General features: G+C 46.9%; 11 protein-coding genes, 2 non-coding genes and 1 pseudogene across 37 annotated transcripts in view; 9 read left to right on the top strand and 5 right to left on the bottom strand.

Moving 5' to 3' along the window:
* The window catches only part of HCFC1 (host cell factor C1), a 30110-nt gene extending 19554 nt beyond the window's left edge, over positions 1-10556 (top strand). The window contains exons 17-26 of one of the 5 annotated variants that reach the window (XM_074207158.1): positions 386-2147; positions 2520-2683; positions 3559-4114; positions 4758-5102; positions 5640-5755; positions 5842-5976; positions 6419-6604; positions 7210-7507; positions 7936-7999; positions 8122-10556. In XM_074207158.1, coding sequence (XP_074063259.1) covers positions 386-2147; positions 2520-2683; positions 3559-4114; positions 4758-5102; positions 5640-5755; positions 5842-5976; positions 6419-6604; positions 7210-7507; positions 7936-7999; positions 8122-8161 — 3666 coding nt within the window. In that variant the 3' untranslated portion in view covers positions 8162-10556. Of the gene's footprint in view, positions 1-385; positions 2148-2519; positions 2684-3558; positions 4115-4754; positions 5103-5639; positions 5756-5841; positions 5977-6418; positions 6605-7209; positions 7508-7935; positions 8000-8121 lie in introns of all 5 variants that reach the window. The other 4 variants (XM_074207157.1, XM_074207161.1, XM_074207160.1 and 1 more) reach the window with 4 other exon arrangements.
* Positions 10557-23614: 13058 nt separating this feature from the next.
* Positions 23615-30109, top strand: RENBP (renin binding protein). 3 transcript variants are annotated; one of them, XM_074202372.1, is made up of 11 exons: positions 23615-23716; positions 24287-24390; positions 24729-24804; positions 25024-25099; positions 25311-25483; positions 25784-26008; positions 26208-26289; positions 26694-26869; positions 27455-27586; positions 29753-29840; positions 29920-30109. In XM_074202372.1, the coding sequence occupies exons 2-11, from the start codon at positions 24290-24292 to the stop codon at positions 29988-29990; spliced, it is 1200 nt and encodes a 399-aa protein (XP_074058473.1). In that variant the 5' UTR covers positions 23615-23716; positions 24287-24289; the 3' UTR covers positions 29991-30109. The 3 variants fall into 3 exon arrangements, with proteins under 3 accessions (XP_074058473.1, XP_074058474.1, XP_074058475.1); XM_074202373.1 differs by lacking the exon at positions 23615-23716 and adding an exon at positions 23723-23834; XM_074202374.1 differs by lacking the exon at positions 23615-23716 and adding an exon at positions 23723-23859.
* A 193-nt stretch (positions 30110-30302) lies between these two features.
* Positions 30303-41055, top strand: NAA10 (N-alpha-acetyltransferase 10, NatA catalytic subunit). Of its 3 annotated transcripts, XM_074206887.1 has the most exons (8): positions 30391-30550; positions 31241-31339; positions 31875-31933; positions 33944-33989; positions 34131-34246; positions 34542-34586; positions 36180-36264; positions 37370-41055. In XM_074206887.1, the coding sequence occupies exons 1-8, from the start codon at positions 30530-30532 to the stop codon at positions 37604-37606; spliced, it is 708 nt and encodes a 235-aa protein (XP_074062988.1). In that variant the 5' UTR covers positions 30391-30529; the 3' UTR covers positions 37607-41055. The 3 variants fall into 3 exon arrangements, with proteins under 3 accessions (XP_074062989.1, XP_074062988.1, XP_074062990.1); XM_074206888.1 differs by lacking the exon at positions 34542-34586 and having other exon boundaries at positions 30303-30550; XM_074206889.1 differs by lacking the exon at positions 31241-31339.
* Positions 41056-41126: 71 nt separating this feature from the next.
* Positions 41127-61473, top strand: NUDT16 (nudix hydrolase 16). Of its 5 annotated transcripts, none has more exons than XM_074206890.1 (3): positions 41127-41311; positions 41428-41671; positions 53998-54920. In XM_074206890.1, the coding sequence occupies exons 1-3, from the start codon at positions 41174-41176 to the stop codon at positions 54213-54215; spliced, it is 600 nt and encodes a 199-aa protein (XP_074062991.1). In that variant the 5' UTR covers positions 41127-41173; the 3' UTR covers positions 54216-54920. The 5 variants fall into 5 exon arrangements, with proteins under 5 accessions (XP_074062991.1, XP_074062994.1, XP_074062993.1 ...); XM_074206893.1 differs by lacking the exon at positions 53998-54920 and adding an exon at positions 43273-47230 and having other exon boundaries at positions 41136-41311; positions 41428-41703; XM_074206892.1 differs by lacking the exon at positions 53998-54920 and adding an exon at positions 42396-47230 and having other exon boundaries at positions 41136-41311; positions 41428-41703.
* ARHGAP4 (Rho GTPase activating protein 4) lies at positions 55166-102671 on the top strand. Its single transcript, XM_074206885.1, has 23 exons — positions 55166-55451; positions 61386-61593; positions 61706-61868; positions 63399-63461; positions 63836-64027; positions 93183-93311; positions 93538-93759; positions 94800-94901; positions 95110-95301; positions 95387-95471; positions 96178-96205; positions 96706-96808; positions 97121-97181; positions 97345-97422; positions 97685-97819; positions 98143-98248; positions 98438-98668; positions 98953-99026; positions 99252-99498; positions 99786-99875; positions 100315-100461; positions 100595-100688; positions 102316-102671. The coding sequence occupies exons 1-23, from the start codon at positions 55385-55387 to the stop codon at positions 102508-102510; spliced, it is 3012 nt and encodes a 1003-aa protein (XP_074062986.1). The 5' UTR covers positions 55166-55384; the 3' UTR covers positions 102511-102671.
* A 2406-nt stretch (positions 102672-105077) lies between these two features.
* AVPR2 (arginine vasopressin receptor 2) lies at positions 105078-109935 on the bottom strand. Of its 6 annotated transcripts, none has more exons than XM_074203687.1 (4): positions 109851-109935; positions 108794-108875; positions 106839-107684; positions 105080-106517 (listed from the first exon to the last, which is right to left on the bottom strand). In XM_074203687.1, the coding sequence occupies exons 2-4, from the start codon at positions 108816-108818 to the stop codon at positions 106312-106314; spliced, it is 1077 nt and encodes a 358-aa protein (XP_074059788.1). In that variant the 5' UTR covers positions 108819-108875; positions 109851-109935; the 3' UTR covers positions 105080-106311. The 6 variants fall into 6 exon arrangements, with proteins under 6 accessions (XP_074059793.1, XP_074059789.1, XP_074059788.1 ...); XM_074203686.1 differs by lacking the exon at positions 109851-109935 and adding an exon at positions 109551-109594; XM_074203691.1 differs by lacking the exon at positions 109851-109935 and adding an exon at positions 108038-108211 and having other exon boundaries at positions 108794-108928.
* A 14926-nt stretch (positions 109936-124861) lies between these two features.
* On the top strand, positions 124862-188384 carry L1CAM (L1 cell adhesion molecule). 2 transcript variants are annotated; one of them, XM_074200587.1, is made up of 28 exons: positions 124862-124942; positions 135085-135135; positions 139295-139549; positions 143794-143899; positions 144190-144386; positions 145165-145287; positions 145450-145620; positions 147188-147299; positions 147619-147803; positions 148129-148260; positions 148360-148503; positions 149230-149341; positions 149779-149945; positions 150112-150268; positions 150552-150676; positions 150869-150970; positions 152760-152957; positions 153312-153382; positions 165655-165874; positions 166808-166920; positions 167263-167467; positions 167562-167684; positions 168110-168286; positions 168529-168660; positions 171472-171630; positions 172316-172450; positions 173145-173217; positions 188175-188384. In XM_074200587.1, exons 3-28 carry the CDS (start codon positions 139477-139479, stop codon positions 188203-188205), a joined length of 3543 nt encoding a protein of 1180 aa, XP_074056688.1. In that variant the 5' UTR covers positions 124862-124942; positions 135085-135135; positions 139295-139476; the 3' UTR covers positions 188206-188384. The 2 variants fall into 2 exon arrangements, with proteins under 2 accessions (XP_074056688.1, XP_074056687.1); XM_074200586.1 differs by lacking the exon at positions 188175-188384 and adding an exon at positions 174454-175960.
* Positions 188385-198307: 9923 nt separating this feature from the next.
* On the top strand, positions 198308-199205 carry LOC141498723 (GTP-binding nuclear protein Ran-like; annotated as a pseudogene).
* A 10099-nt stretch (positions 199206-209304) lies between these two features.
* Positions 209305-240558, top strand: PDZD4 (PDZ domain containing 4). The gene is made up of 8 exons (XM_074200689.1): positions 209305-209585; positions 232633-232847; positions 234181-234271; positions 234755-234853; positions 236145-236207; positions 237598-237699; positions 237940-238050; positions 238279-240558. Exons 1-8 carry the CDS (start codon positions 209526-209528, stop codon positions 239854-239856), a joined length of 2319 nt encoding a protein of 772 aa, XP_074056790.1. The 5' UTR covers positions 209305-209525; the 3' UTR covers positions 239857-240558.
* A 1766-nt stretch (positions 240559-242324) lies between these two features.
* Positions 242325-251853, bottom strand: SSR4 (signal sequence receptor subunit 4). Of its 2 annotated transcripts, none has more exons than XM_074207513.1 (6): positions 251522-251853; positions 250296-250411; positions 248500-248574; positions 248032-248121; positions 247619-247684; positions 242325-247445 (listed from the first exon to the last, which is right to left on the bottom strand). In XM_074207513.1, the coding sequence occupies exons 1-6, from the start codon at positions 251610-251612 to the stop codon at positions 247341-247343; spliced, it is 543 nt and encodes a 180-aa protein (XP_074063614.1). In that variant the 5' UTR covers positions 251613-251853; the 3' UTR covers positions 242325-247340. The 2 variants fall into 2 exon arrangements, with proteins under 2 accessions (XP_074063614.1, XP_074063613.1); XM_074207512.1 differs by having other exon boundaries at positions 242328-247445; positions 250296-250414.
* LOC141503821 (small nucleolar RNA SNORA42/SNORA80 family) lies at positions 248671-248809 on the bottom strand. Its single transcript, XR_012473123.1, has one exon. It is a non-coding gene; the product is annotated as a small nucleolar RNA SNORA42/SNORA80 family (small nucleolar RNA).
* Positions 250612-250751, bottom strand: LOC141503819 (small nucleolar RNA SNORA42/SNORA80 family). Its single transcript, XR_012473122.1, has one exon. It is a non-coding gene; the product is annotated as a small nucleolar RNA SNORA42/SNORA80 family (small nucleolar RNA).
* IDH3G (isocitrate dehydrogenase (NAD(+)) 3 non-catalytic subunit gamma) lies at positions 251833-268845 on the top strand. 4 transcript variants are annotated; one of them, XM_074207508.1, is made up of 13 exons: positions 251833-252140; positions 261057-261098; positions 261557-261565; positions 262179-262276; positions 263244-263356; positions 264455-264515; positions 264613-264745; positions 266201-266334; positions 266721-266823; positions 267630-267776; positions 267868-267962; positions 268114-268174; positions 268549-268845. In XM_074207508.1, the coding sequence occupies exons 1-13, from the start codon at positions 251946-251948 to the stop codon at positions 268648-268650; spliced, it is 1293 nt and encodes a 430-aa protein (XP_074063609.1). In that variant the 5' UTR covers positions 251833-251945; the 3' UTR covers positions 268651-268845. The 4 variants fall into 4 exon arrangements, with proteins under 4 accessions (XP_074063609.1, XP_074063610.1, XP_074063611.1 ...); XM_074207509.1 differs by lacking the exon at positions 261557-261565 and having other exon boundaries at positions 251834-252140; XM_074207510.1 differs by lacking the exons at positions 261057-261098; positions 261557-261565 and having other exon boundaries at positions 251834-252140.
* A 259-nt stretch (positions 268846-269104) lies between these two features.
* Positions 269105-278722, bottom strand: SRPK3 (SRSF protein kinase 3). 3 transcript variants are annotated; one of them, XM_074207504.1, is made up of 15 exons: positions 277979-278722; positions 276655-276788; positions 276103-276211; positions 275894-275981; positions 275608-275695; positions 275244-275350; positions 274078-274243; positions 273858-273883; positions 272382-272574; positions 271995-272270; positions 271798-271898; positions 270468-270575; positions 270318-270387; positions 270132-270224; positions 269105-269714 (listed from the first exon to the last, which is right to left on the bottom strand). In XM_074207504.1, the coding sequence occupies exons 1-15, from the start codon at positions 278671-278673 to the stop codon at positions 269530-269532; spliced, it is 2439 nt and encodes an 812-aa protein (XP_074063605.1). In that variant the 5' UTR covers positions 278674-278722; the 3' UTR covers positions 269105-269529. The 3 variants fall into 3 exon arrangements, with proteins under 3 accessions (XP_074063605.1, XP_074063607.1, XP_074063606.1); XM_074207506.1 differs by lacking the exon at positions 277979-278722 and adding an exon at positions 277114-277437; XM_074207505.1 differs by lacking the exon at positions 277979-278722 and adding an exon at positions 277009-277105.
* Between the last annotated feature and the right edge of the window lie 513 nt (positions 278723-279235).

Below are 279235 nucleotides of genomic sequence, written 5' to 3'. Positions count from 1 at the left end.
ATGAACATTTTCCTAGCAAGTGGAATAGTCTCCTGGATTGGGGGCAGGTGGAATACCTGACTAATGAGTATGTGTAAGTGACTTCCTTCATTTCTCCACTCTCCTCTCCCTTCCAGTGCACTCCCCAGTCCCTTCCAGGACTTCAGAAATAGAATTTCCAAATTAGCCTGGAGGGCTGGAATTGGCCCTGATCACTTTGCCATATCCACTGTACATGTCGGCACCGTGCATGCCCAAGACTAGCACTACAAAAATTTAGGAAACTGCCCCAACCTCAGAACTGAGCCAAGATGGAGAGAATTGGGGAAGATGGGAAGAGAAGGGTATGGCATGGTAGAAGAGACTTGATGGACTAGGGGGGATTTCTACTTGTGTTTTTTCCTAGCCTGTCTCTCAGCCCACTCAAGTGACGTTGATTACCACACCCAGTGGAGTAGAGGCCCAGCCAGTGCATGACCTCCCTGTCTCCATCTTGGCCTCACCTACAACAGAGCAGCCCACAGCCACAGTCACAATCGCTGAATCAGGCCAGGGTGATGTGCAGCCTGGCACTGTGACCCTAGTGTGCTCCAACCCCCCCTGCGAGACCCATGAGACGGGCACTACCAATACAGCCACTACAACTGTAGTAGCAAACCTGGGGGGCCTCCAGCAGCCAACCCAGGTCCAGTTTGTCTGTGACAGGCAGGAGGCAGGTGCCTCGTTGGTGGCTTCAGCAATGGGACAGCAGAACAGCAGCGTGGTGCGGGTCTGTTCAAACCCTCCATGTGAGATCCATGAGACAGGCACCACCAACACTCCCACTGTGGTCAGTGCCAACCTAACTGTCCCTACACTGTTAGGGGCAAGTCAGTTTGTATGCTCCAACCCACCTTGTGAGACCCATGAGACAGGCACCACCAATACGGCCACTTCTAGTATGGCTGGGCGGCACATGTACTCCAACCCCCCGTGTCAGCCCCAGAACACAGGTACCACTAATATAGCCACACGGAACATGACTGGGCAGCAAGTATGCTCAAATCCCCCCTGTGAGACCCACGAGACGGGTACCACCAACACAGCCACCACCGCCACATCCAGTATGACTGGGCAGCGTGTGTGTACAAATCCCCCGTGTGAGACCCATGAGACAGGAACCACCAGCACTGCCACTACTGCCATGTCCAACATGGGCTCAAGGCAGCCAGCAACTGCCAGCCAGCAGCGTGAGACACATCACACTCACACAACCAACACCCCCACCACAGCCCGATCTTATATGGGGGGTACTGGAGAGCCTGAGGGAGCACAGGCTCCTGCCAAGGTCCCATGCCAAACCCATCAGACCAGCGCAACCAGCACCACTATGACTGTGAAAGCTTCAGAGACACCATGCCCAGCTGCTCCCCAGCTTTGCCCCAATCCATCCTGTGAGCCTGGTACCACCACCACAGGTTCTATGGGGCCAGCAACCCAGAGCAGCTCAGCTAGTGGGGGTGGTACCAGCACAGGCTTAGGGCACTTAGCCTTCATCAGCCGGCAGTCTGAGGTACAGCATACCCATACAACAAATACCCCAACTACAGCCCGGTCCACCATGGGCGCTGGGGAGGCCAATGGGGTACAGGGGCCCACAAAGCCCTCATGCCAAACACATCAGACCAGTTCCACCAGCACCACTATGACTGTGAAAGCCACAGAGGTGCTTTGCCTGGCCGCTGCTGCCTCTTCCACCTGTTCCAATCCACCTTGTGAAACGCATGAGACTGGTACCACCAACACAGCCACTACCTCGAATGCAGGCACTCTCCAGCAGGTGTGCTCCAACCCACCCTGTGAGACCCACGAGACTGGCACCACACATACGGCCACCACTGCCACCTCCAATGTAGGCTCCAGTCAGCCTGGGCAGCAGATACCTGCTAGCCCTCATTGTGAGACTCACCAGACCACCTCCACTGGCACCACCATGACAGTCAACTTTGGGGCCCCATCCTCTGGGGCCAACCCCTCCCAGAAGAGCCTGGAGGCAGCCTTAGATTCTGCAGCAGCACCAGCCCCCTCCCCAGGGCAGAGGGTGTGTACCAACCCCCCCTGTGAAACCCATGAGACAGGCACCACACATACGGCCACCACTGTCACCTCAAACATGAGCTCAAACCAAGGTGAGTTAGAGGCAAGTGAGCCCTTCCTTTAGGCCCCCAATCCTGATTTCAGAACAGGAGTTTTTGGCACGGGAGCTCCCCAGGGGGAAACTTGGAGTTTCTAGAAGCTTGACTCCCATTCACATCTTATGATACCTCTGTGATAAGTCGAGCAAGAGGTATCAGTTTCTTTACAGATGAGGAAGTCAGCCAAAAGTCTTAAAGGTCAAGGACCTCAAGAGTCCTAACAAAAACTTCTTCCATTGGGCCCCACATCTCTTTTCCCACCCCTTCTCCAAAATCTCAAGGGAGAGGTGGAAAGTATCATTAGACCCTTCCTTCACTGAGTGTACCCCAAAACCTAGCCCAGCCTACTTCTTTCCCTTCCCATAGATCCCCCACCAACTTCAGGCAATCAAGGGGAGCCGGAGAACACCCAAGGGGAAAACATGGCTGCCACCAGCTCTGGCACCATCACCACAACAGTGTCTTCCACCCAGACCCGAGCTGTGACCACTGTGACCCAGTCCACGCCAGTTCCTGGTCCCTCAGTGCCGGTAAGAAGCCATTAGCCTTTATAACTCATTCCTTCCCTTTCCAAACCAGAGAGGTCGGGGCATACTCCTTGACAATCTATCTCCTAATGTCCTCTCCACAAAAGAGTGATATGTGGGGCTACTCTGGGTGCTTCACCTGGCAGGTGATTAGAAGAGGGGAGCTGGCATCCCCCAAATTCTGCCCCTTTAGCCATGTGCTCTTGGTTCTCTTTTATAACTACGTGTTAAATAATTTTAGGGTTTTTCACAGCTCCTTTGTCTTGGTTGTCTTTGGGATTGCCGGTTTGGCAAATTCCGAGTCAGACTTTTTCCCAGCCCCAGGTGGTCCTTGAGTCAGACCCTCTTGTCAACTACCACTTGTCCAGTCCTTCTTTCCAGTGTGACTTCTCCTTTCTCTAATTCTGTTTCCCCTGGGAGCAGAGGGCAGGGTACCACACCCCAATGCCATCTGCTTGTGTGGGAGGAGGGCTACACAGCCATGCCCACCAGCTCAAGAGGCCCAGTCATTGAGAGGCTGGCTCTATTTCATAAGCCCTCTCTCATCTCAGCAGTAGCTTTACACAACCCAATTAGCTACAAGGAGGCAGGATTTGGAACTTCCATTTTGTGGTGGTGGTGCAGCAGAAACCAAGGGGTTACTATGGTTACAGAAAATCAGTTAACAGAACCTTGGAACTAGAACTTGTGTTCCCAGCTCTTTATCCACATCAAGGCTCTCCCAGTAGGTCACTTTTGCAGCTACATTTCCCCATTTCACCCTGCAACAAAGCACATAACTTTAACATTTCCAGGGAAAACTGAAGGAAAACCTTAGGAAATAAATGATTTGCAATTGTTGCTTCTCATCTGACTGCTACCTCCCTCTAACCTTGTAGAACATTTCATCGATGACGGAGATGCCTCCTGATGCCATGGCTACGGAAGCATCTGTCTCAGCCACAATAGCAGTGGCTGTGACTGGCACAGACACGCAAGAGGTGGCCCTCTCGGCTACAGACATTCTCCAACCCTTAGAGGAGATCCCAACTGAGACAGAAGCTCCACAGCAGCTCTTACAGCCCTCCTCTGCTCCTGGAGGGGAGCAGACTGAGGGCCCATCGGCTACTCACAGCCCTGACCTACAGGCAGCGGTGGACATGAGTGGGGCTGGAGCACCTTCCCCAGGCCAGGAGGCTGCCAGCTCAGCAGCAGTAGTGACTGCTGTCATGGTACAGCCACAGCCACAGCCTGAGGTGGACCAACTGTCCCTGCCCCAAGAGCTGATGGCTGAGGCTCAGGCTGGCACCACGACCCTTATGGTTACAGGCCTTACCCCAGAGGAATTGGCAGTGACAGCAGCAGCTGAGGCTGCAGCCCAGGCAGCAGCTACTGAGGAGGCCCAGGCCCTGGCAATCCAGGCTGTGCTCCAGGCAGCTCAGCAGGCCGTCATGGGTAAGTTTCTGGCAGTGGGAATCTGGGTAGAAAGGAACTTGAGAAACCACCCTTACCTGTTTGAAAACCCTGCCATCTCTTCTGCCTCCATTGGAGACTGTGAGGTGGTAGAGACCTATATATTAAGGAGTGATGTGACACCGTAGAAGACTATAGAGGACTGAGAGGGCCTGCTGCAGATAGGGCAGAGCTCAGAGCTCCCACACAGAGAGATCTGAGCTCTTTGAGGTCCCTTTTTCTCTAAGGTTTCAGGGTGGGTGGTAGGTGATGGAGGTCAAATATGGGGAAAGGTTGGAGGAGTAGTCTGAGTATATCGAATAAACAGAAGAGGCTGCTAAGAGCATACTAAGAAGCTAGGTCACTCAGCTTAAATTCCTCTTTTGATCCAGCAGCAAGAAGTGAGGGTAGTAAAGTGAAGAGCACTGTCTGCCATCCACACCCATTTGAATTGTCCTCGTTAAGTGGTGGGAGGAACTGGACTAAGGGGGTCTCTACTTAAAGTCTGGCAGCTTAACCTTACCCCCAAACCTGGGGGAGGTAAGGGACCAAGAGTGCTAACTACCACCCCGGGGAGCTGGGTCTGATGCCATTCCTGAATTGGCCAGAGCTCTGATAGATGTTGTTCCCTTTGGCCCTGGAGCAGGTGCCGGTGAGCCAATGGACACGTCAGATGCAGCCGCAGTGGCCCAGGCAGAGCTGGGGCACTTGACAGCCGAGGGCCAGGAGGGGCAGCCTACTTCCATCCCCATTGTGCTGACCCAGCAGGAACTGGCTGCTTTGGTGCAGCAGCAGCAACAATTGCAAGAAGCTCAGGCCCAAGTACAGGCTCAGGTGCACCATCACCATCATCACCACCACCACCTGCCCACTGAGGCTCTGGCCCCTGCTGACAGCCTCAATGACCCAGCCACGGAAAGCAATGGCCTCAGTGATCTAGCCAGTGCTGTCACCAGCACTGTGGCCCTTCTGCCTTCCACAGCAACAGAAAGTAAGTGGGCGCCTTGGCTACTCGAATGGAGTGTTGGCCAGGAATAATATGGGAATCACTGGGATCCTTCCAGTGTTGGGGCCTGAATCGATCCTTAGGGAACATACAGTTCATGTTGCCTGCTGCCAAGCTCCCCCCTACCCCCTGAGGTGACTTTTCAGCCCTTTCCTCAGGGAACAGACAAAGCTAAGAAGCCCCTGGAGGCGGCCGACCTTAAGTGTTTGCCTGTGTGGGGTGGAGTGATTTAGAGGGAAGAGACCTGGATTCAAGACTCACTCCCCAGGCTTCTCTCAAAGTCTTCTTCGCAGTGAAGTCTGCTTCACAGTTCTCGTGAGAAGAAAACTCATTTAAGGAAGAAGGCAACAGCCTGAAAGCATATGCCCTTCTGTGTCAATGGCAAAGGCCCTGCCCCAGGGGCCTGTTCCTCTGCCAGTCACCACAGAGCCAAGATAGCGGCTGTGGAAGAAGGTGCAGGGCACAGGATGTGAGAGCCAGGGCTCTTTAGGACCTCTTTCATTGGACACTTTATTTTCCCAGGTTTGGCTCCATCCAACACATTTGTGGCTCCTCAGCCAGTGGTGGCTAGTCCCGCGAAGCTCCAGGCAGCTGCTGCCCTGGCTGAGGTAGCTAATGGCGTCGAGTCACCAATGGGGGTGAGTTGGGTGTGTTGGTCCTTAAGGGAACATGACCTCTCCAGGCATCCTTGAGATTGACTTGATCCATTGGTTCTCTTCCCTAGAAACCTGATCCCCTGCCCCCACCCATGAAAGCCACAGCGAAGAAAGAAAACCAGTGGTTTGATGTTGGGGTCATCAAGGGCACCAACATGATGGTGATGCACTATTTCCTACCCCCAGACGATGCCCCTAGTGATGTGAGTACCTCCAGGAGTATTTGTTCCCTTAACCTCAAGCATGAAGCCACCCCAGGTTCACTAGTAATTGAGTTCTTTGCCATTCCTCTGTCATGTCCCAACCCCTGCCCCCTCTTACTAATGAATAACTCCACCAGGCTGGAGTCAGATGTCTTAGTCTGTTCATGGTCCCCCTCTGGTGGGACCAGAGGAAAGATTAAGCCACTGTCCTTAGGCACTAAGACAATTAGGGTGGGGGTAGGGGTGTCATTCCTTTAATTTAAACAACAGCTTGTTGAGGCCTTTTGTATTGACTTAAATTGTCAACTTTTGTCCTTTCCTCAAACTTGTTCTCAACCCCAAGCTCACTGAAATTGGTGGACATAGAGATCTCAGAAGCCAGGTTAGGCAGGTAGCTTCAGCTGTCTTAACATTTAACAATATTTTTCCCTCTCCTATCCAGGATGACTCAGGCACTATCCCTGACTACAACCAGCTAAAGAAGCAAGAGCTCCAGCCAGGCACAGCCTACAAGTTCCGTGTTGCAGGTATCAATGCCTGTGGCCGGGGACCCTTCAGTGAGATCTCAGCCTTTAAGACTTGTCTGCCTGGCTTTCCTGGGGCTCCCTGTGCCATTAAAATCAGTAAAGTGAGTATTGACCTGAATGTGGGGATACTGTACTGGGCCCTTACCTATTCAGTTTGTCCCCAGCCTCTCTCTGTATGGAGTCCTCTTTCCAAAGCATCAGAGACAGCTGGGAAGGCTTATGGTGAACAGAAGTGGGTAGTGTTCATTTGGAAAGGTTCTCAGCCCAGAAGGTGGATATTTAGTGGTTTCTGGGTTGGGGGGGGGTGATGCTGGGGGCTGCCAGGTAGAATGGGTGCAGGAGACATATTTGTCTGACTGAAATATTATCACAGAAAGTTTGAGAAACGGTGTAATGTGTCAACCTAGATTTCATGCATATTACCAGTCCTGCCAGTCAGTTATATGACCTTTTTAAGCATCAGTTTCCCTACTTTAAAATGAAGATTGCACTAGATCACTGACATCCCTTCTATGAGTGCTTTGCTATGGTCTAGTGGGAGATGGGGTGGAGCAACATGTAGCTGCATTTCAGGGTCCCAGTCTGTTTTAAATTTTGCTCACCTCTTCCATAGGAGAGCATTTGCATAGGGGCTGGCAGTGATCATCTTGGGCCGTTGGGTATGAGTTTTTGACTTCTGTCTCTCCTTCCCCTTTACTCCCCCAAGAGTCCAGATGGTGCACATCTCACCTGGGAGCCACCTTCAGTGACCTCAGGCAAGATCATTGAGTACTCAGTATACCTAGCCATCCAGAGCTCGCAGGCAGGTGAACCGAAAAGCTCAGCGCCAGCTCAGCTGGCCTTCATGCGGGTCTACTGTGGACCCAACCCATCCTGCCTGGTGCAGTCTTCCAGCCTCTCCAATGCCCACATTGACTATACTACCAAGCCCGCCATCATCTTCCGCATTGCTGCCCGTAATGAAAAGGGTTATGGCCCTGCCACACAAGTCAGGTGGTTGCAAGGTAAGCACTGTCCATGGACAGGAAATTGTGGACATCTGGGCAGGGTTTTAGCAATAGGTTGGGTTTGTGCTCTCTGCCATAATATTATTGGGGGGGGGTGTTGTTATCTCAGAACCCTAACCTAAGGTTGGGAAAGACAAAGAAAAACTCAGAAGTGTGTCTCTCTGGGGTCTGTGAGTGTACATAACATGTGTTGATCCAAGGTGATTTACAACTCAAGTCCTGAGTGAAGAGCCCTGAAGCATGGGCCCTGGGCTGCCAGCACTTGGCATTTTTGTGAGAAAAGGAAAATTATGACATTGAATAAGTTTGCAAAGGTCCTAGTACCAAACTGCTGTCTGACTTGATACCTGAGCTCCCCTTGTGTCCAGGATTCCTTGCCTCCCCATTACCATTCACCCTTCTTTTTATACTGTCTTCTGTTGTAGAATCTAGCAAAGACAGCTCCAGCTCAAAGCCTGCCAGCAAGCGGCCCCTGTCCTCGCCAGAAATGTAAGTGGGGGTCTCCTGGTCACGCTGGGGTGGGGGGGGGGGGGCAGGCAGTAAGGAGGGGGTGCTGAACTTCTTGCCATTGGAGAACCCTGGACTGACTTCATTCTTTCCCCTCTCCCAAGGAAATCTGCTCCAAAGAAATCCAAGGCAGATGGCCAGTGAGCGGCCCTTTCTCCCAGATGCCCACCCCTCTCCCCGGCCCCCTGCTCTGCTTCCGAGATGCCGCCTGCTGCGCCTTGTGCCACTTTTCTCTCCTCAGCCCCTCTACCCCGGCACCTTTGGAGCCGCCCTCTGCCCAGTTTTCTTGCTCTCTGGGTATTTTGTTTTGTTTTGTTTTGTTTTTTTGGGTTTTTTTGGATTGTTAAAGGGTGGGGGGGACAAGCTATTCTGAAGGAGGACATGCTATTCTGAAGAAAGCACATTTTAATGTTGGGTTGGGAAGGGAGAAAGATTAGCTTGAGAAAGAGGAGGAAAGGCCTTCACACCCTGGACCCCTGTGCTGGAGTTTGCATGCAGTACCAAGCCTCAGACAGTAGGTGATCCCTTGTGCTTCCCCGGGGCCGGTGGTGGGAGGAGAGGAAAAGGCCAAGGGGCCCAGTGGCATCCTCCCTCTGCTCATGGATGCTCTCCACAGCAGCAGTCCCGTGTAGGTTTTATGCTTGTTCCATATTCATAACCTTTGAAAGAGAGACTTAAAATTCCTTTTTAAAACAATTTTTCATTCTTGGTTTTCCTGGGGTTGCAGAGGAGATGGGTATAGGGATGGAATAGGAGAAGGAGGAGGATGAATTGAACCACAAGGAAAGCAAAGGAGACTTGCAAAGGACACTAAGGTCTTCCTCTTCTTCCTTCTTCTCCTCCTCCTCCCCTCCCCTTCACCCCCCTTCTCCATTCCTTCCTCCAAAGTCTGGACCCAGAGACTAGTCAGCTAGGCCAAATTCATGGGCACATCCTTTTATGTTCTTAGTCTGCAGCCACCCAAGTTCCTTTAAGCCACCTCACCCCTATTCCTTCCAAGCCTGTGACTCCCCAGGACATCACCACACAAAAACACACATTGGTCTAGAAGATGATTTGTAATGCCACCCTAGGATGAGGGAGTGGCTGGGGAAGGAAGGAACTGTCATTTTTTTTAAGAAAAATGAAGCTTAATTTTATTACAATCTTATAGTATGTGGGGCTTTTTCTCCTTATTTTGAGGTGTCTTAGCAATGTACAAAATGGATCCTTTTTTTTTTCTGTCAGTCTTGGCAGGGATGTCATGGGGAGGTTAAATTGGCCTGAATGAGGAGAAAATGCACCCCTGGGGAGTGCCAGCAAAGAGAGACTTGAGATAACTTTGGGTTTCTCTTAATTGTAAACACATTATACCTTGCTGGTCCCTTCCTTTTCCCTTACCTTCTGTTGGTCCAATTTCCCTGAAGGAGGAAGGTATGTCAGGTTAATTAGGAGGAAAGAGTAGCAACAAGGTGCACAACAGGCCCAGATTTCCCCTCAGACTCCCATATAAAATTGATCAAATTCACCAGACAAGTTAGGAAGTAAATGAACCATAAATTAGGCTGGTTTTCAGGAAAAGTAATGTTGGAATATGCTGCCTCCCCTGTCTCTCTCCCCACCAACCCCTTTATGTTTGAGTTCCCTCTAGACCCTGCCTCGACCAGCTAGGGCCAGTCCTAACAGGAAGTATTTCTAGTGCAGCTGGGTCAGAGTAGACCATTGCCAGTTTCCAAAAGAGGCCCTTCCCCTTCCCCCTCCCCCAAACTTTTGTATTTGGGTAAAGAGGGGAATTCAGAGGGAGGAGTGAGAACTTGGATTGGAAGACCTTGAAGTTTGGTGATTGGAGGGAAATAGGGTGCTCTTTCACAAAGCCCGCAGCTCCAGCCTACAGATTCCATGAATTTGTAGACCTTGCTCTCCAAGTTCACCCACCTGCTCTCCTGAGGAGTAGAGCCAGTGAGTCAGGAGCTGAACTCAATGTAATAAGGGAGGATGATTGTGAGGAGCCAAACTCCCCAATGCCCAAAATCTGCATTGGCAAAATGAGCACTTTTTAAAAATGCTGTACAAAAAGAATTTCCAAACAAGAAGCCAGCCTTGAGGATCTGGCTAGGGTCTCTCCTCAGTTCTTGGGCCAGCCTGGAGAGAGGTAGCGACCGATATCCTTTTCCCCATTCACCCATGGTACCCTTTTCACCCCTCTGCTATTGGACCCTACAAAACTGCAGGGCCTCCGTTCTTTTGTATTATAGTATATTTCACTGTGGACGACTTTACTGTTTAGTCTCTTAGATCCCAATCGCCTGGTCCCACCATCTGTTTTTCTTCATCTTCTACCACCCACCCCCTTTAATTTCTTGCTTTTTTTTTTAAAGAACAGCTGTTCTATCTTCCATTGTAGAGCCCCCCTCCCCCTGTGACTCAATATTACCCTAGTGCTATGTTGTTTGTGCTATTTTGAACAATAAAATACGTTTTTTTGAAATAACCATGTGTTTGTCTTCTTTCCCACCCACAATTCTGGAACTCTCCAAAGATCATCCCCAAAGGCACAGAGGTGGAAAACACATGTTCCCTTACTCTACCTCTGCTCTCCAAGTAGAACATACAGTGTTGTGTTTGGGTTACTTGAGTCTTGGGATCCAGCTTAAGAGGGAGTTTCTAACCTTTCTTTAGAGTGAAGATTGCACTGGGTAAGTTTGTTACCTGGGAAAACTAGCTTCTGGTCCCAGTTCTCCTAACCAGCTGACTTTGAGCAAGGCAATTTCTGAACCTCAGTCATCCCATCTGTGAAAGGGGAGATGGCAACTTTTAATGTCATCTAAGGGACCACCTGCTAAAATCCACTGAGCACCAGGGGCAAAGGGATGGAGGGATAGGATCCAGGGTGTGGGATGGAGTGTCCCAGGGTGACTGATGGTGATGCTGCTTTGCTATTGAGACTTCCCCCTGCTCAGTTCCCTCTGTATTTTTTGCTCTGGGTAAGAGAGAGCTAGGACAGGGACCTACCAAAGTACCACATTTCAGGATGACTTAGACTCTAAAGTTCCCTCTTCTTCCTTATTTCACCTGCTGTTCCTCAGTTTCCCAATCTAATCTGAGAATGCTAGAGACAGAAGAAACAGATTGAGTCCAATCTTTCTCCAGCCACAGAAAGTAAATTTTATTAGATAAAAAGTGAAGGTCTGTCTCAGACCAAGTTGATTTAAGACTTAGGTCTAGATTAAATAAAGATCCTTTTTTGTAGCAATGCTGAAGGGCTAGTAAGATCCAGAAGAACCTAAGTCCTGAGGGTTCATAATGCTTAATTTCCCTTTAAAAGATCTGAACCCCCAGAGGAGGATCCCTCTCTTGCCTCTCCAGTGCTCCCCCCCCATTCTGAGGCCCAGCCGACCCTAAGGCCCTGGTCTTCTCTAATGGGCTTTTAGCCATCAACCTCTAAAGCACTTGGGAATTCGAGTTGCCACCTAGTTCTGTGTTCTAGTTCTTATCTCCCTGTCTTCCTGATCCCACCACTAGGCACTGGGTTAGATGGATCAGAGATGCTCAGTAATGTCACCCAAGAAGTTCCTTCCTCTCTGGGCTTCAGTTCTTCATTAAGACAATGAGAAGATCAGGCTACATCCCAGGTTTCTGAGATCTCTTACAGCAGCCTATGCCCAGTATTGTTGGGGAAATGGTAGAGGAAACCCTGGCCTCCCCAGAGGGCCATCAGTCTGACTAGGGAAATGGGAGCCACTAGGGAAATAGGCACCACTTCAAAAACGGGCTCAGAGGAGGGAGAGAACAGGTTGTTGGGAAAGCTTCAGAGCCAAAATCACTTTAAGCTGAACCTTGAAGGATGGCTAAAGTAGGGACTGTTGGAGAGTTGGGGGTGGGGAGCAATTGAGAACAAAGGCAGGAATAAATGAGCTGAGAGTAGCTGCCAGAGAAAAGTATGTGAAGGGCAACAGGAGAAATGGCAAGGTGAATTGGGACCAAATCATCAGGGAGAACCTTTTAATGACATGCTCCAGTGGTTTGGACTTTATCCTGTGGGCTGCAGAAGGAGTCATGGAAACCTTTGGAGCCCAAAGGGACAAATCTGTGCTTCTCAAAGCTGGAGTACACCTTGGACTAAAGAAAGGGTGAATAAAGAGGAAAAAGATGGCCAGGCCACATGGTCCTCTCCACCCCTACCTCCTTGGCTCCCCCACTGTGCCTTTGTTCCCCCCTCATGGCTAGATAGCATCACAACCTAGAAGATGAGTGCTCTGTAACCTGATTTCCCTGGACATGGACAGTGGTGCAGTTGATTCCTTGACTGCCCAGGAAGAGATCAAGCAGCTCATTATAGGCCAAAGTGGAGGAAGGCTCCTTTTACAAAAGCATTGAAGAAAGGGCTTCTTCTCCCTCTACCTCAGCCAAGAATCTCAGTTGCCTAAGTAAAGATCTATCCCACATATTGAGAATAAAGGATACCCTTCCTGGCCTTTGCCAACTGTGCTGATGACTCTCCCATTGGGAGTAATATCGGCTGCCTCCCTGAGGGGAACTTCTTGCTCATGAATGAATGAATATGTGTTAAGCATTTACTATATGAGAAGCATTATGGATATAAATAGAAAATGAACAGTTTGGGGATTGAAGCAGGGACAATTGACAGATTACATCTCTGAAAGGCCCAATATCAGCTACTAGAGCAAACAGAGGGCCAGTGGGAGAGGGGTGGGAATGTCCATAGGCTGCTGTTTCCAGGGATGCTGAATTTACCTGCCTCATGGTGTCCACCAAGTGTCTGCTCAGTCAGCTAGCTAGCAGATAGCATTCTAGGCCTGGAGTCAGACTCAATTTTGTGAATTCAAATCTGCTCTCAGATGCTTTATAGCTGTGTGACCCTGGGCCAGTCACTTCACCTAGTTTACTTCAGTTCCTAATATGTAAAATGAATTGGCAAAGGAAATGGCAAATCACTCCAGTATCTGCCAAGAAAAACCAAGTGGGGTCCCACTGAACAACAATGAGAAGCCTTTACTCATCTCCATTAAATCTGCAAGATTTATTGTATCTCCAAGGGAGGTGAGTGTAGACTGGAATTTGAGTTATTGTGGAGGGACATTAAGCATGAACCAGCACTCCAACCTGCCAGCTAAGCAAGTTAGTCTTGTTCCTAAGCCATAATAGGAATGAACAGTGCTCTTGGGAGAGAAGGGAGGAGGGAAGGGGTCGACAGTCTGCAGCAAGCAGAAAAGTAGAAGCTCTACAAGCCCAGCCTAGAACCATTGGGTCCCAGATCTCTACAGGGCAGAGGAGATCCTTTCTGTTTTCAATCTATCACCCCACAAGTCCAGGCTACCTTGACCCACCCACTCATGGTAGGGGATTTAGGTGAGGTCAGTCAACTTGGGCATGACTGGAGTAGCCTGGGCTACTATTAATCTGTGCCAGTCACTGGGAATACAAAACTAAAATGAAAGCATGCCTGCTCTTGATGGGCTTACATTCTTATCTTCTATTCCTTTACAAGAGGCATACCACATATAATGTATTTATTCATACCACATATGTATTTATTCAATTGTGTAAGCCTTGGCGAACTTTGACAATCAATAGGAATCAATAGGCCCAGGCTCAACATATTTCCTCATTGAATTTTTAACAATAAAACACCTTTTTACAGTGTCCACACTGTTCCAGGCAGTGGACTAGGTCAAAGTGCAAAGTTGCCTGAAAGTGAAACCCTCCAGGTCTTCAAGAAACTTCAAATGTATTGACTTTGACCCATTTAAGTAAAACATAAGGTCATTTGAAGAAAGAGTGCATGAATAATTAGGGCCTCAGGAAAAGTTTCATTTAGGCAGTACCTGATAAGAAGGGAGAAGGGAATTCAAAGTGCTTCGAAGAGGTTTCAGAGTACATTGCCAGCTTGGGGGTTCACAGCCTGTGCAAAGGTGCACAAGTGGGAGATGGAATGGTGAGTTCAGAGAAGAGCAAAATAAACCAATTTATCTGCAACATATACTTATCCCTTCCATATTTCTGGTAGCGGAGACTTTGCACCTCCGAGATTTGGAAAATCCACATAAATTTTTTTGAACCTTCCTAAGGGAGAAGTTTGAATTTTGTTCTTTTTCTTTCAAGGGGCATTTATTTTATCGTAAAATTTAGGGTATTTGGTCATAGGCTCTGTGTCGTCAGTTGACCTTGTGTTGTCTGTAGCTTGCACAAAACTTCCATAAAATCCCCATTTAACTTCTTTTGCTGATTCTTGATATAGTGAAACTGCTGGGAAATGTGGAAGAAATAAGTGTAAAAAGAAATGAAACAGAAATGTGTCCTAGGCCTAAAAAGACAGTTTGGGGTTAGATTTGAAGGCCTCAAAATGCCTCATTTTCTTCATTTACAGAATAAGCTTTAATCCAGAATGCTGAATATAAGATACAGCTTTGTCCTTGGCTGGCAAGTATGCTCTGAGGGAAGCCTGGAGCTTATTACACAATAGGGTCATCAGATTAGAGGACAGCTATTTATTTTTTCCATTGCAAAAATTGCAAATACAAAAACACAAACACAAAAAGCTCAAAAGGTGCTCATCAAAAAATACAGAAAACAGTAGCCAACAATCATTGGTTGGAGAAAGCTTGCTCTCATGGTCACATGAGGGAACCTGTCTCCTACTTTCATGCACTTCTGGTAAAGGCAGGAAGAGGGAGAGAAATCTCTCCTTCCTCCACTGGCTTAGAAGTCTACAAGAGAAAATGGATATGATGAGGGAGAAGGCTGGAGAGCAGCAAAACCTTCCCATAGCTCATTATTATAGGCCAAAGAAGGGAAGGATTCTCACACAAGGGTCCATCCCCCTACTGTTTCTCCCCCACCCCCCACTTCAAGAACCAGCAGCCTTCAGTTCCCAAGACCTTGTAGCCTCCTAGTCAGAGCTGTGTTCTTCAGCAGGGGGGTTCATTCTTTCTAATTTCTGAATTTGGTTATTCTCTTGCTTCTTGTGATTAAAACCCTGATAAACCATCTCTTGTGGGGGAGGACCTGAGGTAAGAAGAAGGATTAGATTTCATTCCTCTAATGCCTTGGGCAGAATGCCCCACAAGTAGGCAATTGGCCTTTGCCAGTAGGCTGATCTCCCCATTAATTCGAAGTTCGGACAACTCAAGTAGAAAGATTTTCCTTGCACAAAACCTTACATTTGCACTTAGTAACTCCTACCTATTCCTCCTGGTTCTGCCCTCTCCCTGGCTGAACAGAACAAAGCTAATTCATCCCTCTGTCAGGTCACAAAGCTTTAGATACTAAAACTGACTGAGTGGGGGGCCCATTTCTTGCCTTCTCTCTGTTAGCCCCAACCCTACTTATCTTTCAAGGCCCAGCTCATTATCCCTATTAACAAGAAGTTTCTCCAGTCCCTCTTCCCTAGGCCTAGGTGATCCCTCCCTTCACTACCAAGATTCTACAGACCCCATTCATTATCTATGCTGTTCCACACACCAGGTTTCCCCAGTCAGCGTCCAAGGGTCAAGGTCTAGCCCTCCTCTAGCTATAGTTTTATCCCACAATATGGTCAAGGCCAACAGAGTTCAATGAATGCTCACCAACTGAGGACCTAGAAGAGTGAATTAGACCTCAATCTCATGACCTTCTCCCCTGAACTTAAAGTCATAATTGTTCTCTCAGTCATGCAAACTGATGAGAAATTGGAGGGAGGGTTAAAAGACTGGCTTCATTTGTTACCAGCAGTTCTGTGTTTTAGGCCTTTCCCACATCCAACCCAAATTCCAGACTTCAGAAGTAACAAAAAAGTTTCAGGGTTTTCCCCCCACACTTCACTTTCATATTACTTTACATATAAATAATTTTTAATTAATTAAATAATTTAAATAATAAATAAATAAACAATCTGCCTCCCCTCGTCAGAGTACCATCCTTTTATTGAAAATTATGCTGAATTAGTCATATTTATTCCCTAGAATTTTTTATTTAAGGCAATGGGGTTAAGTGACTTGCCCAAGGTCACACAGCTAGGAAATCATTAAGTGTCTGAAGTCAAATTTGAACTCAGGTCCTCCTGACTCCACTGTGCCAGCTAGCTACTCCTATTCCCTAGAATTTTTATTTATTTTTAGCACCTGTTGGATATGGTTGTGTCCTCTACCTATTGTACTGTGAATTGTTGGCCATTATTTGATTTTATACAACAGCAATAAAAAAGCTTTAATCTATTACAGAAAAAAAAACATACTGTTTATTCTGTAGTTGGTAAAGAAGATATTATGGTGATTAAAATAATGGTCAGATGATGAACATAAATGTATAAAGCCCTCTTAGTATTCTGTCTGTTACATTCATTTTCTATTTGTTGGCAAAAGTATTTAAGGGGTTTTTTTTTGTTTGTGTAAGCATAAATTCTATCAAGCTGCCTTGATTTTTAATCAGTTTCCATTCTCTTAATATTAGCTAACTTTTATTTTTTGTGCCAGAATCATTAAGCATCAATCAAATAAATTCAAGCAGCCCTGTGAGGAAAAAATGTTTCCAAAAAAAAGGAAAGAAAATTATGCTGATTCAGTGACCCATTGTTCCCTTTTCCTTTTAACACCTAGTAACAAAGAACTAGAAAGAGAAAAAAGCATCAATTTGGATAGCTAGGTGATTTCAAGGTGCTGGGCCTAGAGTCAGGAAGACTCTTCTTCCTGAGTTATAGTCTGGCCTCAAACAGTAGCCGTGTGACCTTGGGCAAGTCACTTTACCCTGTTTGCCTCGATTTCTTTATCTGTCAAATGAAGTGAAGAAGGATATGGCAGACCCTTCCAGTATCTTTGCCAACAAAACCCTAAAATGGTACCCTCAATAAAAGTTGAACATGATCAAACAACAACAACAAGTATAAGTTCAGTCAAACTGAAAAGACCAACAGGTCAACCTAAACCTTAACCATCCAGCTCTGAAAAAAAAAAGGATTATTTTATCTCTTTGGTATCCCCACTCCATCTGACTACTTTGTCAGCTGCCTTGTTGCTACTAAGTCTGGACCAGTCCCCTTCACACCAGACATCTCATTCCCCTTTTCCTTGAGATTAATCCCCTATGCTCTAGAACCATGGCCTTGAGAATGAGCCATCTTGATTATTGACTGTAGACAAAGCTGACTATGCTTCATTGAGCCTGCCTGGCAGTGTGCCCAAATTATCTTGCCATTCACTGCTCTGTCACTGTACATGATTACCTCCTTCCCACCATTCCTGTCCATCTCTAGCTAGGTAATCCTTGTTTCTGGAAATTGATTATCATGATTGATGACTGCTTTATGGATCAGTTTACCATCCCAGAGAGTGGCTTGTCTAAATCGTCCTTCCCTGGCCACTTTTTATCAGCATTTGTGTTCTTTCCCCATTAGAATCTATACTTTTTGAGAGCCAGGCATGTTCCCTTTGTACTGGAATCTAGCATGCTATAAGCACCTTTCAAATATTTTCTCATTCTCTTTAGGGACAAACTTGGTGTTTTGGGACGTTGTGAAGGCCTTTCTTGAGTTGCACCTAGGAACATTTTGAGGATAAGAAGCTTGGATTTGAAAATTTTAATTTTAATTTTTTTAGTTTTTTTTCAAGGCAATGGGGTTAAGTGGCTTGCCCAAGACCACACAGCTAGGTAATTATTAAGTGTCTGAGGTCAGATTTGAACTCAGGTACTCCTGACTCCAGGGCTGGTGCTCTATGCATTGCGCCACCTAGCCACCCCTGAAAAATTGCTTTTTAATTTTGTTGGAATTTCAGGTTTGTCATAAATTGTGGGATACTGTACAAATCTTTTAGCTTCTCTGGGCCTCAGTTTCCTCACCTGCAAAATGAGGCATTTGGACTGGATGATCTTTAGACCCTTTCAGGTCTAAAATTGAGATTCTCTGACTGGTCTCATGTTTTCACCCTTGACTTGCCAACTCCATGAGTAGGAGTGGAGTTGATTCTATACTCTAGGGGTTCAAACCCTAGGTCTCCCCTATTTCTCTTTGGAAAGGAAGGTGAGATTCACAGGGCCACAACTTTCTAAGCTAGAAGCTCTGGCCATTCTTCTGGAACAATATTGGTCTCAGCACCATGTGGCTGGATCTTAAAGCTTTTCATCCTTTTTCCTCTCCTGGGCTCCCTGCCACTTTCCTTCTTCCTTCTTTCTTCTAAGTTTCTGGACCTATGTTGATCTAAGCTCTAGCTCTCTATCTCTCTCTGTCTGTCTCTTTCTCTCCTGTCTTCCAAGACCTCAACAAGAAGTTTTATAAAACTGTAATACTGTTTGGCTTCAGTGTCATCTGGAGTGACAGAAAAAATGACCTGTTAATGGGACTGTAATGTATAGTACCATTTTCATCTGGATCTGTTCTTCTGAAGTATAGGCAAGTTGACAGAACTCTTATCTAGTGTACTCAGGATTGACACAACCTGGGTTGGGTCTGGCTCCCACCCTTTCCATCACTATGGTTGAACCTAGGGTAACCAGGGATGAGACAGGCCAAACTCACAGAGGCTGTCAGTAGGTATCCTCAAGTGGAGACAGGGTAGACCTGACAAACACAAAGTAGAAGCTGAGGAGAAAAGGGTCCAGGTGTCACCTGGAAAGAGAAGTAGCTGGCATTGTATTTATCAATACAATCAACAGTATGTCATTAGAACCTATCAGATTCCCATTAAAGAAAGGGCCAGCTAGGTGGTGCAGTGGATAGAGCACCAGCCCTGGAGTCAGAAGTTCCTGAGTTCAAATCCGATCTCTCAGCCACTTAATAATTACCTAGCTGTGTGGCCTTGGGCAAGCCACTTAACCCCATTTGCCTTGCAAAAAACCTAGAAATAAAAAAAAAAATCAGCAAGTACAGGCTTACATAAAATGGTCCTTTCAGATTCCCATTAAAGAGCTAACTCCAGAATACAGGAGACAAAGAAAGAACCAAAGACAAAACCTATGTTGAGTCAGCAAAAAGCAGAGCTAAAACAGATATTCCCAGAAGCCTGAGTCTGGTGTTAGGCACAATATCCAGGACCAAGTATGATTTGTCAATCAATCAAATGAGATAAATAAGGAATAACCAAAGCACAAAGCTCCAATAGAGAAATCAAGGCGGAGCACGAATCAAGGTAAACAGATGAAAATGCTGGAACATAATGAAGAACTACTATTGCTTAAGAGAAAACCAAATGGTAACCCCAGAAGAAAAAGAATGCTACAAGAAATCTAACTAGAGCCTCAGAGAAAAGAATATACTGGTCATAAGGAATATAAATTGATGTTGGGGAAATGTTAAGAAAAATCTATTTTTTAAACTGTTCCCTCTACATTGACCATATACCTTCCATTAACAGTGATCCCACTACCAATCTCAATTATCCAGGTTAAAAGATGAAGACAATGAACTTTTAGTAAAGTACCTTGCCCCAAACTGGCAAGGAAGGACTCCTGTAAATCCTAGTCCTCAGGCACAAAACAAGTCTGTAGCAACCAAACAATGGATGCCCTCTTAGCCTGAAAGGATTAAGTCTCTGCACAAATAACCTAGTTACCTCATCTCTGCTTTCTGAGCTACCTGCCTCCAAGTCCCCCTTAAAAACTTGCTCACTCAGTTGCGTCTCTTGATTTCCTTTGGAAGATCAGCCTGTTCTGAAGGAGCATAATTCCCCAAATAACCTCTCACTTCCCTATGCACTTCTTTGTTACGTAAATCTTGCTCCTCTCCTTTGGAGGGCAACCTGCTCTTGGGGAGCATCGTCCCCAAACTGAACCACTACCATCACCATGCAGTTGGATCCATGTTAATCTAAACCCAATCACTGTCTCTGACTGGTCCCCCCCCTTTTTTTTAAGGTTTTTGCAAGGCAAATGGGGTTAAGTGGCTTGTCCAAGGCCACACAGCTAGGTAATTATTAAGTGTCTGAGACTGGATTTGAACCCAGGTACTCCTGACTCCAAGGCCAGCGATTTATCCACTGCACCACCTAGCTGCCCCTGGTCCTTTTCTTAATTGTGTTATTTTCCCCAGACAAAAGTGCTTCTGTGCTCAAATTTATTGTCTTAAGACTTTTTTACTTTGCTAAAGAACCTAACCAGTGAGTTTTTGTAGCTTGTGAACTTTTGAAACAACTTGTGAATTAAAATGCACGCCTTAAAAAAAAAGAATAAAGAAAAGGAAGGTGACAAAATACATGTACAACTTTTCACTAACTGTTCACTGTCAAGGGGAGGGGGGTGGGAAGGGAGGGTGGTAGAAAATTAACTTATAAATATGCAAGTGGATAAGTATTGAAAAGCTTGCATAACATGTAAATGGAAAAATAAAATATCAATTAAAAGAAAAGGGATATGAAGGGCACCTAAGTAGTGCTTTAGTAGAAAGAGCTGAGTTCAAATTCTGGAGAAGAAAGGGAGGAAGGAAGGAAGGAAGAAAGAAAGAAAGAGAGAGAAAGAAAGGAAGGAAGGAAGAAAAGAAAGAAAAGAAAGAGGAAGGAATGAAAGGAAGAAAGGAAAAAAGAAAGAGAAGGAAGAAAGGAAGCAAGAAAGAGGAAAGGAAGGAAGGAAGGAGGGAAGAAAGAAGGAAGAGAGAAAGGAAAGAAAGAATGGAGGAAGGAAGAAAGAAGAAAGGCAGAAAGAAAGAAAAAAGGAAGGAAGAGAAAGGAGGAAAGAAAGAAGAGAGAGAAAGGAAGAAAGAGACATGAGAAAGAAAGTGAAAAGAAGAAAGAGGGAAGGAAGGAAGGAAAGAAAGAAGAAAGTTAGGAAGGAGAAAGAAAGGAAGAAAGAGAGAAAGCAAGAAAGAGAAATGAGGAAGAAAGAAAGAGTGAAAGGAAGAAAGAGGAAAGGAAGGAAAGAAGGAAGGAAGGAATGAAAAAAAGAAAGGAGGAAGGAAGAAAAAGAAAGAAAAAAGAAAAGAAAGAATAAAGAGGAAAAAAGGCAGGAGGAAAGAAGGAAAGAATGAGGAAGGAAGAAGAAAAAAGAGGACAGAAAGAAGAATGGAAGAAAGAAAGGAGAGGGAGGAGGTAAGAAGGAGGAAAGAAAGGAAGGAAGAAAAAGAAAGAGGAAGAGAAGACAGAAAGAAGAAAGAAAAGAGAAAAAGAGAAAAAAGAAGAAAGGAAGAGAAAGAAAAATGAAGGAAGGAAGAGGAAAGAAAGGAAGTAAAGGAGAAAGGAAGGAAGAGAAAGAAAGAAGGAAGAGGAAAGAAAGGAAGGAGGAACGAAAGAAGGAATGGAGGAAGAAAGGAAAGAAGAGAGGAAGGAAGGAGGGAGGAGGAAAGAAAAAAGGAAACAAAGAAAAGTGATAGAAAAAAGAAAGGCAGAAAAGGAGGAAGGAAGGAAGGAGAATAGAGGAAAAAAGAGATAAAGAAGGAAGAAAGAGAGGCGGCTAGGTGGCACAGTGGATAGAGCACCTGCCCTGGAGTCAGGAGGATCTAGAGTTCAAATCCAACTTTAGACACTTAATAATCACCTAGCCCTGTGGCCTTGGGCAAGGCACTTAACCCGTTTTGCCTTGCAAAAACCTTAAAAAAAAAAAAAAAGCAGGAAGAAAGGAGAAAGAAAGAGTGAGAGGAAGAAAGAGGAAGGAAGGACAGAAGAAAGAATGGAAGAAAGTTGGAAGAAAGAGGAAAGAATGAAAGAGGAAAGGAAAAAAGGAGGAAGGAAGAAAGAAAAAAGAAAGAGTAAGAAAAAAGGAAGGAGAGAAGAAAGAAAAGAAGGAAGAAAAAGAAAGGAGGAAGAAAGAATGAAAGAGGAGAGAAACGAGAAAGAAGAAAGGAAGGAAAGAAAGAAGAAAAAGAGGAAGAGAGCAAGAATGAGAAAGAAAAAGAAAGAAGAATGTGAGAGAAACTGAGGGACAGCAAGGTGGTGCAGTGAATTAAGCACCTACCGTGCAGTTAGGATGAACTGATTTCAAATTTGACTTCCAGTACTTAATAATTACCTAATTGTGTGATTCTGGGCAAATGACTTAATTGTCTTGTAACCTCTCCCCGCAAAAAACCAAACTGAAAAACAGGAGAGATTGAGTCCTATAAAGCAAGTCAGGTTTGTAAAGACTAGAGAGGAATGTTCCAAGAGAGAAAAGGGAAAATGCTAGGGTTAGTGATTGCTATAAGTGGAAGAAACTTAAGAATTTTTTTATTGAAAAAAATTTAAAAATTTTTTTAAAGATTTTATTGTGAGTTTTACAGTTTTTGCCCTGATCTTATTTTCCTCTCTCCACCCTGTACGGAAGGTAATTTGTTAGTGTTTACATTGTTTCTATCTAAATTGAGTGTGATGAGAGAGAATTCATATCCTTAAAGAAGAAACAAAGTACAAGAGAGAGCAAGATCGATGATAGCAGTTTTTTTTTCTTCTAAATTTGAGGTAATAGTCTTTGGTGTTTGTTTAAATTGTACAGTATTTTTTTGGTTCTGTTCCTCTCACTCAGCTTCAGTTTATGGAAATCTCTCCAGGCTTCCCTGAATTCCCGTCACTCCTTTCTAATAGAATAATAGTGTTTCCTGATATATATACCATAGAAACTTAAGAATTTTTTTAGTGCAATGTCCAAATACTTACAAGTACTTTGTGTACCATCCATCTCTCACACGGAGTTGTAGATAAGGAAACTATTTAGCTGAGCAAGTCTCAGTTGGTCATTTGGGTAGTGAACAGGTGCTCTTGAAAGCGGGGGAGATAATTGCCTTCCTTCCTTTGCCCGAGGGCAAAGTTGTGGCTTTCTAGAGTGTTAGGTTGGAGAGTTTAATATGAGTTGGGTTTTTTTTTAGGTTTTTGCAAGACAAGTGGGATTAAGTGACTTGCCGAAGGCCACGGAGGTAGGTAATTATTAAGTGCCTGAGGTCCAACTTGAATTCCGGTACTTCTGAGTGCAAGGGTCGTGTTGTATTCAGTATTCTCCTAGCAGCCCCTGAGGGTTTTTTTTAAGAGTCGAAGCAAGAGTCCAGCTTGTCACCATTTTCCATGGTCCTGCTTTCCTTGTTGGCAACTAAGCAGTCAATTCCTTTTTTTTCTCATTTTTGAGAGGAAGCAATTGGGGTGAAGTGACTTGTTCAGGGTCATTTAAGCTGTTCCATGTCTAAGGCTGAATTTGAACTCAGACCCTCCCGTCTGTCGGGTTAATGCCTTCTCCCCTGTACCACCTAGCTGCCCCTTAACGGACATTTACTGCAGGCTCAATCCTCCCCAGAAGGTCAGAGTGAATGTTGGGGTGGAGTGGGGTGTGGGTGGACAGGGACAGGAGTTTAGAGGGCTAGGAAGCCCCCTAATTCACAGCCCAAAGCTAGTAGGGATCTTTAAGCATAAATCGGCCAAGCCCCTTCACTTTTACACCGGAGGAAACTGAGGCTTAGGGAAACGATGTGCCTCAAAGACGCATAGTCAGTGTGTTGTGATAGGAATTGAGATCCTTTTTCTTTATTTCCTTTTCTCCCCATGCACACCCTAGAGAGTGGAGAGTCATTGTATCTTTTTTCTAAGCCCTGCTAGACCAGGCGTGGGTTAAAGCGCTGCTAGCCGGGGAGTTGGAGAGGGAGAGGAGGAGGGGAGAGAGTAGGCTAGGGAGAGAAAAGGAGGGAGTTTCAACTTTAGCCCCTCCCCAAGCCTTCAAGGTTATAGTTCAGGCCCCCAGCCTAGGTCCTGGGTTTTTCCCCTTCCGGCTTCAGGAACTGCCTGTAGTCAGCTGAGCAGTCACAGGATCAGCCTCCAGCCCCGGTCTCTCTGCCTCCAGTTCCAGGTTTAGCCTCTAGCCTCCAGGGCTAACTTCTGAGGGCTGTAGGGTTGGGGAGGGAGGGTGCTGAGGAAGCTAGGCTCTCCTCAGCCTCCTCCACTTGTTCTGGACTAGGGCTCCCTCTGTGGGTTTGAGAGGGGCAGGGATGTGTGAGTGTGAATGGGGGGGGGGGGACGACCGTGTGGAAGCCCAGAGGGGTGTGTGTGGGAATGGGAGGGGGCGGAGAGGGGTGTGTGAGAGGAGGGGGCAGGGAGTGAGGTAGATTGTAGTGTGTTGGGAGGGTGTGGAGGAGGCAGACAGGGAGATGTGAGTAAGTGTGAGAGAGGAAGGGTGTGTTTCAGAGTGAGGGGTGTATGTGATGTGTAAGTGGAGGGGGGAGGAGTGCCTCTGTTCGTGCGCGCGCGCGCGCGCGCGCGTGTGTGTGTGTGTGTGTGTGTGTGTGTGTGTGTGTGTGTGTGTAGGGGCAGGCCAGGGAGGAGTTTGGAAGGGGAGGAGTGGGGGGTTGTAGGGGGGGTGCCATGGAGGGTCCTGTACTTAAACTTAGAGCACAGAGTCTCTGTTCCTTTCCTTGCCTAGGACATGGAGAGGGCCACCTTGGCCACCTGGAAGGAGCGAGTGGAGCAAGAGCTGGACCGAGTGATAACCTTCTGGACCAAATACTCCCATGATTCAGATCACGGGTAAGGATCACTTCTTGGACACCTGTCCTTTATTCCTCATTCCAAACCCTAACCCTTTTTGCCAACTTATTGCCCCCACCCACCAATAACAGAGCTACAGTGTGGCTTCCCTGCCTTCCCTTCTCCCCCCCCCCCCAGGCCCCAGGCTCCTAGCCCCTTCCTAAGACTCTTGTCTCCTCTCCTTGAACTTGAAATGTCCAGATATCTTTTAACATACCCACAATTAACCATAGAAACTGCTGCCCTGCCCCCACTCTTAATGCTACCAGAATATGGCAGATTAATCTGTAGAAGTAGAAGCAGCCTCCTCTCCTCTCATCTCCCTTCCTTCCTTACAGGGGCTTCTTCACCTGCCTCACTAGGGAGGGTCAAGTATATGATGACCTCAAGTATGTATGGCTGCAGGGGAGGCAGGTAAGGTTGTCCTCATCTCAGTGGAGGCCCACCTATTCTGACCCCAAGGTGGTAATAAGCTCCAAGGTCCAGCTGTCCAAGCACACACACATCTAGAAGTCCCTCTTAGACCACAGATTGTGGAGGTTGATGCAGCTGCTCCCACCTCCACATTAAGGAAGATTGCAGTCCTTGTGGTTATAGACTCCCCCTCCCCCATAACTCACTTTATCACTCCAGGTCTGGATGTACTGCCGGCTCTACCGAAAACTGCAGCGTTTCCACTCTCCTGAGATCCTGGATGCAGCCAAAGCAGGTACTTGAATACCATTTCCCCTACCCCTGTCCCCAAATTCCTCTTCTCCTCTCCCTTGCACATGGTACAGCCCAGCCTAGGATGAGAGGCCTCCTCCTCTGGAATAGCCCTGCCAGGGAAGGCTTTTCAATCTCCACCCATCCTGGAAAAGTGGTTTGAGATTTCAGAATTGAATGTAAGGAGTCCATTTCCCCAACTGCAACTCTTCCAGGAGGAGAGTTCCTCATCCGCCATGCCAGAGTAGCCCCACCAGCAAAAAAATGTGCCTTTGTGCTGACTCGTGATGGTCGCCCTGTCAAGATTCAACGCACTATCTTCAGCGAATGCTTTTACACTATGGCCATGGATGAACTGTGGAAGGCCACTGGTGACCCCCGCTACCAGGTATGTGGGGCGCAGATCCTCTAGATCATCTAATTTTCCACATGAGTGAATACACAGCCCAGGGAGGGAAATAACTTGACCATGTTCACACAGCTGAAAAGTGGCAGACCTAGAAATGTGCATAGCTGGGAGGTTGTGTTGAGATGGTGTCCAGAGCAAGGGAAGGCCATAATCCTGTCTAGATTCAGGGACAGAGGCCTAAACCAGGTGAATCGCAGAAGAAAAAGGTTGAGGAATTGGCAAGACCTTCTGGTTGATCTAAGAGACTCAACCTAACTTTATTTCCTCCTCTTTCCCAAGAGGGAAGCAGTGGAGATGATGGATCAGATTATTTACTGGGTTCGAGTAGACCCCACTGGCCTGGGCCAACCCCATCTCTCAGGGGCCCCAAATGTTGACTCTATGGCTGTGCCTATGATGATGCTCAATTTGGTGGATCAGCTTGGGGAGGATGATGACATGATGACTCGAAAGTATGCAGAGTTGGGTGAATGGTGTACACAGGACATCTTGAAACATCTCCAGGTTGGGTGCTCTAGGGGCTGAGGGTGGAGGGATGGGTGGAAGAGGGAGTTGTATTCAGCAACTTCAGATTGGTTTTAGAGGTGTGGGGTTTGGCTACAGTTTATCTTAGTGGTGGGCCCAAGGAAGGAAACCCCTTAAAAGCTAAGTGGAGGACTGACTACTAAGTTTCCCCCTCCCCCTGTGCCCCCCAACCTGACAGAGGAATGGCCAGCTTGTATTGGAGAACGTGTCTAAGGATGGCAAGGAGATTCCTGGTTGCCTGGGGAGACAACAAAATCCAGGTGAATGGACCCTGGGTCTAGGAACGGGAAGAGTATGTTCTAGAGCAAGACAAAAAAGAAGGGATCTGATTTATGTACAAAGAAGAGATTGAGGCTATCTACATTCTCAGACCCAGGGGAGAGGGGAAAGAGGTCCAGATCCTGTACTTTGGTATGCTTTCTGGAGTTGGCAAGGCCTGAGGTGCCTGAGGAATGACTGAGGAGCTCCCAAATTGGGCAACAGTCTGGGCCAAAGCAGAGCTTTAACTGAGATTTCTATGATAGAAGACAGTGAAGTGATTTGCACTGCTGAGGCAGAAGAGGGAAAGGAAATCGAATCAAAATGTGTGGGCCCTTCTACTGTCCAGCTAAGAGTTGGGGATGGGGAAATATAGGGATCTGACCAATTGGAATCCCCACCTCAGGTCACACCCTGGAGGCTGGCTGGTTCCTGCTCCGCCATGCCATTCGGAATCGAAATCCTGAACTCAAGGCTCACATCATTGAGAAATTCATGGTGCAGCCTTTTCATTCAGGCTGGGACAATGAAAATGGGGGAATCTTTTACTTTCAGGATGCAGATAGATTCTGTCCCACACAGGTAAGAAACCCCAGCATCTTGGTCTTTGCTTAGTTAGGTCCCTGAATCCTTGAAAAAAGAATTGTACAGTTGACCTGCCCATAGCCAGGGAATGCTGGGGGGGGGAGGGTCGCTAGTTCTTACACTGGACAAAAGGTGATGAAGGGACTCTAAAACTGATGGGGGATGACAAGACAGTGAAACAATTGTGCCCTAAAGTGGGGGAAGCTGGACGGAACTTTGGACACAAGTGTTGGACTAAAATAGAGATGAAGGGGAAGCTAGGTGGCGTAGTGGATACAGCATCAGCCCTGGAGTCAGGAGTACCTGGGTTCAAATCCACTCTCAGACACTTAATAGCTCTGTGGCCTTGGGCAAGCCACTTAACCTTGTTTGCCTTGCAAAAACCTAAGAAAAAAAAGAATTTGGAGATGAAGAGAATACTATAACTGGGAAAGGGACAAGAGCCAGTGGGGCTCAGGCAAACCATCCTAAAGAAGTGAATATAAAGTAGGTTTGTACAGAAAAAGGAGACAGAGTTGAAGGGGTAGAGGGAAGGGTCAGAGATGAGTGCTTGAAGATTGTCCTTTCTTCCCCATACCGAAGCTGGAGTGGGACATGAAACTCTGGTGGCCCCACAGTGAAGCCATGATTGCCTTCCTTATGGGTTACAGTGAGACCAGGGACCCCAGCTTGCTCCGCCTTTTCTGCCAAGTTGCTGAATATACCTTTGAGCGGGTAAGAAAACTTTCAAAGATCTCCAGGCTGAGCAAGCCAAGGTCTGCATGTTTTGCTTAAGGGTTGGTTAGGCTGGAAAGAGGCAAGGAGGGAGGAAGGAAGGGAGAGACTGAGAATAGGATAAAACTAAGAACCTTGTCTGCTGACAGGTAGAAAAAGATAATCAATGATCCAAGTGAAAAAGGCCAAATACTTCTAATACTCTAACAGTAAAAGCAGGAGGTGTGAAAGGTTGACCTGGTTGGATTACCAACAGCTAGGTGGGTAAAGCAGGGACCCTGGAGTCAGGAGGACCTGAGTTTAAATTTGGCCACAGATATTTACTAGCTATTTGACTTTGGGCAAGTCACTTAACCCCAATTAGCTAAAAAAAATTATAGGCAGATGTCAGTCCATATTTAGAAAATATTGGTTCATATTGGGGAGACTACTGCCAAGTTTGGATATTTAGAAGAGGGTGATCACGATGGGGAGGATAGATTGAAGGAACTGGTGGGTTTAGTTTGCAAGCTGGGAAGGTAGAGGTCTGGGAGATAGTGATATTATAGATTTCAAGGGGAGATTGGTCTCGATGCTTCAGAGGTTTGTTCTGTAATAGCGAAGCAGTGCTATGTAAGACAGATACAAGACTATTGAACTGTCCTTCAGGATCCCTACTAGGCACATTCTAATTTAGAAAGCCACATACATTTTGCAATATTTTTTTTTTTGCAAGGCAATGGGGTTGTCACTTGCCAAGGCCACACAGCTAGGTAATTATTAAGTATCTGAGTTTGAATTTGAACTCAGGTCCTGCTGACTCCGGAGCTGGTGCTCTATCCACTGTGCCACCTAGCTGTATCAATTATGTTTTGATCTAGTTCTGGGGCCACTTGTAGAGCTTTGTGACTGGGGTGAACAGGGAAGGAAGGAAAGCATCCTTGTTGAGGAAGAGGCAAGGAGGGAGGGATTGAGATGGGGTAAGACTACCCACAGGTGAATGTAGAAAAAGATAATCAGTGATCCAAAAGAAAAAAAGTAACAGTAAAAGCAGGAAAGGTGTCAAAGGTTGATCTGGTATGGATACCAACAGCTGTTGGAAATGTAGGCAGGGGCCCACTAGGTGGCACAGTGGGCAAAGCAGGGGCCTTGTTTGAGGATAGAATTAGTGGAGGGGTAGGAAGGCCTTGAAGGTGTATGGGCTGCAGGAGGTGAGTTTAGCTGGGGTTTGAACAAAGACATTCTCCAGGTCCTATTTTATTTTGTACTAGCTAGTTTTCACTCCTACACATTCCTTTTCCAGGAAATGATCCCTTATTACTCCAGCTCCCCCTGTTCTCTTCTTCTTGAATTCCATTTGTGCTCTTTGACCTCAGAACTCCGTCTGTGAAATGAGAGTCCTAACATTTACTTGTGATAGTTATGAGGATCTATGAAGTGATCATATATATCAGATTAAAGAGCTTTGGCAGCCTTGGAAAAAGTACTTTACATTTGAGAGGAGTTTTTCAAAATGGCTCTCTGGCCATTTTCTCAGACTGCTTCTAGCTGTAACATGATAAGATTCTACCCCCTGATCAGTTGTGGGTGAGCCCTAGTTTCTTATGGTTCTAAGCACAAGGCTGGCTTTCCCAGAGGAATCAGTTCGTTGAGCTTTAAGGAATTTTTAAAGGAATGACCTAACCCTTTTAAAGCTGAGCCTTTGAAACCCTTTTAAAGCTGAGCCTTTGAAATCTGAAAGTAGTTCAGTGAAGAGAGCAGGAGGGTGAGGGGATCCTCTGATTCCTGCCACCCCTTATATCTAGGTGATTTCCCCACAAGACATTTCTGTTCTGTGGACCTGAGCTTTGCTCTCATTGACTAGATGGATCTGTAAGGACCTTCTCAACTTTAAAACTATGATTCTGATGATCCTTCAAAGTTTTCTGGAGTAGATGAAAGCCTGGAGAACAGGTTAGGGCTTGTTGGAGAGAAAACAGGCAAAGCTGGGATGTGTTCTTTGTCTCTCCTTCCAGTGCTCTTTCTTATCACATCAAGGTGGAGGAAGTAGCCTGGCCTGGCCTGCCTGGGCATCACTTTACCCTCACACTCTCGTGCCATTGTTAGGGCCCAGAGTGGCAGGGGGTTGGGTTTTTCCCTACCCTTGGCTGCCTCCCCCCAACTCCTACCCCTGTTTCCCACCTGCAGTTCTCAGATCTGGAGCATGGGGAATGGTATGGCTATCTGAACCGGGAAGGCAAAGTGGCCCTCAGCTTCAAGGGGGGACCCTTTAAAGGTGAGTGCCGAGGGGGAGCCCGGGCGGGTCCGGGGGTGGGGGCGCTGCCACATCGCCTCATCCTGGGCTCTCCACACAGGTTGCTTCCACGTGCCCAGATGCCTGTACTTGTGTGAGGAGCTCCTCAAGGCCCTCCTGTTGGCCTCCTAAAGCCCAGCGCCCAAGGACTCAGAGGGCAATAACCAGGGGGCGAGGGAGCTGAGAGGCCTCGGACCTTCGCCCCCTCCGTCCCTGAAATAAAGTCTGAAATAAAGCTTCCATAAAGTTGAGCGAGAGTCGGCCTGCTGCGGGGAGGGGGTAGAATGCAGAGGGCAGGGGGCGGGGCCCGCGAGCTGGCCGGGAGTAGGCGGTGTCGGCGGCCGGGCCAGCCCAGCCCACCGGCCTGTGAAGCGCCTGGCCTCGATACTCCTTCCTTGAGCAGTCCAATGGCTCCAGGGGGCAGGGGAATAGAGGAGCAGGCACCGGCCCGCTTATTGGGTAGCACCTCGGTCGTGGGGCGGGAATCCCCCGCGCAGCAGGGAATTGGACGCTGCTCCGGGAAGTGGTTCGGCTGAGGCCCGCCCCTTCCGCTACCGTCTAGCAGCGGCCTGCATCCAGCGGCACGTTGGCGGCGGCAGCGGCGGTTCGTAGGGCAGTGCTTGCCTCCTCTCAGTACTGAGGCCGACTAGGTCCATTTGGGTGTCGGCACCATGAACATCCGCAACGCACGGGTAAGGGAGGGACGGAAGTCAGGACCCCGAGGAAAGCAAGGAGGAAAAGGGTCCAGGCCGCATGGCTCTGAAGGGGCTGGCAGTTTGTGAGCCTGCGCATGCGTCACTAAATTGTCTTAAGGCGGGACTTCTTCTTTGGGGTGGAGCCTCAGAAGGAAGCCACCGGGTCTCAGCCCCGCACCCCTGGCTACCCCTGGGTTTTGGAGGGAAGAGATCTTGTAGCATCTTCTCTTGATTCCATTCCCATAATTCTTCTCTGTTCCTGCACCCATACCACCCCGCTCCCAAGTCTGTCACACAATCTCCCCATGCCGGAATGGCTGGGCCCTTGGGCGCCCCCTAACTGTGTTTTTGGTGCTGCTAGATGACTCAGTGGACAGAGTGCCGGATCTGGAGTCAGGAAGACTCCTCTTCCTGAGCTCCAGTCGGGCCTCAGACACTTACAAGCTGTATGACCATGGGGCAAGTCGCTTTACCTTGTCTGCCTCAGTTTCCTCATCTGTAAAATGAACTGACGAAGGAAATGGCAAAGCCCTCCGTGATTTTTACCAAGAAACCCCCAAATGGGATCAGGAAGAGTCAGACACAATTCAAAAATTAGTGGACAACAGCAAAGTGTTTTGGGTGAGATCCCCATGGACCAAAGTTCAAGAGTTGACCCTTGGTCTGTCATTTCCCACCCTACCCCAGCCAGAGGACCTGATGAATATGCAGCACTGTAACCTGCTGTGTCTTCCAGAAAACTATCAGATGAAATACTATTTCTACCATGGTCTATCATGGCCTCAGGTGTGTATTCAGAGGGAATGAGGGAGGAGATGGGACTTTAGTGTTGAGTGGACTGGGATCCAGTGGGAAGGAGAGACAACAGTCACTGGTTTCAGGGGTGGTAGAAGGAACCCTTGGGGCAACTAGGTGGCACAGTGGATAGAGCACTGGCCCTGGAGTCAGGAGTACCTGGGTTCAAATCCCTTCTCAAACGCTCAATAATTACCTAGCTGTCTGGCCTTGGGCAAGCCACTTAACCCGATTGCCTTGCAAAAAAAAAAAAAACAAACAAAACAAAAAACCCTGAAGAAGAGACAGGAGTTACAGCTAGTCACTTTCCTTCTGTGAGATTCCATTTTCCTATCTGTAAAGCAGGAATTCATTGGACTTCCTGATCTCTGGGGTGACCTTCCCAACTGTAATCTAGCCTATGATCCTTTGAGCTCTGACATTCTATGATTTTCTGTGCGTTCAAAGGTTTAGGGTCAGATTTATTCTTTTGCCACTCTCATCATTTATTCTTTTTCCCTTCTCAACCTCCCCAACCCCTTTATAGCTCTCCTACATTGCTGAAGATGAGAATGGGAAGATCGTGGGCTACGTCCTAGCCAAGATGTGAGTTGTTTTCGCCCCTATCCCCCCTTTCCCTGTATGGTCAAAGTCACAGGCCAAGCTCCCCACCACCACCAGACCCTAGTTTTGCTTCTTAGACTCACACCCCTCATATCCCTTTGGTTCTCCAAACCAGGAACTGAAGCTTCCTGACTATTCTACAGATCTTTCAACCCTAAATCTTCATGTAGGACTTGCTCTTCTAACAATTGTGGCCTCTCCCTGAACAGGGTTACAGTTTCCAGCTTCTATGGGAGGCTGCATGTATAAGAGGGGTAATCCCTTTTGGTGTCCTGAGTCTCTTCTGTTATTTAAGCATTGGGGAGCACCTACTGTATATAGGGAAGGACCTTATGGTAATGCCACAAGGGAAAGAGAAAAGATCCAAGACTCAGCATATCTGGGAAAAGTGTTCAGCATAATGCCCAGCACTTGGTAGTCAAGAAATGCTTGTCTTCTTCCATGCCCCTTGGGGAGCTACCAGTTTTCTTTAGAGAATAGGTATCAAACTTGTAAAAAAAAAATCAGTAAACCAATGAGTTGCTACATCTCAGATCAAAACTGCAGATGTTGTTAAGAATTCCAAAGACAAAATATTAAAACAGGAATGAATATACAAAGGACCATGCTGGAAGTGTATATGGAGGGGGGGATATGTCTATGTCTGGTTATGTGACTGAGTGTGTATGTGTGTCTGTGTCTGTCTGGCTTTGTCTCTTGAGTGTGTGGCTGTGTGTCTGTATGAGTGTTTGTGTCTCTTTGACTATATGAGTGTCTGCATGTAAATGTCTTTGGCTATGTGACTAGGAATTTGCATTGTCTGAGTGTGAGTCTATCTCTATGTCTGTGTATGGGTGTGTTTGGCTATGTCTGTGCGTGCATCTCAGTATGTCTGTATGTATGTTTCTGTATGAGTGTCTCTGAATGTGTGTGACTGAGTGTCTGTGTGTGTAACTGTTTGTCTGTTTGTGTGACTAAAATGCCTGGCTGTGTCTTTGTGTGTAGATGTCTAAGTTTCAGTCTGTGTCTCCATGAGTGTATTACTGTCTGTCTCTGCATGGGTATATATGTCTGTCTGACTGTCTCTGTGAGTGTGGGTGTCTGTGTTTCTGACTGTGTGTGTGTGTGTGTGTGTGTGTCTGAGTTTATGTCTATCTTGTGGGTCTGTGTGAGTGTATGTCTGCGTGTCTCTAGGTGTGAGTACATGCATGTGTGTGTGTGTGTGTGTGTGTGTGTGTCCCCGGGGGGGAGGGACTAGCTAGTTCACTGAGTGTGGTGCCTATCTGATATAGAGAGTAAGGTTTTGGGGCAGCTAGGTGGCGCAGTGCATAGAGCACCAGCCCTGGAGTCAGGAGGACCTGACTTCAAGTCTGCTCAGATAGTTAATAATTACATGACTGTGTGACCTTGAACAAGTCACTTAACCCCATTGCCTTTCAAAAACAAAAAAAAAAACAAAAAAAAGTAAGGTTTTAATCCCTGAAGGCTTCCTGTAGGTGGTGCATGATACCCCTTGGGCACACTGGTGAAGACCAGGGATTCCTTCCCAGAATCATGTTTTTCAGGGCATAAATTAAAGTAAATATAGGGTTTACAAAGAAACCAAGTATATCGAAATTCAGTTAGGAAGGTATTAAAGAAGATCCTGGAACTCTGGGAGGGTAAAGGGAGAAGATGATAGATAGAACTTGGGACAGAACCTTGTAGAACCTCCCCAGTCAGCACTGTGTATGAAACAAGGAGACTGAGAAGGATTTCAAAACAAAATAGAAAGCAGGAGAGAACAGCATCATGAAAATCTAGAAAGCAGAAAATAACCAAGAGAAGGAAAAGGCCACCAGTGTTAAAGAATTAGGACTTCCAAAAGACGGTCAGATTGCATAGAGAAGAGATGATTGGTGACTTTGGCTTAACATCGAATATCTGTGTCCTTTACTGTGTCACGTATTGCTATACTCACAGGCAAGTTTCTAGCTATGCCTCCTCTATTTTCATCTTCGTTTCTGGTCCTAGGGAGGAAGATCCAGATGATGTCCCCCACGGACACATCACATCCTTGGTACGTAGACCTCTTTCTCTATATCAGACCTGGGACTGGAATTTCTGCTTCATGGGTAAAGGGAGTATGGACTCAGTTGGTAGGTCCTGATCTGTTCCCTTCACAACCCCCAATTGTGATTATTCTCTTTTAAACTATTAGGCTGTAAAGCGTTCCCACCGCCGGCTAGGTCTAGCACAAAAGCTCATGGACCAGGCCTCAAGGGCTATGATTGAAAACTTCAATGCAAAATATGTCTCCCTGCATGTCAGAAAAAGGTGAGAGCCAGGAGCAAAGGATGGAGTGAAAGGGAAAATGAAAAGGTTTCCCTTTAAATCAGAGAAAGAAGATTTAGGGAGGGCCCCATGAACAGGGTCCATCGTAAACTAGGAGGCAGGAATGAGGACTGTGTCAGATTGGTCTGCACAGAGGATGGGGAGTGAGGTCTTGGTTTGAGGTGAGCAGTGGAGAGATGGATGTGTTGGGGACTGGGGGTGATGGAGGTGAGGGGGTGCAGTGATGACCTTCCCTTCTAAAGTCCACCATGTTCACTGACCGTTTGTTGTCTTACAGTAACCGGGCAGCCCTGCATCTGTATTCCAACACACTTAACTTTCAGTAAGTCATACCAGGCCCTCCTGAGGGAGGTGGGAAGGCCTGGGCCTACACTAGGCAAGGTGGGTCGTAAGTGAGGGAGAGGCCAGGAAAAGACTCTTAATTCTCTGACCTCCCATATGGATGTAGTTTAAAAAATTGCCTGCAGCCTGTTTGACTTTAGTACAAGTGTTGCAGGCCAGGGCAGATGTGCCCCCATTCCTACAAAGAGACTGGAGATGTGATCAAGTAGAAAGCATGGAATTGAGAGCTGGGAGACTTGACTTCTCCACCCGGCTGGGCTGCTTTCTAGGTCAGTGACCTTTGGACGAGTCCCTCCCTGTCTCCTCATTTGTACCGAGGATTGGTTGGACTTGGTGACTTCTGAGGTCTACTTCTCATGCTGCTATTCAGCATGATAAAATACAGACCATTGGTTTTTGGAGTCAGGGGAACTGAGTTAAAAGGCTGCCTCAGACACTTACTTGCTTTGTACCCTTGGACAAGTGTCTGAGCTTCAGTTTCCTCATCTGTATAGTGGGGCTGCCTGCCTCACCATTGTGAAGAGAGTTTGGAGCCCTTGGAGTTCTTTAAAGATATGAGTGATGTGGATGGTGAATGATGATCCAGCTTTGGTAGGTAGAAATGAGTTATGGGATGCTTTCTCAGGGCAGGATGACAACTGCTTTGTGCTCCTTGTATTTCTTTGTGACTCCCTGCAAGAGTTGGCTAGTGATGCTTATTGGACAGAGGGCTGATCTTGAACGTGCTCCAAATAAGCTGTGGGTAGTGGCAGTCGTGAACTAGAAGGGCAGAACCAGATGGAGGAAACTCAGCATGAGGGTCTACTGGTCTCCAGCCACTGCCAAAACCCTGCCATTCCCTCTTTCCCACCAGAGAGTTCTTATACTCTTCCCTGGTGCTATTAGATCCGCCCTTGGAGAAGGAGCTGCTGTTTCTTACCCCCATCCCCTCCCCCAGGCTTCTAAATTTAGGGCCCAGCTGCCAAGGCCTCAGCCAGCAGCCCCTGCATCATCCTCATGGCTATGTAGCTCTTAAAGTTCAAGACCAAACATACTCCAGATGTGACCAGATCTGGGGGGGGGGGGAAGAAAATAAGCAATACCAGGCTTAGCACACATTTGATCCTCACACTAGCCCTGGGAATAGGTACTGTTATTATCCCCCTTTTACAGATGAGGAAACTAAGGCAGAGGTTAAATGACTTGCCCTGGCTCATGAAGATAGTAAGTGTCCAGGGTGGAAATTAAACTCCAGGCTTCCTGACTCCAGACTCGGTGCTCAGTGTATAGTGGCAGGTACCTGGGCGGAGCAGGTGGGTGGGGGAGGGGTTTTCTGTTAATAGTTCAAGACATGTGAGCTGATTAGTTCCCCAAGGTATTCCTTCAAGCACCCACAACTTTAATTTCTCTTCATTTGAAATTGAGAACTAATGGCCTTGTGTCAGCTTGTAGGCTTCTTTGGGCACTGGCTCCTAGATCCAAATGATGGTTGCTGGACTCTTGTTTTTACATGGCAACAGAGGAGAGGGAGAACAGGGAGGACAATTCCTTCCACTAGGCTTCTATTTTCCCTCTTTCCTATTCTCTTTTCAAGGATTAGTGAAGTGGAGCCCAAATACTATGCCGACGGAGAGGATGCCTATGCTATGAAGCGGGATCTAACCCAGATGGCAGAAGAGGTAGGTCACCCTGTGGGTTGGTAGCCCTGGGGAGAGGGAGGGGAGACCCTGGAGAAGCTTGGTAGAGCCCCCAGATTCAGACTTTCTAGAGTCCATACAGTTGGATAAGAATGGAAACATTGCCAAATTTCAGATTTGGGAAACTTGGGTCCTAGACTCAGCTGTTTGTTATTTGGGCAAGGATTCTTGCCCCTGTGGGCCCCAATAGCTCCCCTGAGGGAAATGTTTGGTTTTGGGCTTCATAAATGAGGGTCCCTACCAGCTCTGACTTTCTGTGACAACTTGGCTCTCTGATAAAATGTGAGGGAATGGAGGAAGATGGAGGTGTGGATGTGGAAGTATGTGGTGAATGCCCATGGTGAGAACAACCACCTCAAGCAGAAGTTTTAACCGGGCTCCATGTATGGCTTTCAGGGGGTGGGTAGACTTGGGGGGGGGTAATGATGTCTGTTTCTACTTAGTTCTAACAGAAATGTAGCATTTCTTTCAATTATTTAAAACTACAATTGAGAGAAGTGTTTCATTTGGCTTCTTCAGACTAGAAGCCCTGGCATAGAGGATGCTTTGGTTAGCAGGAGTCTGAGGGTTAGTGCACATGCGCCCAACTTGAATAGTCTGGCAGATGGGACCATCACTGGAGGGGTTGGGGCTGGGGCTGGGGCTGGGTCCAGGTCCAGGTGTAAGCCTGAAAGAGGTGGGAAAACCCTTTACTTCGATTTATATGACATCGAAATGTGTCTAAATTTATAAATAACTTTTAGCTCCTTTATCTTTATTTTATCCTTGGGACCTGTGTGTGAGGGAGGCAAGCAGGGCAGGCATCATTGTCCCATTTTACAGATGAGGAAACTGAGGTCCAGAGAGGTGAAAGGACGTGCCTAAGGTCACAGCGGCAGAGCCAGGACTAGAACCCAAGTCTCCTCACTCCCTCCTGGTCCGGTGCTCTTTCCACTATACCACATTGCCTCTTCCTAGAGACACAGGATGGTCTCTCTGTTTCCTCCTGATTCTCTCTGTTTCCCCCTTTCCCCCCCTGTCCTTTTACTATCCATCTGTTCCTCCACCTGTCCGTCTATTTGCTCGTCCTTTTTCACCTTCATGGTAGCTGAGGAAGCAACTGGAGGTGAAGGAGAAAGGTAAACATCGGGTGCTGGACTCCCTGGAGAACAAGATGGACCCCAAAATCAACCATGTGGGGAACTGCTGCCTTGAGGAGAAGGGCCTAGGCCCCACAGCTGAGGACAGCAGCGGCAGTAACAGCAAAGACCTTAGTGAAGTCAGCGAGACTACAGAGAGTACTGACATCAAGGACAGCTCAGAGGCCTCTGACTCTGCATCCTAGGGTCTTCCCCTCCCCCCTTGCCTTGTCTTCCCTAACCCTGGATTTCCACTCTTCATTAGCTACCTTCGTCTCTGTGTCTCTCCCCTTGTCCCCTAATCAATTCTTCCAATTAAACCATTTAGGGCACTGGGGGCTGTGGATTTCTGTGGAAAAGCGCTTCTTTGCCTTTGTTAGGGAATTTTGGGTGAGTGTGTATGTATGTGTGTTGGGGGTGGTGGTGCATTTAGAAGTCCTGTACTCATATTTACAAGATGGAGAAAGGCTTTGGACTTCACCAGCTCAGTGGGTCAGCTGTGATCTGGCAGCCTCAAAATTCCGTGCTCTTCTAGTCCTCATTTGTGAAGCCTGGTGTGTGAAATGAGGGGTGCAATGGACTGTTTCAAGCACTTCTGTTTTAGATGAGGGTACAGTGTGGTTAGAGAGCTCACTAGGAATCCCCAAGTTGAAGTCTTGACTGTTGATGTTTTGTGTAAGCCTGGGGAAATCAGTAAACGAACTTCTCAGTGCCCTTGGTAACTCACTATGACTTAATGAAAAAGATGCCAACCTGTATTGGCAGAGAATCTCCTCCCCTAGGACTTTCTGAAATCCCTAAATTATAGGGTTATAAAAAGAGGCAAGAGGTAGTCCCTGCACTCAGGGTTTTGGGGTTGTTTGGCCTTCATTTTTTTTTTTTTAGGTTTTTTTCCCAAGGCAAATGGGGTTAAGTGGCTTGCCCAAGGCCACACAGCTAGGTAATTATTAAGTGTCTGAGACCAGATTTGATCCCAGGCACTCCTGACTCTAGGGCTGGTGCTTTATCCACTGCACCACCTAGCCACCCCATGGCCTTCATTTTTGAAAACGTCTCAGACTTCAGGGAGGTGATGCCATGACAAGCATATCTAAATTGGATTTGACTGAAGGGGTGCTGTGTAAAGTCAGCCTTCTTTTGTCCTCCAGAGTCATCTGGGTCCAATGGCCAGATAGGGTTCTAGATGACTGGAGATGGCCTTGGATGCAGTGGGAGACCTTGGGGAGACCTTGGCCTTTTAGGCTTGGTCTTTACCAGGTCACAGTTTGACTGAGGTTAAGACCCATTCAAAGATGGGGAAGACATTGGGCAAATATACAGATTCTATACAGGATGAATAGGAAGGGTTGGAAAAGGCTTCCTGGAGAAGATGTTAGTTGGGAGCAAGGGAACTAGGGAGGTCAGGAGTCTGGAGGAGGGAGAGCCAATCCAGGCTTGGGCGACGGCTAGAGAATACTGGTGCTGAGGTGGACCTGGACCCAAGTGTATGTGTTGGGAGTAAGGGGTAAGAAGACAAGAAAGGTAAGAGGAGGCTGGGTGATGGACTTTGAGTGCCTAACAGCATTTTGTATTTGCTCCTGGAAGCAATAGAGAGGGGTGCTGTGAAAGGCAGGGAGACACATAGACAGATTATTGTAATAATCAAGGAGGTGAGGGTTTGAACCATAATAGTGTCAAGAGTAGAGAAGGGGTCATAGTAGAATGATGTTGCAAAGGTGAAATCAGAAACCATGGTAACAGATGAATGGGGGGGGTCCACGAAAGTTGTCAAAGTACCTGAATTACTGTTGGTTTGTGGACTTTGAATTGAGAATCATGGGCTGTTGAGAGGCAGATCTCAGCTCAATATAATTTCCCTAACAATTTGGGTTCTGAGGTCCCTAAATCTATGCTTATAGGAGCTGCCCCAAAATGGAATGTTACCTATAGAGGACATGAATAGGAGATCAGATGACCACTTATTTGTGGTCTTGTCCAGATTCTTGTTCATACACGGACCATATGGCATTACATACCCTCCAATCTGAGAGTGATTTGGGTGGGCAGTTAAATTGAAGTTACAAACTTCTTTTCAAGCTGGGATCCTTGTCAAGTGACTGATGAGAATGGATGTCCTGTTGCCAAGAGTGTCCTGCTCTGCCCTGAACATGCAAGGAAGCTATAGTCCTCTAGAGAGACTGGGGCTAGATGAATAGATAGGAGAATCAGCTTAATAGAGATGATCATTGAATCCCTGAAAGCTAATGAGACCACCAAGCTTGCACCACTATCCTGACTGGTCCCCTAGATTCACAAGTCATCTTTTATTTTTCAACCTCTTTGCACATAGCCATTAAGTTGTCTTTCATAGATCTTTGATTTTGTTTATTTTCAATTGTGCTGACAATTTGTGACCCAGTTTGGGTTTTTTTTTTTTTGGCAAAGATAACTGGAGTGGTTTGCCATTTCATTCTCCAATTCATTTTACAGATGAGGAAATTGAGACAAACGGGGAAGTGACTTAGGGATACCCAGTGTCTGAAGCTAGATTTGAATTTCTTGATTCCAGAGCTGGCACTGGCTGATAATTGCCTCACTTGCCTACCCCATACATTTTCACTATAGTTGCACAAATAAACTTAGCCTAAAGGTCTGATTGTGTTAGTTCCCTGCTCAAGAAGATTGGCTTGGCTCTCTTACTTCCAAGAAAAAATACAAGTTCTTCAAGTTTGAAAATCTGCCTGCCGTCTCTTTTCAGGCTTATTGCAGTTTCCTACCAGAGCTGTCCCAAAGTGGAAGAGCTCTTCCTTGACGAAATTTTTTTGGTTTTTTTTTTTTTTTTGGTTTTGTTGGGGTTTTTATTTTGGGGGGGAGTGGGCTTAATTTTTTTTTTTTTGCCTATGGGTTGGCGTAACTTGATTCCTGAGGTCTGTTCCTGCCCAGATTTTCTGCCACTGAGCAATCCCTCTTCAAGGTGCATTTTGGGTGTTTTCCTTTCTCTTAATTACTATATATATATATATATATAAAATATATATAAAATCTCTGTGTGTGTGTGTGTGTGTTTTCATTATTTTTTTCTGTAGAATGTAAGGTCCAGGAGGGCAGGGGCGGTTCATTTCTATTTCTGTTCAGAGTGCATTGCGAGGCTTAAAATGGGGGAGATTAATAAATGTTGAAATCAATTACTTGGCTGGGATGTCTGTTCTAGTCCTCTACTTAAGGCCTAGGGGACACTGTCCCATCTACAGCAAGTCCAGGTTGGGTTTTTTGGTAATGTATTCCTTCTTGGGAAGGGAGGGGCGGTGGTCCAGAGAGAAAGATCATTTCCAGAGGCAACTGACCCAGGGGCTTCTGGTCCAGACTCGGAATGCCCTAGGGCAGGCTCCATCCTCTCTGAGTCTCAGTTCTCTCCTCTGGCAATCGGGGATTGGACACTGCTGGCTAAGGGCCAGGCTTTCAGTGAGACTAGTGGGCGGATTTGCTTGCCTCCCAATTTTGTTGGGGTCGTTTCCACTGCGGACAGAAGGAAACCCCAGGTGGGAATTGTTCTCCAACGGACTTGAATTCGGAGCCGGCGTGGGGCCGGGGTGATGGACGGACTGCTGAGTTGACCTTAGGGATCTTCGGGATGATTGACCAGCCCGCCCCTTCCAAGACTATTGCCATCTACAATTGGTGCAGCGGATCCAGTAGAGACCTTGGGGATTGGCTGAGCGCCCTAAAGCTGAGCCCCGCCCCCTTCTCGGCCCTGCCCCCGAGGAGGATCCCTGGAGCCTTCGGGCAGCCGAGGCATGGCCGGGGTGAGGCGGATCAGCTTGTCTGAGGCTTTGGATTTGGGGCCCAGTTGGCGCCACGCGTGTCACGCGCTGCTTTACGCGCCAGACCCAGGGCGCCTGTTTGGCCGTATTCCGCTGAGATACGCGGTGCTGGTGAGGGGTCGACCGGGGTCCCCGCGGAGGATCCTGTGGGCGCTGGGAGGCGGGATGGCCGGCGGGGATGTTGGGGGTTGGGGGGAACCCATTCACTCCTCACTTCTCCTTGGCAGATGCAGATGCGCTTTGATGGGCGGCTCGGCTTTCCGGGAGGTTTCGTGGACCCCCAGGACGGCAGCCTGGAAGCGGGCCTAAACCGGGAGCTGCTGGAGGAGCTGGGCGAGGGGGCAGCCGCCTTCAGTTTGGATCGGGGAGACTACCGGAGCTCCCACGCCACGGCCAGCCCCCCTCCCCGCATCGTAGCTCACTTTTACGTCAAGCAACTGACGATGGACCAAGTGTTGGCGCTGGAAGCAGGTGCCCCGCGTGCCAAGGACCATGGGCTGGAGGTGGGCAAAGGGGGGGCGGTCCCTTCCCTCGAGAGGCACTCCCTCCCCCCATTTTCCAACTTTCCTCTCCAACCGCACTTATTACAGCTGCTTAATGCATCTGAAAGACCCTAGTGTCGGGTCCTCCTGGGCTCAAGGACAGACTACCCTCTGGCCACTCATTTTCTTTTTCCCCAGTCACCTCCCCTCCCCCCTTCCTTCCCGGAAGCTTTGTTGGATGGAGCTAGTAGGCAGATCCCCAATCCCAGCCCCTCCCCTCAGTCATGTTCCCTCTGGTTCGCCTCTCTATTGGCTCTTAGGACGGCCTTTCCCTTCCCCCCTGCTTTCTCCCTAGTCCAGGTTTTTATTCCCTCTTCCTGGCCTGGGGCAAGTAGCTTTCATAGTCTGGTCCTCTTCTCTCTTCCTCCCCTCCAGGCCAGCCCTGCTTTTGACGCTACTAAAAATCTTTAGTTGGCCCCACTCCCCTCCTCAAGGGGTCTTCCATTGTCTTCCAAAGGAAGTTCCTAGGACCTGGAATTCTTGTCCCTCTCTGATCTCATCCTCAACCTGCTTTTTCAACTCCATTCCTTTCCCTCAGCCCACCCTGCTTGTCTCCTGTTCAAGCTACACTGACTTCTTTAGGTCTCCTACTCAGTCCACATATTCCCCCCACCCATCACCCCTGACTGTCCCACCTCCCCTGGCTGTTTTAGATTTTACAGATTGATTGTCTGGTTCAACTTTGAGAAAAGCTGGAGAACAGTGACTTGGAAAACATCTCAAAGATATTAAGAGCAGAACTGGGATTTGAACTCAGACCCTCTGATTCCTTGTTCCTTTACAATACTGGATTGTACATCTTCTTCAGATAGTTCTCCACCTAGGAGTTACAGATCTGCTTCCCTGCCAGGCCAAAAGCCCTCTCAACTCAGGGAATGGATCTTTTCCTTTCCCCTGCTCCCCCATACAGCTTACTACAGCTATCAGAAATGCTTTACTCCAAGAACAGGTTGAACCTGTCAGAAACAAGTGGATACTGAATGATCTCATTTCAGTTCATTAAGTATTTAAGTACCATTGATGTGATAGACACTGTGCTAAGTTCTGGGAGCAAAAAGGTTTAAAGGGGAAAAAAAAGACCTTGGTTTTCTGTGCATCTAACCCTAGGCTCATTCTCTTTCTCTAGTCCTGTATCACTAAATACTTGGTGGCTAGCTCTAACTCAGTGTCCCACAGACCTTTCAAACTCATCACGTCCAAAACAGAACTCACTCTCTTCCCCATCCAATTAGTTTCCAATTGCTGCAGATAATGCTTCTATGGTGTCTCATCTACCTCCTTTTGTTCATTCACTTAACTCAGACTCTCATTACCTTTTGCTTGGGTTGTTGCTATAGCCTCCTAATTTGTTCAGCCTCTCCCTCCACAATTCACCCTCCACCCGGCTACAGCAGGATGCTCCCAAAACACAGGTCAGACCATGTGACCATAGTAGCTAGCATTAAGATAGCAAAACACCTTACAAATGTGATCTCATTTGATTCTCACAATAACCCTAGGAGATAAGTGGTGTTAATTCCTATTTTACAGATGAAGAAACTGAGGCAGATAACCTGACCAGGGTCTGAGGCCAGATTTGAATCAGGTCTTCTGGACTGCCTCCCTGCCAGTGACTACCATATAATTTCTCTACCCTCAAAGCTGCAGTGCTTAATCTGGGGTTCCCAAACTTGTTTAGGAATATTTGGATAACTATTTGAATATTATTTCCTTCTTTTGTAATCTATCTTATTTTATGCATTTAAAAGTCTGATCCTGGGAAGCTTCCCCAGACTGCTAGAAACTGTAGGCTAGGGACTCCATCAAATGTCAACTCCTCAGACTTGCTTTTAAAACCTCACCATTCCCGTATTCTATGTTTCAGCCAGATTGGCCATTTTGTTTCTTGAACATATCTCCTGCCTCCATGCCTTTGAGCTGGTGGTCTCCTATACTTGGAATTCATTCATTCTCATTTCAACTGCTTATAATCCCTAGTTCCATTCATTGCCAGCTCAAATGCCAAATCCTAAAGAAGCTATTGTGAGCTCTCAATTCTAGTGTCCTCCTTTCCCCTGGGAATCTTTTTTTACAATTTTTATATTCGATTTTCTGTCTGTTTTCCCTCAAGAGAATGTTAGCATCTAGAGATCCAGGAGTTTTTGTTTCTGTCTTTGTTTCCTCAACACCTAACACAATGCTTGACACTTAGTAGGTACTTAAGTCAATGCTTGTTGAATAACATGATCCCTGTTCTCCAGAAGCTTACCTTCTGATCAGATTACTTGGTTAGTATACACAGTTAAGTATAAATTTCCAAGTTGGGGGGAGGGCACTAAAAATGAAGAAGCCACAAGAGGCTTCTTTAAAAATCCACTATTTTTTAATTTTATTTTCCAATTACATATAAAAATAGTTTTTATCATTCATTTTTGTAAGATTTTTAGTTCTATGTTTTTCTACTTCCCTTCCCCCTTCCCCATGACAGTGAGCAATCTGATAAAGGTTATAGATGTACAGTCATGTTAAACATATTTTCAAATTAGCCATTTTATGAAAGAAGAACCAGAAAAAAGGAGGAAAAAAAACATGAAAAGAAAAACTCATATAAAAAAATTTTAAAAATATTTTTTAAATTTGGTGGATAAGGGGCAGCTAGATGGTGCAATGGATAGAGTGCTGGCCCTGGACTCAGGAGGACCTGAGTTCAAATGTGACTTTAGATACTGAATAATTACCTAGCTAAGTGACCTTAGGCAAGTCACCTAACCCCTCTGCCTTGCAAAAAAAATGTTCTGCATTCAGAGGTTATAGTTTTTTCCTCTGGAAGTGGATGGCATTTTCCCTCACAAATCTTTTAGAATTATCTTCGATCATTGAACTGCTGAGAAGAGCTGCATCCATCATAGTTGAACATAATAGAATGTTAAGTTATAGTATGCAGTGTTCTTCTGACACTGTTCACTTCACTCAGCATCAGTTCATGTTAAGTCTTTACAGGTTTTTCTGAAGTCTACCTGCTAGTGATTTCTTATAGAACAATAATACTCTGTAACATTGTTATACTACAACTTGTGGCATGCCCCCAATTGATGAGCATCCTCTCAATATGCAGTTCTTTACCACTACCAAAAGAGCTGCTGTAAATATTTTTGAACATGTGGGTCTTTTCCCCCATTTTTATGATCTCTCTGCATTACAGATCTAGTAGTAGTATTGCTGGTTTGCAGTTTTGTTGCCTTTTGGGCATAGTTCCAAATTGCTCTCCAGAATAGTTGGATCATCTCACAACTCCACTAAGGGTGCATTAGTGTCATCATTTTCTCACATCCCTCCCAACATTGATCATTTTCATTTTTTGTCATTTCAATCAATTTAATGGATGTGAGGTGCTACCTCAGAGTTGTCTTAATTTGCATTTCTTTAATCAATACACTAAAAGGCTTTTCAAAGGGGGAGGCATCTGAGCTGAACCCTGAGGGGGAGCTAGTAATTGGAAGAGGTAGCAGTGAGGTGGAAAGGCATTAGGGGTGAGGGTAGAGGGAGCCCACTTGTTTAATCTGCATAAAGGTATATGGTAGGGAAAATTAGAATGTCTTGTCACAGAAATATCCAGCTGGCCAATTTGACTGGAATAAAGAGTTTATGAAGGAGAGTGATTGGCCTGGGATGGAAGGTCAGAGTTAGATTGTGAAGGGCTTTAAAAATTCCTTAATAGGGGCGGCTAGGTGGCTTAATGGATAAAGCACCGGCCTTGGAGTCAGGAGTACCTGGGTTCAAATCCGATCTCAGACACTTAATAATTACCTAGCTGTGTGGCCTTGGGCAAGCCACTTAACCCCATTTGCCTTGCAGAAAACTAAAAAAAAAAAATCCTTAATAAGAGGAGTTTGAATTGGATCCTACAGTTAAGAAGGAACCATTGGCAGGGCCACAATTGCACTTTCCAATATCACTTGAATTGCTGTGAAGATGAGGCATTGGAGAGGGGAGACTGAAGGCAGGGAGATCAGAAGGCTTCTCTAAGGTCTCATAGGGGGAGAAGAGGTGAATGTCAGAGGCTAGAGGGGAAGAACTTCAAAGACCTGAAGCTGAGTGATTGCGGGAAGGGGGGAAAGCCATTGAATATACCCATTCCTGTGCTGAAAGTCTGTGATTGGAGGACAAAGGGTTTTTGGTGCTATACTGACGGGTGACAAGATAACCAACTTTCCCCTCTGTCTTTGTACACCTCTCCCCTGATATTCTGTGAAATTCTAGGCCTAGCCTTGGTATGGAATCTTGTCCTGAGATAGCAAGACAATGGAGTTTAAGAGCGGAAAGGATTAAAAATCATTTGATCTCATGTCTATATTTTACAGGTGAGGGGATTGTAACCTAGAGAGGTTGTGACTTGACCAGGGTCACATATTCAGTGGCAGAGCTGAGTCTTTCAGCTAGAGACAGCATGCAGTCCATCTCCCTGTAAAAGTTCAGACTGAGCTCAAGTGGGGTCTGGTATTAAGTTACAGGGTGGAGAGATCAGAATGAATTACAGGCCTACCCAAGGCTAGAGTCTGTTGCCTTGTTCTTAATCACTCAACTGTTTTCTAAATAATTTTGAAACCCTGCCATAGATCTATTTGACTTTGAGCTGGACTTAGACCAATTAAGTATGTAATATAATCTACTCACAGTTAACTTGTTACTGTCAGTATAGCACAGTATAAAGAAGGCTGGACCTGGAGTCAGGAAGACCTAGGTTCAAATCTGACCTATGACTCTTACTGGCTGTATGACCTTAGACAAATTATTTCATGGCCATTGTAAAATGAGACCATTGGAATGTTATTGTCTTTCAGTTGTTTCTGACTTTTTGTAACCCCATTTGGAATTTTCTTGGCAAAGATACTAGAAGGAGCTTGCCATTTCCTCCCTGTCTCATTTTACAGATGAGGAAACTGAGAGAAACAGTAAAATGAGTTGCCCAGGGTCACATAGCCCCTATGGATCTGATGCTGGATTTGAAGTCATAAATATGAGCCTTTCAGCCTCTGGGTCTGGTGCTCTATCCATAGCTCTTAAGTAGATGCCCATGGCTATAATTAATGATGCCCCATTAGAGTCCCCTTGTGGGGTATGAAGGAACTCAGGTGAAATGTATATAAAGTGCTTCATGAATCTCAAAGCACTATAGAAATGCCATTACTTCTAGTGATCTTACCCAATTCCTATACTTTGGTCTTTGGAATATGTGAGGCTAGATTTGAGGTAGTGCATAGAACTTGCAATGTGGAGGTGAAGAATACCTGAGTTCTAATTCTGCCTCGGACTCTTACCAGCTGGGTGACCCTGGGCAAGTCACTTCATTTCTGTCTGCCAAAGTTTTCTCATCTGTAAAATGAGATTGGGGTTGACTTGGGTGGCTTCTGAGGTTCCTTCTACCTCTAAATTGAGGAGCTTGTAATTCTGATTCCCTCTTGCAGCTGTTAAAATCAGTCGGCTTTCCCTGACCACATGATGTCCTTCATCAGCGTCGGGGGGGGGGGGGGGGGGGGGGGGAAGGGGGGGATGGACCAGATCAGTTAGTTATTCATCCCTTGTTCATAAAGGATGGGGCATTCGAGTTATGACAACCCATAGGTAAAAAAAAAAAAAATTAAGCCCACTCCCCCCAAAATAAAAACCCCAACCAAACCAAAAAAATTTCATCAAGGAAGAGCTCTTCCACTTTGGGACAGCTCTGGTAGGAAACTGCAATAAGCCTGAAAAGAGACGGCAGGCAGATTTTCAAACTTGAAGAACTTGTATTTTTTCTTGGAAGTAAGAGAGCCAAGCCAAGCTTCTTGAGCAGGAAACTAACACCTGTAGGCTAAGTTTATTTGTGCAACTATAGTGAAAATGTATGGGGCAGGCAAGTGAGGCAATTATCAGCCAGTGCCAGCTCTGGAATCAAGAAATTCAAATCTAGCCTCAGACAGTGGGTATCCCTGACTAAGTCACTTCCCCCTGTTTGTCTCAATTTCCTCATCTGTAAAATGAATTGGAGAAGGAAATGGCAAACCACTCCAGTTATCTTTGCCAAAAAAATGCACCAACAAAACCAAACCTAAACAGAATAGTGAAATTGATCTAAGGGTTAATTGTGAAATTGATCTGCAGGTTGTGACTGGAATATTTGAAGGACTTGCCTTTGGAAGAGTGTAGGCTAGGTTCGGGGCATGGAACCAGGGCCAGTGAGTTGGGTAAAAGGGGCAGGGAGGTAGATTTAATGTCAGTTTATGGTTTTTGGAAGGCAATGGGGTTAAGTGGCTTGCCTGAGGCCACATAGCTAGGTAATTATGAAGTGTCTTGAGGTCAGATTTGAACTCAGGTACTCCTGACTCCAGGGCCAGTGCTCTATCCACTACGCCACCTAGCTGCCCTTTAATGTCAGTTTAAAGGGAAATTTCACAACAATTTGACCTATCCCAAGGTGGCATGGGCTTCCTTGGCATTCTCCCGTACTAGAAGGGTCTTCAGACCCAGAGGTCAGGGAGGAAGTGGGGGGGGCCTTCCCAACTCCCTGCTGTCCTTGTGGGATCCAATCAGAAAGACAGTGAGGCTTGTTCTGCCTGACTTCAGAGGGCAGAACTTGAAACAGCTCTGTTTGGTTCATTTCAGGTGTTTTCTGGAAATATTCTGCCTACAGGGCTGGGCTCTAGGGAAACAAACATAAAATCCCAGATAGTACCTGCCTTACATTTCTCTAGGGTAGAAATGCATCCATACAGATAAAAACAAAATTGGTGCAGTGGATAGAACATCAGCCCACAGTCAGAATTCAAATCCAATCTCAGACACCTGACATTTACTAGCTTTGTGACCCTGAGCAAATCACTTAATACCAATTGCCTCCCCAAAGCAAAACAAAATAATTGGGGTCGATTTAGGGGTCTGGGAGAGAATAGACTGTGAGGGGGACCAGGGATTGTTTCCTTGGAAGCCGGAGTTTCTCTCATGGTTGAGGAGAGAGTGCTTCCAGGTACTGGGGATAGCCTGTAGAAAAATACAGAGGTGGAATGGGACAGCAAGCTGGTCATTTTAGCTGGGAGGAAAATGGCTCAGATCAGGTCTACTTAGCTCAAGTCATGCATTTATTAAATGACTATTGTTTGCCAGGCACTATGTTAAAGCCAGGTAAAAGACAGTCCCCTGTCCTCAAGGAGCTCAGTGTAGCAAATGATGAAATGGAGGTAATCAACTGAGGGAGGGCCCTAGCATTTAGGAGGAATGACTGAGAAAAGCTTCCTGCAGGAGGTAAAATGTTAGCTGGGATTTGAAGGAAGCCAGAAGGTGGAGGTGAGAATAAAAAAGCATGGGAAAAGGATAGTCAGAAAATGACTCTCTAGTGTTGAGTGAAAGCACCAGCAGGGTGGCCAGTTACTTGGCCATAGGATATGTGGAAAGGAATAAGATGAGAGATCTGAGGCACAGAGTTCTGTCAGTAGGAGTGAGATCATAAGGGGGGATACCAGGTTGGGACCAGGGTCAATGGAGAGAAGAGACACTAGGAAGGGAGATTCAACAAGATTTGGCAACAGATTCCATATGGGGAGTGATGGGTTGAAAGCTTGGGTGATTAGAAGGATGGTGGTGTCTTCAACAATAAGAGGGAAGTTGGGGAGAGTTTTGGGGAGAATGATGAAGTCAATTTTTCTGACTCCACTGCCATCACTTAGCAGCTGTGTCACCTGTCTTACCATTTTAGACATGTTTAAGATGTCTATGGACTATTCAATTCTTGATTTTCGATAAGCAATTGGAGATGGGAGGAAACAAAGGGTATAATATGCAAAATCAGTTGATTGATGCATAAGCGGGAGTTTTGAAGAATTTTGAATTGCGGACTAAAGGAATTGACATTTGCTCCTGGAGGTACCAGAGCTTTGTTAGCAGAAGAGTAATGTGGGCAGAGCCATGTCTCACCCCTGCCTTCAGTGTCTTAGCTGGGTGGAGGCTGGCTTATTTTTTAGTTTTTACAAGGCAATGGGGTTAAGTGGCTTGCCCAAGACTATACAGCTAGGTAATTATTAAGTGTCTGAGGCCGGATTTGAACTCAGGTACTCCTGACTCCAGGGCTGTTGCTCTATCTACTGCACCACGTAGCCACCTGCCCCTGTGGAACATTTTAATCAGTGACTTGGGGGTGGGGGGAATGAGAGCTCCCAAATCCCTTGTTGGGATCAGTAGTTAACACTTGGGAGAGTGAGTCCCTAAGTAAGAACATTTCCATAGGCAAGATGGGCTGAATGTAAGAATAAGATGGAGTTGAATGTCCATTGGTCAAGAATGTGTAATGTCTGGAAGGTACCTCTCTCAGTGTAGCTCCATGATGGCCATTGAGTTTCTGAGACTGCAGAATCACACAACCAACAAGGGGACCAAAGGCTGGATGTAGCTGTGGCTGCTCTATAGCTACATAGCTCTACCTAATATTAAGCCCACCAATGTAGAGTCCTGTAGTTGAGTTTTAAAAGTCAACTTCCTAAGTAAGCATAAGATAAGCATAGAGTGGAGCTTCTGTGGGGAGTTGGTGTTAATGAAAAGCAGGCTCAGAATAGAGCTACCTAAAGGGATGTTCTGTACCCTGACCTAGGGAGGCCCCTAGTCAGTCCATACCTGGAGAACTGTGTTCAGCTCTGGCTTGAACCTTTCAGGAAGGCCTGGAATCCTGAGGTGGACTTCCAGGATGGCAAGAAGATTGGAGGAGGACCTGAGTATGTGAGGGCTGAAAGAAGGGGGGAGGGCAGTATGAGCTGTCTATGAAGGTGACTAGTCCTTGACCTCAGAGGAGAGAACCAGGAACGCCCAGTGGAAGTCATAAAGAGTCAAATTGCAACTTGTCAGCAGACATTTCCCAATAGGTGGCACCCAGAGGGCATCCCTTTCTGGGGGGATGCCCCACTGCGGAGTTTGGCTCAGTTAGAGCCTGAGCTGGTGACTTTAGCTTGGAGATTTTGTATTCATGTAAGCTAAAGGAGTTGGAGCTTTACTTGGGAGAGTAATGATTTTTTAGCAGAAGAGCATTATGACGAGATCTAAGAATAAGATTGTTCTGGAAGTGGTAACAAGAGAGGAGTTGGGGAAACCCTGAGGGAGGCTAGCTGAGTAACAGAGGGGTGCAAAAGATGGGGAGGTATGCAAGGGAAACTTCAGATATGTCAATGATAGCATCTGGTAACTGGAGGTGAGAGGAGGTGAAAGAGACAAAAGATCACATCAGGATTTAGTTTTTCAACTCTTGATGTTTATAATCCTAGGGTTATTTTTGTTATACCTTTTGGAAAATCACTGTGATTGTGAGATGTGTGTGTATATATGGAGGTGATCTCTGTCAAAGCAAACACTTTTCCAAGAAGAGTCAAAAAGCCATCAAACCTGTGAATGGACAAGAAATTCCCTTTTCTCTACATCACTCAGTGGATTGTGTGGTCAAAAAGATACCATTGGCTTTACAATATTGTTCCACAAATCCTGCCAGTTCCTTTCTCATATCTTTCTCAAGGATCTGTTTTGTTGTTTTGTGGCTTATGCTTTTCAAGATTTGTAGAGATGGGAAAGTTAGCCTTGTGGGTTACTGGGTATTTTGGCTGATTTAGAGGAGATTCTCAGATGTGGGCTAGTCTAAGTGGCCTGTGGAATTTTGTGAATTTGATGAATAGAAGAGGCAGGGTGTCAGAGAGTGAAGCCAGCATAATGAGAAGAAAGTGATATGCTTTTCACTATTTGAAAATCTCTAGGGAATCTGAAATGTGACTGTGGAGTTCAAGGTGAGATTTATAGATTAGCAAGTCATCTGGTTTTTTTTGTTTGTTTGTTTTTTAGGGTTTTTTTGGTAAGGCAAATGGAGTTAAGTGGCTTGCCCAGGGCCACACAGCTAGGTAATTATTATATATCTGAGACCAGATTTGAACCCAGTTACTCCTGACTCCAGGGCCGGTGCTTTATGCACTAGTCGCCCTGATTTGCAAGTCATCTGAAAGGAGGTAGAGATTGAAACTGTCAGAGAATGAGATAGGCAAGGAAGAGAAAATAGACTAGATCCTTAGGGAACTGAATCAGGGGGTCAAGAAAAGAACAAGGAACCTGTGAAGGTGGCAGAAGTCAATCAACAAATTTCACTGGGGCAGCTAGGTGGCCTAGTGGGTAAAGCACCGGCCCTGGAGTCAGGAGTACCTGGGTTCAAATCTGTTCTCAGATACTTAATAATTACCTAGCTGTGTGGCCCTGGGCAAGCCACTTAACTCCATTTGCCTTGCAAAAAACCCCCCCAACAAATTTCACTTAATGCTTATTAATGTGCCAAACACTGTGCACAGTCACTGGGGGAGATATAGATAGAAAGATTGAAACAATCTCTAAAGAACTTATGTTCTAAAGGAGGAGACAAATCCTTATCAAAAGGTATGAAGTCCATATGATGTGCACAGCCACATTAATAGCCACATTAATACAGTGAAATATGAGATACTGGGGCGGGGGAGAAAGAGTGTGCAATCAGGGTTAAGTGATTTGTCTAGGGTCGGACAGTAAGTATCTGAGTGGATTTGAACTTTGGTCCTTTCTACTCCAGGGTGGTGCTTTATCTACTCTGCTACCCTAGTTGGTCCTCTGATCCACATTTTATTATAAAAGTTATTATTTACATTATTAGATGGGAAAAAAAGAATTCAGTGCAGTTCATTATCACTTACAGTAAGCCCTACCTTGAGTTCTGGTGGGAACCTTGGAAAATATGGACCATATGTTTAAAGTACTCATATATGTATAATCTGTATTAGATTGCTCTATTGGGGAGGTTGGGAGAAAACTGTGAAACTCAAAACTTTATGAAAATGATTGTTGAAAATTATCAGTGCATGTAATTGGAATCTAATAAATTAATTTTAAAAAGAAAAATATGAGCCACTGCTGCAGTCTTATCTTGGTATACTTCTAGTAGAACCAGAGCTTCCCATGGCAATTCCAAATGTCTCCCCACTCCAGCTTTTTTGTGCCTTTATGTTGTCATATAATAAAGGCATTGGCGTTTTCATTCTCTTCTCGTGAAACCAGGGTCTGACCCACATTTTAAAGGAATAGTGGGACTCAGGTGACAGGAAGGAGGGAAGTGCTTTCAAAAGCAAAGAGGGAGATGGAGCATTGTGAGGGAGGAAAGGCCACTTTGCTTTGAACGTTAGCTTCTGGAAGAGAAGTAATGTCCAGTGAGGCTACCAAATAGGTTGGACTAGGCTGTAAAGGGATTTAGAAGCTAATCGGTGGGCCCAGTTAATTGAGTAGAGGAGCTATATATACCTCATGGTTAGTTCCATACTGGAGTGGGGAGAGACTTGAGACAGGAAGATGGGTTAGGAAGCAGGTGGAATAATCCAGGCTAGAGGTGGATGGGGCCTGAGCTAAGGTGGTAGCTGTGTCAGGTGGGAGAGCTGTTGTGTAGCTAGAAATGGCGCGATGTGGTCCTTGTCTGGATCTTGGGGGGAGCTGAGAAAGGGGGACAGGGAGACAGGCGGTGGCAGAAAAGAACATGTGATCTGAGTGTCATTACGTGCTGCTCGCGTGAGCCTCACGGGCCCACCCTAAAGGAAGAATGTGGAGTGGGGCCTCTGGGGTCCCTGCCCATTGGACACACCTATTTGGAGCCGGGAGGGGTGGGGACACCGGGTAGGTTGGGCTTGGGGGGGGGCCACCTCGGAAAAGGAGGATGGGAGTTTACACAGTTGGAGGAGGGGGCAAAATGGGGAAGTGGTGGGCGCTGAGGGAGAGGAGTGGTTGTGCTGGAGATGAGCTCCATTATTGGCTGTCGAGGAGCGGTGGGAGCCGCCCCTTATTCCCACCCTCCAATTGGCTGATTCTTTATCCATTGAGCTCAAGCCATAGGCTCCAGGCTCCCGCATCACCTTTAGGGACTGATGAGCTTTAAATCACCCCATTCCAACTGCTGTTGTAGGAATGGGGGGGCGGAGCACGTTTTTCTGGGAAAAGGAAAGCTTGGAGTCTGAGGAGAGGGTGCAGACCAGGCTTGGTCTGCGTAGGCCTTGAAGGCAGATCTAAGAGCTACGGGTAGGGGGAAGTGGAGGTGACTGTCCAAAATGGGCATTGGGGGGCGCCAGGCGCTGCTGGCCTTGTCCGTGCCCCTGGCTGGCCCTCCCACTTTCAGCTGGGGGGATAGTTGGGCTAGGCAGGACAGGGTAGGACTGAGCCTGGGGTAGGTCAGTCACTGTTCCCCCCCTCCGCCCCCCGCCCCTGTCTCCGCAGGTGATGGGGCTCGTGCGGGTGCCACTGTACACGCTTCGGGATGGGGTCGGAGGGCTCCCCGCCTTCCTGGAGAACTCCTTCATAGGTGCTGCTCGCGACCAGCTGATGGAAGCCTTGCAAGGCCTGGGGCTCCTGGAGACTGGGCAGCTGCCCCCTGCTCGCCACTAGGGGGCCGCTGGCCCAGGGCCCCTGAAGGGGTCGTCCCGGAGCGGCGCTGACCTGGGGGCAGGGGGAGGGGAGGGGGAGGAGGTTCCCCTTTGTGGTTGATGGTGTTGATTACAGATTTCCAGGAACACGAAGCGTGTGACCTTCATTGTACGCTCCGCCATGGCCTGCCCATCCCCCCTTCCCACGTCCCACACCCACGCCCGAGCCCCTTCGTAGTCAGGAGCTGCAGGGGCCAGGTCCTTGGGGTCCTGCCTGCCTTCCTCCCCCCAGTCTTGGGCTGGCTCTAGGACTGGCCCACGAGGGTAGGGGGAGATGGAACTGGAGTCCTTGGGGTGGGAGTATTTGGCGGAATGAGCTCGCCACCCAAGCAGTCCGTGGGCTGCCCCACGGAGACCACTGGCCAGTAGGCTTCTCTTCCCCCCTTAGGAGGGCCAGGGCCCCAAGGGTTGGCGGAGGAGCCCGAAGAGCTCCTTCCGCTGGCAGGAAGTGGTTAGCACCTTGGACTGTGTATGAGGGGGGAATGAAGAGAAATAAGGAACTTTTCCCTCCCCCACAAAAGGTGGTGAGGGGCACCTCAACTTGCACCCCATCTCTCCTCTCATGCGAAATTGCGACCCAGATTGGTAAAGGACGTACTGTGCCCCTGACTTCTTTCACTAACCCTGAGCTGCCCTTCCCCTTTCTGGTCCCCCCCCACGCTGATAATGGTTCCCCACCTCTGTCACCGAGTGTATGGGTGTTTGTGTGGGGTGGGTTGTGTAGCAAACGGGGTGTGGGCCTGGGGGAGGGGGAAGAAACGGTGAGAGGTGGTGCCCCAGCCTGGGACCCGGACTGTACTTGGGGCCTTGGGTGGGGAGGAACCCCAGCCTAAGCATCTGCCCCTCCCCCCTGGGGCCTGGATCCTCCCCCTCCCCTCCCCTCCCCATTCTCATTTCCTTTTTCTCTTTGACTTCGGCGGGTCCCACTGGGCGCTGAGCCGAGGGGGGCCGATCCAGAGCCACGAGGGGGGAGCAGGCTGTTCATGGCAGAGACTGGCTGGCAGCTGGGGCCAGGGACCCTCTCTTTTCGCGGGTGGGAGCACGTGTGGAGCCGGAAACCTTAGTTCCAACAGCCTGGAGTGACACAGAGTGACCGGGGGGGCACCCTCGTCCAACGAGGTGCTAACTGCCCCCAGGAGCCTCCTACCTTCAAGGTCTCCTCTCCCCCTCCCCCCAATGCCATGGCGTCACACGGAAAACTGAGGAAGGATCGAGGGTCGCTGACTGACTATGAGTCTCAGGTCAAAGGTGAGAAGGGCAGGAGACAGCCAAGTTGTCCCGGCTACAGTTCAGGTTCAAGAACCCCACCAGCCTCCCCTGGCGCTTTGCTCCTCTTTTGTTTTTATGCTTGCACCCCAGCCTCCCCCCCCCTTGGTCTCTTCCCTCCCTCCAATCCCCCCCTTGACCCCCTTCCAGGCCTGGCTGCTCTTTGGGGCCCATGAACATGCAGGAAGAAGGGAATAAGCCTTTCATCACCTGTTATAGATCCAGGACTTCTTAGAAATATTTTGTCATTTGTTTCTCACCATCCTGGGCAACAAGGGGCTTTTAAAATCCCTGTTTTATACTTGAGGAAACTGACGCAGGGTTTAAGGGCTTTGCCCACAGTCCCTCCACTACCTAGCAAGTATCTGATGTCACATTTGAACCTAGATCTTCCTGACTCCAGGCCAGGGTTTTGGGCATTAATGATAACCCAGCTACAGACTGCTTCCTCACAACCTTGGGAGATGCTCAAGTGAGGCCAGGCATCCTCCCTCAAAGGCTGGCTAGGGAGGCTCCCAAGCTAGGACCTGCCAGGCTCCTCATTCCCATTAGAACTCTGTCTCTCCATCCTTTGCCCTACAAATGGACAAAGAGGCTCCTCATAGATACAGATGGTGCAATGGAACTCAGCCTAGCCCTGGCCCCCTTGACTAGGAAGCTGAACCACCCCAGAACCCAGCTGGCTCTCCAACTGCTATGCTGATGCTTTGGTGATTGTTCTCCCCACCTTCCACAGCCCCCCCCCCCCCAAGAGAATATAACTCTCAAGGGCAGAGGGAGAGGAACTCTCTTCTCTGTACAGCTAGACTTCATGTAAATCATATGTAAATCATGAACATCTCCTTTAAAAGTTCTTAGTTGAGTTCAGAAGAGAGACTGGCAGGAGAATGGTATGTACTACCTGGGTATATAATAAGCATATGATCAAATTTTGAGGTCAGGAGTGACCACCTAGCCTGGCTCATACCTAATCAACTGTCAGTACCAACCACACACGGGCCACTCAAGGCCCCACAAAGTGCTAGACTTGGAGACAGAACCTTGGTTCCAGTAGTGACTGAGTTGCCCCTGAACCAGATGACTTCACTTTCCCCATCTGTAAATTGAGAGTATTGTTTATGATTTCCCAAGGTCCCCCACAGACAGCCCATTTTGATTGTGGACTGCTCTGAGCCAAAATCTACCTTCCTCTAAGACCAAAACAAGTCTTTGCCACTTCCCTTCAAATGCTTGAGGGTAGCTAACTCTTCTTCTGCCCCCTCCCTCCTTTCTTCTCTAGTCTAAAACAGTCTTACACATTCTTCAGCCAGCTGTAGTGTGGCATGGTTCCAGGTTATTCTCCTGTTCTCCACTCTGATTTCTCAGGATCTTTGCTGGAATGGGATGTTGTCATTAGTCCCACTGACTACCCCTCCCAACTACCTGCAACATCCTCCCCCCAAAAAAGGCCCTTACTTTCTCATTGGGTTCATTCTGAGTCATAGCCCTCTGGATACTCTGCTCCCCATTCACATGCTGGAATACTTTTCAATGGAAGTAGGGGCATGATGAGTATGAGGGAGACCAGTGGTTAGTTACCACCAAAACCCTTGGGAAATTTGAAGAGGACAGGATAGTTCTTGGCTTCCTTTTACTTCCCTTTCTGGACCATAAACTCTCCAGTTGCCCCAAAACTCTTCAGTTTCATATGTCACACACCCTTACTAACAGTGCACAGCCATAACCAAGAAGAATTAGTTTGGATGTCATCATTTTGTTTGATTTCACAAATGTCCCACTACCCTCCAGGCCCAGGTTGCCTAAAGCAAAGCATCAAATCCTATTTACTTTGGAAACTGAAGACTGAACCATTTGCTAAGAGTTCGTGAATGTTTTCCTTACTAAGGGAACTAAGCAGTTTTAGCTTGTAAATGTACACCAAAAGTATGTTTATAGTGTATTTATAGAAAGGACTACTATCAAATTTAATGTATGTGATATAATGTGCAGGGTGGGGGCAGGGATAGTGACTGCTAGTCCACCATTTTTGCCATCTTGTGATACACCACACTGTCTCAAAGAGGAGGTTCTCAAAAAAAACCAGTTAATTTGAAGTCACTTTTTTAACTTTTAAAAAAGTGCCCATCTCTTTAGGGTAGAGGCAGAAAATGTATGGAAAATCATTTGGTCTGGTGTCGCCAAGACAACTGAAGGTGGCCAAACTGGAAATCTAGGAGCCTTTGTTAACTGTGAATTAATTAAATGTTTGATCAAATATAGAAGTCTAATTTTTAATTTTTGGCCCTTGGCAGGAAAAAAAAAAACTTTCCCCACCCTTGCTTCACAGCCTAGGCTAGGGGAAGGAGGGTGTGGGCAATTAAGCAAGTAAAATTTAGAGATTTGGATGGACCAGAGAGGGTGGTAAAATCTACTGTGACCCTCTAATATTATAGAGAGTGGGTTTTCAGGTGGTTGAGAGTACACACCAAGGAAGACTAAGTAGCAGATTCTAAACTCAGGGTCCTATGTGGTAGTCCACTTCCAGAATCTCTGAGGCAAGTGGGACTTTAAAGAACTCCTGGCCTAGCTCACACAAGGTAGCATCCCCACCATTCAAAAGCCTCCTGCTTTAGATGATGTTTCTTCCTATCAATCAGTGAAACAAAGAGAGGGTATCTAATTCACAACTTTAGAACTGGAAGAGACTTCAGAAATCCCCTTCCTTCCCCCCCCCCATTTCTGTAAGGGGGTAAACTGAGACTCAGGAAGAGGGGTGACTTGCCTAAGCTCTTGCAGGTGATAACCATCTGAGGGCTAGTCAATGTACTCCTCTCCCCCCCTTACTGGAAGTGGAGCTCATTATTATTAGAGACTAGGGAAGAGGGGTGGGGGTACACAGAAGTTGGGACTTTTAGTTGAGTTAACAAATGACACTCTGACCTTAACAGAACTATAAACCTGGAATTGGAAACCTTATTTTTGTTACCATTGTTCTGTACTTGGCCATTCACCAACTTATCTTGGTGTTCTGTTAGTGAAGGTTCTGTTAGTGAAGGTGGACGAAAGGGGGCCCAAAGGTGTCTTGCTAATGGGGGGAGGGAGATGAAGTAGTGAACCCTTGAGACCAGCTTCAGGACATTGGAGTGTGGGGCGAGAACCCTAGCTGACACCCAAGGGGAAGGAAATAGTAAGCTCTAGGGAGGCAGCCCAGGGGCTTTCCAGAGCTTATGGACAGGAAATGAAGGAGGAAGGGAGCTTGGCCTGAGCTGGAGGCCCAAGAAGGTCTCTTCTGGACAGGCTTCTTGCCCAGTGTGTCCACTCTTGCCTTCATGTAGGGCTGGTCAAGAGGCCTCACTAGGCTCTGGTCGAATGTGTGGTGACCCAAGGGTGAGGGGAGGCTGGTCTTCACCTCATCCATATAGAAGTATTCAATAAAATGTACCCTCTGAATTTGGGTTTGAATATACACTAGAAGCTTATGATTTGATAGGAAACATTTGAGCATAATGACAAAAATTAGAGTGACTTAGTGAGAGCCCTGGATTTGAATCCTGCTTTACTACAAGCTAGCAATTACTGTGAGCAAATCACAGAACCTCAGAGTTTTGGTTTCCTGGTTTGTTGGATGGAGATATTTGCTACAGGTTGTCATGAGGGTCAAATGATATAATGTTTGGCAAAGTGTGATAATCATTTGGAGGGAAAGAGAAAGAACAGAGGTCCTGGTTTTTCAGAGCCTTTTATAACCTGCCCTCCTCCCTTGCCCATGTACTCTGTGGTTCAGTGACCTATTTTACCCACAAGCCCTTCCATTTCTCAGCTCTCAGCATTCTCTCTAGCTGTCCCTTCCCCCAGCCTGTAATGTCCCACCACCTCCACTGACTTCCAACCTCCTGAGCTTCCTTTCAGTTCTCTCCTATAGGAAGGCCTTCCCTACCCCTTGGGCATTCCAGGGCCTTCCCTTGAAATTTCCTATTTATCCTGCCCATAGCTCCTTTGTAGAGTACACACTTGTTTACCTGCTGCCTCCCCCACTCCATTATAAGCTCCTTGAGAGCAGGGCCCAGTACTTAGCACAGGGCCAGACCCACAGCAGACTTTTAATATATCCGTAATGACTGACTGTAGGCTCCTGGAATAGTTCTTGTAATATGGCCTGGAGTTAGGAGTAAGGATGCTAGGGATAAGAAAAGCTCGAATGGATAGAACTTGACCCTGCTCATGGAGGGGATGGGGGTGGCAGTAATAACCAGTCTTCCCTGACAGAGGGGCAGCTTAGTGAAGCAGTCAGATTTAGACCTGGATTGGCAGATCCACTGGGCCTCCTCGAAGCTGCAATAGGCTGACAGTTGAGATTGTGAACCTTTACACCTTAGAAATCAGCAACCCCTACAAATCAGGGCTCCATTTATAGTTTTCTTGATGGTCTAGACTAAAGAAATTGTTATTAATGCAGAATAAACTTCCAAGTCTTTCCTGCCTAGAGACAGTCACTAAACTTACCATCAGGCTCCAGGTGAGGGAGAAAGGACTTTGTAACCCTTTGAGGCTGTAGAAATGAGAATTTTTTCCTGTTAAATGGGACAAGGGTTGCTGACATTGGACCACCCAGGGAGACTACAGAAGACCTGGGACATAATGGGGACATACACACTTTGAAGCAAAGAGCCAGCAAAGGCAAGGGAGGAGAATGATCTCATGGAGCTGGAGCAAAACCTGTGCAATAGAGACATATTTTGTTATTCAGTTCTTTTCAAATATGTCCATCTGACCCCATTTGGGTTTTCTTGGTAAAGATCCAAGTGGGGGGGCCTGGAGTGGTTTTGCTATTTCCTCCAACTCATTTTACCTATGGGGAAACTGAGACAGAGTGAAGCAAATTGCCAAGGGTCACACAGCTAAGTGTCTGAGGTCTGATTTGAACTTAGGTCTTCCTGATTCCAGGCAGTGCCCCCTGGCTGCTGAAAGACAATTATAGATTTGAGTTAAACCCTGTTCTTTGCCCTTGGGGAGCTCATCCCCCTCTAGAGAACCAGTTGAGAGGGTGGGAGTAGACTGAGACAAGTCTGAGAAGCCTTCTTGGAGAGCCTGAGCTATACTTTAAGGGTTGGGTAGGATTTAGCAGGTTCAAATGGAAGGGTAAGGGGAGGGCATCCCGTACCTAGGGAAGATTAGTAACAAATACCTGGAAGTTGTTTAGTGCTGTGACTGAGAAGATAGGCTTCCTCCTCCTCTTGTCCTGGGACTGGGAGTTGGGTCATTTCTCTGGGCCTCCTTTTCTTTGTCGGTAAAATGAGATCATGATACTCTATCACTTATGCAGGTCAGTTGTAAAAAAAGTATTTGGTAAACTTTGCAATACCTATAAACATGAAACCTATTATTCAATCTCATGAATTTTTTATTAGTAATAAGAGCTATAAAACATGGGGTTTATTAAATCAAGGCTGCTCCTTTTAAAAAATAATTATAATTGAACTAATATAATTTTTTACTGCTAGCTTTTTGTTTTTCCGTGGCCCCATACTCCTCCAATGTGTGATCCTGGCCAAATAACTTAATAAGATGTAGTGGAGACCTGAGCTGGAAGTAAGCATGCTAGGAATAAGAAGAGATAGAATGGATAGGACTCGACCCTGCTAGTGGAGGGAGTGGTGTTGGCAGTGATGGACCAGTCAGTGAGGCTTCCCTGAAAGAGAGGGGAAGTGGTCTGATCAAAGTAATTAGATTTGGCCATGGGGGGCCTCTGAGGTCCTTCTAGCACTAGGCCCATGAGCTTATGAGGACTCACACAAGTAATGTTGATGGAAGCCAAGTGGACCCCTGTCCTCATTTGTTCTGGGGTTGTCTTGTATACTCTCATGTTTCTCCCTCCCCTTCGGTCCAGCTCTCCAGAGGGCTGAACCCCCTCTCCACTTCCCCCACCCCACTCCACAGAAATTCGATGGCAGCTGACAGAGCAGCTCCGGTGCCTAGAGGGTCAGGGGGAGCTTCGAAGGGAGCTGCTTCAGGACCTGGCTGAGTTCATGCGGCGAAGGGCCGAGGTGGAGCTGGAGTATTCCAGGGGCCTGGAGAAGCTCAGTGAGAGATTCCTGGGCCGAGGAGGCCGGATCAGTGGCAAGGACAAGGACCAACAGAGCTTCCGGTATTAGGGCAAGGGCCTCATCTGAGGGTTGGCCAGGGGATGGGGTGATGGAGTGTAGTGGGGGGCCTTGGGTCCTCCATGCCCCTGGCCCATCCCCTATGTCACCCCCCAGGAAGGAGCCGTCCCTTCTGTCTCCCCTGCACTGCTGGTATGTGCTGCTGCAGCAGACTCGGCAGGAGAGCCGGGATCACGGGGCCCTCAGTGAGGTGCTGGCTGGGCCCCTGGCCCAGCAGCTCGGCCACATTGGAGAGGACGTGGGGCGGCTGGTGAAGAAGGTGACCGCCTGGGTCCAGGGGTAGAGAGGGCTCAGTGTCAACTGGAGGATGGGTAGCAGAAGGGAGTGGTACAGAAAAGGGGGCCAGTCCTTCTGGGCCAGCAGTTTGTGTGTGTGTGTGTGTGTGTGTGTGTGTGTGTGGCAAGTCTGTGAACAGCACTGATGTGGATTACCTGCTTGGAGAATGTCTTCAGCATGTCAGCTTCTAGGGAGGAGACGGTATCACATCTGGGCCTTAAAAACCAGTGGGCCTGAGTCAGAGGAGCTCAGGTGGCAGTTCAGGCAAGGGGTACAGTTTCAGCTGAGGTATTAGAGCAGTGATGCACTTTCGTATGTTGGTATATGTGTTTGTATATATATTTGAATACATGAATTTGAGTGTATGTGTGTTTATTTTGGAGTGTATGTGTTTTTGTATGTGTATGTATACATCTGTTTGTATACTTATGTGTATATATTTATTTTTGTATTTTGTGTGTATGTGTGTTTATTTTTGTCTGTATAGTGGTGTTTGTGTACTTGTGTGTGTGTATATGTGTGTTTATTTTTGTCTGTATAGTGGTGTTTGTGTACTTGTGTGTGTGTATTTGTATATTTTTGTGATTGTGTGATTGTGTACATATTTGTATCTTTATGTGTCTGAGGGTGTATGCATGTATTTGTGGATATGTGTATTTTTGTGTTTGAGTATGTGTTTGTATGTATACTTGTTTATTTTGTCTGTTTCTGTATATATGTGTGGAGTTATATATGTGCGTCTATTTGTGTGAGTATGCATGTATATGTATTTGTATATGAATATAGTTATATTTCTCTATGTGTTTGCATCTATATCTGTACTTGTATGTGTGTTTGTATATGTGTATTTATTTCACTACATGTGTATGTGTGTCCATGTACACTTATATGTATGACTGTGTATATATTTCGGTGTTTGTGTATTTGTGTGTATGTTTGTGTGTGCATATGTATTTGTGTGTTTGAGTGTATATTTGTATGTGTTTATGTATAATTTTTGTGAGTAAATTGTTATGAATGTTTGTGTGTGTGTATCTGTATGGGCATATATTGCAGTTTGTATATGTACATTTGTGTGTGGTTGTGACTATATCGTTTAAGTCTGTATGTATATTTTTCTGTGTATGTCTTTTTGTATATGTGTTTATTTGTGTTGGTGATTGTATGTTCAAGTGTATGTAGATTGATTTTGTGTATGAGTGTACAGTTGTGTGTTTGTGTGTTTTGTGTGTTGGGGTATATGTGTGTTTGTGTGTGGGTATATGCTTGTGCATGTTTGTGTATGTATCTATCTGTATATGTGTATGCTGATATATTTGTATGTTTGAATATCTGTCTCTGTGATTGTAAATGTGAGTATATTGGAGAGTGTGTGATGGATGAATCAGAGTAGACACTGGCTATGGGGGAAGGAGTGTGGCCTTTGTGAGGGAGGAAGGAGCCAGGTGGGTATTGTTCTGGGGCAAGAACCCCACTATTTTCAGGGAGCCCCACTTCCCTCCTTATTCCCTAGAGTAAAGATCTGCAGCAGCAGTTACAGGAAGATTTGCTGAAAGTGGTATCGGAGCTACAGATGGTGAGGATGGGGGGTAGGGGGGATGGGACCATTGCAATGGGGGGGATGGGAGGGTGGGGCACTTGGCATGGGGTGGGGGATGGGGCTTGATTGTCTGGTTGCTAAGGACTCTCCCCATCTCTAAGGCTCTGCAATATTGCCCTTTATGACACCCATTGGGCTCTGTTATATTATGACCCTGGGCTTGCCTGGGCAGTTTGCTGCCCTCACCTGAAGGGAGTGGTCTTAATTACCGGCCCTCCTGGTTGGCCCTCCAGGCCCCCCAAAAAGAAGGGGTAAGGGATGTAGCTTATGGGTAGACAAACCGCTTGGGAAGGGAGGTGTCAAAAAGCTGAGTGGTTAGTGTCTCATTGTGTACTTTTACTTTTCCCCAGGCCATGAAAACCTATCAGACTTACAGGGCGGAGAGTGTAAGCTCAGAAGGCAAGTTAAGAGAAGCTGAACGACAGGAGGAGAAGCGAGCTGCCCGATTTGGTGAGATAGTCCTCTCCCAAGGTCTAGATGGTCATAGCTGGGCCCCTCCTCGAAGAACTTCTCTCAAGAAAGGCGGGCGCTTAGTAGAGAAGGTAAGGAAAGGGCTTTGGGGTGAAGTGAGGGAGGATTCTAGTGGGTAAATACAGGGGGAGAGGGTATGGATGAAGCCCCCCAGTGGGTGGGTATTGAAGGGAGAAAGGGACAAAGGCAGGAAATTGTGCAGGTCTTTGGGAGATCAGGTGAAATGGGGGAGAGGAAGCAAGGCAGCCCAATGGAAAACTTTTGAGAGTGGAGAAGGGAGCAAGACAGCCCAATGGGCAAGATTTGGGGGCCAGAAAAAGGGAGGGAGAGGGACAGAGCAGCCCTGTGGACAGGTTTTGGGTCAGGGGGAGAAGGGGAGAGAAAGCAGGGAACCACAATGGGCCTCTTTGGGGGGCCAGAGGCATACAGGGAGAGGGACAGGGCACCCCAGTGGACAGGCTGTCAGTCAGAGGGAGAAGGGGAGAGAAAGCAGGACAACACAATGGGCAGGATTTGGGGGACAGAGGCAGACAGGGAGAGGGACAGGGCACCCCAATGGACAGATTGTGGGTGAGAGGGAGAAGGGGAGAGAAAGCAAGGCACCCCAATGGGCAGGATTGGGCGCCCAGAGGCAGGGAGGGAGAGGGACAGGGCACCCCAGCGGACAGGTAGTGGATAAGGGGGGAAGGGGAGAGAAAGCAGGACACCCCAATGGGCAGGTTTGGGGGGGGCCAGAGGAAGGGAGGGAGAGGGACAGGGCACCCCAGTGGACAGGTTGTCGGTCAGAGGGAGAAGGGGAGAGAAAGCAGAGCACCCCAATGGGCAGGTTTGGGGGGCCAGAGGCAGGGAGGGAGAGGAACAGGGCACCTCAGTGGACAGGCTGTCGGTCAGAAGGAGAAGGGGAGAGAAAGCAGGGCATCACAATGGGCAGATTTGGGGGGCCAGAGACAGGGAGGGAGAGGGACAGGGCACCCCAATGGACAGATTGTGGGTGAGAGGGAGAAGGGGAGAGAAAGCAAGGCACCCCAATGGGCAGGTTTGGGCGCCCAGAGGCAGGGAGGGAGAGGGACAGGGCACCCCAGTGGACAGGCTGTAGGTCAGAAGAAGGGGAGAGAAAGCAGGGCATCACAATGGGCAGATTTGGGGGGCCAGAGACAGGGAGGGAGAGGGACAGGGCACCCCAATGGACAGATTGTGGGTGAGAGGGAGAAGGGGAGAGAAAGCAAGGCACCCCAATGGGCAGGTTTGGGCGCCCAGAGGCAGGGAGGGAGAGGGACAGGGCACCCCAGTGGACAGGTTGTCGATCAGAGGAAGAAGGGGAGAGAAAGCAGGGCATCACAATGGGCAGGTTTGGGGGGCCAGAGGAAGAGAGGGAGAGGGAGTGGGCACCCCAGTGAACAGGTTCCAGGTCACAGGGAGAAGGGGAGAGAAAGCAAGGCACCCCAATGGGCAGGGTTGGGCGCCCAGTGGCAGGGAGGGAGAGGGACAGGGCACCCCAGTGGACAGGTTGTCAGTCAGAGGGAGAAGGGGAGAGAAAGCAGAGCACCCCAATGGGCAGGTTTGGGCGGCCAGAGGCAGGGAGGGAGAGGAACAGGGCACCTCAGTGGACAGGCTGTCGGTCAGAAGGAGAAGGGGAGACAAAGCAGGGCACCCGAATGGGCAGATTTGGGGGGCCAGAGACAGGGAGGGAGAGGGACAGGGCACCCCAATGGACAGATTGTGGGTGAGAGGGAGAAGGGGAGAGAAAGCAAGGCACCCCAATGGGCAGGTTTGGGCGCCCAGTGGCAGGGAGGGAGAGGGACAGGGCACCCCAGTGGACAGGTTGTCGGTCAGAGGGAGAAAGGGAGAGAAAGCAGAGCACCCCAATGGGTAGGTTTGGGGGGCCAGAGGCAGGGAGGGAGAGGAACAGGGCACTTCAGTGGACAGTCTGTTGGTCAGAAGGAGAAGGGGAGAGAAAGCAGGGCACCCCAATGGGCAGATTTGGGGGGCCAGAGACAGGGAGGGAGAGGGACAGGGCACCCCAATGGACAGACTGTGGGTGAGAGGGAGAAGGGGAGATAAAGCAAGGCACCCCAATGGGCAGGTTTGGGCGCCCAGAGGCAGGGAGGGAGAGGGACAGGGCACCCCAGTGGACAGGTTGTCGGTCAGAGGAAGAAGGGGAGAGAAAGCAAGGCATCACAATGGGCAGGTATGGGGGGCCAGAGGAAGAGAGGGAGAGGGAGTGGGCACCCCAGTGGACAGGTTCCAGGTCACAGGGAGAAGGGGAGAGAAAGCAAGGCACCCCAATGGGCAGGGTTGGGCGCCCAGTGGCAGGGAGGGAGAGGGACAGGGCACCCCAGTGGACAGGTTGTCAGTCAGAGGGAGAAGGGGAGAGAAAACAGGGCCCCCGAAAGGGCAGGATTGGGCACCCAGAAGCATGGAGGGAGAGGGACAAGGCACCCCAGTGGACAGGTTCCAAGTCACAGGGAGAAGGGGAGAGAAAGCAAGGCACCCCAATGGGTAGGTTTGGGCGCCCAGTGGCAGGGAGGGAGAGGGAGAGGGCACCCCAGTGGACAGGTTGTCGGTCAGAGGGAGAAGGGGAGAGAAAGCAGAGCACCCCAATGGGCAGATTAGGGGGGCCAGAGACAGGGAGGGAGAGGGACAGGGCACCCCAATGGACAGATTGTGGGTGAGAGGGAGAAGGGGAGAGAAAGCAAGGCACCCCAATGGGCAGGTTTGGGTGCCCAGAGGCAGGGAGGGAGAGGGACAGGGCACCCCAGTGGACAGGTTGTTGGTCAGAGGAAGAAGGGGAGAGAAAGCAGGGCATCACAATGGGCAGGTTTGGGGGGCCAGAGGAAGAGAGGGAGCGGGACTAGGCACCCCAGTGGACAGGTTCCAGGTAACAGGGAGAAGGGGAGAGAAAGCAAGGCACCCCAATGGGCAGGTTTGGGCGCCCAGTGGCAGGGAGGGAGAGGGACAGGGCACCCCAGTGGACAGGTTGTCGGTCAGAGGGAGAAGGGGAGAGAAAGCAGGGCACCCCAATGGGCAGGTCTTTGCACCCAGAGGCAGGGAGGGAGAGGGACAGGGCACCCTAGTGGACAGGTTGTGGATAAGGGGCAGAAGGGGAGAGAAAGCAGAGCACCCCAATGGGCAGGTTTGGGGGGCCAGAGGAAGGGAGGGAGAGGGACAGGGCACCCCAATGGACAAGCTGTCCGTCAGTGGGAAAAGGGTAGAGAAAGCAGGACACGCCAATGAGCAGGTTTGGGGGGCCACACGAAGAGAGGGTGAGGGACAGGGCACCGCAATGGACCGGTTATGGGTCACAGGGAGAAGGAGAGAGAAAGCAAGGCACCCCAATGGGCAGGATTGGGCGCCCAGTGGCAGGGAGGGAGAGGGACAGGGCCCCCAAGTGGACAGGTTGTCGGTCAGAGGAAGAAGGGGAGAGAAAGCAGGGCACCCCAATGGGCAGGTTTGTGTACCTAAAGGCAGGGAGGGAGAGGGACACGGCACCCCAGTGGACAGGTTGTGGATAAGGGGCAGAAGGGGAGAGAAACCAGGGCCCCCGAAAGGGCAGGATTGGGCACCCAGAAGCATGGAGGGAGAGGGACAGGGTACCCCAATGGACAGGTTGTCGGTCAGAGGAAGAAGGGGAGAGAAAGCAGGGCATCACAATGGGCAGTTTTGGGGGCCAGAGGAAGAGAGGGAGAGGGACAGTGTACCCCAGTGGACAGGTTGTCGGTCAGAGGAAGAAGGGGAGAGAAAGCAGGGCACCCCAATGGGCAGGTCTTTGCACCCAGAGGCAGGGAGGGAGAGGGACAGGGCATCCCAATGGACAGGTTCTGGGTCACAGGGTGAAGGAGAGAGAAAGCAAGGCACCTCTATGGGCAGGTTTGGGGGGCCAGAGGCAGGGAGCGAGAGGGACAGGGCACCCCAGTGGACAAGCTGTCCATCAGTGGGAAAAGGGTAGAGAAAGCAGGACACCCCAATGATCAGGTTTGGGGGGCCACACGAAGAGAGGGAGAGGGACAGGGCACCGCAATGGACCGGTTATGGGTCACAGGGAGAAGGAGAGAGAAAGCAAGGCACCCCAATGGGCAGGATTGGGCGCCCAGTGGCAGGGAGGGAGAGGGACAGGGCACCCAAGTGGACAGGTTGTGGATAAGGGGAAGAAGGGGAGAGAAAACAGGGCCCCCGAAAGGGCAGGATTGGGCACCCAGAAGCATGGAGGGAGAGGGACAGGGTACCCCAATGGACAGGTTGTCAGTCAGAGGAAGAAGGGGAGAGAAAGCAGGGCACCCCAATGGGCAGGTTTGTGCACCCAGAGGCAGGGAGGGAGAGGGACAGGGCACCCCAGTGGACAGGTTGTGGATAAGGGGCAGAAGGGGAGAGAAAACAGGGCCCCCGAAAGGGAAGGATTGGGCACCCAGAAGCATGGAGGGAGAGGGACAAGGCACCCCAGTGGACAGGTTCCAAGTCACAGGGAGGAGGGGAGAGCAAGCAAGGCACCCCAATGGGTAGGTTTGGGCGCCCAGTGGCAGGGAGGGAGAGGGACAGGGCACCCCAGTGGACAGGTTGTCGGTCAGAGGGAGAAGGGGAGAGAAAGCAGGGCACCCCAATGGGAAGGTCTTTGCACCCAGAGGCAGGGAGGAAGAGGGACAGGGCACCCTAGTAGACAGGTTGTGGATAAGGGGCAGAAGGGGAGAGAAAGCAGAGCACCGCAATGGGCAGGTTTGGGGGGCCAGAGGAAGGGAGGGAGAGGGACAGGGCACCCCAATGGACAGGTACTGGGTCACAGGGTGAAGGAGAGAGAAAGCAAGGCACCTCTATGGGCAGGTTTGGGGGGCCAGAGGCAGGGAGCGAGAGGGACAGGGCACCCCAGTGGACAAGCTGTCCATCAGTGGGAAAAGGGTAGAGAAAGCAGGACACCCCAATGAGCAGGTTTGGGGGGCCACACGAAGAGAGGGAGAGGGACAGGGCACCGCAATGGACCGGTTATGGGTCACAGGGAGAAGGAGAGAGAAAGCAAGGCACCCCAATGGGCAGGATTGGGCGCCCAGTGGCAGGGAGGGAGAGGGACAGGGCACCCAAGTGGACAGGTTGTCGGTCAGAGGAAGAAGGGGAGAGAAAGGAGGGCACCCCAATGGGCAGGTTTGTGCACCTAAAGGCAGGAAGGGAGAGGGACACGGCACCCCAGTGGACAGGTTGTGGATAAGGGGCAGAAGGGGAGAGAAAACAGGACCCCCGAAAGGGCAGGATTGGGCACCCAGAAGCATGGAGGGAGAGGGACAGGGTACCCCAATGGACAGGTTGTCGGTCAGAGGAACAAGGGGAGAGAAAGCAGGGCATCACAATGGGCAGGTCTTTGGGGGCCAGAGGAAGAGAGGGAGAGGGAGTGGGCATCCGCAGTGGACAGGTTCCTGGGTCACAGGGTGAAGGGGAGAGAAAGCAAGGCACCCCTAGTGGGCAGGTTTGGGCGCCCAGAGGCAGGGAGAGAGAGGGACAGTGTACCCCAGTGGACAGGCTGTCGGTCAGAGGAAGAAGGGGAGAGAAAATAGGGCACCCCAATGGGCAGGTTTGTGCACCCAGAGGCAGGGACGGAGAGGGACAGGGCACCCCAGTGGACAGGTTGTGGATAAGGGGCAGAAGGGGAGAGAAAACAGGGCCCCCGAAAGGGAAGGATTGGGCACCCAGAAGCATGGAGGGAGAGGGACAGGGCACCCCAGTGGACAGGTTCCAAGTCACAGGGAGGAGGGGAGAGCAAGCAAGGCACCCCAATGGGTAGGTTTGGACGCCCAGTGGCAGGGATCGAGAGTGACAGGGCACCCCAGTGGACAGGTTGTCGGTCAGTGGGAGAAGGGGAGAGAAAGCAGAGCACCCCAATGGGCAGGTTCGGGGGGGCCAGAGGCAGGGAGGGAGAGGGACAGGGCACCCCAGTGGACAGGCTGTCGTACAGAAGGAGATGGGGAGAGACAGCAGGTCACCCCAATCGGTACATTTGGGGGGCCAGAGGCAGGGAGGGAGAGGGACAGGGCACCCCAATGGACAGATTGTGGGTGAGAGGGAGAAGGGGAGAGAAAGCCAGGCACCCCAATGGGCGGGTTTGGGCGCCCAGAGGCAGGGAGTGAGAGGGACAGGGCACCCCAGTGGACAGATTGTCGATCAGAGGAAGAAGGGGAGTGAAAAAAGGGCATCAAAATGGGCAGGTTTGGGGGGCCAGAGAAAGAGAGGGAGAGGGAGTGGGCACCCCAGTGGACAGGTTGTCGGTCAGAGGGAGAAGGGGAGAGAAAGCAGGGCATCACAATGGGCAGATTTGGGGGGTCAGAGGCAGGGAGGGAGAGGGACAGGGTACCCCAATAGACAGATTGTGGGTGAGAGGGAGAAGGGGAGAGAAAGCAGGGCCCCCGAAAGGGCAGGATTGGACACCGAGAAGCATGGAGGGAGAGGGACAGGGTTCCCCAGTGGACAGGCTGTCAGAGGGAGATGGGGAGAAAAAAGCAGGGCATGCCAATTGGCAGGTTTGGGGGACCAGAGGAAGGGAGGGAGAGGGACAGGGCACCCCAGTGGACAGGCTGTCAGAGGGAGAAGGGGAGAAAAAAGCAGGGCACGCCAATTGGCAGGTTTGGGGGGCTAAAGGAAGAGCGGGAGAGGGACAGGGCTCCCCAGTGGACAGGCTGTCAGTCAGAGGGAGAAGGGGAGAGAAAGCAAGGCACCCCAATGGGCAGGTTCGGGGGGCCAGAGGCAGGGAGGGAGAGGGACAGGGCACCCCAGTGGACAGGCTGTCGTACAGAAGGAGAAGGGGAGAGACAGCAGGTCACCCCAATGGTTACATTTGGGGGGCCAGAGGCAGGGAGGGAGAGGGACAGGGCACCCCAATGGACAGATTGTGGGTGAGAGGGAGAAGGGGAGAGAAAGCCAGGCACCCCAATGGGCAGGTTTGGGTGCCCAGTGGCAGGGAGGGTGAGGGACACGGCACCCCAGTGGACAGGTTGTCGGTCAGAGGGAGAAGGGGAGAGAAAGCAGGACACCCCAATGGGCAGGTTTGTGCCCCCAGAGGCAGGGAGGGAGAGGGACACAGCACCCCAGTGGACTGGCTGTCGGTCAGAACGAGAAGGGGAGAGAAAGAAGGGCACCCCAATTGGCAGATTTGGGGGGCCAGAGGCAGGGAGAGAGAGGGACAGGGCACCCCAATGGACAGATTGTGGGTGAGAGGGAGAAGGGGAGAGAAAGCCAGGCACCCCAATGGGCAGGTTTGGGCGCCCAGACGCAGGGAGTGAGAGGGACAGGGCACCCCAGTGGACAGATTGTCGATCAGAGGAAGAAGGGGAGAGAAAACACGGCATCAAAATGGGCAGGTTTGGGGGGCCAGAGAAAGAGAGGGAGAGGGAGTGGGCACCCCAGTGGACAGGTTGTCAGTCAGAGGGAGAAGGGGAGAGAAAGCAGGGCATCACAATGGGCAGATTTGGGGGGCCAGAGGCAGGGAGGGAGAGGGACAGGGCACCGCAGTGGACAGGTTGTCGGTCAGAGGAAGAAGGGGAAAGAAAGCAAGGCTCCCCAATGGGCTGGTTTGGGCGCCCAGTGGCAGGGAGGGAGAGGGACAGGGCACCCCAGTGGACAGGCTGTCAGAGGGAGAAGGGGAGAAAAAAGCAGGGCACGCCAATTGGTAGGTTTGGGGGGCTAAAGGAAGAGCGGGAGAGGGACAGGGCTCCCCAGTGGACAGGCTGTCAGTCAGAAGGAGAAGGGGAGAGAAAGCAAGGCACCCCAGTGGGCAGGTTCGGGGGGCCAGAGGCAGGGAGGGAGAGGGACAGGGCACCCCAGTGGACAGGCTGTCGGCAGGGGAGAGGAGACAGGGCACCCCAGTGGACAGGTTTGCTCTCCAGAAGAAGAGAGGGAGAGGGACAGGGCACCCCAGTGGACAGGCTGTCAGTCAGAGGAGGAAGGGGAGAGAAAGCAGAGCTACAGAAGGAGAAGGGGAGAGACAGCAGGTCACCCCAATGGGTACATTTGGGGGGCCAGAGGCAGGGAGGGAGAGGGACAGGGCACCCCAATGGACAGATTGTGGGTGAGAGGGAGAAGGGGAGAGAAAGCCAGGCACCACAATGGGCAGGTTTGGGCGTCCAGAAGAAGAGAGGGAAAGGGACAGGGCACCCCAGTGGACAGGTTGTCAGTCAGAGGAAGAAGGGGAGTGAAAAAAGGGCATCAAAATGGGCAGGTTTGGGGGGCCAGAGAAAGAGAGGGAGAGGGAGTGGGCACCCCAGTGGACAGGTTGTCGGTCAGAGGGAGAAGGGGAGAGAAAGCAGGGCATCACAATGGGCAGATTTGGGGGGTCAGAGGCAGGGAGGGAGAGGGACAGGGTACCCCAATAGACAGATTGTGGGTGAGAGGGAGAAGGGGAGAGAAAGCAGGGCCCCCGAAAGGGCAGGATTGGACACCGAGAAGCATGGAGGGAGAGGGACAGGGTTCCCCAGTGGACAGGCTGTCAGAGGGAGATGGGGAGAAAAAAGCAGGGCATGCCAATTGGCAGGTTTGGGGGACCAGAGGAAGGGAGGGAGAGGGACAGGGCACCCCAGTGGACAGGCTGTCAGAGGGAGAAGGGGAGAAAAAAGCAGGGCACGCCAATTGGCAGGTTTGGGGGGCTAAAGGAAGAGCGGGAGAGGGACAGGGCTCCCCAGTGGACAGGCTGTCAGTCAGAGGGAGAAGGGGAGAGAAAGCAAGGCACCCCAATGGGCAGGTTCGGGGGGCCAGAGGCAGGGAGGGAGAGGGACAGGGCACCCCAGTGGACAGGCTGTCGTACAGAAGGAGAAGGGGAGAGACAGCAGGTCACCCCAATGGTTACATTTGGGGGGCCAGAGGCAGGGAGGGAGAGGGACAGGGCACCCCAATGGACAGATTGTGGGTGAGAGGGAGAAGGGGAGAGAAAGCCAGGCACCCCAATGGGCAGGTTTGGGCGCCCAGTGGCAGGGAGGGTGAGGGACAGGGCACCCCAGTGGACAGGTTGTCGGTCAGAGGGAGAAGGGGAGAGAAAGCAGGACACCCCAATGGGCAGGTTTGTGCCCCCAGAGGCAGGGAGGGAGAGGGACACAGCACCCCAGTGGACTGGCTGTCAGTCAGAACGAGAAGGGGAGAGAAAGAAGGGCACCCCAATTGGCAGATTTGGGGGGCCAGAGGCAGGGAGAGAGAGGGACAGGGCACCCCAATGGACAGATTGTGGGTGAGAGGGAGAAGGGGAGAGAAAGCCAGGCACCCCAATGGGCAGGTTTGTGCGCCCAGACGCAGGCAGTGAGAGGGACAGGGCACCCCAGTGGACAGATTGTCGATCAGAGGAAGAAGGGGAGAGAAAACACGGCATCAAAATGGGCAGGTTTGGGGGGCCAGAGAAAGAGAGGGAGAGGGAGTGGGCACCCCAGTGGACAGGTTGTCAGTCAGAGGGAGAAGGGGAGAGAAAGCAGGGCATCACAATGGGCAGATTTGGGGGGCCAGAGGCAGGGAGGGAGAGGGACAGGGCACCGCAGTGGACAGGTTGTCGGTCAGAGGAAGAAGGGGAAAGAAAGCAAGGCTCCCCAATGGGCTGGTTTGGGCGCCCAGTGGCAGGGAGGGAGAGGGACAGGGCACCCCAGTGGACAGGCTGTCAGAGGGAGAAGGGGAGAAAAAAGCAGGGCACGCCATTTGGCAGGTTTGGGGGGCTAAAGGAAGAGCGGGAGAGGGACAGGGCTCCCCAGTGGACAGGCTGTCAGTCAGAAGGAGAAGGGGAGAGAAAGCAAGGCACCCCAATGGGCAGGTTTGGGCGCCCAGTGGCAGGGAGGGAGAGGGACAGGGCACCCCAGTGGACAGGTTGTCGGTCAGAGGGAGAAAGGGAGAGAAAGCAGAGCACCCCAATGGGTAGGTTTGGGGGGCCAGAGGCAGGGAGGGAGAGGAACAGGGCACTTCAGTGGACAGTCTGTTGGTCAGAAGGAGAAGGGGAGAGAAAGCAGGGCACCCCAATGGGCAGATTTGGGGGGCCAGAGACAGGGAGGGAGAGGGACAGGTCACCCCAGTGGACAGGTTCCAAGTCACAGGGAGAAGGGGAGAGAAAGCCAGGCACCACAATGGGCAGGTTTGGGCGTCCAGAAGAAGAGAGGGAGAGGGATAGGGCACCCCAGTGGACAGGCTGTCAGTCAGAGGAGGAAGGGGAGAGAAAGCAGAGCACCCCAATGGGCAGGTTTGGGCGCCCAGTGGCAGGGAGGGAGAGGGAGAGGGCACCCCAGTGGACAGGTTGTGGATAAGGGGCAGAAGGTTAGAGAAAGCAGGGCCCCCGAAAGGGCAGGATTGGGCACCCAGAAGCATGGAGGGAGAGGGACAGGTCACCCCAGTGGACAGGTTCCAAGTCACAGGGAGAAGGGGAGAGAAAGCCAGGCACCACAATGGGCAGGTTTGGGCGTCCAGAAGAAGAGAGGGAGAGGGATAGGGCACCCCAGTGGACAGGCTGTCAGTCAGAGGAGGAAGGGGAGAGAAAGCAGAGCACCCCAATGGGCAGGTTTGGGCGCCCAGTGGCAGGGAGGGAGAGGGAGAGGGCACCCCAGTGGACAGGTTGTCGGTCAGAGGGAGAAGGGGAGAGAAAGCAGAGCACCCCAATGGGCAGATTAGGGGGGCCAGAGACAGGGAGGGAGAGGGACAGGGCACCCCAATGGACAGATTGTGGGTGAGAGGGAGAAGGGGAGAGAAAGCAAGGCACCCCAATGGGCAGGTTTGGGTGCCCAGAGGCAGGGAGGGAGAGGGACAGGGCACCCCAGTGGACAGGTTGTTGGTCAGAGGAAGAAGGGGAGCAAAAGCAGGGCATCACAATGGGCAGGTTTGGGGGGCCAGAGGAAGAGAGGGAGCGGGACTAGGCACCCCAGTGGACAGGTTCCAGGTAACAGGGAGAAGGGGAGAGAAAGCAAGGCACCCCAATGGGCAGGTTTGGGCGCCCAGTGGCAGGGAGGGAGAGGGACAGGGCACCCCAGTGGACAGGTTGTCGGTCAGAGGGAGAAGGGGAGAGAAAGCAGGGCACCCCAATGGGCAGGTCTTTGCACCCAGAGGCAGGGAGGGAGAGGGACAGGGCACCCTAGTGGACAGGTTGTGGATAAGGGGCAGAAGGGGAGAGAAAGCAGAGCACCCCAATGGGCAGGTTTGGGGGGCCAGAGGAAGGGAGGGAGAGGGACAGGGCACCCCAATGGACAAGCTGTCCGTCAGTGGGAAAAGGGTAGAGAAAGCAGGACACGCCAATGAGCAGGTTTGGGGGGCCACACGAAGAGAGGGTGAGGGACAGGGCACCGCAATGGACCGGTTATGGGTCACAGGGAGAAGGAGAGAGAAAGCAAGGCACCCCAATGGGCAGGATTGGGCGCCCAGTGGCAGGGAGGGAGAGGGACAGGGCCCCCAAGTGGACAGGTTGTCGGTCAGAGGAAGAAGGGGAGAGAAAGCAGGGCACCCCAATGGGCAGGTTTGTGTACCTAAAGGCAGGGAGGGAGAGGGACACGGCACCCCAGTGGACAGGTTGTGGATAAGGGGCAGAAGGGGAGAGAAACCAGGGCCCCCGAAAGGGCAGGATTGGGCACCCAGAAGCATGGAGGGAGAGGGACAGGGTACCCCAATGGACAGGTTGTCGGTCAGAGGAAGAAGGGGAGAGAAAGCAGGGCATCACAATGGGCAGTTTTGGGGGCCAGAGGAAGAGAGGGAGAGGGACAGTGTACCCCAGTGGACAGGTTGTCGGTCAGAGGAAGAAGGGGAGAGAAAGCAGGGCACCCCAATGGGCAGGTCTTTGCACCCAGAGGCAGGGAGGGAGAGGGACAGGGCATCCCAATGGACAGGTTCTGGGTCACAGGGTGAAGGAGAGAGAAAGCAAGGCACCTCTATGGGCAGGTTTGGGCGCCCAGAGGCAGGGAGAGAGAGGGACAGTGTACCCCAGTGGACAGGCTGTCGGTCAGAGGAAGAAGGGGAGAGAAAATAGGGCACCCCAATGGGCAGGTTTGTGCACCCAGAGGCAGGGACGGAGAGGGACAGGGCACCCCAGTGGACAGGTTGTGGATAAGGGGCAGAAGGGGAGAGAAAACAGGGCCCCCGAAAGGGAAGGATTGGGCACCCAGAAGCATGGAGGGAGAGGGACAGGGCACCCCAGTGGACAGGTTCCAAGTCACAGGGAGGAGGGGAGAGCAAGCAAGGCACCCCAATGGGTAGGTTTGGGCGCCCAGTGGCAGGGATCGAGAGTGACAGGGCACCCCAGTGGACAGGTTGTCGGTCAGTGGGAGAAGGGGAGAGAAAGCAGGGCACCCCAATGGGCAGGTTCGGGGGGGCCAGAGGCAGGGAGGGAGAGGGACAGGGCACCCCAGTGGACAGGCTGTCGTACAGAAGGAGATGGGGAGAGACAGCAGGTCACCCCAATCGGTACATTTGGGGGGCCAGAGGCAGGGAGGGAGAGGGACAGGGCACCCCAATGGACAGATTGTGGGTGAGAGGGAGAAGGGGAGAGAAAGCCAGGCACCCCAATGGGCGGGTTTGGGCGCCCAGAGGCAGGGAGTGAGAGGGACAGGGCACCCCAGTGGACAGATTGTCGATCAGAGGAAGAAGGGGAGTGAAAAAAGGGCATCAAAATGGGCAGGTTTGGGGGGCCAGAGAAAGAGAGGGAGAGGGAGTGGGCACCCCAGTGGACAGGTTGTCGGTCAGAGGGAGAAGGGGAGAGAAAGCAGGGCATCACAATGGGCAGATTTGGGGGGTCAGAGGCAGGGAGGGAGAGGGACAGGGTACCCCAATAGACAGATTGTGGGTGAGAGGGAGAAGGGGAGAGAAAGCAGGGCCCCCGAAAGGGCAGGATTGGACACCGAGAAGCATGGAGGGAGAGGGACAGGGTTCCCCAGTGGACAGGCTGTCAGAGGGAGATGGGGAGAAAAAAGCAGGGCATGCCAATTGGCAGGTTTGGGGGACCAGAGGAAGGGAGGGAGAGGGACAGGGCACCCCAGTGGACAGGCTGTCAGAGGGAGAAGGGGAGAAAAAAGCAGGGCACGCCAATTGGCAGGTTTGGGGGGCTAAAGGAAGAGCGGGAGAGGGACAGGGCTCCCCAGTGGACAGGCTGTCAGTCAGAGGGAGAAGGGGAGAGAAAGCAAGGCACCCCAATGGGCAGGTTCGGGGGGCCAGAGGCAGGGAGGGAGAGGGACAGGGCACCCCAGTGGACAGGCTGTCGTACAGAAGGAGAAGGGGAGAGACAGCAGGTCACCCCAATGGTTACATTTGGGGGGCCAGAGGCAGGGAGGGAGAGGGACAGGGCACCCCAATGGACAGATTGTGGGTGAGAGGGAGAAGGGGAGAGAAAGCCAGGCACCCCAATGGGCAGGTTTGGGTGCCCAGTGGCAGGGAGGGTGAGGGACAGGGCACCCCAGTGGACAGGTTGTCGGTCAGAGGGAGAAGGGGAGAGAAAGCAGGACACCCCAATGGGCAGGTTTGTGCCCCCAGAGGCAGGGAGGGAGAGGGACACAGCACCCCAGTGGACTGGCTGTCGGTCAGAACGAGAAGGGGAGAGAAAGAAGGGCACCCCAATTGGCAGATTTGGGGGGCCAGAGGCAGGGAGAGAGAGGGACAGGGCACCCCAATGGACAGATTGTGGGTGAGAGGGAGAAGGGGAGAGAAAGCCAGGCACCCCAATGGGCAGGTTTGGGCGCCCAGACGCAGGGAGTGAGAGGGACAGGGCACCCCAGTGGACAGATTGTCGATCAGAAGGAGAAGGGGAGAGAAAACAGGGCATCAAAATGGGCAGGTTTGGGGGGCCAGAGAAAGAGAGGGAGAGGGAGTGGGCACCCCAGTGGACAGGTTGTCAGTCAGAGGGAGAAGGGGAGAGAAAGCAGGGCATCACAATGGGCAGATTTGGGGGGCCAGAGGCAGGGAGGGAGAGGGACAGGGCACCGCAGTGGACAGGTTGTCGGTCAGAGGAAGAAGGGGAAAGAAAGCAAGGCTCCCCAATGGGCTGGTTTGGGCGCCCAGTAGCAGGGAGGGAGAGGGACAGGGCACCCCAGTGGACAGGCTGTCAGAGGGAGAAGGGGAGAAAAAAGCAGGGCACGCCATTTGGCAGGTTTGGGGGGCTAAAGGAAGAGCGGGAGAGGGACAGGGCTCCCCAGTGGACAGGCTGTCAGTCAGAAGGAGAAGGGGAGAGAAAGCAAGGCACCCCAATGGGCAGGTTTGGGCGCCCAGTGGCAGGGAGGGAGAGGGACAGGGCACCCCAGTGGACAGGTTGTCGGTCAGAGGGAGAAAGGGAGAGAAAGCAGAGCACCCCAATGGGTAGGTTTGGGGGGCCAGAGGCAGGGAGGGAGAGGAACAGGGCACTTCAGTGGACAGTCTGTTGGTCAGAAGGAGAAGGGGAGAGAAAGCAGGGCACCCCAATGGGCAGATTTGGGGGGCCAGAGACAGGGAGGGAGAGGGACAGGTCACCCCAGTGGACAGGTTCCAAGTCACAGGGAGAAGGGGAGAGAAAGCCAGGCACCACAATGGGCAGGTTTGGGCGTCCAGAAGAAGAGAGGGAGAGGGATAGGGCACCCCAGTGGACAGGCTGTCAGTCAGAGGAGGAAGGGGAGAGAAAGCAGAGCACCCCAATGGGCAGGTTTGGGCGCCCAGTGGCAGGGAGGGAGAGGGAGAGGGCACCCCAGTGGACAGGTTGTGGATAAGGGGCAGAAGGTTAGAGAAAGCAGGGCCCCCGAAAGGGCAGGATTGGGCACCCAGAAGCATGGAGGGAGAGGGACAGGTCACCCCAGTGGACAGGTTCCAAGTCACAGGGAGAAGGGGAGAGAAAGCCAGGCACCACAATGGGCAGGTTTGGGCGTCCAGAAGAAGAGAGGGAGAGGGATAGGGCACCCCAGTGGACAGGCTGTCAGTCAGAGGAGGAAGGGGAGAGAAAGCAGAGCACCCCAATGGGCAGGTTTGGGCGCCCAGTGGCAGGGAGGGAGAGGGAGAGGGCACCCCAGTGGACAGGTTGTCGGTCAGAGGGAGAAGGGGAGAGAAAGCAGAGCACCCCAATGGGCAGATTAGGGGGGCCAGAGACAGGGAGGGAGAGGGACAGGGCACCCCAATGGACAGATTGTGGGTGAGAGGGAGAAGGGGAGAGAAAGCAGGGCACCCCAATGGGCAGGTCTTTGCACCCAGAGGCAGGGAGGGAGAGGGACAGGGCACCCTAGTGGACAGGTTGTGGATAAGGGGCAGAAGGGGAGAGAAAGCAGAGCACCCCAATGGGCAGGTTTGGGGGGCCAGAGGAAGGGAGGGAGAGGGACAGGGCACCCCAATGGACAAGCTGTCCGTCAGTGGGAAAAGGGTAGAGAAAGCAGGACACGCCAATGAGCAGGTTTGGGGGGCCACACGAAGAGAGGGTGAGGGACAGGGCACCGCAATGGACCGGTTATGGGTCACAGGGAGAAGGAGAGAGAAAGCAAGGCACCCCAATGGGCAGGATTGGGCGCCCAGTGGCAGGGAGGGAGAGGGACAGGGCCCCCAAGTGGACAGGTTGTCGGTCAGAGGAAGAAGGGGAGAGAAAGCAGGGCACCCCAATGGGCAGGTTTGTGTACCTAAAGGCAGGGAGGGAGAGGGACACGGCACCCCAGTGGACAGGTTGTGGATAAGGGGCAGAAGGGGAGAGAAACCAGGGCCCCCGAAAGGGCAGGATTGGGCACCCAGAAGCATGGAGGGAGAGGGACAGGGTACCCCAATGGACAGGTTGTCGGTCAGAGGAAGAAGGGGAGAGAAAGCAGGGCATCACAATGGGCAGTTTTGGGGGCCAGAGGAAGAGAGGGAGAGGGACAGTGTACCCCAGTGGACAGGTTGTCGGTCAGAGGAAGAAGGGGAGAGAAAGCAGGGCACCCCAATGGGCAGGTCTTTGCACCCAGAGGCAGGGAGGGAGAGGGACAGGGCATCCCAATGGACAGGTTCTGGGTCACAGGGTGAAGGAGAGAGAAAGCAAGGCACCTCTATGGGCAGGTTTGGGCGCCCAGAGGCAGGGAGAGAGAGGGACAGTGTACCCCAGTGGACAGGCTGTCGGTCAGAGGAAGAAGGGGAGAGAAAATAGGGCACCCCAATGGGCAGGTTTGTGCACCCAGAGGCAGGGACGGAGAGGGACAGGGCACCCCAGTGGACAGGTTGTGGATAAGGGGCAGAAGGGGAGAGAAAACAGGGCCCCCGAAAGGGAAGGATTGGGCACCCAGAAGCATGGAGGGAGAGGGACAGGGCACCCCAGTGGACAGGTTCCAAGTCACAGGGAGGAGGGGAGAGCAAGCAAGGCACCCCAATGGGTAGGTTTGGGCGCCCAGTGGCAGGGATCGAGAGTGACAGGGCACCCCAGTGGACAGGTTGTCGGTCAGTGGGAGAAGGGGAGAGAAAGCAGGGCACCCCAATGGGCAGGTTCGGGGGGGCCAGAGGCAGGGAGGGAGAGGGACAGGGCACCCCAGTGGACAGGCTGTCGTACAGAAGGAGATGGGGAGAGACAGCAGGTCACCCCAATCGGTACATTTGGGGGGCCAGAGGCAGGGAGGGAGAGGGACAGGGCACCCCAATGGACAGATTGTGGGTGAGAGGGAGAAGGGGAGAGAAAGCCAGGCACCCCAATGGGCGGGTTTGGGCGCCCAGAGGCAGGGAGTGAGAGGGACAGGGCACCCCAGTGGACAGATTGTCGATCAGAGGAAGAAGGGGAGTGAAAAAAGGGCATCAAAATGGGCAGGTTTGGGGGGCCAGAGAAAGAGAGGGAGAGGGAGTGGGCACCCCAGTGGACAGGTTGTCGGTCAGAGGGAGAAGGGGAGAGAAAGCAGGGCATCACAATGGGCAGATTTGGGGGGTCAGAGGCAGGGAGGGAGAGGGACAGGGTACCCCAATAGACAGATTGTGGGTGAGAGGGAGAAGGGGAGAGAAAGCAGGGCCCCCGAAAGGGCAGGATTGGACACCGAGAAGCATGGAGGGAGAGGGACAGGGTTCCCCAGTGGACAGGCTGTCAGAGGGAGATGGGGAGAAAAAAGCAGGGCATGCCAATTGGCAGGTTTGGGGGACCAGAGGAAGGGAGGGAGAGGGACAGGGCACCCCAGTGGACAGGCTGTCAGAGGGAGAAGGGGGAGAAAAAAGCAGGGCACGCCAATTGGCAGGTTTGGGGGGCTAAAGGAAGAGCGGGAGAGGGACAGGGCTCCCCAGTGGACAGGCTGTCAGTCAGAGGGAGAAGGGGAGAGAAAGCAAGGCACCCCAATGGGCAGGTTCGGGGGGCCAGAGGCAGGGAGGGAGAGGGACAGGGCACCCCAGTGGACAGGCTGTCGTACAGAAGGAGAAGGGGAGAGACAGCAGGTCACCCCAATGGTTACATTTGGGGGGCCAGAGGCAGGGAGGGAGAGGGACAGGGCACCCCAATGGACAGATTGTGGGTGAGAGGGAGAAGGGGAGAGAAAGCCAGGCACCCCAATGGGCAGGTTTGGGTGCCCAGTGGCAGGGAGGGTGAGGGACAGGGCACCCCAGTGGACAGGTTGTCGGTCAGAGGGAGAAGGGGAGAGAAAGCAGGACACCCCAATGGGCAGGTTTGTGCCCCCAGAGGCAGGGAGGGAGAGGGACACAGCACCCCAGTGGACTGGCTGTCGGTCAGAACGAGAAGGGGAGAGAAAGAAGGGCACCCCAATTGGCAGATTTGGGGGGCCAGAGGCAGGGAGGGAGAGGGACAGGGCACCCCAATGGACAGATTGTGGGTGAGAGGGAGAAGGGGAGAGAAAGCCAGGCACCCCAATGGGCAGGTTTGGGTGCCCAGTGGCAGGGAGGGTGAGGGACAGGGCACCCCAGTGGACAGGTTGTCGGTCAGAGGGAGAAGGGGAGAGAAAGCAGGACACCCCAATGGGCAGGTTTGTGCCCCCAGAGGCAGGGAGGGAGAGGGACACAGCACCCCAGTGGACTGGCTGTCGGTCAGAACGAGAAGGGGAGAGAAAGAAGGGCACCCCAATTGGCAGATTTGGGGGGCCAGAGGCAGGGAGAGAGAGGGACAGGGCACCCCAATGGACAGATTGTGGGTGAGAGGGAGAAGGGGAGAGAAAGCCAGGCACCCCAATGGGCAGGTTTGGGCGCCCAGACGCAGGGAGTGAGAGGGACAGGGCACCCCAGTGGACAGATTGTCGATCAGAGGAAGAAGGGGAGAGAAAACAGGGCATCAAAATGGGCAGGTTTGGGGGGCCAGAGAAAGAGAGGGAGAGGGAGTGGGCACCCCAGTGGACAGGTTGTCAGTCAGAGGGAGAAGGGGAGAGAAAGCAGGGCATCACAATGGGCAGATTTGGGGGGCCAGAGGCAGGGAGGGAGAGGGACAGGGCACCGCAGTGGACAGGTTGTCGGTCAGAGGAAGAAGGGGAAAGAAAGCAAGGCTCCCCAATGGGCTGGTTTGGGCGCCCAGTAGCAGGGAGGGAGAGGGACAGGGCACCCCAGTGGACAGGCTGTCAGAGGGAGAAGGGGAGAAAAAAGCAGGGCACGCCATTTGGCAGGTTTGGGGGGCTAAAGGAAGAGCGGGAGAGGGACAGGGCTCCCCAGTGGACAGGCTGTCAGTCAGAAGGAGAAGGGGAGAGAAAGCAAGGCACCCCAGTGGGCAGGTTCGGGGGGCCAGAGGCAGGGAGGGAGAGGGACAGGGCACCCCAGTGGACAGGCTGTCGTACAGAAGGAGAAGGGGAGAGACAGCAGGTCACCCCAATGGGTACATTTGGGGGGCCAGAGGCAGGGAGGGAGAGGGACAGGGCACCCCAATGGACAGATTGTGGGTGAGAGGGAGAAGGGGAGAGAAAGCCAAGCACCACAATGGGCAGGTTTGGGCGTCCAGAAGAAGAGAGGGAAAGGGACAGGGCACCCCAGTGGACAGGTTGTCAGTCAGAGGAGGAAGGGGAGAGAAAACAGGTCACCCCAATGGGCAGGTTTTTGCACCCAGAGGCAGGAAGGGAGAGGGACAGGGCACCCCAGTGGACAGGTTGTGGATAAGGGGCAGAAGGTTAGAGAAAGCAGGGCCCCCGAAAGGGCAGGATTGGGCACCCAGAAGCATGGAGGGAGAGGGACAGGTCACCCCAGTGGACAGGTTCCAAGTCACAGGGAGAAGGGGAGAGAAAGCCAGGCACCACAATGGGCAGGTTTGGGCGTCCAGAAGAAGAGAGGGAGAGGGACAGGGCACCCCAGTGGACAGGCTGTCAGTCAGAGGAGGAAGGGGAGAGAAAGCAGAGCACCCCAATGGGCAGGTTTGGGCGCCCAGTGGCAGGGAGGGAGAGGGAGAGGGCACCCCAGTGGACAGGTTGTCGGTCAGAGGGAGAAGGGGAGAGAAAGCAGAGCACCCCAATGGGCAGATTAGGGGGGCCAGAGACAGGGAGGGAGAGTGACAGGGCACCCCAATGGACAGATTGTGGGTGAGAGGGAGAAGGGGAGAGAAACCCAGGCACCCCAATGGGCAGGTTTGGGCGCCCAGACGCAGGGAGTGAGAGGGACAGGGCACCACAGTGGACAGATTGTCGATCAGAGGAAGAAGGGGAGAGAAAACAGGGCATCAAAATGGGCAGGTTTGGGGGGCCAGAGAAAGAGAGGGAGAGGGAGTGGGTACCCCAGTGGACAGATTGTCAGTCAGAGGGAGAAGGGGAGAGAAAGCAGGGCATCACAATGGGCAGGTTTGGGGGCCAGAGGCAGGGAGGGAGAGGGACAGGGCAACGCAGTGGACAGGCTGTCGTACAGAAGGAGAAGGGGAGAGACAGCAGGTCACCCCAATGGGTACATTTGGGGGGCCAGAGGCAGGGAGCAGGGGGACAGGGCACCCCAATGGACAGATTGTGGGTGAGAGGGAGAAGGGGAGAGAAAGCCAGGCACCACAATGGGCAGGTTTGGGCTTCCAGAAGAAGAGAGGGAGAGGGACAGGGCACCCCAGTGGACAGGCTGTCAGTCAGAGGAGGAAGGGGAGAGAAAGCAGGTCACCCCAATGGGCAGGTTTTTGCACCCAGAGGCAGGAAGGGAGAGGGACAGGGCACCCCAGTGGACAGGTTGTGGATAAGGGGCAGAAGGTTAGAGAAAGCAGGGCCCCCGAAAGGGCAGGATTGGGCACCCAGAAGCATGGAGGGAGAGGGACAGGTCACCCCAGTGGACAGGTTCCAAGTCACAGGGAGAAGGGGAGAGAAAGCCAGGCACCACAATGGGCAGGTTTGGGCGTCCAGAAGAAGAGAGGGAGAGGGACAGGGCACCCCAGTGGACAGGTTGTCAGTCAGAGGAGGAAGGGGAGAGAAAGCAGAGCACCCCAATGGGCAGGTTTGGGGGGCCAGAGGAAGGGAGGGAGAGGGACAGGGCATCCCAATGCACAGGTACTGGGTCACAGGGTGAAGGAGAGAGAAAGCAAGGCACCTCTATGGGCAGGTTCGGGGGGCCAGAGGCAGGGAGGGAGAGGGACAGGGCACCCCAGTGGACAGGCTGTCGTACAGAAGGAGAAGGGGAGAGACAGCAGGTCACCCCAATGGGTACATTTGGGGGGCCAGAGGCAGGGAGGGAGAGGGACAGGGCACCCCAATGGACAGATTGTGGGTGAGAGGGAGAAGGGGAGAGAAAGCCAGGCACCCCAATGGGCAGGTTTTGGCGTCCAGAGGCAGGGAGTGAGAGGGACAGGGCGCCCCAGTGGAGAGGTTGTGGATAAGGGGCAGAAGGGGAGAGAAAGCAGGGCCCCCGAAAGGGCAGGATTGGGCACCCAGAAGCATGGAGGGAGAGGGACAGGTCACCCCAGTGGACAGGTTCCAAGTCACAGGGAGAAGGGGAGAGAAAGCAAGGCACCCCAATGGGTAGGTTTGAGTGCCCAGTGGCAGGGAGGGAGAGGGATAGGGCACCCCAGTGGACAGGTTGTCGGTCAGAGGAAGAAGGGGAGAGAAACCAGGTCACGCCAATGGGCAGGTTTGTGCCCCCAGAGGCAGGGAGGGAGAGGGACACAGCACCCCAGTGGACTGGCTGTAGGTCAGAAGGAGAAGGGGAGAGAAAGCAGGGCACCCCAATTGGCAGATTTGGGGGGCCAGAGGCAGGGAGAGAGAGGGACAGGGCACCCCAATGGACAGATTGTGGGTGAGAGGGAGAAGGGGAGAGAAAGCCAGGCACCCCAATGGGCAGGTTTGGGCGCCCAGACGCAGGGAGTGAGAGGGACAGGGCACCCCAGTGGACAGATTGTCGATCAGAGGAAGAAGGGGAGAGAAAACAGGGCATCAAAATGGGCAGGTTTGGGGGGCCAGAGAAAGAGAGGGAGAGGGAGTGGGCACCCCAGTGGACAGATTGTCAGTCAGAGGGAGAAGGGGAGAGAAAGCAGGGCATCACAATGGGCAGATTTGGGGGCAGAGGCAGGGAGGGAGAGGGACAGGGCACCGCAGTGGACAGGTTGTCGGTCAGAGGAAGAAGGGTAAAGAAAGCAAGGCACCCCAATGGGCAGGTTTGGGCGCCCAGTGGCAGGGAGGGAGAGGGACAGGGCACCCCAGTGGGCAGGCTGTCAGTCAGAGGAAGGGGAGAGAAAGCAAGGCACCCCAATGGGCAGGTTCGGGGGGCCAGAAGCAGGGAGGGAGAGGGACGGGCACCCCAGTGGACAGGCTGTCGTACAGAAGGAGAAGGGGAGAGACAGCAGGTCACCCCAATGAGTACATTTGGGGGGCCAGAGGCAGGGAGGGAGAGGGACAGGGCACCCCAATGGACAGATTGTGGGTGAGAGGGAGAAGGGGAGAGAAAGCCAGGCACCCCAATGGGCAGGTTTGGGCGCCCAGTGGCAGGGAGGGAGAGGCACAGGGCACCCCAGTTGACAGGTTGTCGGTCAGAGGGAGAAGGGGAGAGAAAGCAGAGCACCGCAATGGGCAGGTTTGGGCGGCCAGAAGAAGAGAGGGAGAGGGCCAGGGTACCACAGTGGACAGGTTCTGGGCCAGATGAAGAAGGGTATAGAAAGCAGGGCACCCCAGTGGGCAGGTTTGGGGGGCCACACAAAGAGAGGGAGAGGGACAGGGCACAGCAATGGACAGGTTATGGGTCACAGGGAGGAGAGAGAAAGCAAGGCACCCCAATGGGCAGGTTTGGGCGCCCGGTGGCAGGGAGGGAGAGGGACAGGGCACCCAAGTGGACAGGTTGTGGGTCAAAGGAAGAAGGGAGAGAAAGCAGGGCACCCCAATGGGCAGGTTTGTGCACCTAGAGGCAGGGAGGGAGAAGGACAGGGCACCCCAGCGGACAGGTTGTGGATAAGGGGCAGAAGGGGAGAAGAAAACAGGGCCCCCCAAAGGGCAGGATTGGGCACCCAGAAGCATGGAGGGAGAGGGACAGGGCACCCCAGTGGACAGGTTCCAAGTCACAGGGAGGAGGGGAGAGCAAGCAAGGCACCCCAATGGGTAGGTTTGGGCGCCCAGTGGTAGGGATCGAGAGGGACAGGGCACCCCAGTGGACAGGTTGTCGGTCAGTGGGAGAAGGGGAGAGAAAGCAGAGCACCCCAATGGGCAGGTTTGGGGGGCCAGAGGAAGGGAGGGAGAGTGACAGGGCACCCCAGTAGACAGGTTGTCGGTCAGAGGAAGAAGGGGAGAGAAAGCAAGGCACCCCAATGGGCAGGTTTTTGCCCCCAGAGGCAGGGAGGGAGAGGGACACAGCACCCCAGTGGACTGGCTGTCAGTCAGAAGAAGGGGAGAGAAAGCAGGGCACCCCAATTGGCAGATTTGGGGGCGCAGAGGCAGGGAGAGAGAGGGACAGGGCACCCCAATGGACAGATTGTGGTTGAGAAGAAGGGGCGAGAAAGGAAGGCACCCCAATTGGTAGGTTTGGGAGCCGAGAGGCAGGGATGGAGAGGGACAGGGCACCCCAGTGGACAGGCTGTCAGAGGGAGAAGAGGAGAAAAAAGCAGGGCACGCCAATTGGCAGGTTTGAGGGGCTACAGGAAGAGCGGGAGAGGGACAGGGCACCCCAGTGGACAGGCTGTCAGTCAGAGGGAGAAGGGGAGAGAAAGCAAGGCACCCCAGTGGGCAGGTTCGGGGGGCCAGAGGCAGGGAGGGAGAGGGACAGGGCACCCCAGTGGACAGGCTGTCGTACAGAAGGAGAAGGGGAGAGACAGCAGGTCACCCCAGTGTGTACATTTGGGGGGCCAGAGGCAGGGAGGGAGAGGGACAGGGCACCCCAGTGGACAGGCTGTCGTACAGAAGGAGAAGGGGAGAGACAGCAGGTCACCCCAGTGTGTACATTTGGGGGGCCAGAGGCAGGGAGGGAGAGGGACAGGGCACCCCAATGGACAGATTGTGGGTGAGAGGGAGAAGGGGAGAGAAAGCCAGGCACCCCAATGGGCAGGTTTGGGTTCCCAGAGGCAGGGAGGGAGAGGGACAGGGCACCCCAGTGGACAGGTTGTCGGTCAGAGGGAGAAGGGGAGAGAAAGCAGAGCACCCCAATGGGCAGGTTTGGGGGGCCAGAAGAGGAGAGGGAGAGGGACAGGGCACCCCAGTGGACAGGTTGTCGGTCAGAGGAAGAAGGGGAGAGAAAGCAGGTCACCCCAATGGGCATGTTTTTGCACCCAGAGGCAGGTAGGGAGAGGGACAGGGCACCCCAGTGGACAGGTTGTGGATAAGGGCAGAAGGGTAGAGAAAGCAGGGCCCCCGAAAGGGCAGGATTGGGTACCCAGAAGCATGGAGGGAGAGGGACAGGTCACCCCAGTGGACAGGTTCCAAGTCACAGGGAGAAGGGGAGAGAAAGCAAGGCACCCCAATGGGTAGGTTTGGGCGCCCAGTGGCAGGGACGGAGAGGGACAGGGCACCCCAGTGGACAGGTTGCCGTTCAGAGGGAGAAGGGGAGAGAAAGCAGTGCACCCCAATGGGAAGGTCTTTGCACCCAGAGGCAGGGAGGGAGAGGGACAGGGCACCCTAGTGGACAGGTTGTGGATAACGGGCAGAAGGGGAGAGAAAGCAGAGCACCGCAATGGGCAGGTTTGGGGGGCCAGAGGAAGGGAGGGAGAGGGACAGGGCACCCCAATGGACAGGTACTGGGTCACAGGGTGAAGGAGAAAGCAAGGCACCTCTATGGGCAGGTTGGGGGGCCAGAGGCAGAGAGCGAGAGGGACAGGGCACCCCAGTGGACAAGCTGTCCGTCAGTGGGAAAAGGGTAGAGAAAGCAGGACACCCCAATGATCAGGTTTGGGGGGCCACACGAAGAGAGGGAGAGGGACAGGGCACCGCAATGGACTGGTTATGGGTCACAGGGAGAAGGAGAGAGAAAGCAAGGCACCCCAATGGGCAGGATTGGGCGCCCAGTGGCAGGGAGGGAGAGGGACAGGGCACCCAAGTGGACAGGTTGTGGATAAGGGGCAGAAGGGGAGAGAAAACAGGGCCCCCTAAAGGGCAGGATTGGGCACCCAGAAGCATGGAGGGAGAGGGACAGGGTAACCCAATGGACAGGTTGTCGGTCCGATGAAGAAGGGGAGAGAAAGCAGGGCATCACAATGGGCAGTTTTGGGGGCCAGAGGAAGAGAGGGAGAGGGAGTGGGCACCGCGGTGGACAGGTTCCAGGTCACAGGGAGAAGGGGAGAGAAAGCAAGGCACCCCAATGGGCAGGTTTGGGCGCCCAGAGGCAGGGAGGGAGAGGGACAGTGTACCCCAGTGGACAGGTTGGCGGTCAGAGGAAGAAGGGGAGAGAAAGCAGGGCACCCCAATGGGCAGGTTTGTGCCCCCAGAGGCAGGGAGGGAGAGGGACAGGGCACCCCAGTGGACAGGCTGTCAGAAGGAGAAGGGGAGAAAAAAGCAGGGCACGCCAATTGACAGGTTTGGGGGGCTACAGGAAGAGCGGGAGAGGGACAGGGCACCCCAGTGGACAGGCTGTCAGTCAGAGGGAGAAGGGGAGAGAAAGCAAGGCACCCCAATGGGCAGGTTCGGGGGGCCAGGGGCAGGAAGGAGAGGGACAGGGCACCCCAGTGGACAGGCTGTCATACAGAAGGAGAAGGGGAGAGACAGCAGGTCACCCCAATGGGTACATTTGGGGGGCCAGAGGCAGGGAGGGAGAGGGGCAGGGCACCCCAATGGACAGATTGTGGGTGAGAGGGAGAAGGGGAGAGAAAGCCAGGCACCCCAATGGGCAGGTTTGTGTACCCAGAGGCAGGCAGGGAGAGAGACAGGGCACCCCAATGGACAGGTTTTGGATAAGGTGGAGAAGGGGAGAGAAAGAAGGACACCCCAATGGGCAGGTTTGGGGGGCCAGATGAAGGGAGGGGGAGGGACAGGGCACCCCAATGGACAGGTTGTCGGTCAGAGGAAGAAGGGGAGAGAAAGCAGGGCACCCTAATGGGCAGATTTGGGGTGCCAGAGGCAGGGAGAGAGAGGGACAGGGCTCCCCAGTGGACAGATTGTGGGTAAGAGGGAGAAGGAGAGAGAAAGCAAGGCACCCCAATAGGCAGGTTTGTGCTTCCAGAGGCAGGGATGGAGAGGGACAGGGCACCCCAGTGGACAGGTTGTGGATAAGGGGCAGAAGGGGAGAGAAAACAGGGCCCCCGAAAGGGCAGGACTGGGCACCCAGAAGCATGGAGCGAGAGGGACAGGGCACCCCAGTGTACAGGTTCCAGGTCACAGGGAGAAGGGGAGAGAAAGCAAGGCACCCCAATGGGCAGATTTGGGGGGCCAGAGGCAGGGAGAGGGAGGGACAGGGCACCCCAGTGGACAGGTTCCAAGTCACAGGGAGAAGGGGAGAGAAAGCAAGGCACCCCAATGGGTAGGTTTGGGCGCCCAGTGGCAGGGAGGGAGAGGCACAGGGCACCCCAGTTGACAGGTTGTCGGTCAGAGGGAGAAGGGGAGAGAAAGCAGAGCACCGCAATGGGCAGGTTTGGGCGGCCAGAAGAAGAGAGGGAGAGGGCCAGGGTACCACAGTGGACAGGTTCTGGGCCAGATGAAGAAGGGTATAGAAAGCAGGGCACCCCAATGGGCAGGTTTGGGGGGCCACACAAAGAGAGGGAGAGGGACAGGGCACAGCAATGGACAGGTTATGGGTCACAGGGAGGAGAGAGAAAGCAAGGCACCCCAATGGGCAGGTTTGGGCGCCCGGTGGCAGGGAGGGAGAGGGACAGGGCACCCAAGTGGACAGGTTGTCGGTCAAAGGAAGAAGGGAGAGAAAGCAGGGCACCCCAATGGGCAGGTTTGTGCACCTAGAGGCAGGGAGGGAGAGGGACAGGGCACCCCAGCGGACAGGTTGTGGATAAGGGGCAGAAGGGGAGAAGAAAACAGGGCCCCCCAAAGGGCAGGATTGGGCACCCAGAAGCATGGAGGGAGAGGGACAGGGCACCCCAGTGGACAGGTTCCAAGTCACAGGGAGGAGGGGAGAGCAAGCAAGGCACCCCAATGGGTAGGTTTGGGCGCCCAGTGGTAGGGATCGAGAGGGACAGGGCACCCCAGTGGACAGGTTGTCGGTCAGTGGGAGAAGGGGAGAGAAAGCAGAGCACCCCAATGGGCAGGTTTGGGGGGCCAGAGGAAGGGAGGGAGAGTGAAAGGGCACCCCAGTAGACAGGTTGTCGGTCAGAGGAAGAAGGGGAGAGAAAGCAGGTCACCCCAATGGGCAGGTTTTTGCCCCCAGAGGCAGGGAGGGAGAGGGACACAGCACCCCAGTGGACTGGCTGTCAGTCAGAAGGAGAAGGGGAGAGAAAGCAGGGCACCCCAATTGGCAGATTTGGGGGCCCAGAGGCAGGGAGAGAGAGGGACAGGGCACCCCAATGGACAGATTGTGGTTGAGAAGAAGGGGAGAGAAAGGAAGGCACCCCAATTGGCAGGTTTGGGAGCCGAGAGGCAGGGATGGAGAGGGACAGGGCACCCCAGTGGACAGGCTGTCAGAGGGAGAAGAGGAGAAAAAAGCAGGGCACGCCAATTGGCAGGTTTGGGGGGCTACAGGAAGAGCGGGAGAGGGACAGGGCACCCCAGTGGACAGGCTGTCAGTCAGAGGGAGAAGGGGAGAGAAAGCAAGGCACCCCAATGGGCAGGTTCGGGGGGCCAGAGGCAGGGAGGGAGAGGGACAGGCACCCCAGTGGACAGGTTGTCGGTGAGAGGGAGAAGGGGAGAGAAAGCAGGACACCCCAATGGGCTGGTTTGGGGGGCCAGCGGGAGGGAGGGAAAGGGACAGGGCACCCCAGTGGACAGATTGTGGGTGAGAGAGAGGAGAGGATATAAGGCCAATGGGCAGGTTTGGGGGAACCTGAGCAAGGGAGAGAAAGGAGGACACCCCAATGGGTAGGTTGGGGGGCCAGAGGAAGAGAGGGGGAGGGAGAGGGCACCCTAATGGGTAGGTTTTGGGTGCCCCAGGAAGGGAGGGAAAGGGACAGGGCACCCCAATGGACAGGTTCTGGGTCACAGGGAGGAGAGAATAGCAGGCCAATCGGCAGGTTTGGGGGAACAGAGGAAGGGACGGAGAGCAAGGTGCCAAGTTGTCGGTGAGAAGGAGAAGGGGAGAGAAAGCAGGGCAACCCAATGGGCATGTTTGAGGGGCCAGAGAAAGGGAGCGAGAGGGACAGTGCCGCCCATTGGACAGGTTTTGGGGGGATAGAGGAAGGTAGGGAGAGGGACAGTGCAGCCCCTTGGACAGGTTTTGGGTCAGAGAGAGAGGGGGAGAGAAAGCAAGGCACCCCAATGGGCAGATTGTGGTGGTCAGAGGAAGGGAGCGAGAGGTCCAGGGAAGCCCAGTGGACAGTTTTGGGGAGCTAGAGGAAGGGAGCAAGAGGCACAGGGCAGTCCAGTGGACAGGTTTGGGGGAGGAGAGGAAGAGAGGGAGAGGGATAGGGCACTGCAGTGGAGAGTTTGTGGGTCAGAGGGAGGTGAGAGAAAGCAGGGGACCCCAATGGGCAGGTTTGGGGGGCTAGAGGAAAAGGGACAGGGCACCCCAGTGGACAGTTTGTGGGTCAGAGGGAGAAGGGAAGAGAAAGCAGGGGACCCCAATGAACAGTTTTGAGTTGCCAGAGGAAGACAGGGAGAGAGACAGGGCACCTCAGTGGACAGGTTGTCCGTTAGAGGGAGAAGGGGAGAGAAAGCAGGGCATCCAATGGGCAGGTTTGGGGGGCCAGAGTAAGAGAGGGAGAGGGACAAGGTACCCCAGTGGACAGGTTGTGGGTCAGAGGAGGAAGGGAGGCATAGGGACAGGGCACCCCTGTGGGCAGGTTTTGGGTCAGAGGGAGAAGGGGATGGAATAGCAGCCCAATGGGCAGGTTTGGGGTGCCAGAGGAAGGGAGGGAGAGGGACAGGGCACCCCAGTGGACAGGTTCTGGTCACAGGGAGAAGGGGAGAGAAAGCAGGGCACCCCAATGGGCAGGTATGTTGTTGCCAGACAAAGGGAGGGAGAGGGACAGGGCACTCCAGTGGACAGGTTGTGGGTCAGAGGGAGAAGGGGATAGGAAGCAGGGCACCCCAATAGGCCGGTTTGGGGTGTCAGAGGAAGGGAGGGAGAGGGCCAGGGCAGCCCAGTGGACAGGTTTAGGGAGCCAGAGGACGGGAGGGTGAGGGACAGTGCAGTCCAGTGGACAGCTTTTGTGGGCCAGAGGAAGGAAAGAAGAGGGCCAGGGCATCCAAGTGGATAGGTTTTTTGGGGCCAGAGGAAGGGAGGGAGAGGGACAGGGTAACCCGGTTGAAAGGTCTTGGGAATGTGTGTGTGGGGGAGACAGATTAGGACAGTCCAATGGCCAGTTTGGGGTTTCGGGATGAGGGAGCAGGGTAGCCCACTGTGTAGATGTTGGGGTTAGAGGAGAAAGGGGAAGGAAGGGAGGCCAGGCAGGACAGTTAAAGAACAGATCTTGGAGTGGATCAGACCTATCCAATGACCACATATTGGTAGGGGGAACATGGGAGCCCAGTGGGTAGGTTTTGGGGTAGTGGTTGGGGTGGGTTAGGGGAAGGAGTAGGGGGTAAGCGGCAGAGAGTGGAAACTTACAGTGCCCTGGGGCCAGTCGGGGTGTGGATAGGCATCAGGGCAACCCCAATAGGAATGTCTATCCGGGAGGGGGAGGGTCTGGACAGGGCAGTTCTATGGACAGGTCTTTGAGTTAGAATATTGGGAGAGGGCGCAGGACCGCTCAATGGGGGCAGCAGAGAGGTGAAGCAGTGCAGCCCAATGGACAGGTTTTGCAGTGCCACTCAAACATGAGAGATTTAATTCAGTAACTCTTTCTGATGGGCACTCTCAGCTCCTCCCAAGGGAAAACAGCTAGAGATGGATAAGCCAATGGGGGGCTAGGGGGTAGTGCCCCTGTCCTGTGGGTTCACCACTGACTCCTAGGCTGTTAAACTTTATGTGCTTCCTGAACAGCGTCAGGCCAAGTTCTTAGAAAACAAATTGAAGTGTACCAAGGCACGGAACGAATACCTGCTCAGTTTGGCCAGCGCCAATGCAGCTGTCAGCAACTATTACCTGCGCGATGCTGTCACAGTCATGGATGTGAGTGCCTAGGATGTGGGCCCCGGGGTGGGTGAGCCAGGCTGCCATCATGGCTGTGGGTATATAGGCTAAGGGAGGGTGGGCTGAGCTGCCATTATGGATGTAGGTGTGAGGGCCTAGGTGGACTGGGCTGAGCCACCATCATGGAGGTGGGCATGTGGCCCAGGAGGCCCTGGTTTGGGGACCAGCTTGCTGAGAGACCCTTTGGTTTTTCTAACTCCTGTAGTGTAATGGTCTGGGATTCCACCTGGCTCTGAGCAAGGTTCTTCGTGGCTACACATCAGCTGTGACCCGGGCCAAGACCCCCACTGATCAGAGCCTGAGCAAACTGGATGTAGCTTTGGGCACCCTAGATCCTGAAGGAGACAAAAGCAAGGTGTTGGAGCTTCATGCCTCTGCCTTCTGTCCACCTCTCCGATTTGAATACCAACCCTATGAAGGAGATGAGGTAAAGAGAACTCTTGTCCCCATCTCTGACCCTCTAGGAAGAGTCCAAATGCCCCCCCCCCCCCCGCATACTAGTGATCCAGAGAGAGAGAAAGAGGGGAAATTAGCATATAAGCCTCAACTTCCCCATCAGTCAAATGCAGGGATATTAAAAGTTACTTTCAGTGCTGAGGGTTCTAAGATGCTACCCCAAGGTCCTTGTTGGGCCATACTGGTCTCTGCTTTGATAATGGGCTCCTTGCGCTTTGGAAATATTACCACCAGATGGAGGTAGTAAGCCACTGTCACTAACTACCCTTCATGGAGTCCACACTTGGTTGTTTTCCCAAGTCCAATTAAATTTGATAGTGAATATACCCCATCTTCTCTCTCAAATATGTAGATTTCTTTATCAATTCAGACAAATATTACACAAATCCTTTGGAACTGCATTCTCAAAATAGGCAGCCCTGGCAGAACCTTTGGCCCAAGTACTGAATGTGCTTTTATCAAAAAATAACTGTCCCTTCTATCATTCTGAGGAAACCTTTAAAGGTTTATGATTGAGAGCAGATGGGGAGCTGCCGATCATGGTTGTTCTGGTCATTCTTGGGAAATGAGCAGCTGTTAAGCCTGTAACCCTAGGCAGTAAGATAGGGTGACCTCTAATGGGTGGACAGATGGGTGGGCATTTGCAGTTTAGTCCATAATCCCTAGTCCCTGCCTCCAGTCCTAGTCCTACCCCCTTTGCCCTTTTCTCTGTCTCTCCTATTTTTTACCTGCCTTATTTTTTATCTGGTATTTAATTTCTCCTCTATGCCCCAAAGAAAAGTCACTTATTAGGTATCTTTCTTATTTTCCCCTGGGTTTCCCATTAGTCGCTGATAGGAGTGGTAATCTCATAGAGATCTGATTAGAACCACAGCCTTGTGAATGCAGCCAATGAATAATGTAGCTTTTCAAACAGGATACAAAACAAGTCCCATTCCCCTCTCTTCATGGCCTGGTTTGATGGATTTCTGACTAGTTCTGTTTCCTCTTGTCTCACCTCTAACCTTGCAGGTGTCTGAAGTCCAGGTGCCCGCAGACCTGGAGGATGAAATCCTTCCCCGAGCCAAAAATATCCAAGCCCGTCTGGATCAGCAAAACATTGAAACTGGGGAGGTAGGCAGCTCAGTGACTTGGTGCTTGATGGAAAGGGATGGAGCCAGAACCCCTCCCCTCCCACTGCCCCACAGGGCACCAACCCCTCCAGGCTCTCTGTCTTTATCCCTCTGTCCCTCTGTTTCTCTCCCTCCCCTTCCTCATCTCTTCCCCTTCCCTCCACCCCAATGAGGCCCTCAGAACTGTTTTCTTCTCTTCCTATCCTCAGGTTAACAAGACCCTGAAAGCAAGCCTGCAGTCCCTGCTGGATCAGGCCACTGCAGATGATGGAGATGTATTAGATGCCTTCCAGGCCAGTCTATCCACTGAGTCACTGAAGCCCACAGGCTCTGATCTTTGCTGCCGGCAGTTGGCACGGAGACGTGGCCAGCAGCAGGAGACAGAGACATTCTATATCCTGGTGAGGAACCTCGAGTGGCTGGGGCTCTGGGGCTGGCAGGGTCACAGGCTATGACACTAACTCTTCCATCCTTTGGCCCCCATAGAAACTACAAGAATATTTGAGCTGCAGAAGCATTGTCACCAAGCTGCAAGCAAAACATGAGAAACTACAGGAGGCCATTCAGAGAGGTGGGCTGGCCCCCCCCCCCACCCAGCTCCCAAGCCCAGCCCATAACCTCCATCTCTTGCTCCCCAGACCCATCCTCCAACCCTAGTCCCTGCCCCCCAACCCTAGTCCCTGCTCCCCAGCCCTGCCTCCCAATTTAACCCATAATCCTCAGTTCCTGCCTCCTAGGCCCAGTCTCTGACCCCCCAGGCCTTCCCATACCCTCTAGTCCAAACCACATTTCCCAGCCTCTGCCTCCTAGGCCCAGCCTTAACCCCCAATTCCTGCCCCTCCCAACCACAGTTCCTACCCCCCCCCAACCCATACTTTTTGGCTCCTGACCCCAGCTCAGCTTGTAGTCCCCAGCCCTTATGCCCCAGCTTCCAACTGTAGTCTGTCCCCCCCCCCACTCTAGTGTCTACTTCTCAGGCCCTGCTCCCCAGTCCCCCACCCCAGTCCCAGTCAACCCATACCCCCTAGTCCAGTCCATACCCTCTATCCCCTATCCCCAATCCTGGCACAGCCTATTCCCTGTCCCCTCCCCACCCAGACCCATTTCTGTCCCCCCATACACATACTTTTAGTGATTGCTCCAGGATGACATCCACCTGGAATCATATCCACCCCAAATATTCCCCATCTTAATCTTTTGGGCTCAGTGTATCCTCCTGAAGAAACTGAGGCACAGAGGATACTCAGTGCTAAGTTGATTTTCTCTTGTCCTCACAGGCTATAAGGAAGATTATGATGGATCTCGGTAAGAGGAATCCCCCGGTTTATGCTAACAAGGGAATCCTAAATTGAAAACCACAAGGGATCTTAGAGAACATCTGGTTCAAAAACTTCATTTTGCAGATGAGGAATTTGAGGCTCAAGACCTCAAAGTGTCAAATAAGTGGCAAAATCCAGATTCAAATTTAGGTCCTCTGACTCCCAAGCCAGAAGTCTTCACACTATCCACACTGCCTCTAAAGACGAGATCTGAGCTTCCTATTACAAGAATTCTAGTACTATGTCTGGCTCTGCCTGACCTTGAATCACACCATTTTCTTAGGCTTCTTCAGTTTTCCTACCTGTAAAATTCTGTGTCAGCTACACCTGGCAGAAGTTCTCCAGAACCCCTGGACATCATAGTCAACTTTCCCTTTTAGAGGCTTTGAGCTCCAAGGGGGGGGGGGGGGGAGACACAGTTCCTCCAGGTAGTCCCTCAGCTTATCTCCCCTTTGACCCTGTCACTCTCCTCCATATTTATTTCAGGGCCCGCTGTGCTATGACTAGATCCCAAAGGAATCGGCGCCCTCGCCCTTCCTCCCAGTACAACTACAAACTCTTCTCAGGAGATATGGAAAAATTTATCCAGGTACCAGTTATCCTACCCCTTACCAGGCAGGGAGACTCCCACATCTTTCTTCTGACTAGGAGTCAGGCCCAGGGGCCTTTGGGAAGGGCTAAGGCCTCCAAAGGCCTCTGTGTAGGTGCAAGCAATGGGAATGATTGAAATGACCCAGGATGTGTGTGTGTGTGTGTGTGTGTGTGTGTGTGTGTGTGTGTGTGTCCACACCCTTCCATCTCTGGGGCCCATTACAGACTGTTCTTATCAGTCCCCACCCAGGATAGGGGAGAGACCCTGTCCCATTAGGCCCCTGGTTCCTCTCTCTCTTCTCACCTGCAGAGTTCAGGTCAAGCTGTTCCCCTGGTAGTGGAAAGCTGCATCCGCTTCATCAACCTGCATGGTAAGGCCTGGCCTTGACTCCCTGCCTGCCTGCCCACCCCTTGGCTGGCCTCTCTAGGCAGACCCTGCCCCCCTCAGGACAGCCTGCTAGGAGGCCCTGGAGACTGGGGGGGAATGGGGGATGTTTCCCACACCCAGCATCTCCTCCTCCTGCCTGCCTCCAGGTCTCCAGCATGAGGGTATTTTCCGAATCCCTGGAGCTCAGGTCAAAGTTACAGAAATCCGAAATGCCTTTGAGAGAGGTGAGTGGGGAGGTGAGGAAGCAGGGCTGGCCCTGGGGGCTGGGGCTGGGGCCAGGCATCCTGGTCAACCCTAAATTTGTGAGGGCGGCTAGGTGGTATAGTGGATAGAGCACTGGCCCTATAGTCAGGAGGACCTGAGTTCAAATGTGGCCTCAGACACTTAATAATTACCTAGCTGTGCGGCCTTGGGCAAGCCACTTAACCCCATTTGCCTTGCAAAAAAAACCTAAAAAAAACCCCAAAACCCTAAATTTGTGCCCAGGTGAGGACCCTCTGGTGGAGGGCTACTCAGTCCATGACCTGGACTCTGTGGCTGGAGTCCTGAAGCTCTATTTCCGTGGCCTGGAGACACCACTTTTCCCATCAAAGCTGTTTGGGGAAATGTTGGCTGCTGTGGGTGAGTGAGGCAAAGGGACCAGGCTAGGGAGGGAAGGAGAAAAAAAGGTGCCTGGGAGAGGGGGCAGGCTAAGTAATTAGGCAGCTGGGATGAGGGACTAGGTTCTCCAGAGAGACATGGGGACATGGGCTGGGCTGGGGGGTGGCAGGGACTGATGGTACAGACTTTGGAGGGCAAGGGCTAGGGATGAGACTGGGGGCAGGTGCTAAGGCTGTGGGTATGAGCTGGGTTTAGGGGGGTACATATTGGGCTGGGGTTGGGGGCAGGGGAGAGGGGGCAGTGTAATTAATGAAGCACTTGGGCTGGGGTTTTGGAATCTGCAGATCTGGAAAGCCCTGATCAGAGGGCAGAGTATGTGAAGAACATCCTGAGTCGCCTGCCAGCGCCAGTGTTGGTAGTCCTCCGTTATCTCTTCACTTTCCTCAATCAGTGAGTAGCATCCCCCAACTCTCATCTGGGGCACTGTCCAGAGTCAGCAACACCTCTTAGGGTCATCTCTTCTGAGTCAGTGGAACAGGGATGGTGGGGAGAGTCTGCTTGGGGCTTTCCCAATGGTGAGCATCCATCCATGTTTTGTTATGTTTGTTTTTATTGTTTATTTGTTTTCCTGGTACTCAGCTTGGCCCAGTATAGTGACGAAAACATGATGGATCCCTACAACCTGGCAGTATGCTTTGGGCCCACACTGGTAGTGGTTCCTCCTGAGCAAGACCCCGTGGCGGTGCAAGGCCGAGTAAACCAGCTCGTCCAGACACTCATTCTGCACCCTGAATTGGTCTTCCCAACACCTGCCATATTGCCAGGACCCCTGTATGAAAAGTGCATGACTCCACCACATGATGATTTTGGGTAAATCTGAGAAATGTTGTGTCCACAGCCTCATCCCTGCCCCCTTTGTCAGAAAACCTGGGGAGAAAAGGGTTATACCATGGTGATCTCCAGGGGCTGGAATATAAGATCACCTCCACCCCCAGGATGTCCACTGATAACCAGTACAGCTCTACCCACTTGTAGAGACACTTCTGGGTCTATCTACATATCTACACACCTCATCGTCATGCAGACTTAGCTAGAGGGGGCAGGAATACCCCCCTCATTATGTCTTGGTTCTGACCTTCTGATCTTGGCCTCAGGGATACTCAACTGGATGCTGCAGCAGAAGAGAGCGAACAGGATGTGCCTGTGGAAACATCGACCAATAAAGAGGGTGAAACAGTGGGCCCCGTGTCCTCTTCCCTTCAGAGCCCCAAGAGATGGTCCCCAGATAGGCCCCTGTTTCCCACAGTGTGACATGCTTTATCCATAGTCTTCTCTGGAGTGTCATCTACCCCCCTCAGTCCCCCCAATACATGCACACTCTCTGTCTCTGTCTGTCTGTCTGTCTCTCTCTCTCTCTGATTTTCTCTCAGAGTGTCCCATCTTCTTCCAACAGAGATTCCTGTTCTACCTCCAGAGAACTTTGGATTACTGCCAGAGAGTCCTGCCCCAGCCCCTGACTTTGAGGGATCTATGGAGGCTGTGGCTTGCTTTGACTATGTGGGCCAGACACCCCAGGAACTCAGTTTCCAACGTGGGGATTTACTGTGGTTGCACTCCCGAGCTTCAGGAGAGTGGTGGAGAGGGGAGCGGGCAGGTACCCTGGGGCTCATCCCTCACAAGTATGTCAAGGTGGCTGATAGGTGAGTGAGATCAACACTGAGCAGTTGGGGGAGGCTCTGGCAACTGGGGTGGGCCCCCAGCCTTACTGCTGATTTTGGAACCCCGGAGCCTGCCTGCTCTACCAGCTGCTGCCTCCCAGACTAACTTTGAGAGATGACCCCATTGATTGGAACCAAGTAATGACTGAGTCCATTCAACCCCTTCTTCCCTTGGGTCCCTTCCCCATCTCCACATCACTCCCTTTCTTGGGGCCTAGCTTTTTTGGGGGACTGAATCCTCCTTACAACCATCCCTTTTGTGTCCCTAGGCCAGAGAATCAAATGGTTTTACAGGAGGGACAGGGAGAAGGTGAATCAGTCTCCAAATCTGAGGTCCTCCCAGTGGAGCCTGTGACTCGGTGAGTGAAGGGAAGAGGCAGGGGTATGTCTCTATCCCCACCCCGCCCCCCAGGCTCACTGGACAGTGTGATGACTAGATCTCTCACCACATCCAGGCTTCTTTTCACCAGGTGTGATAGAAAAGACCCAGGGTAGGAGTCAACTAATTAGCTGGGTGAACTTGAAGAGAGTCCTGTCCCTCCTTTGAGCCTCCATTTCCTCAACTGTGAAATAAGTAGCTTTAATCCTCAGGCTTCCAAGAAACCTTCAACCTTGGAATTGGAGGATTCTATGGGAATTCTATGGAAAACAGACTAACCAGAGTCCTGGTTATCAGGTTGGGGAGGGAATCAGATCTTAGAAAGATTTGGGGACAGCAGGGTGGAAAGGCCTCTTGGAGAAAGGGGGCAAGGGTTATCAACAGACTCTCACCTGGGCACTCCCTCTATTCCCTTCCAGGAAGCGCACAAATTCAGAAGGTGCCTATGCCAAGATCCGCCCCCAAGCTAGCGGGAGCAGCCTAGCTAGCAAATTGACTTCTTTTCTGGATTCTACCCACTATTTGAACTTGCCATCAACTAGCCGAGCAGTGATATCTAGTGAAAGGTCTGCCAGCGGGACAGAAACTTCAGGGGGGGGAGTCAGAGGGAGAAAGACAAGCTCACACTTTCCTTTTGGTATCATGTTGGGTAGCCCCTGGGTGACTGTCTCTGCCCACCCCCTCCACTTTGCATTTCAGACCAGAGCGTCGCAACACAATGGAGATGCCAGGTCCCTCTGGGAACAATTGGCGCTCCTCAGCCATTGTTGACAGGAGATTGGAGATTGACAAGGTAAACCAGCCTGGGTGCAGGGAGGGAGGGTTGTTCTCTGTGATCTGAAATAGGCTTTCCTTTCATCCTGTGTCTTCTCTTGCTCTCCCTTTGGATACGCCCCTGCTTTCCCCCCTTTTTCTTCTTCTCCTTGGCTCCTTTCTTTTCTCCCTGAATTTTCCTCTTCCATTCTGCAGAACATGTCTCCACTGATTGCTTGTCCTGGGGAGTGCTGGGGAGGAAGGTGGGGGGGGGGGTCATAGGCAAAATGATACTCAAGACCTGTCCCTGAGGAGTTTGAAGTCTGGCTGGGGTCATTGACCTCACCCTCAAGCAAAGAGAAGTAGCAACATGGTGCAAAGGGCTGGGCTATAGAACACAGTGCTTAGGCAGGAAGAAATAGCCCTTCAGGATGGTCAGGAAAATCTTTTGGGGTGGGGGGTTGCCACTTGAATTGAACCTTGAAGAAAGAGTAGGAAATTGGAGAGGGACAGGGATGTTTCAGGGTAAGGGAGCAAATGGTAGAATGTGTGGAGATTGACTTGGCTAGGATAGAGGTAGAGGACAGAGGGCTGGAGAGGGAAGCTGATTTAGGGTGGTGGGGGCTCTCCCACTGATGGGCTGAAGGTGTCATTATCTCATCCTGGAGTTTCTGGAGCCAAAAAGTGACATGGCCAGACCTGGACTTTAGGAAAATCACTTTGGCAGCTTATGGGGGATAGATTAGAGTGGAGACTTGATGGGGCAGAGAGAGACCCATTAGAAGTCTATGGCTCTGGGCCAATGGGGAGATGATGAGTCTCTGGACTAGGGTAATGGCCCATAGTGGAGATGGATACATGAGATATTGACGGGATGTGATTGGGGAAGAGGGGGGTAGGGTGGGAAAAGAGCCAAAGATGACTCAGGTTATAAGCCTGGGCTAATGGGAAGATTGCAGTGCCATTAACAATCAGGGAATTAGAAGAAAGAGAAGGTTTGGGGTGGGGGATGGAGGGGAGGATGACTAGCTGATTCACTTAGGGATGGGATAAGCTTGTTTAGGGCTCACATTAGGGCTGGAGATGTCCTGGAGCCTCGTTCCTAGGACTGTGATCACCCTAAGCTATGGCAGTAGATGAGACTGCTCAAGAAGAAAAGGGAAGCATGTGGGGAAGGGGTTGTGCCTCCAGGAAGGAAGAATCCTCCAAAGAGTCAGTTACCAAGGAAGGAGGCAGGAGTGGAAGGAGAGTGTTTCCCCAAAATCAAAGAGGGAGAGTTTCTAGGGCATCTGGGGGTTACCAGGGACTTCTGAGATGGGTGGGGGCCAAGGCCAGACTTCAGGGTGGTGGGGAGTGAAATGGAGGCAGTGAACCTAGATAGCTCTTTGAAAGGGCCCACAGGCCGCTATCCCTGAAAGAGCAGAGAGTTGGGGACAGAATTATCTCATGTGTTGAAGATATAGCTAGACAGGAAGAAGGAGGAGAAAAAGGGAACTAACTGCTCACATGATGGGCTTAAGATAAGAGGGCATTGACAAGGAGCCCATTGCTTCCTCAGACACTGGGGGGGGGCAGATGGAAGGAAAAGGAGCCCTCATCCTTATGGCACCCTTCTCTTTGTCCTCAATGACTGACCACCCCCTCCCTTCCCCCTATGCCTTCCCCAGAATGTGGCCCAGAGGATGGAATGTGTCTTTAAGGAGCTTTTGGGAAGAGCCAATAATTGGCAGGTAAAGAACGCCGATATCCTCTTGAGCTTCCCTGAGGCAGCCTCCTCCGCTACACACAGCAAGTGGCACATGGGATCCAGTCGAACTGGGAAGAACAAGGCTTTTTACCAAGGTTCTAGGGGCCAGGACTAACCTGGAGCTCCTCTGCCAACCATTCTGCATGCAACTGTTCATTCACAGATGTATGGGGCCTTACCTATGTTCTTCATGTACCTTGCTTCCAAACCTTTCTTCTCTTCCCCTTCCCCTTTTCTTTTCCTGAGAAACCTGAATAAAATGCAAGGTTTGGCTGAGCTGTTATAGCAAGAGAAATTTGACAGCTTCATTAGAAGGCAGATTGAAGCTTCCATTCCCCTGACCAAGAGCAGGTCACATCTCTAGTGATTTTCAATTGGCACATGTCTCACTTGGTCCCCATAACAATCTTGTGCATCTGACCCCCACAAGACACATCTTGGCTCCCAACCAAGACCAAAGCAAAGGAGGAATTATTTCATTAGCATGGGGCGGGGGAAGATGAGGAGAAAGTAAGCATTTCCTATTAGGTACCAGATACTGGGCTAAGCACTTTACAAATATCTATTTGATCCTCTCAACCTTGGGAGGTAGATGGCTGTCATTTCCCCCATTTTACAGTTCAGGAAACAGACAAGTGCCTTGCTTAGGGTCCCATAGCTTTAGGGAAGTTGGATTGGAACTCTCCTTCCTGATTTAAGGCCCAGTTCTCTATCCATTGGACCATCAGCTGGAAGCTGCAGACTAATGATTAGTATCAGGAATACCATTAGCATTCATAATGCTTTAATATCACTGGAGAATCACAGTGACCCTGGGAGGGAGATAACTGCTATGATCCCCACTTTAGAAACAAGCAGGCTGAGGTTAAGTGACTTTCCCAGGATTCCAGTGTCCTGAAGTCAATTGGATCTCTGTTCCTGATTCCAGGCTTAATTACTTAGCCACCTAGGAAGAGCTGCTTGATTCAGGTAAAGGAACTCTACCAGGGAGGTGGTAGCCAAGTAGAAAGGGTACCAGAAAAGAGCAAAGGGTTCCAGAAATGCAGGAAAAGGGCATTGCCCTGTTCTCCCCTCCATCCCACCACATCTGTAGCAGTATGTATGGGAAGCAGACATTACTAGATAGGTGGAGTGGTATGGGGAAGATTGGTGGGTACCAAAGGGCTGGTGGGATAGCTGATGCCATATAGTGGGTGGCAGGGAGGGCATTAGGGAGACCAGGAATAGAAAGATGGGAATCCCTTGGAAGCAAGTTAAATTGAAGCACCCCACAGCAGGGCTGTTCAACAACCTAAAGTGTATAGTTTTGACTGCTTTCTCTAGAGCTGGTGGGGTGATTCCAGCCCTGAGAGATCACAGCAGGGGGCAAGGCCTTTGGGGAGTGAATTCTGGGAGGGGACCCCCAATATGGGAGATGAATCAAGGGGCAAAGATTGTTAGAATCAGGCAAAAATGCCATCAATACCAAATCCTGTAGATTCAGTTCCTCCAGTGTTTCTCACATTTGTGATTACATCATCATAGTTCGTTGGGATTAGTGTCACAGCTTCTCTCCACTTCCTGCCTCTCAAAATCTCAAGAGCTGGGAGTTAAGAGGACAATCTGATTCAAGCTCCATCTAACCAAGCATGTCCCCAGTAAATAATCACAGCTAACCCAAGGTATACAGGAAACCACCACCTCCCAATGCTAGTTCTTTCCCTTGGGGCCCGATAGAACACTTCTAATTGGTTACAAGATAGCAGTCTAGAAGTTTGAAGAGTGCCCTGCCCCTCAGCCAAAAAAGCTCCAGGTTAAACAGGCCCAGTTCTTTGAGCTGATCCTCAAGGGGCCTGCCTTCAAGGCCCTTCCCCATGCTGATCACCTAGCTCCCTTGAATACTATCCGATGCTTATCTTTAAACTGCAGTTCTCAGAACCGATTTCAATCCTCTAGATGTGGTCTGACTAGGAACTGAGGGGCTATCAACTTGCTCCTTCTGAAAACACAGCTTCAGTTAATAGTCTAATAGCAAGTTAACTGCTCTGGCTGCCTCCATTGTCTCTTCAAGCTGGCCAGTTCAAGCTTCCTAATGGACAGAGCTGACCAAGTCATCCCCATGAACAGAAACCTTTCATTGCTTGTAGGATGAAGTCAAAATGGTAGAAGCCCTCAGGAGTGGGCCCTGGCCTTGTCATTCCGTACTTGTTGGTCTTACTGTTCCTTTTGCTCCAAGGTCCTTTCCATCTCTGTGCCTTAACTCCCAGCTGCCCAATTTGTTAGGCCATTTGTCTACCTACCCTAATCCTGCCTGGCCTAGGCTCACTCAAGACCTGGGGTGGGTAGGTGTGAATGCGACTGCTCAAGTCTCAGACCATTCCAGTTAGGAAAGGCCAGTAGTAGGCTGTGGGATTCTGGAAGGGGGCGGGGCTGGGCTGAGGAGGAAGGGGTCAGGAACCTTAAACCATCAGGTAAAGTGGCTGGGGTGGAGTCACTGGCCTTGACGTCAGGGTCAGGCCCAAGTCATGGAAAAAATATTTGAGCAGAGGCTGAAGCTGTTATAAACAGGGTGAGAACAATAGGATAGGGGGGGGAGGGGGGGCCTGCCTGGCTTCCAGATAAAATCTGACCAGAGAGGGCCTATTAAGGTCTTCACCCTTATCCTCCTCCTCCCTGGTGGGTCTGCTGTCTCAGGCTTCCGGGACAGAGGGATGAGTACATTGTATGCATCTAAAACTATGTGTGTTTGTGTGTGTGTGTGTGTGTGTGTGTGTGTGTGTGTGTGTGTGTGTGTGTGTAAGCCTGCATGTGCACACATGGAAGCTTTGGCCTGCTCTGGGCTGTGTTGTCTCATGTCTAGGACCTTATCTATAGTGAAACGTCTGTGCTCACAAACAAATATGTTTGTCTGTCCACATCTACTGGTACCCAAACTACCTTTCCCAATGAAAGAAAACTCCCTGGTTAGGTCCTGATCTGTGGAGAGTTTATTCAGCTAATACCTCAGAGTAGGCTATACATACATGGGGGCCTTCCCCCATGGACTAGGGGGTGGAAGGCTGGGTATTGAGGGAGGATTAAAAACAAGGGAATGGATGGCTTATGCCTATGTTGGGCAAGAAGGCCCCTTAGGTACCCTTTCCTCCCCAGGGTTACAGGAAGTGACAATATTCCCCCTCTCCTCTGTGCCCCCCTGCCCCCAGTCTGGTTCGCTATGCATAGTCCAAAGGACAATAATCAATGTCAGAGCTTGAAGGATCCTTGGCATCTTAGTCCAACCTCTTCATTTTACAGATGGGGAAACTGAGTCTAAGTGATTGCCCCAGGCAAGTCAAAAGACAGATTCAGGACTAGAATGCAGAACTCCTGATTCCCCATACAGGGCTCTTTCCCTCATCCCATATTCCCAGAAATTCCAGGAGCCCCTGTCCTTTCCCTGCCAATTTCCATCAATTAATCCAATCCATAAGCATTTATTAAGCACCTATTAGGTACCAGACACTAGGCAGCATACATATAAAAAAGTGGGACTGTCCCTGTTCTCAAGGAACTTACATTCTAGCGCTATGAAGAAAACATGGGCTATATACACAATAAATAGAGAATTCGGGGGCAGAACCTGGGAGAATTAGTAAGGACCTTTGAAGGGAGCTAGTGGTTCCAAGAGGCAGAGGTAAAGAGGGAGAATATTCTTGTCATGGGCACCAGCCTGTGTAATGTGTAGGGAGGGTAGGGAGCAGTGCCCAGAAATCCAGGCTGGAGCCAGGCTGGCGGGGCACTGGGGAGCCATGGAAGCTTCTCCTGAGCAGGGGCATGACATGGTCAGCCCTTTACCTTAGGAAAGGCAGTTTGGCATCATTGGGGAGATGCTGGCCTTGGCATGGAGCTTTCTGAATTCCGGGAAGAGAGCTGACTGCCCCATGGTCTGCCTGGGACCTCAGGAGGATGTGTCCTTGGTGAGAGAGGAGCTGGCAGTTATGCAGGAGTCATCGGGGGGACCAAGGCTGGCCAAAGTTGGGGCCTGGGAGCAGCAGAAGAGGCTGCGCAGCTCAGAGGAGACACTGCTGCTGAAGGAGGCGTAGATCCAAGGATTGGTGAAGCTGTTGAGACTGGCCAGAAGCATGAGCAACACAAAGGGTGGTCCTGGGAAGAAGGCAGAAGCCAGAAAAGATGGAAGGGTTGGAGGAGATGGAAAGTGCATAAGGGATAGGTAAAGAAATGGCAGAGCTATGGGAATTATGGGCCAAGGGGATAAGGGGCAGAGCAGGGTAGAGAGGTTTGGACTGCCAAAGTAAGGGGGCTGGCTCTTCCCTATCACCCCCAAGCAGACTTGATAGGGGATAATGATTGTGTGTGAAGGCAGACATGACAGGCTCCATCAGCACAGCCCTCTGGATCCATCTGTATGTCTGCCTGCTTATGTGTGGTCTTGTGTGCCTTGAGTATATGGACCCCTAAACTTACCTTCTCGAGGTGCCTGGGGATCCCACACCGACCACAGCTGCACTAGGAAGAAGGGAGCCCAACATAGCACGTACACAATCACTATCACCAAGGTCATTCTCACTGTCTTGGTCATGGCTGCTGAGACCCGGGCCCCTTCACTAGGCCCCACACCACTTGCTCTTGGGGAGAGGCTAGCATGGATCTCTCGGAAGATGAGCACCTGGCAGGCAGCAATGCCTGCAGCTGGTGCCACAAACACCATTAGGGCAATCCAAGTGACATAGGCCCGGAGTCCCCAAGGCTCAATAAAGAGGGCCCAGCAGTCAAGGGTCCCAGTACCATCCTCTACCTCCTGTTGGCTGAAGATAAAGAGTTGGGGCAGGCTAAAGATCAATGACAGAGCCCATGCAACCAGGATGGGTCTATTCCAGCGAGCCCCACCATGGCGGAATGCCAACATGGGGCGGCAGATGGCTCGATGGCGGTCCAGGGTCATGGCCAGGATCATGTAAGAGGAAGCATACATGCCCACCATCTGCAGATACTTGACGGCTCGGCAAAGAAAATCAGGACCCTGGAAGCGGTCTGTGATGTCCCAAGCCAGCTGTGGAAGCACCTGGAACAGGGCCACAGCCAGATCAGCCAGACACAGGTGGCCAATGAAGACATGCATAGGGGCCCACCGGCTTCGTCTGCCCCTGCGGGCCAGAGCCCCCAGCACCAATATATTGCTCAGCGTCACACATACAAACATGGCTGCCAGCAGCGCCACTTCAGCCTGGGCCAACCATGGGTTTCGTGCTTCGCTGTTGCTGCTGCTGGTGTTGCCAGGAAGACTGCTGTTGGAATGGGGCCCAGGGGCTGCTGGGAAATGAAGAGAGATAGGGAGAAATAAGGACTCTGACCCTGCTAAGAGGGAGGTGGATGAGAATCTTGGTCCAATTTTGCCCCACATTGAATCACATTGTAAAAGGATTGATCACTTAGTGAGGCTGAGTAGGGGCAATAATTAAGAGAGATGGGGGTGGCCTGGAGGGCCATTCTTTTCTTCACTCTCCTGTTCCCACACCTAAGAATAACTACATGTATTCTGAACTAGGAGTTTCAGAGAATACTTTCCCTCTCCCTGGGTCAGAAATAGTGGTCAAGTCAGGGAACCATGATCATCAGGCTAACATTGGAGGGGGGAGTTAGAAAGTGGAGGATTAGACTCATACCTATTTATGGGCTCATGGGACCCTAGACCCAAAAGCTAGAAGGGAACTCAGAGGCTATTGTGTTCAGTCTTCTCATTTTTACAGGAAACTGAGGTCCAGGTAGGGGAAGGATCTTGCCCAAGGCCGCTCATAGGATTTAAGTCCAATTTCATTTTATAGAGGAGGAAACAGGCCCTACAGAGAGAAGTGATTTGCCCAAGGCTACATAGGTAGGAGGTAGCTGAGATGGGACTGGAACCCATGAGTCTCCCTGCCCACCTATTTCACATATGTCCAATGGGCATTCCTCACCTGCCATCCAATTAAATTTGCATAGACAGGGCAAGAGGCAGGATTTTGCCATTGTGCATTGCGGTAGGATGGGGAGGTGATGGAATGGGGGCAAGATTCCAGATCTCCAGAAATTTTCTCCTTCACACTATGCCCTTACCTTTAATCCTCACCCCCCTCCCCTGACAAATTTTGAAGAGGACAGCTTCCATCTTCCAGGAGAGGGATCCAAAGAATGGACTCTAGGTAGGGCTGAAACTTAGGAAAGTTGGTTGGTTGGAAGTAAGCCATTGGGCATGTTGGGTGAGGTAGTGGCCTGCCCTTGGTCTCTTTGACTGGCTCCCTGTACTCTCCCCTCTCTTCCCCTTCCAACTTTCAAACCAACTGGCTGCAAACAGACCCTCTCCTCTTTCTGTCCCTCACTGCCTCCCCTCTCCCTTTGCCCTTGGCCCTTTGGCCATGCCACCCAGGTGGTGGGAGCCTTACCTGATGCTGTAGAAGCTCTCAGCATGACGGATAGGTGCAGAGAGGACCCTAGTGGCTAGCCCTTCTCCTCCACTTTGGGAACCTGGAAGGGAGAGAGCCCTGGATGAGCTCAGAATGCCTTCAAGTCCCTCCAGATCCAGTCTCTGCCACCCAAGCTCAGGTGGCAGCAAGTGCCAATGGGGGTAGAGAGATGACAGGCTTCCTAGGGCCCCGGTGGGTTCCCACTGTTCTCTCCAGCCCTCTAAGTGGAAACAAGTTAAAATGGATGAGGGACTCTGGGTGTGCTGTCTGTGGGGATGGGGTGGGGGGAATTGAAGGGTGTTCAGGAAAAGGGTCTGGGGCTGAAAAAGGGAGTGTGTCTATGCCTGTTCTCGCTTTAATGATCTCTGCTGGTTGGGCTATAGCCAGAGACCTCCCTTGCTTTTCCTTCCCTTTCCTCCCCTTCCTTCCCCTCTCCCTTCCCTCCCCTTCCCAGCTCAGCCTGATCTGGCCGAGGGCTGTGAATGCAGAGCCAAGGACAGGGAGCTTGGGTATTTATGGGGGGGGAGGGTTGGGGGGAGCAGAGGTCTGGGATCTGGATCAGATCCAGAGAAACTGAGAAGTCCAGTGAGAGAGCCATGCAGACATGAAGGCAAGCATCAAAGTAATCCCCCAAGGACAGAGGCAAAGATCAGAACCCCTCCCTAGAGCCCCCACCCCCAGCCCCTGAGATGAACCAAAGCAGATAGTGAGGGACAAGGGACCTCAGGCTCCTCACCTGATTCAGTACTTCTCGTTCTCCCTGGCTTTAATCACTTTCCATCTCCCCATTCAGGCCAGGACCCAGCTCCGCCCTCCACAGGCTGCTCCCCCCCCCCCCCCCCCCCCCCCCCCCCCGCAAGGCCCCCTGTGAGCAAGGAGGGAGGGCCCTGAGACCTGCTCACACACACCTGCCCTGCCCCACCCACTTCCTGTCCAAGATTCCCCACACCAGAGGAGAGGGATGGGGGAGCCAACCCAACCGCTGCCACCACCACTACCACCACCACCACCACCACCACCACCATCAAGCTCCTACCCAGCCAACATTGATTGCCCCTCCCTGGAAGGGGTCAGAGACCATTTCAGTCAAACTCCTTGTTTTTCAGATGGGGAAACTGAGGCTAGACTGCGGAAACAATTTGGCTGAGTTAGTAGCAGAAAGCAGAGCAAGAAGGCAGCCCTCCATACTCCTAGTACTGGTGCTGGACTCTTTCTGGGACACTATTTTCTCCAGCATCCCCCCCTCCCTCAAGATCGGGCTGCTCAAAGATATGTATGGTCATACACAAACATACACACACAGAGGAGGATGGAAGACTAGACAGTCCCCTCCTCTTCCCCATCTCTGGGATTGCCATCAAGCTGGGGTGGCTACCCCACAGTTAATGATGGGAAGAAGGCGTGGTTGACTGGGGTGGGGTTGATTCCCCTAAGGGAGTCAGTTAGCTTCCTTCTGGGGGGGAGGCAAAAATTTCAGCCTTCCCAGAATGGACCCAGGGATCCTGTCCTGCCCTGTTTTCCTGTATCATTCCTGCCCTTTCTGTCCTTGCCCCCCCCCCCAGCCCTCCAATTAGGAACCCAGCCAAGGAGGTGTAAGGAAGAAGAGAGATGGTTTCCCTCACCAAGTCAGGCGTACACCAGAGTAGGCTAGTAATTTATACCCATAACTATTCCCTAGATTTGTGCTGCCTGGCCCTTTAATATAGGACTCTCCATTCACTGAATCCGGAAGGCCACATTTTCATTTTAGTCTAGGAGATGGGGAGAACCTGGCATCTGGGACTTACTAGGCACATCACCTCTCTTGGACCTCAGCCTCCTTCTTTGGACTAGATGAGCTAAGATTCTGTCAAACCCCTTCACTTCCTAGGTCTTAGTTTCCTTCCCTGTAAAAATTGGATTCAATGATTTCTAGGGTCTTTTCCTGCATTAATCCTCCCATCCCCTGATCATCTAAACTTTGCATGTGAAGGAAAATCCTAATAAAAACCAAAGAAAGAAACCCTCACATACACAGCTCCAAAATACTCAACTGTGGAACAGAGGCAAGAGAACCACACAGTTACATGGGGAACAATCCCAATTTAGGCACTCTTAGGGATCAACCTGGAACTTCAGAGTGCTTTCTATGGGGGCGGCTATGTGGTTCAGTGGATAGAGAACAGACCCTGGATTCAGGAGTACCTGAGTTCAAATCCTGCCTCAGACACTTAATAATTACCTAGTTGTGTAGCCTTGGGCAAACCACTTAACCCCATTGCCTTGTAAAAACCTAAAAAAACAAAAAACCCAGAGTGCTTTCTATGGCCTCCATGATCTCAATGAGGTCCCTGCTATATATACTTAGTCCTTCCACATCATGTGGGGATTAAGGACAAAGTACCCCATGATGTGGAAAATCCATGTAAAATTTTTTGACCCTCCTTTTCTTTTGTTTGTTTGTTTGTTTTTTGCTGATCTTCCCTTTTTTACCAAAGAGGTTTGAATTTTTTCTTTTTTCTTTTATGGAGTGTTGATCTTTTGCAAATACTATACATATATTTTATATATTTCTGAGGTTCTGAACTTTTTCAGTATCATCTGCAGCTTCTGCAAAACTCCCATTTAAATCTTATGTCCTCCCATGATATATCAAAACCACAAAAGGTGAGAGGGGAAAGGAATACCTGTTGCTGGTCCTGGGTCTTTCTATCCAGCTCATTGGTGGCACTCCCCAATTTGGCTGACTTTGGAGTCCAGGACCCTTTGGGCAGCTGAAATTGTTAAGAAATACAGAAAACAAAATAATGCTTCAAACCTATTATGATCTGCTAAGAGGTGAGCACAACTTGGTGGGACTGCTGAATGGAAATATAAATTCCTGTAAACTCTAGATTATCTAAGTCACTTACAAGGTCCAGATCTGGTGGGCCAGGCTGTGACTTGGGCTCTTTTGGCTGCAGCTGCATCCTCGTGAGAAGTGACATATTTACCGTATCACCTGTAGAGCAGTCAGCCATTAAATGACCTGGCCAGTGTCATCAAGCTAGGGTCTGAGGTCAAATTTGAACTCAAATCTTCCTGAATGCAGGCCCGGAGCTCCCTGAGCCATCTAGTTGCCTCAATGACATTTCACTGGGGAATCAGCATGTGCTTCTGTTTGATCACTGAGCTCATTCTAAGAAATGGCTATTTCTGGCTCTGGTTATATACCCCGGTGACTTTAAGAGATCATTAGGTCCTGACTCAGTGCTGGCTTTTATTTCTTGTTAGGATGATGCTATAGCCAAAAGGACAATGTAAGCCCAAGTCATAGCCTGGCCCAGCAGATCTGGACTAGTCAGTGACTTGTTCTTAACTCCTAGCAGGGTAGATAAAAGGGATGAAGGATTCTTTTATTTTCTGTATTTCTTAAAAAGCATGTTTTTGAATCTTTTGTGTCTTAAGAATTTCTTTTGTGTTGGAGGAAATAACTGATACCAACTTCTATTTTATACACTGAGTACATTTTCCAGATAGAATCTTATCAATTCCTTCCAGGTAAAATATTAGAGCCATATTCAAGATTTGTTTTAGAGTCCTTCATTAGAATTCTACTCTGGGGTGAGAGGATGATGATCCAGTGAGTATCAGAAAAGTCAATTCTCTCCCTTTGGAGACAGCCTGCCCCAAGGATGGATCTGAGCTCTCTGGGAGTCCAGAGTTGAGGTCTACTGTGAAAGGTGTTGCCCTCCCTATCCTCTTCAGTAATGAGTGGTAGAGAAATAAAAATGGCTCAACAAAATGAATCAATAATCAGCCAAGTGTGACAGGAAATGCAATGTTCCACATTGCAGTGCCACACAAACAAGGGAGGGAAGACCATTTTCTCATTTCTCCAGGATCAAACTTGATGATTGCTTTAGTAATCAATTTCCTTGTTTTGTTCTTTTCATTTAGATTGTCATAGTCATTGGCCATATTGCTTTCTCAGTTCTACTTTGTACAGTATCAGTTCAGATAAATCTTCTTATGTTTATCTGGTCTTCATAATTGTCAGAATCTGTATGACCACACTGGCCCTGGAGTCAGGAGGCCCTGAGTTCAAATCTGGCCTCAAACACCTAGCTGTGTGACCTCGGGCAAGTCACTTAACCCCATTGCCCTGCCAAAACCAAAAAAAAGAACAAAAATCTGTATGACCAACTAGAGAAAGAACTTATGGAGTCTGAATGCAGATCAAAGAAAGTATATTATTTTCACTTTATTTTTATAGTATTTCCCTTTTATTTTGTTTCTTCTTTCACAACATGACTAATAATGGAAATGTTTTATATGATTGTACATATGCAACATATATCAAATCTTAGGAAAGAGAGAGGGAAGGGAAGGAGGGAAAAAATTTGGAATTCAAAATCTTATAAAAATAAATGTTAAAGGGTGCCTAGGTGGTGCAGTGGACAAAGCACTCACCTTGGAGTCAGGAGTACCTGGGTTCGAATCCGGTCTCAGACACTTAATAATTACCTAGCTGTGTGGCCTTGGGCAAGCCACTTAGTCCCATTTGCCTTGCAAAAACCTAAAAAAAAGTAAAAAAAATGAATGTTAAAAATTGTCTTTACATGTAATTGGAAAAAATAAAATACCATTAAAAAAAGAACCTGTGTGAGCCTGGTCAAGTTCCTTAACTATGTTTACCTCAGTTTTCTCATCTGTAAAATGAGTTGGAGAAAGAAATGGCATACTAAAGTATCTTTGCCAAAAAAAACCCAAAACAACCCAAATGGGGTCACAGAGTCTCACATGACTAAAATGACTGAACTACACCAAATGTGTGTTATTGTGTTAGGTACCAAAGTAGTCTATCCTCAGGCAGTTTACATCTATTAAAGGAAACATCATACATGCAAATAATGTGTATATATATATATAATAATCACAAGGTGATTAGGGTATGGGGAAGCATTAGCAGCCCAGAAGATGAGGGAAAATTCACAAAGAAGGTGGAGAAAATTGAACTGAGTTTTGAAAGAAGCAAGGGATTTCTTTTTTTTACAAGGCAAATGGGGTTAAGTGGCTTGCCCAAGGCCACACAGCTAGGTAATTATTAAGTGTCTGAGACCGGATTCGAACCCAGGTACTCCTGACTCCAGGGTTGGTGCTTTATCCACTGCACCACCTAGCTACCCTGAAGCAAGAGATTTTAAGAGGTAATGGGTAGAAGGATGGTCATTCCAGGTATGGGGGAGACACTCTTCAGAGGTTAGATTTTCAACAGCTACTGTTGGGAGTGGAATTAGAGATTCAGTTAAGGAGGAATTGCCTCGTGAGCCCAAGTGAGATTAAATAGCAAAACTTGATAATTGTTTCTCGTGATTTCCTCCTGTTCCATTCAGCAGCATGTGAATAGGCATGAAGAAGATAGTGCAGGGTTGTGGTTTGGTGAGGCACGAAGCAGCAGAGGGACAAAGAGGAAAGGGATTTGAGAGTAACCAGTGGGGTGAAGAGATGGAGAAGGAAGGAAAGTGAAGCCAGATCCTGGGAAAGTACTGAGGGTTCACGAAGAGGTCAAAGAATAGATTTCAACAGGTGAGGCATGGGGAGAGATGAAATGATAGGAGATTATGATGGGATAGAGAAATTTCAGAATTCTTGATCATGGAAGTGGAACATGTTTGAGTGATAGAGAGAGCCAGGGTTTCCCTGTGTGACTGAGGTGGAGTGAAAGCATAGGTCATGGGAGTTCAGTAAACTGAGGAACTTGGAGGGAACACCAACATGAATGTTAGAATCCTATAGTCTACAGGCAAGAATGTGGGTAGAGAGGGGAAACCACAAGCCAGATACTGAGCAAGTTGGGAAGGGGGGAAAAATAACCTTGGAGTTTGTAAATAACTGCCATTATAATCTGGACCAGTTGATGAATCTGGCTAGTGAAAAGTTTTGAATGTTGTGGTCAGAGGGGATCTGAAACTGGCAGAGAGGAGCAAGAACTATTCTGACTCCCCTTCTAAGACATGTTACTCTATGGCATTCACATGGACCCAGCTCTTCCCACCTATGGTTCCACTGGGTCTGCCCTGCCTGGGCCCTTCCATCTTACTACAGACAGGAACCCTAAAGTCACCTACACCACCACAGAACCTGCCCTCCCCTTGCTCCAGCAACCTCCATGTCCCTACCACCCTTTTTTTGACATTTACAATTACCCAATGCTTGGGTCAATCTAAAGAGAACCTCTGTGGACAATGATAATATACCAGAATTCATTCCTGGATTCTAACAAAACCTCCTTTGGAGCTTCCTTTTGTAGGATGTGTTCACCCATTAGAATGTAAACTCTTTGAGGGCAGGGACTTTTTTGCTTAGCTCAGGGCCTGATACATAGTAGGTATTTGATAAATGCGTGTTGTTTTACCTTGCCATATGTGTTATGGTCCAGTCAAACATCCAGTCAGATAATTTTGAGGATACACCTCAAATAATGTATCCTACTTCTCATCTAGCCTTTCTACTTGCTGTCTCCCATGCCCAGCCACCACTCAAAATCCTGAGTTTTCCTTTTTATTTTTCCTTTAAAAAACTTTTTTTGAGGCAATCAGGATTAAATGACTTTCCCAGTGTCACACAGCAAGTAAGGATCTGAAACTGGATTTGAACTTAGAGCCTCCTGACTCCATTATATCCACTGTATCACCTAGCTGTGCTCTCCCCCCCCAATCTTTTTTTTATCTTTTTGGGGTTTTTTTATGAGGCGATGGGTCACACAGCTAATAAGTATCAAGTGTCTGAGGTCACATTTGAACTCAGTTCCTTTGAACTCCAGGGCCAGTGCTCTATCCACTGTCCTATTTACCTGCCCTCTCCCCTTTTAAGCAGACAATTGTATTTTATTGTGCATTTTTGAAGTGAATTCCTAATTTCTTGTTTCACAGAAAGCATTAAGTGCACTCAAGCTTAACATGTATGTTGTAAACATTGCCTTGCTCCCTAAATAAAAGAAATCATTCCAACAATTTATCCAAGAGGCCATTTCAACTGATGTCCTCCAATGACATGGAGATGGAGATGACAGATTACTACTCCCCTTACCCCAATATGTACACCTTCATTGATAATCAATCAATATCCTTTCTTCAGTCTCAGGTCAGCTACATATTTCTTGCCAACAATCATTAAGTGCCCAAGAAGATTTTCATCATCCTACAGATATGTGAGTTAAAATAGTATCACCATCACTGCTCTGCCAAGAGGGGAGAAACATGATTCATCATCGGTCTTCTGAAGTCATAATTGGTCATTATATTCATTAGATTTTTTTTCATTATTTCAGGTTTGTGTTCTCATTATTGTAATCACTATAATTTGTTCTCCTGGTTTTGTTCAACTCACTCTCTGGATCTGTTTTCTATATCAATTCATACAAGTCTTCTAATTTTCTCTGAATCTTATTCTCAATTCTAACAGAACAGTAATGTTTCAAAAGATTCATATACCTCAATTTGTTTAGATATTCCCCTGTGAAGGAGAGGACACCACTCTTATTTCCAGTTCTTGACTGCAACAAAATGAGCTGCTAAAAATATCTTTGTATGTATGGGTCCTTTTCCTCAATCCCTAGTTTCCTTTAAAACTCAGAGCAACAAAGAAAGAGGAAAAGGACCCATATGTACAAAAATATTTATAGCAGCTCTTTTCATAGAAGTCCCAATTTGGAAACTAAGCGGGGGGGGGGATTCCCACCTATTGGAGTATGGTTAACCATATTATGATATATGAATATAATGGAAAATTATTGTTTTCTAAGTAATAAGGAAATGGATAGTTTCAGAGGAACTAAGACCTCCTCTTTGATATGATACACAATAAAGTGAACACAATTAAGTAACTGTAGGCAGTTGTAACAATTTTTTGGAGAAAAATAACTTGGAAATGTTGCAAAATTTGTTATCAGTTAAATAAGACAGGAAGCCAAAAGATATATTTTACCTCTTGAAGAAGGGGGGCTGGACCTCAAACACAAGCCTAGACAATGTGGGGATTTCTTTTGCTGCATTAGGGGGTTTATGATGAGGACCCTGATTTTTTCTTTTATTTAAAATAAAAAATAAATATCCTATATGCCTGTTTGTTTTTCATATTTACATGTCTCCCTTCAATCTTTGGTCTCCCTTGCTGGAACTGACAGAATCCAGTGGTTCCTCTAGCCCCTCATCCCAGGAAAAAACACAAACAAAACAAACAGCGTAGAAGTTTGGGAACTGATAAACAGTGTGCAATGAGAAGTGAGTGGAAATAGCAAGTCAGAGATGTAGAGTTGCATGCAAGGAACAACAAGAACATCAGTGTCACAGAATGGCTTTGATTAATTGGGCAGCTGGGCTGAAGTGGGGGCAATACTTGTAGCAGGAAACGGAGCTGAGTGGTTTACCCAGAAGAAACATTGTGCCTGGGCACTTGGCAGGTGGGGGTGGTGTATAGTGTGAGGACTCTACCTGAAGAAAAAGGACTTGGAGGCCCTGAAATACAGGAGGCATGAGTTATCTTGGCCCCATTTGTTCACTATGTGAATGTCTCTCCACTTTCTCATTTGTATCCTTCCTCCCACTAAGGCAGTGTATATTTGTGGGAAAGGGTACTAGGTTTATGAGAGGGAAAATTCTCTAGCTGCACTTCTTTAAAAATTTTATTTATTTATTTTTTCATTAAAGATTTTATTTGTTTTGAGTTTTACAATTTTTCCCCTGATCTTACTTCCCTCCCCCCACCCCCCACAGAAGGCAATTTGTCAGTCTTTACATTGTTTCCATGGTATACCTTGATCCAAATTGAATGTGATGAGAGAGAAATCATATCTTTCAGGAAGAAACATAAAGTAGAAGAGATAGCAAGATCAGACAATAAGATATCAGGTTTTTTCTAAATTAAAGGTAATAGTCCTTGGTCTTTGTTCAAACTCCACAGTTCTTTCTCTGGATACAGATGGTATTCTCCATTGCAGACAGCCCCAAATTGTCCCTGGTTGTTGCACTGAAGGGATGAGCAAGTCCATCAAGGTTGGTCATAGCCCCCATGTTGTCTAGCTACACTTCTTTTTTTTTTTTAGGATTTTTGCAAGGCAAATGGGGTTAAGTGGCTTGCCCAAGGCCACACAGCTAGGTAATTATTAAGTGTCTGAGACCGGATTTGAACCCAGGTACTCCCTGACTCCACTATGCCACCTAGCCACCCCCTAGCTACACTTCTTACTAGGCCATCTTTTATTTTTAATTCTTCATTTTCAGCATTTCTTTTTTTCTTTTTTTTTTTTTTGCTTAAAGATTTTATTTATTTTGAATTTTACAATTTTTCCCCCAATCTTATTTCCCCCCCCTCCCCACAGAAGGCAATCTGCCAGTCTTTACATTGTTTCCTTGGACAGACAATAAGATATCAGTTTTTTCCTAAATTAAAGGTAACAGTCCTTGGTCTTTGTTCAAACTCCACAGTTCTTTCTCTGGGCACAGATGGAACTCTCCATTGCAGACAGCCCCACTTATGGAATGAATGAGTCCATCAAGGTTGATCATCATCCCCATGTTGTCTAACTACATTTCTTACTGGGCCATCTTAATAAATATTGCTTTGAGTTGTGCCTAGTGATTGATTGTAAGGGATTTATGAAGTATTATTAGTTTATTAGTATTAATTAGTATTATTAGTATTAATAGTTCAGAGACAAAGTGCCTTTTGAATTTAAGAGAGGAAGTATGTGCCTGGCTTGGTTGTGTAGGGAGGACATATAGGAAGAAGTGAATGAGTTGAATGGGATCTCAAAGGGATCAAAGGGGAGTTTGGGCACAGAACTAATTCTCTCTTTACACCAATGAAGGCTTCCAGGAAGGAGGAGTTACTAATTCCCACTTTGGAGAATCTCTGTGAAGCCCTCCTGCTGGAAGACCAGGAGATGGATGAGATAACCTCCTCTCTATTTTCTTTGATAATTCTTTTTTTTTCTTTGATAATTTTAAAAAGATAATGTCTAGGCTCATTTTTGATCATGACTTTCAGGTAGTCCAAGAATTTTTAAATTATATATTCTGGATCTCTTTTCCAGATCAGTTATTTTTCCAATGAGACAGTTCACATTTTTTTTCTATATTTTCATTCTTTCAATTTTGTTTTATTGTTTCTTGATGTCTCATGGAGTCATTAGCTTCCACATACCAAGTTCTAATCTTTTTCTTCAATGACCTTCTATGCCTCCTTTCTCATTCGACCAATTTAATGTAAGGCATTTTCTTCAGTATTTTTTTGTGCCTCCTAATTTACCAAAGGTGTTGACTCTCTTTTCATGATTTTCTTGCATCACTCTCATTTCTCTTCCCAATTTTTCCTCTATCTTTCTTGATTCCTAAACTCCTTTTTGAACTCTCAAAGCTATTTTTTGGGCCTGTGATCATTTCACTTTTTTTTTTTTAACTTTGCATGTTGCTATTTTGACATTGTCTACTTCTGAGTTCATGTTTTGATCTTCCCTGTCAACATCATAACTTTCTATGGTCAAGTTCTTTTGTTGTTTGATCGTTTTCTAGCCAATTTCTTAATTCTTAACTTTGTTAAAGTTGGGCTCTATTCCCAGGGTGGTGGGGGTACTGTCCCTAGATTCAGGACCTTTCTTGCTGCTGCTCTCAGAACTAGTTCTGGGGGTCTGGCTTGTGAGTGATCACAAACACTCTTCTTCACCCTAGAACTGTGACCAGGGCTACTGCATCCTTGTAGCTCAAACACAAATAAGTGTTCTTCCTTACTCTGGGCCTGCAATCCAGAATTACTTATGGGCAATGCAATAGTGTCCTCCACCCAATGTTAGCAAAGTGTCCCTCGCTCTGACCAGTTGCCTGACCCCTTACTTATTTGTGGGTTAAAAGCTCCTGAAGCTGCTGCCAAACTGCCTCTGAAACCTGCTGTTGGAATTCCAGCCCAGTCTGTGCCCCATAGGCTCCAGATCTGATCACTACCCCAGTGAAATCCTTTCCTGCTAACCTGCTAAGTTGACTTGGGCTGGAAAATTGTTTCACCTTTTGTTGGTCAGGGGGTTGAAATTCAATTTGAGATGTTATTTTAAAATTGTTTGGAGGGGAATTTGGGAGTACTTTGTCCCTCCCTTTACTTCACCAACTTGGCTTCTCCTCTCCCATCTAACAGAGTCTCTACAAACTCTATATTCTAATGACCCAAACTCCATGGGCTGATCATCCAATGGCATGGCACAGGCTGAACAATAAGCATTTTTCATCCATTTGGTTTTTCCAATGTGTATGTATGTGTTAGGCTGATTCATTCTGAGTGGTTAGGTATCTCATCAAGGGAGTCCTGTATCCAGGAGTATCTGGAAGACCTTGCCATCCCCAGGGAAACACTCTTCCCTTTAGACTCTGCACTGGACACCCTCCATGGTAGCAGTGAACACCTGTAAGTATATATCTCTCTGTTTATATTTAGATGGATACTGATAATCAGAGGATTGTCAAACAAAATTATCTGGTGTCACCTTGACATACTCCTGAGAGAGTTGGAGGAGAGCCCTTACAGATTTAAATGCTCTTTGATAATCAAAGAATAAACATTGATTTGGAAAGGATTAACCAACCTCACTGTTATTTTGTAGGTGAAGAAATTGAAGCTCAGAGAGACCAAGGAACTTGCTAAGAGGAAGCAGGGCTAGTATATTGGGAAAATCATAGCCCATTTCTTTCCCTGGCTTTTTGTCCCCTCTTAAAATGCCCTCTAGTAGCTGTCCCCTTATCTTCCTGCATTATTCAACTATGATCTTGCCCTTTAGGGAATAAGGAAAACTGGGCTAAGTGGACAGAATTCTCCATTCTCTCCCACTCTCATCTTTTGTAAAAGGTAATAATGCTCAAAGCTGCATAAAACCATACAAAACCATAGATTATTACAATCATAGGACCATGAGATCCTAGACCTAGAGCCAGGATCTGAGAGATTGAGCCCAACCACTCATTTAACAGATGAGAAAACTGAGACCCAGAGAAGAAAAGGGACTTGTTCAAAGAATAAGACTAATAAGAAGTATTTGAATACAGGTCTTCTGTATCTGAAGCTGTTGTTCTTCCCACTGTGCCAAATCCAGTTCTTCCTTTTACATTGTAGATATTTAATAGTACATACTGGTGAAAGTGACTTACCTGAATTGACATAGCCAGTAAGAGACAAAATTGGGATTCAAGTTCAAACTCGGGTTCTTTTCCCATCCTTGTGCTCAGGAGAATCTCCTGTTCCTTGGGAGTCAGGCAAGATAGACACTATTTACCCAGTTTGGGAGCTATGGAAAGTGAGATCTAGCAAAGCTGTACTGCTTTGGGTCAGATGGGAATTCTTCAGTTTCCGGTTTTGTACATTATTATAGAAAAAATGTGTTCAGAGTAGAGTTGTGTATATTCAAATCCCTGTTCTGCCTGCCATTCCCCTTTTGCATCTTCTTGGGCAAAGCTGGTCCTCTCTTGGGGGTCTCAGGAAAATGGTCTGCTGTCAAATGAGGGAGTTGGGTTGTCTGACCTCTAAGTTCTCCTCTGGAGAATATTGACTAAGTCCCAGTGGGGAAGAGACTTGTTCACCCAGTGAGTGAGTCAGTGACTGAGCAGCTCTTAGACCCCAGCCTCTGGCCTTCCAGGACAGACCTTTCTCTATAGCCAAAGACAGCAGTGGAGAGGTTGGGGGTGGGGGTAGGGTGGGAATGTTTCCTTGATGTTCTATGGCTTATTCCACTCCCCTCCCCCACCCCACCCCCCTCAGGCCACTTCCCCTCTGGGCCAGTGCTGAATTAGACCCTGTCATGCCTAGCTGGGCTGGGTGACTGAACTGGAGGGAGGGTTTGGGGGGCAGTAGGAATGGAATGGAGCCAAATGGAGGGTTGGGGCTTAGTCAGAGAACATTTTCCATGAGTTCTGGAGCTACTGAACTGTGGTTGGCTTCCTGCCACAGGCCCTGATCCGGCTCAGATAGGAGCGGAGGAGCCTGGGGCGGCTGGGGGGTGGGAAATTGTTAGCCATCCTGGAGCACCTTTGGCTTGGGCTAATGCCCTCAGACGGGGGCCACCCCTACAATCAGAACTTCCCTCTATACTGGATTCTGACCTGTTATCCAGCACCCACAGGTAGCTCTGCTTGGCTAATACTCAGATATTAAGTGGCTTTCCTTCCTAGGAAACAGAGATACTTTGAGCATCTGAGTGGCATTTTAACATGGCCTTCTGCAATTTGAACAAGTCCTTTTTTTTTTTTTTAAAGGTTTTTGCAAGGCAAATGGGGTAAAGTGGCTTACCCTAGTCCACACAGCTAGGTAATTATTAAGTATCTGAGGTCGGATCCTGAGTCCAGGGCCGGTGCTCTATCCACTGTGCCACCTAGCCACCCAATAAGTCCATTTTTGATAGTGGAAACTTGAATATCATGGCATCCTGGGATGTGTGTGGAAACAGACCTGACCTGAATATCACTTTACCTAGTTTCTATCCCTTGCTGTGCCATTTACTTGCTGTAAGGCAAGATAGGGAAGGTGCAGGATCTGGATAGACAGCAGGAGGCAGAGAGCTGGGGGGAACTATTGGGATTTCCAGAGGGGACTCCCTCCTAAGTAAAGGGAGTGCCTTACAGCTTTACATACTTTGGACAAGTCCCTTTCCCTCTCTGGAGTCCAGCTTCCTCATTTCTACAATGAGGGGCTTGAACTCTGAGCTTCCAATGATGGGAGAACTTGGGCTTTTATGCACATAGGTACCATTCACCTGGGGTTAAATTGAACTCTGTCCAATAGAAGTCAGAGGAGAAAGATGAAAGAATAGCAAAGGTCTTGGGGATGGGTAGCAGGAGGTGGGGGGGGGGGCACGGTTATAGTTAAGAGCTCTTTTGCCCTCAGAAGCTCCAGCAGCTTTTAGCCTGCTAGGACCAGCAGGTTTGAGTCTCCTTCCTGTTGCTTGCTTGCTAGATGTCTGGTAATTCTGGCAAGATGGGGGGAGAGGGGGTGACCACCTAGCTCCTAGGAAAATAGCAAGCCCATCTCCTGCTCAGTCACTGGACAACAGTGTCCTCAGGACTTTAGAACAGGATGGCAGAACCTCTTTGTGTGTGTGTGTGTGTGTGTGTGTAGCCCTGGTGGTTTTATGGCTCCCCCCCCCTCTTTCTTCCCTCCTTACCGGTAAGCATAAGCAGAGGCTCAACCCTGAGGTGGGGTTTGTAGAGGTGGGTGGCTGTAGAGGAAGAACTGAAAGGAAAGAGAATGGAGCCTGTGCCCCTTAGGCTTGACTTCATTAGGTTTCTCTTCATTTCCCCCTCCTCCAACTCTTAAAGAGAAAAGAGAAAGACTACTCTGGTTTTAGGGAGATTTAAGGCCTCTAGGAGCAGGGATCCTCAGAAGGTTGGATGTTGGACGGGAGCCCCACCCTGGCCTCACTGAACACCTGGCATGCCCATCAAAATACCTCCAGTGGCCAATCTTCTCATCTCTCCCGCAGGCCTTCCTCCCCCAGCAGCAGATGAGGCTTTGCTGATCAGCAAGATTAGGTGGGAGGGTCTGCTGGAAGGACTTCAGAGTTTGATGGGAGGAGGATGGAGTTCTTCTGGGGCCCTTCCTGCCGTTTTCCTCTTCTTGAGTCCAGGTTTCCATACTCCCCTTGCATCAGATAAAGGGTTCAATCCCTCTGTCTCCATGTTCCTTCCCAGTAGAGGGGTAGACGACAGGTCTGAGAGAAATCCCTACTTCTCAGGGGAGAAGCTAAGACAGGAATGGGGCTCTTTGCAATAGTTCCAAGATAAGGGCCTTCAAGTTCTAGCAAGGTGCTGAATGTGGAGAAGCCTGGGATGTACCCCATCTCATTCCAGGCCTCTTTAAGGGAGATGTCTCTCTATAGCCTGGGGGGGGGAGGGGAGACCTTGGAAAGTTCTCCCTCTCCCCACCCCACAGAGAACAATCTCCCGTCCCTATACTGCAGCTTACTGGTCATCTGAGTAATTGCAGACTGCTGTGTCAGGTAGTAGGAGGCCGGAAGCCAGTACCGGCCGGGGTAGAGGGCACAGGCTCTATCCTCTTTCCTGGGGGTTTTGAGTCAGGCCCCTGGGGACGTGCTTCACCCTTTCCTGTGATCCTACCTTCCCTGAAAGCTCTGACTGAATCAGTCTGAATGCCGTTGGATAGAGAGCATCCCTCCTTCCCCAGTACCCAATCAACACCTGGACTCTCCATTGCCTTCACAGCAGAAGATGCCAGGGCTACTTAGAATGCTAGAATCCTTCATCTCCTTCCCCAGAGAAGGAAGGCGAAAGCGAGAAAATCCCACCCCTTCCCCCTCAAGGTGGCCGACTCCCTTTTTCCTAGTAGAGAATTGGCAGATACTGGACATCGCAGTGGACCTGGGGTGGGGCAGGGTGAATAGGGAGTTTGGGGGAGTATTGCCTGGGAACGGTGCTGAAGGATGGGGGAGGGGAGGTGAAAGCAGTTTTCTGTCGTAAGAGAAAATGATAAAGAGAAAGCTCGGGAAGGTCCGGGATCCGGATAGAGAGGAGGAGGCAGAGAGCTGGGGGGAACTGTTGGGATTTCCAGAGAGGACTCCCACCTAAGTAAAGGGAGCGCCTCGGTTTACGGATGTGGTAGCTTTTCTTCCTCCCCTGGCTCGGCTCTACTCAGTGCGGGGTGCTGGGGCATTCCTTCCCCGTCCCCCTCCCTCGGACTCCCCCTTCGCCAGCATCCGCCCCTTTCTTCCTCCTCCCTCCACAAGATACAGCCATTTTACCACCACCTGGGAAAAGGTAGCCTTGGGATTTTCTAGCTCCATAGGTATCTCCTGGGCTGCCAGAGCTGGGGGAGGGGGAGAAGGGGGAGGCAGGCTCCAGCTGTGCTCCAGAGGTGGCCCAGGATGGCTGGGATGCTCCAGAGTTGTGAGCAGGGGGCGGAGGGAAGCGGAGAGGGGGGAGGGACTAAAGAGGCGCTGGGGTGGTGGCTGGCGAGGGAGGAGGAGAGATGAGGAGCGAGCAGACTGTGGATGTGAGTGTGAGGTAATCTCCTTCCCTCCCCTCCACCCTTCCAATCTCCCTCCCTGCCACAGTCGCTGGTTGCTGCAGACGGTCCTTGGGAGCAGCTGAGGCTGGGCGAAAGCAGGGCGGGCACCCGGAGGTAAGGCGTGGCGCCTGGCATTGCCCAGCCTAGGGCATCCCCGGCTCTCTCCCCTCCTGAGCAAAGCGCTGCGACATCCCCACTCCACAAATGCAACTGGGCTAGAACCCAGAAGGCTGGCCATGGATGGGAGCCCTGGCATGGGGGAATCCTGGCATGGGGGAGCCCTCGGAGGGAGCAGGCTGGGCCCAGAAAGAGACTTGGACCCTGAAAGCCTGGCATCAGCTGGAAGAGGCACTGGGCAAGGGGAACCTTGCTGGGCCCTGGAAGCAGGTGGAACCCAACCAGTTGGGGATGGAGCAGTGATGGGGCAGGGGACGGGCAGTCAGGTAGGGGGGGACTGGGGATGAAACGGTGACCGGAGGGGAGATTGGGGAATGGAGTAGTGATGGGGGAACACTGGAGATGAAGCAGGGTTGGGGGGAGATTGGGGATGCAGCAGAGATGGGGGGAGCTAGGGGACTAGGCTGTGCAGGAGAAAACTGGGGTTACCCTTAGCTCATCCCTGAACCTGTATCTCTGTGTGAGCCGGCTGCTGGAGGGGAGGGGGGCAGGGGTCAATGTCTGAGATCTGTGCTCAATTGTTTATAGGTGCAGGTATATATTTTGGGTGTTGTCTATACATATGCGCATGGAGTGTGTGTGCATCTGGGTGTAAGCCTCCAATTGTACCCTGCTGACGTGGCTCTGGTTGCGTATATGTATGTGTGTCTCATCCCCTCTATCTATCACTGAGTGATCGCCAGGTGTCTTGGTATGTGCAAGCGCACGCGTGTATGTGTATGTGTTTGTGTGTGTAGGGTGTGGCCCCTGGGTGTGGCTTGATCCATCCTGGGAGGAACACCCTGACCGATAGGTCCCTTGCCCTGTCCCCCAACTCCTCCCCCCATCTCCCCAGCAGAGGTTTCCCCCTTCGCCCCTCCACCTCTCCACCTCTCCCCCATGCCTCAAGAGGGGATTCCAGCTGGGGGCTGGAACCTTCCGGCAGGTGAGAGGCCTTTCTGATTATGTGGGAAGGTAAGGGGACACTACCCACTCCCAGCCACAAGGACCCTCCCATCTCACTCCTCTCTAGCCCTTCCACTCAGCCTCCAAACCACAGAATGAAGAGGGGGCAGAGATGGGTGTCATTCTGAGGCTTTAGGGATGGGTTGAGAGGGAGGGACAAGGGCGGGGTGAGGGGGGTCTGCAAAGAGGATCATGTGTCTGAGGCGGAAGGCAAATCCCTTCTCTTTCCATCCCCCAAGAATGATGATGATGATTTTTTTTTTTTTGTCTGTTAGGCAGTCTGACCATCAGGGTGGAGGGGCTTCCTGTCTTGTGTCTATCAACCAGTGTGCCAGCCTCCCCCTACCCCTCCTCCTCTGCCTCCCTCCTTCTATTCCTCCTTCTCATCCTCCACTGCCACTGGGTGTGTCTGTTTCTCCATATCTCCCTCCCTCACCCCTTCATTCTCAATCCTTGCCCCCTCTTCTTGCCTCCATCATTCTAATTCTCTTTCCCTCCTCCCTCCCTCTCCTTACTGTTTCTTTCCATCTCTCTGCCTCTCACTAACTCTGTCTCATTGGGCCCCCACCCCACCCCCACCACTTACCCAACAGGTTTAATTACATCAAGGATGTCAAGTGACTTGAGAGATTGGGGGAAGTCAGGGAGTGATGGAAGCATCTGTCCAAATTGTGTCTTTCACCTGCTAAGATGAAGGATCTCTGCTCATCCTATGGGAAGGAGGCATCCAACTGCCCTCAGGGGCCCCAGTTTCCTCTCAGGTCTCCCTAGAACACAGAGAAAGGAGGTTTCTTTGTGTACTCTGGTAGAAGTGGACAATGCGGATCATAGGAACAACTCCCCACTCCCTCCAAGGACATCCTTGATCATTCTTTCTCCATGAAGCCTCCCTGTTAGCTCCCTCCTCTTCCCCACACCTCCCATGCTCTCTTCATGTTGCCCTCACTATACTCATTGAAGATGCCTTTGGGTGAGGCCTGACTCCCTAGCCCTGGGGGATTCCAGACTCACCCCCCCCACTCCTTTTCTCCCCAATATAGCACAGCCCAAGAGCTTGGATATAATAAAACTATAAGCAACAGTTACAACTGTTTTTCCTGCCTAGTTCCTAGGGTTTTGGCCACCATCCACTATAGAAATCACAGGGATCACAGGGCAGGTCCCAAGAAATATCCCAAGTCTGGCCTGTACCTTAGGAGGAAGCCCTTTAGCATATACTCTGCCTGAAATTCTTCAGTAATGGGCAGCTCACTACCTCCCTAGGCAGCCCACTGAGCCATTTCTATGGCACTGGAAGGTTTGGTTAAGACGTATTTCCTGAGCTCATCTGTATTCTCCCTCTCTGAAATGCCCTGGATTGGTCCCAGATCTTTCCTTTGAGACCCTAGTCTCACTCAAAGCCCTTCCCACAACTCAGCACGTCCTTCTGCGGCTTTTCTAAGTGAACCATTCCTGTTTAATCACCTTTGCTTTCCTTGAATGGGGTGTCTGTGTGTGTGTGTGTGTGTGTGGCGGGGGGGATGCTCCAGTGTCCTCCTCATCCTGCTTGGTCATCCTCCTCTGTTTCATCTCCATGTCTTCAATGTCCCCTCTAAACTCAAGTCCCCAGGACTGAACACAGTCCTTTGGGGAGGGGATTGTCTAGCTAAAACTGAAGGCAGTGGAGCCATAACCTCCCTTGGCAAAGAACAATCACATTCTAAGTGTCTCTGCCCAAACGTATGAGTTTTTCGTGGTGGGATTTTGGGCAGCATTGCAGACAGGGGCTTGGTGAACATAGCACTGTCTTGGTCACTTATTGACTGATTGACTTCTGGAAAGCCTTTTCCCTTCCCTGGACTCCAGATTTCTCAGCTGTCAAATGGGGAATGAGTGTCTGGGTCTGTCAGCCTTGGGGAGGCTAGGAGCTGAACAGTGGATTAGGGGGAGGGTGGGAGGCCTCTGCTGATCAAGCTGATCAAAAATGTGTGGATAGCCCCCAAGGGACCTGTTTTCACATTGGAATATGACCAATAGGGAAAGCAGCTTCTCAAGCTTGAAAGCCCAGAGGACAGGCTGAGGATGCTGGTGGTTTTTGATTCTGGGAACCCCCAACCTTCTTAAGCCTACAGATCTGAGTGGAATGACTAGGGGAAGGGGGTGTTATGGCTGGCTCTAATGTAGATCTGTCCTCAGTACAGGGGGATTCAGCTCAGGGTGTGGGGCCTGTTCATCTGGATGCATTTCTAAGAGGCCGGCACATAGTTAGGGGTGTGTATGGCTTTGTGTGTATGTGTGTGTGTACCTACATATCAATTTACCTTTCTGGGATTGGGGGGAGAGAATTAGGATTGGGCAGTTTCAGGAAAAGATAAGGTTTCCCAGTCAAGTTTTTTTTTTTTTTTTAAGTTTTTGCAAGGCAATGGGGGTTAAGTGGCTTGCCCAAGGCCACACAGCTAGGTCATTATTAAGTGTCTGAGACCAGATTTGAACTCAGGTACTCCTGACTCCAGGGCTGGTATTCTATCTACTGCGCCACCTAGCTGCCCCCTCTGTGCCACCTAGCCTCCCCCTACTGCGCCACCTAGCTGCCCCCTCCCAGTCATGTTTTGACTGCCATCCAGATACTAGCCCTTCTCTGAATCTTCTCTTCTGAGATTGGCTGTTACATGATCCTCCTTCCTGGGATCCAACCTCTTAGAGACTCCACAAACATGACGAATTTCAGATCTCATCCTCTGACTACCTTGTCTTATCCTTTAGGGAACAGACTTGGGAAAATTAACTTAGCATTCAGGACTGGAGGGATGGGGGAAGCAAAGACTATTCCTGTCCTCCTACAGGCCTCTGACATTATCACCACCACCATTTTCAGAGGTTGCTGACATAAGCATGGGTCCACTTGCCCTCCTGCTGCTTCACCCTCGGGGCCAAAGCTTCCAAAGAAGGGATTTAGGAAGCTAGATCAAGGAACTGAAGAGGCACCATGGGAGATGGAGGCAAAGGCCAAGTTGATCTGCCATCTGCCACTGTCAGGCTAGCAGACACCTTTCTCTCTCCTTCCCCTTCTCATTTCCTACCCCTCTTATTCCCTCCTTCACCTTGTCTTTCCCCCTCTCTCCTCTTTTCCTCTTCCCTTTCTGTGCTCCCATTTCCAGAGGCTCTTCCTCTTCTCTACTTCTCTCCCTCACCCTCCCTTCTCCTCTCTATCCTCCCTTTGCTTATGTGTCCCCTCTGTCATTCCTTTTTCTCTTTCATCTTCTTTCTCCCATCCCTCTCTTACCCTCTATTTCTCATCTCCCTTCCCTTCTCAGCTCCTCTTCTCTTTCTCTCCTCTTCCATTCTCCCAGTCCTTAGCTCTCCTCTGTTCTCTCTCTCCCTCTTTCCTTCAACTTCTTCCTTTTGGGTCCCAGAGAGTACCACTTGAACTGGGATCTTAATGGTTAGTAGATTTATACCCTAGACATACCCTACCTTCCTACCCATCTCCAAAAGATAATGTGTGGGAATAGGGAGATAGAAGCAACCTTCTCACTTCCTCTCTACCTTATACCCCCCATATAATTTGTTTCTTCTCCAAGTGTGGCTGCTAGGATTGCACTGCTGTATGGACAGATATCAGAGATTCTGAGGCCTGAGGCCTGGAACCAAGACAGAAATGGGGTAGTATTGGACTGAAAGAGGGGAGAGGTCTGGACAAGACCATTCTTGCCTGTCAATAACTCCTTCCAAGGTTGGGGCAAGAAGCTAAGTGGTATTCCACCTCTCACCAGACCTGGGATTATTCTCTTGGTTGGTTCTGAAATAAGTTTATTCGCTCCCTAGGTCCCCTTCTCCTCCCATCTATGACCTATGAACTTCTTGTCTGCCACTCCCTCTTTTCCCAAATTCAGTTTCCATCTTTCCCCTAGGATCCTAGCATCTAAGGTGCTTTGGGATCCTCGCTGTGAGAAGAAAGAAACCTCAGGAAGTAAGGGAGGCTGTCTGGCAGAGACAACAGGCGCCCAATTAACTATAGTACTGATAACAAGCTAATGATAATAATTAGCTGTCTCCCACCAAGACAGCAGGCTCCTGTTGGCACCCTTCTGCTTGGGGAGGGGGAATCTCGGATGGGGATTGGGGGTGAAGTGGTGGCACCTAGGTAAGTCAGCTGGGGGACTGGAAGGGAAGGCAAGGCAAGGGGCCCGGTTGTCAAGGCACCTTGATCCTTGGCACACTCTGATGCCATATGCTCTGCCCTCCACCTAACTAGGGCTGCCAAGGACCCAGGAACTCTTTCTGTCCTAGCCCTGCTGCCTGATCTCCCAGATGGTTTGGCACTAGGGGAAGGGGAATAGGGCTGCCTCAATCTTGCCACTATGGCACTTTTCATGGTAGAATCTGGCAGAAATTCTAATTTCTGCAAATTTTGTTGTGGATGTGGCAGAGGGAATGCTGCCTTATTTTTTCTGCCTGTGTATTTAGATATGCTTAAATCTCTCTCCTAATGGGTGTATGTGTCTGTGACAGTCTGGGAATCCTGGTGAATTGGTCATGATGGGCCTAAAGACTAAGGGCCGCTGTGATCTAGCTCATATTGTGGGCTTACCTGTGGTCTCAGTCTGAGTAATTCAAGAGTTTTGAACCTGAGGGTGAGGGGTGAGGAGAAGGGATGGATTTGGGCCAGACTTCTGAGAGTTGTCTGGCACTCTGGGGAGTCAGGTAGTTCCCATCCTGCTATCAGGTCTACCCCACCTATGATAGCTGCATGAATGTATGTACCTTTATCTGAGTCATCCATGTATATGTATATGTCTTCATATATATCTTTGTGTGAGCCTAGAGCAGAGAGGCAGCTCAGTGCTTAGGGCCAGACCAGTGAGTAGGGATAGGGCTGGGGGTTTCTGTTGGCCTCCCCACCCCACCCCACCCCATTCATCTCCCCTCTCCTTGCTCCCTGGATCAGCATGTAGCCCTCTTTCTCCAGTGGAGGCGAGTAGCATCCAGAGAGGGGGGATGGGGATAAGGCAACCTTTGACCCCTCTGACCCTCTGCTCTCACCCCTTAGGAATCTGAGGCCAGGGTAGACAAGAGGATCCTTTGTTGGGGCATCCCCTCACTTCCTCCCTCTCTTTCCTCTCTCCTTGGGGTGACCTGGGGAGGGGAGAGAGAAAGAGCTTGAGCTAGTTAACCCTTTAGATGCCGGAAACCCTAGGAATGCCCATGTTAAATTACGTATATTGATATTCATTGCCTAATGAACCCGTTGGTAAAGAAAGCTCAGGGTCTGTCCTCTCAGCACTCCCTCCCACCCTCTCCCTCTGCCCATTTGGCTCTCCCTTACTTCCCTTCCCATCTGTCAGTACCTGTAAATCTGTCTTTCATTAGGCACATGTGCTAGGGGTCTCACCTTCTCTGTGGCATTCTCTGTATCTCTGTCTGCCTTTGCTTCTCTCTTCTTCCTTCTGGTCTGTCTTTGTCTTTATCTTTCTCTGTCCATTAGCCTTCCTCCCTGGCTCTGTCTTTTCTTTGTCTCTCTGCTTTGGCCAGTCTCTATAACCTGATGTCATTATCTCTGTCTGTTGCTGTCTCTGATTTTATTCAACCCTATAGCCACCTATCTCTGCTGACTGGCTGTCTCTCCTGGGGATTCCCAGGCTTGCTCCTTTCTTTGCTTTCCCTGCCCTACCCCCTTACAGACTTGGTAGTTCTCAGCTCTGCCTGCCCTGTACAATCACCCTTTCTCCCTCTCTGCCCACCTAGCCTGACCCCTGGGGGGGTGTCTTCCCTCTGTTGTTGGTCTTTGTAAATGGGAAAGCAGGGCTTGAGGGGAAGAGAGGATTGGGGTAAAGGAAGATAACTGTGCCTGGCTATCTTTCAGCTCTTCTGGGTTGTAGTCCTGTATGATTTGGGTGGGATTTATTAAAAGTTTGAGGCCTAAGGCCTATCTCGAAGGTCACTGGTGGGATTCAAGTGTCTTGGCAGGGACAGGCGTTTTGGGGTGAAAGGAAGAATCAGACCGGGCTTCAGGATAGAGGATACAAGAGAGCTAGTATGTGGGTGGGAGAGGAAGGAAAGGATTTCTTGAGAGAGTGGGAGATTAATAACTGTCTCTGAAATTGGGTCCCTAAGAGAAAGAGGGAAGAGTTGATGATTTGATGCAGAGAAATGGGGAAGGGAAGGGGGAGAGGGAGAGAGATGGGGAGAGAGAGCAAGACAGAGTGAGTGAGAGAGAGAGAGAGAGAGAGAGAGAGAGAAAACAGTCTATGATTTCAAATATAGTCAAGAACTTGAAGCAAGAAAGTTGCTTAAATCACAAGGAAAATATGAGAAAGTCCAGAAAGTCACAAGGATGGGAGTTAGGAAAAGAATTGGGAAGAGACATGACCCCACCCTGGGGGAGCCCCCAGCCTGTGGGGGAGATGTGGTCCCCACCCTTGGGGAGCCCCCAGTTTGAGGGGGAGACACAGCCTCCAGCCTGTGGGGGAAATGTGGTCCCCACCCTTGGGGAGCCCCCAGTTTGAGGGGAGAGTGTTCTCCACCTTGGGAATCCCCCGCTCTGAGGGGGCACCCTAGTTTGAGGGGGAGACATGGACTCTAACTTCAGGGAGCTGCTATTTTGAGGATACCCAGCCAAGGGGAGATAGTCCCACCATTGAGGGGTCCCTGGTCCGAGGGGAAGACATGGCCCCAAGCTCAGGAAGACTCCAAGTTCAGTTGGAGCTCCTCAGGTGATGCTCATTCTGAAGGGAGAAATTATCTAGATGAAGATGAAACCATCCCTCCCCTCACTGACCTCCTTCCTTCTTTCTCACAGGTTGTAGGGTGCACACACACACACACACACACACACACCCCTTAGAAATTTGCCTGGCTTTATATAAATTTGCTTGATATCTGTTTAACAAATCAGTCATTTCTCCCTGGGGGTGGGGTGGGTGGTGGTAATATTCTTCATGGCCTTGTTTAACCCTCCCTGAAACATTCCCCACCCACCTCACTCACCCCCACTGCCAGTGTGTCTTTAGACTCCATGGCCATCCTGCTCCGCCCCCCTGCACCAACACCTCAGCCCAGAATGGGAACAAAGCCTCTTAGCTGTCAAGTTGATATACTTCCATGACCCAAAATAATACTAGTCTGGATGGGGGAGGGAAGGGAATCTTGGCTCCCTTTCTCCTAGTCCCCCAAGTTTCTCATGGCATTGTCTGATCTCCCCCACCCTACCCCTCTTTCTACCTGTTAAAGGGTTTCACTGGGGCCTTCAATTCATTTTTCATCACAGGGGATGTTGAGAAGGTGTCAGCCACAATAGAGGATGAGGAATCCCCTGGCTTCTAGCTGGGGTCCTTGCCTCCTAGAGGAAACGGCTCAGCCTGCCTTTCTATTTCCTAACAAACTTTAAAGGGTTAACCTCTGGGTTTCCTTTTCCTCATCTCTACCCCCCCCCCCCCAAATCAGGACCACTTTAAGGAGAATGGTCCATTACAGGTGAGCTGTTGTCATGGAGACGACAGCATCAGCACCATCAGCAGTGGAGCCTGGAGATAGGTGAGAAAAGGGGCTTCTCCCTCTTCTCTTCTCTTCTCCCTCCCTCCCTTCTTCCTCTAATAAGAGGGACCCAAGGGAACAGGGAGGGCAGAGGTTTGAAGTCAGATGAGGGTCAGTGTGAGGCAGAGCAGGAGGAGGAAATGGCACAAAGGACAGAAGGCCGGGCTGAGTGCGAATTGACCAGGGATGGGGAGGAGAGGAGAAAGAGCTCCAGATGCCTTTTAGAGGGAATGGGGAAAGGCCAGGACAGGTTGGAGGCGCCCTCCCCCCAGCTTCTGGGCCTGGGGTCAAGGTCAACCGGCGGGGTGAGACCCACCCACGCAGAGTTCTCCCAAGGCAGCTCCCAGGGAGGGCCCTTTAAGGATCCCGGGTTCCCCGCCCCAGCCCACGGGCCCCCTGTTGAGCTACCTCCTCCTTTCGGAATTATTTAAATAAGAGGGAAAGCGCTTGGAGCTCAGCTCTCCTCCGAGCTCTGGGAGCTCTGTCGTCATGGAAACAAGCCAGCCGAAGACTGGGGGGAGTCTGTCTTAAAGGGATATGATAAGTAAGCGCCCCCAGCAGACACACCCCGAAACACATACTCACGCACCCAAAGCCACACCCCTCACCATACTATATCCACACACATCCCTACACACACGCACACACGCACACACACACATACACACTCGAACTAGAAGCACCCAAACGGGCTAGGAGGCTCCCCCAGAGGTAACACCCCCCTAGAAACACATACAAGCCCCCTCCTCCCCATGTGAAATTCCTTCCCAGTCCCCACTAGAAGGAGAGGGAGGGGCTGGATGGACTTTTCCCGTTTGTGTGTATGTGTATGTGTGTGTGTGTGTGTGTATCTTGCGAGTTGTTGGGGGGGGGGAACCGAACTCTTTCCCCTGAGGCCTGAAGGAGAAGGAATTGGCGCCCCCTTAGCTTTCCTGCAGCCCTGGGAGTACCATATCACCCAGGATGTTGTGAGCCCGTCAAAGGTCCTTTTCCCTCCCCCTTCCTCCCGCCCCGGGTCCTCTTTTGGCCAGAGAAAGGAGGGCTAATCTGGCCTCTTCCCCAAAGGCCTGAAATGGAAGGGTCCTTAGGATCCTGAGGGGCCAAGCCCCACATTTGCTGGGGAGGCAGTAAATAGAACAGCTCTGATCTGGCTCCCAAACCGAAGCTATTTGGAACACCTGCTGGATTGTCTCAGCTCCTCCATTTGCCTGCTAACAGCCTCAGGGCCTTCAGCTGGAGCTGTGAGCCCTACCCGAAGGGGAACCGCCTGTAGGGCTGTGACCCCCACCTTCTCTCCTTCCCTAGAGAGGGATGCCCTTTGACAACTCTTGTCAAATGCTTCATTAATCCTGGAGGTTGCCAGAGAGGAGGAGGAAAGGGGTGGTTTTCTTGTCTAGACCTAGGAGGGAGATGGGGAAGGGGAGGCCCAGTTCCCTAAAAATCTTCTCCTGCATGGCCTGGCATGTCAGGGTCTGACTCTTGGCTTGTGGTTGTCATACTTACATACACACAGGTATGAGACAATAGACATGTCTAGTGAGACATGTCTATTGTATAGAAATTAGGGCTCAAAGTGCCCTTAGAAGCCATCTAGTCCAACCTTCCCCCCCCCCATTTTACAGATGAGGAAGCTGAGGCTCAGAGAAGGGAAGTGACTTACCCAAGATCACCAGGTGAGTTAGTGGTAAATCTGGGACTAGAGCCCAGGACTTCTGCCCCCCAGGCCAGGGGGCTGTTGATTTTATCAACCATATTGCACACTTCCAGCATGACTATACCAGGATAATCTGATACATAAAAATACATACATAAGCTACAACACCTAACAGGCATACCTGCAGAGACTATGCCCTGACTTCATGTCATAGGACCACATTGAATATACAGAGGCCCTGCACACATTCATAATCACAGGCTCCTAAGCTCTTTAGGGAGAGACTATCACTCAGGGGCCTTCAATCTCCTTCTTAGCCTTGAGCTCAAATTGTTTATTAATTTATTTGGAGTCACATGCTCTATCTGATTGCTTCTTTCTCTCCACCCCAATTATCTGTCCCCTCAGGACTGGGACTGGGAAGGGGACCAAGGCCTGGAAGGAGCTAAACCCTGCCCCAAAACAACAAGAACAACACAAGGCCTCGCACACACCACACACTATCATCCATCCTGGTGCCACAAAGTTGTCTCTATTTCTCCCTGTGTCTCTAGTCTTACTATAACTTTTTACTCTTTTTCACCTTTTTTTCCCTCAAGTTTCTCTCTCTCTGTGTCTGTCTCTATCTCTCTTCTTCCTTCTGTCTCCATCTCTTTTTTATTCTGTCTCTTTATTTGCCACTTTCTCTATATCTCCTTCCTCCTTTGGTCTTTTTCGTCTCCCTCTTTCTTTCTCTTCCTGTCTTCTTCCCCAGTCCTTACTCTTAGAGATCCCTTCTTTCCCATTTCACTAACCTGAGTCCCAACATCATTACACACACGCTTCTAGAGACATGCACATACACATGGCTCATTCACTGGCTTCTCCCTCCTCCCTTCCCCCTGCCCTGGCACACCCACTGTGAACACAAGGACGAAGCAAAGGCACTAGCATAGAGATATTCACACAGACAGGCAGACACAGCAATACACAGGTAGACCCACTTATTCACAAACATACAATCTCTGCCCCAAGATTCCTTTATCCTCCTCAAGTCCCTCAGTTTCTCCTCAGTGTTTCCTACTGTCTCTGACCCCTTTGCACTTTGCTTGTCTTCCCTTCTATTCCCTTTCTGTCCTATGATATTGATTTCTCTGTCTCCGTGTAAAATATGGTTGATATTTCAGTCTCTCTCATTTTTCACTTCCACCTGCCTTCCCATCTTTGATGTCTCTGCTTCTGTTTGTCTTTGTATATCTTTGTGGTCAAGACTCCCTCCCTGGCTCTGTCTTTCTTTATCCCTTTTTTCCCTATCCCCTCCAAAGTCAATTTCTCTCCTCTTTTTCTCTCCTTCCTTGATTCACCCCCCCCCATTTCAAGGTCTCTCCCTCTTCTTTCCTTTACTCCTTTCCCTGTCCTTGGGTCTCTCCATTCTCAATAAAATGGCCGAGATCCATCTGTTCACCAGCTTGTATGGAGCCCCCTCCTCTTCCCTCTCTCCCTCCCTCCCCCTCCCCCTTCCCCCTCCCCTATGAGGGGGATAGGGGTGAATGGGTGGGAGCCTGCTGAGTTGACAACCTCAACCCTTTGCTCCATAATTGCCTGATGAATAGTGAAAAATTGGAGGTAGCAGCAGCAGGAGGAAGTGAAGAGGGGAGGGGATAACCTCCCCCCACCCCCAGCTGTCAGGGGGCCTCCCAACATTCTGGCTTCAAGTGTTCTGGGACTGGAACACCAAGCTGGGTGGTACATGCCAGGAGAGAAATCTGCAGTGGGCAATTGGGAGGGGTGGATTAGGGAGAACAGAGGACTGCTCAGGAGGGTCTAGGGGTGAGAAGGTTAGAGGTACTATATTTCTCTGCATATTTCATTTCATTTCTCCCCATTCAGCTCAAAGGGGGCAGTAAACAGCCTTGGTGTTGGAGGCTGCAGGGACTGAGGGGGGGGGGGGAGAAACAGGACAAAGCTGAGGGCATACTTTATATGAACAAATGAAGTAACCTCCTTTCCTGGCTTTGCTCCTTTCTTTGGTCTCTCAGGGAGTCAGGGGTGGGGCTGGGGGGAGGAGGAGGAGGAGAAAAAAAAAGAGAAGGGGGGAGATTCATTCAAGGCTTTCTCCTTTTCCCCTCCTAAGATACTTGGCATTACCAGGGCTAGTGTTTGATTTCCTCCTCTGATCCCAGTCTCCTTCAGGACACCCACAGAGCCTTGAAGTCCATTGCCCCCTGTGGCTGCCTTCAGTCCTGAAATAGGCAGCTTGCTGGGGGAGAGGGGAGGGGGCTGGCTGGAATGACCCCACCTTAGACTCTGGGCAAGGTCAGTCAGTGTCTCTGCCTTTGTTTGATGGGGATGGAGGATGGGTCTAATTGGGTCTCCCTCCCCCTTACCCTTCAGCCATCCCATCTCTACATCCTCTGTGTCCAATCCCTGCCATTCTGCATTGACTTCATGATCCAGGCTCATCCATACTATGATTGCTTTTCTCTCCTCTAGCTTAGGCCTCATCACCTCTGTGGAGGTTCCCCTGTCTATCTTCACTTGGGAACTCCCTCCCCAAAGGCAGGGCTTGAGTCTCTTCCTTCCAGTCTCCCTCTCTCCCCCACTGTAGCTAGGAGATGGGAGAACTCACTGCAGATCATGAATGAATCTGTGATCCTGCCTTCCAGGCTTCTCCAAGTAGAGGAAAGTCCATCAATCAATCAGCTGAGATTTATTGATTCCCTGCCTGTCCCTGTTCTTCTTCCCTTCCCACATCCTTGTACCTCATAAAAGGATTGGGGTTTGGATCCTGGCTCTGCTACTCAATACCTGTGTGACCTTGACAAGTCCATTCCCCTCTCTGGGCCTTAGTGTCCTCTTATGTTAAATCAGATGACCTCTAAGATCTCTTCTTGTTCTAGCAGTCTATGATCCATGACCCCTTTCAATTGGTCAGGAGCCAATTTCCTCTTTTGGCTGTTGGCAGAGAAGAGAAGCTTCAATCCCTTTGATGTAAGCTGTCCCTTCATATCCTCAGAGACTTAGGCAGAGAAAATGGTATCACATTACTATAGCTCCCTTGCAGGTTTTTTCCCCTCCCCCTCACACTGGGGACTCCCCATGGACTGAGAAGTGATTTTGTGTACAGAAGGGATTTGGGTGATATGGTAGCATAACATGAGTTCATGACCCTCTGACTTTTCTCTGGTGCTTGGGGGGTGGGGATGTTCCCTGGGCAGGTTCACCCCTGAGTGGGGAGCTGAAGACCCTGCTCTTTGCTCTCTGAATGAAGGGGTGAACTTTAAGCAGGAAGACTGGGGCTGGGACTGCATCCAGACCTCACTGATTCTCTTGCTTCTAAGAGATCTACCCCAATCCTGGGTCCTGGCATCTCTGAGGAAGGAGGTGGGAGCACCTGCCTGGTGAGGTCAGCGCTCAGGCACTTGGAGGACTCTTGCTGTTGTGATGGGAACTGAGGAAAGCTGGTCTGGTTGCTTGTGGCCATCCCCTCTCCCCTCCCTTTCTTCTGCTGATCTACCCTCTCCCCACCTCCCATCTCTGCTTCCTGCAGATGAATGGCACTCAGGAGTAAGGTTGCCTTGAAAACCACAACAATAAGGCTTCAAGGCAGGAATATTTCCTGCCCATGGACATCTATCTATCTATATATATTTATATATATTTTCACACCTCCCCTTGCTCTCCTCCCTACTCCTCTCCTCCCCCATTCACACAAACACACATGGATGCAGTGCACCTGCTCACATAGGCACACAGATATACATAGAGAAACACAACATGGACTTGCACACCTGTTCACAGACACCTGCTTGTGCACATACAGCCATAGCCCTTTCCATCCTGTTCCCCCCCCATTCCCTCCCCCAGTCAAGCACATACAAGCCTGTGGAGTGGGAGGGGGAGGTGCACTGGGGACAACAAGTGATGAGGGGGGAGCATGGGGGGAGGCAGAGGAGGGGAGAAGAAATAAATAAGGAAGGGGGAGGGGAAAGGGAAGATGGAGAATCAGTGAATGGGGTACAGGGGTGCAGGCCAGAGGCTGCTTCTCTGACTCCCAGATTCCTCCCTCCTCTAGGGGAGGGGTTGGGGGGCGGGACCAGGAGCCCTGGCTCACACAAGATATTTGTCACTAATGGTCCATTTTCTCCTTTCTCCTGGTGTCCCCCTGCTTCCCCCCTTCCCCTATCTCCTCTCCCCAGATCTGATCAGCACCTTTAGCACAGCTACCCCCTTTCCCCTCCCCCCCTTTCCTTTCCTTCCCTTCCTCCCCCCAGAGGGAGGGCAGGAGCTGTGCAGGAGCCTGAGTGGAGCTGCCTGCCCTTAGCCTGGCCTGTGCTGTCCAGCCTGGCCTGGCCCTGGGTGTGGCTGTAGAACCAGGAACATGGCTGGTGTCCTGAGATATTTGTGGACACTCCTGTGGAGCCTCGGCCTGTGCATCCAGATTCCGAGAGAATGTGAGTAGCAAGGGTGAAAGGGAGTTGGGGTTCCTCCCTAGGCCTGCTGCTTCTCTTTGCTCCCAAGCCCCAATCCTCTCAGCCTTTCCATCCTGGCCCCTGTCATTCCTCTTCCATCTGTCTCTCCTCCTCATCCTCTTTCCTCCTTGGTCCTCTGGCCTCTCCTCTCCCTTCCTCCCCTTTATTCGGACTGACTTCTTCTTCACCTCACCCCCCCCCCTTCTTCTTTAAGTAAAAAGGGGGCAGGACAGAATAGAGCTAACAGACTGCAGTGGGTGAGGTGGCATGCTTTTAGCACCAGGGACAGCAGAAAGAAGATTAAAGTAGTTTATTGTAGTTCTTGCAGGACGCTGGACAGCAGCCCCGAGAGATCCATTTACCTCAGCAGCCAAGGGGTAAGGGGGGCGCTCTTCCTTCTGCAGGATGCTGAGGCCAGTGGATATTGGTGCACTATCTCCCCTCCTCCATCTTTTTTCTGTCCTGCTTCTATCTCCACCCAGTTGAGTTTCTCCCTTCAGTCAGCAATAACATCGAATAGAAAGTAGGTCAGAAGAGTTGGATTGGGTTTTGGTCCTAGCTCTGCCAGGGCCTTAACTATGTGATCTTAGGTAAATAGGATCCAGCTTTCAGTTTCTCCATCTGTAAAATGGGAAGTCTAGCCAGTCACAGAAATAGGGATGATTCAGTGAGATCATAGATAGAAAAGGCCACCTTTAAAATAAAAGGCACTGGACCAACACGAGGCATTATTATGAATTATTATTATTGCACTTTGTTATTATCTATGAAGGGAAACAGAGAATCTAGGAACTTGTGTGGATGCATCTGTGTGTCAATACTACTATATAAAAAGTGTGATGTGAATGCATGAAATTGTGACTGTGATGAATGTAAGTGTGGATGTTTGGGAATGTGTGAGAGATAGTAGATGTGAATCTATGCTTATAGAAGTGTGTGACTGTGTGTTTCACTGGGGAGATTAGTTGTGTTGTGTTTGTGTGGATTGCCCAGACTCACATAGATGTGTTCAGAATGCTCTTCTAGCATTTCTACCCTACCTTAGGTGATGTATTTGTGTTTCATCAAATGAGCTGCATGGGATTATGTGGGGAGAGGGAAAATTGATGGAGAGACTGAGAAGTCAGGTAATTGGGTAATGATGACTGGGACTGGGATGGGGGAAAGTGAAGAGAAAATCCGGAAATCTAAAGATTAGACATATTTGGGCTGGGAGGGGCACATATGTATTTACATAGATATTCACTTACTCTCAGAAACTTAGATGTGAAGGCCAGTGTTACTATAGTGAACCAAGGCCTGACCTGGGCATTAAGAGATCTAGGTTCCAATCTCACCTCAGACTTGCACTTTATGACCTTGGGTCAGTCACTTCCCTCCTCTGGCATTCAGTTTCCTCATATATAAAATGAGGCGGGTTGGATTTAAGGTCCTTTCTAGATCCATTCAAGTACAGTAGAGTACTTGAGTAGAGTACTGGGACATATATAAAAACATAGGTAAATAAGGAAATATAAATACAAACTTACATAGGAATGTTTGCATATCTATTCAGGTCTTCAGATGCAGACACACCTCAGATATATAGAGAGACATTCAGATACACAGAGGTGCACACCCAACACAAATATGCTTCCTTTTTCCTCTCTCTTGGTTCCAGCTGTCTCCCATGCCTAAGCCAGGCACTGGGACACCCGAGTCCCTCTCCTGGTTCTACCACTGATTGTGGATGAAAGAATCCCATCTGGGTCTCAGTCTGAGCTCTCACCCAAAGGCTCAGCATCTATGTGAGATTTAAGCCCTAGACCAGGACTCAGGCTGGCTTTCTAAGCATATAGCTCTGATTGAAAGGGAGGTATAGAGTAGAAAGGACCAGGAGAATGGAGGGCAAAGTTTTCCTTACAAAAAAGAAGTATTGAGGAGAAAATTCAAGAGGAAGATGAGACTCTCCTCTTCCCATTCAAAGCTCCACTGGGAGTTTGGGGGACTTTTCCTCTTCCTCTCATCTCTCTTTCTTTACCCTCTTCCAGCCCTCTGCTTCTAACCAACCGTTCCACTTTCTTTGTGATTCCTTTCATTGATTCTCTTGCCTTGTTTCCCATTTCCCCCATCCATTTTCCACTTCACTCTGTTTTCTGGTCTGATAAAGCTTTCCTAGAGGATGTGAAATTTAAGCTGGGCTCCAAGGATGAGTTGAGTTCAGCTAGGGAGAGGAGAAGGAAATATTCCTCTCTTTCCCCCTCCCTTCCCCCCCTTTCCCCACAATCTGCTGCCTAATTGCTTCTTCAGCCCTCCCCCCTCTGGTAATTGAAGACAAGGAGCCAACCCACTGTGGTGCTAATTGGATTAAGAAGGATGCGCCTAAGGGGGAGGGAGCAGAGCTTCATTATCCTTTCCCCCCAAACAACTGGGTGGGGATGGGTGAGTGGGTGGGTGGTGGGGATGTCTTGGTCTGTCTTTCTCTCTGTCATTCCTTTGGTCCCTCCTCTTGCCAAGCCCTCTTCCATCTCTTTCTTCCTGCACATCTCCCTCTGTTTTTTTTCCTCCTGTTTTATTTCTCCTCCTTCTCTCCTTTCTCCATTGTTTCTTTAGTCTCTTTCTGCCATAATCCTCTCCCTTTTTCCTTTTCCATGTCGTTTTCTGTCATTTCTCCCCCCTTTATTTTTCCTTTTCCATGTCTCTTCCTATCTTTCTTTGTCTTCTCTTCCCCGTTTCCTTTCTCTTCTCCATCATTTCTTTGGTCTTTCTCTCTGCCCTGTCCTCTCCTTACTTTCTTTTTCACCATCTCACTTTTCCTGCTCTTTTTCTCTCTGCCTTTCCTCCCCCCTCCTTTCCCCCCCTCCTGCTTTGCCTTTGTATCTCCTCTATGAGCTCATAGCTCCCACAATCTTTACTGTCAAAAAGTCCTCCAGAGCTCCCAGAGGTTATAACTGCATCCCCTGACACTGGGGGCTCCCTATAGGGCTATGTAATTTCTTTGTGTTCTAAAATGTCTCAGTGGGATTCCACATACACAGACAGAGTTCTTGGATATATTCAGACATATGTCTGTGTCTGTGTGTGTGTGTGTATGTGTGTATGAGTGTATGTTTTATGGGATGGGTGAGTGTATTATTGAATTTAGCTCTACAAAGGAGGAAACAGGTTTCAGGCTAACACATATGCTCTGCCATATCTTTCTACACCATGTCTCTACCTCTAAGAGATTGATCCCTCTTCATGTTTCACCTCTGCCTCTCTAGTCTTCTCACACTCCTTCATATTCCAACAGGCTTCTATACAAGTGTCCCCATTCCCACTCCTTCCTAGTGGTGATATTCTCTCTCCTCATACTAACCATATCTAATCTTGTGTCTCCTGCTGTCTTTCTTGCTTCGGGGATCTCATAGACCACAAACACAGTAAGTATCTATTTAGGGGTCAGGGGTAATATAGAGGATTCCTTCACTGCCATATTGCTAGTACTTACTCCCTTTTATCACCCTTTTCTCCTATAGGCCCTTAGATACTCCTTTCAAGTAGGTGTGACATTTATTAAGTATCACAACTGTGCTGGGTATTGGGGATACAAGAGACAAAACAAGACATTTATATATGTGGGGAATAAATAGCAGATAGGGAGGGAAGGCATAAGCAGCTGGAGAATCAGGAAAGAATTGAGGAGGGAAAGCTAGTTCAAAGGTGTGGAGATGGGAGATGGGAGATGGAATATCCTGTATGAAGAACATGAAGAAGACCAGTTTGGTTGGATTGTAAAGTGTTGGAGGGAAAGTAATCTAGAATGAAGCTAGAAAGATAAGTTAAGGCCAGGGGAGGAAGGGGTTGAAGAATCAAATACAGGAGTTTAGATTTTAGCCTAGAAAACAGTGGAGAGTCACTAGTTTGCCAAACAGAGGACCAGAACAATGCATCATGAAGCCACAGGGTCTGTGTGTTCCCTGACTTCCCCATCCCAGGCACACACACACTTCCTTATTTGCTGCTCATAAAATACAAGTTTAAATAGAGCTCTCGTATAAGTTCACAGGTATGACTCACTTGTACAGGCACAAACACACAAACTACTACCTTTAACTCCAAGGGAGAGAAGAATAATGGAAGTATAGGAGGGGACCTGGAACTTTGGAGGGGGGATCTGGGGGGTTGGGGGTATATAAATGGTACCATCTCAAGACTGTCCTTGCTCTGACTCTCCTACCCCCATTTCTCCCCATTTTTCCTGACAGTGATGCAGCCCCCTAATATCATAGAGCAGTCTCCAGAGAGGCTGGTTGTCTTCCCTACTGATGAGATCAGCCTTAAGTGTGAGGCCAGTGGCAAACCTGAAGTCGAGTGAGTAATTACAGACCCAATCTGAACCCTGGACCTCTCTGACCTTAGACTTCTCAAGTCCCCTCCCTGATCTATGACCCCCATTGCTCTTGGACTTCTCTGACCCCTGACCTCTGACCCCAACTCCTCTGGTTTCCCTTCCTTCATCTTGACCCTTGAGCCCTCTACCCCCACCACCTTCTACATCTTGAGGATTCCTCTCCCTTCCCCTTTGAATCCCTTTATGTTATCTCTACCCTCTCAGCACCTTTCAGTCTTGTCTCATGCTTCTCCCATTCTCCTGGGTCTAGGTTCCGCTGGACTAAGGAAAACATCCACTTCTCTCCTGAGAAGGAGCCTGGTGTGATCACACACATGAACTCTGGCTCCTTCACTATCACTGGCAACAACAGCAACTTTGCTCAGAGATACCAGGGCACCTACCGCTGCTTCGCCAGCAACAGACTAGGCACAGCTATGTCCCATGAGATCCAGCTTGTGGCTGAGGGTGAGGGCACCGAAAAGCTTGGGGGCAGGTGGAGGATCCTGGGGTCTGCAACAGATACTTTTCCCTGAGACTTCAGGCATGGGCAGTGGGGGTCTAGGACTGAATCTATAACAAGCCTTTGTTTTCTTCCCTTCAGGCCCCTTTGTCTCTCACCAACTGTGCTGCTCACTTGCACTCACTCTCTCTCTCTCTCTCTCTCTCTCTCTCTCTCTCTCTCTCTCCTTGTTCCTTGTTTTCTCTCATTTGCCCCCTCCTCCGACCCTACCCCTCTGCCACCCCTCCCCCCTATCAAACCACCTCCCCCCCATCCCTCTCCCTCTCTCCTGGGCTTTTCCTTTTTTTCTCCATCCTCCCTCAGCTCCATACTTCCCTGGAGCCCTGGCCCCCTTTGGTTGCCATGGCAACAGTTGCCATGGTTTCTGTGTCAGACTGATGTAAAAGAGTCTTGCCATTCCCTGCAGGTCTCCTCTTGAACTGCCAGTGGCTCTAGCCCCCACCCACAACTTGTAGCTGAAAAGAAAGGGGAATGAGGCTTGGTGGGGAAAGGTTGGTGGGCCAGGAGATTGATGTAGGCTGGAACTGGACAGATTACTCACAGCTTCAGGAGCCTGGCAGAGTCCAAGGAGCAGTAAAAGCAACTTCTCCCATCCCAGAACCCTGGTCCTGACCCATAGATCTGCCCAGTGAACTCTGTCTTTGCTGGGCTCCTTCCACTGCCCACCCAGACTTCACTTTCCCACCCCCTTCAGCTGGGCTTTCTTTCTCTGCCACCTCCCAGGCGCCCCCAAGTGGCCCAAGGAGAAGGTACAGCCATTCGAAGTGGAGGAAGGTCAGTCAGTGATCCTACCCTGCAACCCCCCCTCCAGCGCTGTGCGGCCCCGAATCTACTGGATGAACAGCAGTGAGTGGGTGCTCCCTTGTGGAGGGCAGGGTGGCCTTTCTCTTGCCTGGAATCAGGAGGATGGACAAGATGATGGGGTGGAGGGAAGAGGCCTTCAGTGGGGTCAGGAGCTAATCCATCCTGAGAAGTGTCTTATTCTTGCTCTGACTCTTCCCTGCCCAGGGATCTTCCACATCACCCAGGATGAGCGGGTGACCATGGGCCAAAATGGAAACCTTTACTTTGCCAATGTGCTCACCAGTGACAGCCACTCGGACTACATCTGCCATGCCCACTTTCTGGGGGCCCGAACCATCATGCAGAAGGAGCCCATTGACCTCAGGGTCAAACCCAGTGAGTCTCCAAAAGTGTTTGTGTGTGTGTGTGTGTGTGTGTGTGTGTGTGTGTGTGTATGTGCGTGTGCACGCGCTGGGGAGGGGGGAATCACTGAACCCCACCCACCCCAATTGTGAAGGCAATGAATCTTCAGTATCTTCCCTACTCCAGGACCCAACAAAGTCATCTTCCTTGGACCCACCTTCTCTTCACTTTCAGTCTGTAAGCACCTACTTTTAATTAGGATTAGAGATTCCTAAATCTAGAACTGGAAGGAACTTCATCTAATCCAGCCTCCTCATTTTACAGATAAGGAAACTGAGGTCCAGGAAGGGGAATTGATTTGCCAAAAGTCATACAGGTAGTAAGTAAGAATCAGGTTAGACTTGAACCTATGTCTTCATGGGAGTGACATTTTAGGAAAAATACTGGATAAATTAAAAAACATCCCTAGTAGAGCTACCAGGATGGTGAAGGACCTTGAAGCCATTCATATGAACATCAACTGGGGAAACTTTAGATGTTTCAACTGGAGAAGACAAGATTGAGTGACTGGGTATGAGAGTTCCTTCAAATCAGGAGCTGGCTAAAATCAAAAAAGCCTCCCTGGGGAGGTTAAGAGCACCTACCCATTGGAGGTCTTCAAGCAAATTGTTGAAGGGACTTTTTTTTTCATCTATGGAACTGAGGTTCCTTTCAGCTCAGTGGGTCTGTAACTTGATGATTCTGTGATCTTGCCTCATTTTGTCATTCAATGCTCTCCAAGTCTGTTTTCAGTCTTATCCTTCCTTTTTATGTACCTTCTCTTCTAGCTAGCTCTCTTCACTCTCAGTTTCACAGCCCAGGCTTCTAAACTTCTCCACTTTGGTTTAGACCATCCCCCCCCCCCCCAAGCACTCTTCATTCTTCTCCACCTATTCCACATCTTTAGGTCCTCACCTAGACCTCAGCTCCCTCAGGAAGTCTCTTCTACCTTCCCAGTGTCTTTTGTTTGGGTCACCTGGGGCCTGCCAGCCCTTCCAGTACCCCCACTGTTTGTTTAGCAGAAGCTTGTTCTCTGTTTCCTATGGGTGAGATCTGTCAAGTCCCAAGACTTGCCTACATCTTATCCTTTTTTAAAAATCCTCCTTAGCACCTACAACTGAGCAGAAAGTAGGTGACCAGGAAGTACTTTGTCAAACAAAAAGGTGAATGAATGACTTTGGCCTGAGAATATTGGCTATTGGTATCAATTGAAGCTTACTGCCTCAAGTAGATTTGGAGGAAGACCTCAGTTCAAATTCTCCTTCTGAAATTTCTTGGCTGTGTGCTCCTGGGCAAGTCACTTCCCTTTCTTGGACCTCATATTTTTCTTCTGTAAAATGAGGGGGTCAGACTTAAGACCTCTAAAGTCCTGTATACTGCAAAATCTATGAGTCTTATGATCTGTTCCATGAGGGATTGATTGAACTGTATTCACATGTCCCTCTCTGAGAATCCCTATTTCCTAACACTATGGGTTTGGCAAGGTAATTAAACTTAGGGCTTGGGAGAAGTCCACCACTCGATATCAGACTGACCATTCATTCCATCTTGCCCCTTCCAGCTAACAATATGATTCACCGACCACCACGCCTGCTCCTGCCTGAAGGTCTGACCAGTCGTCTGGTGGCTTTGCGGGGCCAGCCCCTGGTCTTAGAGTGTATAGCAGAGGGCTTGTGAGTTATGGGCTACCTGGGGGAAGGGCTGGGTCCTTCATGGAGTACCTAGAGCTTCTCAGACAATGGTGCCAACTTCTCTCACCACTGGGCACTGGTTGGATCTTTGACTTGCCTTCCCCCCATCCCCTTGGAGCCTTTCAATCCTATACCAGATTGAACTGGAGGTGGGAAGATGGAGAACTACAGAAATGGGATTGGGGTGGGGAGAGGATTGGTACCACTTTAGGGTCTGAAAGGGAAATTGGTGCCAACTATGGGGGAGGAGTGGGGGGTGGGAAGGGTGATTCATACCAACCCTTCCTCTTTGCCTGGGCAGCCCCACACCCACTATAAAGTGGTCATACCCAAGCAACCAGATGCAGGCAGGCCGAGTGACCTACCAGAACTTCAATAAGACACTGCGTCTGGTGAGGGTGGAGGAGGAGGACGATGGGGAATATCGCTGTTGGGCTGAGAACACCCTGGGGACTGCGCATCATGTCTACTATGTCACTGTTGAGGGTATAGCACCCCTCACCCTTCCCCTCACCCCCCCCAGCTAGCATCTCATGTTTGTTGTCCCTAGTATATGGCCCACTTGTGTCCATCTGATATATCCTATCCACCAAGACACAACTCAGATTCTCAAATTGACCTTACCTCTTCTACTGATCTAGACTATTCAGAGTGAGTAGCATCCTGGGTGGTCAGCTAAGAGCAAGGTCAATGATTTCACTTCTGCCCTGGTTTAGGTGTTGTATGTTTTATGCCAGCATGGAGCAGGAACTGGGAGGGTGGTAACATACTGTGTCAAGTCACTTAGTACCTACCCTTGCTCTCCTACCAGCTGCCCCCTACTGGTTGCAGGAGCCTGAAAGCCTGGTATTGGCACCAGGGGAGACTGCCCGACTCAACTGCCAAGTTCAGGGCAGGCCCCGCCCTATGGTCACTTGGAGGATAAATGGGGTCTCGCTGGAAAGTGAGCAGGGACTCTGAGGCTGGGATGGTGGGAAGGGCATGCTGAATGGGATGGGAATGGTGGGCTGGAAGCTTTGGGACAATGTTTCCCTGCCTCTAGATCTGACCAGGGATGACAAGCTCAGAGTCCAAGGAGGGGCACTGATCCTGAGCAATGTGCAGCCCAATGACACCATGGTGACTCAATGTGAGGCCAGAAATGAGCATGGACTCCTGCTTGCCAATGCCTACATTTTTGTTGTCCGTGAGTGCCTTTGCTGGCCCTTCCTATCACTCCTGTTACCACTCTACCCTATCCTTCCCCTAACACTGTCTCCCCCATTCCCACCTCCTCCTCTGTGATTCACTTGGTTCTCAATTCCACTTCCATTGCCATCTTCTCTTCTCCATCCCTGGAGCTCAACAAATGACCCAGATACTGGACCTGGCTCCATTATTTTAATTCTGGGCTAGGAGATGATGGTAGGTGGCACAGAGAGGAGGTAGGAAGAGGAAACAGAGTAGAGAGCCATATTCTAAGAGAGGAAGTTCATAATCTAGGCTTCCCAAATATGAGACTTGCAGGAAGACTTAGAAAGTTGACTAAATATGGAGAGAAGGAGAAAGGTCATTCTGGGGGGGAGGGGGACGGAATGCCATGTGAGCAAATGTGTATGGGGGTGGTGTAAGGAGATCAGACTGAGGAGAGGCAGAGAAAGGTCTTTAATGCTAGACCAAGGGTGAGCAATAGGGAATCTTTGAAGATTCATAGATCTGGAGCTAGAAGGGACTTAAGAAATCACTGAGTCTTGTTTCTTCTTGCGCCTTCCCCAGTTTACAAATAAGAAAACTACAGCCACTAAAAGCTAAGTGATGTGTGTGCTAGATCACAAGATTCCCTCTGCTCTCTCCATTCCATGATCCTTCAGTCCTAAAGTGACTCCAGGACCCCTGATCTGTCTCTGTCTCCTGTGTCTCTTCCCATCCCCAGAGCTGCCCACCAAGATCTTGACTTCAGATAATAAGACTTACCGGGAGGTTCAGGGTAGCACTGCCCACCTGCTATGTAATGCCTTTGGGGTGCCCATGCCCAACATACAGTGGTGAGTGTCCTTATTCTTCCTTTTTGGGATTTTCAAAGGGTAGGGCTCATGGAACTATAGAAGAATGCTAGTGACATAGTTCCAGTCCCCATTTGAAGACAAAAACACCGGCTCTGGGCAGAGAAGGCTGCCTTGTGTGAGCCCTAATGTGACATTTGAAGTGACTGGCTCAAAGTCATACAAGTCAGTAGCAGGATGCCCAGATATGAATGACCCATCAGAGTTCCTCTGATTGCTTAAGGTCATGAGAATGTATATTGTTATTCAGAGAGGAACCTTCATGAGGAGCTTGGACAAGGGACAAAGGTGTCCATTTTAATGGTACAGACTATTGAATGCCAAACAGGATGGTACATTGAGGGCTCTCAGCAATAAAAATGAGAGATTGAGATTCTTAAGCCTTTGTCTCCCCCCACCTAATCTCCTTCCATCCTCAGGCTAAACCGGGTTCAGACCACTGTCCTGCAGGATGAACGCTTTGTCCCCTATGCCAATGGGACTCTGGCCATTCGAGACCTTCAGACTAATGACACAGGATCCTATTATTGTCTGGCTGGCAATGACCAGAATAAGGTTTCTATCCAGGCTCATCTTCAGGTCAAAGGTCAGCATTCCTTTCCTGCCCATCTTCATGTTTCTGGGCTCCAATCCCTTCCATTTATGGCACAGTCTTTCCTGGTCCCCATCTCTATGATTAGAGCTACCCTTAAGGAGAGGGGGCAGGCCTGCCCAGATGGGCCCAGGGTAACTCCTGTTGCTCACTCTCCCAGAGGCCACTTGGATCAAGTCAGGTCCTCAGAACAAGACTGTCAAGAAAGGCTCGGATGTGAATTTTCCATGCCAGGTGTCCTTTGATCCCTCCCTGGAAATCCAAATTGATTGGTTCAAGAATGATCAAAATATCAAGCACATCTTCGAGGATGACAAGTGAGTTGAGGGAGTTCTTCCGGTCTGGGCTCATTTTTCAGTTTCAGGCCCTGTTTTAGTCCCTGGGGAAGGGAAGGAGGGATGGAAAGCGCTGCCCTTGGGGTGCCTCCACCCCACAGCTGGGAGCAAAGACAGCAAGGAAGGGAAGGGAAGCCTTGAAGGGATGAAGGAAAGAAGGGATTGTGGCTTACTCATTAGACCCGGGTCTCCATGACAGTCAAGGGCAGGTTTTTGGAGGGTACAACATTGGACAGGAGCCAATCCGTGTCCTCTTTCGTACCAGATACATCCTAAAGGAAGAGGAGTTGACCATTAAAAACTTGGACTATACTGACCAGGCTAACTACAGTTGTGTTGTCAAGACTGCCTTGGACTCAGTAGAGAAAAAGGCTACACTCCTAGTGGTGGGTAAGTCCTAGAATCAGAAGGCAGAATGGGTATGGACCTAGGGGCCACTGCAGAGGGACATTGTCAATGCAGGTGGATGGTGCTAAGGGGCTGTGAGGGGGGTGATAGGGCAGGGTGGCTGTTCTGGACCCCTAAGAACACTGAGGGCACATGGCCTATTCCCTATACTCACATGTCTGTCTTCCATTTAAGGGAGCCCTGGGCCTGTGGGCCCACTGGAACTGTATAAACAGAAGGATTTTCAAGTTCAGCTATCCTGGAGCCCAGCAGCAGAACACAACTCACCTATTGAGAGTAAGCCCTCCCATCTCTCTTGCTATTTTGATTGGCACCAACCCATCCTACCCACCATCTTCCATACACTAAAAATTTCACAGAACAAGGATCTCAGGCCTACTTCACAGGGATCACCCAGCCATAGGGAACAAGCAAAAGAAGAAGGGCCTGGTTGTGTGGTATAAATCAAAGGCTGTAAGGTCTCAATAAAGGAGAGAGGGGTCTAGAGGGGCTCCAATTTAGGGTTTAGGTTAGAGGGAAAAGTGGAACCCAATTCCACCCTGCCTGGATATCATCAGCCAGTGACAACTTTGAGTGGCCCAAGCTGTCAAGAGTGGGCACTGTCAAGAGTGGGCACAGTTATTATTCTTTCTTGATTTGGGCCTAGGTAGGCCAGAGAACAGAACTGGAGGAGAGATGAGAGAGAGAAAGAACCTCTCCTCATCCTTCATCTTCTAAACATTTCTTGATTTCATCTCTTTTCTATTTCCATGGCTCCCAAACTTGGTTCAGGCCCTGATCACCTCTCTCCTGGATTTCTGAAATCACTTCCTTACTGGTCTCCCTGCCTCCAGTCTCTTCCTTCCACAATTCTTTCTTCTCGTTGCTTTCCAAACCATGTTCTGTTCTGCACAGTCCTTAGATTTCTGGTCACCAAGCTTCAATGACTTTCTACTGACCTTAGGATAAAATCTAACCACAAGAACTTTGACCTTCCCTAATGCCAATGGTACCCTGACCATTCCAGTACCTGAAACCCCACAATCTGTGGTGGTGATTCTGTCCAACCTCCACAAACCTCATTCCAGCTTCCCCTTTCAGTCTTATTCTTTTGTTTTAAATATATATATATATATATATATATAAATATGTGTGTGTGTATTATACAAATATGTGTGTGTATTATATATATATATATACAAATATGTGTGTGTGTATTATATATATATACAAATATGTGTGTGTATTATATATATATACAAATATGTGTGTGTATTATATATATATATATATCTCTCTTTTATTAACATCTTTTTTTTATATCATTGTTTTTCCAAGTCCCCCTTCCTCCCCATCCCCAAAGAGCCTGCCCATATAAATAATATACCAAAATACCGAATAGTATTTTATTTTAAGAAAAAAAAATGAGGAAAAAATCAGTACAATCAATCAATACATTGGAAAAATTCTGAAAAATAGGTAATGTCCAGCACCTACAAACCTCTCACCTTCATAAAGGAATTCTTCTTTTGAATTCTGCTGAATCTTTGTAATTTTGCAACATTTTCAGCTTTCTCCTAAGCTGTGTGACTCTGGGTAAGTTACTTTCAATTCCTGAGCCTCAGTTTCTTCATCTATAAAACAGGAATGATAATAGCACATACTTTATACAGTTGTATGTCTTAAATGAGATCATCTATGTAAAGCACTATATAAAGATAATCTATTATTAGGATGATTTTTGCCCAACTCTGGTTCCTTTCAAATCATTGTCATTCCAACAAGCTGGGCTCTTGGCTTTTCCTTGGATGCACCTATGCACATTGACTCCTGTCCGTTTTTTATCTTTCTAGAGTCTACTTACCTTCTGAGGACCACTTTCTTCCAAATATCAATTACTTCCCTCTCCTTCTCTGAGCCCCTAAACCCTAGTTTCACCCTCAGTCACATAGAGTATTGTCTTGTTCTCTTAGTGTTGTGCGTGATGATGTTTGCCTCTCTAGTCATCTTGGGGGTTCCCAATCAGTGGAGTTGAGGCCAGGGCCAGAAGCATTCATTGATTGGCTGTTGTTTTGCACCCTAACAGAGTACAACATTGAGTTTGAGGACCGGACTATGGATCCTGGAACCTGGTACCCACTGGCAACAGTTCCTGGAAATGAGACCTCAACCAGACTCAAGCTGTCTCCCTTTATCCATTACAACTTCCGTGTCATAGCCAACAATAAGTATGGTGCCAGTGAGCCAAGTCCTGACTCAGAGCCCTATATCACCCCCAATTCAGGTGAACTGGGGGTACAAAGAAGAGTGGGTAGTGGAGGGGAGTTGCCCACAGACAAAGAAATAAAGAGTGGTGGGATGTTAGAGCTGGGAGGACCCTTAGAGATCATCTAGTTACCCTTCCATTTTACAGGTGGGACAAGGTCTTGGAAGGGGAAAGGACTAGCTCAAATCCACCCAGTTAGTAAGTGGCAGAGCTGGGACTAAGTCCTGGAAAGATCTTCTAACTTCTAGTCTTAGTGTCTTAGAGGTTAGAAGGGGCTCCTGTCCTCTTTTCCTTTCCCCCACTGCCATTTTCTTTCCTCCATTAGAAGAGGGATCATGGAGTGCTTTAATGAATTAATATTTTATGTTTTAGTACCAGAGATAAACCCTGCAGATGTCAAGGGAGAAGGGAATGAGACCAACAACATGGTCATTACTTGGAAGGTGAGTCAGTCTTGGATAGAAGGCTTTTTTTCCAATTTCACCCAGAATTTAGTACTGCTGGAGAGGGACCATCCAAGGATTTTTTCTTTTTTTTTTTTTTAAAGATTTTATTTGAGTTTTACAATTTTCCCCCCAATTTTACTTCCCTTCCCCACCCCCCGCCCCCACAGAAAGCAATTTGTCCGTCTTTACTTTATTTCCATGTTGTACATTGATTCAAATTGAGTGTGATGAGTGAGAAATCATATCCTTAAGGAAGAAACAAAAAGTATAAGAGATAGCAAGATCAGATAATAAGATATCTTTTTTTTTTCTAAATTAAAGGGAATAGTCCTTGAACTTTGTTCAAACTCCATGGTTCTTTATCTGGATACAGATGGTATTTTCCATCACAAACAGCCCCAAATTGTCCCTGATTGTTGCACTGATGGATTGAGCAAGTCCATCAAGGTTGATCATCACCCCCATGTTGCTGTTAGGGTGTACAGTGTTTTTCTGGTTCTGCTCATCTCACTCAGCATCAGTTCATACAAATCCCTCCAGGCTTTCCAAGGATTTTTAATGCAGTTGGAGAGGGAGACAGTCTCAAAGGTTAATGGAATAAAGTGATGGTGCCTAAAAGGGTTTGGTTCTGGGCCTTGCTAGTGGAGACAACATCTCAGAAGTCAAAGGCTTTCTTGGAACTGATATAGGAACAGAATCTTTGACCATAGTTTCCTCTTTTTCAGTCTTCTTAAATCTCATTGATCTCTAACCTTGACTTGTGGCACTGAATCCCTTTGACCTTTCATGGTCTCTGAATTTGCTGTAGTTCCTTGGGTTCCAACATCTTCATCACCTGTTCCCTTATGGCCTTTCCTCCTTCTTCTTGGTGCTCAAATCTAGTACTCATTCCCTCTTTCTTCCCTTGTCCCTGCCAGCAGTACATTCTAAAGTAAATGCATTTGCTAGGGTTTATTCACAAGGGAAAAGAATAGGCTATTTTGTTATTCCTGTCCATCTGATGGGTGCAAGTGTAAGTTCAGAATTTATTTAATTTTTATTCATCTTATGTTAGTTATGAGTATTTTTTTTCTAGTAGCTATTGATAGCTTGCATTTCTTTTTTCAACTGGTCATTCACATTTTTCAATGTATTAGGGGAATGACTTGCTCTTTTCTGGTTGTACCTATTTCTTCTGGCAGATACATTCATGGTAAATGTTTTTCCTCCATTAAACAACCTCCCTTCTTGTTTCAGCTGCATTGAGTTTGTTGAGTAGAAGTTTTTAAATTTAAAATAATGAAAACTATCTTACTTTTATACCTCCAAGAGTCAGTGTACAGTGGATAGAGGGCTAACCATGGAGTCAGGAAAATAGGACTTGAGTTCCATCTCTGGCACATACTTTGACCTAAACAAGTCACTTGATCTCTCAGTCCCCAAGGTGACTCTCTAAGACAAAGAGAACAGTTGCAAGTGATCTACATTAATAGAAGGAATTTCTTCACTGAAAACTCCTTAAACCAAATGAAATCATTATTCTGAATAAAAACCAAAACCAAAACCAAACAAAACCAAACAAATCTATATATTTTTTTAAAAAAGATTTTATTTATTTTGAATTTTACAATTTCCCCCCTAATCTGGCTTCCCTCCCCCCAACCCCCACAGAAGGCAGTCTGTTAGTCATTGTATCCATGGTATACATTGATCTAAATTGAATGTGATAAGAGAGAAATCATATCCTTAAGGAAGAAACATAAAGTAGAAGAGATAGCAAAATTACATAATAAGATAATGGTTTTTTTTTTTTAAATTAAAGGTAATAGTCTTTGGTGTTTGTTCAAACTCCACAATTCTTTCTCTGGATACAGATAGTATTCTCTGTCACAGGAACCCCCAAATTGTGCCTGATTGTTGCACTGATGGAATGAGCAAGTCCATCAAGTTTGATCATCACCCCCATGTTGATGTTAGGGTGTACAATGTTTTTCTGGTTCTGCTCATCTGGCTCAGCATCAGTCCATGCAAATCCTTCCAGGCTTCCCTGAATTCCCATCCCTCCTGGTTTCTAATAGAACAAATCACATACATAGAGCACAGTTTCTTAAGTCATTTCCCAGTTGAAGGACATTCACTTAATTTCCAATTCTTTGCCACCACAAACAGGGCTGCAAAGCTATATGTTTAAGAATTCTCCCTCTAGCCATGAATGTAGAAAATGCCTCTTTCTAGTCTTCTATATTTTTAGGTCACTTTTTATATTGAGGTATACTATCCATTTGGAGTATATTATAATGTGAACAGATCTGTGAGGACCATTAAGCTATATATAAGGATCCTCGGAGACTGATGACTGACTTAGAAAACCACATATTTATATTATCTATGTTTTAATGTATTTTTTTATTCTTTTAAATATGACATTTTAATCTGGTTTGGTTGTACTAGAGAATGTTATGAGTCTTATGTTGGACTCCTGTGGTGTGTGACATTGATCTAACCTAATTTCTGTTGAAATCTTCGGTTTTTTCCATCAGATGTTGTCAAATAGAAAGTCTTTACCCCAGTGGTTTGTATTCTGGTATTATGATACTCCTGTCACTGACATATTTCAGGTCATTGTGTTTCCCAGGGTTTATTCAGAGAAGACAAGAGTAGAGTAACAACATATTAAGAATAGTGCTCCAGAGACTTCAAAGGGCAGCTCAAAAATTTTAACCAGTTTGGACTGGCTGGTACTTAATTGTGCAAATCTGCTAGTCCAATTTTAGCTGAGTCTCCCCAAGACTCCTTAGAGGCTTATGATGGAATCCTAGCTCCATTGTTTTGCCCCATGATGACTTCTAAATGGAAATAGTATTTTCAACCCCCAATATTCCTACACAAATTGGGATTCAATATCTTCTGCTTCAAAGGCACCCTGAATCCAGTTTATCTGACAATTTTCAGTTCTAGTTTTGCTATTAGCTAATGAGGAAGTCCTCTGTTCCCATTCTTACTTGTCATTCAGTGACACCTACTTTCTCCTTGGGGGTGGGGGGGGGAGAAAAGAATTATCATAAAAGATATTATTAGGATTATAGGCACCACTCAGAAAACAGAATAATCTATCACATTGCCACTTCAAGAGATAATGTGAAACAATGGATAGAGTCAAACTGAGAGTGTGGAAGACCTTGACTTAAGTCTTGCCACTGATACACATCAGATTGCCCAGTCCCTGGGCAAGTTATCTGACTTCTCAGAATCCCAGGCAATTCTTTCTAAGGCTCTAGGTTGCAGATACTTTGCACTGATAGAAGGAGTTCTATACACCAATAAAATGACAGGTCCAGTGAAAAACAAAACAAAATCAAACCAAATCCAGTTCACCCTAACCTGCAACCAATTCCTTTTTAAAGGAAGGGCATATAATAGAAACCACCCCATTTGGCTCTGGTGCTTTGAAGGTACAAGCACTTTTATTTTCTTTTATTTTTTAGAAAGATTTTATTTTGAGTTTTATAATTTTCTCCCCATTCTTCCTTCCCTCCTCCTACCCCCCACAGAAGGCAGTCTGTCAGTCTTTACATTGGTTCCATGTTACATATTGATCTCAGTTGAATGTGATGACAGAGAAATCATATCCTTAAGGAAGAAAAATAAAGTATGAGATAGTAAAATTACATAAGATAAAAGTTTTTTTCTAATTTGAAGGTAATAGTCTTTGGTCTTTGTTCAAACTCCACAGTTCTTTCTCTGGATATAGAGGGTATTCTCCATTGCGGACAGCCCAAAATTGTCCCTGGTTGTTGCACTGATGGAATGAGCCAGTTCATCAAGGCTGATCATCACCCCCATGTTGCTGTTAGGGTGGTACAAGCACTTTTTAAAAAAATGTATTTATTTATTTTTGAATTTTATAATTTTCCCCCTAATCTCTCTTCCCTCCCCCCCCACTCCCCACAGAACGAAGTCTGATAGTCTTTACATTGTTTCCATTCTATACATTGATCTAAATTAAATTGCTGAGCGTTGAGATAGAAATCATATCCTTAAGGAAAAAAATAAAATATAAGAGATGGCAAAATTATATAATAAAGATAACGGGCTTTTTTAAAACTAAAGATAATAGTCTTTGGTCTTTGCTCAAACTCAACAGTTCTTTCTCTGGATACAGATGGTATTCTCCATCACAGATACCCCAAATTGTGCCTGATTGTTGTACTGACGGAATGAGCCAGTCCATTTAAGGTTGATCATCACCCCCATGTTGCTGTTAGGGTATACAGTGTTCTTCTGGTTCTGCTCATCTCGCTCAGCATCGGTTCATGCAAATCCCTCCAGGCTTCCCTGAATTTCCATCCCTCCTGGTTTCGAATAGAACAGTAGTGTTCCATGTCATACATATACCACAGTTTGCTAAACCATTCCCCAATTCATTTCCAATTCTTTGCCACTACAAACAGAGCTGCTATGAATATTTTTGTACAAGTGATGTTTTCACTCTTTTTTCATGATCTCTTCAGGGTATAGACCCAGGAGTGGTAAAGCTGGATCAAAGAGTATGCACATTTTTATTGCTCTTTGGGTGTAATTCCAGATTGCTCTCCAGAAAGGTTGGATAAGTTCACAGCTCCACCAACAATGTATTAGTGTCCCAGATTTCCCACATCCCTTCCAACATTGATCATTGTCCTTTCTGGTCATATTGGCAAGTCTGAGAGGTGTGAAGTGATACCTTAGAGTTGTTTTAATTTATATTTCTCTAATAAGTAATGATTTAGAGCAATTTTTCATATGACTATGGATCGCTTTGATTTCCTCATCCATAAATTGCCTCTGTATATCCGTTGACCATACAAGCACTCAAATAGTCAGACCTAAGTGTAAACAGGGCCTGTAAACCTTCTTGAAGCATTCAGAGCCATTGTGTGAGAGACTGGTCACCTTCCCCACCATCCTTTCTCTCCCCTTCCTCCCCCTCTCCCCCAGAATTTTGTTTACATTTTGTTTCTCAGAATCAGGGAAGAAGAGATTTTGAGATTTTGAATTCCAGCGGCTGGAGCAAATCACAAAGAAAAGGGAGAACTGGGCTGTGGCAGAGAAGGGAAATAACATGGAGAGTTCTTGGCTCTGTGACCAACTGTGGACAGGAAGATCCAGGCTGAGAGAAAGAAACCCCAAGGAAAAGGTCAGCTCTTTCCCCAACTCCTCCCCTTAGTACCTGTCTATCCACAGACACTCTTCTATAACTGTTTTGTTAAGCAAATGTTTCCAAGAAACTGAATTGTGCCTCAACTCCAAAGAGGCTGGAGGCTAACTAGAGATAGACATACATGTAACGGTAGGCAGAGAATGCAACTTCTGCCTAGGTGTTAGCAATTTTTCCCAAAGGGGAGCTTGGAGTAACTGAACTCAGAACTTTTCCTCTAAAGTCAATTCCCTAAAGCTAACAAGAAAGAAACCAAGTGGACCTTAGATTGTCCCCCCAGGCTTCAAATGAGCTAAATATTATTCCAAACTGGGGGGCTTTTCCAGAACAATTTTTTCTTCTTTGTGTTTGAAATGCTGTTAAAATGTTTTTTTTTTGTTTCATCATAAGTTTAGTTGTCTTTTAAGCAGGATTTTCTGTTTTATTTTTCAGTTATATATAATTTTATATTTTGTTATATTTATATTATATGATTAATATATTTATATTATTCTGTTCTATTTATGCATTATTTTATTATTGAAAGCATCATTTAATTATTCTTAGTATAAGAATCATCATTTTGACAGCAATTTTTAATAGAACTGTTTTATAATTGCTATAATCTGAGAACTGTGATTGATAGTATTATTATTATTATTTCATTTGTTGGAATCGTTCAAATTGGTTGAGTAAATCTTGGGGTTCTGGAGCAACATTATAAGGATATGAGAATCAAATATGGAAAGTGTTCAATTGTGGAGATTCATATTCATAAGAAATGACTGCTGGAGAATACGTGTCTAATGAGGAGGGTTCATCAATTTCATGAAAGTCAAAGAAAAAGAATTGTAGAAAGCAAGATTTCTGGAGCACTTGTGTAGGGTATGCTCTATGCTCTACTAGAATCATTCACACATTCAAAAATAACTGAAAAAATCCAGATAGTTTATAGCAGTGGGATTAAACTCAAATGAAAAGTGACCCCAGAGGTCAAATATTGATTTAGAAAACCATAAATTCACATTCTTTATGTTGCAATGTATTTTTCTTTATTTTGTTAAACATTCCCAATGACATTTAAATCTGGCTTGCACCTACTAGGGAGTTTTGTGGACCAGAAGTTTGATGCTTCTGGTTGGAAACTGATTTAAAGTCCTCCATGTAAGGAGGAGGAGTTATGTAATACAATGCAACATTAATAAGTATAAATGGTGACAGCACAAAAATTGAAGCTTGCATTTGAAAAGAGGGACTTCACCTGTGTGGGATATAGGACCTTTCTTGGCAAAAATATGTTTCAGTTATGCTTTAGAGTCTACACTTTATGGGCTAAGGATGTTTTCCCTACCTCTGCATAGATATTCATGGAAGGAAATCTTCCCAAATTAAAAAGGAAGGTCTATTAGATAGAAGGTCCAAGGAGAGTTTCATCATGACTGACAGAGCTATCTGACCAGTACATTAGATGGTGACTTCATCCTCTAAAAGGTAAAGAGAGGCTTCTTCTGGCAATAGATTGCAAACTGTACATATGACATAGACAGCAAAGATAAGAAAGGAACATCTTTGGGAAGATCTCTATTCCCCTTAATAAAGACTCTGGAAAGGACTGAGCCAGGTAAGCCACAGAAATGTTTACAGATCTGATGGTCCTCTAGCAGTGACAATATAGACTGCTTAATGGAGGTCCTGCTTTTGAATATTGGTAGTGTGTAAGGGCACAAAATCCTAGACTCATCTACTTAGAATGCATCCATAAGCTCAAATTATTCCGTGACCAAGGTCAAACAATCATAGTGTCAACTGATTAAGTTTGGAAAAAAAAATTCAGTGAAGAGAGAAACTGCCATGTCAATTCCCATCATGGATGGATGACTCTCCAGACTAGTAATAAGACAGGCAATACCTCCAGAGAATGAAGACTTGACTAGAATCACCTAAGAAGCCACAGGACTACGGAGCTATCATGACCTCAAAGAATCTATAAGACTGTCATAGTATTGAAACAAATTTTAACTTGGGATAAACTGGTAAAATCATTTTAGTATGTGGATGTTGGGTTAAGAAATGTGATATATGACATATACTTGACTTCAGTCACCTAGAGGACATTTACCCATTTGTGATAAGTCAAAGGGAACTAAGCAGGGCTATTGCCCTTTAGGACTCAGCTGAAGAAGCTCATGGAAACTGAGGGGAAAATCAGACCCAGGGACAAATCCATTTCCATCTGGAAAAGTCATGAGACAAAGGAAAGGAAGATGAGTCATCCTGATACATGAACATCACAGTCAGAAGGAAACCAAAAAGGCAGAGACCACCACATACAGTACCCAGAAATAGAATGTTATATATAGGAAAGGTGATAAGATCAATTTTGGAAAAAAGAGATGGTGCTAGGGAAGGAACTCACTCCAGGTCTCACAAGCAATATACCTGATCTTGTCATCCATTCCTTTTTTTTCCAAATTTGACAAATCTTTAATGGGAAAGTAGAAAAGGGAGAAAAGATCCAGGTTAGTCCATCTTGGCAGCAGCCTTGTTCATGGTAACCAAGATGTTGCTGAGTGCCTCTCTCTGTCACTTGACGTGGATGGGGATGTGAGTCCCCATCCTTCTTTTTGATGAACTTAGAACTCTCTTATCCTTGGAGACCTTTAACAATTTCATGGCCCTTCTCTCCTAAGGAGCAAACTGTACATCTTTGGATCACATCTCTCAAAAACTTGGTGTTCTTGGTCAATAGTCCATGACAGTGGCAGTGTCTCAGATTTGAAATGTTCTCAGTGACATAGGGATCATTCTGGAGGTCTACAGCCATAGAAGAACAGATAACCATAGCTATGACATTACTATAGTCCCAAAGTCAGTCACAGCAGAAGTGATGAGAGCTTATCATCTATTCATAATGTATTTTCCTTTCATTGGACTTCATATAGAAGTGACTATAAATACTGAGAAAATTGACTGTACTGCTGTCCTAGATAGCAGAGTATAAATGGTCATCATGTTCCAGTCATTCTATGTGAAACATTTGAAGGAAATATCTATATAGCCTCATGATACTTTTGGCCTTGGATGACTGAGAGACAAAAAGTATCCATACCTGGGATAGATTGGACTAACTTCCAAAGGAAATCAAGAGAATTTTGAATTTGGAGATTCTCTGGGAACCAGAAGAGGGGAAGGAGTTCTTAAGACAGAAGCTTAGTAAGAAGACAAATATATTTTCCTGAGTGTGATGCAGGATAGGTCTAAGAAGGACCTGTAAGATTCAACTCACTGATTCCTGACACTTCCAGAAAAGATCTAGAAAAATTCCCTTGTCTGAGGAGAAATTATCTCAGAGAACATTTCAAGAATCTGTTGCTAAATTATAACATTACGGAGTCCAGTAAACCATGTACATTATCCATAGTAGCAGTACCAAACAAGAATGGAAAGATACAGATATGTGCTGCGTATCTTGAACAAAATAATTTAGAGCAGTCAATATAGCATGTGAAGAATTCAAGATGCCTGTTAGACGGCCAGTGATTTTCTGTTCTGGGTCTGTGTAGTGCTTACTACCAGAAGAAGCTGGCTTCCATTTGCCCAGAGAGATTTGTGCACATGGCCAAAATTATTTCAGGGACACATTCTATTTTCCATAGACTGATGGAAAAAGTAGTTGGAGGCAAGAATAATCTGTAAGTGTTGCTATACCTTGATAACATTACTTTTTTTTGGAAACATCTTGGAAGAACATGAAGAAAAAGTTTGATGAAAGTGTTAGCCATCTAAGAGGAAAATGACTTAGAACTTTCCATGATAAGTACCAATTTTGGAGAACCTCATGTGGCTCATATCTCAAAAGGTGTGAACATTGACCTAGAGAAGGTAGAAGCACTTCTGAATTGACCAGATCCAAAGACTCTTTGGATTTTCTGCAGCAAGGTGGCATAGTGGATAGAGTGCTGGAAGACGAGTTCAAATCCACACTTACTAGCAGTGTGACCCCCAGGCAAATGACTTAATCTCTGTCTGCCTCAGTTACTTCAATTGTGCCATGGCAATAATTATAGCACTTACCTCCTAAGGTTATTATGAGGCTCAAATGAGATAATATTTGTAAAAGGTGCCTGCCACTATATACATAGTGGCATATATAGTAGACATTATAAATGTTAGCTATAATTATTATTTTCTGACTTTTCTAGGATTTGGTAGTTATTATTGAAAATTTGATTTAACAAAAATTGAATGAACTCATTAGAAAATATATGACTGAAGAGGCACAGAAACAGAAAGGCAAGAAATACAAAACTGGCTTAAATCCAATAAGATCTTTCAGAGACAAAAATTGACAGATGTAAACAAGTTTTCAAAGACTTGATCAGCTGTCTTCCCCAGTTTCCATGAGTTTCTTCAGCTGAGTCAGCATCTAAAGGGAGCCATGTTAAAGCAAACCTTTTGTCCTGCCTATAGATGCCAATTTGGAGAGGTTGGGAGCAGCTGTATGCCAGGAGAATGGTGCTTTTTTGAAACCAGTTGCATTTGCCAAGAGAAGCTTGAATTACAAGGAGATTCATCGCTTCATTTATAAGTTGGAATTCCTTCACGTTGAAATGGGCAGTGGCAGTCACCGAGAAATTCAAAGACAGTGAATGGAGTGAAGTTACAAATCTGAACAGACAACAACCCATTGATTGATCAGCACCAAATGATACTATTTGCCCAAGATGGTGGCTTAAGTCCCCATTCTCTGAATTTCCTCCACTCTATCATGGAAGCCTCTTCACCTTGGAAGGTGTCATGTCACTCCTGTATTTCTCACCCTGGAAGAAAACGGTGCCCTGGCAGCCCTTTCTTAGTTAACTCCCCTCAGAACATCCATTTTCAAAAAAAGGACCCAGGTCCTTTCTCCTCGATAGGGCTCTTGCCATCTTCTTTCTGCTCATATTTGTATTCCCAGAACTTAGCACAAGTACCTGCTTAAAAAATAGCTGTTGCCCTGACTTGACCCCAACTCTGAATTCAGCATCCCCTACTAGCCAGGGAAGAAGGATGAGGATACAGACACCCTATTCAGAAGGTCACATGACTTGGAGACTGGTCATATCTGAAGAATGAGGGGAACTTTGTGTAACACCCAAGTAATTGGAATGAAAACAGATGGCAGTTTGCAGCTGGAAGTTGGGAACTACTAGACAGCATGGCAAAAGCATATGTGAACCTCACTCCAGTGAACTAACCCTAAGTTACTTTAGTTGTCTGTGGATGACTGGCAAAGGGAGCAGATGGCTGACAGACTGTAACATCCTGTGACAATAATTAGCTCATTTGAAGCCTGGGGGGACAATCTAAGGTCCACTTGGTTTCTTTCTTGTTAGCTTTAGGGAATTGACTTTAGAGGAAAAGTTCTGAGTTCAGTTACTCCAAGCTCCCCTTTGGGAAAAATTGCTAACACCTAGGCAGAAGTTGCATTCTCTGCCTACCGTTACATGTATGTCTATCTCTAGTTAGCCTCCAGCCTCTTTGGAGTTGAGGCACAATTCAGTTTCTTGGAAACATTTGCTTAACAAAACAGTTATAGAAGAGTGTCTGTGGATAGACAGGTACTAAGGGGAGGAGTTGGGGAAAGAGCTGACCTTTTCCTTGGGGTTTCTTTCTCTCAGCCTGGATCTTCCTGTCCACAGTTGGTCACAGAGCCAAGAACTCTCCATGTTATTTCCCTTCTCTGCCACAGCCCAGTTCTCCCTTTTCTTTGTGATTTGCTCCAGCCGCTGGAATTCAAAATCTCAGAATCTCTTCTTCCCTGATTCTGAGAAACAAAATGTAAACAAAATTCTGGGGGAGAGGGGGAGAGAAAGGATGGTGGGGAAGGTGACTAGTCTCTCACACAATGGCTTTGAATGCTTCAAGAAGGTGTACAGGCCCTGTTTACACTCAGGTCTGCCCATTTGATTCAATCAAAAAAACTGCTTGTACCTTCAAAGCACCAGAGCCAAATGGAGTGGTTTCTATTAAAAGCCCCACCCTTGCACTTCTATTATGCATGGTCTGAAGATTACTAAATAGGGGTGGGGTTCAGGATCTGAGAATTATGTCTATCAACAAGTATTTATTAAGCTCCCCTTATCTGTCAGAGGCAACTTGGTGGTACAGTGGACAGAACACTGGCCTTGGAGTCAGGAGGACAGAGGTTCAAATCAGCGTCAGACACTTGACACTTCCTAGCTGTGTCACCTTGGGAAAGTCACTTCATCCTGATTGCCTCACAGCCAGGGTTATCTCCAGTCATTCTGATTCCTATCTGGCCACTGGACCCAGATGACTCTGGAGGAGAAAGTGAGGCTGGTGACTTACCACAGCACCCCTTCACTCAAATCCAAATCATGTGCTTGTCATGTGTTCTCATATTTTTTCATTTGAATCTTGTTTGATCTTTATAATTTTGTTATATTCATTTTTTGGGCATGTTCTTGATCTTTCCATTTAAAATTGTTGTAGTGACTATTTTTCATTTTCTTAGCTCTGCTTACTTACTTTGTATCAGTTCATGTAGCTAGCTCTTTTTATGCTTCTCTGTTCTCATCACACAGATAATTTTTGTTAGCATAATAATATTCCATTACAGTCATATACCATAAATTTGTTTAGCTCTTCCTGAATCTATGGGTATTTATTTTGTTTCTGATTCTTTGGTATCACAAAAAGTGATGCTATAAATATTTTGGTGTGTAATGTATGTACTTATCTATAGCTTCCTTGGAGCATAAGTACAGTGACAGATTCTCTAGTTCAAAGGAAATATTTTAATTTGCATATTAAATATTTATTTGCATAATTCAGATAATTTTCCAGACTGATTGTACAGTTTTATAGCTCCACCAGCAATGTGTGCTTCTCATTCCACAAACCTCTCCAATGTTGACTGTTGCCATTTTTGTCATTTTTGCCAATTTACAGGGTATGAGGTGATACATTGGGTTTAGTTGAACATTCTTGTTTGTGATTGTGAATATTTTGCAATTTTTCTTTTGAGAACCATTTGTTTATATCTTTGGTCAAAGGTATTTTCTCCTGCACCTCACTCATCCTTCTTCCTCATTTACTCTTTCCCCCACAGCCCCTAAAATGGATGGATTGGAATGGGCCAGAATTGAAATATCGAGTCCAATGGCGTCAAAAAAATGAATCAGAATGGCAGGAGGCTATGGTGAAAGTCCCCAAATTTGTGGTGTCCAACACACCCACCTTTGTGCCCTATGAGATCAAAGTCCAGGCAGTCAATGAAGTAGGGAAGGGACCTGACCCCCAAATTGTCATTGGCTACTCTGGTGAGGATGGTGAGTACCTGGCCCATGGAAAAGGGTGAATGGGTATATGAAGTTAGGAGTCTGTAAATTTAGAAGTAAGAAAGTTAGTTGTGTATTGGAGGTGAGAATGTTAGCTTTTTTTTAAAGATTATTTTTATCAAAGATTTTATTTATTTTGAGTTTTATAATTTTTCCTCTAATTTTACTTCCCTCCCCCCACCCCCCACAGAAAGCAATTTGTCAGTCTTGTTTCCATGTTGCACATTGTTCCAAATTGAGTGTGATGAGAAAGAAATCATATCCTTAAGGAAGAAACATAAATTATAAGAGAGAGCAAGATCAGACAATGAGATATCAATTTTTTTTTCTAAATTAAAGGAAATAGTCCTTGGATTTTGTACAAACTCCATGGCTCTTTATCTGGATGCAGATGGTATTGTCCATTGCAGACAGCCCCAAATTGTCCCTGATTGTTGCACTGATGGAATGAGCGAGTCCATCAAGGTTGATCATCACCGCCACATTGCTGTTAGGGTGTACAGTGCTTGTTGGTTCTGCTCATCTCACTCAGCATCAATTCATGCAAATCCCTCCAGGCTTTCCTGAATTCCCATCCCTCCTGGTTTCTAATAGAACAATAGTGTTCCATGACATACATGTAGCAAGGTTTGTTAAGCCATTCCCCAATTGAAGGACATTCACTTAATTTCCAATTCTTTGCCACCACAAACAGGGCTGCTATGAATATTTTTGCACAAGTGATGTTTTTACCCTTTTTCATCATCTCTTCAGGGTATAGACCCAGTAGTGGTATTGCTGGATCAAAGGGTATGCACATTTTTGTTACCCTTTGGGCATAGTTCCAAATTTGAGAATGTTAGCTTGCCTTTCTCTAGTGCTGGGGTCAGTGGCGGTGAGAAGAGGTGAGTACACTCCAACTTGTGTCCATGGATTTGTGCCCAGTTCCTCAGGCCATTCCTACAATATATCTTACGCCATTGAATGCAACCACAGTGAAAATCGAGTGGGAGCCTGTGGATCTGAATGAAGTCAGAGGGCATCTTCGTGGATATAGGGTAAGGGCCCAAAGAGAATGAGTTGGAATGGGGAACTGGAGGGGAGTGGGAAGTGAGGAGGCATGCTGGGGTGGGGCCAGGGTAGATACTGTAAGGGATATTGGGAAAGGGAAAGGGGGTTGACCCAGTTGAACCCCCTTCTCCCCAGAGTGTTCCCCTTCTTAGACTTTCTGAAGTATAGGCCCTAGTCTATACCCTTGTGAAGGAGGGGAAGAGTAGAGAAAAGGGGAGGGGGGTTCTATCTGGGTCAAGAGGAAGGAAGCAGCAGGGATTGGAGATCCTTGTCACTGGGGTGCAGGAAGAAGCACTTTCTACCCACTCTACTCATTTTCTTTCCCTCAGGTGACATACTGGTGGGTCAATAACCGCTGGAGTAGGAGTAAGAGACACATTCACAAAATGCACATCGATAGACCCTCCAGTGCCAAGGAAGCTGTCCTCCCAGACCTTCGACCCTACAGCATCTATAGTGTGCTGGTGCAGGTGTTCAATGGTCGGGGTTTGGGTCCACCCAGCGAGATCATAGACTTCCATACTGAAGAAGGAGGTGAGCCCTTGGATACTCCAGCCTTCTATTCTCTAGCTTTCTCTAGTCCCTTGGTCCTTCCTATATTCTGACTGTCTTCTGCCATGCTTTGCAGTTCCGGATCGCCCACAGTCACTGCATCTTCGGCGTCTGTCAGACACAGCCCTGCAACTCTCGTGGAAACCACCTCTCAACCCAAATGGGGAACTCAAAGGCTATCAGCTTCTGTACAAGCCCAGTAAGTACTCCTTTTGATCCTCTCAGGCTTTGAGTGGGGCTCAGTCTATTATCTGAGGGTCATAACTAGTTAAAACTATACCTGGGCAAATTTCAGGGGATTGGGATGAGTTCTGGGACCCACAGAATCCTATGTGGGTGGGCAGTTGTACTTGCGGAGACCCTGAAGGTGAGCTCTTACTGATAGGAGGAAGCCCTCCAAATATTGGCACCCTAGGGTGAGACTCATTTTGTCCCATGCTAATTATGGCCCTAAAATGAGAAAAGAATCTTTTAGTCATATTCATTATGAGTGGGGGATGGGGAGGTGCCTCCAAGGCCAACTTGCAGCTTGTGTGGAGTGAGATGGCCATCCTGGGAGGAGGTAACCTTGGAGGGGAGATAAGGTGGTGCCAATTTGGTGCACATTTTGAACTATCCCTATAGTTATCCAGGATACAGAAGAGAAAGGCCCAGTGACCCTGTTTCTGTCTCCCTACGAGCTGATGCTCAACCTGAGTGACCTCAACCCCAAGGCTCTGTATGAATTCCAGCTTCGAGCCATCACCAAAGTGGGCCCTGGTGAAGTCATCATCCAGGAGGGAAGCACCATCCTTAAATCAGGTGAGAGCCTGGGGCAGAGGGAGGGGAAAGAGGAAGCCTGCTCAGGTGAAACAAAGTAGACCACCCTCTTCTCTGTCACAAGTGGGCCCAGGAACCCACTGGAAGTCAGTGGGATGCCTATGGTAGTGAGGGAGACAAGCTAAAGTTGTGGAGTCCCAAGGGGAAGGATGGGAAAAGAGGTGGGGGGGATGCTGTCATATTACTGTCATAACATTTCTCTCTCTTCTCCCACCATTCCATAGGAATCCCAACTTTTGGCAACATCTCAGCAGTGACCAGTGAGAATGTGACCACTATTTATTGGTCCTTACAGGAAGGACAGCATGATGTCACATTTAGGATATGGTTTAAACCTTCTGAAGAACTGGCTCAAGGTACTTCTTCAAGTGTGTGTGTGCCATGTGAATGTGTGTGTGTGTGTGTGTGTGTGTGTGTATGAGAAAGAGAAAGACAGAGAAAGAGAGAGACAGACAGACAGACAGAGGTGGAGAGGACAGAAAAGAGTTCTTCAAAGTAGGATTTATCACTTTCTGACCCCAAGGCATTCAACCTACTCTGTTTTTGAACCCTCAGCCCAGTTCCTTTTCTCCTTCCTGGTCTCCATTTCACTAGCCACTTCCCCCACTGGTCCCCCCCCCATGGCCCTGCTCCCCAACTGTCCTTTTCTTTCACGGGGAGGTCAAACTGCTCTCTGAGGTTTAAAGGTGAAATTGCATTTGGGGCTTTTTTGGGGGAGGGACAGGCTGTGAACTTGAGTAAGGAATCATCATCAAGGTAAGAGAATTCCTTGAGGCGGGCACTCCCTATACTAATTTAGGACAGCACTGACTCTGGGTAGCTCAGAGCTGGGACATGAACCCAGACCATCAGACTCTGAGATTGCTTCTCTAGCCATTATAGTTGGGGTGACTCTTAATTTGCTTATTTGATGACATATGGAGCAAACTGCCTTTATTAGGATGATTTGCAATACAATGAAAGGAAACACAATATGGAGTGAGGGGAGGCTAGGTGGTACAGTGGATAGAGTACTGGCCCTGGAGTCAGGAGTACCTGAGTTCAAATTTGGCCTCAGATTACCTGTGTGGCCTTGGGCAAAGCCACTTAACTCCATTGCCTGCAAAAAAACTTTTAAAAAATGCAAGAACACAATACAGAGTGAAAATATATACAGTCATTTTCATCCCTGCCCCCCCCCCCCACTGTTGAGATCCATGCTGTGTGACCTTGGCCAAATCACTCACCTTCCCTAAGTCTTGGGCTCCTCATCTGTATATACTCAAATTGAAAATGTGCATAAAGCACTCTGAACCTTAGAGTACTAAAGAAAGGTCTCTTCTTTCTTCTGCTACCATCAGCATCATCATTAATGTTGTGAAGTATCATAGAAAAAGACTCCGAGGATATACAGTACAACTGTGCATGAATGAGCATGGTACAATAGAAAGAGCTGGATTTGGAGTCAGGAGACTAGGATTTAAATTCTGTCTCTAACTGTGTGACTTGGGAAGGTCCCTTCCTCTCCTTGGACTCAGTTTCCCCATCTGTATAATAAGGGTGTGGGAATAGGTAGTCTCTGAAGTCCCTTCTAACTTTGAATCTAGAATTTTATGACAATTTCTTTGATAGTGAGTAATTTATTCAGATGATTGGGTGAGATCTGGTGGTTTCAGCGGTTATTGATGAGTCCTCATTCCCTTAAGGTTGTCAGACAGCTATGATGACCAGGCATCATTTGTGCTATCAACCAGGGGAAGAATTCAAGAATATTCTTTCCCTTAGAAATATTAATGCATTCCACCCATTCCAATTACATTCCACCACATCCTGTCATTTCTGTGGCAACTTCCTTCTCATTTGTTCAGCCTCATTAAGATTTGATTTAAGGACCCAAAGGACATTAAAAAGTTCGTCTGGATGAAAAATGGAAAGATTCTTTTGAAAAGACTTCTTGTCTTCTCTAGAACTTTTCATTCTGGGCTCTCCTTCTTCCCTCCCTTCTCCCTCCACCCCCAAACCAAATTCAAGATGGTAGAAGGCAGTGTGGTGAAAGGCAAAGAATCCTAACTTTGGATACTTTGGGATCAGTTCAGTCTTGGTTCTGCCATTTTCTGGCTATGTGAATGTGGGCAAATTTCAACTTTTTTTTTTTTTTTTACAAAATAGAGTTTCCAAGGCCGTTCGTAGCTTGACTTCTAAAAATCTATGGTCCTCCAGACAATATGTATTCCCCACAATCATCCTGTGACTATATGAGTGTGTATGAAGGGGAGGAGTTAATGCAAGGAAGATACTTAGGTCCAGAAAGGGGATGCCAATAGATGACAGAGCTGGGACCTGAATCCAAATCTCCAGTAACAGTCTCTGTCTCCCCAGTTGCCTAGTTTTCTAGTTCTAGAAATGTAATTTGGGAAATGTAGAAATTGCAGAAATGAGCTTCAAGGATGAGGAATTAAAAAAAAAGACCAGTGGATTCCATAATTGGGTAGTCACTGGTGACCTACAAGAGCAGATTCTTTTCTTCTCAATAAAACTTCATTGATATGTTTTATTTTTATACCCCCTTCACTCCCCATTATACATCCCTCTGCCTCAGAATTCTTTTTTTGTAATACAGAAAAATAATTGGACAAAACTAACTGACACAGAGACTACAGTTTATAGAATATGCTACATTCCACATCCAAAGACTCCCATCTTTCTACTATGAGGAACAAAGATGGCTCATCATTGCCATATCTTGGGGATGGCAATTTGTCATCACTATTGGTCTGAGTTTGGCTGCCTTGTCGAACTGTTTCTCTTTACAGTCTTGCCATCATGGCATGGTCTTTCCTCTGTACTGCTTCTGATTGCTTTTCAAATGTCCTACTTCTGAGGGTCAGGTGAGAATGAATGTTAAATGATAATGACTGATTATTAGTGCTATCATCATTAGTTTCATTTTATCAGCCAGTGGGGGAACTCTGTTAGTGAGTCTCAGGCTTAACTGACATGTTGATTTCTCTTGTCTTACTTCCCAGCTTGAGCCATTCAGTTACTAACTGGTTTGTTGGAAGGACTTTGGGGATATTTTGATGGTTTTTGGGGATGGTGGGATCAAATATTTGAAGTTACTATACTTTGGGGGATGTACACTTGCTGTCCTCACTCTCTTTCTGGCTTTCTCACTCTCTTTCCCAAAGTTAAGACTATCCCGCCTCAGAATGTCAATTATAGTCAGAAATTCTACATTCAGGAGAACCTCCAGCCTGATACTCATTACGTCATTGAATTCTCTGGCTACAACTTCACAGATGAGTGGGTGGTTTTCAAGGAGATGAAGGTGAAAACCAGTGGTCCAGGTGAGTCCCCCAGACCAGAACTGTATCTGGGTCTTTTGGTGCAATATAAAGTGTTGCTGATGAAGATGGACTGTGCGATTACAGAGTGAGCCTGACCCATTGACTGAGTCTTGATTGTGGTTCTAGACTGAGCCTTGACTGAATCTTGACTCTGGTCACATACTAAACACTGCTCAAGGCCCTAGCCTAAGCCTTGAACACTTAGGTGCACAATGCATGTTGCAAACACAAGCCCATTTTCAAGAAGAGTGTACAAGAGGCTGTGGCTGACCCAGAGTAGAATGTCTTCTTCCCACTTGGACTAGAGGATCATCTTCCTTTATGAAATATTAGAGAATTAATCTAGTTTGGAAACCTTTTGGTTTCTGAATCAAGCTTATTCGTGTGTGTGTGTGTGTGTGTGTGTGTGTGTGTGTGAGAGAGAGAGAGAGAGAGAGAGAGAGAGAGAGAGAGAGAGAGAGAAGAGAGAGAAAGAACCTGCAGATCTCTAGGCATGGAAGTCTAGCTCTGGCCTGGTGGGGGTTCCTTCAGAATATGAACTCTTCCCCACGTGCTGGGCTCTCCTTGGCCATGTACTTTAGGGTATTCACTCAGCCTAACAGTCCTTAGACTTTCTCTTATGGATATTTTGTTTTTTTTCCTGGCTTTGGACTGGGTTCTGCATCTCTGTCCCTCCCCACCTCAGAGCGAAAGAAACTGACACCAGACAACTTTGCCACCAAGAGCTGGTTTATTGTGTTCATAAGCGCCATGATCCTGCTCCTCCTCATCCTTCTGATTCTTTGCTTTATCAAGCGCAGCAAGGGGGGCAAATACTCAGGTAAAGAGATTCGCTGATTCTCTTGGCTCATACATGAATGTGTATATATGTACACATATCCACCCATGCTCACATATGTGTACATCCATATACATGCCTACATGTGAACACATCTACATATGGGCAGGCACTCATCTATACTTGACCGGCCACTTAGGACTTTTGGATAATGGCCCTCATACTTCGGAGGAATATGGGGTCAGGGGAGTCAAGGAGAGAGTTGGGCAGGGCAGAGATGGCCACGGATGGAGGCAGCAAGAACTAAGTAACAGGGGCAAAGGCTCCTGCTTTAGATAGAGTAGTGGCTGTGCCTGATTCGTTCCTGAGGACCTATAGAACCCAGTGATGGACAAAGGGCACTGTGTGTGTGTGTGTGTTTGGGGGGGGAAGAGACAGCCAGATGGGTTCAAATATGAAGAAAATGGCCCATAACCCCCAGAAAGAATACCAGCCTTGCAGGCTTATTATGAATATTCCATGAGAAGAGCTTGATAAATGACAGCTCTTACTAGATTCTGATTCCAGTGATGGGCAAGGGAAGTTGTGCCCTGGAATTGTCAAAATTCACCCAGGGCTGTGGGCACTCAAAGGAGGCTTCTTGGAGGTGGGAGTCTTTGAGCTCTGTCTGGAAGATTGGAGCTGGAGAGAGAGTAAGAGAAAAGGTTCTAGGAGTCATTTTTTCCTGTGCCCACAGTGAAGGATAAGGAAGACACCCAGGTGGATTCTGAGGCCAGGCCAATGAAAGATGAGACATTTGGCGAGTACAGGTAAGTGACAGGTGGGTGAGTCATGGGGGCCACTGGTATCCAAACTTGTCCTTGGGCGGCTACTGTTGGCTAGGCCTCAAGAGGGCCTTGGGAGCCTATCTGATCCCATGTTTTTCTCTCTTCTTCTTTGCTGCTTGGGTCCTTCAGGTCCCTGGAGAGGTAAGGCCCTAGAGAGGGGTGGGTGGGATCCAGTACTGTTGGGGAGTTATTTTCCTTCTTGGGGTAAAGGGCATTGCCCTATTCCCCCATTCCCTGACACTTTTCTCTTATTCTCCCCTGCCCACACCAGCTTCTCTATCCTTAAATATAGGTAACTGCTTCTACCCCAGGCCTGCCCCTGGAGCAATCTCCTTGCTTTTGTGTCCTTTCTTTGGTCCTCCTCTCCCTATCTTCCTCTGTGACTCCTAGTCTCAGGAAGAGTGTGATCCCAATCTCCCTGTCCCCCCCTTTCCCTGCTCCATTCTTACCTCTTATCTCCTGAACTGAGCTTTGGGGTCTGCATGTCATTTTTTTGCTCTCCTATCTTAGACCTGGGCTGCCCCTCTTTCTCTTTTGATGTCCTCCCCCCCCCCAATTATGGGATGTCCAGGGTGAGGAGGTACAGAAAAGCTAATGAGAGTTAAAAGTGCTTCAAATCAGAGATGTGTGTACCTCTTGTTACCTCTAAAGTTGAAGCCAGAGACTCTGAGTTCAAATCCTGGCTTTGCCACTTATTCAGTTTCCTTCTCTGTAAAACCAGGAGGATGGACTAAATGACCTCTGAGATCCCTATGATCCTATGAATCAACCTAGAAATACTTTATTTGGGTATCACTGACCTTGGCAAACCCATGGGCACGACCATTTTCTGAAACATATGCTGGCTGTTATATTATCATTATTATATTATATATAAAACATTATACTGTGGCTGTGAACAAGAACTTATGCCCCCCACCCCCACAGAAATACATACAAGCATATTCCTTTGGTTTCTCCAATGCACATATAGTCTTACAGGTACGACCATGGGACCACAGAGATGAATTGATTGGTCCCCCCAAATTTCACTAACATGCATGCTTCCCTTCCCCATGATGGGCAAGCTCTGGTATATGCTGGTCTTTGCATGGGAATGTACAAAATGCTCACTTTGAGGGGGCAAAGGAGGGGAAAACCAGGGAATGCTCTCCAGATGTAGTGCGGGTGGGGGTCTTCTTTGTTCTCCAGTACACCCAAGCCTTCCTTCTCTTTTAGTGACAACGAAGAGAAAGGCTTTGGGAGCAGCCAGCCCTCCTTGAATGGAGACATCAAGCCCCTGGGCAGTGATGACAGCCTGGCAGACTATGGTGGCAGTGTGGATGTTCAGTTCAATGAGGATGGGTCCTTCATTGGCCAGTACAGTGGCAAGAAGGAGAAGGAGGCTACTGGAGGCAATGACAGCTCTGGAGCCACTTCCCCCATCAACCCCACTGCTGTGACCCTGGAGTAGTCCTGTAGTGGCCCAACCCTCCCACCAAGCCTGCTTCCCTCCCCTGCTCAAGGGGTTTCTTCCATGCCACTCCAGCAGGAACCCTCTGCCCCTACTCCTTTGTCCCTAGGTGGGTGGGATTCATGGATTTGGGGGCCAGGGTGTCTCTGGATCCTCTTCTCCTCACCCCTTCCCTATACAATTGCCAAAAATACAGTCCACTCCTCCCCTATCCTTCCACCCAGGTTTGCTCCAACCCAGGGACTGACCCCTAGATGTAAAGTAACCACAGCTGGTCCTACCCTAAGCCCCTTCTAGCTCTTTTCTCTGAGTGGTGACAGTTTGGGAGGGTATGAAGGGTGAACCCTAATCAGTGTCTCCCAGACCCTGTGACCCTCACCCTCTGGAAGGGCTGGGGAGTGGTTTTGGGGGGGAAGCCTAACAGGCTGATTTGGGGACATGCAAAGCAGGTCTCCTTAGGACTGGGGCTAGAGTCTCCCAGGCCAGGAAGGGTGTGCCACTGTCTAGCTGGAATGCCCCCACCCCCAGTCCCTTTCTCCTTCCTCTCTCAGTTGCTTTCTCCCTCTGCAGCTGGGCCAGAGCTGGAGAAGGGAATCAGGCCTATGGCTGGGCCCATCTCCACCACTCAGATGACTGGAGAACCAGGACCCCGAAGCCCTCCATGCTTGGCCATGCCTCCCCCCACCCCCACATTGCTTCCAGGTGCATCTCATACACAAGCTGCCTTTGTTTCACATACAACGCTGGTCAAGAAGCCGAGTGGCCTCTGTCAGTCGCCCATTAAGCGTCTGACTCCCTCATGCCTCCCCCTGGACCCGATGCCCCGACCATGGCCCTCTCATTCCCCAGTCTCTTGGGTTGGGACACAAAACACACAGATACGAGCTTCCCCCTAGTCTGTCACCCTCCCCCTGGTGCACCTCCCCTCTCCCTGCACCCCTCCACTCCCCAGCCAGTGCATCCTTTCTCAGTGTAAATACCTTGTGACTTTGGAAAGTTTGTAGCCTCTTCCTGTCCCTCCCCTCCCCCCACTGCTAGTGTGTAGGCCCATGTCTGAGTCTAGGTGGTTGCTAGGTTTCCATAGCGATTAGCTTTGATAATCCCATCCCAAGAAAAGAAAAAAATAAAAAAATGAAAAGGGGGGGGAAGTGGAAACTGTCACCCCTCCAGCAGCGCTGTCGCAGCCTCTGTCTGTACACGTCCGCTTGGTCTGTTGACATACTCCGATGCCCTCTTTTTTATATATATATGTACATATATGACAGAATTATAACAGGCAAATAAAAACCTGGAAATAACATTGATACACTTTGGTCGTTCTTGATGTTGAGGGTTGTTTGGCCAATCAAGCAAGGTTCCTCAGTTTCCTCCTCTGGACTAGCTATTCTTTAAGCACCTTTCTCCCAGATGAACTGAAAACAGGAGCTGAGATCTTGGCTACCTCTCTGGGCTGGAAGGAATGGAGGAGTTGTTTCCAGAAGTTCAGAACTTGATTGGTAGGTGCATTAGCACCTGAATTTTCATTTCCCCAATATCCTGGCCAACTCTCCATTCAGGTCATAAGGAATGTCCTGCAAAGAGCCTTAGTTTCCTGGAGGGGGAACCTCCCCTTGACTATTGGTTCCCCAATACCACCACCCAAAAGTTATTCTCTCAAACCTTTCTCCAGGCACTCATCTGACCATCCCATCACTAAGCTGGATGACTTCTGTGTGCTCAGAGATTTTGCCTACCCTAATCATACATGAAGAGCAGGCCTATGGATGAGGGGTTCAATTTGTTCTATTTGTCCCCAGAAGGCAGAACCAGGAGTAATGGGTGATTCCCATTGGAGTAAGGAGAGAGTTGTAGGGAGGCAATGTCAAGATAAACTTCCTAACAGTGTGGTGGGCTGCCTCAAGAGGGCAGGAGTTCTGCCTTTTAGGGGATTTGCCAGCAGATGTTAGTCTCTGAGGGTCTTCCCCTCCCAGATTGATTCTTTTGTGAAGACAAACTAGGCCATCTTTTGCCTCAATTCTTATCTAGCCTTAAATTCACTTAATGGGTATTGCCTCAGTCAAACTGAGCCCTGGGAAAGAACTTAGCTTATAAAGGTAAAGGTCTCCCCACTGTGGGCAGGAGAGGGCATCTCCAGTCATCCTAATCTATGTCTTGCCACTGAACCCAAGTGACTCTGGAGGAGAGAGTGAGGTTGGTGACTTTGCATAGTTCTACCCTACTTAAATCCAATTCATGTGCATATCAAGGCATCCCCCTCCTGATGTCATTGGTCTTCAAGAATAAAAGAGAAATACAATACCATATTGTTTATATAGGGAAGATTTCTTTTGTGTATAATAATAATGTTTGTCCTTCATTTTTGAAGAAGAACATGACATCAGGAAGGTGATGCTGTGACAAGCACATGGATTTTGAGTGAGGGGGTGCTGTACTAAGTCACCAACCTCACTTTCTCCTCCAGAGTCATCTGGCTCCAATGGCCAGATGTAAATCAGGACGATTGGAGATAGCCCTGGATATTAGATGGTCATGGTTAAGTGACCTGCCCAAGGTCACACAGCTAGTAAGGATTCAAACACCTATCCTCCTGACTCCAAGACCAGTACTCTATCCACTGCACCACCTAGCTGCTCTCTTTTGTGGATGGATTGTACTTGAAGACTTGAGATCCCTTCCGACCAGGAGTGTGCCTAACACTTCTGCTTGACAACTGACTGTCCAAGGAAAAATGTATATAGGTCCTTTTCTTTTCTTTTTTATGTTTTTGCAAGGCAAATGGGGTTAAGTAGCTTGCCCAAGGCCACACAACTAGGTAATTTTAAGTGTCTGAGGCTGGATTTGAACTCTGGTACTCCTGACTCCAGGGCCCCTGCTCTATCCACTGTGCCACCTAGTCATCCCTATATGTCCTTTTCAGTTTAATCTGAATTGTTAAACTTTTTGCCATCACTTTATAATCAACAAAACAATAATTCAAACCCTGATTTGTAGCATTTTCTGATTTCTGAGGTACAAATGCTCATTTTGAAGATTTAGTAATCGGCTCTAATGAACAAATCGAAGTTGGTTTCCTACTTCCAACTCTCAAATTCAGTGATATTCAATTTGGTTGAGTATTAATTGAGTGATTGCTGTGTTCCAGACATCATGCTGAGTACTGAATTTGTCACTGACCTGGAGCTAGGTGCATGAGTGCATTTTCCTTGGGTTACCCACTCTGGACATCATGGATAATTTCCAGAATTGATCCATAAGACTCACATTTGGATACAGATCATTGAAAGAAATCTGCCATGCTACACTGGGCAGTTCTCAAGCTTCTTGCTCTATCCAGATCAGCTGACATTCCAGGGCTGAGGTGGGTCTTCAGGTCATTCTATTCTAGCAAACCTTCAGTTATGAGACATATGAGGTGCTCAGGGAGGACAAGTGCTTCTGGTGGGAGGGTTGTTCATCCACCTTGGCTGTCCACCTGGCACCCAAAGCTCACTTGTGGCTCCAAGAAACTGTAGCTTGTGTGACAGCCACACCCTAGTAAAACCATCTTGGCAGATGGGCTAAAACCAGGGTGAGGGTAACAGACAGGACTCAACCCCATCAGTGACTTAGGAGGATGTCTACCCTAAGCATGTGAAGACTTCCCTGCAGGTAGAATGACCTGATGAGTACATTTTATTCCAACAGCCATGAAGGGGTACTGTGGAGTACTTAGAGCTTAGTTAGACATCAAAAGTGCCAAGATCACCTACTGCATCCTGGGTCATTACTAGTCTTGACTTTTGTCCTGCCATTGGACTTCAATGACTGGAAGAGAGTGAGACTAACAACTTTGTACAACTCTGCCTCATTAAATCCAATTCACTCACAAGTCAATACATTACCCATCATATCATGATGTTATTGGTCCTCTGAAAATGAAGGACGGAACAACATCCTCAACTGTGGATGATGCCTTGCTCTCAGAGCTCCCCAGGGGCCCATATGGCTTTGCTGTTCTGTTCCAACAGAGATTCAGCATGAAGCCTTTCTGTTTATGTTCATGCCCCTTCCAACAACACACATATTCATGTCACCAGAAGTATCCTGAGGACTGTATTCCTCATTACTAAACCAAGTCTGAGCTGATTAAAACCTCCCCAAACCTCCTGATCTGCTAGTGGGCTGGCAGGTTTGCTGTTGCCATATCCCAATATTCCTCAGTAAAGTATATATGTAAACATATCTCCCCCTATTAAATATTTCTAGTCTAGGGGAATGGGTTTTTTCCCTTATGATTTTTTGTTTTTGCAAGGCAATGGAGTTAAGTGGCTTGCCCAAGCCACACAGCTAGATAATTATTAAGTGTCTGAGGCTGGATTTGAACTCAGGTACTCCTGACTCCAGGGCTGGTGCTCTATCCACTGCACCACCTAGCCACCCCTTCCCTTATGTTTAAGATACTTTCCTAATTGCTATATTTTTCTTTAGGTTTTTGCAAGGAAAACAGGGTTAAGTGGCTTGCCCAAGCCACACAGCTAGGTAATTATTAAGTGTCTGAGGCTGGATTTGAACTCAGGTACTCCTGACTCCAGGGCCGGTGCTCTATCCTTTGAGCCACCTAGCCACCCCTGCTATCTTTTAAAGGAGAACCCCTAACTTATATGCAAAGACTTGGCTCCTTTCTACCAAATGCTAGTTACACAAAAGACCATTGAAAAGAGTGAACAGCAAGTCAATTTATTTTTCCAATCAGATAGCAAATAGAAATAAGCTAAGTCATACAAATTAGAAATACCAGAAAATATGAAGAATGAATGAGCTCTCCCCACTGGGAGTGAGATACCTCTGTTCAACTGGGAGAGAGAGGATTTGATCTCATACAAGGGTAAACTCCCTGAAGTCTCTAGAGAGACATGCTGAAAATCAGGGGTGTGCTGAAGAACCATCTTTCCACTACATGTCTATTTACTGCTTTCTGAAGCCTGTTGTCACTTTTTCTATGGTGGGTAAAATCTGAAATAACTGAGGAAACAAAGGTTTGAACTTCCAAGCACATCAGTTTATAAGGACATGCATAGCAATTACATCATAAATTGGAACTGGGCCTCCTCATCTTGGCACTGGACCCTAAATAACGAGGCAGAGAGATTTTTTTATACATTAAAAGCAAACAATTAATAGGATAGAAACCAAGATACAAGATTAGGTAACCTGACTTCTAGTTGGAGGAAAGATCATGGGACCTCTAAGTTGGGAGAAAAGGAGGCGTCCCACTCTCCCCAAGTGTCTGGATTCAAAGGAGCAAGAAAATGGTAACTGATTGACCAGTATGAGGCCACCTTTTTTCTTTCTTTCTTTTTTTTTTTTAGTTTTTACAAGGCAGTGGGGTTAAGTGACTTGTCCAAGGTCACACAGCTAGTTAATTATTGTGTCTGAGTCCAGATTTGATTTCAGGTCCCCTGACTCCAGGGCCTGTGCTCTATTCTCTGTGCCAACTAGTTGCCCCATGAGGCCAGTTTTTCAAAAGAGACAGGGATTTCTTGAGATGTATAATTGTACATCAACCTTTGAATCTGTTCCGGTTTCTGATTAGCAGAACCCAGGTCTTTAGATAAGGGTCTTTAAGCAACAGGTAAAGGTGGTCCAGCTTCCTAGACACACAGGCCTAGGTTCAAGCAATGCAATAAAGTTTTTTTCACAAGACAGAAGTTGGACTAGACCATAATTTAATAGGAAGGGAACTGAATTGAATCCCAAACTGAGTCACAAGATGGAGCTGGTATGATTGTTCACTCAATTCCTTCCTTGCATGAATCTCTTCCTGAAGAGAATTTGGAACCAAGGTTGTATTCTCTTAAAACAAGAAGGAATAATATTCCTCCTGTCTAAATCTCTCATGTGTTGAGTCACCATCTTTCTGAACATGAGGAGAGTTTTGTGTAAATGCTCCAGACTTGAATGTGGGTTATACTAGTGAATACCTACTTAGTGGCTCCATGTACACAGTAGAACATAAGAAAGGATTCAATATAAAACAATAAATTTTCATTTCAAGAACACTATATAATAAATACAAATATCAAAGCTATCCAGCTTTTCTTTGCTTCCTTTTAGGTTTTCTTTTATTCATTGCTGGGCACTTTTTATTTTATTTTTTTCTCCTTGTTACTCTCCCATCCCATCCCACCCCTGGCCTAAATATGTTCATACATATACATAGATATTTATAAATATACACTCATACATGTATTTGTAAGGCTGTAATACTATACATATTTCCACTTGTCATCTCTGGAAGTCACTAGTCTTTCTTCATAGGTCCAAGTCTTTCCATGTTTTTCAGGTTTTTTTTTTAGTTTTTTTAGTTTTTTTTTGCAAGGCAATGGGGTTAAGTGGCTTGCCCAAGGCCACACAGCTAGGTAATTATTAAGTGTCTGAGGCCGGACTTGAACTCAGGAACTCCTGACTCCAGGGCCGGTGCTCTATCCACTGTGCCACCTAGCCGTCCCCCTTTCCATGTTTTTCTAAATCAACCACTTCCTATACCAGCAATAGTCCAACCCATTCCCATCCGATCTGAGAAATTGTTTATAAAAGTTTCTTCTGATTTTCTGCATTCCTTGTATTCTTGACAATATTGATTTTATTTAGACAAGAAATTTCTAAATTAAAATAATCAAAATTATCCGTTTTTCAACAATACCTTATCTTAATATCTCATACAAGGGTAAACTCCCTGAAGTCTCTAGGGAGACATGCTGAAAATACAGGTTAAGGTCTGATACTGATGAATTTCCTTCCTTTACATCTTTTTCCCTCTGTTTCTTTGAAATTCCTGAACTTTTTGTTCTTTCAAATGAACTTTGCTATTATTTTTTTCTAGCTCAGCAAAATAAGTTTTTAGAATTTAATTGAAATGTCATTGAATAAATACATTAGCTAGGTAAAATTATCATTTTTTATTATATTGACTTTGTCTGCCCATGAACAATAAACATTACTCCAATTATTAAAATCTGATTTTATTTGTATAAAATATGTTCATGTAGTTCCTTTGGTTTTTGACTGTGTATTCTCAGCTATTACATACTGTTTAGTTATTTTCAAAGGTCTAAAATAGTATTGAATAATCTTTGATTTAGTTATTTTCAAAGTTCTAAAATAGTATTGAGTAATCTTTGAGATTCATAGTGTAGTTTTTCTGTTTTTATTTTTTAATTAAATCTATTTTGGGAGCGGCTAGGTGGCACAGTGGATAGAGCACCGGCCCTGGATTCAGGAGTACCTGAGTTCAAATCTGACCTCAGACTCTTAATAATTACCTAGCTGTGTGGCCTTGGGCAAGTCACTTAACCCCATTGCCTTGCAAAAAAAAGCTTAAAAAAATCTATTTTAGCTTTAACTTTGAGAGACCCCAAGTATTTCAAAGATGATCAGGGTTAGCATATTTACTGAATGTGATCTGTTAGGGGGAAAATGGGATCCTTTTGTGCAGCAAATTCAGTGGGATGTCAGTTGGCCATCTATTGGACAAGGGTGAACAAAGTGAGGACAGGATTAGTGATTCAGGAATCCAGTGGACCTGCATGCTTGTCATTCTCAAGAAAATACCAATCACTCTAATTTCTATAACCAATTAGAACTTACATAGCTCTTTCCTAAGAACTCTGATGGATAAAGTGTGTTACTATTGCCATTTTAGAGAAGAAGGGACTGAGGTTCAGAGACATAAAGTGACATGCCTAAGGTCACACAACTAGGAAGTATAAAAGGTAGGATTTAGGTCCAAGTCCCCTCATTCCATGTCTAGTTCTCTTTCTCTAATGTCCCAAATGAGAATTATTTGTATTAAGGAACAGTTTTTTCCACCTTAGCCAGTGTATCTTTGAGGTCTTGGGGACCACGCAAGTGTATGGTCATAATATGGTATCCAACTGATCCATCTATCTATCACCTGTGTGTTCAAATAGCATGCACAGTGACCACACCCTACTAAACTGTTTCAACAGATAACCGGAACCAGGTTGAGGGTAACCAAAGGTTCTAAAATTTATTGATGAGTTAGGGGAGTGTCTATCCCCAAGCATGTGAAGACTTCCTCTGGATAGAATGGACAGATAAGAACAATTTGTTTCAACAACCATGAAGATAGCTAAAGCAGGCACTGTGGAGTGCTTAGAGACTGGTTAGACATCAAAGATGCCAAAGTCATCCAATTACATCTCAAGCCATCACCAGTTGTCTAGACTCTGTCTTGCCACTGGACTGTGATGCCTCTGGCAAGGAGACTGAGACTTTGTGCAACTCTGCCTCACTTAAATCCAATTTATAAAGGAATCAAAAGACATCACCTAGACCATTAAAAAAAGAGACAGGGGCAGCTAGGTGGCGCAGTGGATAGAGCACCGGCCCTGGAGTCAGGAGTACCTGAGTTCAGATCCGATCTCAGACAATAGTTACCTAGCTGTGTGGCCTTGGGCAAGCCACTTAAACCCATTGCCTTGCAAAAAAACTAAAAAAAAAAAAAAGACAACAGTTTCCAAAGAACAGAGAATCTCTAAGCTCATGTGTTAAGGATACCTGTCCAACAAAGATTCATTAGCCATTGGTGAGTTGTGAATCAGTTCCATCATGCTGGAAAGCAATATGGAATTATGCTTAAAGAAAAAACAACCCTAAAATGTTCTTATCTTTTGACCCAGAGATTCTACTGCTAGGCAAGAACTCCAAAGAAATCCAATATAGATAGAAAGGTCTCATTTATACCAAACTAGTCATCACAGCACTTCTAAACAGTAACAAACGATTGTAAGCAAACTAGGCAGTCATTACTGGGGAAGAGTTGGATTAATTGTGGTGAATGTGATGAGTATTATTACACTAAAAAAAAAATTCAAATTTTAAGAATCCAAGAAAGCACAGAAAGACTTGTGTGAACTGTCCCAGAATCAGGAAAACAATATACATAACGAATACACCAATGGAAACAGAATAATTTTTTTTGCAAGGCAATGGAGTTAAGTGACTTGCCCAAGGTCACACAGTTAGGTAATTATAAAATGTGTGAGTCTAGATTTGAATTCAGGTCCTCCTAACTCCAGGGCCGGTGCTCTATCTTCTTCGCCACCTAGCTGCCCCGAAATAAAATATATTTTTTTATGTTTTTGCAAGGCAAATGGGGTTAAGTGGCTTGCCCAAGGCCACACAGCTAGGTTATTATTAAGTGTCTGAGGCTGGATTTGAACTCAGGTATTCCTGACTCCAGGGCCAGTGCTCTATCCACTGTGCCTCCTAGCCACCCTGGAAATAGAATAATTTAAAAAACTGAGCACTGTATAATAATGTTGACCAATCCTGGCTCAAGAAGAGTTGAGAAGATGTAATTAATCAAGCATTTATTAAGAACCTACACATGCTACTGTGCTTCATTCTGATGACACCAGTACAAAGAATGAAATAAGTGCTACAGCAAGGAACTTAGACTCTAATGAGGAAGATAAGTGCACATATAAATATCTTTGAAATAATTATAAAGATAATATATACAAAAGATAGTTTGAGAGTGTTATGGTAGAATAAGGACTGAGTAGTTGCATCCAAAAAATTAGAAATATCAATGGAATGTTAAATGCAAAAATGGGCATGATACAAGATAAAAATGGTAGGGGTTTAACAGAAGCAAAAGAGATTAAGAAGAGGTGACTAGAATACACAAAAGAATCATAAAAAGGGAAATGGACCCACATGTACAAAAATATTTATAGCAGTGCTTTTTGTGGTGGCAAAGAATTAGGGAGGGGCTGAGCAAGTTGTGGTATATGAATGTAATGGAATGCTATTGTGCCATAATAAATGACGAGCAGGTGGATTTTCAGAAAAACCTGGAAAGACTAAATAGGAACTGATACTGAATGAAATGAGCAGAATAGGAGAAGAACATCACACATAGCAACAGCAACATTGTGTGATAATCAACTATGATAGACTTAGTTGCTTCTCAGCAATACAGTGATCAAAAACAGTTCTAAAAGACTTGTGATGAAAAATACCATCCACATCCAGAGAAAGCATTATGGAGACTGAATGCAGACCAAAGCATACTATTTTCACTTAATTTTTTTTCTTTCCTGTTGTTTTCTCTTTTTGTTCTGATTCTTTCACTACATGACAAATATGGAGATATGCTTAACATGATTGAACATGTATATTAGAGTGCTTGCTGACTATAAAACCAAGATCAAAAGAAATGTAGTAAATTGGGAAACAATTTTTACAACTAGTATTTCTGACAAAGGACTCATTTCTAAAATATACAGAGGGGAGGCTAGGTGGCACAGTGGATAGAGCACTGGCCCTGGAGTCAGGAGTACCTCAATTCAAATCCAGCCTCAGATACTTAATTACTTAGCTGTGTGGCCTTGGGCAAACCATTTAACCCCATTTGCCTTGCAAAAACCTTAAAATATCTCTATCTCTATCTCTATCTCTATCTCTAGCTCTATCTCTATCTCTATCTCTATCTCTAGCTCTATCTCTAGCTCTAGCTCTAGCTCTAGCTCTAGCTCTGTCTCTGTCTCTGTCTCTGTCTCTATCTCTATCTCTATCTCTATCTCTATCATATCTATATCTGTCTCTGTCTCTGTCTCTATCTATATCTATATCTATAGAGAACTGAGTCAAATTTTTTAAAAAAACCAGCCATTCCCCAATTGACAAATGGTCAAAGGATAAGCAAAGGCAATTTACAGATGAGGAAATCAAAGGGATCCATAGTCATATGAAAAATTGCTCTAAATTACTACTTATTAGAGAAATGCAAATTAAAGTATCTCTGAAATACCACCTCACACCTCTCAGAGTGGCCAATATGACCAGAAAGGACAATGATCAATGTGGGAAGGGTTGTGGGAAATCTGGGACACCAATACATTGTTGGTTAAGCTGTGAACTCATCCAACCTTTCTAGAGAGGAATTTGGAATTACACCCAAAGGGCAATAAAAATGTGCATACCCTTTGATCTAGCAATACCACTCTTGGGTCTATACCCTGAAGAGATGATGAAAAAGGGTAAAAACATCACTTGTATAAAAATATTCATTTGTTTGTGGTAGCAAAGAATTGGAAACTGAGTGAATGCCCATCAATTGGAGAATGACTGAGCAAATTGTGGTATATGTACATTATGGAATACTATTGTTCTATTAGGAACCAGGAGGGATGGGAATTCAGGGAAGCCTGAAAGCATTTGCATGAACTGATGCTGAGTGAGATGAGCAAAACCAGAACGTTGTTTTTTTATATAAAGATTTTATTTATTTTGAATTTTACAATTTCCCCCCCCAATATTACTTCCCCCCCCCCACAGAAGGCAATTTGCCAGTCTTTACATTATTTCCATGGTATACATTGATCAAAATTGAATGTGATGAGAGAGAAATGATATCCTTAAGGAAGAAACATAAAGTAGAAGAGATAGGAAGATCAGACAATAAGATATCAGGTTTTTCCCTAAATTTAAGGTAATAGTCCTTGGTCTTTGTTCAAACTCTATGGCTCTTTATCTGGATGCAGATGGTATGCTCCATCACAAACAGCCCCAAATTGTCCCTGATTGTTGCACTGATGGAATAAGTGAGTCCATCCAAGGTTGATCACTGCCCCCATGTTGCTATGAGGGTGTGCAGTGTTTTTCTGGTTCTGCTCATCTCACTCAGCATCAGTTCATGCAAATCCCTCTAGGCTTCCCTAAATTCCCATCCCTCCTGGTTTCTAATAGAACAATGGTGTTCCATGACATACATACACCACAGTTTGCTAAGCCATTCCCCAATTGAAGGACATTTACTTGATTTCCAATTCTTTGCCACCACAAACAGGGCTGCTATGAATATTTTTGTACAACTGATGTTTTTTCCCCTTTTCATCATCTCTTCAAGGTATAGACCCAGTAGTGGTATTGCTGGATAAAAGGGTATGCACATTTTTGTTGCCCTTTGAGCATAATTCCAAATTTCTCTCCAGAAAGTTTGGATGAGTTCACAGCTCCACCAACAGTGTAATAGTATACCAGATTTCCCACAACCCTTCCACCAATGATCATTATCCTTTCTGGTCATATTGGCCAGCCTGAGAGGTGTAAGGTGGTACCTCAGAGAAGCTTTAATTTGCATTTCTCTAATAAGTAATGATTTAGAGCAATTTTTCATATGACTATGGATTGCTTTGATCTCTTCATCTGTAAATTACCTTTGCATATCCTTTGACCATTAGTTTACTGGGGAAATGTTTTTTTTCAATTTGACTCAGTTCTCTGTATATTTTAGAAATGAGTCCTTTGTCAGAAACATTAATTGTAAAGATTGTTTCCCAGTCTACTGCATTTCTTTTGATCTTGGTTACAATGAAAACCAGAACATTGTACACCCTAACAGTAACATGGGGGTGATAATCAGTCTTAATGGACTTGCTCATTCCATCAGTGCAACAATCAGGAACAATCTGGGGCTCTCTGCAATGGAGAATACCATCTGTACCCAGAGAAAGAATCGTAAAGTTTGAACAAAGACCAAAGACTATTACCTTTAATTTTTAAAAAAGCTATCATATTATGTAATTTTGCTGTCTCTTATACTTTATTTTTTCCTTAAGAATATGATTTCTCTCCCAACACATTCAATTTTGATCAATGTATAGCTTTCTGTAGGGGGTGGGGGGAGGGAAGGGAGATTAGAGGGAAAATTGTAAAATTCAAAAATAAATAAATTTAAAACAACTAAAAGGCCAGTGAAGGTGATGAAATTTTTTTTAGGTTTTTTTCAAGGCAATGGGGTTAAGTGACTTGCCCAAGGCCACACAGCTAGGTAATTATGAAGTGTCTGAAGCTGGATTTGAACTCAGGTACTCCTGACTCCAGGGCCGGTGCTCTATTCACTGTGCCACCTAGCCACCCAAGGTGATGAAATTCTAATGGAGCTATTTAAAACCCTAAAAGATGATGCTCTTAAAATGCTGTACTCTATATACTAGTAAATTTAGAAAACACAACAGTAGTAACTGGATTGCTGACAAAGATCTGTGTAGACAAAGTTGTGGCTTTTTAGCAATGTATGACTGAGAATGGAACTATAAGGAAAACTGAGTGCCACAGAATTGATACTTTTGAATTCTGGTTCTGGAGAAGACTTTTGAGAATCCCTTGGACATCAAGGAGATCAAATCAATCAATACTTGAAGAAATTAATCCATTAGAAGGTCAAATACTGAAGCTGAAGTATAAATGATTTGGTCATGTAAGAAGAAGCTGGGACTCATTGGAAAAGATCCTGATGTTGGGAAATATTGAAGGGAAAGGGATAGATAACATCATGGAAGTAATGATCATAAGTTTGGATAGCTTTGGAGAAGGAATTGGTGAGTCTATAGTGACAGAAAAAGTCTTAGGATACAGGAGAATGTCATCTGCACTCTGTGACATTGAGGGTTGACTTTCTTTCTTATTTTTGCAGATCTTGGAGTTGGACTTTCTGGACTCCATGAAGGTGATGGGAGAGTGTGGCCACTACCATTGGTTGTAGACTGCCAGTCTTCCATGAATAAGATGAAAGAAGCTAGGACCATGGCTAGGGTGGCCACAGAAGTCACTGCTGTGGAAGAGACATGAGAGACAAAAATTGGTGATGAGTCAAGTGAACAGAGACCAATTCTAAGGGAGAAAACCAGATCCTGAAACAGAGAGTGAGTAGAGTTTTTGAGACTATGAGTAATTGTGAATACTGTTAGGTTAGTGATCTGGGAGAGGAATGAACTCCTTTGTTTCTCTCTTTAAACTTCTAGGAGAACAAGTCATGTCAAAGGGTTAGTTCTTATGAACTTTCTATTGCCCTCACACTGACTCTAAACAACCTTTCTTCCCACAAAGAAAAGAAGCTCCCATTCCTGCCTGTCCTTATGACTCAGAATCTTGTCCAGCCCCATCAGTGGTACTCCCTCAGTTACCCCTCCCTTCTCCCTATCATTATATGGTCTCAACAAAGAGTCTACCATTAATCACTTCCTCTCTCAGTAGGATTTTTTCCTGTCAATCCCTAGGAAAGGCATCACAGACATCAGCCTGCAGGGGTGAGAAGAGATTTTAGGAGGTTGGGGATAGAGAGAGAAATACTTCCTTAAATCCCTGAAATAATTTACTCAGCATGCATGCAAGGCCTCATCATATCGATTATTATTTTCTGAATGTCCCCAAGGATCTAGGCAGAAAACCTATTGAAGCTAGAGGAAGAACCAGCCATCTATGAGATAAGGTGAATTGGGCAGTTTCCCCTTGACCTACTACCTACTGTTGACAGCTGGGCAGTGGCTCAAGAAGGCAGATGGTGGGTAAGAAGGTGGTGACTCTACCAGCTGGTGCTTAAAAAATCACAGCCCTGAGAGCCATATGCAAATACTGTCTTGTAGCCTAAGGTCCTCCACTCTCACTCCTTCCAAGGCAGGGGAGTTAGAGGCAGCTCAAACCAGCTTCTGAGAGGGAATTGTTAAATTTTCAGTGTGATTCAATAGGGTATAGAAATCTATATTACTCTACAGGAAAGTAGAAGGGGAAAGGCATAAGAGAAGGGAGGGGGTGATAGAGGGAGGATAGATTGGAGAAGAGGGTAGTCAGAAGCAAAATACTTTTGAGGAGGGACTAGGTGAAAGAAGAGAGAATGGGGGGAATAGGATGGAGGGAAATATAGTTAGCAATTGTAACTGAAAAAAATTTTTTGAAGTTAGTTTCTCTTATAAAAGTCTCATTTCTTAATAACACAAACTGAGTTAATTTATAAAAATAAGAATCATTCCCCAATGATAAATGATTAATATCTTTTTCAGATAAAGTAATCAAAGCTTTCTATAGCCATATGAAAAAATATTCTAACTCACTATTAATAGGAGAAATACAAATTTAAACAATCCTGAGGTACTACCTCATACCTATTAGAATGGCTAATAGGACAGAAAAGGAAGATGACAGATGTTGAGGGAATGTGGGAAAAATGAAACATTAATGCATTATTAGTGGAATTGTGATTTAGTCATTCTGTAGAACAATTTGGAACTATGACTAAAGGGCTATAAAATCATGCATACCCTATGACCTAACAATACTTCTACTAGGTCTATATTCCAAAAAAAAGAAAAAACAAAAAACAAAAAGAAAAAGGACCTGTATGTACAAAACAATTTATAGCAGCTCTTTCTTGGTGACAAAACATTAAAAATTGAAGGGCTGTCCATCATTTGGGGAATGGCTGAACAAACTGTGGTATGTGATTATGAAAGAATACTATTTTGCTTTAACAAATGATAAGCAGTATTATCTTCAATTTTTAAAAAGTTGTCTTATTGTATGTATTATGTTGTTTTTTTCTCTCTTATTTTTTTCCTTTCTGTTTGGATTTGATTCTTCTTTCACAACAAGATTAATATGAATCTATGTTTAGCATAATTACACATGTAGAACCTGTATTAGATTGCTTTCTGCCAGGGGGAAGGGGGAGGGAAGGGAGGGAGGGATAAAAATGTAAAACTCAAAATCTTGCAAAAATGATTGGTGAAAACTATTGTGGCAAGTTGTTGGAAAAACAGATAAATAAAAATATAAATTTAAAAAAGAAATGAGCAGGATGCTCTCAGTAATATCTGGAAACACAAATCAGCTGATGTAAAGTAAACTGTACTGTGTATAAAGTAACAGCAATATTGTATAATGATCAGCTATGAATGACTTAGTTATTCCCAACAATACAATGACCAAAGAAAACTCTGAATGACCTATGATGAAAAGTGCTATCCATCCACAGAGAAAGAACTAATGATGTTTGAATATAGACTGAAGCATATTTTTTACCTTTATTTTTTCTTGAAGTTTTTTGCTCTGTTTTCTTTCTTTTTTTGCTCTGTTTTCTTTCACATCATTTTGGAAATGTTTTGCATGACTACATATGTATAACCTATATCAAATTGCTTGCCTTCTCAACGGAGAAGGAGGAAGGGAGAGAATCTGGAGCTCAAAGTTTTAAAAATCAATGTTGAAAATTCTTTTTCAATGTGAGGGAAAAATAAAATAAATACAACAAAAGAAATTAAATCTATTTTTGCACAAAATAATTTTTCAGTAGGAGAATTTATGATACTTCAGAAGTGAATACATGTTATAAATCAGGAATGAAAAAATAAATTGGGAATGGCTTTTGTTGATTCTTTAGACTTAAGAAAGTGGTGGCAGTAATGTTAATGATGCAGATTAAACTTTAAAATGCAGTTGAGGGTATAGTCTTGCCCCTCTCCACTCCCCACAGTTGTTAAACATTTATCAGTGCAACTTTGAACCAAGCCATCTGCTGTAAAGACATTCTTGTATAGATTGCTTTCCATCCAATTTAACAAAAACCAGATACTATGCTGGCCAGTATAGAAAGAGAAAAACACATCAGTCCCGGCTCTGAAAGATCCAAATTCTATGTCGAACTGCCATGGATAGATCATGGGGCTTGGGATCAGAAAGACATCTTCATGAATTAAAATCTGATCTCAGATACTTACTAGCTGTGTGATCCTGGGCAAGCCACTGCAACCTGATTGCCTCAGTTTCCTCACCTGTAAAATGAGCTGGAGAAAGAAATAGCAATACTAATCGTGGGATCATGAAGAGTTGAACATCAACAAAAGAACATGTAATAGATAAGTAGATAAGTAATGTGGTATAGTGAAAAGAACATTAGCTATGGAGTTGGGAGAATTTGGGTTCAAATCTGTTCTCTAAATCCTACTTTGAGTCTTAGTTTCCTCATCTGAAAATAAGGTAGTTGGACTAAATAGCTTTTGAAGTCCTTTCCAGCTCTACAGCCAGTCTATGATCCTATGTATTTAAGGGAGAAAAGAGTTCTAATAACCTGGGAATCAGGAGATGATTCCCTAGCAAGAAATAGCACCTCATGCCACCTCATACCTCTCAGACTGGCCAATATGACCAGAAAGGACAATGATAAGTGTTGGAAGGGATGTGGGAAATCTGGGACACTAATGCATTGTTGGTGGAGCTGTGAATTCATCCAACGTTTCTGGAAAGCAATTTGGAATTATGTTCAAAGGCCAACAAAAATGTGCATACCCTTTGATCCAGCAATACCACTACTGGGTCTATACCTTGAAAAGATTATGAAAAAGGGTAAAAACATCACTTGTACAAAAATATTTATAGCAGCCCTGTTTGTGGAGGCAAAAAATTTGGAAATTAAGTGAATGTTCTTCAATTGGGGAATGACTTAACGAACTGTGGTCTATGTATATCATGGAACACTAGTGTTCTATTAGAAACCAGGAGGGATGGGAATTTAGGAAGCCTGGAAGGATTTGCATGAACTGATGAGCAGAACCAGAAAAACAGCAACATGGGGGTGATGATCAACTTTGATGGACTTGCTCATTCCATCAATGCAACTACCAGGGACAATTTTGAGTTATCTGCAATGGAGAATGCCAACTGTATCCAGAGAAAGAATTATGAACTTTGAAGAAAGACCAAAGACTATTACCTTCAAATTAGAAAAAAAACCCATTATCTTATTATGTACTTTTACTATCTCATACTTTATTTTTCTTCCTTAAGGATATGATTTCTCTGTTTTCACATTCCACTGAGATCAATGTATAACATGGAACCAATGTAAAAACTAACAGAATGCCTTCTGTGGGGGGTGGGGGGAGGGAAGCAAGAATGGGGGAAAATCGTAAAACTCAAAATAAAATCTTTCTAAAAAAAGTATTCATAGCAGCTCTGTTTGTAGTGGCAAAGAATTCGAAATTGAGTGAATATTCATCAATTGGGGAATGGCTGAACAAATTGTGGTATATGTATGTGATGGAACACTATTGTGCTATTAGGAACCAGGAAGGATGGGAATTCAGGAAAGCCTGGAAGGATTTGCATGAACTGATGCTGAACGAGACGAGCAGAACCAGAATTACATTGTACACCCTAACAGCAACATGGGGGCGATGATCAACCTTAATGGACTGGCTCATTCCATCAGAGGAACAATCAGGCACAATTTTGGGGCATCTGTGATGGAGAATACCATCTGTATCCAGAAAAAGAATTGTGGCATCTGAACAAAGACCAAAAACCTTTAATTTAAAAAAAACCCCATTATCTTATTATGTAATTTTGCTATCTCTTATACTTTATCTTTTTCCCTTAAGGATATGATTTCTCTCTCATCACATTCAACTTAGATCAATGTATAGCATGGAAACAACGCAACAACTAACAGACTGCCTTCTGTGGGAGGTGGGGGGAGGGAAGCAGGATTAGGGGAAAAATTATAAAATTCAAAATAAATAACAACAATCACAAAAAGTAGCACCTAAGCTGTATCTTGAAGAAATCAATATTCTGAGATGTAGAGATGAGTAGGGAAAGTACTCCAGGCATGAGGATGAGTCTATACAAAAATGTGGAGTGGGAGATGCTATGTTCAGTTCAAGAACAGCTAATGATTAAAAAGCATTTATCTTCACTGCCACCCTTATTCGAATAATAAAAAAGCAAAAGAAAACCCTTACAATAAATATGCAAATTCTCACATAAGACATGCCCCCCAAATAAATGTGTCATTCTTTGTTTTAAGTGCATCACCTCTCTGATGGAAGGCAATTGGGGTGCTTCATATTCAGTGCTTTGGACTTGTGAATTATCATTATATCAATCAGTTTTAAAATCTTTCATTTATTTCTTCAAAATGTATAAAATGTTTCACTTTGACTTGTTTCACTCTGCATCATTTTGTAGAAAACTTCTGTTTCCTCTAAACTATCCATTTTGTCATTTGTGGCACAATAATATTCAATTATTTGTTTACCAGAATTTGCTTAGCCATTTTCCAATGGGTGGATACCCCTAAGTTTCCAGTTTCTTGTTATTATAAAAAATAACTACTATAAATATTTCCATTTATTTCTTCAAAATGTTATTGTCTTGTATAAAATGTCTCACTTCTACTTGCTTCATTCTGCATCATTTTGTAGAGAACTTTTCTGTTTCCTCTGAAACTATTTTGTCAATTATGGCACAATAATATTCAATTGTATTTGTATACCAGAATTTGTTTAGGCATTTTCCAATAGGTGAACATCTCTAAGTTTCCAGTTTCTTGCTATTTAAAAAGAACTACTATAAATATGAATATATATATATAATATATATTATATACATAATATATATATCTCCATTTTCTCTTTCTTTGCTCTCTTTGGGGAGCTTGTTTGCTTTTTCTTTACCTAGAAATGGTATCATTAGATGAAAGGGCATGCAGAGATGAGTGACTTTGAACAGAATTCCAAATTGGTTTCTGGAATACCAATTCACAGATCCACCAGCAGTGATTTAATGTGTCTGCTTTCTTGCAACCCCTCCCCCAGTTGTCATTTTCCTCATTTGTAATCTTTGCCAATCTGGTGGATATGAGATGGAGCCTCAGAGGTACTTTAATTTGCATTCTTCCATTTATTAGTGATTTGGATTCTTGCTTTGAAAACTATAGTTCATATTCCTTGACCAATTATGTATGGGGCAATGGTTCTTCCTCTTATAAATTTGAATCACTTATAAATTTATAAATCCTATTAGAAATTGAATTCCTTATATAGCTTGGAAAGGGGATCTTTATCAAAGAAACTTGCTGCACAGATTTTTTTTTCCCCCAAGTTACCTGTTTCCCTTCTAATTTTAAATACATTGGTTTTGCTTTCTAAAATCTTTTAAATTTTATATAATCAAAATTGTCCATTCTATCTTCTGTGATCCTTTATCTTTTGCTCCTCTAATTTACTTATGATATCATCTTTTTTGTAAGTCATATATCCACTTGGAGTTTATCTTGGAATATGGTCTGAAGTGTTTATACTTAATTGCTAGTTAATTAGTAGCTACCCAGTGGATAGAGTGCTAGACATGGAATCTGGAAAGCCCAAGTTCAAAATATACCTCAGACATTTAGTAGCTGTGAAATCTTGGGTAAGTCACTTTACCTCTGTCTGCCTCAGTTTCCTCAACTTATAAAATGGGGATAATGACTCCTACTTCCCAGGATTGTTGTGATCAATTGAAATAACTGCAAAGTGCTCAGCATAGTGCTATATAAATGTTAGTTATTATTATTATTATTAAATTGTCAGGGCTGACCAGTTGGCACAGTGGATAGAGCAGGGGCCCTGGAGTCAGGAGTACCTGAGTTCAAATCTGGCCTCAGACACTTAATAATTACCTAGCTGTGTGGCCTTGGGCTAGCCACTTAACCCCATTTGCCACACAAAAACCTAAAATAAAATAAAATAATAAATTGTTAGATTGCTTTTTAATTTTTCCAGTTATTTGTGTCAAACAGCTACAAATAGGGTAAACTTAGTAACTAGGATCTTTGGGTTTACCAGCCATTATTAGACTACTGTGTTCATTCACATGTTGTATACCTAATCTCTTTCCGCTGATAGGTCTCTCTACTTTTGAACCAGTATCAAGTTATTTTGATGGTTACTGATTTGAAATATAATTTAAAATGAGCTACTAATCCTTCTTTTTCACTTTTTTCATTACTTCCTTCAAGATTCTTGAACTTTTATTTCTCCATATGAATTTCATTATTAATTTCATTGCTATATTTTTAGCTCTCTATATAACGCACTGATATACATATGTGTGTGTATATATATCAATTTATATATTTATGCATGTATGTATCTTAGTGGTAATTTGATTGGTGGGACACCAAATAAGCAAATTAATTTAAATAGTGTCATTTTATCATATTGGCTCAACCTATATCTGTTAACAACAAATATTTCCTTAGGTATTTAGGTAAATCTTATTTTTGTAAAAAAGTATTTTGTATGGATTCCTGGATATGTACTAAGAGCTAGATTCCCAGATTTTGTATAATCTGTAGCTATATTTCAAGAATTTTCCAGCTCTTCTAAAGGATTTTTTTGGGTAACGCATAGGAATGCTGATGCTTTGCATGTATTTATTTCATATGCTTCAACTGTGATGAATTTATTGTTTCAGTTAATTTTACTTGACTCTAGGTTTTTTAAGTAAATCATATCTCTGTAAAAAGTCAAATTTTCTAAGTAAATCATATCATCCGCAAAAATGCCAATAAGCATTTATTAAGAACTACTATGTGCTAAGCAGTGTTAAGCATGGATATACAAAGGAAAACAAAAAAACAGCCCTTGTTTTCAAAGAGCTCACGATCTCATGGGGGAGACAACATGCAAACAACTATGTACAAACATACACACATAAGTGTATATATATATATATGCACACAGTTAGAATAACTATATATCTGTGTATATGTATACATATATTTACAATAAATAGGAGATAATCGAAAGAAGAAAGGCAGTAACGTTAAGTGAATCTGATAATTGTGTTTCCTCATTGTCTTTATTTATTCCTTCAATTTCTCATTCTTGTCTTATTGCTCTAGCTAGTATTTCTAGCATTATGTGACATGGCAGTGGTGATAATGGATACACTTATTTTATTCCGATATTATTAGAAAAGTCTTTTAATTTTTTTCATTACATTTAATGCTTGCTCTTTATCTTAAAGAAATATTGTTTACTATCTTAAGAAAAAGTTCCTAACTTTATATTTATTCCTAACATTTCTAGTATTTTCTTATAGACACAAGTGTTGGATCTTGTCAAAATCCTTTTAACCATTTATCAATATAATTATGTAGTTTTTATTGCTAAAATTATTATTATGTCTATCATCTACTTTATATTGCTCAAACCCTGCAATCTTTTTTAAAATCTTTTTTAAAATTTATTTTTCAAACTACATGCAACGGTAGTTTTCAACAATCATTTTTTTTTGCAAGGCTTTGAATTTTACTTTTTTCTCCCTCTTCCCCCGATAAGAAAGCAATCTAATACAGGCTATATATGTTTAACCATGCTAAAATAGATCACTATTAATCTAGTTGGGAAAGAAGAATCTAATCAAGTTGGGAAAGAACAATCAAATCAAAACGGGAAAATAAGCCTCATTATAGAGAGAAAAAAAAACATACTTAATACAACTTTTAAAAATTGAAGACAGTAAGTTTTGTTCTGCCTTTAGACTCCAAAGTTCCTTCTCTGGATACGGATGGTATTTTCTTTCAGAAGTCTTTTAGAATTGCTTTTGATTATTATGTTGCTGAAATGAACAAGTTCATCATAGTTGACCACCAGTCAATATTTGTTTTTTGCAATGGGGTTAAGTGACTTGCCCAAGGCCACACAGCTAGGTAATTAGTAAGTGTCTGAGGTCAGATTTGAATTCAGGTCCTCCTGACTCCAGGGCTGGTGCGCTATCCACTGCACCACCTAGCTGCCTCACAATGTTGCTGTTAGTGTGTATAATGTTCTTCTGACAAATTCTGCCTTCTTGATCCTAAACCTATCTTGGTCATATTATATAGTTTTTGTAATATTTTGTTGTAAGCCTATTTGCTAATATTTTATTTAAAATTTTTGCATCAGTGTTTACTGGGGTTCTTTATCTTGCTATGGTTTAGCTAGCATAACTATATATGTATCACAGAAAGAGTTCTGTCTTTTCCTATCTTTTTTATTTTTTAAACATTTAATAAATGAGAGGATAGCTATCAGGTATTATATTTTAATTTTTTTCACTAAAAAAATACTAGTTATTGTTGTTGTTGCTATTCAGTGTTACTACTTCCTATCTTTTAAAATAGTTTATGGAATGCTGGAATGGATTGTTCTTTGAATGTTTGAAAGAATTCACTTGTGAATCTATCTAGTCCTAGAGTTTTTTCCCCCTTTAGGAGTTTATTTATGATTTGTCCAATTTTCTTTTTTGACAGTGGGTTATTTAAGTAACCTATTTCTCCTTTTGTTGATTTAGATATTTTATTTTTCTAAGTATTCATTTGTTTCCTCTAAGCTATAATTTTTGTTAGCATATAATTCGGCACATACCACCCTACCTCACCTATCACATTGATTAAGATGGCAAAAAAATCCAACCTGACAAATGCTAAAGGGGCCATGGAAAACAGCTAATTCACTAATTCAAAGAACAAGAGACCAAAGGAAGAGGAAAAGGACACATATTTACAAAATTATTTATAGCAGGGTTTTTTGGTGGTGGCAAAGAATTTGAAACTGAACAGGTTGTGGTATAAGAATGAAATGTGCTGTAAGAAATGATGACAGGGGGGCGGCTAGGTGGTGTAATGGATAAAGCACAGGCCCTGGAGTCAGGAGTACCTGGGTTCAAATCTGGTCTCAGACACTTAATAATTACCTAGCTGTGTGGCCTTGGGCAAGCCACTTAACCCCGTTTGCCTTGCAAAAACCTAAAAAAAATGATGACAGAAGAGTCAAAAAATCTGAAAAGACTTATATGAATTGATAAAAAATGAAATGTGCAGAACTTGGAGGACAATTTACACAGTAACAATAATGTAATGATAATCAATTGTATAAGACTTGATAACTCTGATCAACATAATGGTCCACTCCAATTCCAAAGGATTCATGATGAAATCCATTATCCATCTCCACTGGCGGATAGAGAATGCAGATCGAAGTATAGTGTCATCTCTTTCTTTTTATTTCCTTCCTCTCTTTCCTCTCATTTTCTCTTCTACAAAAATAAAAACATTAAGCCTCTGAAGAAAAGGGCCTGGTTAATGCTGGAATTTTTTTTTTGCATAACTATATATACTTGAAATGAGTTTTGCTTTTCTTATGTTAGAAATCGATGGGAGAGGAAGAGAAAGGAAAGAGATAATTTTAGAACTGTAAATAAAATAAAATGGAATTTATAAAAATAGTTCATAATTGGACAAAATAGTTTCTGGTAGTTTACTTTATTTCTTCTTCAGCTCAAACTTGTATTAGTTGGTGAAAGAGGTACTGGAAAAACCACATTTACAAAAAATCCCTTGATTAGTGAATTTGAGAAGCATGTAGCCATCTTGGGTGCCTAGATCTATCTTCTTGTGTTCCATACTAACAGAAGTTCTATTAAATTCAACACATGGGATACAGCTGATCAAGAGAAATTTGGTGGTCTGAGAGATTACATACAAGCTCAGTGTATCATTATCATGTTTGATGTAACATCAAGAATTACTTATAAGAATGTACCCAACTGGCATAAAGATCTGGTACAAATATGTGAAAATATCCCTCTATGTTGTGTGGCAACAAAGTGGATATTAAGGACAGAAAAGTCAAGGCAAAATCAATTGTCTTCCAAAGGAAGAAGAATCTCCAGTATGATGACGTTTCAGCCAAAACTACAACTTTAAGAAGCTCTTCCTTTGCTTTGTTAGAAAAATTACTGGAGACCTTTATTTGGAGTTTGTTGCTAACAACCTCCAGAGGATGTCACAGATCCAGCACTGGCATCACAGTATGAGCAGGACTTACAGATTGCTCTGACAAATAAGGAAGATGATGATGTGTAAGGAGTGAAGCTAGAGCCCAGCACCAGAGGACTAGTTTCATAGGCAACTGTACTGGGATGTCAGTGGTGTATCATATTTTCTGCTTTATTATAGAACTGAGCAGAACATATGTTTAAATCTTTGAGATTTAAGGAGATGATTGTGGATGGAGCAGTTTAAAAAACACAATTCATATTTTGGATTTGCGTAGTTAGCTCTTTTGGACTGCAATTATGTCCCCTTAAATTTCAAATATAAGACTGTTACAATCCCATCATAATATTCAGAGGTGAAACTTGTTTGTTACTATCATTTGCATTACTTTTTTGTTTAGATCATAATAAAGTCGTATTTCAAATATCTAAGGGGGTAAGCTTTGATCCCTTGTTTATAATAAGCATATCAAAATCTGTTTTGTAAGGCCTGTGGTAGATATGTATCATTTAACAAACATTTAAGTGGCCTTCACATTTTTTTGACTAGTTGTTAAACATATTGTCAGTAAGATATGAGTTACACATTTCACAAAGTAAAGAAAGGGACTAGATAGATTAAAAACTTTGTTCTATGACTAATATGGAAATATGTGTAACATGATTGTGTTTCTATAACTGATATCAGATTACTTGCTAACTTAGGAAGGGGGAGGGAAGGGTGGAGGGAGAAAATTTTACAAAAATGATTATTGATGGTTGTATATGTACATCTTTTTTTTTTTAGGTTTTTGCAAGGCAAATGGGGTAAAATGGCTTGCCCAAGGCCACACAGCTAGGTAAAGCATCAGTCATCAAAACTGTTTGGTATTGGCTAAGAAAAAGAGTGGTGGACCAGTGGAATAGACTAGGAGCAACAGCAGGAAATAATTATAGTAATCTGCTGTTTGATAAACCCAAAAGAGTCCAGCTATTGGGATAAAAACTCTCTCTTTGATAAAAAGTGCTGGGAAAATTGGAAGTTAGTATGGAAGAAACTTAGATTAGACCAACACCTCACACCCTATACCAAGATAAGATCCAAATGGATACAGGATTTAGACATAAAAAAACAATACTATAAGCAAATTAGAAGATCAAGGACTAGTCTACCGGTCAGATCTATGGAAAGGGGAGCAGTTTATGACTAAGGAAGAGTTGGAGAACATCACCAAAACCAAACTAGATGATTTCGATTACATGAAATTAAAAAGCTTTTGCACAGATAAAACCACCGTAACCAAGATCAAAAGAAATGTAGTAAATTGGGAAACAATCTTTACAAGTAATGATTCTGACAAAGGACTCATTTCTAAAATATACAGAGAACTCAGTCATATTTTTTTTTGTTTCTAGATTTTTCAAGCCAATGGGGTTAAGTGACTTGCCCAAGGCCACACAGCTAGGTAATTATTAAGTGTCTGAGGTCGGATTTGAACCCAGGTACTCCTGACTCCAAGGCCGGTGCTCTATTTACTGCACCACCTAGCCGCCCCTCAGTCATATTTTAAAAAAAAGCCATTCCCCAATCGACAAATGGTCAAAGGATATGCAAAGGCAATTTACAGATGAGGAGATCAAAGCAATCCATAGCCATATGAAAAACTGCTCTAAATCACTAATTATTAGAGAAATGCAAATTAAAGCTTCTCTGAGGTACCACCTCACATCTCTGAGACTGGCCAATATGACCAGAAAGGACAATGATCAGTGTTGGAAGGGTTGTGGGAAATCTGGGACACTATTACACTGGTTGGTGGAGCTGTGAACTCATCCAATTTTTCTGGAGAGAAATTTGGAACTACGCCCAAAGGGCAACAAAAATGTGCATACCCTTTGATCCAGCAATACCACTACTGGGCCTATACCCTGAAGAGATGATGAAAAAAGAGTAAAAAAATCACTTATACAAAAATATTCATAGCAGCCCTGTTTGTGGTGGCAAAGAATTGGAAATCAAGTAAATGTCCTTCAATTGGGGAATGGATTAGTAAAGTGTGGTAAATGTATGTCATGAAACACTATTGTTCTATTAGAAACCAGGAGGGATGGGAATTCAGGGAAGCCTGGAGGGATTTGCATGAATTGATGCTGAGCGAGATGAGCAGAACCAGAAAAACATTGTACACCCTAACAGCAACATGGGGGTGATGTTCAACCTTGATGGACTCGCTCATTCCATCAGTGCAACAATTAGGGACAATTTGGGGCTGTCTGCCATGGAGAATACCATCTGTATCCAGAGAAAGAGCCGTGGAGTTTGAACAAAGTTCAAGGACTATTCCCTTTAATTTAGAAAAAAACAGATATCTTATTGTCTGATCTTGTTACCTCTTATACTTTTTGTTTCTTCCTTATGGATGTGATTTCTCTCTCATCACACTCAGTTTGGATTAATGTACAACATGGAAACAAAATAAAGACTGACAGATTGCTTTCCATGGTGGGGTGAGGGGAGGGAATTAAGATTGGGAGAAAAATTGTAAAAGTCAAATAAAATCTTTAATAAAGAAAAAGGTGAAAGTTGAGAAATAAAATAATCATATGAATATTGTACATTTTTCCTGTGTATGAGCTGTCAATAGAAGATAATTTTAATTTATGTAGATTGAGCTTTTTAAAGATTATATTGCTTAACATACATGAGAATAACTAACCATGCTTTAAAAGGGTGGCTTGAGGTAGTTATGTACATAAACTAGACACTGTTAATTTCAACTTTGATAAGTTTTAAATCCAGTGTAGGCAAAGTATTCATGTTGAGAAGGAAGCACATCAAGACAAAAGTCATTAATTAGGTAATGCTGTGATGAAGTCTTCCTGGCTTTAAGTCCAGCCCATTATCTACTAAATTCTTTGTTTCTTGGATGGAGATGTCTAATAGATGATTAGCAATGTGGCACTCAGTTCTTGAGAGTTGAAAGCTCACTATGCATTTTGGGGGAGTCATCTACATAGATGTAGAGCCAATAAAATTAGCAGACGAGGTTGTGGAGTGGGAAAAGAAGAGTGCAAGGACTGGGCTCTGTGAGATATGTTTGGGGTACAGGTAGGCTATGGATGGTGAAGGCTGAAGGCTGAAAAGGAAAGTTTAGATAGGTAGGAGTTGAATCAAGAGATTGGGAGTCAATGTAATACAGAGCATCTGTGAGGAAGGAGTAGCTGATATTTTCAAAAGGTATAAAGAGACAAAGTTTTAAAAATGAATGATGGGGCAGCTAAATAACACAGTGAATAGAGCATTGGCCCTAGAGTCAGGAGGACCTGAGTTCAAATCCTATCTCAGACACTTGATACTTACTAGCTGAGTGACCTTGGGCAAGTCACTTTACCCCATTGCCTCACAAAAAAAGAATGTTAAAAATTGTTTTTACATGCAACTAGGGAAAAATTAAATACCAAATAAAATTTTTAAAAAGAAACAAAAAAAAGATATAGAGAAACCAAGAAGGATGAGACTGAGAAAAGCTTTTGGATTTAGCAATAACGAAATCTTTGGTTCCCTTGGAGGGAACATAATTTTTAAAAGTTCAGTTTTAGTTTCACAAAGATCACTAATCTCTCCATCCTAACTCCTACCCCCAAACACACACACACACACACACACACACACACACACACACACACACACACACAAAGCAAGAAAAACAAAATCCTTGTACAAATATGTCAAATATGTTCCTATATCGCCTGTATTATGGGTGTGCATGTGTACATGCCTGTGTGTTAATATAAATGTATATGTGTGTGTATATTCACATATACCTCAATCTGCACTCTGAATCCATCATTTCTCTATCAAGGTGTGGATAGCATGTTTCACCATCTTCTTGAATTGAAGTTGGCCTTTGTGTTGATCAGAGTTCCTAAGTCTTTCAAAGTTGTCTTTACAATTTTATTAGTATTGTATAAATTGCTTTCTAGCTGCTTATTTCACTCTGCATCAGTTCACACAGATTTTCCCAGGTTACTCTGAAGCAATTCTGTCTATCAGTTCTTACAACACAATAGTATTCCATCATTTTCATATGCCATAACTTGTTCAGCCCATCTCCAAATGGTGGCCATTCCCTTAGTTTCTAATTCTTTGATACCACAAAAAGAGCTGCTATAAGTACTAGTGTGCAGATGGATTCTATTCTTTTTCTTTTGATCACTTTGGAGTATAGACCTTGTTGTAGTATTGCTTTCCAGAAAGGCTGGACCAATTTACAACTCTACCAATAGAGCATTAGTAACCTGTTTTCCTACATTCCCTCCAGCATTTGCCATTTACTGTTTTGTCAACTTTTCTAATTTGATGGATATGAAATTATTTTAATTTTAAATTTAATGTAAAATTTAAATTTAATTAAAACAACTCCATTTCTCCAATTATTAGTGATTTAGAGCATTTTTTTAGGAAACGTTTTTCCATTTAATAATTTAGAGCATTTTTTATGGCTTTTAATAATTGGAATTTTTTCCATTGGGAGCTACCTGTTCATATTCTTTGAACCAATTCATAAATATTAATCAAGCACTTACTATGTGCCAAATACTGGGCAATTGGAGAATCACTGAGAGGGTACTTTCAGTGGAGTTGGGAATGGGAGGAAGAGAGGGAGCCAGATTGTAAGCAGCTTACAATAGAGGTGGGCAAGAAAAGGCTACAATGGTAGAGGCTTTCGCTATGAGTTGGTCTGTCCAAAGGAACAGGATGGGAAAATAGCTTGAAATGATGTCAAAGACCAGAACCCGGGCCCCTTGAACTTCCTTCCAGGTCAACTCACTCATTCCTTTTCAAGGCTGTCCTTACTTATTTTATCTTGATTTCATCTGAATGTCAAAGTGTGTGAGTAAAGGATGGTGGTGGTGGGAGCCAGAAAAAAGACAGCACAATCTAGCCCTAGATTTCATCATGTTGTTTTCATTCCCTCCCATCTCCCTTCACCCATGGTGTGCCTCAATCAGAAGGGAGAGACAGAGGGTGGAGGGAGAGAGAGAGAGGAGAGAGAGAGAGAGAGAGAGAGAGAGAGAGAGAGAGAGAGAGAGAGAGAGAGAGAGAGAGAAAAGAGAGAACTAGAGACCTGGACTCTGAAGTCACTGGAGAACTCCCTCAAACATCCCTTCCTGGTATGCCAGGACACAGTGACATGGCTTACCTTAAATTAGTTTTTTCATGTCACATCTTGCTTTGTCAACTGCTCTTCCAACTGATCTCTACTCTGCTCCATCCTTTGGTTGCAATAGTAGCTCCAGCTTGGCCCCAATCCTAGTATCCTCACTGGGTCCAGGCTTGCTGCTAGACCCCCTCCTTTCTGGTTTCTGCTATCCCCACTTGTAGGTTTGAAGGCTGAAAGCCCTGGGCTGTCAGCTCCAAGCAGCTGGAGCTTTTGATTTCTTCTTTCTTTCTTTTTTCCCAGCTCTGGCTAATCCCACTTTCTGAGACTGATGATGGGAACAGGGCTTCTGCTGAGGCGCCAGAGAGCCTGGGCAGGCACCTGCTCAGAATTTCCAAGCAGCTGGGAGCCTACTTCTCCCTTCCCTGGCCCCTTAGGTCCCCTCCTTGATATTATCTCTAATCTCTATTCCCCTTTCCTAACCCCATCATCAGCTTATCCTCATCTGCTCTCCCCTCAAGGCCTCCTTTTTCCCATCTTTGATGTTTACCCCCATAACCTGGACTCTCATCTGGGCCATGCCTCATTCAGGACTCTGTAATGAGCCTAGGAGCAGGTTTCAACCCAACCTTAGGTCTTGGAGGGAAGAAATGGGTGGACATTTATTGTTTAAAAGGATAGATCATTCACACTCTATCCATATAGAGCACCCCTTTGCCTCAGACATCTCCTCTCCTCTAGTTCAACCTTCCAATTCCCCTCCCTCTCCCCAACACCCATCATGACTACCTTGTCTCCAGGATGGAAATCCAGAAGCCAATCTAAGTCTGAGAGTGGTTGCAAGAGAAGTTCCAAAAAAGCCTCTCTGTTCTGGAGTGGTGGATGAGGGAGATGGAGAGAGGAATAGTTATGAAGCTCAGCTCTCCAGATCAGATCCCATTCAGATTTTTCCAGGGGGACCTCTTGCTCTGGACCATGGTTTCCTCTAAGCTTTCAGACTTTGTTTATCTCTAATCCTGAGGCTCAAGATAGGGAGCTTGACTTCCTGATACCTAAAAACAAGTGTTCCTGATCCTCTTCTGCTATTGCCCTTGTCTCCCAGGCACCTTTACTGCAGCCCCATGCCTCTTGCCCTTCCATAACTCTCAGACACACAAGGAAGACCACAATCACACTCCACTTCCATCCTTTGAGGGACCTTGGTTTCTATTGGTTGGGGTTTCGTGTGGGCTGGTACTTCCTCCAACAGTAGACATTCATTTTCTTTTCCTTATCCTGGGCTATTCTTGGTACTCCATCAAATCAACAAATATGTGGGTAATGGGGATAGAAGTCAAGTCATCAAGCATTAAGTTTCCCACTTTGTGCCAGATGAAAATGAAATTGTCCCTGCCCTCAAGGAACTTACATTCTATTGGGGAAGATCCCATGTAAATATAGAAATAAATGCAAAATATATACAAATGTCTTACTATAGTATAGGACAGAATAAATTCAAGGGCATTTTTTTGCAAGGAAACAGAAGAAGCTGAGGAATACAGGAAAGGGCTTAAGCAGGAGTTGACATGGGAGAAAGGTTGTGAGAAGGCCTGAAGACAGAAGATAGAAATCAATGCTGTGTGTGAGGAAGACCAGTCCACTGCTGTGCAAGAATGGGAGTAATGGATAATAAACCTGGAATGGTGAGTTTGGGGCTAGGATCTAAAGGGATTTATATACCAAACATTAGATTTTGTTTTATCCAATGTGGGATCCAGGGAATCACTGGAATTTATTGAGCAGGAGGATGATCTGTGCTTTAGGAAAGTCACTTAGCTAGCTCCATAGAGGACAGATTGGAGAAAAGGGAGATGAATGAAGAAGTTCTTGAATTAGAGTTATGGCTGTGTAAATGGAGAAAAGGGAAAGATGCAAGAAATGTTGTGGAGGAAGACTTGGCAATGGACTGGACACGTGGGGGTGGGTGAAGAATGACACTGAGGTTGTGAACCTGAGGGTCAGCAAGGATGGTGGATTTTGGGGGGAGGGGATAAGAAATTGATTTTTCTGGGGATATATTGTTTGATATTGTGTTTGAAATATCTGAAAGGTAACTGGTAATGTAGAAATGGAATTCAAGAGAAAGACTAGGGTTGGATACATTTAAGACATGGAGGAGAGTAAGGTATTGTAAGACTAGAAAGAGAAAAAGAGGGTCAGGTTATACAAAATTTTAAGTGCCCAAAGATTTTATTTTGGATTCTGAACTATTGGAATAGAGAGCCAGTGGAGATGATTGAATACGGGGCTAACATGGTTAGATCTGTGTATTAGGAAGATTGTTTTGGTGGCTGTGTAGAGGATAGACTGGGGAGAGTCTTATGGGAGGTAGACTCTGTAGTAGCTAATGCAATGGTCTAGTTGTGAGGTGATAAGAACCTGTGCCATGGTAATGGCACATCAGGGGTATGAATGAGACATAATTGAGAGATGTTACAAAGGTAGAAACAATAGAACTTGATCACTTCTTTTCTTTGGTTTTTGTAAGGCAAATGGGGTTGAGTGGCTTGCCCAAGGCCACACAGCTAGGTCATTATTAAGTGTCTGAGGCTGGATTTAAACCCAGGTACTCCTGACTCCAGGGCCGGTGCTCTATCTACTGTGCCACTTAGCCACCCCTTGATCACTTATTAAATATGGAGAGGTAGAAGTCAAAATTGACACACAGGTTGTGAGTGTGTTACCCTCAAGAGTAACAGGAAAAATGAGGAAAGGGGGAGGATTTGGGGAAAACGATATTAAGTTCAGTTTTGTTGAATTTAGTATTGCTATGGGATATAGAGTTTGAGATGTACAAGAGTCTGCTGGTGGTATGAGAGGAGAGCGGTTAGGGCTGGAGAAGTAGTTTTGAGAATCATCAACTTAGAGGTGATCATTGAATTGTTCAAGGGTAAATGAAGCTGGCCTTGAAGAGAAGGGAAAGTCTGGAGTGAAGAAAGAGAACATGGGAGATAATAAATGTTTTGAGATGTAGTGATACCTCTGTCCCATCTGTGGTACATCAGATGTGTTATGGGCCTTTTGTTAACTAGTATGGAGAGCCAATCGAGTTGGTGGTGTCTAGGGCAGATGCTGCAGATGTACAGTCAACTGAGTCCCGAATTGAACGGGGGAAGAAAAGTAGATGAATTATCTTTGAGGAAACTCCCCTGAAATAAAAGCTTGTATTTTAAACAATATTCTTCCAATGTTGTTTTGTGGTGGAGAACCATGGACTGCCAGTATCTTTTAAGTGTGTTTTGTTAGGGTTTATCACAATGGAATATAGAGAAATAAAATACAATGGGAAAGGTAATTAGAAGTGCCTTTCAATAGTCTCATGGGGTGATGAAATTTGGAGCTGGATTCCCAGAACCATAGGATTTAGAGGTGGATGGGATCTTGGAGGCTAAGTAGTCCATTTTACATTTATATTTAATGAATTTTATTTTTTTATTCGGGACTTAAACACATCAACCCCTCTGCCTAATATTTCCAAATGCACAGCAGAGCAGCAAATGAAGCTTATATATGAAACTGTGAGTCTGTATTTCATACCATTTGCTTAAAAATATATTTGTGTGTGTATATATGTGTGTGTGTGTGTAGATATAGATATATAAATATGCTAAAGCCCACATTTTGCTTTTAAAAGTGTTCAACTTGCTTATGCTTCTCCCTTTTGTTCTTTGTATTTCAAAATGTTCCAATAGGCTTCTTTGACGGGAATTACTAACCTTGCTTCCCTCCTACTCCTCATTAACCCCCCCCCCCCAAATAGATTTCTGTAACAAATCCAAGAGGTGGTTGTGTTCAAAATGTCTCTTTTTATGGGTTGCATCCATCACCTTTTGGTAAACGAGCACAGCCCTGTCATTTTACTGTAAAGGAAACCGCCTCAGAGAAGGGGGAGAGGCAGACTCCCAGGATTTCGAGATGGAAAGCGCCTGCCTCGGAGGGCCATCTTGTGCATTTTCCGAGCCTCCCATTTCTCACCTGTAAGGGCAGCTCTGAGAGCTGCATTGATTTCAGGGAGCTTTCTCTCCAAAGGACCGAACAAAAAGGGGATGGCTAACCTTTGCTCTGCCTACCTGTCTACCAGCTCCCCGGGGTGCGGTTGGGGAGCGCGCGGAGACGCAAGTTCTTAGGGAAGGAAAAAAAATGACAACCCACAGTCCGGGCCATGAATCAGGGATGCGGAGGGAAGGAGCGATTATGTAGAAGCCGAAAGAAAGGCGAGAGGGAGGGAGAAGCTGAGATGGAGCCATCAGGACAGGGAGCGGCGGGCGACTTGGAGTCAGACCTGAGTCAGGCTTCCTAGTGGCCCCTCGACGCCCCTTCTTTGCAGACTCCTTTCATCGAAGACAGCGGAGATTGGGGAGCAGAGGGCGGGGGAAGAGCTAGGATCTCAGGAGGTGGTGCCCTTTCTCCCAAGTCCGCCCTGCCCACGCGGGGCGGGTGCACGGAGAAACCTCCCCCACCCCCCGCACACCCTCTGGGGTTCTACGGGACTGGAGAGGGCAAGGTTTGCGCGAGAGTAGGGGCCCGAGCCGGGCCGGAAGGAGAGAGCAGCCCCCGCCCAGGTCCGAAGGGGCTCCAGGTGTTTTTCTCCAGCCCACTGTCTCCCCCTCGCTCTCCCCTTCCCCGCCCGGACCCAGAGTGCGCCTGCGCGCTGCGCCCCCTCCCCCTCGGCTGGCGAGAGCCCCACAGCCAGGGAGAGAGCAGGCGAGCCCGGGAGGCCGGAGCGCGGCTGAGGCGCTGGGGCTGTCGGAGACGCTGCCTTCGCCGCCTCCTGCTGCTTGGCGGGACCGGCCGGACCCCGGCCGGGCCGGGGCGAGGCGGTGCCTGCGGACGCGCGCCGGACAGGGCCCCTGACGGCCGGCCGCCCTCGGGCCCGTCGGCTCGGGCGGGGAGGGGGCGGCCGTTCTAGGCAAGGCGCGCCTCGCCCCGCCTTCGGCCCTCGAGCCCCCCCCTCGCGCTCGGCCCCTCCGCGCGGGCCAGGGGAGCATGCCCCCCTGGCCGGGCTGCGGCCCGCGCTGCACGCCTGGGAGGAGGGGCCAGGGGCGCGCCCCCCTCTCCCGCTGAGCGCGGCCCCGCCCCCGAGCCGCGCCATGGCCTCCCCGCCCGGCGGCCCGGGAGCCCCCGGCTCCCCACCAGCCCCGCGGATGGACCAGTGAGCCCAGAGCCGCCTGTCCGCCGCCCGCCGCCCCCTAGCCTCCCCACCCCCACCCCATTCCCCGGCTGGCACCATGGGATGTAACATGTGTGTGGTCCAGAAGCCTGAGGAGCAGTACAAAGTGATGCTGCAGGTAAGGGACCCGGGCCCGGGCGGGGGGTGGGGTGGTGGGGTGGCATCCCAGGGAGGAGATGAAGGGGGGGGGCAGCCTGGAATTGCAGTGCAGTTTCTCAGGAATCCCGGAGAAGTTGTGGAGTGAGATGCCACCGTCTGAGTGGAAGAAGGGGGGCATCATTGGGGGCATCCGTGCGGAAGCCCTGAAACAGAACCATGCCGGGCACGTGCAGTGTCCGTTCTGGGCCTGGAGTAACGGGCCCCTGCTTAAGGAGCTCTCACTTTCCGATTGGGGAGCACAGAGTGAGAAGTCCAGCTGCAAATGGGAAGCCAGGGCAGGATGGGGATGGTTGCATAGCAACGAGTTCATTTCCCAGCACCCCCACCTTCCCTCCACCTCCACCTCCACAGACCCACAAACCCACAGACACACACAGACACACACACACAGTCTCTCTCTCTCTCTCTCTCTCTCTCTCTCTCTCTCTCTCTCTCTCTCGTCACCTACTGTGTGGAGAAGGCACTCTTACCTAGGAGGGTAGAAAGAAGCAATGAGGATGAGTAACAAATAAAGACATGGGCTAGCCAGGATGACAAGGACACAGTGACTCCTCATCACTCCATCCCACAAAGAGCAAGTTGCCCTTTGCAGCAAAGCTACATGGTTTTCTCAGCCTTAAGAGGTGGCAGGTATTTCTGAGGAAGCCAAATGCTGAGCATGCATACACACACCCAGCAGCCCATCATGATAAACCACCTCACAAGCTTCCTTGAACATGGGTTCAGGTTCTTAAGGAAGGACCCAGTGGAGAGTAGGAATTCCTTGTATTCTCCACATTTCTCCTCAGATTTCACTCTCCACATGTAGAGATTGAAGAATATACATGTTATATATCAAGTACACTCGTGCTTATTTCTAGCATTCATTGAGCAGGATTCGGGTAATAGCCATAACACAGAACAGAGAAAAAGAAAAAAGCACCATCTCTGTCCAATCAGCTTGCAAGCTGAAACTAGAGAGGGAAGATACTGATAAAAACTGTGTCTTTAATAGCCTGTATATCCTGTTGGTGTGCAGAGAGGTGTGCTTATGTGTCTGTTCTTGTATATGATATGTTTAATGTGTATATATATATATATACATATATAATATGTTAAACTCGGGTACATACACTGTATGTGCAGTGGATGAATTTAGATATTTCATAATACTTAACCCAGGTTCCTTCAATAGATACTGTATATTCATGTATATATATGCTCAATGTATTACAGTATACGTGTGTTTATATTCTTTACATATGTGCATACATGTCCATATGGCCCTTGCTGTGTGGGCATGTAGACACACTAATGTATGTATGCTTTCTGTGTTGGGGTATAATTTGTTTCTAAAAAATTAGTCACCCATGGCCAATCCAAACTCACTAGGGCAATGTTTCCCATATTGAAGGAGGTCATAGTTGGGTAGTGGCTTAGAGTCTGGGGCCAGAGAAGACTCAAAGGCAGAAGGTAGGAGAAAATGCTTTCTTGAGCAGCTTAGGGGTCTTTAACAGCCCATGTCCTATCTGTTAGGGTCTGAATCGAAGAAGGTAGGAAATGTGAAAGACTAGATATAGCCTGAGGCATGGGTACATTTGCTTCATGGAGACAGATTTCTCAGCTAAAAAAAGGTGAATGAAACACCCTCACAAAGTCTATTTTACAAATAGAAAAGATACCAATGTGAAGGAAGTGCCGGTACATAGATGGCAGGGTGGAGAGGTGGTCAGGGTGTAATTAAACCTAATGGACAGTCCCAGCATTGGATTTTTGGAACCGAATTCCTTTAACTTGAATAACCCAAAGAGAATAAAAAACGAACAAGTAAATGTTGCCTGTAAGAATATATCCGTTTTTCTTTTCTTTCCCTATTTCTTTTGTCTTTTTGTACTCTTTCTACCTGTTTCTCTTGATCTATTTCCCATTTCCCTTGTTCAGTCTCTGACTGCCCCTCCCCTTTTCTACTTTCTTCCTTCTATCATGCCATTCATCTCTCTTTCTCTTGGTCTCACCCCCTCAAATCTTGCCTTTGTGACTGAGATTTGACACCACTGCGAGAGCAATGCAGGAAATTCACAACCTGGAAATATCCAGGCTATTCTTCAAAATCAGAGTGTTGTTCTCTGGGCACACTGGCAGGAGGTGGGGTTGTATAGTGATAGCTTGGTGGCAGTGTAATGAACACCATCCTTCCTGTTTCAATGACTAGAGTCATTCCAAATGGAAACCAATTTCTTTCTCACTGAATCTTCACTGATAGTGAAAGAAAGGACACTGGAGAGAATGATTCCTTTATAGGACAAAGACCAGAGGGAGAGAGAGAGAGAGAGAGAGAGAGAGAGAGAGAGAGAGAGAGAGAGAGAGAGAGAGAGGAGAGATCTTGAGGTGGGGCAAGGGACATAGCTTCCATGTTTATAATTAATTAGGACAATGAAAGGAAAGGACAAGGGATCCTTTTAACTAAAGATAGTTGCTGTAAATATTTTCCATGACCATATTATCCCTATGCCTTGAACATTCAATAAATATTTTCTTGTAAAAAATTCCTCGGGTTGGGAGGAAGAATCAGAATTTAGACAGACTTTGAACTAAACAAGGGCTAATTGGCAGTCACCTTGTAGAGTCCTAGCTTTGTCACTTATTAGCTCTACATTCTGGGGGAAAGTCACAAGGTTGCTCAGCCTTGGTTTCCTCATCTACAAAATGGGGGAAATTATGCTTGTAGTACTTAATTCTAAGGGTTGTTGCGAAGCTCAGATGAGATAATCTGCATGAAGTGTTTCAAAAACCTCATTTTAATGTAAGCTGCTACTATGATTATTTTAAAATAAAGACAAGAGCTCTGGTGGGAAGCTTAGACTGATTTTGTTGAGAAAAGCAATTGGGGTTTAGAGCCCCTGGCTGCCAAGCAGGGAGTGAATTTGCAATCTGGAAGAAGTTTGCTTCTGTCTTCCCTCTTGAGAGTTACCTTCAAAATCAAAAAGATAGAATAAAGATGATTAAGAGAGAGATAATAGGAGAGTACCTGCTGCTTAACTGAATGAATTTAAGAGCAGACCCAGATGAATAGCATTCCAAGGTACTGAAATAATGTACAGATATAGCAAAATAGATGTTGGCAATTGTTTAGAAATCATGGAGAGAGAAGCAAATTTTGTTTTGATCTTCAAAAAGGGGATAAAGGTAGATTTCAGAAGCTCTGGACTAGTAATGTTGATGCCTAGCAAAATTCTCCAGTGGATTATTAAACAGATCATTTCAGAGCATTGAGAAGGAAAGCAATAATCACTAGGAACCATTGTAGGTTCATAAGAACTAATCATACAAGATCAAGGGAACACTATGAATTTGACATATCTGAATTTTAGCAAGGTCTATATCAGAATCTTTCTGACATCCTTGTGGACAAATTGGAGAAATAGAGACTAGTTGATGGTATAAATAAGTACATTAAGGAACTGGTTTAAATGGCCACATTCAGAGTGTACCTAAAACAATCAAATCTATTGTATAGTACTATAGGAATCAGGCTTCAACCTTTTCAAGTCTAACATTTTTATCAATGATTTGGATAAATGACATGCTTATTGATTTGTGGGTGGCATTAAACTGGGATAAATAGCTGATATATTAGATGACGGAATCAGAATTCGACACTGGAATAAAACAATGAGCCAAAAAACAAGAAGCTGATATTTAACAGGGCTAAATGCAAATTTGCCCAAGTCGTGGATTAGAGAGTTCTAGTTTAATGTTCAGGTAGTCTGGTTTGTTGTTGTTGTTGTTTTAGTAATTTTAGGGTTCTAAATAGACTTCAAATTCAGTATGAGTCCAGTCTGCAATTTGACAGCCCTAAAAGCGGCCGTACTCTTGGGCTCCCTGGAGAGTTATGTAGTGTTCCTATCTTGATCACACTGTATTTGGACATTGATAAACAGAAACCTACTAGTGAGGGAATTTAAAACTATTATCTACTAAGGACTAGAGATGAACCCGGAGAAGAGAAGGTGAGGGGGAGAAAATGGAGGGGATGGTGACAGACATCTAATACATTTAGACCTGTCATCTTGTGCACTCTTTTTTTAAAGTTTTTGCAAGACAAATGGGGTTAAGTGGCTTGCCCAAAGCCACACAGCTAGGTAATTATTAAGTGTCTGATGCCAGATTTGAACTCATGAACTCCTGACTCCAGGGCTGGTGCCCTATCCACTGCACCACCTAGCCGCCCTAAGACCTGTTATCTTGAAGAGAGATTAAACTAATTCTGTGTAGTGCCAGAGGGTAGGCTTAAGACCACTGGTATAATTTAAAGGGAGGCAGATTTCAGGTCAATATCTAGCCATTCAGAGCAATCTAACAATGGACAACCTGAACTGCCTGCCCATTGAGATAGCCAGCTCCTGATTGCTAAAGGGCAGTGAAAAGGACTCTAAATAGACTTCAAATTCAGTATGAGTTGGGCTTGTGATTCAGAGGTCTGAGTCGCCACTTTGCCATTCATTAACTTGGGGCCTCTGGTCAAGGCACTCTATCTCTTGAAGCCTCAGTTTCTGTATTGGTAAACTAAGTGATAACTTGCCCCCACCTGACTTAAAGCATTGTTGTGGGGAGAGCATTTTGTAAACCCTTAAAGCAGTGTGAAAAGTCATTATTTCAGTGGCAGCTGGATGTGTATTTGATAGACCGTGTAAAGGGGACTCATGTTGGACTAGGTCACTTCGGAAGTCCCTGAGATTCTAGGAATCCAGGTGTTAGAAAGTGCTTATACCTTTTCTCTATGGTCCTTTGCACATGAGGATTTCGAGTATATCACATTTAGACTAGAAAGCTGACAGCACCACGTGGCTTCTTCATATCGGCCCCATTTAACACCCAGCATTGCATCTCCACTTCTTTGGTCTGTGGCTCTCAGGAATTAATTTTCCTATTGTCTTCCTTGTCTAATGTTATTGCTTTGATTTCAGAATGAAGTTGAAGGTGACCAGTTTATGACAGGAGTAATTCCCTCACTACCAACCTACCTCTGTGTAACTGCAGCCCTGAGCTCATACAGAATGGAGTTGGTTGTAGGGAATTGTCTCGAATAATCTTGATGTTCATGTCCTCACCCACATATTCACCTGAAAATATTAGAAGGTGATTTGTTTTATGCCTCCACTTAGGGTTTTTCTTAGTACCAGCCCCAAAGGGCTCTCAGTTACCATGCAAACACAAAAGCTAACAAAATTTGGAATAAAGGATAGGTTTGATTTCACCTCACAGAAAACACAAAGGACTAGTGTCTGAACTCATCTGTGCCTCCCCACTAAACCTGTTCAGCCTTTCATACTTTCAATACTTCTCTGGGCAGGGGGCGGGTAACCCTGCAAAGGGAAAGCAGGGTTGCTAGAGAATCAAGTGAGCTCCTTCCCTCTTTGGTGGGTCTCTGCCTCCTAGAGACCTATACAGTCTTCCTGATTTATAGTACTATTCTGGGTGGTCCCTCCAAAAGGGGAAAACACTCTGGCTTGCAAGTGAATCAGGCATCCCCCCCTTTCTTGTGAGCTTTGCCTCCCAGGGACCTATACAGGGACCTTCAGACTTATAGTACCCTGGATGGGGTCCTCCCCAAGGATAAAGAACTGGTGGTCCCTAGAGACCTCTTCCCCACAAACTTTCATAGTCCACAGTAAAAAGTAAAACATCAAGTCTAAGTTATCTCATCATTGTGACTCAGTGTCTTGTTGCTTCTCAGGTTGGTGGCTTAGACCAGGAATTCTTCCACTTGATCTAGGAATTCCTTTGTTCCCCTGCCCCTGCTCCTCTCCTCCTCTTCAGTTCTAGGAAATGGACTCAGTGGCTGTCCAGACTTCCTATCTCTAGTCTTCTTGAGTCTGTATAGTTAACCCACTTTTAAAGACTGAATCCAAAGGTATAATCATGTCTTAAGATCATAGATTTAGAGCTGGAAGGGACCTTAAAGACCATTAGTCCAATCTCCCTTTTCCACCTCCCTCCCCTTTTTTAAGATAAGGAAACTGAAACATATAGAGGTTATGTGACTTGCGCAAGGTTATATAAATAATTTCTGAGGCAAAATTCAAACTCAGGGATTTCTGTCTCAAGGCCAGTTCTTAACTGCTTAGGTATATAAGCTGCAGTGAGCACCGGAACCAAGGCTTCCTCAGAAGGATAAGGAGACCTTTTTACTTTCTCTTAGGAAGGGATTCTTAGCCTAGGGGTTCTCAACTTTTTTTTCCCAAGGAGACATAAGGGTTAGGAGGGGCTCCTTCTGGAGCTAGTCTGACCCTTATGACTATATCTCTCTACAAGATTCCATGTCTTTACTTTTACTGTCTCTTAGGCCAGGGCCTCTGATTTTTGTGGCATGGACCCTTTTGCATTCTGGGAAGTCTTTGGGATTTTTCTCAACATAAGGTTTAGTGCCTATATTTATAATTGAAGGAAATATTAAATTTCAGTTTCAGGTTAGTGAAAATAAAGATTCCACTTTTTCTCATCTAAGTTTATGGACTCTTCAGATTTATCCATAGATCCCTTGCAAATCCCAGTGAGGAAGAATATTTGAGTGAGTAAGAGATGGGGAAAGTAGAAGCCAGATCTAGCAGGACAAGACCCTAGAGGGGTAGGTGGGAATTCTTAGAGCACACTGCTAGAACCGTAATTTCCAGCTCTCCTTTACCTCAGTTGAACCACATCTGGTATTTAGACTGTTCTGAGCATCATGGTCTAGGAAGGGCATTGATAGGCCAGATTGTATCTAGAGGAAAGTGAGCCAGGAGGGGGAGGGGACTAGATAGCCATATAGGCTGAAGGAATTGGGGAAGGGGAGTCTGGGGGCAGGAGGGTGGGAATGATACTGCCAGTAAGTATAGTCATTGAAGAGGCTATGATTTGAAGGAGAGATTTGCCTTGTTTTACCTGACCTCTCCTAACAATAGCTGTTATCAGTCAAAATGGGTCCCTCCAGTAACACTGTTCCTGTATGGATTTAGACTAGATCATCTCTGAGGACCCTTCCCAACTCTGGGATTCTAAAGTCTGTAGTTTGTTTTGTTGTTGTTCAGCTGTTTAAGTCGTGTCTGACTCTCCATGACCCCATTCAGGGTTTTCTTGGCAAAGATAGCGTAGTGGTTTTGCCATTTCCTTCTCCAACTCATTTTACAGATGAGGAGAGTGAAGTGACTTGTCCAGGCTCACACAGCTAGAAAATGTCTTAGACCAAATTGGAACTCAGGGAGGTGGGTCTTTGATTCCAAATCCAGTGCTCTATTCAGAGTCATCTAGCTGCTCAGTTTGTGGCTTACTCTCTCCTAATTGCTGATGTGCTCTTTATAACTGTTTCCCAAATATACTCTGGAGAGGTAAAGTTCTTATTTTGGGGAGAGTTCAAATCTTAAACCTACTTGACCTTGTCCCCTCAATCATTACTCTCCATTGCATCTCCCTCTTGTTGCACCTCCCTCTTGCCCATGGCCTTGACTGACATGGTATCTTCTCTTTTAAATAACTTGGCTCCCATTTAGCCTTTGGAAATCACTCAAGTCACCTCCCAGAGTGATACTATTCCTGCATTTGTATCCCTGTGATCTTGGCAGGTGGTTCTTGCAGGAAAGGTAGGGTATTTCCTGACTTAGAGTTTTATTTATCTTTTCAAACTTCTCTCTCCTATTCTCAAAGAGAGGAACCCATTTTTAGTGATGAAAAGTTTGAGGCACCTTGTGACCAAAACTCCAAATTCTTCACCTCCATGCATTTTAAGACTTGTTTTAGCTTTAGATTTTAAAAAATCAATATTAATACTTTTTGTTTGGACACTGTTGTCATTTCTACATATGTACTACAGTTTTCTCCCACCCAACTGAGTGATCCTCCCTTCTATAATAAAGTCAGTTAAGCCAAACCAGTTAATATAAATTATGGCTACTGCTGACATCATTTGGGATAGTCTACATTCAGAGCCCCCCTCCAAAGTAAGAAGACATGTTATCCAGGCACTGTAAGATTTTTAAAATCATTTTTATTTGTATCTTTTTAGATAGCCTACATTTTTCAAGGTATTCCTCCCTTTCCCAGAGATTCAAAGCCATCCCTTATAATAAAGAAGAGAAAAAAACAGTTCTGCAAAATAAAACCGACATCCTATGCAGTGGTCAAGATACTCAAAGATAAAGGTGCAGCATACACTGGCACCTGCCATGTTATGCTTTGTAGGAAGAGAGATGCCAGCACTGCTAATAAGTCATTTTCCTTACAGTTAGACCCTCACTTTCTTGAATTTTAAGGACACGTTTGAATTTTTTAGTTCTTTATTTAAAAACTTCAGAGTGGAAGGACTTTTGGTGGTATTAATGAGTTGGTAGATAAAAGGGCATTCCCATTTGTGAATATGTGGAAGAATTTCTTGAAGGGTTTCCTTTGTTATTTGGTTCCTAAGATCTAGCAGAGAGAATTCAAGCTAATTTTCCTAACTCAGTGGCACTCTATGGCCTTTCAAGTACTTTCCTCCCAACAGGTCTGTGGGAGAGATCATGGAGAGATTATGATTTTCATTTTACAGATGAAGAAACTGAGGCTCCGAGTTGGCTGGAGTCACAAAGATGGTGAATGGCAGAACTGGAAGTGGAAACCAGATCTTATGATCCCAAGTCTAGTATTCTTTGCACTACTACTCCACACCAACTGTAAGATGGGTTCTTGTGCCCTTTACATCAGAGACAGCCAGACCTTTTTTTGGAGAAGGTGTGTGTGTGTGTGTGTGTGTGTGTGTGTGTGTGTGTGTGTATGTTTGGGTGACATTTGTGTATTGATGGACTTTTGTGGCTTACTAGGTATGTAGCTGATGAGGCAACATATAATGTTGACGGTCTCAGGGAAGGTTAGAAGAAGACAGGAATTGAAAGAAAATTTTATCCTCTGGACCTTGTTCATCTGGACAGGATTGTTCTGGAATCCAAGGGTAAAGGAGCATAGACTTCATTGAGAGTTCAGACTGCAGGAAGAACCTGAGCAGAGGAATTGCTCTGATAAAGCCTTTCAGTAACCACTGCATAGGATGTCAGCTGTTTTGCAGAACTGTTTTTTTCTCTTCTTTATTATAAGGGATAGCTTTGAGTCTCTGGGAAAGGAAGGAATACCTTGAAAAATGTAGGCTATCTAAAAAGATACAAATAAAAAATGATTTAAAAAATTTTACAGTGCCTGGAGGGGGGCTCTTTCAAGTGACAGAGGGTTAAAAATTTACAAAACATGGAAAATAGTGAATGTGTGGAATGCTTTGCCAGATTTGAATCCCTTTTATCTATATTAATTCTCACTTGATCTTCTCAACAGCTCCATGAAGGTTATACTGTAAGGTCTATGACCCATTAGACAGATGAGGAAACTGAGGCCCCAATATCACATGACTTGTAAATAGTAGAGCTGGCCCCCCACTACCTTTCTAGTGTGATATCTCAGGAAAGCAAAATATGAGGACATTATTTCCCTTGAGGTGTTAAGACTTTGAGTGCACAAGGCCAGTTAGAAAGACCCACAGTCTCAGAATTGAAGGCATGTTCATACCTGCTGGGCATTTTGCTTCCAAGAGAGAGAAATCTTGAGCTTTATGTGGTTTTGGTGATAAGGGTTCAAAAACTTCTCAGATTTCCCTTTGGTTTTGTGGTGAAGTTGGTAATAAGCTTATTATTTAGGTGCTTGAAGACACTGCCATGGGAAGTGCTATGGAAAGGATCCTAATGATCTTCACAAGAGGCAGATAGTGCCATTAACTCAGCCAGATTAGCTCTGAGATGGGTGAAGGGAAAAAGAGTCAATTAGTTGTAAATGGTACCAAGAAAATTGTGGGCATTTGATTGATGCTTGATGCTGGTGAAACACAAAACATATTCCCAAGATTCTCATGTTGGCTCATGGCTTTGGTTTTCTTCCTCTCTGTGACAGAATCACGGTTCTACTCTTAAAGCAGAGCTCCAAAGGTATCCCAGCATCACTGCCTACCAGACTTTTTCCCTTGTTCTTCTGATTTCAGCAGACCAGTTCAGAGAAAATGACTTCTAATTTGATAACAGAAGGACCTGTGGTTTGTACAGAATTATGCCACCTCTACCTTTTTTGTTCTCTACCTCCCATCCTCAACCCCCTTAAGACTTATCATTCCAGATGTGATATAATTTCACTTGGTCAGCTTCTCATAACAAAGGGTGCTTGTGTGAGAGTGATGGAGAGGCACCTGGGTAATAATAACTTTATTTGTTTGGAGGCAGCCCACCCTGAAAGTGGTGGAGCTTAAGTAAGAGGATTCTCCATTCTCTTGCTCCTCCCTTCCATTCTTCCCTTTGGCTTTTGGTTGGCAGAAGCGATTGGCACAGAGTCATCCTGGTAGTGTGGCTTGCCAAGGTAGACTGAGTTGGAAGTATGATGAGGGCTCATGGGTGCTGGGCCAAGTAGAGGTGGAGGGGGATGGTGGAGGAGGGCTGCCAAATCCATGACACGGTGCTTAAAAATTAATTAGGAGGTTATGTTGTATAATTGAATAAGTTGTGTGTATAGATCCAACCCTCTGTAGACTGAAGCTTTCTGCTTCCTTATGGGCCTCACCCTTTCCTTTTGATGTTCACTTAACCCTGTGGAAATGTCTTTCAGTAGCTCGGTTCAGGAAGTGAGGGAGCTCAGAATGCAGTGGGTCTAAGGAAGGAGTTGAATTTGAGACTGGTCTCTGGGGTTGTGGTTGCCGTGTTCATTGTGGATCTTCTATGGGCCTGTTTTCCAACAGACGGGAATATGGAGTGAGGGGTAACAGGCTGACTATAGGTGTCCCTGCATTAGACATTGACTTAGAATATGAAACTGATTACTGTTCTTGGCCAATTCAAGATGGCAGGGACCTTGGAGCCACCTAGTCCAGCTTCTAAGGAAAAATAAAAGAATGAGCAGTCTAAATTAGTAGGAGAGACAGGGAGTGGTGGGAATTGGGGGTTGGAGGGCTGCCATTGAGGGCTTGGTCTCCTACCTCCTAGCACCTTCTCTTAGCCACCCTCACTTTTCCAGTGAAGATTAAAGAATATGAAAAGGGAGCTGAGACCCTTGCACTGTTATGCCCACCATTTATTAGGAAGAATGATAGGAATGAACTTAAAGTGGTACTGGGGATGGATTGGAGCCTCTCACTGCCCCACTGCTCATAGCCTGCTGCTCACCGCCCCCCCCCCCCCTTCCCTTTTGTTCAGCTGGCTCAGGGTGGAGCTAGAGGCTTTCCCCTCCCCAACCCAGGGTAGCTCTGCTCAGAAACTGGGCAGTTTGCCTAAATGGGCCTGGATCTGTTCTTGGTGGGAAGCTCATCCAGGCCCAGCTCCCTAGACTCGGAACTGAAGGTGGGGCTCTCCTCCCATTTCCCCAAGATAAGATCGAGCTGGAGGAAAGCTGAAGTGGCCCCTCCCCACCCCCAGCAGTAGACCTGCTCCCAGGCCACCCAGGCCCTGGGCTCCCTGCTCCCCCAACAGGCCTGCACAGAAGCCGTGGGCATGCGCAGGCTGCAGTGGGACAGGGCTGTGCATGCTAAGCTGCTGCTGCCTCTTTGTCTGCCTGTCTGCCCGTCCTCCCGCACCCTCTTGAGCCCTTCTCAGCCCTTTGCACCTGTCCTACTCACTCACTCCTCAGAAGCAGGGTCTTCCTGCCTCCTCCTTCTCAGCCTAAGCTTCCACCTGTGCAGCCCGTCCTTCCCCGGGTCTGCCTGAAGGCCCCAGGTGTTGCAGAAGCAGCAAGGTGACAGCATCAGGAAGGAACTGATCTGTGCTCAGCCTTCTGACCTCCTGCTTCCATAACTGAGGGGAAAATCTGACAAGGCTCAGGTAACTTGGGTGACACTCACTTTTTTTTCTTTTTTCTTGATATCTTTTGTTATTGTTGCCCATTCATTACCAAATATCCAGTGAACCTGTCTACCTAGGGAGTCTTCTCTTGTAACAAAGGTTTAAAACAGAACAAAACAAAAACAAAAAAACCTCAAACCAAACCACGGTTTACAGAGCCAACTGGCACGTGAACCATAATCATTTACTATTCAGCATTTCCCCCCTCATAGACCACAGTTACATGCTACATTACACATCCATAGTCTCCCACTTCTCTAGTGAAAGACATTTTGTCTTGTTAACCATTATTTCCCTTTGGCTAAAACAAAACAACAAAGTTAGTTTATAAATGAAGTTTAATTCTCTAGGATATTACCACAAACCCATGGGTAAATGGCAAGGGCAAACTGAAGGATAATTTTTTCTCCTTTTCCTGTTCCCCTGATCATCCCTAAACATGGCTAATGTGGAATTTTGTTTTGTAGTAGGACTTTATATTTGTAATGAGTTGTATATTTCTTGCCTTCTCAATGAATGGGGAGCTGGGGGGGGGGGAGGAGAGAATCTGGAACTGGAAATAAACAAAATGCAAAGGAATAGAAGAGTAATTTAGATGTGTGCTATAGTTTGGCCCTTAAGTGGAGTCTGAACTTGAAAGACTAGAGGCAGGGAGACCAGTTAAGAGAATCTATTGCAATAATTCTAGCAAAAGGTCTTGAAGGCCTAAACTAGAATGGTAACTATATGAATGGAGAGAAGCGGGTGGATATAGTATGGAAATAGGATCAGCAAGACTTGGCAACTGATGAATGTGAAGAGTAGGGGAGAAGGAAGAATCAGGTAGGAATCTGAGATTTCAAATCTGGATGATTGGAATGAATGGATATATGAAAGAAAAAGTATTTTTATTATATAATTTTTTTTTTTGTTTTTCCAACTACATACTGTGGTAGTTTTTACCAATCATTTTTTGCAGAGTTTTGGGTTTTACATCTTTTCTTCCTCCCTTCCTTCCCTCCCCAGAAGGCAATCTGATATAGGCTTTACATTTGTCACCATGCTAAATAAACATAGATAGAAATTAAGCATGTTGTTAGAGAAGAATCAGATCTAAAACAAAGAAAACAATAGAGATAACAAAATTATATAACACATAAGGCAACTTTTAAAAATTGAAGATAATATACTTTGTTCTTAATTTAAATTTGATAATACCTTTTCTGGAAATGTATGGTATTTTCCATCACAAATTCCTTAAAACTGTCTTTGATTATTGTACTGCTGACATGAACAAGTCCATTTAAGGTTAAGGTGTACAATGTTCTTCTAGTTCTGCTCATCTCACTCAACATCAGTTAATGCAAGTCTTTCTAGGCTTCTTTAAAATCCCATCCCTCATGATTTATTATAGAACAGTAGTGTTCTATAACATACATATACCACAATTTGTTTAGCCATTCCCCAATTGATGGACATCCCCTTGATTTCCGATTCTTTGCCACCACAAACAGGGCTGCTATGAATATTTTTGTACAAGTGATTTTTTTAGCCTTTTTCATGATCTCTTAAGGGTTTAGACCCAGTAGTGGTATTATTTCTGGATCAAAGGGTATGCACATTTTTATTGTCCTTTGGGCATAATTCTAGATTGCTCTACAGAAAGATTGGATCGGTTCATAGCTCCACCAACTATGCATTAGTGTATCAGGTTTCCCACATCCCTTCCAATATTGATCATTATCCTTTCTAGTCATATTGACCAATCTGAGAGGTGTGAGGTAGTACCTCAGAGGTGCTTTAATCTGCATTTCTCTAATCAATAATGATTTATAGTAATTTTTCATAATAGCTTTGATTTCTTTGTTTGAGAATTGCCTTTCTATATCTTTTGACCATTTATCAATTGGGGAAAGTCTTAGTTTTTTTATAAATTTGTCTGAATTCTCTATATATTTTAGAAATGAGTCCTCTGTCAAAAACACTAGTTGTAAAAATTGTTTCCCAATTTACTATATTCACTATATATACACAGCTAGGTAATTATTAAGTGTTTGAGACCGGATTTGAACCCAGGTACTCCTGACTCCAAGGCCGGTGCTTTATCCACTACGCCACTCAACCTCCCCCTACTATATTCTTTTTTAATCTTGGTTGCAGTGGTTTTGTTTGTGCAAAAACTTTTAAATTTAATGTAATCAAAATTATCCAGTTTGTTTTTTATAATGTTCTCTATCTCTTCTTTGGTCTGGTCATAAACTGCTCCCCTTTCCATAGATCTAACAGGTAAACTATTCCTTGTTCTCCTAATTGACTTATAATATTATCCTTTATGTCTAAATCCTGCACCCATTTTGACCTTATCTTAGGATAGGGTGTGAGATGTTGGTCTATTCCTGGTTTCTGCCATACTATCTTCCAGAGAAAACATTTTTAAGTGAATACTGAGTACAAAGTACTATGCTTAATGATGGAGATAGCAAAATACATTCTAATGAGGGAGGCATTTTCATTCTGATTTTCCAAGTACTTAGGGTAAAGCAGCAAAGTAGATGGTAATGCCTTTTCTTTAATGTCATTTCTAATGATAAAATTATACCTGCTTCTGATGTTGAACTATTTGGCAATACTAAAGACTTTGGGGACAAGAAATTCCTTTTCTGGGTCTTTAGGTGCTGTGATTAAATCTCTGATAGGAGCAGTTACAAGACTGCATCATCTCTTAGTGTGGCTTCCTAGACTGATGGCTGAGGACTGGTTGGATGGTTTGGAAGAGTAGTCATTACTTTGCCAGTCTGTGGTAGTTGGTCAGCAGTTAGCTTTGGTATTGGCAAGGAAAGTGGATCCTTTCTCTACTGTGATTTATTTCATCAGTGATGGTTGCAGGACCATAGAAGCAGGAGAGTGCTTTTCTTAAAGCTCGTTTGAGTTCAGGACCCTGGACTCTCACCATGTGGGCAACATTGGAGATAGTAGTCAAAGTGGTCATGGTGGCTTTCACCTGGTGAAAGTTGTTACTTGTCTCTCAGGGTACCTTGATGCTTTAATTAGATTAAATTACTTGCCCAGTAGGTGGTAGCTGGCTGGCAGTTGGTGGGAATGGCTGGCTCCTCCACAGGGGTTGTTCCTTTAGTATCTAGATGATGGCTGCAGGGCTGCTGGTCTGGCTGGTGGTCTTAGAAGTAGGACTGGTGGTTTGAGAGTTCTACTATTCTCAAGATATTTGAGTTTATAGTCCTGGGCTATCTTCAACAGGATTTGAGGGGAGATAGTTGTTGCCTCCTCTCTCTTTCTGTCCCCCATAGTATCTTGCTGCTTCAGCTGAGCTTGCCTGCCTGCCCCATAGGAAGGATGATAGTATACAATAGACATGGAAAAGTTTAGAAAAACAAGGATTTTGGGGGAAATAATGAAGAGTTTTATTTTAAACATGACACCCACTGGACACCCAGTTGGAGAGCCTCTCAAGGGAGAGGCTAGAGCTGAATAAATAATTCTGGGAACCATCTGCATAGAAGTGATCATTGAATACATGGGAGCTGATAAGGTTACTAAGACCATATGTGTAAAGAGATAAGATAGAAGTGGACCCGGGGAAGCATCCAGGGAGACATTCACACACACACACACACACACACACACACACACACAAGGATGAAAGAAGAGCTACATGAGGCAGAATCAGGCTGATGACAGCACCTTAGATCCTTCCCTATGTGGCACCTAACACAATTCTGCTCCACACCTTCTCTAAGCTTGATGGGTAGCTCAGTGCTGCATAAAGATTAGTGGATTTGGAGCCAAAAGAACCAGTTTTGTCACTTTCAAGTTGTGTGACCTTGGGCAAGTCACTGAACTTTTCAGGGACTCGGCTAGAAAATGGGGTTAATCCTCATCTCCCTCTTGGATTCTTGTGGAAGATGATTCAGCAAAGGAAACAGGAGAACCAGGAAGAAAGCATAGAATGAAAATCCAACAAAGAGTGAGTTATCTAAGAAGAGAGTGTGATCAGCAGAAAGTTCAAGAAGGGTAAGAATTTTTACAGAGGCATTGGAGCTTCAATTTAAGAAATCATCTGTACCTATGGAGGGAGAAGTTTCAGTTGAGCGTTGCTTGACTATAAGACGTCGAGAAGTTTATGTGAAGTGAAAAAATGGATGCCTTTTTTAGGGATGTGGCTGGGGAAAGGAGAACAGATATGGGATGATAACTTGAGGGAATGGTAGGATCAAGTAAAGGCTTTTGTTTTAAGAATGAAGGAGATCTTCACTGTATAGCATAGAAACAATGTAAAGACTATCAGACTGCCTTCTGTGGAGGATGGGGAGGGAAGCAAGATTGGGGTAAAAATTGTAAAATTCAATAAAAATTTAAAAAAATGAAGGAGATTTTGTAAGAAGGAAAGGATCCTATGTAGCCAAGGAAAGATGGAAAATGAGGAGTAGATATGGGATAGTTGAAGGGTGGAGTTTTTGGCTCAAAGGGTATGAGCATTTCATTATTTCTTTTACATAATTCCAAATAGCTGTCCAAAACTATTGGATCCATTCAGAGTTCCACACACAATGCAACTGCCAGTACAATCCAATTTGCAACTACAGTTTAATGATAATGATTTATAGAGAGTAACCAAACCAGAACTGCCCTTTTTCCACATTTATTTATTCCAATACCTACAGGAACCTCAGTCAGAATAGAGACTGGGGAAGAATAGTCTCCTGGGAGCAGTTGCTCCCTCCCTTCCCCACAGATCTCTGACTGTTGGAATACCACTCATGTGTTAGGGGAGAAAGCCATAACAAATCCAGGGGCTGGATGTAGAGAGAGAGAGAAGAGAAAATTCTTGGAAAAAAGCACTTATTATATAACATGGTGCAGAGTAGGTGGTATTAGAGAACTACTTATTCCTTTTCCCCTTCTGGAAAGGACATATAGGGAATGGAGTTGAGGGGGAAAAATGAAGAAGAAAAAGGAAAAAAAAAACAAGTGGGAGGAAATGGAGAGTCAGGAGCCAGGACAGACAGGCTGCCCCCTGGGCCTCAGTTCTTGTCTCAGGCATCCAGGCTTTACTCAGTATTGGTTAAGAGCCTTTTCTAGATGTCCATACCTGTCATACTAGTTCCTTGCCTGGCTTTCATGTTCTGGGATAGTCTTCAAGGCTCCCACTTCCTAGAAGAGTCCTCAGTGCTTGCCCTATAGGATGGATCTGGATTTATATTGGCACTTTACAGATTATATCATTTACATTCTCTCATAAATTCTTCACAAGAATCCAAGAGGGAGATGAGGATTAACCCCATTTTCTAGCTGAGTCCCTGAAAAGTTCAGTGACTTGCCCAAGGTCACACAACTTGAAAGTGATAAAACTGATTTTTTTTTGGCTCCAAGTCCACTAATCTTTATGCAGCACTGTGCTACCCATCAAGCTTAGAGAAGGTGTGGAGCAGAATTGTGTTAGGTGCCACATGGGGAAGGATCTAGGTGCTTTCCTCAGCCTGATTCTGCCTCATGTAACTCTTCCTTCATGCGTGTGTGTGTGTGTGTATGTATGTTTGTATACCCATATTTCTCACAATGTATAGTTGTATTTGTCTCATTTTTTGTGTTTTTATGGACACAATCTCTCATCAACTTGCTTTTGACTCTCATTATTTGTGTTGCTGCTCTCCTGTTCACGTTCCTCTCTCCAAAGTCCTCCCTGACTGGCTCTAATAATTTTTTTTAAGTTTTATTGATGTCTTTTGTTCTTAGACCATAGTCGATTCCTGATAGAGCCTCCTTTGTAACAAAGAAAAACAGTCAAGCAAAACCAATGTTGTGGCCTCATGCACAGCATTCCATTCTTATAGTCCCTAACCACTAGAGTCAAAAGGAAGGAAATGTAGTTTATCAGCTGTTTTTCAGGACCAGGATTGGCCAACACAAGCTTTAATATCTTTTTCATAAATAGTGCGAGTGCTGCAACTCTTTAATGATAGATGTGGATTTAACTGTATATATTTCCAAGTGATTACCAGAATTATCAATTTCAGTTAGGCCTCTGTGAATATACAAGTGGGCTAGGAATAGGGGACAGGGAGAAGTGGTCAGGTGTGAAGAAAAAGGCTTAGGTCTGCTCCTCAATTTGAAGAAGAAGCATTGTGTAATAAGAAATTAGAGAAAGAAAGAAGCAGAGAATGAAAGAATATAAAATGGGGGAGGAGAGAGTGAGGAACAGGATGCTGGGGAGAGAGGCAATGAGGTGGCTAGATAGGCATAGAGAATAAACTCAACAGAAGAAAAAGAGGGAATAAGGAGGCTAAAGGCACATTGGTCCAAAGATTTTCCCACTTTCTCCGTATCTATTCTGGAAAAACTCTGGAACTAAAGAAGACAAGATTCATAAGAGATCTGTTAGGAAACATCTAGAGACTGAAATCAACTGTCATATATTTCTTGGAGCTCCAGGAACTTTACCCATAGTTTTTAAGAAGAAAATGCATTCAGAAGAGAAGGAAGAATTCCCTTGACCTTTGCAATCATTCTTCATCCCTTTTCCACCTGTTCCTGAATAACCAGATGTGCTGCCTTGGATTGAAGCCCAGAGTATTCTCATGCAAGCATGATGCTAAAGGACACTGGGGGAGATGGGTGGGGGAGAGACAGGATGCTGATGGGGGATAAGACCCAAACCTTTCAGACAAGATTGCTCACTGTTGTGACTTCAGTGACTGTCATTTTCTGGTTGCCCAAGACAGTATCATACCAGATTGGCCTTCACTTCAACAGAGGGATGGTTTTTTTGTACAAGATTTGGGATCTGGGTGACCAGATGGTTGTGACAGCTAATGTTTATTTCCTTCTTTGAGGGGAATTCTCATGGATCCCTCATTGTCTTTTGGAAAATCTACTAGGTCTAGGCAAGCTCTTGTTCTTCCTGGGGTTTATGAATAACAGACTATATTCTTCTAGAATGAACTGTGGGCATCAGGAGCTTTTTCCAATTCACTTCAATATCAGGGTTGGGTGTTCATAGATGCAGAGAGGGAGGTGTAAAATGAATATAAACAGAAGTCTAGAGGTAAGATAATACGTGTTTGTGTGTGTGTATGTGTGTGTGTGTGTATGTGTGTGTATGTGTTTGGGGGAGGAGGAGGCAGTGAGGACCCCAGGCTGGTTAGAGGCTGGAAAGAAGATGAATCATAACTAGAGAGAAGGATCAACTTTAACTTAGACAAATCATTTAAATGGATGTAGATAGGTGCCCTTAACTGGTATCCAGGGTCTCTGTGCTTCTTCTGGAGGGAGAGGGATGAAAAGGAACATGCTGCTCAGGAGCTAGTGCCCCTTCTGCCCAAGGGTTTTATGACCTCTCTCTTGCCTAATGGGAGTAATTCACCTCCAGCTTTTTACCTGAGACAGCTTCAGACTTGGCCTATACCAACCTTCAATTATCCTGAATTCCCAAGAAACCATGTTGCCCAGGCATTCATTCTTTTCCTCTCTGATTCTGTTCCTAGTTCCTATCTTTCCTGTTTTCCTTCATTTTGTTCATCCTTTTGTATAGCTATGTCTTCTTCTTCTTCCCCATGCAGTGTCTTACTCTTTGTCTTTGTAAAAAGACTCTAAAATGGATTTTTTTTTCTGTTAAAAAGGGGTGGGGTGGGTAAGGCAGCACTGAAGGTAGGGGAAAAGCAGCTTCAGAAGAGAATGGTTGTTCTGTGTCCCATTCCCCATCCTTTCCCATTATTTTGTGCCATCGTCAGTCCTCATCAGTTTGGGAATCTGCCCCCCCCCCCCCAAGGAAGAGGAGAGCTACTGTTGTGGCTGTTCAGCCATTCAGAAACAGTGAAAGTAATCCTGAGAATCTCATGTCTCTCCACCTTCCCTCCAAAAAAACCCTATGCTGGCCCAGGGAGTGGGAGGAACAAGTGGCGGGTGGGGTGGGCCAGAGGTGGAGACAGCTTTGTCACCAAATTCCATGTCACCTGTCTCAGAAACCAAGGGTGATCTCCATGTTAGGCTCTGAATCTTTGTACCCATACACTGCAGCAGCTCTCCATTCCATCCCCCTCCTCCTCTCTGACATCCTGACATGGCGCCCCTTCAACAACCAGCCCATGCTCCCTTTCTACAGTCTGGGCTCAGTTTCCATAGCAACCCAGCTGCTGTGCAGCCATACAGAGAAAAGACAGTGGCAGAGCCTCCTCATGTCACCCAGGTTCCCTGCCCACAGGTCCTAATGGTGAAAGTGTAGGAAGTGTGAGCATGCACCTCAGGGAGGGGTGTGCATGCACGCATACACACACAGACACACGTGACTTCATGATTCCTTAGATTCATAGTCATCACAGTGAACATGGCCACACCCATATTCTTTACATACATGTACACCACAGGTGTGAGCACATCTCACCAAATAGACTCCTGTTTATGCTGTATGCATGCTTTCTAAGCCATCACATGCTGTTTTTGTGACCCATAAACACATGACCTCTTTTTTATCTACCTTATTGGAAATGGTTGAAGAGGCTCATGAGGCACTCCCTGAAACAAATTCTTGGCAGTTATAGCAATGATAAATATTTTCTTATGTCACATTGTTAGTTCTTTGCCAAAAAACTAAGTTCCCAACCTCCTAATAACTAAAAACATTGAGTGAGATTAAGGAAAATGATGGAAGATTTTTGTTGCTGTTTTATAGACACCACCAAATAACCTTATCGGCAATTGTACTGGCAGAAGCCAGAGAAGTCTGGTCAGATGAAAAGACAGCATGCCTCACTGTATGTACTATAGCTGAGTAAGGAAGGGCCACATTAGCCTAGCATCAGAGGGGAAAACAAGCACCACCAATAAAGCTTGGAAGCCTTAGGGAAGTGGGAGGAGTCAACCAATGTTTGACTCCTCTGACAGGAGGCCTTGTTTCATGATCCATTACTGACTTTGCAGCCTGAATCTACTTAAGCAGCTGATTTCCCTGCACATCAGCCTCTTAGATTCCAGCTCTCTGAAGAAGTCTCAGTATTGTTCCATCCTGGTCTTTTGTTCCCCCATCTCTCCTTCACTGGGATTATAACAAGCAGTCAGTCTTGTTACCCAGTGACTCACAGCACAGGTCTATGAGAAGAAGGTAAAGACCTTCCAATTCCATATTTGCCACCAAAGAAGTTACCAAGAAGCCAGCAGCTTCTGAACAAGGAAGAGTAGCCATGAGCATACAGGGCAGAGCCTTGGAAATATGTGAGAAGCAGAACATTGTCTCATCTGCTCATGTTAGCCCGTCTAGCCATACAAAGAACAAGGAGCCTTCATTCACCAATGAAGGGTGCTTTTTCTCTTGCTTTGACTTACCCCAGATAGAAGGTTGTGAATTAGATCTAGCTACACCTAACTGCATGGAGGGGAGGGGAGTTAGTGCTTGTTTTAGTTGAAGGTCCATCAAAGATAATACATGATAGGCTCTTATGTAAAACAATGGGGAGGGGATACCTAGGTGCTGGCAATAGCCAAGTAAAACTATTTAGAGACAATATTTTTTTTATTTCTCTTTCCCTAGGTTTTCTAGATTACTTTGTCTGCTTCTTATCTCCACCCCTGACACATTCTATCTTAGACTTATTTGTGTATAAATCATATTCTCTGGCAGTTTGGCTCAGGGCAGAGAACATTGACTTTAGAGGCAGGGGCCCTGGGTTCAAATCCCACCTCTGCTGCTTACTACCTATGTGATTGGAGGGGGGAGTAGATCACCTTTTCTTCTTAAACAAATGTAAAGCCTCTGTTTCCGCTTCTTAAAATCAGGAAATTGGACTAGAAGACCTCCTTGAACCTCTGCAGCTGGAGATCGGTGATCCTTTACAATAAAAAACATGAATGAAAAACCATATTGTTTTTCCTGTTTCCCCAAAACAATGCATTGTGGTCAGGTAGTGATTATATGACTTGGATACTTATCCCTCAGTTCAAAAAGACCCTTGCAAGAGGTGGGACTTGTTGTACCAAAGAACAATTGCCTTAGATTAGGATGGAGGCATTAGGGAGTATGCAGTTTCCCAGGATTCTTAGGATCTTCTTCAGACACTGAGAGCCATATAGGCAGCTAATTTAGATTAGGAGAGGGTGGGCAGGAGAGCCAGAAGGGAGGCTTAGAAGGAGAAGGTCGTTGAATGACCTCAGAAGAGTTTTGAAAATATGGCCAAGAAGGTGCAGAGAAAGAGAGACATGGCTGAATACTGACTTGGGCTTGGTCTGGAAGATATAGATGTACCTGGAGACTAGAAATGATGGATCTTCTCAGTCTGACCTCTTCTCTTACTGCTCTGGCCAGACTAGTCTCTCTGCACTCTCAAACTCATTCCTATCTCTGGGACTTAGGATTTGTTATTATACTTCATTCCTCAGAATGCATTCTCCTCTCTACCAGGAAGACTGTTCCATTTCTAGCTATGCTTCAAGGTCTAGCACAAGACCTCCTTTGAGATTGACACTACCTTATATTGTTAACTGTCTTGCCTGGAGGATTAGTTTTCTTGTCCAGCTATATTGGAAGCTTTCTGAAAGCAGGGACTTGTTTACATTTTCCTATATCCCTTCCCTTTTACATTGCTAAACATAGCCTAGAGACCTAGTAGAAGCTTCATGAATGTTTGGGGCTCACCCTTAAAACTCCCCTGCCCCACCCCCACCATCACCTTGGTTTTGTACCTAACATATTTGGGTTACTGATGATGCTGTTAGACTCTTGCCAAAGAATTCTCAAGCATTTTGCAGATTCCAAATGATACTGGTCTGATCTTTCCTGAAATACCTCCATGCTGGCCAAAGGTGAGGAAAGGCGTGGAAGTTCTGGAATCTGCTGGCATGGAGAGAGATCTCTTGTTGTGGTAGAGCCCACTGATTGACCCTCAAGCACCAGTCCATATGGATCTCTCCTCTGGCTCCTAGACTTGCCTGAAGTGGTTTTGCTTATGTTATTTGACAATAAGGAACAGAATATGGTAGAAATGGGAATGGGAAGCAAAGTTCCAGGATAAAGGATGAATACCCTTTCTGTGGATCAGTTTGGGGCTGCTGGTTCGTGAGCTCAGGCAATGAGTGTCATGCCCGAGTCCTGCCAGGCTGGGTTCCCCTCTCCTTCCCTTTCTGTGGGGAGATGGCCTCAGGGTGCTGATGTGGGCATGTCTCTGCCCACAGGTGAATGGAAAGGAGCAAACCCTGGAAGCCCTGCGCTCCTCCAAGGAGCCCCTGGTGATCCAGGTGCTAAGACGAAGCCCCCGGCTCCGGGGGGACAGCTCCTGCAACGACCTGCAGCTGGTGGACAGTGGCACTCAGACTGACATCACCTTCGAGCATGTCATGGCGCTGGGCAAGCTGCGCCCTCCCACTCCGCCCATGGTCATCCTGGAGCCGTACGTCCTTTCTGAGCTGGGAGTCACCCCCAGGAGGCCTCTGGGCCCTGCCTACAGAGTGGGCACAGCACCTGAGGGCAGTTGGATTCATTTACCAAAGGCAACATTCAAGCCTGACCTGGGCTTTGGAGGCAGAATATTCATACTACTTTTTCTGATCCTCTTGTACCCCTAGGATTGACTGCTTTCCTCCCTTGTGAAAATCTTCCCCTGAGAAGGGCTGGGCAGGTTGCAGTGCTGGGGCTGCCTCCCAGGAGGTCAATGTTGGATTCAGGATCAAGCCTCAGGGGCACTTGTCTCAGGCTTCTCACCATCCAGTGATGGGATAAGGAAGCTCTCACTGAGGCCTTCCTCCCTTCATCTCCTCCCAGGGCTCAAAGGAGGCAAGCCCCCCTCTGCTGGCATGGAACTGGCTGTAGATTATTCCTTGCTAATAGATGTGGTGGGGAGGGAATGAATTGGTCTTTCATTCTTTCTCTTCTTCCCCATATCCTTCTGCTTCATGTCTTTGAATTCTCTTGCCTTCTTCCTCTCTCTTATTTCCTTCACCTCTCTGGAACTCTTCCATCTCTTGCCTGCTTCCTTTCTGTCATTTCTCTGCTTTACTCCTTGGAAAATAAGAAGCCTTCTTCGAGGCAGCGGTGAGCAATTGTGGTGTGTGTGTGTGTGTGTGTGTGTGTGTGTGCACATTCCTGTGCTCGTCCACTACACCACTAATCTTCCAGCCAGATTGCAGGGGAGCTGCTTGCTACCAGGACCCCCTCTCCTCAGTTCGAGGTCGGAGATAGGGAGGAAGGGCTGCTTCTGAGAGCTTGGTGCTAATCATTTCCTGGGGATTGGAAAGCAATACCTTAGGGGCCATTATCATCCCAGTTCTGGTCCTGGAGAATCTGTAGAGCCTGGTTAACTCCTGGGGGCACTGCATGGGATGGTACCATGGGGTAGTGATGAGGCACTTATGATGGCACTAGTGATGGTGACAGCTTTGGTCAGCGTGGCCAGAGTAGTCATCTTCTGGGTTGGATGGTACAGATGTGTGAACCTGAGGGGTTGCTAGGCAGCCTTGGTCTTCCCTTCTGGACCCTCGGACACTCCATAAAGCATTTCTGGCCTCTGCATGAATGTGTTGGCTTGAAAAGAATGGAATTCAACTGGCTCACTCTTAAGGGTACTATTGGAGCCTAGGACAGTCCATCTATACTCTAGATCCCTGGGTCACTTGTAGGGAGATAGAGAAGCCAGCCCCTGGAGCTGGTGGGAGGTGGGGAGAGTAGTGGGGGGGAGATAGATGGATGGTTGGTTGTCCTGACCCCTCCCACCTTCTCCTGGGCAGCCCCCCCCTCGGCCATGAGTATTATGACCCAGCGGAGTTCATGGAGGGCAGCCAGCAGGAGGCCGACCGTGTGGATGAGCTGGAGTATGAGGTGAGCTTGAGGGTAGATAGCAGCCATTCTCAGTGATCACTCTTGGGGTGGGACCTTTTGACTCCTCCTCCATTTGAGGAATGATGAGAGGTTTGGTTTCTTTCTGGGAGATGGAAGAAGGTGAAGTGGGTCACTTGTGGCCATAGCCAAACTTGGGCATGAAGGAGGGTGTGGCTGTGCTTCCTGTATTTGCTCTGTGTAGGTGAGTCTGTGTCTAGTGTCTTGTATGTTTCCTTGTGTGTCTCCTGGGGTTTCCAAGTACAAAACTTTTGTTAAAGAAATCACAGTTTTTGAGGGGAAGTGAGAACAAATCTTAAAGCTACACCTCACTCTAGCATAGGTGATGTGAGAGACAAAGTGAGGTGTTACTGGGGTAGAGTGGATGGTTTGAGATGACCTAGCTTGGCAGTAGCTCTCTCCTGCCCCCTGGGCTAATGAGCAGGCTGCATCACTCATGCATTTCCCACTCCCCCTGCACGGCAGGAGGTGGAATTATATAAAGCCAGCCACCGGGACAAGCTGGGCTTGATGGTTTGCTACCGAACAGATGATGAAGAGGATCTGGGGATCTACGTCGGAGAGGTAGGACTTGATTTGTGGGGGTGGGGGGGGGTGGGAGGGAGAGAACCTGGCAGCATTGGGTGTGAAAGTGGGAGGTATGGAAGTGGGATGGCTTTGTTTATCCCTTATCTGCTACACACTGCCACTCTGTGACTAGAGACTATAGCTCTGAACTAGTCCCTTCTCTCTTCTCATTGGTCTAAAGGGTTTGTTGTTGTTGTTGTTTGTTATTTATTTATTTTTTTTTAGTTTTTGCAAGGCAGTGAGGTTAAGTGTCTGAGGCCGGATTTGAACTCAGGTACTCCTGACTCCAGGGCTGCACCACCTAGCCACCCCTGGTCTAAAGTTTTGTGCGATTTTGAGGAAGTTTAAGAATTTCAGAGGCTGAAAGGGACCTTTACAGTCATCTGGTCTATCCACATCCTAAGAATATTCCCTTTGCTACACACTGGGCTCATCATCTAGCTTCTGTTTGAAGCCTTGGAGGTGAAGAGACAGGAATTCAGCTGGGGCTCCCACTCTCATTTGCTTCACCATATCTCTGCTATTGCTCATAACTTTAATGCTAAGAAGGGCTGATCCCTTTGATCTGAATTATGGGATCCTACATTAAGAGCCGAAAGAGACCTTAGATATCACTTAGAACAGCCCCCTCACTTTACAAAGGAGGAAAATGAGGCCCAGGGAGGGGAAGTGATTTGTTCCAAGTCACACAGGGAGTAAATGGCAGAGACAGCATTTGAAGTCCATGAGCCATACTGTCCTATGGCCCCCATCTCAGCACAAAATGTGTCCATAAAAGGAAGGCTCTTCAGTTCACAACACTGAACAGGGCTTTCATTTGTCTGATGTGAGAAATAGAGACAGGGACAGGGAAAGTGGTTAATATAGGATCACCCAAGCCATTGGCTGGTTGTGAAGGAGAGATTAAAGCTCTCTCCTTTTGGGGCAGCTGCCTCTGTCATGTGGCCAATAGGTACCAATTGGAATATTCATGAATGATGAGATGGGATAGAGGAGGTGTCTGTATGTTTGAAAGGCACTATCTTAAGAAAAAGAAAAAAAACACATTTTTCTTACCCTGCAAATAGAAAAACACACATAGAGCCCTCTCACAGTCTAGCAAGAATCTCTGAGGACCACACCTTCCCCTGCTACTTGCTAATGAGCAAGTCAGAGACCATCCACAGAGGGGTAGGAAGGGTCCCAAGGGTTGTTGCTCCATCCCCTTTCTCTGCAAATGAAACATTCTGATGCATTGTCATTTTCTTGGAGAACTTAACACCATTCCCACTTTGCATGACTCCTACAGGTAAATCCCAACAGCATTGCAGCCAAAGATGGCCGAATTCGAGAAGGGGATCGCATCATTCAGGTAAGAATTGAGTAAAAATAATGGGGTTGGGGACAACAACAAGTTTCTCAACTGGTCTGCCCCTTCTCTACCAGCTGGCTCTCTTTAATTCCATTTGATTTGTGAAACAGTCTGTTAGATATAGGGAAGAGGGGGAGCCAGCCAGGAGAAGGAACCCAGAAAAGGCTTCAAGAGAAACAAGCACAAAGGAACCTAGATTGCCAATTCTCTAGGTAGGGTCTTCTAGGCAGTGCTCTCTGTGCTAGGAGGGTTTAGTTCCTCAAGTTGAAGGGGGTCAGGGTTTATAGACAAGATGACTGTTTCTCCCCACCCTGACCAGTCTTCCAGGACTTTAGGGAGAATGACTGTTCTACCCCAACAGCTGCCCAAGGGTGTCAATTCAGCTGTCTTACCCCAGTTCCCCCTATTGCCTTTTGAGGTGCTGCTTTCACGTCTTGTGGAATATGGACAATGTGAGAAGGGCTCAGATATCCTGCTGCCTTTGCTAAGACTTTGTGGGTTCATTCTCTACTGTATCTAACCCCATTCTGAAATTCAGAAAATTTCAGTGGTTTCTATTACTACAAGAAGAGATACAGTACTTGCAGCTCCATCTGGGCTTTGGAAATGAGTAGGTGGATCTAGCTCATTCCATCTCTATCCCATGGCCCTCGGTTTTTACCTCATGATTCAGGAGAGGGTCTTTTCTAGTCTGACTCCTAATCTATGTTTTTAGCCATTTCTTATATGCCTGGGTTAGTCAAACAGTTTCTCTCACTATCTCCTGAACATACCCAGGGTCTTCTAACTTCTAAGCAAAGGTTAAGCTATGCCTTCTCTACATATCCTACCCATCTTTTAGGATACAGCTCAGGTTTCCCACTCATAAAGCTTTCCCTGTCTGCCCTAGTCCCCAGGGCTTTCTGCTCCCTTGGAGCACCAATAGCATCCCTCATTTGACAACCAAATGGGAATGTTCCTGTGACATCTTTGATATTAGCTTGTATTTTAATACACTTTTCCTAGATATGTATGTTGTCTCCACTCTGATGGTGTGAACTGAGGTTAGGTCATTTCAAGAATAGGTACGTTTAGGGGCGGCTAGGTGGCGTAGTGGATAAAGCACCGGCCCTGGAGTCAGGAGTACCTGGGTTCAAGTTACCTAGCTGTGTGGCCTTGGGCAAGCCACTTAACCTCATTTGCCTTGCAAAAACCTAAAAAAAAAATAGGTAGGTTTGGGCAAGAGACAGGGAGGGGGTGTCCCAGGCAGGGAGGAATAACCTGAGACCTTTCAGACTTCCCTGAAAGTCTAACAGAGCCGAGAATAGTAAGCACCCAGTATTGCTCTTTCTATGCTGACTAGTTGGCTGGATGAACTGTATCTTTATCCCTTTTCCTTGCCCTGTCCAAGATAAATGGCATGGACGTCCAGAATCGAGAGGAGGCAGTAGCCATCTTGACCCAAGAGGAGAATACCAACATTTCACTACTTGTGGCTCGGCCTGAGACCGAGGTAATTACACCTAGCAGGATTAAGGGGGTAGTAGGGGAAAAGATTCCAATGTGGCAATGACAGACTAGGGCTTCTCTCAGCTTTCATGTAGTGACAAATCCTCTGAGAGAAGTGCTACATGGATACCTAGGCTGGGCGGAGCACACTCTTCAGCATGGCACCAAGAGCTTGTGGGGAAATAGTTGGTGATGCCAGGGAGATCTTGGTACAACAGCTCTAGTCCTTGACTTTTCTTTGTAGCTGACCAAGCGATGGAAGGACAGTGACCGGGAAGACTTCTTAGATGACTTTGGCTCTGAGAATGAGGGGGAGCTACCAGTCCAGAAGCTTAAATCCCCCTCTGCCCATCAGGTGAGAATGAGGGAGGGATCAAGGCGTTATTGCTATGGTCAACCTTAGAGAAGGAGTGGAAGAGATGGAATGAAGGAACTGATAAATAGGAGAAGAGGGAATTGTCTGGCTTCCCATCTTGCCCTAAATGCCTTAGCCCAAACACACTACCTGGTACCCCATCTTAGCCCCCAGAACTGGGTTGGGTCTTGGCCTCCATGAACTCCAAACTTGTCTTTCTGTCCCTAGCTGGAAACTGAAGATGGAAAGGGAGCTTCCAGCACTGGTCCAGGTCTGAACAACAGCCAAGAGCTGGACAGTGGGGTAGGTCGGACTGATGAAAGCACCCGAAACGAAGAGAGCTCAGAACATGACCTGCTAGGAGATGAGGCCCCAAGCACCACCAATACTCCAGGAAGTCTGCGCAAATTTGGCCTCCAAGGGGATGCCCTGCAGAGCCGGGACTTTCACTTCAGCATGGACTCCCTCCTGGCTGAGGGCGCTGGACTAGGTGGGGGGGACGTCCCAGGTCTCACAGATGAGGAGTATGAGCGTTATCGGGAGCTGCTGGAAATCAAATGTCACTTAGAGAATGGCAACCAACTGGGGCTCTTCTTCCCCAGGGCGGGAGGGGGCAACAGTTCTCTGGATGTCAACCGCAATGAGAGCCTGGGTCATGAGATGGCCATGCTTGAGGAGGAGCTGAGGCACCTGGAGTTCAAGTGTAGGAACATACTGCGAGCCCAGAAGATGCAGCAGCTCCGCGAAAGGTGCATGAAAGCCTGGCTGTTGGAGGAGGAGAGCCTCTATGACTTTGGAGCCAGTGAGCCCAAGAAGCACGAGCTCTCAGACATAACTGAGCTGCCTGAGAAGTCTGACAAAGACAGCACCAGCGCCTACAACACAGGTGAAAGCTGCCGCAGCACCCCACTGCTCATGGAGCCCCTGCTTGAGAGCCCCTTGAGGCGAGTCACTGACACCATCTTCAAGACAGCTTGCTTAGGGGCTGAGAAGGCAGCCCCTGGGAACTCAAACCTCAACCAGACCACATGTGGCCCCTCCAAGTCTGGCCCCCCCGATGGGAGCCCAGCCAAGTTCCGTTCCCTCTCCCGTGATGGTGAGGTTTGCCAGAGGCAACACGCTGAGGACCGGCTCCGCCGCAGCCCTAAGACCGGGGGGACACTGGAGCAGGCGGGAGCTGAAGGCAGTCCCTACCTCTCTAGGCGGCACCGTGGCCAGACCAGTGAAAGGTACCACAGCTGTGTGCAGCTGACTCAGGCCCGGGGCCTGGAGGAACTGAGCCACAACCCCCTGAGCCTGGCTAGCATGTGCAAGGACTCCCTGGCCAGCCCCAAGGTTGGAGGGGCAGAAGCCCCCCGCATGGAATGGAAGGTGAAGGTGCGAAGTGATGGGACACGCTATGTGGCCAAACGGCCTGTGCGGGACCGGCTCCTGAAGGCCCGGGCCCTCAAGATCCGTGAGGAAAGGAGTGGCATGACCACTGATGATGATGCTGTCAGTGAGATGAAGATGGGCCGGTACTGGAGCAAGGAAGAACGGAAGCAACACTTGATCCGGGCTCGAGAGCAGCGGAAACGGCGGGAATTCATGATGCAGAGCCGGCTGGAATGCCTCAAGGAGCAGCAGAACAGTGAGAGCAAGCACGAGCTCAACATCATTGCACTGAGCCACCGCAAAACCATGAAGAAAAGGAACAAGAAGATCCTGGACAACTGGATCACCATCCAAGAGATGCTGGCCCATGGGACCCGCTCAGCCGATGGCAAGAGGGTCTACAATCCTCTCCTCTCTGTCACCACTGTGTGACTTGCCCAGTGGGGCCCTGACCTGAGTTACACACTGCTCTCCCTCAATAGCACACACCGGCCAATTGATCTCTTGCTTCACAGTAGTCCTTTCCCTTGGAGACTAGGGTGTGGTGTGAGTGTGTGTGTATTGGGGTAGGGCAGAGTGTGTGTGTGTGTGTGTGTGTGTGTGTGTGTGTGTGTGTATTGGGATGTGTATGTCTGTGTGTATTTGGGTGTGTGTGTGTGTGTGTGTGTGTGAAGAAACCCTAGTTATCTACACACCCAAGGTCAACATTAGGGTGTCAGGTCTATTCTGGGTGTGGGAGAGAGAGGCACATTACACATACAGTGCCCTTTCCCCCATCCAGCTGGGATGTAAGGAGACAGGAAAATAAATGAAAAAGTTGGGGAGGGAGGAAGACTTTGCCAAGCACAAAGCATTTCCTTACCCTGGATTTCGAGCACAGACTCCATTTTTCTAGCACAAAAGTCCCCGTGGATGGTAAAGCCTTCCTCAGTTTGCTGTCCACCGTGCTGTGTCTACTGGGGGCCCACTAGGAGCCTCTCATTCATGGACAAAAGCAACCCTGATTTTGTGGTCTTTATCCTTTTCTGTGCTTGCCAATATTTGTTTTTATGTTTTGTGAACCTGCCCAGGGGCCAGCAGCTCCTTAAGGCAAAAAGCCAGGAGCTAAGAGTGATGTCTGTCCGGGAAGAAGGTTGGGAGGGTAGGGAGGGAGGGAAAGACCTGGGGAGGGGGGGGGGAAGCGGGGGAGGGGGAATGGTGAAGTTTGGGGCCCAGGATAGGGTGGGGGGCATCACAGGTCCCATGTGTAATGTGGCTGTTGTCTCACCAGCCAGTGGCACTCTAAAGCCAATGTCCAGGACTAGGGAAGTGATAACCCCGCTGTACTCCTCCCTAGTCAGACCCATCTGTAGTGTTGTGTTCAGCTGGACACCACTGTTGAGGAGGGACATTGACAAGTTGGAAAGTGTTCAGAGAAAGGTTGAGCAGGGTGGTAAGGACTCAGTATCATGTCATTTGGTAAACAGCTGAAAGAACTGGGGATGTTTAACCTGGAGAAGCCTTGGTCAAGGGGAGGAAGGAAATGGATATGATCAGTCTTTATATAATTGAAGGGCTGCAAGATGGAAGAGGGATTTAACTTTTTCTGCTTGTCCTCAGAGGGCCCAAGTAGGACTAGTGGGGGAAAGTTTTGGGAAGGCAGATTTCAGTTCAACATCAGGAAGGGCTTTCTACCAACAAGTAGCCCAACAATGGACTGGGCAGTCTAATTTGGCCATTAAAACACAGTCAGGGATGCCAGCCTAGATGCCCTCTGAGGTCCCTTTCAATTCTGAGGCTCCATGACTGGTAGCATGCAAGCTACCCCATCCTCTGTAGACATCCTCCAACACCACCTGCATCTTAAAAATAAAGCAAGTTGTGTTTTGACTCTTCATCTCCAGTCTCTTGATTTGTATTTGAAGGGGACTTGTCTGACAAAGGCAATGACCTGTTTTGTGTGAGGGAGTGGGGAGTGAGATTCCAGGTGGGAAAAGAAGAGAGGCATTGGGGTACTCATAATGGAAAAGTCCTGTTTTACATTGGACAACATTTTCTTTTGGAGCAGCAAGAAATTACACCCCCTACTCCCCCAACCCAGTTGAGGCAATAAGGCAATGGGAACAAAAACTGCATTAGTGGAACAGAATTGGGCAGTGTTTCTCACACTCTGCTCCAAAACATTGACATGATTTGGGTTATGATCCTCTGCCTTTGAGGAAGAATCACATGGAGAAGCTCCAGAAGCAGGAAAAATGAAAGAAGATATAAGACTTTACCTTGAAAAGACAGGACTGAATCATAGCTCAATAATTGTTTCTAAATATTCAAAGGGCAATAATTAGCCCAAGTTTCATCTCCACTGCAAATTACCAAGAGAATGGAGGAACAATGACTTTCATGCTTTTCAGGAAAGGGAGCAGGGAGAAAGAGAGAAGTTAACTGCTTTTTCTTCAACCCAATTATTGAAACCTATACATTATTTCTGTCCCTGTCAAACTAATAGCTACTCAAGGAATAGAAAAGAGCAACAGGATACATAAAATAAAGGGTACAGAAGGGCTTAATGGATGAGGGAAGATACAGGATGTGGATGAGTGAAAAAAAAAAAACCCTGTTACCCAGTAACTAAACAGTAGCTAGTAAAATAGGCAAAAGAGATCCTCTGCTAAGTCTTTTACAGACTGGTATAATAGTGAATTAAGCCTCAGACCTGAGTTCAAATTTTGCCTCAGATACCCATAGTTATGTGCTGCCTCAGTACTAGATGGCCTCTAAAGACCCTTCTGGCTCTAAATCTCTGCTCCTCGGGTACTCAGTAGAGGACATAAAACAGCTTCAAGCTAAGTTATATTTGAGACATAGACTACCACATCAAGTCCCCAGTCTCTGCTGGAGGACCAATAATACAATCTTCCTTCTCCTAATCAAGATATTAGGAGTTTATAGCTCTAGTGTGGAAAATGACCCTAGGAATACTCAATTTTACAGAATTGGAAACTGAGGCCCAGGATGTTGAAGTGACATGTATATGATCAAGTATTAAGCAGCAGAGGCCAGACATAAACCCAGATCTTGTCTCTTTGTTCTGTGCTATTAATAAGATTTTCTTTAAAGATTTTATTTAGAGTTTTACAATTTTTCCCCTAATCTTACTTCCTTTCCCCCACCCCCCACAGAAGGCAATTTGTCCGTCTTTGCATTGTTTCCATGTTGTACACTGATCCAAATTGAATGTGATGAGAGAAATTATATCCTTAAGGAAGAAACAAAGTATGACACAGCAAGATCATACAATAAGGTAGCAGTTTCTTTTTTCTAAATTGAAGGGAACAGTCCTTGGACTTTGTTCTAACTCCAGACAGCCCCAAATTGTCCCTGATTGTTGCACTGCTGGAATGAGCAAGTCCATCAAGGTTGACCATCACCCCCATTTTGCTTTTAGGGTATAGTGGTTCTGCTTATCTCACTCAGTATCAGTTCATGCAAATTCCCCCAGGCTTCCCTGAATTCCCATCCTTCCTGGTTGCTAATAGAACAAGTGTTCCATGACATACATATACCACAGCTTGCTAAGTCATTCCCCAGTTGAAGGACATTTACTTGATTTCCAATTCTCTGCCACCACAAACAGGGCTGCTATGAATATTTTTGTACAAGTGATGTTTTTACCCTTTTTCATCTCTTTAGGGTATAGACCCAGGAGTGGTATTGCTGATCAGAGCATGCACATTTTTGTTGCCCTTTAGGCTAATTTCAAAATTTCTTTCCAGAAAGCTTGGATGAGTTGACAGCTCCACCAACAATATAAGTGTCCCAGATTTCCCACAACCTTTCCAACAATGATCATTATCCTTTCTGGTCATATTGGTTTCCTCATAGAAGCTTTAATGTGCATTTCTCTAATATGACAATCATAAATGATTTAAGCATCCTGAAGGAACTGGGTGGACCTAATTCCTATTCCTGAGGCTCTTTTTTTTGGGGGGGGGGAGGCAAGGCAGTGGGGTTAAATGATTTGGCCAAGGTCACATAGCTAATTATTAAGCATCTGAAGGTGAATCTGAACTCAGGTCCTTCCTCCTGACTACAGGCCCAGTGTTCAGTGCACTGAGCCACCTAGCTGCCCCGGACCTGTATAATCCTATTTTTATGCATTAAAAATTATATTGAAAAGGGACTAGACTGCCAAAGGGGTTCATGACACTTCTGAGATTCTTTCCATTTCTACCTGACTTTTGCCATAATTGGGCAGAGAAGCCTCAATTCCTGATCCCCACTGCACATAGTTCTGGCAAAAGTTGGGGAGGAATGCCAGAGGGTCAATAATTCAAGAGCTAGAATATCAGGGAAGCAACTCTACCTGAGCCCTGCCAGTCAATTCATCATCAGTTAGCAGGTTGGAAGACCACCTGGGGTCCTTAGTGATTCCCTCATTCTCACCATTGAGACCCCTTGGAACTGAGCAGAGGCTGGCCAGCTCCTTCAAATGGAAGGCAAAACCTTCATTTACTATTGCCTCCAGCTCTAAGAACTATAGCTCCTTCTCCAGCTGCTTTGCCATTCTGCCTCCCAAACTTACTTCAATCTGTCATTATTGGGATTTTAAGGAATAGTCCAAACTATATAAGGAGTTTCCCAAACTATTCCAGCTCACACCCTGTGCTGTTAGTGATGACATATCATGAGAAAAAGTTGACATAATTAGCAAATATAGAAATGAGTGGAAGCACATTTTAGCAGGAATTCATTTTCTAATTACTAGTGGTTGAACACCCCAGAAATTTAACTATCAGTGCATGCCCCATGGGCGCTTGTAGATTTATGTGAATGCTAGACTGCCAATACCTCCCAGGCCATTCTGAATTCCCCAACTCTAATCTCCCTTTGGTCTGAAGAGACTGGCTCTCTTCTCTAAACTGGTGTTTTAGTGCCCCTTAGGCTGTTTTCCCCCAGCCTCTACTCTGGCCAGAATGGATATTTGCATCTTGAAAGGTAGTTTCTAGTAGGGGTGTTTTAAAACTTGTTGCAACTGACATTAAAATTTCAGAGTGACCCTTTAGTTGTTAAAATTGTACTACACAATGGGTAGAATGGAAAGGTCAGCAGTGGTGGCAGGTGACAGGAAGCAGTTTGCCTACGGATAAGAGATCTTGGCTTCCTAGAGTACATAGCCAAGACCAGAAAACCTTTAACAGATACTACTCACTTTTGGCAACTCATGTGGGCAAAGGGATAGACAGAAGGGAACCAAAGTATTGCCAAAGATCAGTCCTGGACTGGAATCGAGTGATTTGAATGAACTGCCTAGGCAGATGGTGTCTGAGAATCTTCCTAATCCCATTTGGGGGTGGTTCTTGGCAAAGATACCACTTCCTTCTCCAGTTCATTTTACAAATAAGGAAACTGAGGCAAACAGGACAAAATGACATGCCTAGAGTTATATAGCTAGTGAAAAGCTGAGATTAGAATCGAACTCAGGTCCAGTCCTCAATTCACTTCAAACCTACCTAGCTGCCCTTTTAGGACTTTGGGTTCTGGACCATACCTTAAAGTCTAAGGATAACAGATTTCTGACCAGATAGAAAGCAAGGTATTTGACAATCTAATCAAAAAGGGTTTAAAACCAAAGAGGGAGAGGAACTGCCTCTAGACTCAAGTCTTTTCCCAGAATGACCACCAGCCCTGGAGTCAGGAGTTCAAATCCAGCACCAGACACTTATTACCTAGCTGTGTGGCCTTGGGCAAGCCACTTAAGCCCATTGACTTGCAAAAAAACTAAAACAAAATTGTACACAAAGAACTGTTGTTATCTTATGTGCTCAAGTGAGCAGACATAATCTCTAAATGACATTTGAAAATTCTGCAAAGTGGGTAAAGCACCATAACAAGACAGTAAACATCCCAATTTGAAAAATATGAATGGATCAAAAACTCCCAACTACTCATCACTGTAATTTAATTCTATTTCCTTTTTATTTTTTTAGGATTTTGCAAGGCAAATGGGGTTAAGTGGCTTGCCCAAGGCCACACAGCTAGGTAATTATTAAGTGTCAGACCAGATTTGAACCCAGGTACTCCTGACTCCATTATGCCACCTAGCTGCCCCTTGATTCTAATTCCTATGAGAATTGTCTAACATTTAAAAAATGTTAGTGGAAAAAAAAAAACCATACAAAAACCAAACAAAAATTAGTGAAATATCAAAGGGACCCATCTGTAGGAAAATATTTTTTGGCAACTTTTTGTAATAGCAAAAGACTATTCATTAATTTATACCTTAAAATATGACAAAAAGGCACAGGTTCAGAGAAAGCTGGGGGAGATGAGGATGAACTGAGGCAGTCAAATTGGCAGAATCAAAACAACTTGGATAACTGTCAATGAGCCAGAGGATTCAGTCACTCCTCTATGCTGCTACCTATTTCCTGAGGGGTGAGGTACAGAATAACACACTTAATTTGGGGACATAGAAAGACAATATTGGCAATGTTTCAGCCTTCTATTACAAGAGTTCTTTTAAACTGAGGCTGTCAATCAGGAGTATTCTTAATATTCTTGTGGCATATGTGGAATGGACAATAATTAGGGGGATTAGAACAGGTTGAATGCAGACTCAGGAGTGTTCAGTGTTATCTTGCAGGCTTCTAATGAAGTCTCCCATAAATCTACACATTCCCACATCCAGGTCATTTTTATCAATGACTCAGAAGGGCATACATATTATCAGTTTGGACAGGGCTTTGTCTGAATCCGGATTTGGGTAATCAGTCACAGGATACAGGAGTCAAGAAAATGAACCTAATCTTAGGTGGAGTATGCAGGAACAAGTACATGGTACCCTGGCTCTCCCCTGTCCTTTTGTCAGACCAAATCTGCGACACTTTGCTCAGTTCTGGGCAGCATCACCGTGTAAAATGGCCACTGAGAAGGCAGGAGAGCATCTAGAAGACAACCAGGATGATCATAGGCCTTGACTGCAGGTCCCCAGGTTCTGCTGAAGGAACTGGTGATGTTTAGCCTAGAAAAGAGAAGACTGGGAAGTGGAACATGATAGCCATGATCGTGAAAGGGCAAAAATCAGTAAGAAGCAAATCTAGGCTTGCTGTCAGGAAAAACTTCCAAAGGATGCCAGCTATTCAAAAATAAAACAGGCAGCTCAAAGGCCCAATCAGTCCTGCCTCCCTCTACCTCTCTCGACCTGGGGCCAAACTGATCTTGAAGCAGAAGTTGGATGACTACTGGTCAGCTAGGTTATACTGGAGATTCAACGAACAAGTCAAATACATGGGCCCAAATCAAAATAAAATGTCATTGGGAAACAATGACCACAGCAATTACAAATGCAGAATATACAGAATGCATGGCCTTCATTTCAACAGTGATGCCACTGATATGAGATAAAACTCAAATTTTTTGGTTTCCTTCTCTGTAAAATGGAATGGGCAAGATAACTAACTCAGGTGTCCTGAGAACATTACCACTACCTATCCTTGAAGGGAAGGCCATAGGAGAGTCTTTCAAAGCCTTATTATTGCATGATTTAGCTACTTGCATTTAGGGAAGAAAAACTGTCAGTGACCAGCAAGTCCTGAGTGCCTCCCCAAAGGCCTCTCTCTACCTTGGGCCCAGGGGGCCTTCAACAAGAAAAGGTACCAGTGGGTTGGTTGCTGGGTCCTTCACCTTGCAGGTCCAGCTTCAGTAATCTGTTCTACTCCCAACCTGCCTGGCTCCCCTGCTCTCTGATGTAACTGAAAAGTTCTGCTCAGAGGACTTCCCCCATTCTTGGAGTAGACTACACTTCCAAAGTCTGGCTAAGTCACTTCTTGCTATGGTACCATCTACTAAAGAGATGCAATGACAGTTTTTTCCAGTGACAAACCCTTTTATTTTGTAGGAAGAAAACCTTCTGTGCAGAGAAGCTCAATTCATTCAGCTCAGGCCTGAATGTTACTTTTAGCACTAAAGGCCATGTAATAGACCGCCATGCCAATCATTGCAGCCAGCACCTCCGTGGAGACCCAAGGCCCATTCCAGGCACCCTGAAAGAGATGAAGCAGACAACTAGGTCCAGAGTGGTAGCAGGGTGGCTGGGAGCCACCCCTCCTCTGATGGGGATGGGAAAATGCCCTTTTTGTCCTACCCATCTTCCCAAATACAGGTATACAAGGTCAGCTTTTGCATTTCACCTGAGATCCTCCTCCCTCTGACTTACCCGATGATCCACACTGACTGTAAATAAGGGTCTGATGGCAGAGACATCCTCATTGCTTCTCTGGGCCTAGAGTTAAGGAGGGAATAGCAGAGGGCCTGAGTACCTTGAATACCTCATCTCTAGAGAGAAGGCAAAATGTATGTGACAAAGGTCCCTGGGAGAGATGTCAAATATCTATTCTACAGGCAGGCCTCCAAAGTCTAAAGTGTGAAGGGAAGAAATGTCTAGTGTCTCTCCCAACCAAGCTTCCATATTTTTCTCTAATAATACACAATCTCCTTTTATCGTGTGTAAATAGAGCCCCCTAGTGGCCAGTATTTCATCTCCAGGAAGGGAAAGTTTTTGCCCATGCTTATGCTAGATTCCTTAATGCTCCCTCCCTGTGCCCAACAAGGACGGGAAGCCCTGCTCACCTTTCTCAGAAGACTGTAGGATTCTTCATCAAAGAACTTGACTTCATAAGTTCCAGAACGGGCATTCTTGTGCTCCAAGCTCCAAGATACCTATCATCATGAGGAACGAGCTCTAGCCAGAAATACCCTGACACTCTGTACTACCACCCTGAGACTTGGGAAACAAAAATGAACACAGCAACTACAAATGCAGAATATACAGAATGTATGGCCCTCATTTCAACTCGAGTTTGATCCCACTGATCTGAGGTAAAACTCAACTTTTTTTGGTTTCCTTCTCTGTAAAATGGAATAGGCAAGATAACTAACTCAGGTGTCCTGAGAACATGACTGCTATCTATCCTTGAAGGGAATGCAAATATGTCTTTTTCCAATCCATTTGACCCTCCAAATCTTACAGAGGCATGCTTGTCTTCTCATTATCAGCCCATGGACTTCTCCCTTTAAAAGCCCAGTCTCCCTGCTTACCTGATAACGTCCAACATCCTGGCCACGAGTCACTGGAAACTGTTTTCCGTTAACATCAGCATAGAGAGCTACATTCTAGGGAGTAACCAAGACAGGCAAAATGACACAAAGCCAAAGAACTACCCCCATGCTTTTGTGGGTATAGAATATAATATTTAACAGTTAATAGTATACTGTACCACCCACATCAGTGCTCATGGCCTTACAGGCAAAGGTCTGGCAATGGTTCGGGATGGTTAATTTCTCTGGCATGGAATTCACCATGAAGGGGCCCATGGAAAAGAGACCTTCCATAAATTGAAAACCATGCTAGTGAAGGAACTCTGAAAAATATTAGAGGTACAGGGTTCTGGCTTTTGGGGAAATCAATCTCTCAAATCTATTTCTTCCCAGCTCTACCCTCTAGGTTTTCAGTCCAGATGTGTAGTCTACCATTCAGAGTCATGGACTTTGGGAGGGATCATAGACCCTTTTGGCAATCTAATAAAGCAAATGGACTCCTCTTCTAATGTTACCTACATTCATAATCAAAGGAAATGCTAAATTTCAGATGGAGATGGGTAAAAATAAAGATAACATTTTTAATCCAGACCAATTTAATGGAATCTGTGAGGCCCTGGAGTCAGGAGTTTAAATCCGACCTCAGACACTTAATTACCTAGCTGTGTAACCTTGGGCAAATCATTTAACCCCATGGCCTTGCAAAAAAAAATATGTACCACAAATAACACCTCTGAAAAACTGCCATAGGTCCTCATGGGTATCTGACAGGCACTTAGCTACTCAAGGTAAATTTAACCTGAAATACACATAGAATCATGTTTTGCTTGGCTAGAAGATCCTTTCTATTCTACGTAGTACCCAATTTCTTTGAGAGGGAGGAGTGGTAGGTGTAGAAAGGGGGCTCAATAATTGCTGATTTCCTCTTATTTTTGAACAGAAATATAGTGAGGGCAAGAACAAAATATTGCCAAAGGCATTATATCAAAAGCCTAAGGCTTTTTTGAGTTTGTCAGAGCCTGGTTGGAGGTTTGCTGAGATGATTTAGTGTATTTAGGGAACATCTAGAATTAATCTGTGAGCCTATGAACTTAAAAGCATTTTGAATACAGGTTGAGGACTGTAAGCATCCTGACTTTTCTCTAGGAATAAATGTTTACATGTGACTTAGGCAAGAGGTAAGTCTAAAAGAGTTAGCTTTTGTGCCTAGCTCAAATGACTGAACAGAGGCCCATTTCTCAGAAAATCTAAATTAGGAAGGTCAAAGTTTTATCTAATTCAACCCACCAATGAGCAAAAATCTATTGGAATAGTCCCAAAGTATGCCTGCAGTAGGAGTTCTGCTTTTGAATAGCTTTTAAACATCAGAAAATTTTTCCTTCTGCTTAACTGAAATTTGCTTTTTTTGGTTAACCTCCACTCAATTCTAGTTCTCTGTAGGACTATATAAACTATGTCTAAGAGGGGCTCTAAGACTACTTAAAAATAGCTGTCTCTACTCCAAAGTCTTTCTTCAAGCTAAACAGTCCCAATTCATTCAACCATTTTTCATATGGTATGTGGTCTTATTGGGATTTCTTGGTCATACTAAGTGTTCTAGAAAAGTGAAACACAAATACTTAACTACATTTAAAAGCATCTAGTTTGGGGTGAAGTCATTTTTTTTAACTACCAAAAGATTATGGATGTGAAAGCTACTTATAAAAAGTTTCAGTACTCATGAATAGACACAAAGAATTAGTATCCCCAGAGTTGGGGAGTCTTACAAAAAGGTTCTTCCCAAGTTTGTTCCTCACCTGTGCTCCATTCTTACACATTAGAGAGATCTCAACAATGAAAACAGTCTCTGTGGAAATGACTGCATCAGACGTAGTATAGTAGGAAGGAGTAATCACAGGATCAGTGCAGGGCTCTGCTGTTTTAAGGGAATGGAGAGTATCAGGTTAAATTACATTAAGCAATATACAGTACATACATACTTGTACTTCACTGCGTGGAATACAGGGGTGCAATGGGGGAACAGAGTGGTGTTAGTACATAAGGTGTGGGGATGAATATCATTTGGACTAGACCTTGGTGATTGTTGAGACAGAAAAGAAAACGTCTCAAACGTCCTGTTCTACCCACTTCAGTGCCTAAGACCTACAGATAAGAAGGCCCGGCAATGGTTAGGGGTAGTCAATTTCTTTAGCATGGAATACACTATGAAAAACCCTGTTTTTGAAAGGCTTTTCATAAATCCAAAGCCATGCAACTTTTAAGCAATTACAGTGTAAAATGTTAATGCCTAAGTCGTGGTGCCTAAACTACAAGGTTGCCCTGGAAACAATGAGAATCTAGTGAAGGTTTCTGGACAATCAAATTAGGGGGAAGGGGGCTCCGGAAGAAGTGAAGGATCAGAGGAAAGGAGATCAATTACTGCTAATTGATTTTCAGGTATAGAGAAACTGTATCTACCTGTGGGAGCCTAGAGCTAGAGATGAAAGTGAACTTAGAAGCTACCTAGACAGAGGGGGAAACCTGAGGTCTAGAAACGAGCAAATCAATCAGTAATAAAGCACCTATAATTTTACAGATACTTGCTCAATGCTGGGGGTATTAAGAAAGGCAAAATACTACCTGGAACCGCCCCCCCCCCCGAAATTTGATAGGAGTGGGGCTTTGATATAGGAACCTGAAGGCCCGGGAAAGGGTTTTTTCCAGTCACTATTCCCTCAATATACGGGTACTAGACCCGAAGGAAATTCGGGGAGGGGCTTAAAAGTTCTCTTAGAGGCTGGCGCACAGCTCCCCCTCTCCCTCAAGTCCACGTAGTCAATTTCCCTGTATGCCAAGTGCGAACATTCACGTGCCACGGGACGGTTTACAAAGCTCCCCACCAAGTAGGTAAGATACAGGGAAGCCCGGGATCACGTGGTGTGCGTGGCTCACCTCGCTCCTTCCAGGACCTGGGACGGGCTACCCCCCACCCTGGCTGCAGGCGCGGCGCGAGGGGCTCCCGTCCCTTCCCCCTTCCCCATACCTGAGCAATCCGAGAGCGCGATGAGAAGAAACAGCAGGAAGAACCCGGATCGGCGGGCAGAGGACGGGGTGGGTGACAGAAAGGGAGACATTTCCTTACTCCAGCGAGGGTGGGAGAAAGAGAGCGGGAAGAACACAGTAGTCCAATTTAATCGCCGGAGGGTCGGGCCGGATGGAAGACGTAATCAGTCTTGTGAGCCAATCATCGGCAGGCCCTCCAGGGAACCTATGAGGATAGCTCGGCCGACACACAGTCCTGATACATCATATCCTTCCCCCCTCCCCCCGGTCTTTCTTCTCTCCTCCTCCTGCGGAGACCGATACTAGTACAAAATGGTGGCCGCGGCCGATCTCTTCCGGTGAGGACCGAGGTCGCACGGAAGAGTACGTCAGAATTGAGTTAGCCAACACGCACGCGCGTTTTTATGCTTCCCACTTTCGTTCTTAAGGCCTGGATACCGTCTTCCCCCGCCTACTTTTCAAATCTCGCGACAGTGGTGTGTGCTACAGAGGGGCCTCTCCAGAATTCACTTTCAACTATGGCGACTAAAGTGGTGACGGCTGCCAGCAGCACGGCGAAGGCCATCCTAAAGCTAGGAGCTATTAGCCGCCCTTGGGAGGTGAGAGGGATTCTGGGCCAACGGTGGGGGTGGAATACCGACCGAGGGGAGAACCACACTGACTGTCACCTCCCTAGGCAACCTCAACAACCTTAAAAGTGGCGAACGGGGCGGGGTAGGGCAAAAGGGAGGGACGAGTAACAGTTTTCCAGAGGAAACCTAATTTGTCTAGGGTCCGGAAGTGAGGGCGGGAATTCTCTCGAGATCTCAGGTTTGATTGGCTGAGGTGGGAGAGAAGGGTTGATTGACGTGCTTCATTGGCCATTTCCTGGACGTGATGGACAATTTTGATGAAATTCACCTTGAAGGTGGCCTGCATGGACTGAGGGATTGGTCCTCCGCGCCGGCCCCCAAGTCGCCGCGACCGTGGCCTTAGGTTCGGGAAGTGCTCAGACTCAGCGTTCCGTCGAGGGATCGCGGGCTGCCCCCTCTTTGCGTAGTAGTACGTAGAGTGCGCTGACCTTGGAGACAGGTCAGTCAGACAACACTTAAGCCACTGGGCTAAGCGCTAGGAACGTAGGACACTTCGATTTGGAACTTTCTCCAGGCCTTAATAGGCCCGTACTACACAGTTCTAAAGCTGCCTGGCAGTACAACTGACGCTCATGTTCTCTGCCCCCCCCCCCCCACACTGTTTAAAATGGGCTCACATTCAGCCACCCAGTTAACCCACTGGTTTCCCAAACCTTGAAAACCAATTCATACACACACTCCACGCTGCTCCTTAGCCTACATAGGAATCCACTAAGCCACACCATGTCCTTAGCTGGCACAGTTTTGGAAATTACAGCCAAATATGAAAAACAAAAATTAAGGACTAACTTCAGAAATAAAGAAATCAATGATTTCTTAATAGCTTAATGCCAAGACCTTTTTCAGACTTCTTGGTTCAAAGCTTTCCGCCTCCTCCTCCTGGATAAAATGTCAGTCACCTTTTTTGGGACTCTGCTGTCTCTGAGTTCTCTTTCTTTTTGTCAGAGTGCTACATCTCCGTTTCCTGAATCTCTCCCTCTTTTTTTTTCCTGCTTTGACACCCTTCCCTCCCTTTGAAGCTAATTCACATGCCGCCATGGCACTCAATACTTTCCCTTTATTCCTCTCCTCTCTCTGAAGCTCTTCCTAATGTTAGTAATCTTAATATTCTTGAATTTTGCCATGCTTCACTTTTTATGCATTCATGTATTAATTTACATTATAGTTATTTGAGTAGAGGTCATATAAATTCTAAGTAACATGAAGGCAAGATTTGTCTTGGCTATACTCAGTAAACCCAGTATTGAACACATTGACACAATGCTGTTCAATGAATATTGACTTCATTATTGGCTTTCTCCCTATTCAGTACCCTGACATGATTTCTTCCCCACTTTTTCCTTTTCCAGGCTCTTACAAAGAGGTAGTAACTCTTCTTTCTCACCAATGCCAACTTTTCTCCTTTGGCCCTGAATTCCACTCTGTCCATCCTACAACTCACTCCTCCTATCTTCACTCTTTCAGTAACGATTCTTCTCTCTGCTACTAAGTCAAAAAGTCCATGTCTCTCCTATCCTTAAAATTTCATTTGACCATACTTATCTCTTCTGATTACAAAAATCAACTGTTTCCACTTCTTCAGCTCCTATTAACCTCTATGACTTTCAGGCCACCATTTGCCTTTAGCATTGCATTGATATTCTTTCCTAAGAGATACGTTCAGAGGCTTTCACAAAAGGATTATAAACTTAATACTAAACGTCCATACAAGTATACCATTCTTTGCATACACTTCTATGTAGGTAAATTGTTTAATTAAAATGTAACTTTTCAATCAAAATTTAATTGGTATTCTCCATTTACTCAAATGTATGCAGTTCATATGTGTCCTCTGTTCTTCTGGTCCTGCCTTTTTTTTTCCTCTTTGCAGTATTTCCTAAACATTTTCAAATGTCTCCACAGACATCAGCAAAGGCTTCAAAGAGGAGAGGAATAAAATGTTGGCATTTGAATAAACTTCAAAGGTAGGGAAGGATGTCTAAGGAGAAGGAAAGAAGGAGATGCAGGCTTAAGGAACAGAATTGAGTGTCTGTGAATTGGTCAGAAAGGTTTAGGAAATCACTGGATTAACTGAATGACTGAATACCATCCTATTTTTAAAATGGCAGAAGAGTCTATGTTAATCAGACTATTAAAACAGAAGGAGTAAGGAAGAACCAAACTTCAGCTTTGGAGTTAGAAGACCTGTGTGAGCTCTGCTGCCTTCTTCCACTAAGACCTCAGAAATTCTCTCTGCTTCTCCAGTTCTCAGGTTGTCATTTGTAAAGTGAGAGGTTTGGACTAGTTCTTCATTTTCTAAATGCTATCAGCCTATTCTCAATGAAATATGTGAAGGATACATATCACTAAAAACCCTTTATAAATCAGAATGCTGTAGAAATGTGAGTGTTCTTACTGTTAACATTATTATTATTACAGATGACTGAGATATTCATTTAAGTAGCATTGATGGAACATCTGTTCCTCCTGGTACTGTGCTAGGAAACAGCAGAATAGAGGGCAGCATGGAGAGGCATAAAGAAAAATGAACAAACAGCATCTGGGTCTAGTACCAGGCAGCCCTTAGTGTGCATACATGTGCACACTAAGGAGGGCAGTGGGGAGAGATGGAACTGAATAAAAGAGCCAAGAGGGAGTGAATCCATAATGTAGGGATATAAAAGAAGCAAGCACAAGATCAAGAGGAACTCACTGTTACTCCCAGTACTTCTTAGTTTCTTCCTCTGTAAAATAGATTAATAATGTATACTAGAAATTGACAGAGACTTTGCAAATCTTAAAACCATTTGTGAATGTTAGCTCTTATTACCCAACTCACAAGGTTCTTAGAAGAATCTAATGAAGGAAGAGATGCAGGAGAACAAAAGGGAAGTGCCATTGCCATCCAGGACTGCAGCAAAGGACAAGAGATGGGGCTATGACAAAATAGTTTCACTAAAGAAGGAGGAAGAGACCCTTGACTGAGAGGGACAGAATAAGATGCCAGAGGAGACTTAGGAAAAGCTGTTTCAAACAGCTGCTGTCTGGGCTACCAAGTCAACTAGGGAAAAATCAAAGTGTTACATTTTCCTAGGGCCTTCCAAAGATCAGAGCAGCTGCAAAACTCAGAATTGAAACCATTGACACACTGATGCAAAATGTAGGAGCACAAGTGGCATTTTCTTTGTGTAGCTAATTCAGATACTGAGGAAGGCAGCAAAGTGAGGCTCAGACTAGACTAGATAGGGAACAGGCTTGATTCTGACGCTCAGCTCTGCTACCTCTCAACTTGCCTCTTCTGTAAAATAAGGGCATTTTAAGATGATTTCTAAAATTCTCCTTAGTTTTGCTATCCTGTGATTTAACTCCAAGCTTAGCTCAAGCCTCCTCAAATCTCCTCAGCTGCTAGGATTTCTCCATCCCCACATCATCTTGCTTTTCTCTTGTATTTTCTGTCTCTGTAGACTGGAAGCTCATTGAGAGCAAAGACTGCTTTGATTTTTGCCTTTGTATCTCCAGCACTGGGCCTATTGAATGCTTATTGATAAACTGCCATGAGCCCCAGGGGAGGCAAGGTAGAAGAGTGAATTGGATTTCAAGTTGGAGAACATGAATGTAAATCTGCTCGGATTTGGGGCAAGTCATTTATCTGTATCAGCCTCAGTTTCCTCAGCTGTAAAATGAGGGCATTGGATTTGAACAGTGCTTTTCATTGTTAAATTCTATAACCTTGGGTTAATTCTACAATGATAACAGCATGTGTATGCATGCATATGCATGTACTGTGTTGGGTTTACAAGGCACTTTTCCTCACATTGGTCCTGTGATGTAGGTCAGGTATGGTGATCCCCATTGGAAAATCAGGGGATGTTGTAACTTGCCAGGTAAGTGTCAGAGCCTGAATTCAAGACTAGAATACTTGACTCCAATGCACTGTGCTTTACTTTCTTTTTTTTTCTTTATTTAATATTTATTTATTCTCATTTTGTACAAATAATGTTTTTTATACATTAATATTCTTGTTTAAGAGTAAACAAAATACCCCCTCCTCCCAAAAAAATATAGACTTGCTTGAGCGATAAAGTAAAGGGGAGAGAAAAAAAAATTAAAATTAAAAAAAATAATAGTAATAATTGTAGGTATGGCCAGGGGGTGCAGTTGACGGAGCACCAGCCCTGGAGCCAGGAGCACCCGAGCCCATATCTGGCCCCATACACCCAACAATCACCCAATTATGTGACATGCAAGCCATCCCAACCCCACTGCCCTGCAAAAAAGAAAAAAAAGACCTAAAATAAAATAGTAATAATAGTAGGGGAGGCTGGGTGGTAGACAGAGCACTGGCCCTTGAGCCAGGAGCACCCTGGTCCAAATCTGGCCTCAGACACCCAAAGATCTCCCTGCTATGCGGCCCCAGGCAGACTACCCAGCCCCAATTGCCCTGCACCCCTCCCAAAATAATAATAATAATAAAAAATGCTTCAGTCTGTGTGCCAATACCACCAACTCTGTCGTAGGTGGATCACATTCTTTATGATGAGTCCATCACAAAAGTTACTTCCATATTTTTCCACAGTTACCATTGCTGATTCCAACTCCCTCCTTTCCTATTTCTCCACTACCAGGTAGTATATTTTCTCTCTCCTTTCACTGACTCTGCTGTAGGGTAGCTGAGTGGCGCAGCAGACAGATAGATCCCTGGTCCTGGGGCCAAGAGGCCCTGAGCCCCCATACCACCCTTTAGGCCCAGCATCCACCTGGCCCTATGGTCTCAGACAGGCCATCCAATCCCAGCCCCTAGCAAGAAGTAAAAAAGAAAATGTGTTATATCTGACCACTCTCCCCACATGGTCCATCCTCTCCTCCTTCATTCACATCCCCACCCCTTCCTCCTGTTCCCCCCCCCCCCGTCTTACTCCAGATGCCTATACCCCATTGAGTATATATGCTGTTTCCTCTCCTAGCCACCTCTGATGAGAGTGAAGTTTCCCTCATTCCCCCTTGTCTTCCCCCCTTCCATATCATTGCAATAGCTCATTGTAATAAAGAAAAATCTTATTATATGAAATATCTTGGCCTATTCCCCCTCTCCTTTTTCTTTCTCCCATTATATTTCCCTTTTTTCTATTGACTCCATTTTTACACTACATTATATCTTCAAATTCAGTTTTTTCCTTTGCTTCATCTATATAAGCTCCTTCTACCTGCTCTATTAACTGAGAAGGTTCATATGAGTATTATCAGTGTCATTTTTCTATACAGGAATACATGCAGTTCATCATCATTAAGTCCCTCATATTTTCCCCTTCTCCTTCAATTGCTATGCTTCGCCTGAGTCCTGTATTTGAAGATCAAACCTTCTGTTCAGCTCTGGCCATTCCAGCAGGAACATTTGAAATTCCCCTGGTTCATTGAAAGTCCATCTTTTTCCCTGGAAGAAGACATTCAGTTTTGCTGGGTAGTTGATTCTCGGTTGCATTCTAAGCTCTTTTGCCTTCCAGTATATTATATTCCAAGCCCTATGAGCTTTTAATGTAGTTGCTGCTAAGTCCTGTGAGATCCTGATTGCAGCTCCATGGTATTTGAATTGTGTCCTTCTGACTGCTTGTAACATTTTCTCTTTGACTTGGGAGTTCTGGAACTTGGCTATAATATTCCTAGGGGTTGGTTTTTTGGGATCTCTTTCTCGGGGGGGGGGGTTCAGTGGATCCTCTCCATTTCTATTTTGCCCTCTGCTTCTAGAATATCAGGGATATTTTCTTGTAGTAATTTTTTGAAAATGATGTCAAGGCACTTTTCCTGATTATGACTTTCAGGTATTCTAATAATTCTTTCCTAAATCTGTTTTCCATATCAGTTGTTTTTTCAGTGAGATGTTACACATTTTCTTCTAATTTTTCATTCTTTTGGTTTTGAAGTAATGAGTCCTCATTTCTCGTAAATTCATCAATCTCTCTGAGTTCTATTCTTTGTCTGAAGGATTTGTTTTCCTCAGAGCTTTGTTATCTCTTTTTCCATCTGACCAATTCTGCTTTTTAAAGCATTCTTCTCCTCAATAACTTTTTGAACTGTTATATCCATTTGACCTAAGCTGGTTTTTAGCATGCTATTTTCTTCAGCTTGACTAAGCTGCTGACTTCATTTTCATGTTTTTCCTGCATCTCTCTCATTTCTTTTCCCAGTTTTTCTTCTAACTCCCTCATTTGATTTTTTCTTTCTAGGTTTTTGCAAGGCAAACGGGGTTAAGTGGCTTGCTCAAGGCCACACAGCTAGGTAATTATTAAGTGTCTGAGACCAGATTTGAACCCAGGTACTCCTGACTCCAGGGCCAATGCTCCTCATTTGATTTTCAAAGTGTTTTTTGAGCTCTATCATAGCCTGAGCCCAATTTCTGTTTTTCTTGGAGTCTTTAGATGCAGGAGCTTGTGCTTCCTCATCTTCAGACTGAGTGTTTTGATCCTTCTTGGGCTCACAGGCAAAATGTTTCTCAATGATGTTCCTCTTGTTTTTCTGCTTGCTCATTTTCCCAGCCTTAGCCTGTTTTGGGGGTGCTTCCTGAGCTTTTGGGACACTCCCAACACTGTGCTTTACTTTTGACTATTCTTTAGTTTCATGGTACTTTGCTGAAATTTGGCACCCCACTTGACAGGGTTAAAGTTTTCCTATGTACAATCTATTGGTAGGGGGAGTGTGGTTTTTGGGGAGTAGTTTCTAATCCAGAAATAACTTCTGTGTGGTTTTGGATTGCAGTAGTTTTTATAAAGGGAAGACAAATGAAGAAATGTTTTATCTCTGTAGGTCATGGGATTGTGTTAGTGTGAGAGAAAACATTTTCCTGGAGTTTGAAATAGCCATTCCAGTCTTTCTGTGAAGCAGGTTAGCAACTTGTAAGGATAGCTTCCTGGTGTCTAAAGGGAAAGTCTCTAACTGGAATAATATCCTCTTTTGTACATTAAAAATAGTTCATTGGAAAGCTGACTTCATTAACCACTGGAATGTTCCCTAAAATGTTCTTTTTGCATGAAACCTTTGTAATCTCTACTTCCAAACCTTAGTCCCTGCCAGAAGACCTTTTCTTTGGGGACCATACGAGGGATGCTTGAAATCTTGTTGGAAAAGTAAGAGCTTCTTGTTTCAGAAATGTTTCTGGATTTGATTGACTTGAGCCATTGGTGAACAGTATAGCTCTGTATATAGTAAAATGCCCACTACTACTGCCTTCTGTGGGGGGTGGGGGGGAGGGAATCAAGATTAGGGGGGAAATTGTAAAACTCAAAATAAATAAAATCTTTGCCAAAAAAATGTCCACTACTATTCATGAACAATCCCAGTGAAAGTATTGTTGTTTTCGAGCTCCCGTGCCCTAGCTCAGCAAAGGACTTGCTGTACAATTGGCATATCATTGTTTGATCAAACAGCACTTACTGATTTGCTTACAGTATAGTTAGAGCTGTGTGTGCCCAAAGACCAGCAAGTGGCAAGTGGCACATACAATACCATGTAGTAGAGGGAGGGGAGAACCTGGGCATTCTGACTCTTACATAAATGGGCAAGCCACAACTCTGATTGAAGTCTGTCTGCCCTCTCATGCCTGGGGTGAGTGTGTTAGGACAAAATTGAGAGCACAGGGAAGAGGGGGTGAAATCAGAACCAGACCTAAACATAGAGGAGAACTGGTATCCATTTTGGTGAGCTGCAAAGCTCCTCTAGATCCTGAGGGCCTACCTTAGGGCATCTGTTTACTCTTATGTTGAACTAGAGGAGATCAGGCCAACGATTTCTAATCCTTTCTCTTGGGCCTTAGTTTGTCATGTGATTTGTTTTCCTGACCAATTAGCTCCCTAATTGCTCCTAATTGGCTTTACTTATCTTGGCATGACTTTTTTGTTTTCTGAACTGGGCTTGGGGACAGAAAAGACCAAGGGGAGGCTTATGTGGCTAACCTAAATGGAAAGGGTTTGTTGGCTTGTTAGGGGAACTAGTTCTATGGAAAAACCAAGAGAGCCCCTGGCCTGGTAGGTATTCTGTCCCTGGCATTGCATCTCCTCCCTCTCTGATTATAGGGAAAACAGGGAAACAGTATGTTGACCTGACAGAGCAGGGATATCTTGTCTCTTGGAGGCTGTTCTTATCCCAAAGAGAACAGGGCAGCCCTGCCCCCTGCTGTGCCTTGCCAACAATCCAGTTCCCTTCCAAGTCAGCATTCATTAAGTATGTGGCCAACCTTTCACTAGAGACCATACATAAAAAATGGCTATTTATTTAAAATAAATAATTTGTCCTAAAGGAAGAAATAATTTACTTTAAAGGAAAGAAAGGAAGGCAGCCATTGTTACCCTGCCACCTCCTAGATGACTAAGCTTCTTTGAGTTTCCAAATAGGGAAGAACACGTGGACTACTTATTTTGTGATGTGCTTGTGAAGAAAATGCTTTGTTACCCTTGAGATGCCATAGATATTGAAATTGATATGACACTGTTGACTCAGGACTGGGCCCATAGAGCAGCTCCTTTATCAAATCTCACACACAGCAAAAGCCCAGTGGGTTTGAGTAACTGGCTACCCAGAGACAGCAACTCTGCTAGTGATCTGGGGCAAGTCTCTCCCCCTCACTATAGAATGAGAAGGTCAGACTCCAAAGTCTCTGATTATCCCATTTGGTTACTTTAATTCAAGTTTGCTCTTTGTATCGAGTGCTTGCTGCCTCTTGGGAGTCAAGCCTTACACCCCAGCAACAATAAAAAGATAGTTTCAGCCAGCAGCTAATCAAGTGCTAGGTGTGGTACTAATTCTAGGGCTCCTAAGGAGGGAGGCCAAGCAAAACCCAAGCCCTGGGCCCCAATTCCTCTCCTAGAGAATGGCATGATAGGTAATGGAAGCTTGGGTCTGGTTTTTGTTTTCCAGGTTTTAGGTGCCCGGGAGGCCAGCTGGAGGGGCTTCTCCTCAGTAAGTGCCTGTCTTGCGTGTGTGCAAATTCTCCTTGCCTCAGTCCTTCTGGGTGCCTGCTGGGCTGTAGCCAGCCTCCCCCCTCCTACCCTTTACCCTCCCTCTTCCCTGCAGCACGCTTGACAGGAGCTTCCAGGAGGCAGCTTGAATCCCCTCTGGGTGGGCCCCCCTCCCGGGCTCATCTCTCGTCTGTCCCAGGCTGCCCCTCAGAGAGTCGCATGTTGCCTTGCCCTGCCCTGCCTCCTGCTGTGCAGGGCCAGCCAATGTTGAATGGGGAGGGGAGGAGAAGAGGGCCTGTGCCAGGGAGTGCCAGCCTTGATGAGCCCCCAGCCCCAGCCCAGGTGGTCCGCAGTAGCAGCCAGACCTCACAGGTTGATCTCTCTAACTTTTGCTGTTTTGTCTCTTCCCCTTTCACCCGTCCTTTTTTTTTTTTCTTTTCCTGTTCCTGGCACTAACAGCAAACAATTGTGAGTATTGTTTTTCCTGCTTCTGATTGGAAATAGATTGGGGTAGGCACAGGGTCCTGCCCACCATCACCAACCCTAGTCACCCCTGGGTTTGAAGGTTGACACATCTGTCCTTTTATTTGCCTTCCCCAAGTGCTCGGCCTGGCTTTTCTTCTCGTTCCCATTGTTTTCTCTTCAATGATAGAGGAGTCCAGGCAAGCACTTGACTCAGAATCCTCCCCTGTGAGGATATGATGGGTACTTTTGGCAGAGTGTCACCTCCACCCGTGAGAACGGAAGGGTATTCACAGATGGTTTGGGCATTCCCTACTGATGGGTTCTTGATCCTTGGGAAGGGTGGGGTGGGATAACTGCTTTGGATTTACTGTGGCTACAAGACCTTAATGCAAGTGCTAGAACTCTCCTGATTTCTTTCTAGCCTCTGTACCATCCATTCTCACTCAGGGCATGCTGGGCAAATACCATCTGCTATGGGATGGGTTCTGCATGGGTGACTCTTTCTCTTCTTACAGCCCAGGTCAGAGGTATGGTGCCTAACGCAAGAGATAGGGGGTAAGGAGTGAGGGTTGCTGGACGTCCCAAGATGTTCCCTTAACTGCCTTCTTTTCTGCAGCCTCCGTCTGCCAAGTATGGAGGCCGACATACTGTGACCATGATTCCTGGTGATGGCATTGGTCCTGAGCTCATGCTGCATGTCAAGTCTGTGTTCAGGTATGGTGCTGACTCTTCCCTCCTCACCCCTTTCCCTTCTCTCAGTGTTCCTACCCAGCCATACCCTCCTCACATTTAGCCTTGCTGCTTTGCATGGGTTCTAGAATGTTCAATCTGGCAGGGCCCTCAGAGGTCATCAAATCCAGTGAAGTTGGTGGGTAGCTGGAGAAACCAAGGCTGGGAAATGGTTGGTAACTTAGACCTCAGTCTAGAGGCTTCCAACTCCCAGGGGTCTGAAAAGCAGGGTTTATACAGAAGAAAACATTTTAGTAACAATCATTTCCTTTGGGCTCATGTCTACTGTGTATAAAATGTGTAACTTGGACTAGATGGGTTCTCCTAAGCCCCATAGGGAAGGTAAAGTTAACAGATGAGAACACTCGGCCAGAGGATTATTGAAAAGGGCCCTGCAAGAAATACCTGTGTGAAGATTGAACCATCTCTCTCCCTTTCTTTTTTTCTCCCTGAGCCCCCAGCCCCTAAATTAATCTGCCTTTGACTAAAACAGGAGTATTCCTGGTTGAATTTGGTTTAAAACAGGAGGCATCTGTTGATGAGTTGACTTGCTGTCTCCACCTTACCTCTCTGGCTCTGCTTGACACCTGCCCCAGAGGCCAGTACTGGGATTAGCACTTGGCTAATCCAAGGGCCAGTTTCATTTTGGAAAGCATTCTGGTTGTTCAGACTGTGATCTCTGCTTTACTGGTCTGGGAGTAAAAAGAGACCAGAGCCCTGTATTCATGAATATTGCACTGGTTGAAGAGGGGTCCAAAAGTACCCAAGAACCTTGTGAAGCAGAAGAAGGAGTATCAAGGGGGAATTTAGGAGAGCCTTGAGGCTTAGAGGGGCACTGACTTCCTAACATCAAATGGTCCCTTGGGGACTGGGTTCAGGCTCAGGATCATTGGAGCTTGGGAAATCGGGGGGGGGGGCTTCTACCCACCTCACACTCCTTTCTTTGTCCCAGACATGCCTGTGTGCCTGTGGATTTTGAAGAGGTGCAAGTGAGTTCTAATGCTGAGGAGGAAGACATCCGCAATGCCATCATGGCCATCCGACGCAATCGTGTAGCTTTGAAAGGTGAGCTGACTTCTCGGTTGAGAATTTACTTGAGGTGGGAGTGGGATGGGTGGAAATGAGGAAGATGAACCCCATCTCTTTCTTCTCCTTTTCCTTCTGTGAAGTGACTTGTCTGGGTCACACAGCTAAGACTGATTTGGGACCTCAGGTCCTTCTGACTCGAGGGCTACTGCTCCCTTCTAGTGGAGGAAGGGCAGTTAGGGAGTAATCTGAGAATCTCAAGAGTTGGAAGGGACCTTTGAGGTCATCTCGAGAATTGAAGCTTTGTGTGCCTCTAACCTAGAGCACAGGGCCTGGCACATAGGAGATATTGATCCTCTCAGGCAGTACAGGAATTGCCTTTTGTGAAAGGGAGGTCCCTGCCTGAGGAGGCAATCCATATTCCATTTTGAACACACCTGAAGCTGGAGTCTATGCCTTGTAACATTTAGTCTTTGCCTATATAAAGGCAGAGCTGTTATTTTGCAGGTTTCTCTACTCCTTTCCATGGTATAGTACTCAGAGCCCTACCTACTCTAGTCTTTCTTGTCTGAAGTTGAATGCAAAGGAAGTCTTCCCTTCCTTGTTTGGGATGGGATGTTTCTATTAATACAGCCTCAGATTTCATTCGTTTTATTGGCAGTCATATCACATTGACTCACACTGAGCGTGCAGGCAAAGAAAACCCCTAAGTCATAGGAACTGATGTCAAGCCACATCTATCTCATCCCATGCTTGGGGGCTGTTTTTGTTTGTTTGCTTGTTTAACCAAAGTTACAGTTTTCCGTTGATTGCTTTAAAACTATTATCTTGTTAGCACTGGTACTGCTTGTTGGGATTGTGGTATTCCTCATGTTCTCAGGGATCCTGAGACCTGTGCCCTTGGAAACAACAAGGCCAGGAGCTAAATGGGAAGGAATGCCCATGAGAAAGGGAGGCTGATAGTTTCACTGTCACTTATGCAGAAACATTTTTCTCCTCCCTGCTTTGAGAGAGACAGACAGACAGATGTTTCAGAGTTTAACCTTTAGCTTTCAGGTAGAAATAGCATTTGGCTCCACTGGTAGCTTCTTCTGTGTCTCCTTTACCCAAGTTGACTCTCTTTCTTGTAATTCCTAGGAAACATTGAAACCAACCACAATCTGCCACCATCTTATAAGTCCCGTAACAACATTCTCCGGTAAGAGGCAGCATCATGTTAGTGGGTATGGGGAAAATATTGGCAGTTTCCTGCTGGGTGTATATGAAGCCTGTCTTCCCTCTCCCTTCATCTCCAGCACCAGCTTAGACCTCTATGCCAATGTGATTCACTGTAAGAGCCTGCCAGGCGTGGTGACTCGCCACAAAGACATAGACATCCTCATTGTTAGGGAAAATACAGAGGGAGAATACAGCAGCCTGGAACATGAGGTGAGACCTCTTCCTTCCCAGCCATTCTTTTCCTCCCCAGCTAGGACCATGATGAAGCCAGATTCAGCTGCACTGTCCTTAGGGCTCTCCTTGGTTTTGGGAAATTACTCCTACATGTGAACTCCATCCAGGTGTTAGCTGAAAGTCCCTGATGAGAGCACTGTTGAAGTGTTTAAATGAAAATTTTCTTGTATAAATGAAACCTATATAGCCAAGAATAGAAGGAATGGAGAAAACTGGGGGAGATCTTTCATGGACTATTTCTCAGGATGTGATTGGGTTGAAATACTACTGTGGTGTAGGGAGTGATGAGCTAATAGATTTAGGAAAGCATGCAAAGACTTGGACTGATGAAGGAAGGTTCTATCAACCTCCAGAGAAAGAGATGAGTGGTAGCAATATGCATAGTATGGATTTACATATATGAGTATGAGTATATATGTGTATGTTTATAGATATTTCTCTGTGTGTATGTATGCATATGTGCTTAATTGTAGTCTTCTTTGGGGGGGGGATTAAAGTAAAAAATGTGCAACAGAGAACAAAAGAAAACCAACAAGGAAGCAAAGAAAAGCATCTTTGAAACAAAGGATATTATTTATTATAGAGGTTTTATAGACATGGAAAATGTATTGTTTTATATTGAATCTTATCTTCTACTGTGTACATGGCAAGGTTTGTTTTTTCTTATTTTGCATTTAAGATTAAAAATAAAGAAAAATGGGGGCAGCTAAGTGGCACAGTGGATAGAGTACCAGCCCTGGAGTCAGGAGGACCTGAGTTCAAATCCAGCTTCAGACACTTAATAATTGCCTAGCTTTTTGACCTTGGGCAAGTCGCTTAACCTTGTTACCTTAATAAATAAAATTTTTTAAAAAATAAAGAAAAATGTTTAAAAATAATAATAATAATTAGGAACAGCTAGATCTCCTGACTGCCCTTCTTCCATTTAGGGCCATTTCATTGCAGGGCTGAAGTCATACAGGGAGTTGGCTCTGTACAGATCACCACAAGGCCATGGGAATTGCTCCTCTTTGAGCCTGGAACAGCCTTAAATTGGTCCCCTGAGATGTTGGTAGCCAGCTGTAAGAAGAATGGGGTAGGGTGTCAGGCTAGGGAGTAAGAACTTTCTGGAGTCCTCTAAGCCATCCCTAAGGGAAATTCTTAGTGGCCTGAAATGGGGTGTCCTCCAGGTGTGGATATGTGTTTGTGTGTGTGTGTATAGACATATGCAGTTAGGTGAGTCTTAGGTGAGCCAGTAAAATGAGGGCTACTGAAGCTCTGGTTTTGCTTTTTCCCCTAGACTAGGCTCCCCGCAATTAAAGCCTCTATTTTCTCTTTCTTGTGGGAGGGTGTGGCCAGCCCTTAAATTGTTATTTGAAGTAGATGAGTTCATTGCCTACTAAAGAACTTCCCAAGGGAAGAAGAATAACCCCTACCCTTTTGCCCCCACAGAGCGTTTCAGGTGTGGTGGAGAGCTTGAAGATCATCACCAAGGCCAAGTCCCTGCGCATTGCTGAGTATGCTTTCCGCCTGGCCCAGGAAACTGGGCGCAAGAAAGTGACCGCCGTGCACAAGGCCAACATCATGTAGGGATGGGAGGACAGGGAAGGGGGACTGATGACAACTGATACATATACTACCTTCTCTTCTCCACTCCCCGCCCCCCATATGATTCCTGTCATGCTATTTCTCCCTACCTCTCCACCCCTTTCTCCCAAATCCAATGCCTTTCCCCTGATCCAGACCATAGGACCCACTGAAAGATCCAATCCAACCTCCTCATTTTACAGATGGGGAAACTGAGTCCCAGAGAGGGAAAGGGATTGCTCAAGGTCATACAGCAAGCTGGTTGCAGAACCAGGACTAGACTTCAGGTCTCCTGTTCCAATCCTGTGTGCTTTTCATCACTCTATACCACTTCAGAGAATGTTATAGTTCTTATTATCAACTAAGCTTTCTGTCCATCTTGTAGGAAACTGGGAGATGGCCTCTTTCTCCAGTGCTGTAAGGAGGTAGCTGCAGGCTATCCTAATATCACTTTTGAGAATATGATCGTGGACAACACCACAATGCAGGTACTTGGCTCCTGGACTCCAGGAGTCTGCCCTAATTTCTGACTGGTCCCAGGACCCAGGGTTATACAACAACTCTAGTTTAATGACTCTCTGAACTATTGACAATAAACCCCTTAATCCTTCCGAAGCAAATAAACCATCAGTCATAGCCCTTGAATTGCAGAGTTGGAAAAGGCCAAAGGAACCGTGTTAGTGTTCAACTCCTTGGTTCTATATATGTGACTGCTGAAGCCCAGAGAGCCACCAACCAACCGTGATGTAGCAAAGTGCTCTGGAAGGCTGCTCTGGCTTGGGCCTGACCTGACTTGTAGGAAAGCACTCAGTTGAACTTAGATGAACTTTGCCAGCTCTGCCATGTTCTGATTTTTCTGATTTGAAGGTTGAAAAAGCCAGACCCAAACTCTAGAACTGTGAACCAGCTTTTTCAATTAAACCATGATGATTTTGATTGAGCTTTGGGTTGGTTCACTTTGACATTTGAGTGTGTATTTTGTTTTTTAGAATTTTGAATGCTATATTTTAGTAATTACGGGCCTAGGAAGGAAGGAGGAATTGAACTTTCCTGTTTCCCCTCTTTTGCCAAGGGAAAAGTCATTTTCCACAATGACTATATCCTTCCCTTGCTTGCTGTTGTCCGTCCCTTGAAGTTTGATTTTTGTGTCTCTTTTGCTTTCCCTTGTTAAGTCTCCCTGAGAACATCCAGGACCTCTCTGTTTGGTTTCAGGGGTTTTTATGTATATTGTGGATTAAATATATGTAGCCTGAGTCCTGTGCATTTCTCTCTGACCCAAACTCTCTGTCTACAGCTAGTATCTCGGCCCCAACAGTTTGATGTTATGGTAATGCCCAATCTTTATGGCAACATTGTCAATAATGTCTGTGCTGGCCTAGTTGGAGGCCCAGGCCTTGTGGCTGGAGCAAATTATGGACATGTATATGCAGTGTTTGAGACGGTGAGTGGTTATGTTTGAATTGGGAGAAAAGAAACTAGAATTGTTATCTTCCCAAAGCCGCCATACATCCCTTGTCCCTCTCCTCTTTCAGGCAACTCGAAACACAGGCAAAAGCATCGCCAATAGGAACATTGCTAACCCTACAGCCACCCTGTTGGCCAGCTGCATGATGCTGGACCATCTGAAGTAAGTTGGTCTCGTGTTTTGGACTTTTTGTCTTTTCATGTTGGTGATAGGTGGGGTAGAGCACTCGAGTGTCTTGTTTCCCCTCTATCTTGGTGCCTGTGGACCACTCAAAACTTCTGATCCCTCTCCATCCTTTGTTCCTCTTTCTCAGGCTCCACTCATATGCCACCTCCATCCGGAAGGCTGTCTTGACATCGATGGACAATGAAAACGTGAGGCTTAGCTCTCCTGCCCCAAGCTCCTACTCCCTACTCCCTACCCACTGTGCTCCCAGAGAGAGGGGACTAAGGTTCTGGTTCTGGGGCAAACATTTTTGAAGCTTGGTATTCTGTCTTTAATCTTTTGCTTTTAAATTAAAGGACTGTGACTTGAATGCCTTCCACCAGGTTTCTGTATGGTTCTCTTCCTGAATCAGACATATAAAGCCTGGCTAGTTCTGAAGCCCATTTTCAGACATCTTTCCCATATAAACTCCCTTAGTGCTGAGAACCCAGCAGTTTGGGCCTCTTGATTCATTGATGGCAAGGGGTGGGGGGGAAACAGTGGTACTTGGGGTCATTCCTTGCTCATTAGTTTCTGTTCCTAGATGCACACCCCAGACATTGGAGGCCAAGGCACCACCTCTGAAGCTATCCAGGACATTATCCGTCACATCAGAATCATCAATGGCCAGGCCACTGAGGTCTAGCCCTCAGAGCCCTGCTGGACAAGCTCTTCCCGTCCACACCTCCCTCCAGCTGTACTGCTTATTTATTGGCTCTTTGATACCTGCTTGGCAAACAGAAAACTGAGTCTAGGGGGAGGAACTCCTCTTCCTTGATCACAAGTGTGCATTCTTTTTTCCCTTGCTTCTTAGCTTATAAAATAAATGTGTTCCCTTTAATCTCATCTGTAGTGTTTCTGTTTGAACCTGCTACTAAGAGGACCCTCACACTCATTCTTTACCACCCCACCTTTATGTTGTCTGTCATGTTTTTTAGTAAAGGCTGAGTGAATGGGGGGGAGGGGAGCTGGGATGAGATGGACAACAGTGTTTGTGTCTCCCCAGAAAGTATCTTGACTTCTCCTTCCCTGCCCCTCCTGGGCCCCATCAGACTAGCCAAGGCTGCCTGAAAAATGAGTTTCACACACCAAGCAAGATCTTCAGTAAGAAAAACAATTTTATTTGTTTATTTTTTTTTGCCCTGAGCTGAAATTTGGGATCAGAAAGGAGGAAAACTGGAAAACAGATTGGAAAACAAGTTGAAATCCTTGTCCAGAAGCACTGCTGGTTAAGCCAGCCTAATATCACTTAGCACACTATAGGCCTGAAAGGAAATTGCACTAGGGTTCCAAGAAATGGGGGACTGGGCTCTACTCTGGACCCTTTTCCCAGCAGCACAGGTCCTGATTTGTGGACCTGGTGCCTGGGGACTGGGGCTGAACACACATGAAACCATGCCCCGACACCTTGAGATCATCCCCTCCCCCCCTTCCCCAACTGGAATGATCCCAAGGTCCATTTCTAAAGGAGGCCAATCTCTACCACAGCAAACTAGGGAAGGGGGAACAGGAGGAGTCTTGGGACTTAGGAGTTAAGCCAAGGGTGCTGGAGACACTGGGCAGCCGTAGCCCGCTTTCCAGGGATATACTCCATCATGGGCAGCAGGAAATCGCTGAACTGTGTTGCCTGCTCCAGTGACCATTCGTATTTCTCTATAAGGACTTCATACAGACCCCAGTGCTTGAGATTTTTAATGTGACGGAGTTCACCTAGGATAACAGGAGATGGTTAGCTTAGTCACCTGAGTCCTTTCAACTTGTCCTCTCTGGACAAATATGACTAACTTCTCTGATAAGACTTCCACCCTCCTTGACTCACCACCCCACTCACTCCTGCCTGCCTTTGTCTTTCATTCTCAGTTGTTCTCCAAAATATGGCTCCAATGCCAATACCAGCCCTTAAGACAGTGTGTATTGGCCATCAGCACCTTAGTAGCTTGATACTACCTCTGAGCAGAATGGAATCACCCACAGCAAAATGGCAACTCCCACAAAGGGGTACTGGTCTCTTGGCCTAGGCAACTAGTTTGGTGAAAATAGAATAACCAGACCTTCAGCTTCAGGCTTGTGATTAACCTTTCTCATCCCCAAACCTGTCTCCCAGAGTCTTGCAGCCTTAGTCAGTACCTCGTCTAGTGAAGTATTCTCTTGAATAGCGGCCAGAGAGGGCAAAGGCTGGTGGGATGTCTCCAAGGAGTTCCACAATGTGGGCAATGTGGTCTGGGAGGTAGGGGAGAAACAGTAAGTGCTCTATCCCTCTGTTCCCCCCTTCTGCTCACCCCTCAGGTGGTAGTAGTAGGTCCCATAGCCCACCTTCATCTCGGGTGTAAGTTTCTCCAGAATGGGGCTCAAACAGATAGTCTCCTGTAGCCAGCTCAAAAGCCTAGAGGGGAATAGAGAATGGGGTGAAGGGACTCTAGAATCAAGAGAAGGGGAGTCACGTGGAGTTGCCTAGGTCCTTACCATGCAGGCGGTGCTCCAGATGTCAGCAGCTGTGCTATATCCAGCTCCAATGAGTACCTCGATTGCCCGATACTGTCTGGTCTGGATGTCCTCTGTAAAGTGCTTGTGCTATGGGAAGAAGGGAAAGAACCAGTCTGGCCTCAAGTCAGAGTAACAGAATTAGCCTGATTGGTATTAATCTTCCTAGCTCTGCCCCCCCCCCCACTGTTATGCCTCAAACCTTCCTACCTGACCCCATAGGTCCTTGGCCCTGAGAAAATGGTCTCCCTTGGGGCATGGGGGACTGGGTCCTAACCTCCCCCCTTCCCTCTTGAATACTCTAGTTACAGTAGGGGACCCTTTTTCAGAATAATATTTTCAAATGAATCACCAGAATTACAAAGGAAATGAATTATATTTAAATAATTATCAAACTACTTTAAAAAAAATAGCACTCCAGACACCCTGATTGGAAGTCAGCAGAGAGGAATTGTTCCAGGTATTGAGCCTCTCACTGGCTGCCATCCCTCCCTCCCCCCCAAAGTAGACCTGGCAGTCTTTAAGAGAGGCCTTGGCTAGGATCATACAGCAAAGCTTCAAGCTTATACCCCAGACAGGGCTCCTGACTTCCAGGCCAGGCCTAGTCACTAAGAACAGGTGGGGCAGTTAGAAACTAGATGAAGTGTTTGCCATATCAGTTAGTGATCCCTGGAGGAGGCCATACCTCTGAATAGAATCAAATAGGGGAATGAAAGAAATGATTCTTAATAACCAATGATTTGGGGAGATCCAGAGTCCTCCCTTTTTTAAAAAAGTTCAGTCTCTAGAAGGATATTGCTGATAATGAGCTTGACTGACTTTCTTGTTCAGACTTCACCCAGGTAGAGCAGCCTTTGTGTTCTACTTAGGCCAGGGTTGGGGAATCAATTCTTTGAATAGATTGTCCAAGGCTGGGCTAACTTAAAAAGTAGATGACTTAAAGAAAGTTCAGATCTGGCCCCTCATTGAAGTATTATTCATTCTCTCATTGTTAACCAAGCAGGGTTGGTTGCCAACCTCTTTCAAAAGAACAAAAAAGCCCTGAACCCACTGCTATCACTCTTTGGTTTAAGAGGGGTAGCCAAATGACCACCCTTTTATGAATCAAGGTGCTGCCTTATCAATAAAATTATTAAATTACCCAGAAAAAAAAAAGAGAAAAGATGGGAGACTAAGACTACCCCCAGAAACTTTGGCTTATGCATGACCCATTTTAGGGGATCATAATGTAGGGACCAAAGAGGCCTGTGGAGACCTCAGGAAGACCCAGGGTCAGGGGTGGAGGGAGTCCCTGCTTCCCCCAGCATCATACCACCCAGCAAGCATTGCCCAGATCAGCAATTTTAATCTTGATCTTGTCTGCATTCTGTGGTTCCAGAGGGTTCACCAGGAAGTCTGAGGCACTGGGTGTTCCTGAGTTGGGGGAAGGTAAGGAGAGGGAGTTGAAAGAGAGGTTCCAAACTGGTAGAGCCATCCAAGTCAATCTAGCCATTGCCCCCCTCCACTTACTGTTGAATTCCCCCTTCTCCTGACGGTTTGAAAAGCCTGAGAGGGCAGAGCCTGAAGTGGGGGAGAAGAGGGACCCCGAAAATCCAGAAGTCTGAGAGTCAGGACTGAGGCCTCTGCGTTGTCCCCAAGGTGGTGAGGAGGAGGCTGGAGAGGCCTCTCCACCTCCCCATGGGTGAAAGCCTGAAGAGGAGGTCAAGCTCTGGGGGCTGCATGCCAGACTGCCTCCAGAGGCCTCCGCAAAGGTGATCCCGCTGCTTTCACTCAGCTGTGCATTGTCTGTGGAAGAGAGGGTGGACCTTTGTACCTCCCAACTGGTCTCTCCCAGAGCTGCTGGCTAAAGGGAGCCCCTCTTCCTCCTTCCCTGGGGAAGAGGAAGCCCCTACTCACTTGTGGCCCCTCCGGCTTCATCTGAATCCACATCAGGGGGCTGGGGTGGTGGAGCCAACAGGCCTTCCAGGCTCCTCTCACCCTCCAGGTCCTCCAAACGCTGAAGGTCACGGAGACGCTCCTCCAGGAGCTGCTTCTGTCGCTTCTGCTTGCGCTTCATCTTCTTCTTCTTGTTCTTAGAGAGTTTCTCATTCTAAGGAAAGAGGAACCAAGGTGAGGGTCGGGGAGGGGAAGAGGAGGAGAGAAGAAACCCTGGCCTCCCTCATGAACAATTCCCAGCCCTCAAGGTCACAAACCCAGTCCAGAGACCCTGGCTCTATCTATCCCCACAGATGCCTTTGTAAATAATCATCATCATCACCATCATCATCATAGCAGCAACAACAGCTATCATTTATATCATGCTTACTGTATGCCAGCCACCATTGCTAAACACTTTACAAATTTGATCCCTACAACAAGCCTGGGAGGGAGGGGCTATCCCCTGTTACAGTTGAGCAAGCTGAGGCAGAGTGGGCAGTGAGTTGCCCAGGGTTACAGAACTAGTAAATGTCTGAGGCTGAATCAGAACTCAGGTCTTCCTGACTCTAGGTCCAGCTCTCTTGGCACTGTGGTATCCCCTAGTTGCCCCTTACATAAAGAGAATTGAACTAGACTGCCTCTTAAGGTCCCTTATGCTCCTCTGAATTGGTAGATAAATTCCCAAACTTCCTTTCCTTCTTGGACTTCAGACCAAGAAACCCCTCCTGCCTGTTTTGGCCCTTGGAAGAAGGGGCAGGGGAGAGCTTTGAAGTCCCTTCTAACTCTGATGTACTATAAGCAGTACAGACTCTCCTCATTTTAAAAATATCTGACTTTTTTTTTCTGATTTTAGATATCCTGATTGGTCCCATCCACCTTGTCCTAGCACATCATAGCTTGTTCCCCTACATATTCTTTCTTAGGGGCTAGCTAATTAACTTCCTTCAAAGGTCACAGACTCAGGTGCAGGGCTCCTGGCATGGGAATGGAACGCCAAAACTCCTATTCACCAGTAGATGCCTGCCTGCAGAATGTGCTCCTAAGCTCCCTGAGGGTAGGGCAAGCCCTGCTCCACTCTCCCACTCAGCATTTTAGAGCAGGAGAGGACTCACAGGCCAGAAAAGAGATGCTCAGTAAGAGTGGTCCAATGAATGGCCCTCAAAAAGAATTCTTAAGAGTTGACATGGATTGACAGACTTGAAGAGCAACTTGGAAATCCAACAAAGTCAATACAAAGTCCATCTTTTGTCTGAGTTCTCAGAGTGTAAAGTAAAATCATTAACTAAACACGGTTTCCGTCAGTGCTCCGCCACCATAGACCAGTTTCTTCTCAAGACTGAATAATGGAAAGAAAGGGGGCACTGCCCCCAAATTTTGCTTCTCTCATCACTGTACCTACACTATGGTCCATGGAGACACAAACTTTGAATAAACTGGTAGACCTGGAGAACTTACCGTGGTAGACTGGGGTGCTGAGCTCACTAGAGTAAGCCAAGACGGACCAGAGAGAGGAGGCGTGTATGGGGTGGGGTGGGGGAGGAGAGAAAAAGAGAAAGTTAAAAGGGTCAGATGGCAGAGGGAATTCTCAGACCCCAGGGTCAGGGGATGGGGGACAAGAGGGCTGGGGTTTAGGATTAAGCCTCCCATACTCCCACAACCCCAGCTCAAGCAGTACCAGTGTTGCCAGAAACAGGTGGGGCCCCTGACTGCTGCCACAGTGTGGCCTCTGCTGCCAGTCTTCGGATGTAGACCTCACCCACACACAGAAGAATGTTCTCCGGCTTGATGTCGGTGTGGATGATCTTACATTTGGTGTGGAGGTAATCCAGGCCCTGCAGCACCTAGTGGTGGAACTATCACTGATCAAGTGGATTTCCCCAAGCTTTTCCTCACATCCCCCACTCTAGTGGAGAAAATCAGAAGCTCATGGATTTAGGGGAGGGAGAAACCTTAAGAGGTTATCTGAACTCAATCCTTATAGATCCCATATATCTATCCATTATCATCTATCCATCTCTCTCTCTCTCTCTCTCTCTCTCTCTCTCTCTCTCTCTCTCTCTCTCTCTCTCTCTCTCCCCCCCTGCCCTCTCCACTTGTGCATCTAATCTAGCTGTAGCTCTATTGAATCTATTTCTTCATGTAGCCTATTTAGAGATTAGAGAGATTAAATAGGGTTGATGAATAAATAGATTAGATATAGCAAGATAAATAGATGATAGATAAATGGATGGATGGATGGATGAGGAAGACCTAGCACTGGGATCAAATTATATGACAAATCAGATATTATTAAAAAAACAATTTTTAACTAGTTAAAAATAGAAGAGAATTGGTTAACAGAACAGAATAGCTGGTAAGTACATTGCAGGAGAAGTTCAATGGAGTAAGCATAAGCTCAGTATAGAAACATGATTCCAAAACTTGAGAACACAGGACAAGAAAGAGGTCCAAGTGATGCAGTCAGTTATCTAAGCAGACAATCCTTGGAAACTAAGAATTAAGCTTCATTCCCTGGCCTTATGACTAAAGTTCTGACTGAGTTCTCTATTGGCCTGAAGGTGTAGGATTATGTATGTGAAGGAGGAGTGATTTGCCAGGTTAATGAAAAGGCCAGATCCTGGAGTTGAACTCCATACATAGCACTGTGAAGAATAGGGAGAGAGTAGGAAGCCACTAGCCAATTAGGGCTTTATTAGGATCTCCATTCCCTGAGGAGAGGATTCGTGTGTTTCCTTTGGCATAGTGCCAAGTGAATAATAAGGCTTAATAAGCTTGGCATTTTTCTGATTTGGTTTCTGATTTGGTACCTCCCTGTCATCCTAGTTCCAAAGCCAGTCCTACCTGTCTCATGATGCTCTTCACACAGGGGAGAGGCAGACCCTGATAGTTTGATCTGATGATCCATTTGAGGAGCTGATGACCCAGAACCTCCAATACCATGCAGACATCTGGCCGGGCATGAGGGTGAAGGCATATCAAACTGAAGAGTGAATGGATGGGTACTCCCTCCTGGTGTGACCGCCCCATGGAGGGGAGGAATGGGTAAAGTGGTGGCTCCCCTCCCCTAAGATAGCTTTGCATAGGAGGCTTGATGACTTCCTAGCTTTGCTGAGCCCCCCCCCCCCGCCCTTCTCCTTGCAATTCTGTGGATGTGGACAAACAATTTTCCTATTTCCCCCGCTGCAGTCCAAAGTTCCAAGGATACGGACACCATTGATCCCTGAGATTCTGAAGTCGTCAATGAGCTGCACAACGTTGTCTCTTTTGGGGTCGCTGGGATCACTGTCCCGGACCTGGAAGCATTTTGGGGACTGATCAACATTAGGATGGGGGTGGGGGGCAAAGGGAGCCAGGGAGCTTTTCAAATTATTGGGAAACTGGGACTTCTCCCTCCTCTCCCCCCCTTTTGGTTCTTTCTGTTCATGTCCAACCTTGAAGCATAGTTTCGTGGGATGGGAGAGATGTTGGGGGTGGCAAGAATGAGTACTTACACACTTTAGCAGTTTGATCTCATCCACGGCAGTCTCAGTGTAATGGACAGCACTTTTCACCACCTTCAGGGCCACAAATCGTTTCCGTCTAAAAAAGAGACCCCTGACTTCAGTGTCTGGGCCCCCAGATTGGATGGGGGGGGGGAGTGCAATTTGTGAAATTGGCTAAAATGGGTAAGGCAGGAAGCTATGGGTGGGAAGCTACTCACTGGATATCCCAGCAGAGCCAGACGGTAGAGAAGTGACCCCACCCCAGCTTCCGAACCACATGGTAACGTCTATTGAACAGGTCCCCAATCTTCACTGGGTAGTATCCACCTGAGGGAGAGATAGAAGACTTCATGAGGTTCCTAGCCATTAGTGGTTAGGATGCTACTTCTACAAGGCCCAGAGTCAGTCCCGGTGCTGTGCCCTCTTCCCCACTCCCCATCCCTTGTATAGTTTACTCTTTGTCCTGATTATTGGGCCCACTGTGTCATAGCCCAGCAGGCCTTGCTGAGGACAGAATATCTAGATGTTTTTGTCTCTCTTTCCCACCCCCCCACTCCCCAGCATAGGAGAACATAGGGCAGGGAAACAAGAAGGGGCTTGGGGATATTCCCTTTACCTCCCACCTCCATGCCAACCGTTTCTGGAGAGGGGAGAGGCTGAAGCTGGCTTGGTTTCTGTTTATGGAGGCACCCTGCCCTAAGATGGACCCTCTGTTCCCACCTCCCATCCAAAGAGGGGAGGCCCAGATGGCTTTGGAGGCTCTCCATTACCCTTGCAGTAATCGGTGGGGTCTTCCTGTTCCTCATCATCAGAGCCCAGAAGGCCCTCCAGTACCATGGGGGCCAGCAGTCGACTGGCTCTGAAGTTCAGGCTAGTGATTCCGTGGCCACATACAAGATGGGAGCTTGTTTGTTGGTAGAGGTGGGGAGGAAAGACCCTGCGTTACCCTGCAAGCTTTCTGGGTTTCCCTGATTCCTCCCTCCAACTTCCACTTGGTCCCCACCAGGTTTCCCCCTCCTCCCATACTGCACCCCCTCCCCCAAGCTCTTGAGTTGGGCAGGGAGAATGCCAGGAGTTTCCTTTCTGGCTCTAGGCCCTTGCAAGGACTGGAGGCACCCTCCTACCTGTCGCTGCTGCTGCTGCTTGAGCTCATTTCCACCTCACTAGCACACTACACCTCACCTACTCTACTCCAGGGCAGGGGGTGGGGCGGGGAAGAGCTCCGTTACCAGGAAAATCTGTCCCGGTGCTCTGATCCCCCAGCCTGCGGCACCCGGGTCTGAGGAGCTCGGGTGTTCTGCCCTCAGTCACTCGGTCTAGCCCACTGGAGGTAGGGGGTGGGGACAGGGCTGACGTCAATTTCTGCTTTGGGAAGTTTTTTTGGGAGGAGGGAGACCTTATCTCGACTGTGGGGAGAGTGGATCGAGGGGCATTTATAGCTGGGGTGATTTCACTCAGCCGGCCAGGGAAAGGGTTATAAATAGATTCTCAGCTGCTTTTAGGGAAGGGAAAGGTATGTCAGTGGAAAGGTCCCCTCCCCCTACCACCCAAAAAAGTCCACTCCAGCAATTCGCTTAGGGTCCTGGTCCTTTAATTCTTAAAGGCATATGTTTCCCAAACGGAGACTCCCCAGGGGCTGCAACGGCCACCTGAGGGGAGCAGACTACATGTCTAAAACTCCGAAGCCTACAGTCCTCTGACCACCCGGGGGGGGGGGGGGGGGGACAAGCACGGCTGAGCCGGTCTCTGTCTGCCTTCACTTTCCACAGTGAAAGAGGCTCATCACTTTCCTTAACTGTTTCAATTTCTTGAGGGGGAGGGGGGAGGAGAATGGCTGACTCTGTCCCCCCCCGCCCCCCCCAGTCGGAATGCTTCTGAAATCCCAGAGTCCCCCCCTGACTAGCCCCGGGGGGGGGGGTCATCCTGCCCTCGCCGATTGCCCAGCCCCCGCCGCGCTACCCTCCGCCCCATCCCCGCCCCCTGGGCTGGGCTGGGGATGGCACCTGCCGCGCCGCCCCTCCCCCCCTGCCTAGACGGCTCGGGCTTCCCTTCTCCAAACTGTGCCCCCCAGCGGGGCCCGTCGTGGGCACTTACTTGATACGCACGTGCAGCTGCCTGGGTGGCGGCGGCGGCGGCGGGTGCGGCGGCAGCGGGGGCCGAGGAGGCAGAGGCGGCGGCAGCGGGGGCGGTATTGGCAGCGGGGAGAACCGCCGCAGCCGTCGCCGGTACTGGGACTGATCGCCGCGGGCCTCCGCCGGGAGAGGCCTGCTGGGCCTCGCGTCGTCCCCTCCGCCGCTGTCCTTTTTCTGCACTCGCTGCTTCTTCTTCTTCTTCTTGTTCTTCTTCTTCTTGCTCTTCTGCGCTGACTGGGGCGGGTTCGGTTCCTGAGCCGGTGGAATCCAATCAGACTGGGACGGGGCAGCCTGGGCCTGCGGGGGACCGAAGCCTCGAAGGCGGTTCGTCCACTGGCGAAAGACGGCGCCCAGGCCGCCGCGGCCGTGCTCACAGGCACCGACTCCGCCCGGGCCGAGCACATTCCGTCCCGTCGGATCTCTCAGCCCGATAGCTGCGGGATGAAGCTCACGTCGCTCGCGGTTCATCTCGGCGGCCGCCACGTCCTGGTGCCCCACTCCGCCCCAAATTTGGGCCAGCGTGCCAGCACGAGGCCAGCGGCCCCCCGGCGGCCAGAACAGCCGGTACTGGAAGGAGCGGACGGGCGAGGAGAGGTGTCCAGGGAGCCGGGAGCGGCCGCTCCCCGGAGACCCGCGCGCCTCCAGTTGCCGAGCCATCTCCGCGCTCCTTCCCCGCACCTCAGTGGCGGCCAAGGGAGGAGCGACCCCTCCGCGGCCGTTCTTTTATACACTTAGCCCCCCCCAGCGTCTCGCTCATTGGTCGAACGTCCCACACGGAAAACGGGGGTGAGAATTGTTTCTTTTTGCAGGGGGGGGACTCTGCACGGAGAATAAGTTTTATCACCTCCCCCTCTCTCGGAGCCTCAGTTTCTCTGTCCCAAATTCGAAAGTTCAAATGAATCCCCATTGTTTTTTTGTTCCCACGCACTCCACTTTTCCTTTAATCGCTTATAACCCCCCCAACGCTCAAATAAGATTTCTTCTACACAAACTAGACGGTTCTCCCCTCCTCCCCCCAAACGCATTTTTTTTTGCACGCTCCAGATCCCCTGGAGTAGAGCGCCCATCTCTTTCCCCTCCCTTACTGTGCACCTCCATTTCCCGCCTTTCGGGCGCTTGGAAATGGTCCCAGGTTGGCTCTCGTTCCCGCTCGACCCTCTCCGAAACACGACCCTCTCCCCCCTCCCCACTCCCCTCTCCGTGAACTGACCCGGCAAAG

This window comes from Macrotis lagotis, chromosome X, assembly GCF_037893015.1.
Source record: "Macrotis lagotis isolate mMagLag1 chromosome X, bilby.v1.9.chrom.fasta, whole genome shotgun sequence".
In the NCBI taxonomy this organism is placed as follows: Eukaryota; Metazoa; Chordata; class Mammalia; order Peramelemorphia; family Peramelidae; genus Macrotis; species Macrotis lagotis.
Note: the sequence above shows the minus strand (reverse complement) of the source record. Positions and strands in the feature narration are given on the sequence as shown.

Bases quoted from the DNA above. Each gene is read 5' to 3' on its own strand.
- ARHGAP4 (XM_074206885.1), top strand. From the start codon at position 55,385: ATGGCGTCACACGGAAAACTGAGGAAGGATCGAGGGTCGCTGACTGAC. The intron at 95,302-95,386 runs GTGAGGAACCTC...TGGCCCCCATAG, and splicing joins CAGAGACATTCTATATCCTG to AAACTACAAGAATATTTGAG. The intron at 100,462-100,594 runs GTCTGCCAGCGG...TTTGCATTTCAG, and splicing joins GCAGTGATATCTAGTGAAAG to ACCAGAGCGTCGCAACACAA.
- IDH3G (XM_074207508.1), top strand. From the start codon at position 251,946: ATGCTTCCCACTTTCGTTCTTAAGGCCTGGATACCGTCTTCCCCCGCC. The intron at 262,277-263,243 runs GTATGGTGCTGA...TCTTTGTCCCAG, and splicing joins CATGTCAAGTCTGTGTTCAG to ACATGCCTGTGTGCCTGTGG. The intron at 264,516-264,612 runs GTAAGAGGCAGC...CTTCATCTCCAG, and splicing joins TCCCGTAACAACATTCTCCG to CACCAGCTTAGACCTCTATG.
- PDZD4 (XM_074200689.1), top strand. From the start codon at position 209,526: ATGGGATGTAACATGTGTGTGGTCCAGAAGCCTGAGGAGCAGTACAAA. The intron at 236,208-237,597 runs GTAAGAATTGAG...GCCCTGTCCAAG, and splicing joins AAGGGGATCGCATCATTCAG to ATAAATGGCATGGACGTCCA. The intron at 238,051-238,278 runs GTGAGAATGAGG...TTCTGTCCCTAG, and splicing joins AATCCCCCTCTGCCCATCAG to CTGGAAACTGAAGATGGAAA.
- AVPR2 (XM_074203687.1), bottom strand. From the start codon at position 108,818: ATGCTGAGAGCTTCTACAGCATCAG. The intron at 107,685-108,793 runs GTAAGGCTCCCA...TTCATTTCCCAG, and splicing joins GAGAGCTTCTACAGCATCAG to CAGCCCCTGGGCCCCATTCC. The intron at 106,518-106,838 runs GTAAGTTTAGGG...CCTTCTTCCCAG, and splicing joins TCCCCAGGCACCTCGAGAAG to GACCACCCTTTGTGTTGCTC.
- NAA10 (XM_074206887.1), top strand. From the start codon at position 30,530: ATGAACATCCGCAACGCACGG. The intron at 31,934-33,943 runs GTGAGTTGTTTT...TTCTGGTCCTAG, and splicing joins GGCTACGTCCTAGCCAAGAT to GGAGGAAGATCCAGATGATG. The intron at 36,265-37,369 runs GTAGGTCACCCT...CCTTCATGGTAG, and splicing joins TAACCCAGATGGCAGAAGAG to CTGAGGAAGCAACTGGAGGT.
- SRPK3 (XM_074207504.1), bottom strand. From the start codon at position 278,673: ATGGCTCGGCAACTGGAGGCGCGCGGGTCTCCGGGGAGCGGCCGCTCC. The intron at 272,575-273,857 runs GTAAGTTCTCCA...CTCTTTCCTTAG, and splicing joins CAGCACCCCAGTCTACCACG to AATGAGAAACTCTCTAAGAA. The intron at 272,271-272,381 runs GTGAGTAGGGGC...TCTCTTCCACAG, and splicing joins TGAAGCCGGAGGGGCCACAA to ACAATGCACAGCTGAGTGAA.
- RENBP (XM_074202372.1), top strand. From the start codon at position 24,290: ATGGAGAGGGCCACCTTGGCCACCTGGAAGGAGCGAGTGGAGCAAGAG. The intron at 25,100-25,310 runs GTACTTGAATAC...CAACTCTTCCAG, and splicing joins CCTGGATGCAGCCAAAGCAG to GAGGAGAGTTCCTCATCCGC. The intron at 29,841-29,919 runs GTGAGTGCCGAG...CTCTCCACACAG, and splicing joins CAAGGGGGGACCCTTTAAAG to GTTGCTTCCACGTGCCCAGA.
- SSR4 (XM_074207512.1), bottom strand. From the start codon at position 251,612: ATGTCTCCCTTTCTGTCACCCACCCCGTCCTCTGCCCGCCGATCCGGG. The intron at 247,685-248,031 runs GTGAGCAGGGCT...CCTTAACTCTAG, and splicing joins CCTACAGTCTTCTGAGAAAG to GCCCAGAGAAGCAATGAGGA. The intron at 247,446-247,618 runs GTAAGTCAGAGG...CATCTCTTTCAG, and splicing joins CAGTCAGTGTGGATCATCGG to GGTGCCTGGAATGGGCCTTG.
- NUDT16 (XM_074206890.1), top strand. From the start codon at position 41,174: ATGGCCGGGGTGAGGCGGATCAGCTTGTCTGAGGCTTTGGATTTGGGG. The intron at 41,312-41,427 runs GTGAGGGGTCGA...TCTCCTTGGCAG, and splicing joins CGCTGAGATACGCGGTGCTG to ATGCAGATGCGCTTTGATGG. The intron at 41,672-53,997 runs GTGCCCCGCGTG...CTGTCTCCGCAG, and splicing joins AGTGTTGGCGCTGGAAGCAG to GTGATGGGGCTCGTGCGGGT.
- L1CAM (XM_074200586.1), top strand. From the start codon at position 139,477: ATGGCTGGTGTCCTGAGATATTTGTGGACACTCCTGTGGAGCCTCGGC. The intron at 149,342-149,778 runs GTGAGTGTCCTT...TTCCATCCTCAG, and splicing joins CCCATGCCCAACATACAGTG to GCTAAACCGGGTTCAGACCA. The intron at 150,971-152,759 runs GTAAGCCCTCCC...GCACCCTAACAG, and splicing joins ACACAACTCACCTATTGAGA to AGTACAACATTGAGTTTGAG.